General features: G+C 41.7%; 14 protein-coding genes across 22 annotated transcripts in view; 8 read left to right on the top strand and 6 right to left on the bottom strand.

The window, feature by feature from the left end:
• vmp1 (vacuole membrane protein 1) overlaps positions 1–36,681 on the bottom strand; it is a 59,363-nt gene extending 22,682 nt beyond the window's left edge. For both annotated transcript variants that reach the window (XM_022745906.1, XM_022745905.1), the window contains exons 1-9: positions 36,625–36,681; positions 34,768–34,864; positions 34,519–34,657; positions 30,438–30,528; positions 28,894–29,004; positions 15,626–15,859; positions 11,572–11,703; positions 1,375–1,455; positions 848–964 (exon numbers count right to left, since the gene is read on the bottom strand). In XM_022745906.1, coding sequence (XP_022601627.1) covers positions 848–964; positions 1,375–1,455; positions 11,572–11,703; positions 15,626–15,859; positions 28,894–29,004; positions 30,438–30,528; positions 34,519–34,657; positions 34,768–34,843 — 981 coding nt within the window. In that variant the 5' untranslated portion in view covers positions 34,844–34,864; positions 36,625–36,681. The remainder of the gene's footprint in view (positions 1–847; positions 965–1,374; positions 1,456–11,571; positions 11,704–15,625; positions 15,860–28,893; positions 29,005–30,437; positions 30,529–34,518; positions 34,658–34,767; positions 34,865–36,624) is intronic.
• Positions 36,682–43,303: 6,622 nt separating this feature from the next.
• ptrh2 (peptidyl-tRNA hydrolase 2) lies at positions 43,304–45,052 on the top strand. Of its 4 annotated transcripts, XR_002665123.1 has the most exons (3): positions 43,415–43,976; positions 44,073–44,658; positions 44,809–45,052. XR_002665123.1 is itself a non-coding variant. In XM_022745920.1 (2 exons), exons 1-2 carry the CDS (start codon positions 43,307–43,309, stop codon positions 44,594–44,596), a joined length of 582 nt encoding a protein of 193 aa, XP_022601641.1. In that variant the 5' UTR covers positions 43,304–43,306; the 3' UTR covers positions 44,597–45,052. The 4 variants fall into 4 exon arrangements, 3 of the variants coding, with proteins under 3 accessions (XP_022601641.1, XP_022601642.1, XP_022601640.1); XM_022745920.1 differs by lacking the exon at positions 43,415–43,976 and adding an exon at positions 43,304–43,364 and having other exon boundaries at positions 44,073–45,052; XM_022745921.1 differs by lacking the exon at positions 43,415–43,976 and adding an exon at positions 43,318–43,389 and having other exon boundaries at positions 44,073–45,052.
• Positions 45,053–46,118: 1,066 nt separating this feature from the next.
• cltc (clathrin heavy chain) lies at positions 46,119–78,794 on the bottom strand. Of its 2 annotated transcripts, XM_022745916.1 has the most exons (31): positions 78,508–78,794; positions 69,599–69,806; positions 69,156–69,158; positions 65,530–65,798; positions 65,179–65,340; positions 64,960–65,073; positions 64,367–64,540; positions 61,117–61,314; positions 60,777–60,977; positions 59,914–60,066; positions 59,685–59,807; positions 58,705–58,842; positions 58,443–58,607; positions 58,107–58,287; positions 57,346–57,509; positions 55,945–56,070; positions 55,713–55,855; positions 55,238–55,472; positions 55,001–55,123; positions 54,759–54,904; positions 54,480–54,663; positions 54,198–54,390; positions 53,551–53,708; positions 53,190–53,462; positions 52,771–53,088; positions 52,307–52,438; positions 52,084–52,194; positions 51,815–51,985; positions 51,484–51,705; positions 49,188–49,263; positions 46,119–47,444 (listed from the first exon to the last, which is right to left on the bottom strand). In XM_022745916.1, exons 1-31 carry the CDS (start codon positions 78,547–78,549, stop codon positions 47,311–47,313), a joined length of 5,040 nt encoding a protein of 1,679 aa, XP_022601637.1. In that variant the 5' UTR covers positions 78,550–78,794; the 3' UTR covers positions 46,119–47,310. The 2 variants fall into 2 exon arrangements, with proteins under 2 accessions (XP_022601637.1, XP_022601638.1); XM_022745917.1 differs by lacking the exon at positions 69,156–69,158.
• A 5,136-nt stretch (positions 78,795–83,930) lies between these two features.
• Positions 83,931–90,621, top strand: LOC111222315 (Na(+)/H(+) exchange regulatory cofactor NHE-RF4-like). Its single transcript, XM_022746007.1, has 11 exons — positions 83,931–83,969; positions 86,209–86,236; positions 87,004–87,068; positions 87,167–87,378; positions 87,478–87,682; positions 87,800–87,936; positions 88,102–88,306; positions 88,388–88,584; positions 89,423–89,632; positions 89,768–89,977; positions 90,091–90,621. Exons 1-11 carry the CDS (start codon positions 83,936–83,938, stop codon positions 90,124–90,126), a joined length of 1,539 nt encoding a protein of 512 aa, XP_022601728.1. The 5' UTR covers positions 83,931–83,935; the 3' UTR covers positions 90,127–90,621.
• Positions 90,622–91,490: 869 nt separating this feature from the next.
• LOC111222237 (ATP synthase subunit g, mitochondrial-like) lies at positions 91,491–93,439 on the top strand. Its single transcript, XM_022745885.1, has 3 exons — positions 91,491–91,627; positions 92,055–92,215; positions 93,239–93,439. Exons 1-3 carry the CDS (start codon positions 91,576–91,578, stop codon positions 93,335–93,337), a joined length of 312 nt encoding a protein of 103 aa, XP_022601606.1. The 5' UTR covers positions 91,491–91,575; the 3' UTR covers positions 93,338–93,439.
• Positions 93,440–94,529: 1,090 nt separating this feature from the next.
• On the bottom strand, positions 94,530–99,556 carry LOC111222235 (tripartite motif-containing protein 16-like). 2 transcript variants are annotated; one of them, XM_022745883.1, is made up of 7 exons: positions 98,813–99,556; positions 97,406–97,501; positions 97,018–97,251; positions 96,342–96,501; positions 96,188–96,244; positions 95,915–95,980; positions 94,530–95,811 (listed from the first exon to the last, which is right to left on the bottom strand). In XM_022745883.1, the coding sequence occupies exons 1-7, from the start codon at positions 99,401–99,403 to the stop codon at positions 95,291–95,293; spliced, it is 1,725 nt and encodes a 574-aa protein (XP_022601604.1). In that variant the 5' UTR covers positions 99,404–99,556; the 3' UTR covers positions 94,530–95,290. The 2 variants fall into 2 exon arrangements, with proteins under 2 accessions (XP_022601604.1, XP_022601605.1); XM_022745884.1 differs by having other exon boundaries at positions 95,915–95,944.
• A 4,202-nt stretch (positions 99,557–103,758) lies between these two features.
• Positions 103,759–108,531, top strand: LOC111222238 (tripartite motif-containing protein 16-like). 2 transcript variants are annotated; one of them, XM_022745887.1, is made up of 8 exons: positions 103,759–104,406; positions 104,854–104,949; positions 105,159–105,392; positions 105,759–105,918; positions 106,028–106,084; positions 106,678–106,746; positions 107,247–107,313; positions 107,636–107,708. In XM_022745887.1, the coding sequence occupies exons 1-7, from the start codon at positions 103,831–103,833 to the stop codon at positions 107,297–107,299; spliced, it is 1,245 nt and encodes a 414-aa protein (XP_022601608.1). In that variant the 5' UTR covers positions 103,759–103,830; the 3' UTR covers positions 107,300–107,313; positions 107,636–107,708. The 2 variants fall into 2 exon arrangements, with proteins under 2 accessions (XP_022601608.1, XP_022601607.1); XM_022745886.1 differs by lacking the exon at positions 107,247–107,313 and having other exon boundaries at positions 107,636–108,531.
• Positions 108,532–110,684: 2,153 nt separating this feature from the next.
• ruvbl2 (RuvB like AAA ATPase 2) lies at positions 110,685–115,699 on the top strand. Its single transcript, XM_022745928.1, has 14 exons — positions 110,685–110,761; positions 111,706–111,801; positions 111,991–112,046; positions 112,229–112,370; positions 112,554–112,683; positions 112,793–112,859; positions 112,990–113,096; positions 113,224–113,317; positions 113,540–113,758; positions 113,859–113,977; positions 114,261–114,380; positions 114,529–114,658; positions 114,818–114,932; positions 115,317–115,699. Exons 2-14 carry the CDS (start codon positions 111,747–111,749, stop codon positions 115,340–115,342), a joined length of 1,380 nt encoding a protein of 459 aa, XP_022601649.1. The 5' UTR covers positions 110,685–110,761; positions 111,706–111,746; the 3' UTR covers positions 115,343–115,699.
• Positions 115,700–129,803: 14,104 nt separating this feature from the next.
• LOC111222171 (protein spinster homolog 2) lies at positions 129,804–193,803 on the bottom strand. Of its 2 annotated transcripts, none has more exons than XM_022745766.1 (13): positions 193,366–193,803; positions 174,357–174,422; positions 158,760–158,896; positions 154,939–155,090; positions 152,182–152,248; positions 149,159–149,301; positions 147,983–148,135; positions 147,471–147,660; positions 145,205–145,270; positions 144,649–144,747; positions 141,064–141,227; positions 138,575–138,621; positions 129,804–133,324 (listed from the first exon to the last, which is right to left on the bottom strand). In XM_022745766.1, exons 1-12 carry the CDS (start codon positions 193,595–193,597, stop codon positions 138,579–138,581), a joined length of 1,512 nt encoding a protein of 503 aa, XP_022601487.1. In that variant the 5' UTR covers positions 193,598–193,803; the 3' UTR covers positions 129,804–133,324; positions 138,575–138,578. The 2 variants fall into 2 exon arrangements, with proteins under 2 accessions (XP_022601487.1, XP_022601486.1); XM_022745765.1 differs by having other exon boundaries at positions 138,585–138,621.
• Positions 193,804–202,542: 8,739 nt separating this feature from the next.
• LOC111222201 (protein spinster homolog 3-like) lies at positions 202,543–209,207 on the bottom strand. The gene is made up of 13 exons (XM_022745822.1): positions 209,095–209,207; positions 207,805–208,051; positions 207,632–207,697; positions 207,143–207,279; positions 206,538–206,689; positions 206,309–206,375; positions 206,078–206,220; positions 205,555–205,707; positions 205,270–205,459; positions 204,324–204,389; positions 204,133–204,231; positions 203,851–204,034; positions 202,543–203,230 (listed from the first exon to the last, which is right to left on the bottom strand). The coding sequence occupies exons 2-13, from the start codon at positions 208,028–208,030 to the stop codon at positions 203,163–203,165; spliced, it is 1,551 nt and encodes a 516-aa protein (XP_022601543.1). The 5' UTR covers positions 208,031–208,051; positions 209,095–209,207; the 3' UTR covers positions 202,543–203,162.
• Positions 209,208–211,698: 2,491 nt separating this feature from the next.
• Positions 211,699–218,633, top strand: ube2g1 (ubiquitin conjugating enzyme E2 G1). The gene is made up of 6 exons (XM_022746030.1): positions 211,699–211,914; positions 213,633–213,735; positions 213,889–213,986; positions 215,078–215,256; positions 215,503–215,622; positions 217,371–218,633. The coding sequence occupies exons 1-5, from the start codon at positions 211,869–211,871 to the stop codon at positions 215,587–215,589; spliced, it is 513 nt and encodes a 170-aa protein (XP_022601751.1). The 5' UTR covers positions 211,699–211,868; the 3' UTR covers positions 215,590–215,622; positions 217,371–218,633.
• Positions 218,634–220,357: 1,724 nt separating this feature from the next.
• On the top strand, positions 220,358–233,604 carry ankfy1 (ankyrin repeat and FYVE domain containing 1). Its single transcript, XM_022745727.1, has 25 exons — positions 220,358–220,367; positions 222,317–222,524; positions 222,832–222,950; positions 223,362–223,497; positions 223,592–223,715; positions 224,361–224,510; positions 224,625–224,790; positions 225,034–225,238; positions 225,343–225,411; positions 226,219–226,421; positions 226,513–226,610; positions 227,198–227,399; positions 227,564–227,662; positions 227,773–227,926; positions 228,408–228,576; positions 228,751–228,869; positions 229,107–229,263; positions 229,370–229,570; positions 229,685–229,861; positions 229,978–230,125; positions 230,543–230,633; positions 230,915–231,039; positions 231,354–231,500; positions 231,650–231,740; positions 231,865–233,604. Exons 1-25 carry the CDS (start codon positions 220,358–220,360, stop codon positions 231,995–231,997), a joined length of 3,501 nt encoding a protein of 1,166 aa, XP_022601448.1. The 3' UTR covers positions 231,998–233,604.
• Positions 233,605–233,690: 86 nt separating this feature from the next.
• Positions 233,691–235,862, bottom strand: LOC111222147 (neuferricin). The gene is made up of 4 exons (XM_022745728.1): positions 235,509–235,862; positions 235,145–235,285; positions 234,073–234,259; positions 233,691–233,910 (listed from the first exon to the last, which is right to left on the bottom strand). The coding sequence occupies exons 1-4, from the start codon at positions 235,771–235,773 to the stop codon at positions 233,736–233,738; spliced, it is 768 nt and encodes a 255-aa protein (XP_022601449.1). The 5' UTR covers positions 235,774–235,862; the 3' UTR covers positions 233,691–233,735.
• A 116-nt stretch (positions 235,863–235,978) lies between these two features.
• zzef1 (zinc finger ZZ-type and EF-hand domain containing 1) lies at positions 235,979–264,621 on the top strand. Its single transcript, XM_022745726.1, has 54 exons — positions 235,979–236,478; positions 237,285–237,429; positions 237,533–237,727; positions 237,816–237,999; positions 238,127–238,326; positions 239,085–239,295; positions 239,470–239,586; positions 240,164–240,342; positions 240,570–240,668; positions 240,765–240,856; positions 240,952–241,097; positions 241,419–241,524; positions 242,085–242,303; positions 243,337–243,428; positions 243,548–243,768; positions 243,929–244,062; positions 244,161–244,231; positions 244,324–244,438; positions 244,609–244,774; positions 245,003–245,124; positions 245,213–245,335; positions 246,104–246,273; positions 246,387–246,468; positions 246,561–246,762; positions 246,946–247,079; positions 247,187–247,427; positions 247,559–247,638; positions 247,740–247,830; positions 247,938–248,409; positions 248,500–248,664; positions 249,045–249,164; positions 249,303–249,464; positions 249,644–249,776; positions 250,499–250,637; positions 250,771–250,936; positions 251,037–251,299; positions 251,761–251,933; positions 253,465–253,651; positions 253,770–253,930; positions 254,686–254,966; positions 255,562–255,736; positions 255,824–255,956; positions 256,051–256,277; positions 256,446–256,754; positions 256,837–256,937; positions 257,173–257,307; positions 257,502–257,883; positions 258,008–258,151; positions 258,382–258,550; positions 258,676–258,774; positions 258,902–259,067; positions 260,093–260,243; positions 262,452–262,523; positions 264,476–264,621. Exons 1-54 carry the CDS (start codon positions 236,065–236,067, stop codon positions 264,554–264,556), a joined length of 9,117 nt encoding a protein of 3,038 aa, XP_022601447.1. The 5' UTR covers positions 235,979–236,064; the 3' UTR covers positions 264,557–264,621.
• Positions 264,622–284,829: the final 20,208 nt, after the last annotated feature.

The following is a 284,829-nucleotide window of genomic DNA, read 5'->3' as shown; positions in this document are numbered from 1 at the left end:
TATTCTTTCTCCCCTGCCTGCACCCCCCCCCCCCCCTTCCCTCCAAACCCCCCCCATCTCTCCTTCTCTCTTTCTCCATCACCTCCCACAGACAATGTTTATCTGCTTTAGCTCGCACTCGCTAGGTTCACTGCCACCCCCCTTCCTTTTTTCTAGTGTGCTTCAGGACAATGCATTTAGCGTATGATAAGGAATGAGGCTGAGTGGAAAAAATGCTTAGCTTTTAACCCTTCCTCTCTGTGTCACAATGAGCAAACGCCAACTTTTGCTTAGAAAACAGAAAGTTGAGCCCCTGACGGTAATCACAGACATACTGCAAATTCCTGGACGCAAATTGAGGATTTTCCAGGATTAGAAGAAACGTTTGTGATGCCAAGTCTCTTAACAGCAGTTTCTTATTCAGGGGTTAGGATGAATCTCTTACTTTCCCATAAGTTCTCAATCTGCTGCAGTCTGACCAGTCTACTGTACAATGTACTGGGGCTGCTGCAGCTGCAGTCACAAAATGGTTGACTCCCCCTACTATGCCTGCACAAAATGGCCTCCTTACTACCAGCTGAGTACAGTACAGAGATGCCGTGCATGAGTGTGATTCATTATTTAGCACACTTCTCCCTCTGAACAACATTAAAGATGAATGCAAATCTCAAACTTAGACACAAATAAATTTTGCTGTTTCTCTGCAGTATAAGGAAATAGAAACGATAAAGGACGAGTCCTACACATCCAGCGGTGTCAAACTCTTTAAAATATATAACTGTCAGCCGTATTTTTTATCAATATTTTAGGAAGAAAAAAAAGCCCTAGCATTATTTATATGGATTTATATTATTTAACTGCAGCTTACCTGAATGTGCATTTTGATAACTGCTTTCCCAATGAGTGTTGCACCAAAAAACGTCCAGAACGGGACCAGAAAGTGTCCACATGTTATTCCTGCCAGGTCAAACAGGGGATTTGGTATCTGTTGAAAACAACACTGATGATCAGACTTGATATTGTGTACATTCACATGAAGAAATACACAATAAATCACGCAGAGAAAGTGTAATTATAAATAAAACAATATAACACAATCGTGAAATCTATGTTGTATATTTTCCTCTGCATTTACCCACCATCTGTATTTCACATATCCACTTACTTACAGGAGGTCACTGAAAGTGCCATGAGAACTTCTGATACTTGTCTTATCTGATATTTACTTTTTGATTGTGTGCTGAATGATTCAAAGCTGACATTTCCTTTGAAATATGCATCAATGTCAATATTAGATGAATGTGGATGGGACAAAATAATTCAGACTGCTAAAACTCGTAGCAGGGGTGAAGAATATTTCATAGAAAAAAAAAGATTATGCATGATTTTACTCACAGAGGCACAGGCTAAAATCCCCAAGAAGCCGACTTTCTGGATGAGTTTCTGCACAGCTACTTTTGCTCTGGTGGCAAAGTCCTAAAAAAAAAAAAAGAAAAAAAAAAAGCAAAAGTAAGAATAATGTGAGATAAAATTTTCACCAGAGGCGTGATGCTGTTTAACTGATAATGATCGCATACTTAATACTGACTATACACGTAATGTAGACAAAGCTTCATTCACAGGACACATCTCCAACATGCTCTGCATATTTTTTCTACAAAACAGCAAATTGCTAAATAAAAATAATTTATTTTCATTATTGTTGATTGTAAAGTTTTCTACTGGATACATACCATAATATCTTTATTAATACTGGATTGTGTCTGACAGTTTAAAAGTGTTTCAAAGGAATATTAGTGATCTACATTTATTTTGATTAATTATTCACAATTAATTTCAAATAAACATAAGATTGATAGGTAAAATTGTTTGGATCCAAATAATTAATATGAGTACTGAAACATTTATTAAGGGAAAATTACAGCAGAGAGTTCTTTCAGGGTTTTACTAAGCATTTATGTGGAAGAGGGAAAATCACAGAGGTGTGTGAAATAAATGTGTGTAGCCAGCTGCCATGTTGTTTTTGAAGGGGGTTTTAATAAATGCTTTGAAGCCCATTCAAATGTCACATTAAAACAAGTCAAGAATTTAGGATAACATCTTGATTCAGGAAAACACTGAACAATCAAAGATCTGCTTTTAGGATTTCTCCATCACCTCTGACTGTTAATGTTTCAGCTTATTTACTGATTACTGTCTCTGTACTGACTTTAAATCTTTCCATTTTATTTCTAAAAACATAGTAGTGTTCAAGTGAAACGAAAAATGGGGGAATAACCTGTTTTTTTTTTTATCTGTGCTTGTTTCTAAATGATTTTAGAGGAGCAGCAGCTGCAAGATGCAGATTTTCTACCTCCTGTAAATCTGCCCTCAACAAAAAGTTGGAATCAGTTCCTGAACAAAACAGCAACTGACTAACCAAATAATGAGACCCTCAGAAACTAGATGTACAGCAGAGCAAACTGTTCACAACTTGAAAATACACATATTTTATTGGATTGCTCATAAGTGTGATTTTCCTTTAGTAAATCGCAGAATGTGTTTCTAAACCTTCCCAAGTTCAGGTGCTTAATTTTTAATGATAAAAATATATAAAATACAATATTTAAGCATCATCTTTACAATATTTACACTGTTTTAATTCAACTTTATCCACATCTTGCAAAATAAATGAGAAAAGTATGTGCGATGAGTGTGATTGGTGGGAGAAGTTGCCTGCTTGTTTAAATTTATCACAGGAACTCATCTAATAACAAGCAACTTCTTAGAGGGGAAAAAAGTATTTATTTAAATGTCTGAGTGCCAAATGTAGGTTTTGAGATAAATCAGGTCCTGAGGTAAATTCATGATCATCCTTCCAACATAATAATCTCCAAGTTCACAGCAGAAATGCCACAAATTCACCTGCCTAACATTCAACAAGAAATGCAAGTTTTACCTCTAAACGTGCTTCTTCATTCAATGACAATTATAAACTGGTTTTAGCATGTCTGTAGCTCACTTCTAGTGCCAGTTTAAGTTAAGTCCATTGTCATTGGGAATGTGAGAACAAGACAACAGACTTTGGTCATTCCAGTGACTCACATATTCTTACTTTTTCTGCTGGTGTTGCCCTATCCGTCTTGACAGCTCCACAAAAGCCTCTTTTCACAGCAATGACACACATTTTTCCCCAAATATACCTTTTCTGGGAAGAGGAGCTTTAATCTGTTTGGATTTTTACTTAAACTACTTCTGGGAAGACAGTGGGAATGCACAGGAAACCTTTGATCCAGGACCTTGCATATTTTCTGAGGACCCAACATTTAGGTAAATTATAAAATGACTGCTTGCTCTTTATGATAGATTTATTATTGTTAATTATTTTTTTCCAAAGAAATTGTGTGATTCAGGGCTCATATCATAACTCTTAAGATAATAGCAATAAAATATACTGAGGACACTGCATTCCCAAGATATTCAGTGCAAGTTTTTTTTTAATTTCTAGGCCTTAATATGTTAATAAATTGATCTTTTGGCAGCAGAAAATGTAGACTTTACAGCCAAAAACTACACAATGACATTCATTCTTTATTATTATTTCTACATTTGTCTGAGTTTTTCTTAAAGTTGATGCATTTTTATCATGAAAAACTATAAGTTTGTTATTTGTTTGTGAAGTTAATGAAATTATTGTGGTAACACTGCCTCTTTTTTTAAAATGCTCAGAAGTTCTCAAGATATTTATACTTGAATATATGATTAATATATAAATAATAAATCATTTTTAGTGATGTCATATATTATATTCTATTAAGTAACCCCTGTTTCTTTGATATCTTAATAAATATTTTGCAGAGTAAAGCCTTACATGTATATTTAATGTATTCTTACTCAGACTTGTTCAGAAATATGACATCGTAGTACTTTAATTCAAATGTGTGTCAGCTGCTGTATATATTGTGTGAAGGTATATATTACAGCTTGCATTTGCTATATGAAATTATATAGATGTTTCACATGAACATCATCCTTTTGTGCCTTTTAGATTTAACCCCAGACTTTGCGCCCAGAATATTTTTAATGCAAAAAAACTTCACATTTATTCATTAATAACTGCAACTGCAGTTCTCAATAAGTATATGAGGGCATTTGTTCCAAAGTGAGACAGCCTCTATTTAAAGACAATACACACTCTTTCTAACTGGTTGCTAATATGGACACAAAATTATGTTGATAAAGTTCCCCTCAAGACATTTATATAATTGTTTGTCCTTCTTGAATCACAGTGTTAATGTTTTAAACAGTTTCCTGGTGATTTTCATGTGGCAAAGTGTTTACATCTATTGCATTTTAGAATGAAGCCCTCAAATAATGAGTCAGTGGGCTGTTTAATTATTTATAATCTAAATATCCTTAATGAATGTTTGCTCTATGTGAAAGCATCTTTTTCACCTAAAACAATACAAAATCAACTGACAGAGAATCTAGAGAAAAAACAAATTAATTTCATAAGAAAAGATGAGAAAAATTTGTTTTCTTTTAAAAAAGTAAGGCCTCTGTTTCTGAAACATCATATTAATCTAAAAAAAAAAAAAGAGGTGCAGCAGGGGGCTGGCAATACATGATCATACCTAATATGGTCAACAAAACCAGTACAGTGCTGATGACATTCTTTACGGGGTGCAACCCAGCGGACAGGAAATTTGAGAGACATGGGAGGTCGCCTAATAAGGCGGTGGTGGGGGGAGCGAAGGGACACAGAATCTGATTGGTTCACTATTTGAATTTCTGCCTCCCCTGATGTCCAATCATGAAGGTTTATCCTTGGACAAGCCTGTAGTTTTAATTCTAGCCTGTCCCCATGTGTTCATACATGTGTGTGAGTGTGTTTGTGGGGGTGTATGTGTGTGTGTGTGTGTGTGTGAGAGTTGCTCAGCTGGTGGGAGACAGGGAGGGAAGGAATGTGTATGGCTGGTTTACAGCTGAACCACTGAGGACTGTGTCTGGACCAGGGACACCTGACAACCGCTGGTGTTGTAGCACAGACAGAACCCTGCAGAACCAATCAGTGCCATGGAGACGGCCTGTGAATCCCATTCATTTTCTGACATCATGACACATGCATTGTTTACATTAGGTGCTGTAGTTGAGCTTTTGGCTCATGCAGTGAGAGCGAGCATGAAAATATCACCGCAGTGTGAACAAAGGGTCCCTGAGGAGGTGAGGGGAGGGTGTAAAAGGGTGTGTGTATATGTGTGTGTGAACTTGTGACACTGTGATTTACTATAGTTGAACTATGTACTTGGACTCTCTCTCTCTCTCTCTCTCGTCTGCATTTCTGGACCGGGGAAGCGTCTATCTTGGATGGCTGGGGTTCAGACATCCAGACTCTGTTGTTGGCGGCTTATGGAAAATCACCATCTTTGCCAGGCAGCTTGCCAAGGGCTGCCTGCCGCCTCCCCAACCCCCACCCCTCCTCCACCCCCATCACCACTGGCCTGTAGGGCTGGGCTTAGCAGCAATTACATTTGGTAAGATCTTGTCAAGGGTGCAGTGTCATTAAAACCATGGGGGTTTTGGTTCCAGGTTTGGCTGTTCGGCACAGATGCCTTACTCAGCAGTCTGCACACCCACCCCACATGGAGCCGACATCTGATCTGTTATAGATCTGGACTTCCCCCTCCATACACATATATCACATGTGTTTAGACAATCTAATTATCTCATTTCTCATTTCAATAAGCAAATCAGACGTGCTCCTCAGAAACCACATTTTACTGGTTTTGGTTCTGGTACTGGTTCTTTTAATCTTTACAGCAAGTTCCCACCATGGTTTCATGAGCATGTGCTACTTTTGTCTCAAAATCAATTAACCCCTTGGAAAATATAAAATGACACATTAATCTGTGCACCATTATAAAGATAAGGGATGTAGCATGTCTTCTTGTCAGAGTAAATACACATATATTCAATATATAGCAGGTTGTTTGATGGATAATGAATTGAAAACAAGATTTAAGTCTTATTAGCTAAATGTCCAAAAAATGACTTCTGGTCTATAAGTGCAGGAGCATGCCCTGTAATGAAATTTGTGAGGATGGAGCAGAGTGAGCTCCACATTTAACATGATTGTCTGAATATCTGTGGTTACAGTTGCCAGGTGATGACACTTATTAGAAAAATCCACAGGGAAAAACCCCAGAGAAGACAGTTTTTTGAACTTGTTACAGCATCCCCAAAGCATTAGCAGTTTTTATATTTTCAGCAGCACCATTACTTTATGCGGATATACTAAATGTGAACAGGATCAGTTGCAAGTATTCGGTTTTTGAAACAACTATGTTTTTTTCTTATTTTTTCATCTAAAGTGCATTACTGTACGATGTGATTCTTGTTTCTCTTGGATTTGATGACATGTTGCTCGGAGGGTTTCTTTACAAAAAATTGACTTTTCATTGTGATAAAGTTGGCAAAGCAAACACTTTGTTTTCAGTGGGCTTTGGTAGGAACTGATGGGGCACAGAGTTCGAACATAGACAAAAAGTAGGCAGCGACAAGGCACCCTGCTCCATGTGGAAAAAAGTGTCAGACAAGGAAAAATCTATGCATAGCCTATACACAAGTCAACACCCACGCACATTTTTTCTCTCCCTCTCTCTGTTTTCTTTTTTTTTTCTCAATGAAAGTCTTTCACACAGAAGACACACATCTCCGGAGCGGCCGTGAGCCCCCCGACACGAAGACGGCTAAAGTTCATCTCATTAACTCCTGACAAGCCCGCGCCTGCGCCTGCTCTCTCTGGCACAAGAAGTGGAGTGATTAAGGAGTCCTGACGCAATCAAAGCTACAGTCCCCTTTCAAGAATAAAAAAAAAAAAAGAAAAAAGAAAAAAAAAAAAAAAAAGATACGCATTCAACCTATCTGGACACACACACTCACACACAAAAACACACACACATACACACAGACAAAAAAAAAAATGCACCCCTGAGTCCACGTTGACAAATTCTTTAACAAGCTGTGGTTAAAGGGAAGCTGGTTTTACTCTGACTCACCCCCCTCCTTTCAAACAGTTTACTGGAAATAAAGAGGGAGGAGGAGGGAGGGGGCACTTTCAGAGAAGTCACGTGACGGGGCCGGGCAAACCACAGCACAGAGAGCCTTTGAGTGCAGTAGGCCAGGGGGGAAGGCAGGCATACGCCCAGCGCAGATGGCCCTGATTTGAGTTACAGGAGATATGATCCTGGGAGTTGGCAATCAAGAATTCACAGCCTGTTAACCCTTTCCGTTACAAGCGGAAGTTACAAGCAGTCATGGACTTGATCCATGCAGGATGCTTCGAGACAGTCTGTGTCGATACTGAGGATTCCTCCCAGCACAGCGAGGGCTCTCGTACTGAGCTAAAGATTTAAGAGGGGAAAAAAAGCCGATGTTCATGACATCAGCGTCTGGAGCCGTTAGAAAAGGCATGACTTCATTATTCTTGAATAGCTCTGTTGAATGAATGAGAAAAAAAAAAAAACCCAGAGTGCTCTGCTGCAGTGCATCACGTGCACTTGTGGCAGGAAGTTGGCATGTGCAGGCTGGGAGAAATACCACTGGGTTTAAGTCAAACTGCTGGCACCTACAAACCTCTGTGACTTGAGCGGAGGGGTCGTAGTCAGCATCTTAATCCAGCTCTGGTGCTACAGGATGGAGAGAGCGTGTGTGTGTGTGGGATGTGGGATAGAGTCTGTGTGTTACTGTGTCGTGTGTTTGGTGGGCCCCAGGTTGTTGTGGGCGTGGAGCGGCGGTGTTTGGTTGGGGTGGGGGTGGGGGGTCACATCCTTGACGACAAAATTTAACCACTTCCTGTCTAAACACAATGATCCAACGATAGCTTTCTCCCATCCAATCCCAATGGAGCCTGTTTCCACTTTGGTCTACTACTATTGATTTTCAGCTTTCAATCAAAAACTCAAGACACAAATCCACAGCGGATGACTGCCTCCGTGTCCACCTTAAAAAGGTGTAAAAAGGGTAAAACGCGGAAGCGTGAAAATCAATCAGAGAGGTGTTGCGATATCTCCTTGGGTGAAAGATGGAACCCTGAGAACATCCAAAGTGATGGTAAAAGCTCTGGTGAGAGAAAAAATGTTTCCGTATGTGGCAGGTCCTCGCTGGTGCAAGCAACCTGCCTCCAGATGCTGTCCAATCACACGGGCACACATTACATATATACACATGGCTGCCAGATATCATCAGAAAGAGACAGAGAGAGACAGAGAGAGAGAGAGAGAGAGAGAGAGAGAGAGAGAGAAAGAGAGCAATGCGCAGTGGGAGACGAACACAGTGCGTGAGAAAGAATAAGAACATAGGAAGAGAAGGACAGAAAAAGAAACAATGTCAGAGAGAGAGCGAGACTGAGGCTGTGTACTGAGACAGCAGCACGCAGCGTCACTTCTAATCTGCCCTCGCTCGGATGCAGGACAAACAAGACGATGCTCCTCCTGCGTAACACTGTTAATTTGTTTGGGAAAAGACACGCAGGAGCTCTCCCGATGCTGAGATGATCGTTTAGACAAAACCTCCTCGTCCCCAGGCTGCCCGTTTGTCTTGCTCTTCAACTGTCTCTGCGCTTTTCTCACAGTTTCGGTGGGAAGCGCCACTTTATCAGTAAGTGATGTCAGAGCTCCACTCTCACACATGTGGTCTGAGCACCAAGGCTGCTGTTGGTGCCAACCTACCCAGCTGTCCACAGCATTACTAACAGTGGACCTTGCAGAAGGTGCCGCGTCCCTGCCCCTCGTTAAACAGCAGCACAGATTCTCCTCAACGCTTTTTTTTGGGACTTCCTTGAAACAGTTTCAGTATTAGTGTCTCAAAAGGTTACTTCAGTTTGTCAGTTAAACTTTGCTGATAATGAAATAAAGTGGTTGACGCAGTATTTCCCTTTAGAAGAGCAATGCTCAGTTTACACACAAAAAGCACACCTACAGGGCCGAATGGATCAATGATGCTTTAATGTGAAAAAATATTTCAATTGCCTGTTAAAAGATCATTTTATATACGTGGCGTTTCAGCCAGTTCAATTTAAAGAGATGCAGGAAAGGCAGAGACAGTGTGAAGGTGTGTGTGAGTGTGTGTTTGTGACAATGGACTACATATTCACCTACTGGTATTTGGAGACATGAACAGTTTTGTGAGTCGGTGACGCAGCCAAAGGCAAACCCCTAACCTGCTGTGACATCAGTAATTGAGCTGAGGCCAGAAATAGTGGTTCGAAGTTTTATCCCAAGAAACTGGTGCAATGAGGATTTTCTGCCACTAGAAATTAATGAATGAATTCATTTGTGATATGTTCTTTAACAAGATAATTAGACCCTGTCCACATGTAAATGGGTATTTCTCAAAACATAACTTTTTTTGTCCAAACTTTGTTTTAGGTCACTGAAAACAGACCATGTGAAAAACTCTGGCCACGACGAAGACTTTCAGAAACTCTGTTTTCAGTGTTGTTGTTATGTAGATTATTGTTCTTTGCAACCGGGACCTGTGATCCTTTTTTTTTTTTTTTTCAAGCATCTGATTGGCCAACATGGTTTTACGGTTATGGCTATATCACCACCTACTGATTTAGACAGTGAGTTTTTCATGTGGACAGAGATTTTGTTTTAGACCAGATGTGGAAAACCCCCATTTTAACAAACACCCGTGTACATGTGGACTTGGCCTGAGTCCAGGAGTTCCTACACAGGTTGATGTGGGAGAGAAGAGAGGGAAAATAAAACAAGTGACTGGTTAAGCATTGACTGTCTGAGATAATAGCGGTGAAAGTTAAACACATTACAGTCATTTTCATGCATTCCTGAACTGGGACAAATCAATTCTAGTGAGATACACACAGCTATTCCATATTCTAGACGACCTTGTGTATCCCAGCAGGAATCCCCACGGCGGACCACAGACCCCTGTTTGAGGACCACTGATTTAGTATGACAATAAATTTAAATTTTTTTGTATTTAAGTATCTCCAAAGTAAATAAACTGGCTTCAGTGTTTTGGACAAGTAACATCAATGACGTGGACGGAGTGTTTTCCTTGTTTCGAGATAAGAACCTGCTTCCAGAGAACAGTTTAACCAACACTGGAAACAAATGAAATCCTGCCTGCAAATATTTCCATTCATTCAAAATAAATGGCTTTCATTTGTAATAAGTAATTTTTTGAACATTGTTTGACATCCTCACAAAACAGGATGTTAAACCAGCATGGAAAAAAAAAAAAAAAAAAAAAGAAACAGATCATGACCTGACTGTGAAAAGTGAAAAGGAGTTGACTGGGTTGCTCCTAAAATCATCTACAATCACACTGCGATTTGAACATCCTCTTCCCTTTAAACTGAGCCTAAGTTATATATTTGTTGTAAACCTTACAGAAAGAAAATATTGTGGCAATTTAAAATAAACACAACAAATTCATCTTTCTGACATTTTCTGCCAATAAAGTTAGAGGAACAACACATCCACAGATATAGTCAGGTCTCATTTGTGAGACTTTATGAGACGTTTCTAATACATACACAAACATGGCCTAATATAGGAAGATTTTTTTTTATGCTATGACCACAGGCATTCTTTCTAAACATTTTTTCCTTTTGGAGTTACTGAATTATCAAAGTTAGCATGTCAGAACTGACCCACACATCTAAACTATGGTTGGACTGTTACTAATCCTTTATACATGCTGAGGAGTGAAATGCATACTGTAAACAAAAAGAAACATTCCTCTGAAACACTCAGTAATCCCTTGATTTCGGGAATACCCTCATAAAAAAAACCCAAAAAAAAAAAAACCCAGTAGATTTATTTGCTCAGTCGGGTACTGTCTGATATTGTCTGATATCGTTTATTTGTAAATACAACAGTGAGTGAGCCTGTTGTAAAAGTTCAAAACCATTTATGGATGCAGTTGTTTTACTGCACTTGACCTGTCTGACTGTTCGACCCACACGGAGAGAGAAAAGCATTCCTGAGGATGAGGACTGTGTCAGGACACTTTTGATGAAAAGCCTTCTAAAAAAACCACATGCATATTTCCACTGAATTCCCTTTCTCCATTCATAATCTCAACTGGGTGGAAAAATAAATATTTACAATGAGCTATGAGGTATTGTTGAAGTATTTGCTGGGATATTTCATATGAAAGGTTTTTTTTTTTCTTTTTTTTTTTTTACAGAGGATGTCAAAATGAAGGGCCGGAAATGGCGGGAACATTTTACTCTAGTGCATCATAGCTGTTCTCTTAGTCATAACGTTGTGAAAGCGCTTGATTCCTGTTGTACCGCTGACACACTGAGGTGGGGCTTGGTCAGCACACACAGACACACACAGACACACACAGACAGACACACAAAAAGAGGGGGATTGCAATTGCCAGTTGAGAACAAGGAACAAATATAAAAGGAGCTGAATGAAGTGAAGCAGGTAGAAGGAAAAGTTATAGCTCAACAAGATGAGTGTTGAGGGGGAGTGGGGGCAGAAAGAGGAGGAAATGAGAGGGGCTAGGTAACAGAAGATGATGAGGATGAAGGATGAGTAGATGAAGATGATGCAGGGAGCAGTGTGTCACCTGTGCAGACTGTGTCTGGTCCAGGATCTCCTCAAACTTCTGGTAATCCTCGTCATCAGGGTCAGCGCCGGAGAGCCGTGCAGCTCGGGCCATGAAGTAGGGAGGAAGCTCTCCTATGGCGGTGCCTGCACCCTGCTCACACAGAAACACAGACACAAACACACACACATACAGACAATGTTAGTTATTGCTGCTCAGCTGTTATTTATAATACTCCCCGATGTGATGTGCTTCTGTGTTTTGTTTTGGCAGCACAGGCTTCTGTCCCAAACGCTAATGAATCTGAATTCAACATAACTTTAAGACCGAGAGAGGTGTTAGCTCTTATGTACAGTGCAGGTTGTTTATTTGTATCAACTTTATTAAATTGTATTTAGATTCTGTGGCTGATTGTATTTTTTTTTTTAAATATGCATTGAGTAGGTTGGTGGTAAAAATTCTATATTTTATGCTAATTATTATAACAAGCATGTTACTGTGGTGACTGGGGGGTTAATGGAGCAAAATATCAATATCCACAATCCAAAGCAGCTTGCACTGCTTGATGTCTGGAATTGTGTGATCAGCGTGCTTAATGGGAATAAAACGGAAAGGATTTACGAGAACAAAAATCCCTCAGATTATTAAACGATCATGGACACATAAAACACAGGCCTGGGGAAGGTGAAAAACCAGATGCCACCTCTAAACAGCATATCAACACGCCGCACTGCTAACTGCTAACTGCTCTGTGCTAATCTACTTTTGGACATTTTGAATCCAGTGTTTCTGGAAAATTTCAGAAGTGCTAACAAGCCCTGGGGGGGGGGGGCTGGGGGGGGGATCAATATATCAAGATATCAATATCTAACAGCCAAAAGGAGCTTGTACCTCTAAAGCACTGGAGCCTGTGTGATTGAGGGGGGCTTAACAGGAAAAAAGCGGAAGTGATTTGAGGGAAATAAATCCTCAGCATTTGGTCGGTTCACCAAGTTCATTCTGCCAAAACATGAGGACGGAGAGGGAGTGTGGTGGGGAGGAGAGGGGTGAGGGCTACAGACTTAATTAACACAATGAAAACAGCCGCCAAGAAATTCAGTGTTTTTGGAGTTGCTCACAGCTCATTACTTTAATGTTTCCAGGCACAGGGGGAGAGCAGGGGTGTGAGGGGGGATGAGTGAAAGATGCTGAGGATATAGTTAGTGTAAGTTACAATTACAAATGGCATATGAATGATTTCAAGCCCCAACACATCCTGCAATGCACAGACGGCAATGAAAAACTTAAGCAGTGAAATTCAGTGGTCTAGGTGGAACATGCACAAAATCATAGCTTCAATCTCGCTCTCAGAAGAACATAACTGACTAATCACAGCCACATTACTTGCATGTAGCTGGATGGCTGGGCCAGAAGATGATTAGTGGGTAGTTAGCAACCATGGCAGCGACAACAAGCCCAAACAATCATTCTCAAGAGGCGGTGCTATCCCAAAACCTGGCAGACTGCATCTTTAATCTGAACACCCTCTTCTCTTGTTAACACTGCAGTCTTTGATGAAATCTGCCAGTTTTTTCTCATAATGGAGACGTGCCTTAATCTCCCTGGCAGCTGCTCCATTCAATAGCTCTGCCTCTGTTTGTGAGCCTGCATGTGCCTGTGTGTGTACGTGTGTATTTGTGTAGGGGGCAGTGAAATGCGTCCACCTGCGCAGTGGTGGTGTTTGAAGTGGAGCACTTCAGGGAGCGGCAGTAGTGGACAGAGAGGTTTCAAGAGGTAACAGAACAACACAAAGAGAGAGGAGGACAGAGAAAGGAGAGAGGAGGAGAGAGAGGAGGTAAAGAAGCAGTAGTGGTGCTGGTAGTAGTTGGGAGGGGGATGTCATGTCTCATCACCAGTGGGAGGCTGGCAGAGGGAGGGGGAACGCTGGCAGGGGTGCTTTGAAATCATGGGCGCAACAGGTGTCTCTAACTGTAGAGCTGACAAGCCTCAGCTCCAGTCATGCCAGGCTGAGGTTACAGGGGTGTAGTGGTGACTGGGTGGTGTTGAGTCCAAGGGGATTAGATGGCGCGCGCACACACACACACACACACACACACACACACACACACACCCACAAACACAGAGCCCTATATCACACCTCAGAGCATGGTGCTGCTGCTGGTGGGGCTGCAGCTTGGCTCAGGGGAAATTTGACTCCGGTAAATCAAGCATACACACTTTTCTCACACACACACACACACACACACACACACACACACACACACACACACACACACACACACACACACACACACACACACAAGACAGGGTGTGTCGTTATATCAATTTCATCATCATCACTATAAGGGGTGAAAGGTGAGGATCACAGTATCCTTTATTAAGGTATCATTTTTTTATGTTAATTAATTAATATTAATATTTAGTGAAGCACAGAAAATGTTTGATATTATGGTTCCAGGAAAGTGACTGAATGTCAATGAAAGGAACTAAGTAAGTGTTGTTTGTATAAAGGTATAATTATCCACATCATGTGTGTATGTGTGCATGTTTCCAAATTTTACATTTGTGTGTTTGCATGTGTGTACTGAATGTGTGTCTAGTCAATGTTTTACAAACAATAAGGAAGCCTGAAGGCTAATTACAGTCCAGTTGTGGAAAGCCTGCCCAGTTCCTGTAAAGTCCCTGGTAATGAAGAAGTAGCTGAGGATCTGTGTTTCCCCCTCGCCTCACCACCTTCCACATTACAGAGAACAGGGAAACAGATAACAAAGACTGATAAAAACTTATTTTGTGTGTCACGAGCCGAGTTCTCTTTTCTCACTGTTCAGCCTGTGGACATGAGAAGACACTGCACTTACAAATAAGTCCATAATGAGTGCGACTTCTAGATCACGTTGGCACATATCTGTTGCTGTGTTTTTACGTGTCCTGCATGTGTGTGTGTGTGTGTATGTGTGTGTGTGTGTGTGTGTGTGTGAGACAGTAGCACAAGCCAGTGTTAGTGGTTTCATGGTAACTCTGAGACATGTGTGAGTCACTGATAAACCATCAGAAACGCCAGTCTAAGTGTAACTAGACTCTTTGAAAGCTGTTCTTTGTCTAAGTTCAAGCTTTAAAATAGAAACTATGACTTTATAAAGTTTAACACTATTTTTATATATTTCTACTACAAAACAGCAAAAATATTTTCTGCTCTGGTTGTGAAAAAAGTCAAAAATATTTCATCTTTCTCTGGAACCACAAGGCTGGTTAGAAGTGTGAAACCACTGACAATGCATAGGGGAAATTCATGGTAAGTAGCCGGGGGTTTCCAAGCAGATGAGTTATCAATGAATACATTTTCACTCATAGTGTGAATGCAAATGTGCAGTACCTCCACCAGATCTTTAACTGGTGGAGGTATTGCAAAAAAAAAAGAAAAAGAAAAAAAAATGAGACAGTGATCGATAGCCACCTGTGACACTGATTATAAAATTAAGGTGCAGAAACCACACTGTCTTTCACATGGTCAGAGGTAGATCTTAAAGTTTTAAATAACACTTTGTATTAAAATGTTAACAGATGGAAAATACACAGGAATAGTCATGTTTTCACCTTTTTCACTGTTCTCTTACCACACCATAAATTGCATTTTAACTAAAAAAAACTCATAGTCTGATTTGTGCACCTAATTTGGAGTCCTTGGCGTGTACAGTTTGACCCTGCCCTTGGAAAACCAGGTCTCTAAAAGCCTTCAATTTTGGTAATAGTTTCTACCACCCTCTGTCTAATGGCACCTTTCAAAACCCACTGGATAAATTCAAAAATGCATGGTGGGAAATCTGAAAACAAGACTGTTTTTCTTAGCTCCTGAGAAACTGGCATTTGGGAGATATGAGGGTTTCACCTGACAGCAACAATATTTCAAAGCGCACACTTTGAATACTGGTCAAAGTTGTGGCCAATGTCCAAGGCCGTGGCAAACTGTGACCAGAAGTGAGCCATGAGAAATGTTTAGAAAAGCTTAACTCTGTGCGGATCCTGCAATCGCCTGCTCTTTAGCTGTTCCGGTCTACTGTGTGCAACAGGCACTCACCCACATACAAGCTTCCAGGCGCACTTTGGAGATGATGGTCCATAGGGAGATGCTTCGCTGGAGGGTTTCTGACCCCACCCCCGCAGCCTCCACGCCCACCTGCTCAGCATCCGAGCCTAGTTCTGCTGGTGCTTCAGGCTGAGGACAGACTATTTGGTCTGGGTAGGGTGGCTCGGGGAAATCCACCGAGCCACATTCATATGCCGCCAGGGTCACAGATGCTATGTGTGGTCCCTGAGAAATAGAGAGAGAAAGAGAGAAAGAGAGAGAGAGAGAAAGGCAGATGAGGCAGAAGAGAAAGGGAGAAAGGAGTGAAAAGTGGAGTGAGTCCACTTGTTGGAAGTAGTTTTGAGTCAGAGGAAGAACCCTTCTTTATTAGCATAGGGACAACAGTAGAGCAATGAGTCAAACACTGATGACAACATAAAGACAGTTTTAGGTGGGCCAGTATCTAGACAATGTCTTCAGTACTTCCTACAGCAGTTAAACTCTCCCTCTGTTCTTTCACTATAAATTTGCATAAAGACTGAATGTGCCTTCTGCTTTCCTTGCCTCATAAGTTAAATTAGTAAACGCAGAGAAACACACACCTGTGATTAAGCTGGAGAAAACGTACTGTTTCAAAACCTACAGGAAAATCCAAGTGTCATCAGATAGAGAGAGAAGGGGCCCCAGGTGGAAACGATCAGAGATGGAAACCAAAGCTGGGGCACCAAAACCAGTGGGTGTACACATATCCACCACATACACGCACACTCACCATCTGTACACTCGTACAAATGAACAAAAAAAAAGGGTAAGTTAAAAATATGTAGGTGTTAACACAGAGGTTCCCACCGCCCTCAAGTGACAAGCACATTAACACACAGGAATACACAATCAAGTGTAGCCGTTTTCCCACCGCCGCATGCATGTGTCCACGGCAGAGCCATGCAATAATAATGAAGAAAAGAGCAGCAGAAGAAGAAGCTGGGTCTAAATTCAGACTCTCTTCAGACAGAATTTATTAATGTTTGACTGTTCCTGCTGTAAGAATGAGACATTAGCATATTTGAGGACCCGGTTTCTTTGATAGGGCCTGGTCTGGTTTACATTTCTGGCTCTTGTTTATTTACTCATTTCAATTAAGCTTCCAGTGAGAAAACAGAGGAATCAAAGGAAGTAAGAGAGGTGCAGGTTGGATTTCTGCTGCCAACTTTCAGCTCTTGACTCTTGCAAACCCTGAAACAAAGTCATCCCGATATCCACAACGCCGCTGTGTAGAGAGGCGCCGAAGGCCACACACACTCACTCACTCACTCACAGAAATACCAAAATGAACATATCAAGTGGGGAAATCTCCATTTCAACACACTGCTGACATTTTGAAATATTGTGCCAGCATTCATCATTTGAAATCGTCTTTCTCTAATTGCACCTCTATTACTTTAAAATAAGCAATTTAAGTTTCCATTGCTCCCCAACAATAGGGTTTATCATTGAATGGCTTAAGTTCATTTAACACACCTGTTTTGAAGGGTAATTTCTGATGACACACCTGTTTTGAAGAGTAATTTAATTTCCTATTTAGGTCAAAAACAACGGCTGAAATGTGAGCCCTGCATCGCTGACCAGGGCAGGGTACAAAACGTACAAAAAACTCCTGTGAACACTTCTCGTTGTTGTCTGAGAGGAACAAGGAAACTATTTGTACAAATGGCCGTTGGACATTTTACTCTGGCTCATTATGACAGTGAAATTGATAACATCATTTGAGAGCACAGTGTTTGATTTAGTTTTATATTGAACAGGATCCAGTCAGAAAGAAAAGGTCACGTTATTTTGCATTTCCTGCTGAAGAATGCATGCTACGCAATGATCTAGATGACTCTGAAACGACAGATATGATTAAACAAGTCAAATAAAGGCAGGTCCCCGAGGTGGACAGATGTAAGCAGCTGTGTGCACGCTTGCCTATGTTTGTGTAGGAAGGGTGCTCCCAGTGACGCACAGGGGCAGTTTGGCATTACGCAATGTAACGCCAAAGCGATCTAGAAAACCTGGGGTGGGGCCAGAACTTCCGGAGCTATATGGGACAAGGCAGGACATGACAGGACGGGACGTGGGAGGGCAGGACAGTGGCGTGTGAGGCAACAGGAAGCAGCAATGCCTCTTCAGTGCACTCCCTTTAGATGACACAGATCTGTTTCTATGCACACACTACTAGAAAGAAGGCGCAGTAACATCTACATTAATAATTAAAGAAAAAAAACACCCACAGGACACACAAAGAAAACATCTGACGCTCACCCACTTGTTTTCTTACAAAGGCCAAAGACAAATAGGAAAATCTTTAGTGACCCAGAGTGAGAAGTCAAGAAACTCCCAGCACTGACCCAGTCAGACTGGATACTCCCCAGCCTCATGTCCTCCCCACTGACTCTCCAGTGAGATCACACTGCCCTGAAATCCGCACACACACACAAACACACACTTCATGCACACAGACAGACTCCTCAAGGAGAATGTTTATGTGGCCAAGAAAGACTATATTCCTCTTGCTCACACTTTCCAGCTCTATCTCAGGTAATGTGTGTTTACCAAACACACACAGACAGCGTGCCAATAGAGAGCGTTGCGTGACTCTGAGTACCTGCTCGCTCTCTCTCTCTCTCTCTGTCTCTCTCTCTCTCTCTCTCTCTCTCTGTCTCTCTAATGCTGTGTCACTGCTTCTCAACTTACACAAAAGCCCAGTCCTCTCATGTTGGCCAGGTGACTCACCATTCATCTGCAGCCCAGCCCACAACATCCAGGTAACTGCCCTCGGTCTCATTGTGTTACTGACTTTGTTACTGACCCACAGGCATAAACAGCCACACAAACACATCTCATCTCCTAGGAAGACACACAAGTAAATTAATAACAGAAAAAAAAAAAAAGACTAAACATTCAGTGGAGGAAGTAATATTTCTCTGAGGGAGCATTGTTCCATCGTATACACTGTTACACAGTACTATAAACAAAGTAGTGGTGAGGTTTATGTGTGTGCTGAAACTGTGTCTAGTTTGAGATCTGCCTAATGCTTAAATACATGTCAGCACTGACACAGAGTTACTCTCTCTGACCCCATGGGAGCTACAATGGAGGCAGCATTGTTGGCATTCCTGTGGCGACCTGCACAAACCAACGCTCGGCCTCCAGAACGAGTGGGATCCCCACAGACTCTGAGGGAGAAACACACAGTTTGGATCCGGTAATTAAGTGTGTCTGTATGTTTGTTTCCATGTGTGTTGACAATATATCATCACGGCAGAGCAGCGCACACATGCACAGTGAGAGCACACGGTCAAAACAGAGAACTGCTGTCAACCAAAGTAAGACATCCAGTGTGAGCTGTTGAAAGGAATGATCCACAAAGTTAAACTTAGTCAAAATGTCATCTAAAGCCAGGCAGATTTTAACATTACCTGTTCTGATCAGTGATTTTAATCCTGTCTGTGACAGATTTCTCAACCCCACCCCAGTAATAATCACAGCCACAGTTACCTATTGTTTTTCAGCGAACTTGCTGGTCCTCCTGTAATAAACCCCATCCGGAGTTACATTCTTTTAAAGTAGATCTTTGGCTTTTTTTTTTTTTTTTTAATGGGAGAGCTGTTTGCCATTTTCAGTCTTTAAAATCAGCTTAGTGTGAAATTTGTCTTTTGTGGAAATGGAGCAAGTCAAAAATGTTTTTGCTCATCTGAAGCATGTCAATACGGATACAGGAGAAAAACATTAAAACCATCAGGAGTGCAAGAGTTCATCAAATGTGCTGTTGTACTGTCAGTCACAGGTAAATGCCGGTATTCTCTTTTGATGAATGTCCATGTCTATGACGCATCCTGTAATTATGTGCTGTTTAAAATGCTGTCCAGAATGATGAGTTATATTATCAAGGACCACCTCTTAATGTTAATCGAGAACAATTTCCCCATTTTGTTGGTGTTGTGCACACACACACACACACACACGTAAGCACACGGGAAACACGATACACATTCCTACCGCTGGTTTCATGCTTTTGTGCCATTGTGCCATTCTTCTCTTCTAATTTTTGTTTGTTTACCAGAAAACTCCACAGGCACTAAACACACTCGAGTTAAGCTGCGGCAGTTCTTTATCATCCCTGCTTCAAAATATCAACGATGATGGGGTCAGATTTTGTAGCGCCTCAAGTAAGCAAGAACAAGTCCACAAAGACAGTTGTGGTGTTTAATTTGCTAATTCATAGTGATTGCGGTGGCCCATAAAAATTCTCAGAGTTTGACATGATGAGGGAGAACTCATTTTTGACGTGTAGTAAATTGTTCCTTCACCGCGATCCTGGACAAGTGACAGGGATCGGCTAAGAGCATGTCAGTTGCTGAAGCACATGAACGGAAAAGAGCTTCCTCTCAGTGTCACAGCAAGAACAAAGTGTGCGTCAGCGTGCCCACTGAAGGAGGATGTGAAAGCTGCAGGCCCAGAGCTGCTGCTGTGAGGAGCTACTGACACACACTGTCAGCCACCTTCTCTGGTCCACAGGATCCACCATCATTCCTATAATAGTCTTGAGACGTTTAACGCTTGAAATATAAACATTACTTTCTTTTGTGTACGAGCATTTGCATCACAGTGGCAGTGTTGTAATTGTTCAGCACACACACAAACACACACACACACGCACACATACACACCATAATGTAACAGTGTAGGTTTGATGACCCAAACAGGTTGTGCAAGGAGCGGCCTTTTTACATTTTTAATTATACAGTAACTGGTTCATTCAGTACGTAGAGTATGATGCAATGCAGTGAATGTGCCCATGATGAAATTTCATCACGTCACGGATCAAAAACCGGCCTGTTACCCTTAGGAAGGAGCAGCACATAACAGTCAGTTCAAATGATCAAAGTGATACAAATTGAAAGGGGAAATTATACAATCCCTGATTTATTTCTTTTTAATTGCAGATGCGCCCCATAATGGTCCAGGCCACCAGTAAAGGCGTGGACGCCTCTTGTTAGTTTATGGCAGTAAATATTGTTGCTTCCAAATCCCAAAAACCAGACATTAATGGGTGACCATAAACTGACCAGTTCTCAGTGACCACGACCACAGGACGGTCCAGTCATTAACAGGTCGCTGTGGTTGTCAAGGGCCATTTAAGCACATTAGACACGGTCCGGCTAGCATAACCTGTTAACCACTTCTTACAGTGGGAGACTGCTGGAGGCAAAACAGGACAAACATTAGAGGTTATTTCGTTATGAAGAAGCCCTGGTCAGGATCTCTGAGGGAGGCAAGAGAACGCTGGATTGAGGCCAGTGATGGAGCACAGACAGAGGGGCGGGGGTGTGTAGAAGTGGGTGGTAAGTATACACACACGCACGCACGCACGCACGCACGCACGCACACACACACACACACACACTGTGAGATGGTGGAGGTTAGAGGGTAGAGGGGCTGGTCCCAGTGATTTATCCATGTGGTTGCACCATACGACCATATGTTCAGGAGCCTCTCCCAGATTCGCAGACAGACACACTCACTCTGACCCCCCACTGAGTGATGGGTCATGCACTGGAAGGATAACACCTTCATTTCAATCCAAATGATTTGATGATTACTTTGATGTACAAATTCAGGAATTACAGCAGCAAATGAAATCACCTCACACTGTGTACACGCTAAAAGGGAAACTGAATGTAAATATGTTGAGTTCATTTTCAATGACTTTACTAAGGGTTACTAATATAGTAATAATAATAATAATAATAATAATAATAAATAAATTGCATGAAATATAACTCACATAATTTGTATAGCAATTAGCATTTTAATTCTGTGTATTAGATTCAAATAGGAAACCTTCATTTACTTTAATTTGCCTTTATTTTATATTTTGTTGTGTAGCACCACAATTAGAGCTGGAACAATTTGATTAATTGATTGATCGATTGACGGAAAATTAATTGTCAACTTCAAGTATTTCATAAGTAATAATAATAAGTAATAATAAATGATTAGTGTTTTTCCAGCTTTTCGATTGTGGGGATTTGCTGCTTATCTCTGACTTATGTGATAGTAAATTGAATATCTTTGGGTTTAAGACGGTCACCTGGACAAAATAAACTGACTGAAGACATCACCTTGAACTACAGGGCTTTGTGGTTCAGGGCATTTTTTCTGACATCTTATACATCAAGATAATTAACGGCAGATTAATGTAAAATTCAGCCCTAAAACAAACTTATAAACTAAAATCTAAAACATCACTTAAGATGATGATGAGAAAACATCAAAAATACACATGTATGTGTTTATGTTTGCTACAGTTTGTGTCTTTGTGTCTGTACATTTCACCTAAATTCTCAAAAAGTTAGAAAAGTACAGCGATTGCTGATGTCACCATGTCATCACAGGTGTCATTGTAAAGCTCTCTCTCGCCTGAACAATGTTATCAGACCCAAACAAAGTTATTTCGTTCGTATCAGATACTGTGTCAATAAAAACTGTTTTTTAATTTTAAAAAAATGTATGAATTTTTCAAAACATATCTTTAAAGGCCATTTTCTCAAAATGAGTTTTTTTCTCATACAGAAATCTCGTCTTCAGTTACACACACCAAACCTTCAAGTTTTATTCCTATTCATATTCGGAAGGCTTTTACAGAGGAGTTTGTTCATATATCATTCACAGATGATTTATATAACATTTTACTCTGAAAAAAAATATTTTTATGGGTGTTGATAGTATTTTCTTATTTATGGAGTAATAAAATAAGAGATAAACAAAATCCACTCCTCCTTTTACTTTAAGAATTTTGAACCTGGCTTTATCCAATGTTCAGTTTTCTGATCTAGAAATTTATGCAAATGAAAGAATATTCAATGTAACCCAATTGCATATTTAAACCTAAAATTTCAGAAACTTTTAAGACAAAATATAATTGTCTTAATGTATGTAATCTACTGGGGAAGTTTCGTGGTTTCATTCACCTGTGGTGTCTTGCCTTGAAAGCACTTAGTGAACTTTATGGAAGAATTTCATAACTAAACTACGCTTCAATAAACCTAAACACCTGCAGTCTGCCAGCAGCGCTCTGGTTTCGTCTGGTCAGGTTTGGCTTGTTCTGGCAGGGTTGTTGGGGCCGTTCCAGCCTGGCTACACACTCGCCTCACTTTGGTGCAGGATTTGCTTCCTGCGGGCTCTCAGTGTGTGTGTGTGTGTGTGTGTGTGTGTGTGTGTGTGTGTGTGAGAGAGAGTGAGAGAGAGAGTGTGTGTCTTTCTGAGCAAATGGTTATTGTAGTTGGTATTAACAGGACTCCTGGGGCCTCCAAGACACAGACAGACGCATGCCTTGGATGGCTGAGGTGTGACAGTTAAGATTGAGAAGCCATTAGAAACACCACACACACACATCACACCCACACACACACACACACACACACACACACACACACACACACACACACACACACACACACACACACACACACACACACACACACACAAAGCTCCCATTTACACAGCTCTCTGGTATTCATCTTTGAAGGAGTTTGGTGAAGATGAATAAGTCACAAGACGTTTGGGCAGATCCATGTCTCCAACCTTATGAGGAAGAAAATGAATTACTCAAAAATCATGAATGAAACCAATTGTGCTGCTTGCTATTTTTTTGCCAAAGGAAGCAAAAGCACTTTTGTTGTATTTCACATTTAAACCCAAAGTTTGACAACTCCCCTCATGATCAGCTACGGCTCCATAACTTACCAGTATAAAACTCTCAAACAACGTATAGTGTCTTTATGGTATGTAAGTAATACTGCCTGTTCAGCAGTGGCAGGATCAAATCCAAGCGATAAAGTTCTGACACACTATCTAGATGTAGTTAAAAATTAATGGCTTCAAATTGAATTTAAGAGGTGTTGAAGTTAAAGCGAGAGATCCATTACTGCCAGCCAGTGGTGAGTCAAGGGTAGCTTTTCAAAGAACGACTGAACTTGATCCTGATGTGTCACTCATGTTCCGGGTAACATGTATGCAAGGTATCATTTCTCCCTGGTGGACAGAGGGACGATTATTCTCTGCCGAGTCATGTTTGACACAGAGAGCATGCACCGTCAAAAAAAATTATGAATCAGTATCGAGGCGTCAGATTTAACACTTTCTGAGCTTTACTAGCTGAGTTAGGACACAAAAACAAAACACAAACAAAAACAAACAAAAAACCTCCACTTGGGATGAGTGGAAAATTTAGGTCAGGTCATACAGACCAGCAGGGGTGTGTGAGTCACTACTCAAACAAAGCAATCGAGTTTCTGTCTACGTGAATGTGACAGTGTCCAATTGTTTGCTCCAAGGAACGTCACTGTACAAGCCACACAATGGCCAGGTGAGAGTGGGGTAGGGGTACCACACACACACACACACACACACACACACACACACACACACACACACACACACACACACACACACACACACACACACACAAATACCCTGCCATGCTGTGACCGAATTTCCCTCACCCACATGTTCTTGTCAAACAGTGAATGTGTGGGCGGACTGAACTTAACTGTACAACAGCATCTGAGCGGCAAAACTTAAAGGACCTGAGCGGCAGTGTGTGTGAGTTGTGACAGTAACAACAGTGCAGGGACAGTGTGTAGAAGCTGCACTCTCAGACCTGCTCAGCCCTTACAGCGATAGTTGGTGCTAATTAAAGCTTTGCTCCTGGTAATTGCCAACAGCCAAAACTTAATTTTAGGGGGTTTGCTGGGGAAAATCTGTATATTCTACACAAACCTCTGCTGCAACATATAATTTAGCAATCCTAAAAGAAACTGAATATAGAAAACTACAGAATGTTCCTTTATTTAGATGAGCCACTGGTTTACTTTTTGAAAGACAAGGGACTGTAAATCATGAGTCATAAACACACTAGGATCCCATAGGATTGGTATTGTTTTCTCCCCAGTGGCTGCTGACATTTACACTCCCAGAAAGACACAACATGTACACCTCTCACTCATAAAACAGCTCAAAGCCAAGAGGGAGAGAAAAAAAAAAGACTACCCTAGTTGCTATTATGTAAACAGCAACGTGCGCGGCTTCAATTATAATGACTTTAATTCTTTGTTGCTGTTGATTTAACGTTGAGCACAACAATTTTCATGCTGCCCATAATGACTTAATGGCAACAGCCATTACTGAAAGTAATTTAATGGTGGATGACTCAGATGAGCTCTCCTCTAAAATATTTACAGCATTCCCAAGCTTTCAAGAGTCACACTCATTGCTAACCCTTCTCAGTTAAAAGAGGATTTATGGAGGGCAGCGACACTAGTTGTCACTAGAAAACAAATGCTTAAAAACTTAAGTGGGGATAAAAGCCGGTCCCGCTCATAATTGTGATCTTCGCGATCATTATGGCGGACACATGCGCAGGTGCAGTACTCTCAGCACGCTCACGTGTGCATGTGTGTACTGATCCTCGCCTCCACAGCCTCTGCTGAAATGAGATCTCTCCAGTGTTCCTGCGTGATTTTATTGTCTTCATGGTCTGTATTGTAGGCACCCACCCACTACCTCCTCCCTCAGAGCAGCTGGATAAAATACACTTGATGGTGAGCCAAGAAGTGTGCTTTTTTCCTCTCTATGCCTGAGTTGCAGGGTTTTATCTTTCTCCATTCATCAGTCCTGCCCATGTACAATGATCTCCCGCAGTCTCAGCAGGATGCAAACACAGAGAGGAGACACAGGGCAGCAATTGCCCATGTCAGGGAACAGGAGAGCTGCCACTTCTGCTCTGGTTTCATTGACTGGGATGCTACTGGCTCTGCACCCCCCTCTGCTGGTGGCTCTGCAGTACTCTCATAATACAATGTTTATTGCTTCCCACCAACAGGGGTGGGGATGTGTGCTGTTAATGTGTGGTGTGGTCATCTATTTCTACCAAAAGACCTATTGCCAGTGAGAGATTGTCATACCAATTCCATAGAGGTTAAACAGAAACCTTGAATCTCACAGTTCCCCGAGTCAACACTGTGCCGGCAGAAAAAACTGTGACCACACATTTACTGCAACTGGAAGAAATGAAACGATTAGCTTCAATCAAGGAGTTAAGTCCTTTGAAGCAGTTAGAAAAAGGACAGACACATGATGACAGCTGGGAAGGTAGGGGAAGTCACATGACATCACAGTCACATGTTATGTCATGTGAAAATAGCACTACTGAGGACCTTCATGGTTATTAGACTTGCAAGTATTCATGCCTTTCCTCAAAGAGATGGGAATTAGCGAAGAACTGCTGATGTAATGTATTTGATACAGTTGTGTGATTCACTGTGTGCTGCTCTTTAACAATATAACATCTTGCGGTGTCTGTTCAGTTTTGTCTGTCTTTTCTAACTGTAGAAAGATGCTGAAATATTTAGTAGAATGTCAAACAGTAGTTATGTAAAGCCATAAATCAGCCACTGAGGAACTTTCCAAAGCTTTCAGGTTCACTTATGTTTTCCAGAGCTTTATTTTCAGCAGCAGCGTTTATGTTAACAAAAATATTGATATTTGTTATCAATACAATGATCCAACACTGCATGTGAAATATTGCACTACTATTCTGCTCTGATTTTTCTGGTTCGTTGATAACTTAAGACCACTGGTACCCTCTGCTGACCGTTAATGGCCATGACCTGGTCAGTTATAACCATCTGACAAAAAATTTATGAATCCATTATTTCAATCAATTTCTTACAGGCTGGCTCATTTACTGAAAGCAAATCAAAGTAGATTTGATCATGATATACAACAACTGTATATATATATATATATATATATAGTCCTGCAAGTTCAACTAGTGTATTTGTTATTATCATTTATTATTTTTTGCCTTCACAAGTTCCGTTCAAGTTTCTGTAAAGTGAATTCTTGTATTAGCAAACAGGGAATTCTTGCCATTTTTGTTGAAAGAAAATCACTTAAAAGATTAAGATCTACTCAGCTCCTCACAATCAGGCAGTTTGCAGAAGTGAAAATGCATTAAGGTGTTTTACCAAACTGGAGACTGAATGAGAAGCTGTGCAATAAAAGTTCACTGTAGCGCTCCCCTGAGCCGCTGTATATCTCTAGTGGTGCACTTGTATACCACTTACAGAGTAATTGTGGTGGTGTTCTTTCCAAATGTTGACATGGGTGTAAAGGCCCACTTCAGTATTCATTTCTTATGGACAGGAAGAAAAACAGTGCCAGACAGGTCAAGCTGCAAGTGTTAGAGTTTTAAGTTTGTGGGGACATCTGAGCAAGTGTTCTGAACTTGTTTGACCCAGTTATAATCACTGACCCAGTCCTAGTTCCTAAAACCAGGACAACATGTCTGCTGGCACTCTCCAGAGTTCACTTACCACAGAAATTCTTTAACTTTTTTACTGTCAGAAAACAGAAATATCTTGTCAGGATGCAGAAATCTACAAAATCACTTAGGAATCTCAATGGCTTCTTTTAACAGCGCTTCTACAGAAAAGAAGATGTATAATTATAATTCTCTGAGGTCAGTTTTGTGCTTCTTACTTGTGGTTTAGACTCTCATTTGAAGAGAGGAAACAGATACTAGATCAGACAGAGCTCCTTATATAAACAAATATGGTTAGACTAATAATTTAGGCCAATATTGGGGCGCCCCGGTAGCCTAATGGTTAAGGCGTATACACATAACCACAGAGCCCACAGTTTGACTCCTGGCTGGAGATCCTGTGTTGCATGGCCCCTCTCTCTCCACATCTTTCCTGTCTACTTCTACACTGACTAATGAAAAACAAAAAACAACTAAGGCCAATATTACACTACACTTTTATCACCCAATTAAAGACATTTATCTTCAAAGTAATTAAAAATCCGCACTTTATTTAATCAGGGTGTCTGACCAGAGAATTCATTCCCCTGTGGACAAACTAGATTGCCATCAACAGGTTCAGCTTTGTCTGTCTGTACATACCTCTGCAATGTATAGATATTTGTAGAAGTGTTTCATGGTTTAAACGCATTTCCATCTAACAAGAAGTCCATTTGGTGGGAAACAGAATGCTTAAAAGTGTGATTATATTCAGGAGCGTACAAGATAAACAAAAAAAAAATAAAAAAAATTTTTTATCCGAACATATGCACAAAAACACCTTCTATCAGTAGATTGAATCTAAAAATATCTGCACCAGTATCGGCTTTTAAAAAACAATATCAGTCAAGCTCTATAAAAAATGCAGGACAGCAGCTCCAGCAAGGAGCACCAAGTTCTGTCATGAACCCAATGACACCACAACCTGCTGTAGCAGCCCCGCTCACTAGATGGCGACATCCTACTCTAAACCTTCCAGAAAAAGAGAGCTGGGCCACTGAGGGAGAGTAGAAAGAAACTCTCAAATTACATTTTGGAGCAACGAAGTTTGGCTTTTAAAAACAGCAGAATGGAGGACACACACTTCAAAGTTTCCAGTTCAGCTCCACTGGGCAAGGGCACACGAGTGCGACAGTGGACTCCCCTGATGACAGATGGACTCAGAGCAGACAAGCAGATGTTTTGAGACCCTGATCTGATCAGCAGTAGAGACCCAACACCTCCCCGCACTCATAACTGAGCAAACACACTGAGAGACGAGGAGACTTGAAAACAGACAGACACACAAACAGAGAGAAAGAGGAAGGGAGACTTAAAGGGGGGAGTAAAAGGGGGACTGAGAGCAAGGGAGAGACATATAAAGGAGAGCAAGCAAGGGGAGGGAGTGTAAGAGAAAGTGAGAGTGAGCGACACAGTGGGGAGCAGGAGAGCGGGGAGAAAGGAAAGAGAAAGAACTCAGAAAGGGGGAGGGAGAGTGTTTTTATCCTCATGTGCACCCAGTCAGAGGGGTCAGTGAGTGCGATTGTTCCTGGACTGCCTGTCAAAACAGTGTGGCTACCACAGCGTCTATTCATCTCCGCCCCGCTCTGAAATGCACGCACGCACAAACCCATAGGCTCCTAACACACTCACATATGCATGTGCAAATGCACGAGGAGCCTCCGAAAGCTTTTAATAATGCTCTTATTAAAGCCTTAGCAACAACCCAACAACAGCATCAACACAGCCCTTTTCAGACCTGCGTCACTGCACCACCATCTTCCACTGTGTTTGAGTTTCAGCTCTGTCATAAACATGCACAGGCAAGTGAATAACTGCAGTGTGAAAGTGGGGGGCAACTTGTTGTGGAGAGACACAGAAAACGTTGTCTTACCAGGTAAAGGAGGAAGGTGTGCAGGCCGGTGCCAAGACCCACCGAGGAGAGGATGCCCAGGCCGACCCAGTAGGCGCACCACAGAGTCTTCTTCTCCATGTAACACACATACTGCAGGGGCCAGAGAGAGGGACGGTCAACCACATGGCAGAGACACATGCACAGAGTGTGAGGAAAACAAGAAGTGTGTGTGGGGGAGGAGGGGGGGAGGGGGGCACAGAGAGAGGAGGGGAGGGACAGAGTGAGAGAAGGTGCGAGAGTGAAAGTGTGCAGTACAGAGGGCACTTTACAGGGTGGGAGAGGGCAAGTGAGTGGCGGATAAAGAGAGGGAAAGGAAGCGAGTGAGAGAGAGACCTTCAGAGACAGAGGTTGTTGTTGAGTTTAGAGGACAGAGCCGAAGGGTAGGAGTGTACAGCACACTGACAGAAGAACAGCACCATTATTCTTTTTGGTGGCAGCCAGCTCTTACACAACTAGTAAAGTAAGACAAGCCAAGATCTCTCTATCTTTCTCTCTCTATGTTCCTCTTCCTCCCGTCCGTCCACCGCTATCGCTCCATCTATCACTCCGTTTACACTTCCTCCCCTGAGCCAAGGCAGGTTGTTTTCAGGAGGAAGCATGGAGTGTCTAGATTACGGGAAGAAGGGAGGGGATTGACGAGTGGGGAGTGGAGGTGGGTGGGTGGGTGGACGGTGGGGGCTCTGACCGAAGACTCCATTTCCCAGGAAACCCGGCAAAACAAATACAGCACAAACTGCCTCTCTATTTGCTGGCAGAAAGCTGGGAAGTGCAGTGCCAGCCATGGGCGATTTGTTACGTGTAGTTACTGAGAACTGATTACACAACTGCTGAGTCTCTGCGTATAATGTAAAAAAAAGGTTTTATGGTTGTGGGTTTCAAAATACTACAGCTCATGACAGGAAAAAGTGAAGAAAAAAAGGGGAGGGAGGGGGGTGTTTCTAGTTAGATCTATCGCACAGTACACTCAGACTCACAGCTCTAGTAGTTTGCCCTACAGACATGAGAAATTAACTAGTAAAACTAAGCTTTGTGGGAAGGTTATAATTAAGCAGATGTGATGTAGGCACACTCACACAAGCACACACTTGCTAGATGATGTTCCTGCAGGTATCCTCTCAGGGGCACTCCTCTCCTGTGCTTTGCAATATAAATCTCAACCTCTGGGAAAATTGCACGATAATCAAACTTGTAACTGCTGTTACTGCACTTACGACAAGTGCTTGGTTGAGTGTCTTGCTTAAGGAAACTTTAACCCATGGACAGGAGGAACCTGATATTAAACATCACCGTGCAATGCACATTACATTCAGTGTTATGGTGGTAAAAAAAGATCAAAAATTTAGAAAATTATACCCTCCCTTAAAAGACCCAGACTTTCTAACTTACATCAACATGGATCCGTTCTACAGTGCTCACTGCCTTCTCACAATTCATGTCAATTTATGAGTTAAGGTGCTGAACCCGCCACTGCACCAAAGTATGGTTATAATATCCGATGAAAAATATTTACAGTATTAAGTCACCTTCTGGTGTGTTCCTTCAACCCGGTAGGCAATGGAGAGGAGGATAAGCAGGATCAGTAGGCCAAACACAGTCTGTCTTTGCTGCCAGAGCCTGGATGAAGAAGGAGAAGAAAAGAATGAAGGTGGAAATGATGGATGCAAGAGTGGGGAGAAAGTGAGTGAGTGAGGAGGAGCAAGTAATAGGGCAGATGAAAAAAGGTGAGAAATCATTGAAAGCATGATTGAGAAAGTATTAGTGAGAGGACAGGATGCAATTTTCATCTCAACTTTGGAGGATTGGACTTTTGCATTTCTATTTTAAGGGAGAGAGAGACATCTGCTGGAAACTAATCAAGCCACTACAGTACAAGTCTTCACCAACAGGAGCAGCATGTCAGTTGGATAACACACATGTGGTCTCTACACTGCATAAATATGTAAACGTTTGGTACTTAATGTGGTAACCCGATCTTAACAGTGTATTGAGAACAGGGCATGTTAGCTGTTTACACAGTTGGGTGATTAAAAAACACTTAATCACTGATGGTTGAGCGTGTGGTTTATGTGTATGCTGTTATTAAGAGATAATGGATTCAGATTCATGACAAATTAATGACATAAGAGCTAAAACCTTAACACTTTAAGACTTTTTACTTATCCTGATACCCTGAACTAAATTAGCTAGTACTTAACTTACCTCACACACGCAAGTTTTCCAATATTTTCCTACTGTCGTTGGTGGAAACTCACAACATTTATTCAAGTACTCTACTTAAGTATAATTTAGAGGTACTCATGCTCATTTCAGTTTTATGCCACTCTCACTCATCAGAAGCAAATATTGCACTTTTTACTCCACTAAATACATCTATTTGATATAGTTGCTACTTACTTTACAAATTAAAACTTAACGTGTAATACTTTGAGACTCATAAGGGGAGATTTTTCGGCATCACTGGTACTTACTGTGATATGGTCCCATATTTTACAATTTCCGGAGTTTTATTTAAAGTTTTGACATCCATAAGAAGATATTTGTGGTTTTGAATACAAAAAACCATCTCAGTGTAGTTTTTTAACTGCTCTCTCACACCTCTTTCAGGTCCTCTAGCAGTAAGGTATTTAGCCTAGTACTGTAGCTTGGTAAAACTCACAGGTGAATGCATGGAATGGATGAACAGACGGTCAAATTTGGACTAAAAATAAACTTTAGTGGTCTCTAATATTAGCCTACTTACCTTGGAAAGGCTGTGCAATGATATACTGACTATTGTTGTTGTTATCAATATATGGTGTGTCTGGGTGGGCTGTGCTGTGGGTGTGACTGTATAGTTGTGACATCACAAAGTTGCAGAAATCCTCACAGCTCATTTACAGGCACAGTTTTTGAATACAGGCTGTTGTTTGCATTTCAATGTGGACTGAGCATTTTTATATTTTCACATTATTTATATAGCACCTACACCTTTAGTATAATAGAAATACACTCTCTACTATATGGGATCTTTAACGTTTCATTTTGATGATAATATGTAACTTAGGTTTACTAAAAGAAATATATAATTTCACTTAAGAATTTCTATTTACTATTTGCTAAGCTAAATTTGGTTAGCTGACGTTAGCATTCAGAATCAGTTTGATGTTCAGCTAACCTTAGCCTTAGTATAAAGCGGCTAACGACACTGGCTCAATGTTTAATGCAGTAAACGTTATCTACCGGTGGTGACAGGATTCAGTCAGTCTGAACGGCCGACATATTTGTTTCTCCTTCATTAATTAACTTACCGGTGTGATGAGCAGATGAATTCCGCCTGTGTAAAATGAGCATGACGTAAGTTCACGGAAAGAACCGAGTAAATCACGAGCATTACATTCCAAAGCTCGGGAGTCGGCGGTGGTAATGGATGGTGGTTAGGGTAAGGCTGAGCTCTTGTTAAGCATCATGACACAAGACTAGTTTCAGGTTGAGGTAAGTAGAAATATCGACGGGGGAACAGACTTCACTCCGCCCAGAATCTACTCCTGCGCCTTGGGTAAGGCCAACCTCTCCACAACCCCAGGTGCGGGTACTTGGTTGAGTTAATTTAAAGGGACATTTCGTCCTGTCTCGCATAAAATTATGGCTGTGGTGAAGGGAATCAAAATCAAGTGCAGAGCCACAGCACTGAACTGCACGTTGCCCTGAGGACTTCCTGTACACATGCTATAAATTACAAACCACTCCTGTCAAGATTCAGGATAAACTTCTGTGTACACTTGTAGACTAAGCCATAATGTGTTTGCAGCATGTACAACAGCATGTGTTTTGAGTGTTGGTGAACAGCAGCCTCCCTCAGTCAGAACACTGCTCATGGTGCTTGCGGCTCACCACATCCTCTTGTAGTTTAGAAAATAAACACGTTGTCCTCACACACTTAACCACAAAGGCCTCCCTGGGAGTACATTCTGACCTTCTTTTGGGCTCCTGGTGTCAACAAAGAGTGTTAGGTGTGTAAAAGACATGTGCAGTGTGGGGGAATTTGTCATCAAAGCAAACTGACATAGTCTGGTCTGTTGCTGTTTCTTTGTTGATGAGGTAACATTGGTCAGTGACGTGGAAAGACCTTTTCAGCTCTATCAACAGTAAGGTGATAGAAACATCCTGTGATGAGTCTTCTTTTCAGTGTTCTAACTTTCATTAGGCCTCTGACTGAAGACTAAACAATGATGGAGAAGGCCCTCTGGGTTGATAGCACTGAGAAGGTCACCTACTGTGTGGTGTTATGTGTGTGTCTGTGTTTCTGTGAGGGACAGAGTGTGAATACTGTGGTGGCTATTTTTTTTCACAGCCATCATATCTTCTTGTTGCCTGACAAGCGACACCTATAAAAATAAAACTAACACCACAAAAGCACTGTTTATCTGATGTCTGCACTACAGCAGGGTCAGCACATGAATATACTAAAATCATTATCTAGGCCAGTGGTTCCCAACCTGTGGGCCGGGGTCCCATACACAAATGTATTATATGTGCATATGTTGAATTTATGTATATGACATATATGTGCATGTAAAATAAAAGCACATGTGTAAAAATTAGATATGAAACCTATTGGAAGTTAGAACATATAGAAGCTGTATATGTATGTTGTTTTAATAAGCTTAAATATATCATATATGTATATGTATATATATGTATATAACATATATGGTCGCAACATGTTATACCATATTAAAATTAATCGTAGACACTTTTTAATATGTGTACATATTTAAATTTTGCTATGGGTATTTCATATGTTATAAACATATTTTTATGTATCTAGAGGATGTATATATGTCATAATAATATAGGTGACAAATATGGCATCATCATCACTCTTGATATAGGGACATTAATGTCATATATTACATTTCTGTATCGGGTGCGCCGCCAAGGTATTGTGGGCGGACAAATCATTTGCAAAACAGCAAGGACAATTTTGAAAATTTTAAATGTTTTAAAATGAAATGATCTTTAAAAACATTTAACATTTTTTCTTCTTGTATTGAGGTATATCAGCCAATGATAGAAACTTTAATGTTGTTGCTGGCCGGACCGCCTTGTACACTTGTTTGCTATCTCAGTCTGATTGAGCACTGAAAGATCACATCCATGGCAACAACTACGAGATCAACATGGATAGCTGGTTAGCAACAGGAAGAATTCAAATGAAAGGGTCGAGCCAGATAGTGAATCGAAAAGTGATCTCTCCCCCTTCATAGAAAATAAAAACCTCCCCTGTTTTCAGTTCAGTCCTGACTGTTCCATCATTATCATAAAAATAAAAAGTGCTCTGAGAAAGTATTATTTGTCCACTGTATTGTTACTGGGTCGGATGTGGGCCGCCAACATTTTTGAGATTTTCAAGTGGGCCATGAGATGGAAAAGGTTGGGAACTGCTGATTAAGGCTATATGATGCTTTCTGGCTGCACATTAGTAGAGTAGCATGTCTAAACATACAGTACATTATGCCCCAAGTTTCTTTTTTTTTTAGAGCTTGAACTGAAACACCTCAAGTGCAGTTTTTAAGAAACAAGGCAGTGTTTTGGGGGGATGTTGCATCCCACCTCTGGCCTCACCTTGACATCCATTCTTTAAGAGTGATGAGCAGCTCCAGAGTGAAGTAGTGGAGTGTGAATAGCGGTTTCTTCCATAACACCAGGGTTTCACGCTCCTCCCTGTCCCTCTGCTTTCTCTCGTCCACAGGGAGCTCTGGGCCTAGCCACACAAATAAACATACAAGGAGTGGATGTTTCTAAAATAAAAGTCATACAAATACAATCTTTTCAAAGTTACTTTAATGCTGATGTATTAGTGTCTGTTTTTACCCGTCAGCTCTCCATTTCTCTGTTCCTTGACATGAAGACACCTCTGAGTTAGTTCCCCTTCCGCACCGCTCTCCATCTTGTTCACCAGGAAGGAGTCCTGCTGAGAGAAGAGACGGGTCTCTAGTATAGCATCATGTGGTCTTTTCAGTACACCGTTGGCTGAATCTGAAACTGATGTGAGCCCACAAGAAGTACAAACTCACACGCATCAACACACAGCACCCCCAAACACTCTCCACACTCCAACATGTCTGTATGCACTCCCACACACCTGCTGACCAGCCAGTGTTGTCCTGCTGCTGCGGCCTGCAGATTACTGGTAACCCAATCAGGCCTGTACATGACCTAATGAGTACTTTAATTAGCATCAATGTTGACAGTGAGAGCACATGCAAGTCTTGTGAATTTTTCTGTGTGTGCTCTTAATTATAAGTCCACCTCCCCTGGTGATCAGGAGACTTACACAGTGGATGGAAGAGTGATATGTATAAACAGTGGGTAAAGAGTATGAGACAATATTTAGCTTTTTGTCTCTTCATTGCATTTACTCAAAGGAGAATCACACACCTTCATACAGAAGCCTACAAGCATGTGCACAGAGTGTCTCACTACACTCACTTCAGGTCTCTTAGGAATCTGTCAGTGAGCAGTGAGATGGGGACTCTGACACGGAGGTATGCAGCTCACCATCTGGTGGAATTGTCAAAATCTCACGCACACACACACACACACACACACACACACACACACACACACACACACACACACACTCAGAGCTTAATCCCTCTATCCTGTGCCCTATGTCTGGGCCTCTGGCTCCTGTTTCCATGCATTCACACTGGCTGGACTGTCAGGTTACCGACACTGTACAGCACTGATATTACAGCTATCCATAATGTTTCTTTAAAACCTGTAGGAGTTCAATTGATACAGTCTGAGGTTGGTGAGAAGTACTGCAATGGCAGTGACATTTTTTAATATTTTTTTTATCTTGCTACTGTGCCAAAGGTATAAGATCATTATGTAGGTCCAGGATGTTTAGGTGTCCAGTGTTATCCTGAAGGACAAACACACACACAGTCTGAGCAGTACACAATGAGTACCTTGCGGTCTGATTCGTGCAATTGAAGGTTCACACAGAGAAAAAATAAAATCTTCTCAGACAATTAGACTGCAAGGCTTTGGAGAGCTGCTCCTGGGTCTCTCAGGGAACCATAAACAAAAGCTTTTCATCTCAGACCTTAAACCTTGAGCACACACTAGAGGCACTTTGTCATTTCCACATGCACAACAGTATTTAATACACCCTATCATTTCTCCTCTTGCACCGAGGAGAACAATGCACTGTCCCAAAAACGGGCTCAACAAAGTGCGTCAATGTGAAATATCCTGTCAGAAACATAAATTATAGAAACTGGTGCCAAACAGGACGCTTTGTGCGAAGCGTGCAGCTGCTGGTGTACAAGCATGTTGCCTTAACAACAACAATCAGTTTTATTATTAATTACATTTCAATGCATTATTCACAATAAATACCTGGGAAACAGTTTCATAACAACACTGCCGCTTGTGTGAGACACAGTAGCACAGCGCTGCTCCAGCACCCGATTGCGCAATCGCTTCTACCAAAACAACCGAGACCTGTTGAGTAACTCTTGTGCAAGGGACAATGAGAAACTCAACACGGAATACATACACTTTAGGATGAGAAATACAAGAAGCTGCAATCACTTTCCACCTTTCAAACTGAGATAAACACACTGCACTGACTGGAGGGAGAATTACAAGTGTAAAACAAAGCAGGGCTGTAATGTCACAGTATTGTAGCAACACATTATGCAGAGAGAGTAAACTCACCGTTCAGCTGATGTTTAATCCACAGTGAGCTCTGGGCTCAAATAAAGTCTGTGGTGGAGCCCCAGTAGCAATGTAGGGCAAAAGTACGTTACCCATGAACTGCATCATAACTTGAGTGCAGGGTGTGGTGATGGAGGGGGCCAGTGAGGGATAGAGTACTGATACAGGGCTGCCGGGGGAGGGGAGAGAGCAGGCTGACGGAGGAGAGACACAGAAAAAGACAGAAAGAGGGAGAGACTTCATCGTTTGCCTGATAGATCCTCCAGAGAGCCAGTCTAATTAAAGGTCTATAAATAAGTGGATCTCTTTCCTGGAGCGCACTTCTAACACTCCTCAGTCCTCAGTAGGTTTCACACAGAGAGTGAATGAATGGCATTTGAGCAAAGAGAGCTCAGCTAAAACCCAAATTAAAAAAAAAAAAAAAAAAAAAGCCTCAGGACATCACATTTTCAGGTCATAACTAGAGACAGAAGTCCTCAATGGTATTTTCATGTTTGAATTTCAGTGTCGCCTTGTTTATCAGAGTGAGAGAAGTATTTTGCATCACTTTGTGGTGATTGTTCTCCACCAGGTCACCCTGTTCCCACTGGTGGAAGCTGTTTCTAATTGGGAATGAACACAACTCAGAGTTTATGAGTTACTGTCTCTTGGGACAAGGACAAGATCTCCGGTGTCATTTACAGCATCACCATAGCGCTTAAATGACAGTGTATATATTCTACACTCAAGTGCTAAACACGGATGATATCTGCGTCAAGCACAGCCTGTGGTGGCTGCTCAGGAGTGTTAGTGCTGAAGTCAGATCAGTTACTTCCTACAAGGTCCTGACCTGTGATATTGCTGAGAAGTCACATTGCTGAGAGGTCATTTAGTTCAGGTTTTTAAAGAAAGTGATTGTCAAAGCAGAGACTGGTGCAGGCCACAGAAACGCGCATGAAAGCAGGAAAGAGAGACAAATTCAGACACTACGACGTGGCAGTGGAGTGTCACAATACTTGAATACATGACAGGGTGAAACAATTTATCATTGTCAAAGTGAAGTTTTTCCTGAATAAATGTATGAACACCCTGGTGAAAACATCCAGTACACTCAGAAAAAGAACAATAGCCTCTTTGTAACACTCTATCATTATAGTTCACTTTCCTGAAAGAAAACAGGTAACATCAAATTAAAACACCCCCTCTGCTATAATACTGGCTTGAGAAATGATGAGATTATGATTAGATCTCATATCCATGTTTTCTAATGTCTTAATCACAGCTCATCGTGTCTTTGGAGCAGAATCTTCCTGAAGAATGAACTTGTACGTAAAGTGAATAACTTTCAAGTTACAACCTTGAAAAGGGTTAGCTAAAAATATAGGCAAATCTCTATATACCAACTGATTCCAGGGCAATGCAATCCCAGAATGCACTGCCAGAAAGACAAGGAATATACATAAGTTCCCAGCTGGTCCATTTCACTTCACGTGCATGTGAACAAGACAAACGTCTCTTCTCAGTCAGCTGACGTTACGCAGTCGTCTCAGTTTACAGCATGATGTGAGCCCATGTTCAGCACATTAACTATGGGCTGGATCTTGGCAGCTGATATTCGTTCCATGTCCTATTTGACAATGTTTATTGCTAAATTACATAGAGCCCAACCTGCCTGACTGTAAGAGGAGTTGTTTGTGCTGTAGGAAAAAAAAAGCATTTGCCACATGTTCATTATAAAATTCAGTTGATTTTGTCGGCAGGTAAAATCAAAGTTACAGACTAATTGTGAAAATGACCCACTATACTTACTTATACTTTACCGTGGTGTACAAACAATACATCTGTTCATGGACATAAATCAGGCTGCAAATGCGCCACTGTCCATTAAACTTCACAGAGACGAAGCAAAAAGGTTCTTCCAAAGCTTTAATACTTATTTTGTGTTTTTTAAAAGATCTTTCTGTAGCTGCACCATTAGCAATAGATATTATTTTGTAAATAAATAACGTAAGTGCATTGCATTATGGGGTAATAAAGTACATCAAGAGCACAATAAAAGAACATCCTTTTTTTAACCATGCACTCTGTGTGTTTTGTGTATAGTTAATGCAGTTTCCCAGTATGAACACAGTACACACTCAAAACCTGTGTCTCTTATTATGATTATAATTGTTGTAGTATTAGTATGAGAATTTATATTATTAGTATCATTGTTATTGTTATATTTTGAATATCATAATGTATGTATTATTATGACATTGCATTAATATAACATGACAGATTCAGATAGCTGGAACTAAGACCATGTTGTTGTTTGTATTTGAATGAATGTGTATAGGGTTGTGCAGGTGTTCCAGATGATTGTGATGTCACAGCATGTGGAATCATGTCTCATTATGAAGACAGTCAGTGGGTTCTTCTCAAGTAGGAAACTGGAGACACATTGCTTTTGGTAAACCAGATATCAGCTATGGATCACGTTGACTTAAATGTGGCTTCAGGGGAAGCAGGTGACGAGATGCTGGGACCACAATTCATAGATGTGGAAGAAATTATTGATGTAAATGAGGAACTACAAGAGAGTGAAGAGGAGGAGCGAGATATCAAGTGTGTATCTCAGCGCAAAATATGGATTATTTTCTCCTCAGTCTTGTTTTAAAATATATTTGATAAAGACGCCTGTCAGTATAAAACTTTATGTTCTGGTGTGTGTCTGTAGTGAACGAGAGGAGCTCAGGAGGAGACTCTGTCTGGTTAAAACCAGATACCGACAGGAGAGGGAGCTCCATGACCACATGTTCAAGCATGGACTGGCACTTGAGGAGCTCATGAATGAGACGGCAGCTGAGAATAAATACCTCACCAGCAAAATGAAAGAGTATGAAACCTAAATGATTTGACTTTACTTTTTTTACCCCTCTGACTCTATAATTCACCATCTACACAGGCTAAATCTTTAATTGGGATATTATAGCTTATATATCCTTGATGCTTGTTTATTCAGGTTCCAACAGCAGATGGCAAACATAAGAAAAATGTGGGAGGAGGAGGATGAAGAAGCTCTGCGCCAGGAGCTTCTGTCTGAGGAGGAAAACACTGTTAAGAGCCAACTGATTTACATGAGGAAGAAGGTGAGTGACATTCTTCTTCTTCTTCTTCTTCTTCTTCATTACTCTGTAATTTATTATACAAGAAAATGAGATGTGAGGGTATGAAACATAATATATTGACAATGTCAATACATTTAAATTAAATACATCCTTGTAAATGAATGTCTGAGCCAATATACCTTTTGTAAGAGAAGTCTAATTTAAAGTTCAGGACTGGTGGGGACCGTATAAAGTGTGACACCAGATTTCCTTATAAAGTTCCTACCAGCCTCCATCTAAACCTGTTTATTTCTTGTCCTGGTTTCATTGCTTGTCTTTGCTTTGTGCAGGAGAAGGAGAATCAGAAGCTGAGAGAGAGAAATGAGGAGCTGACTGCTGAGGTGTGACCTCTGACTCTGCCATATGCTTATTATTACCTCCTCTCTCCTCCTGTGTGTGTCTTTCTCACAATTTTACAGACAAACTTTGCTCTTTAAAAATAATTAAGACACATTTAATGGCTGGATACCTGCCAAAGTAGCAAATAGAATCCTAGAGGAAAACAAAACACAGCTACAACTAAAAAGAAAAGCATTTAGCTGGTGTTTATTTCCCAGAATCCTCCTCTGGATCCCACTCTCATTCTGAGTTGCTTCTTTCAGCTGCACAGAGTCTCTGTGGGAGACATGCATCGGGAAGAAATTCAAACTCTAAGAGCAGCTGAACAGAAATACAAGGTAAAATCCTGTCCTTCACTTATCATTACATATGTAATGATATATTCCTCTACACTGCTTACCTGCCCAAATAGCAGTGTGTAGTAAAGATGCTGAAATAGTGACAGTATGAGCAACTTTATAAAATATTCAACATTATTGATTGTAAAGTTTCTGTAAGCTCCACTTTGAACATCACAGTTGTTGTTGATTTGATGAAAATGTTCAATCTGAGTATCTTTGTGTCTTTGCAGAAATTTGTGATCTTGATTAAAAAAAATAATGAGGAGTACACAGAGTATTTCAACACAATTCAGGTATGTACCAAATACAGAATAATATGTGTATGTATGTGTGTGTGTGTATGTGTGTGTGTGTGTGTGTGTGTCTGTGTGCTCACATCATCATTGTATCTTTCTGACTTTTCATCTTGCCTCTGCAGGACCTCAGGCAGGAACAGAGAGAACTTCAAGATGCGCTGAGCAGCAGACACGAGGAGCATACACTGTAATTTCTGCATTATATTTTTTAATAGTTAATCTGGTAGAACAGTTTCAGCATTTTAAAAGAACCCAGTCTGAATGTAATGCATTTCGGTGGTTGATGTCACTGTAGGATCTTAGACTAGCTAAGTACAACGAGCAGATGTTTGTGTGGAAATGTCTGTTTTCTCACATCTGTCTGTTATTTGGTTTCATAGAGCTGCACTGAATCTCCAAAATGAGTCAGAGACACTAAGTGAACAGAGACAACCACAGGTCTCTTTAGCAGAGGTAAATATAATATCAATTATTTAACATATTCACGCACATTATCATACAAAAAACAAACAAACAACAGCATCATTCTACCAGCAACCACTTCAGCTACTTCCACACTTCAGGAAATACACTTATTAGCTTTCATGCTGAGAGTTGGATGAGATCGATGCCACTTTCATGTCTGTTTCATAAATATGTAGCTGGAACCAGCAGCTGCTTAGATTAGCTGAGCACAAACACTGGAAACAGGAGGGTTTCCAGTAATCATGTTTTGTCTGAAGATGTCAAAATCCACCTCTAGAGATTTTCATCAAACTCACAGCAAGAAAATAAAAGAACAAATTTCTCAAAATGTCAGACTGTTCCTTTACGTTCTGTCTGTCATAGAAGAGGTACTTCTACTGATAAGATATGTGCTGAAGCTTTCTGTTATTGTCGTAGGATAAAGATGACGTAAAGCACAAAGATGAGAGGCCACTGAAGACTGAAAGGTATTGTCTGTTACACAGCACACACACAAAGAGTTCTTGTTCCTTTACCTATATATGTGATGTATTATGTTTGTGTGTGTGTGTGTGTGTGTGTGTGTGTGTGTGTGTGTGTGTGTGTGTGTGTTTAGCTGGTGGTGCCGTTGTGCCAAGGCCCTGCGGAAAGGAGTCAAGGTAGCAGGAATCATCACCCCTTGTGTCTTACTGTCTGTGGGTCTCATGGTCTACACGACGCCTGACTGCCTCAGTCCAGATCCTGACTGCAGCCTGTGGAACATCGCTTTTGACCTGCTGCTGTCCTACAGCGAGCTCTGTCACACACACACTCCTGTTTATTAAAATCTAGTTACACTTCTGTGATGTTGCACTGAGTTCTACTCTACATGAAGGCAAATGAACTTGCTTGAGGTTTTGGATGCTTTGTGTCTCATCATCTGAAAGGCTTCTTCAGTTCTAACTGACTGGTGGAGAATCCCAGGGGCCAGATGCACAAAACACCACACGTCTGAATTAAAGTTTCCTTAAAATAAAAAGAGTTGCTGTAATTTACTTAATTTTTTTCCTCAACAAAGGAAAACGTTTCAGAGATTCTATGCAACATCCTCACGTATGACCTTAACGACTCTAATGGTGAACGAGAGCCCAAAGAGAAATTGTGACAATATCCCTGTGGAACCACTGATTTTTGCATAAAACCCTTTAAACCCTAGGTTCTTCTTTCTAAGCATGTCTATGTGACACCAGATGGGACTCTGCTGAGAGGTGGAGCCCTAATTGCAGCACTCACCTTCTTGAAGTTAAGCAATGAAACAATAAATCAAGCATTAATTAATGATGCGATGTGAAGCAGATATACCAGAGATGGTATGATAATGAGGATTGTCTCCCTTTTCTGTCTGTGGACAGATGTTGTCACCATGATTGTGTCACAACCATGAAAAATACAGTCATGAAACTTTGGGTGTGTAGTTGAGATTAAAATGAAGGCCGAATATGAAGATAGGTGTGGTCTGACCAATTAGTACTGAGTTCTCATGTAATAATGTAGGTCTAACTACTGAGTACTGTATGCAGTAATAACTACTACTGTAACTAGTACTGCTGTTGTCAGTTCTTGGCGAAACAAAATAAATAAATAAATCTTAGTTTTTCCACAACTTTATTGATAATTTTGCTGACAATGTGACATTCCATATATCTGACATACAGAACATGTGTTTAAGCTTACATTTAAATTGTTTTTTTGTTGTTGTTTTTTAAAATTATCTTTATTAATCATTACATTAGACATACAAAATAAGGCACGAAAGTAGCCTAACATAACAGTTACAAAGACAAACAGATATACTGTGTCAGGGATTATATACAAAGTTTGACACAATCAAATGCAAACAACAAAACAAAACAACAAAATCGGTCCGGTTAAAAATAAACCCCAAAAAACCCAATATATATATAAAAAATTATATTCATATTTTAAATTTGGAGCCCAAATTGAAGGTTTTCAGTTTTCCTATTACATGAGGTAGATAATGTTCTAATATAGGACTCTGCTTCCTCCTTAAAGGTACAAAAGGAAAAGTTTAAAAAGTTATTTTTGTTTTTATTTTATTTTTAAGTCGCCGTTGTGACGTCATCACCAAGAGCCCATGACTAAATCAGCCGGGAGCGTCATTCATGCCGCCAGCGCGTCGAGTAGCCCCGCAGGTATGAGAAACCAGAGCAACAGCAAGTAAATTAAATCCTCTGAACCATGTTGACACAGCGTGGCTATGAAATTTATGAATGTTTGTTGGTAAAGTGATATCTACTCTACTGAAGAGAGAGTAAACCATCCTGCTTGTAGCAAGGGAGCTAACGTTAGCCAGGCTAGTTTCACATTTGAAGTTAGTTAGCTTGTTAGCCAACGAAGTTGCTGTCAGTGAGTCTTAAATCACTTGTGTGTAGACAAACTATCCAAGTGGTTAATACAGGCACGAAAATGAGCTCAAAACCTTTAAAAGAAAATAACCGTATGTGGCTTATGAGCTTGATGTTCCTTTCTTTGTCTGTCAGAGTCTGTGAAGTCAGTTCTGCAAACATAATGTTGGGTCAAATAACTTTAAAGAGCTGACAACAAAGTGGCTTTTGTGAAGGTCCTGCGAATGAATTCAATCTCAGTTTTTAAGCCAAAATGGAGGAAAAGTCCATTAAATACAGAAAAATGGAAATTTGAACATTTACGTTTCAATGACAACTGGAGGAGACAATGTGATATGATGGAAAGCTCCAGAACAGTTACTGAATGGACCATGTTTTGTCAGTTGCTATATATTGAAGGTAGGATTCAAGAATGAATTTTAAAGATGAAGATGCTGCTGTCTCAAACATCCTCATATATGTGACTTCACTTATCCTGTACTGTGGTTTTTGCAGGTTTAAACATGGATTTGCTGTATGGTCCATTGAGCTTGGGTGTAGTAGCAGGAGTGGGCTGTGGGCTGTTCCTCGGTTGGCACCTTCGGGGACGCTTCCGTCCAGCATCCAAAAGCATCATGGCGGCGATGGGGAACGGCACCAGTGAGGCAAGTGTGATGGGAGAAGGAGGCGAATTCAAGATGATTCTGGTGGTCCGTAATGACCTGAAGATGGGCAAAGGAAAGGTTGCTGCCCAATGCGCCCATGCTGCTGTATCAGCTTACAAGCAGGTCCAGCGCAGGAACCCAGAGCTTCTCAAACAGTGGGAGTACTGCGGCCAGCCCAAGGTGGTGGTGAAGGTCCCCGATGAGAACACCCTGATCGATCTGTTGGGTCACGCCAAAGAAGTAGGGCTTCCTGTCAGCCTGATCCAGGATGCAGGAAGGACTCAAATTGCACCTGGGTCTCGCACTGTGCTGGGTATTGGTCCAGGCCCAGCGGATCTGATTGATAGTGTTAGTGGAGAGTTGAAGCTCTACTAGGGTTCCAGCTTGCACCTGTTGGACTTGCATACAATTTCTTTGTTGTTAAAACCATTTGCAAAGTAAACTAACTTGAGCTACCATGAGTTTATATTTTTATATAAGAACAACCGACTCAATTACATGTCATCTACTTGAATTTATTGTGCAGTTCTGGGGGTTTTATAGCAGTAATAACAGTTTAATGTGTATTTCCTCTTCTTTTCTGAAAGCTATGACCTGGCATAAACACAGTCATGCTGCTGTCCTCCACGCCAACCAGTCTGAGACACGATGCTCACAGGAAACGGATGATAAACATGAATTGTGTCAAATATAAACAGCAAAGCAGTAATTGAATATTATTGTTGTTGGTCTCAGAATCACAGCACTGCAAAATGATACCGAGCTATGATCCCAAAATATGTTCTCTCCATGATAAAAATCACAATCTACAAAATAAATTCTGAAAGTTCATGAGTCTTTCTTTATATTAAGTATTTAGTACTTGAGAACACTTAGATGTAACATGACTCTGTATTGCAGCAGTAGAGCTGCTTGGATGTAATATCAATATTGCAATATGACTGGATGTCATTTGCGTTTTGTTGTGAAACTGACATTTTCTTATTTTTCCTTGTCTCAAATTCTGCATTATTTACAACTTTGTGTAGTAGTTTGTACATTTAACACAAGTGAAAATAGGAAAGAATTCCTCCACCTGAGTTATGTCCACATTGTTTTATTGTTTTCACTTTTCTCCTCTAAAAGAAACATTAATCACTATCTTCCAGCTGTTTTGAGATGTGATACAACAATATAGGGGGTAACTAAACTCACCAGACCAGATGTTTTTCTAGTCTGCTTTACTTGTAGCACCCTCTCATTTGTACCATCAGAGGGTGCTCGTGCTACATCCTTGTATTAAGTAAGTCTTGTATAACTCTTGAGCTGATACTGAACTGAATGTATTGTGACACAGGGTAGGCAAAGCAACAGGAACATGTTACAACAGAATACAATCCAACACCAGAGTACAGCTTCAAAAACTGGAGGGACTTTAAAGGTTAGAGTAGAATCAGTAGCATGTTCAAAAAGTGAGGTCTTTAAAACCTCTGGGTGTGAAACTGCTGAAGTGGTTTTAAGCTATGGTGAGGTCATAACTAGCACCGGTCTCAGATTGCACACCATCTCCCATTCACTTTCACTAAAAGCTATACAAAATCAATAACACATTTCCTGGGATGATCTGTTTCCCAGGTTCAACCTTTGCCCTGCAAATTTGCAGTTACACACAGGTACACTATGTTTGGAAATGGAGAAGTCATAATTCTGAGTGTATCATCGCATTGTTCTGTACAATGTTACATTTGACCACAAACAACCTCTTTCATACACTTTACAGCCTATGATTGCTCTGCTCACTATTTACCATTCATTTCAGAACCATGACCTCACTTCCCTTTTCTGGGAGTTGGTCGTGCACTGTGCAGTAAACTCATTGGACGGAAAGCTACAAAATAGTTCATGTAAGACACAATCAGACTGTTCTTGACAAACAAGAAGCCTTTATTGTTAAGTGGAAAACACAACCGCTGTTTCATTCATTATGATCCTGATTATGCACAATCAAGTTTCTTAAGTGCACAATTTAAATCTAAGGTAATTTAGATAAGAATATAAGTTCAAAGGAGTTAATGATTGATTTCTTGTATACACGCAAGCCTTTGATAAAAACCTCAAATTACCACAAGTCTGTGACACTGTTTCTGAACTGGATGAAAGGGTGAACTGAAAAGGTTAAAGGCAACTCTCCACAGGATGTGAGGAGAATCAAGTGTGAGAAATCTCTCCTGCACACTTAATAACAGTAACCTAAAATAATATCCAGCAGAAACAAACCGCAGCATAAAGAGGGGGGCCTGTTTGTCAAACACAAACAGGTCTGCAGTCCCTCCTGAGGTGGAATGGTCCCATGTTAGAGCAGTAATTAAAGCACATGGCAATGTCATCTGACTGCAGATTTGTTTGGAGAGTCCTGCATAGGCTTTGCTGGAAAGAATCAAACTTTCCTGACAATCGTATGTAAAATACTCTCTTGGGTTTTCTTCAAGAATTAGCCCTGAAGCGCGTGTGTGGGACTGGACAGGTACAACGTAGTGTTTCAGGATTGTGGTCATGGAAGCGGCAGTCTCATGTTCAAATATAGAAGAACATAGTAGCAGTTTTTGTGTCTGAATATACAATAATTAAATGCATTTTACAGTCGGACAGAAGAAGCGGCTCACACACATCAAAAGGAAGAGGTTCTACATTAATTTTTTCTCACTACAGAGTGCAAATCAGATGCTTCACAACAGACCTTTTTTATACTGAGAAGAGGACTAGCTCTTCCCACAAGCCCCCCATTGTACATAAACCATTTCCCATTCAAATAAAATAGACAAAAGAAAATTAATCTAGTCAACACGGAATGTGAGAAAATTAATCTTTGTGATTCAATCTTTTCTTTGACAACAGAAATAAAACTGAGTCCTTCATGACAGTTTAAAAAGGGGAAAAAACTGTAAAAAAAAAAAAAAAAAAAAAAAAAAAAAAAAAAAAAAAAAAGGTTTGCCGGCATTATCCCGAGCTCCCTGTAGAGGGCAGAGAGACAGAAGTGGTCTGGTGAAGGATTGTGGGAGATGGATGGATGGTCGCTCCAGCCTACATGTGGAGAGAAGGGGGTGGGGTCTTTACATGCCGTAGCCAAAGCCTGGCTGAGCTGCTGGCTGACCATATCCTGCAGGTGCCTGGTAGCCGTAGCCGTAAGGCTGCTGAGGAGCCACAGGTACACTGGGGCCTGCTGTCAGCATCAGCTGGGGTGTGCCTGCAAGACAGAGAGAGGGGGAGGGTTTCAGTATTCAATATTTTATTCATTCATTCATTTTCTACCGCTTATCCTCTAGTAGGGTCGCGGGGGGGGTTGGAGCCTATCCCAGCATCCTTTCCGGCGAGATCAATATTTTATGACAATTATAATTATATAATTCATATATATATATATACATATATATACTTTCATAATACTTTATAATTTCTTTTCAACTTCTGTTATGTGTCATGCCATCTACATGTGTCAATTAGTATCTTTACATACACACTAGTCTGTTGTTGTTGTCTGATGTTTATCCTGGTTTTAACCATACTATATGATGTTGAACTTCACCTGATTCTTCTTATCTCTGTATGACTCTTAACATAATCAGGTTATTGTTCCTCTGTATCTTTAAAGATCTAAATTACAAAGAGTCTGTTATTTCACTTCGGGCTGTTGTGACCATGTTTTATAGTACAATATTTATTTTAATTCTATTTTTTCCTTAACTATACAACTTTCAGTGCAAACCAAGAGAGAGGATGTCAGTGTGACTCTTTGGTAGCAAGAAGATTTAGACAGACACTCCTGAACCTCTGCATTAACAAAATACCACACGGACAGCAGCAGCACTGTAGAGGTGTGTTCACCTGCTACATGTCACTGAAACAGATACAAAACAAGTACTTCAATGCTGCTCGTCTACTGGATAACTGAAACTGAAACTAGACGCTATTTTCATGTATGTTGAGGCTCAGTGGGTCACTCACTCTCATTACATGACTCGAGCCGAAGACATAGCTGCACACATGCAGTATTATCCATATCCCAATTATGACATATGATTTTACGTCATGTTTGCACGGAACATAAGAAATGTGGTTACTCATGTGATATTCTTACATAGTGGTGAGTGAATGAAATGCAGGGTTGGAAAAGCGGGAAACGATAGGTTATGCATGGGTCAACAGAGTGTCCTTGAAATGGACAGGGCTCATTTGAACATATTACTATTTCTGTATGAAGCAACATTTCAATCAGAATCTGATGACAGAATGTGTGTTGTTTGGTCACTGTTAATTGAACCTAATCAACCAAACTGCCCTGATAAAGCACATTCTCTGGGTTTTAGAGTATTTAACTCTTAAGAGATAAAACCTGAAAGTTTTTTTTTAACTCTGATTGTTCATTTAATCATGAATATTTATAGAGAAGTTATAGAGAAATACTTAAACTGTTTATAGTTGATTTTTTTTTTTTTTTTTTTACAAACAAATGACTGTAAAACAATGTGACAGTGTGAAACTGATTACAGCGGCTTACAGTGAGTTTCTGCTGACTGTTTTTGCGGTCCAGCCCTCAACCTTTTGGGTCACTGCAGCAAATTTTCTGTGAAAAAGCTCAAACCTCACTGTACACTGCCTGGTCAGCACTGTTGATGACTGGCTGGTGAACATAGTGGTGCATTAAGCAGCTACAACAGCCAGATCTTTCCCTCAGGAAAAAAAGAGACCAAAAACAAAGCTGAAAGCTAAAAGAAAAGCTAAAGATAAAGGCTAAAAAACTCTGTTATTGCAGGTTTAATATTTGAAGTTTTCAGCAGTTCAATCAAAAGTTCTGTAAAGCTCAATGACAGCATGGAACCCTGGATAATTAAGGGACCTAGAGGTGTCATGTGTGGAAGAAGGCTGCTGCCTGTTGTGCTTGATCACAGTGAAATGCACATTAATGTCATTAATCTTAGAGGACTGTTACCGTAGACAATAGGTTGCGTCTCTGTTGCCTGCTCCTCCTCTTTCCTTAGGGACTCTGAGGTTTCTAGTTTATCTACCTGCAAGGCAAAGACATAAGAGCAGTTAGAATGAATCCAGACCACTTAATAAGTAAACAACAAACTATACAAGTTAAAAAAATTAGAAACAGTTAAACATACAATATATGTGTTTACTATTCTGTGATGGGTTTTCTGACAAGTAGAAGACTCATGTGGGACGCAGGACAAAACAAAACCCAACTGACAGGAACAGAAGACGGTTTCAGGTAAACCAGAACTATTTGCTTAAGCCTTTCACACTTTATCTGCAGCTGCAGATTCCTACATTTTGTACTGAATAGCAGTAATAATGCATTAATGAGTATTGTCCTCAACTCCTTTCTTGTGCCTATAATGCAAAGCATAGAAGTCCAACTAGTAATGCTAAGTGGTAGGAAACTGAAGAAGAAATGAGAAAAAAAGAAACTTAAACTAATCTTTTTCATTCATTATGTTAGAACTGCCTGGGTGGTCTGCCTGACAGTAACAACAGAAATATCAAATTCTTCAATAACACAGAAAAAGAACTTCTTCAGGCAGCAATTCAGATGCAACAATATGCAAAATGTGCTGAGGGGAAAGCAGCAGCACCTGGATGCAAATTATTTCTAGAGTTAAATGTAAGAGATGATCAGCAGTGCACGTATTATATGAATTCATCAATCAGTTCTCCATGCCCCTTTTTTCTTTTTTTAATCTGAGTTCTCTGCACACAATTCCAACAAGCTGATACTTCACTGTCCCATGCTCTAAGTGTTACACTGGCTGCAGCACTGAGATGCAGTTTGGGAGGAGGAGCAGGAGGAGGAGGAGGAGGAGCAGGAGGAGCAGGAGCAGGAGGAGGAGGATGGGAGGAGGGGGAGGAGGAGGAGGAGGAGGAGGAGGAGGGTAGAGGGTGAGTCTCAGGCCAGGTGCTCCCTACAGGAAGCCAGGCACAAAGAACAGCCTGCTGCTATATATCAGCAATACACGTTGAACACATGCTTGTGCCAGTAACCAGCTAATACAATAAAACACATCAACCTTTAAAAAAAACAAAAAAACAAACACATTCAGCTTCATATTGTGCAGTGTCATTAACTGAGAGGAAATGCACTTTTAAGTGAAGTAAGAGAATTTCTTGTACTTGTTGAAGCTTGACAACTAAATGGTTGAAATTTTAATTCATTCAGAATGTAAAACAACTGTGATTAAAGCTATTGCGTTAAGTGCATTTTCTCCAACAAACCCACTGAGTAGAATGTATTGTATTGTACAATGTATTTTATGGACCTGTGGTTTAACATCTGTTGCAGTCTGCTTCAGGTTCTAGTTCTTTAAAACAGGGGATAGGGGCGAAGGGTGGTTACTTAACAAGTGGCACAACACACACCTTATATTCACATTGTCGACACACAAAGTGAGTTAGCTAGGTTACAATCATTTCTCATCTACTGCAAGTATCATCTTATTCCTCACTTGTTCCTCATCACTGTCCCATCCTGAAGCCAATTTCATCTGCACATGTTTCTTGACTAAAGTTATAATAAAAATAATATATTCAGGGGTTCCTTAAGAGATACTGTGGTTGGTCATCAAGGTCATCATGACAAGTATTATATTTACTTCAGTTCATTAGAAATAATATTAATGCTGTTAACGCAGCAGACTGCTACAGTTTTTTTTAATAGAGACTGCAGATCTACCACGTTGCCCTACAATTAAATTGTGTCAGCCTGAGAGATGCCTCAGTGACTTGTGTCGAGGTGAGAGTGTAATGCGTGGTAGAGCTAAAACCATGCACACTCAAGGCCGCAGTCTTCCAAGGTAAATAGTCTGAGATCAAAAATAGAGCTTTCAACTTTCACCTGTTCCTTAACCGCATCAACCTGGAAGAGAAGAGGTGCAGCATAGAAGAAGAAAATTAAAAATATTTCCCCATAAAAGAAAAAAGGTGAAGGAGGAAAACTCAACAAGATGGTTAACAGGAGGGCATCGGACAGGATTCTGAGTATGTCTGATACTGACTTGATTCAAAGGAAAACCACTGTATATTTCAAAAACTGTGACCCTTGTATTGATCCTCTCTGACAGGATGACAGCAGTGGTACAAAGCTATATATATATATATATATATATATATATATATATATATACATATATATACATATATATATATATATGGCCTGCATTTATATCAAAACCGATTCATTCCTGAGATCACTGAACTCCAGCCTGAAAAGAACACAGATGACCCACCTTGCTGAGGTACTCCCTCATGACCTGAATGAAGTATGGCATAGAAAAGTCCATGATGTTGTGCCTCCAGGCTGTCTCCAGCACCACGTCAGGCCGCAGCAGGTCATAGCAGGTGAACAGGCAGGCGGCGAAACACTCCCTCTTGTTCTCCTGTAAGAACCAGGACAGCAGCTCCTCCGCCAGCTCTGTGTCCTTGGACTCTGACGCATACTGCATGGCATCCTGCAAGGGAGACGGAGCATGGACGGGTCAGGAATAGTCTCAGTCAATTTAAGCAGTTCATCTGAAATATTCACCAGAAAACTACTGGCTAATGAACCATTACTGGCACCTTATAGAGCTTATCCTTCTTGCAGAGCTCCACACTCTGTTTCCAGCGGTTGTTGCCCTTGAAGAGGTAGGCAGCGATTCTCCTGAACTCAATCAGCTCGTGCTTCTCCAAGCGCTGGGCCAGCGAGATGTTGTCGAAGTTGTCGTAGGCGTCTATTGATGTCCTCAGTGCCTAACATGAGTGACATGAATATCAAATAAAAATAATAATGACATTTCTGAGATATAAAAGGTTTAATAAAATACTGTGGCGCTGTCAAAGGATCTCACCTGATAGTCCTCCTCTGTGATGAAGAGGTTGTTAAGTGCTTCATTGACTGATTTGTTGTTGTGGTTCTGTACTGACCGCAGGTAGGGTTTGACCAGAGGCAGCTGTTTAACCTGTGAACACACATGTACAATAATCATCATCATCATCATCATCACAATCCTGACAAACTGAGGACATTTCCATAATACTCCTTCTTTATCATTACAAGAGATTAAAATGTACCTTGCTGAAGAAGTTGACAGCGCGGGAGTGGTCCAGTCTGGGGGAAAGCACTATGAGCAAATCATTCAGTAACAAGGGCTTAAACTCCAGATAGAACTGGGTGGCTTTGTAGTACAGCTCCACGTTGGCCACCTTCACAGGGAGAAGAGGAAACAAAGTCTTACAAACAATCATTTAACAAAGATAAACATTGGATTGGGAAAATATAATGTAATATGAGACATGCTGATTATAATTTTTTTATATTGTAGTATTTTATAATGATCATAAAGTCACACTTAAACCAGAGAAACTAGACTGTAGTAACATACATCATATGTTTTACTACTACAACATGAGTGTAACTCCAACTGAAAAGATTGATACAGGCAGTCACACTCATATAGCTTGTAAAAAAATAATTAAAATATAATAACAACATGTTATTAAAAATATAATGGTTTCGACCTCATATGAAACTGTACCTTGGTGATGATGTCTTTGAACTGTCCTTCTTTCCAGGCGTCTGTTGGGTGGTTCATCATGGTGATGATGGCGTTGTCAAACTCCTCGTACTTGTCGTACAGGAAGACCAGCTCGGCCCACAGGTGAGCCTGCTCTGCTGCTCTCAGGACCTTTGGGATGTTAACTCTGGACCAGAAGAGCTCCAGATGCTCCCTCATCTTCTGGGGCTTGAACTTGGAGTAAAGGATGGCCAGCTCTGTGAACATCCCCATGTGAGCGCGCTCCAGGCCCAGGGCGGCCTCCAGCATGGTGATCAGCTCCTCAAAGTAACCACGGTCCTGTGATACAAGAGGGGTGGGGGGGGTATGTTTATGTGTGTTCATGTATGTGGGCTAAGTTGTTGAAGTTGCACACAAAAATGCCTTTAATTCCTTCTTACTTGGTAGTAGTTGATCAGCTCCTCCAGCTCATCAGCGTGCACCACAATGTGGAGACCACACATCTGGGCCAGTCTGAACTCCTTTCCATCCACGCAGGCGAAGCACACCTCTTTCCAGGTGCGGGTGCTGTTGGCTTTACGGGCGCCGTCCACAGCAGCCTGGTACTCCCCGAGGTGCACCAGAGTTGAAGCCAGACGACCAAAGTTGGAGACATTGTTGTATAGCAGCTTAGCTGCCTCATACATTTTCTCATCATAACAGCGGTCACCGACCTGCAGAACAGATTCAGTTATGAGATACTGTTTTGTTTTGTTGACCTGACAGCTGATTGACAGAGGACTGTATGAGAGTGAGGCTAACCTGCTGGATGTGAGCATTGTTGGGTCCATTAATGAACTCTTCTAGTTCTGCCAGGCGATTGGTTTTGGCCAAAGCAAAGATGAGCTCTGTTTCTACGTAGGATTCACGAGCCTTCTTACGAGCCATCTGAAGAAATTTGACCAAATCCTCCCAGTTACCTGAAACACATGGACATGGACATTAATATTATGCTGTTGGTGTTTTCACATGAATCCATTTCTCTTTTGGTACATCTGCAATTCTGCCTCAACTATATTTTATGATGATAGTGTATACTTTTAATAAAAAAAACTGCTGCACTAGCTGCAACTGTCAGCAAATACTCCTGGATGAAAAAACTCAAACGACAAACTCCACAACAAAGCCGATGTGCTCCGTATTGATTGATTTCAACTAAATTGGCAAAAAAACTGACTGCTTTGCTTTCTCTAAAACTCTGCCTTCTGTTCGTAGTGTTTGATCAGTCCACAGTAAGTCAGGTTGTATTCTTTCCCACCATGCTCTGCAAAGTTTTGGAAATCCATCTAAAGAATTTTGGAGCTGGCAATTAAGAAACAGAATGATGTGAAAAATCCTTAATGTCAACCAACTTTGCTGCTCTTTTTCTCTGCCATCTTTTCTTGCTTGAGCTCAACAAATCTCCTTACCGCTCTTATCAGCAGCCTGTACAACCTCCATGTATGCAGAGGGGTCATCAGCTTTGATGTAGGAATCAATGGCCTCCTTAACCAGGCCCTTCTGTAGCTGAGCCTTAGCCAGCTGGCTCCACACAGCTGGCTCATTGCAGCGCTCTGCAAACTCATAGGCCCGGTCCAGGTTGCCAATATGCTCGATCAGCACCTAGGGAGACAGAAAGAAAAAACATGGAGGATCAACACTTCTTCGGTCAATAAGGTATTAGCATAGCTGTTTAAGAGCTAATGACAGACCTGCACAGCAGAGGTGTTGACGTCAAACTTCTTGAAGATGGCAAAGGCCTCCTCGAATAGCTCATTGCTGATGGCGATGTTAGCGATATCAGGAGCGTCATAGTTGTCTAGCCTGCTGATGTACTCCATCACACGTGTACGGTCAGCTTTGATCGCTGTCAGGATCAACAGATTCTGCAGATTTCTGTGGGAAAGCGAAGACACAGGACACTGAGCACACTTCAATTTTGCAATATGGTTTTGAAAACTATTTTATTTTAATATGTTACTGCTAAAGACCTGTGTTCACTGAAGACAGAGTTGTCCAATACAATCTTCTCCAGCAGCTCGATGAGCTCGTTGGGCAAATCTGCGGTCATGAAGGCCTTGACTGTGACCGATACCTCCTCTGGATCCTGGGTTTCTGACAGTGCTGTCTGTACCACCTGAGAGCAGATACAAGGGGACAGAGGATTAGAAAAGCACCAGGCACCAGGACTGTATGAGATGGAACATTGGAACATGCCTCGTGTATACTTTACCTGGTCAATCAGTGGTCGCCTGTAGGGGTTGCTCTCCAGCAGCACGCTCGCCCACAGCTCAGGGTCTTTGCGACGGACCAGGTAGCGAGACAGGCTCTTGAAGAGAGAGTTCTCATTGCAGACCTGATGTGAAAAAGAGAAAAATTACAATAGGAAAGGCAGTTAAATGATGAACAGCAAGAAAGGAAGGTGGACTAATACTAAGATACAAGTACAAGTACAAAACTTCATCCTCACATTGATCAGCTCCTGGTCACACTGTCCTCTCTCGTAGGCCACACAGGCCAGGTGAGGGTCTCTCTTCTCGCAGTACTTTCCCACCACGCGGCTGTCATAGTACGGGTTCTCCCGCAGGAAGCGTTCAGGGTTATTGTTGCTGTCGATGTAGATCTTGGCCAGGGCATTATGTGTGGCGGGCTCCTCGCAGCCCTCATGGATGCGAGACTCCAGCCAAGGAAGCAGCAGCTTCAGTCTGAAAAACAAAGAGATTCACTCTGACTGCCAACATCACCTCTCAGATCAGGATGAAGCACAGGTCAAACATACAGGTTTTTTTTTTGGGATCAGTTTTAGGTTTGATACCTTGAATTCAGATTACTGTAGCTTTTTTAAAATTTTTTATTAACAATTTTATTTTAAAAGCATTGTCATCTCTTGATACTCCTTACAAACATGTATTGATCTGAAACATTTAGATGGAATAGTGCAGCACCTGTTCCTCTTTTCCACCTCAGCGACCAGTTCATCAGTGGAGAACTGTCCCCTGACAACCAAGATCAGGCTCTTGATGACATCCTCTGAGCAGTCCACGTCTAAGAGACCGCCGACAACAACAGGCAGACGGCTAGGATTCACCTGAAACACAAACAATCCGTCTCATTAGCTTATGTCTGTAATGTAAGGATACACCATGACAGTAATTTGAATGTGTGAATTTGCCTTACCTTCTGAACATAGATCTCAATGTACTTCTGCAGGTTGTTGCGGTACAGGTAGAGGACCAGGTCATGGACAAAGTCAAATCGGTCACAGACGATGATGAGTGGCAGCTGGTCGGTGAGTTTGGCTTCCTGTTAGTCACACAGAGTGGAGGGAGAGCGACTACAGTCAGCAAGATCTTTTAACCAACATCAACACCTCAACTCAAACCACAAAACGTCAACCAAACCTGATGCACCAGGGGTGATCCTTTTACCACGGCACGTAGAACTAATCTATTTTGGTAATAAAAAACTCAATACTAATTTTTTTTAGTAATTTCCCAGCTACATTAACCTTCAAAAAATGACATGATACAATATCAAGGGAGGAAACAAAATAAAAGGTTTGCCACTACAACAAATGGACGTCTAGAGGATGGTTGGATGCTGAATTAGTGAGCTTCACATTAGAGTCACAGAACAACACCTCTACATATCCTAAAGTAGCTTTCTCACTCCTTAACAGGCAGAGAGCTGCAAGTTGTCAGGACACCATGAGGCAGCACTGACCATTAGTCCTCTCTACCACAATGCACTGCTGTGCTTCTGCCATCCACACTGATACAGGATTAACAAACTGGGATTGTGAACCTTTTCAATATTACTGAACAACATGCTGCACGGATCGGAGACCCTGTATTACGGGACTACACACTAAACACACACACACACTTTGAATGTCTTAATTGTTCTCAATTATGGAGATATGGAGCCTGGACTTGTCCACCATTAACTGCAGTCGTACAGAAAACATCCAATGAATGACTAAGACTATGTAAAGAGCTCTGGTACACCCCAGTGGGTGTATGGATTGTGGTGTATGAGCAAACAATAAACACCTCCATACAAATCCCAGTTTCAATCCTGTGCCTAGTTCAGGGTCAAGGATGAAAAAAAAAAAAGACAACAGGAGATGTCCTGTACTGTGAGGAGGGACAGATTTACCTGATTAATGTCCTGCCATTCCAAAGACAATGGGGAAAAGCACAAAAGATAATTGACTGCTGTCAGGAAGGTTGGTTGAACACGTGTATTTATATGCCTGTACACAAATTGCTGGGGATCCGCTGGTGATTGTATTAATTTTCTAATCCATTTCTAGGGAAGGGTCAAAATGTGAATGTTTCTTGTATTGCAATAGCATGTAGCATGTTAGCATGTTTTGCCTTAACATGGAATCAAATTCAGAAAAATGGTCATAGTTGTAACATGTAACAGCAAATAAAGCAGAAGTGTTGATCAGGAACAGAAAGATACAGACTGAAACAGAGAGGGAATAATAAATGAAACAAAGGCCCAGATACAGGAGGAAAAGAGCTGTTAAATGTCAGTGTTTGATCACTGCAGCTGTCCCTGCGGCTTTACCTTGAGGAAGTTCTTGACGCGCTCAGGGTCGTAGCAGTTGCTCTCTCTACAGATCCTCTCCACCTCTTTGATCTGGCCCGTCTTGCAGGCGGCCTGGATGTATTTGAAGTGAACCTCAGGGTCCTGACTGAAGTTCACAATAGAACCCAAGAAGTAGAACAGACCTGAGAGACAAAGACAGTCAGTTGTATAAAGCCCCAAACGACGTACATGTCTGCAGCTCCAGCAATCTAATGGCAGCATTATGGATCAGTAATGCATCCGGGGAAAAAAAAAAAAATCTAAAATCGACATTAAAACGTAGCTCCTTGACTGCAGTTTCTTCTTCTTAATTAACCTTTATGCTCCATTATTTCAGTAATAGTAGAGGAGCTGCACTAATTTACCTCCAGGACATTCTGTACAATCTATTGATCGTCCTGCCTCTGCTCTGACCTACTTGTCTAACAGATAGTTAGGGGACATCTATCTAAGTATGTGGGTGGATGGCTGCATAACTGAAACTGAGAGACAAGTCAAATGATAATCTAATGTCTACTCTGAATACAGGAATACTTAGGCGAATTGTCCCATTTCACAAAACATTAACTTTTATGGACTGTATTAGCTACTTTTTCAATACTTTGCCTCTCTGACTGACCAAGAATGCCATCAGTGTCTATGTACTTAAAAAAAAACATTTATATTGTCTGGATTATAGATTACATGAAATATTTAAATATCAAAAGAGCAGTCTGCCTTTATGAAGTTTGAGCTCTCACCTTCAAAGCTCTTGAAGGACTCAAAGAGCTCAGTGAGAGCCTGTGTGGTGAGCTGCTCATGGTACTTGGAAGCCACCTGGACACAGATCTGCAGGTTCTGGCGGATGTTGGCTGACAACATGGCCCTGAGGCACTCCAGAGAGTCTTCCACTGACAGGGAGCCAAAGAAGTTCACCAGCCACTGAAAGAGCGGGAGGAAATTTAAGTTGAAGTCATTGGTTGTTTCTACAGTGGAGTTAATCAAAAATTCTTCAAAAAGCAATAAGAAATTGACAAGAAAGAAAAATAGACTCTAGTTTTAATGTAATTTCCCCTCAGTCGGGAACTGAAACCTACCTCTGGGTTGAGCAGGTGTGTATGAACAACAGCGCGCTTGATGTCGTACAGGTCTGTGTAGTGCTCCAGTGCTCTTTGCAGGAGTCCAGCCTTCTCACACAGCTGGGCGATGTGGGCGCGATCGTAATTGGTGAACATCTGGTTGCCCAGGATAGCATCGGCAACCTGCACCCATGACACAAAGAAATTAAAAAGTTAGAAAAATGGTTCCCAGCTTTATTAATTGAATTCCTTTTAGTAAAGTATGAGCGCATGTGTTCACCTGTGGAGCATGCATGAGGTTCATCTCCAGCAGGCGAGTCTGCAGTGGTCCTTCTGAGGGTCTGTTGTTCTTCAAAGCGTCCAAGAGGAATGAGGTGCACTGCTGGATCAGGTTGTACTCCATGAATACATCCACGATCTGGACAGACAGAGACACAGAAACACATTGTCACACCACTCTCGAGAAGGGGAGACCATGTTTATGTAACTGCTACAACGCTGGCAAGAATATTACTTGTCAAAACCTTTCTTTGTACTAAATAAAGTACTACTGCACTACAGCTATTACTAAACAACACAAACATAAATGCAACACTCGTGCCACAGTCTCCTAGAGTTCTGCATCACTGACAGGATTGAGAGGCAAGAAGACCACACACTTCTCTAAAACTTTAAGACCAGTTACGATTTAAAGTGGAAGTTGGCTGAATACAACACATTTCCTCTTCCAACGATCGAAGACGGCCTCTGATGCAATATGTTTTATTCTTAAAATTCCTGTTACCTGCCAGTACAGCACTTTAGGCAATAAGGAAAGCTGTGTCAGCAGTTGACATTTGCAGTGCAGAGAGTCTGCAGTGGCAGGAAGCAAAGCAAGAGCTGCATTTCCTTTATACTACAGGATAGCTGAGCTTCACAGTTGTTGGTGTGTCATGTGACTCAGTCAAATACTTTGTCCAATTTCAAGGAAAGTTTAGAGTTGACTTGTTAACTGCAGACTTGGATTGTGCAAGGTCGCAAAGTTTATTTTTATTCAGGAAATTATCATCAGGTCTTACTCAAACATCAAACACTACAACCCAACACACCCTGTGTTGCAGGGCAATCATTTTTGAAGCCTACTACACTAATCTGCCAGTTTCAATAAGAGTAAGGTATAAATGTCAAGAACCTCTATCTGTTTATAATTTGAAAGTACTTCATAAAAACATCAATGGATTCTTGATGGATCACTGGAAATCCCTCCCTCCTTCCTCTGACCTGTGTGATGTCAGCAAGTGGCTCTTCATCCTGGACCAGCATCTGGGCAAACTGCAGGCCTTGTTCTGGGTTGATTCGCATCACATTCCTCAGCAGAAAGATCCAGTCTGGAGTGTAGCCCACCTGGGGAAAAAAAAAACAAAAAACCATTGACATCATCATTAACGTAAGTGACAGGATTTAGCAAAATTAAAAGAGCTTGATTACAGTCTCAGCCAGACAGACATACCTTCTTGGCGTACAGGACAATCTTGGGGAACTGACCAGTCTCTGCAAAGCACTGAATGACCTTGTTGGGGACGTTGGCCCTGAGGTAAACACTGAGAGCCAAGGTGGGATCCACTGCCTTCACCAAGTCACCAAGTTCCTCTGAACACTCCAACTGAAAAGAGGGACAAGTAACATCAGCATCGGAACCAATGCAGAACTATTTTAAAATGAAACCCTTTAATTTGTGAAAAATCTGGCTGTTTAGATTAGAGCCGATTTTATTGGCCGATATTGGCCTATCACAGATATATCGGTATTGGCACATATATTCTCCGATATGGGCTGATATGCTTATTTTTATTAAGAAGCAATAATACAGTGAAAATGCTTATATTTATAGAGGCAGCATTTTATGTATATCTGATCCTTTCTTTTCATTCAAGTTGGATATACACACATACATATATATATATATATATATATATATATTACAAGTTATTTTTAATGTATGTAAGAAAAGTAAATGAAACATGAACAAATACACAATGAAAATACAAGGGGAGAGAATGCCAAAATAAAGAGAATGTATAGCAAATATGGTAAACGTATGTACTACAAAAACATAACATATATCATAATATACAAAAAATATTACATGTTAAATATAAAATCAGTGAAAAATCAAAGATATGACATCACAGCCCCAATCCACTATGCAGCTTTGCGCCACCCAAGTGTACGGTTTCTAAGGGAAAGTTCACAAACTCCTTACATAACGATGATCTCACATGATCCAAGATAATAGGAAGTCATGTAAACAAACGGGCAGCTCAGGAAGAACCTCTTCCTGTGAGTGGAGGCTGAGATAGAGATCTGCAATACCTTGTCTTCCTTCAGCCACTTCTCCAGAAGCTGCTTTCGTCCCTGTTGGAGGACGGGCCTGCAAAGCTCCAGGGACTCAAACTTGTTGAGTTGGCCCTGGTCCAACAGAATACCAAAGTACTGCAGCAAGGGGGAGGTCTGGCCAGGCTGAGTCGGAACGCTCTGAAAGCGACGGATGGTGTCTGGGGTACGTAGGATACCCTGAGAGGGGAAAGGTCAACTGAAGGTGAGAACAGATCTAAACGACTGATAAAATACAAAAGCTAGAAGAGCATGTGGATCTTATATCACATTTTTATTCAGACTATGTGTTAGACCTGTTGATTAACCCCATGAGTACCTTTGGTGCATTGGCAGCCACTTTTGCGGCCTCTGAGTAGTTGCCAGCAGCAAACAGGTTGTTGAACTTGCGTGCGAAGAGCTCTTCAGCACCAGCGAGGTTGTTGCGGACAGCCAAGCGGAGAGCGAGATCTGGATTCTGCAGTACGTTGGTGATATAGGGGATGATGTTTTCCTCTTCCACGCACACGGACAGCACCTGTGTTACAGGGAAATACAGAGACCAATTCAGTACAGAGCACTAGAGACCTGATAAGGTTAACACAGGATAATCATGCTGCCAGATTTTGCATAAATCTGATGAAAAATGCCGCATTTACTTGTACTGTATTTGCTTGTAGTCAGTTCAGTTTTATCTACTACGACTTCTGGTTTTAAGTCTGTCTATTAGGTCGAGTTACAACAACATATTGCTTCCAAGTCAATCTGTCAGACTCCAGAAAGGAATATCATATCACCATACCAGCCGTGTTATTTTTGTAAACCATCTGCCCTCATGTTCTTCTATCATATACACTAGTCTAATGCTATGCCCCTCTATCCCCTCCCCCACAACCTTTAGCAAGGCCAACCAGAGAGGCCACTCTGGACTGGAAATAATGAATGATCTATTTTATCTTAATTCATCTTAGATACATCTAGACCATGCTGACATTAATCAACACATTCCTTATTCACATCCTGAGCCAGAAATTAGAGTGAGCAAGCTCAGCTGAATTTAACTGCAGGCAACGGCATTAAACTCCATTAAACTCTGTCTGGCCTTGGGTTGTGGCTGCTGAATGCAAATGTATTATTAGCGGGTCAGTGTAACGCATGGCTTTTGTGAGCGATCTGGCGAGAGAGAGAGAGAGAGAGAGAGAAGAGAATGAGCTGAATGAAAGAGCAGGATGGAGGAGAGGGGAGGGGTCGAAGGAGAAAGACTGGCAGTGTTGGCCCCTCTACAAACAAGCCCAGCAGGTCAGTACCCCAGCTTTTAACAAGGGTGAATAGACCTCATTCTTCCTGCCACTAAAGCAGGGTCACTTACTTACTATGATGTGGGTGGACTAATTGGAGGTAGTTGTAATAGAAAATGGACAGAAAAGAAGGAGTAAAAATAGGTCCCTATGGAGATTCTGTGTTCTACTTAGTACGTAGGTGTGGTGGATACAGGGAGGAGGATGCAGTGTAAAAAAGAGATGAAAAGCCTGATATTAAATTCAGGGATGATTATTAACAGAAATATGTGAATGAAAACAAGCAAGGACTTGATACTGACACAAGCCTTGCCTAACATTTTCTTCCTAATTGCTGATTTAGAAAATCCCCTAATCATTCAGGTCAATATTTTAATGACAAAATACAGAGCTGTAAATACATTTAGTGAAACCTTTCAATTTCTTACAGTATTTAAAATTTAAATATGGCATTTAATTAAATATATTGATTGGAACCTGATGGAAAAAACAGTTAAACCTGACAGCACAGCTGTTCTTAACAAGAGAGCACCGAGCGTCAAATAACACATGAGCTGCAGTATCAAGTCACACACACACACACACACACACACACACACACACACACACACACACACACACACACACACACACACACACACAAAATTGCAGGGCAGACATCACAGGTCTCTGTCATGCCGATTACGTGGAAGATAAGGTGGAGATTTGACTGGACGGGAGCACCAGCATTAAGAGGATTGAGGGCACCAGGCTGTACCTCCCACTTCACATCATGTGCTAATGGTGGTGGGCCCTTTTTCTTCTCTGGCTCTGTTGCTTTCTCTCACTCCTTTGTTCCTCTTTGGTTTAAGTGCAGCAGTTCATCTGCAGCAATCATCATTACGTGTCAATGTGAGGCCAGGTCTAACACGTACACACTGCCCAGTCTGAGTCATAGTATCAGAGATCCTGATGCACAAGACTCAAACACACAAAAAGGTACTGCTTAGTCCACAGCTCCCAATGAAAAAAGACTTCATAACAACTACAGGGATCAATTCAGGAGAAATGGAATAGATACAAATAGATACCAGACACTAACTTGTCAGAAGAAATCTAATAGTGTTTAGGGTAAAAATAACATTTTCATGTCAGTCCGACTTCAACATCTTAACACTTTACCGCAGAGTAGGGCTGTGACTGCATTGATTTTTCCTCACTACAGTGACAGGACAGCACACCCCTGTGGTTAACCACCATTTAGTTCTGTAAACACATTTGTAACCAACTCCACTTGATGCCCATGCAATTGAGTGAGAGTTATTTATTCATTTTCTGAAAGTTCATTCTCAAATTGTTTGCCTTTCATTAACTTTGACCTGAGTAACATAATAACACATATCTTGACAACTTGGTGCTACATAGTCAACGCCTTCTGATGTGTTCTTTACTGCTCTGCCTGTCCGATCAAACCAGGAACAAAAATATGAGAAAACATTAGATAAAATCCACTTCTGACTTTCCAGTCATCTGGTTAGCTTTTCTTTATGTGAGCCCCATGCTTTGCTTGGTGACCAGCAATGGATTAAAAGAATTATGGTAAAAGTATCGTGGTGACGTATTTCTTGTTATCACATTACCAATATTGTTGGTAACTGACCCATTCAACTGTAGGTACTGAGAAGCCTAGACAGTGGCCTATTATCTCCCAGACCACTGCCTCTGTGTATGTGTTTGTGTGCATGTGACGTGTGTACACACAAATACACATATGCAATTCACTGCCACGGCACAGAGCGAGATCCGTCATCGCTTCAGATCAGCTTTCCTCTCTTCACTTAATAATTCATGTGGTGTGTGGCCAGGCTGGAACATTATTCATCAGCTGGCTGGATCCAGTTCTCCTCTCTGGTTCAGCTTTACAAAAGCAGTAAGACACAACCCTCTCCCCTCTCTGTGTGAAACGCTACACTTTGGATTATTTATAATGCCTCCTGGCAAAGTCTGGGCTTGCCTAATGATGACAGACAAACATGGAGACGCTGTTATTACCCCATGCAACTGCTGATGTTTGATGTTGCGCTTGTTTACATTCAATAACATGTGTCAGATTTGCTAGACATGTGATTGATGATGACATAAGGGGTAATCAATTAAGAAGTGGTTCTGCTGTGACTGTGTGATAGAGGTAAGGATGTATATTTGGTTTCATTAGTAAAATTATACTTTGACATTAAGAAGACTGAGCAGCCACGATACAGATCAATGTCATTTCCCTGAGCACACACAGTGAGCACTGGTTGACATTTTTACCTGTCCCTTCCTGTTGACTCCAATGATGCCAGAGGTGGCCTCATGTGGAGCGGTGACAAAGATGGTCTCTCCGCTGATGCGGTTCATGTAGATGCAGGTGCCTGTCTCCAGATCATACAAGTGGATGTAGCCGTATTTAGTAATAAGGAAAACCACATCTTGCTTGGAGCTTATCTGCCAAGGATGAAAAAAAATACATATTGTGCCTGTTAATCTAATTATATTAAAAACATAAAAAAATAGGTTTCTTTTAAAACTGTAAATAAGGCTTTTTTTCTCAGATCACTTTGAAACAGCCTGAAAGCGTCTTCAACAACACAATGAGACAAATGTAAAACAGAAGATGAATAACAGACAGGTAATTAGTTTTATCCTTAGGAGCTACAGGTCAAAGTCGATGAACACAATGCTTTCCCTAAAGCCATTGATTCAGTGTGAAGCCAGGGAATACATTTTCTTTCCCAAGTAAAGATGCTGTGCAAATGCCACAGTTAATGTGTATCATTTACATGTTTCTATGAATGGCAGTTTATGATCTATCAGGCTACAGATTTAGCTTTGTCTGAGACAGGTGTTTAATTACGTAAACATACCTGCATGGCCACAGGGAAGTCATTCTGGGCTTCTGGAGGGAAGAACACATCCACTGCTTTCTTTGGAAATGGCTGGTTGCCAGTTGGTGGGGTCCCGACTTCGATGATGTGCAACTGTGCCAAGAGAGAAAACTTAAGTTAAAAAGTGACTCAGGGAGGTTTGCCTATGGTAATGCTAATTACACCCGTTTCCCCTATCATATCATTAACATCCGTTACCTTTCCTCCAGCTTGGCCTCTAACAGCGAAGCAGAACAAAGTAGACTCCTCTGTATTTCCCTCCATCTTGAACTGGGCAAAGCTGGCAGCGTGGCCTTCGATGGGCTGAGACACTTTTCTGTCGACAGAGTAGAGCTGCATGGCTCCCACCACCCGATTTTGCTGAAAAAGGCAAAGTACACAAAAAATTTAAAAAAGCAAACTGGTTAACCAATGCTATTGGTAAAACTTCTTTTCTTTGGTTACTTATGAATGCAAACTGTTACCTACTGCTTATGCTGGTGATGACATGTTTCAGATGTTACAATTCTAAACCACTGAGCTCAATGTTTGGTAGGAGCAGCAAATTACCTGGGCTGAGATACCGATGAGCAGGAGCCATTTCTGCTTGGCGTCAGTGCGGTAGTTGATGATCTGGCAGCCTGCCAGGCTGGAGTGCCGGTCAAAGACTTTCACAGGCTGTGAGTCACCCTCCATGCTCCAGTGGTAGACAGCATTGTCAGTCACAAGTGCAACTGTGTTAAGGGAGATCCACTTCCAGAAGGTAACATCGTCCGTCATGGTGTGTGCCTTCATCTTGCTCTTCATTTCAATGTTGAAGATCTGAAGGGTTTTGGCGGCTAGAGCGGGGGGAGAAATGGGACAGGAGCCGGGCCCCAGGTGTATGTTATAGTTTCTGACGGGATGTCTTCAAACACACACACACAGATTTATAGGAAAAACGAGAACACCAAATTTTAATAGACAAGGGAAATTCAAATTTGAAATATTGGTAGTCATGGCACAGAGGTCATCAGGCAACGACACCATGACTGATAGATAGGGGATGCCATACATGCTGTAGTCGGAAATTGTGTCGTATGAAGTGTAGTGAGACAGGCATAGAAAAATACAAGTGGATCAAATTTTGACCTCTGGGAGGCTTCACAAAGTGTCACTGTATAAATTATGTATACTTCAAGCAAGTCAATTTTTCTATTCTAAAAGCTACATTATGAATTTGCAGGCCAATAAGAACACATAATTGAAGAGCTGCCTAATGCCAGCCGAATATTGAATCATAAGTAAATGGAGTGGAAAGTTATTTTCAACGTGTATTAACTTAATGAACAATCCAGTGACCAAAACTGAGAGACAGAGGGTTACAGGTGCGCCTTGTGGTCTGTGAGAGTGAGAATGACTGAATACATGCATACCTTTTCTTCAGCACAAGTCATTATGAAGTAAAAATCAAAATATATACATTTAACTAAACTGATCACAGCTCCTTAAAGATGTTAAATAAATGTACTCAGTATGTGTCATGTATCGTCATATCCGACTACGTGGCCCACCCCATCAAATGAACAGCCTTCATAGAGAGAAACAAAGCAGACAGAAGGTAGAAGCAAGAAACAAACAACTCACAAAAAAGGCCAACACATCTGCATCTGAGCCAAATAGTCAAACACTTGAACATAGACGTAGACGCACAATTAAAGGGGAGGGGCACTTTTAGACAAGAGTCACAGAAAATGTTTCCAATAATGATTATGGTTGATTATCTACAATTGAAGTTAAATATGTTTTGTGACGTCTGGATAACAGACCAGAGGCTAAATGTTCAAAAAAGGTTCACTCACCTGCATTTCTTTTGTTTTATTAGTTAGGGTTAATTTAGTGAGCTCAAGCTTTATTATGAAGCAGTGTGACTTCCTTGTTTGTTCATTATTGAATACTCATCAACAAAGTGAGAAAAAGCAAAGACCAATGCGTTAGCACAACCGTCAAGATCATTTTGCCATCACTGAGCCATGGAATCAGAGAACAATAAGCGGTGTGGCGAATGGACCACTTGCAGCAGCAGCCAAAATTTAAAAGAGCAAGCAAAGGGATTTTTAATTGAACAATGATCAGTTGTTGGAGGTGTGTGTGTGCGCATTGTGTCCATCCTTCAGACGTGGTTACATGAAAAGGTCAAGGCTTGATACTGTGTCACATGACAAGGTCGGCTGAGAATCATCATTATGGTAGACTGAGCATGGAAGACGGTGGCAGTGGAAAGAGGGAGGAAGGGTCTACACTGACTTTACGTTGCATAAAGAGTGAGGAACATACAGGTACTACAACTTGAGCCAATATGAATATGAAGCTCTCCACAGCTATACCTGTTGAGCTGAGCTACCTGTTCCTCCTTCCATAGCTGTAAACTCCAACATAATCACACAGCTCATGTTTGCTGTGATTGATGAGGAAATGTCCATTGCTGAAGTGCCACTGTTTTTATTGGGACTTTAAACTGTGGTGATCTCTGTCTTCTTTTTTGCAGCATGAAGTCAATAACTTTTGGACCAAAAAAAAAAAAAAAAAGTCTGTGTATTTTTCATTATTAACCAGTACAAACTGAAAGCGACGAACCTCACGTGTTTCCTGTGTAACATTTACCCTGGCAGCGTAGTGTGCAGTAATGCAGCTATTGTAATGCTCACTCCTGCTCAGGTCTGGATGTCACATGTTTGTCAGCAATGAGCTAGAACTCTATAAAAGTTCAGCACACAGTTTATAACTGCACATTGTACCACATCCTCAGTAGAGAGGACAGTCAGCAAAGAAAGGTTGTTAAAGGTTGACTACTTTTAATAAATATGTTTAACATGAGGAAAGGTAGTTTCACACAAACACAAACTGTCACAATTTATTTTACCATTAACACCCCGGCAACAACACAACAAAAATTACATTCTACCTGTTACTACCTTCTAATTCCTCACTGCAAAACATCAAAACTAGCTGCTGTTTTCAAGACTGGTTAGTGGTTTCCACAGTCAATAAAGTCAAATTAGCTGGGATAAACCATGTGGTCACATCAATGCCCTAAGGCTCATTTTAAGCAATCAAAGCCATATAGTCCCTTTAAAAGAAAACCTGAAGAACGAGGGGGGGGCTTAGACATCATAACAGTCAAACTGTGACCAGAGGGAGATCGATTAGTCAAAAATCCGACACAACTTGTTTGACTCATAAAATGTTATTCTAATAGTTGGATAGGGGCAGGGCCAAGAGCTGAAGACAGACAGATGGATACACAACAATGTTGGGCTCTTGGATCTGCTGAAAAGCAAGTGCTCCCTAACTCTTAATGGCGATCAAATCGAAACCTATTTTTCAAACTTTCACAACCTGACATTCAAGCTTTATGGGTAACTCAAAGTCTGTTCTCGACCCCGCTCACTCCTCGTCTGGGACTACTTGTGATAGAGGGATAACATCAGGAACATGTAAAATCAAATCAATGCTGCTATCAGATGCTATCAGACTTCCCACACACCTTACAAGTCAGCCTATTAATTATCTAGAAGTAGGAGCAAAAGCTAATGTTCAGTCTTTAGCACAGAGAACCGTAAGAAATTAAGTTTGTAATTTTAATTGATAAACATGAAAGACAGCTGGGAAACAACAACAGGTTCGGGTAATTACAACTCCACACAGATGAAAGAAGACATGGATTTCAAAATGGAAATTGAGAAGACATGTGAATTAAAATGAAATTATTTTCACCCATAGTATTACCACATGTAAAATGGGTTCTAAATCACTTGTACATATAATAAAAATGATGGATGCCAGCAAGCTATAAGGCTATGAAAGCTAAATCCTGTTTACGAAGAGATATTTTCAATGGCCTAGATGTGGAAAATGTTCCAAAGAATTATCCAGATATTGGTTAAAAATATGAAAAGATTTAAGACTAGGCCAATAACTTACAGGCTTTAAGAGTACTGTACCAAAACCTGAGTTTAAATAGTCCAGTAGCACAAAATGGTAGATGCAGTCATGTTATCTTTAATCAATGTAGTCTGTATGCTTACTTCATATTCTTTTTTCTAGATATTCTTTTACTGAATGGGATCATTTCGGAGGTGTACAATTTGTCAAATAAATACTGTCTTGAAAACAGGATTTTACTTCCACAGTTAAGTAGTTAAATTTCAACTCACCGTCTGCAAACAGATAAGAAAGCAGTAAAGTAAAAAAAAAGAACATAGAAAAGACAAAAACAAAAACAACAAAAAAGTCAAAGCAATCATGGATGCTGAACAAAAAGAATAAAAATATGCTATTTTGAATATTTACAGGACAAATGTTTGGAAAAAACATACACATTGGCCAATAAAAACTACTTCATAGTGGAAAAACTAAAATAGCTGGATGTGTATGGACATAAACAGATGAAAATATTTTGAAATACTCTTAATTGTTAAATGGATAATGTTGCTTTATTAAACAAACATGTCAGAACTGAATGCTGCAGGCCCCTTATAGGGGTTTAGTTAAAATATAACACTGAAGTAATATAATGTAGTCCTCTCTCTTTTTCTCAGGTAACACCTACACTGAATTAGAGAAATGTGGCTTCTGTAATGCCAATACTCTGCCATACCTTTAAGTGCAATGACCTTGCTGGCGGGATTCATTATGGCGCTGTCAGCAGAGATGGGCCTGCGGATAGGTGTATTGGGGTCGGCCATGTCAATGATCACCACCTGAGTCTGCTCGCCCACCTTCTCCCGGACACAGATGAACTTGTCCGACTCCATGGTGAGGGTGCTGAAGCCAATGTTGGCCGGATTGATCCCTAAGTTTTGGAGCTTTGGGAAAAGGAAAAAACATGTTAGGTTGAACAGAAATGGCCTACAAAGAATTGCAGTTAAATAAGACATGATCAGCAAAGATAATCTATGACAACATTGAGATCTGATCTTATTCTTCTTGCCGCAACCCCCTTCGGACTGTCATTTGGGAAGAAGGTAGTTTATTCCAGTGTTAACCAATAGTAGCTAGAGAAACTATGTGGCAAAATAAAGGGGGAAATATAAACTTACATGTCAGACAACAGTAAGTGACTTTCAAGTCTGAGGCTGGAGAGCTACGTACTTTGTTAACATTGTGCATAGCGATGATGATTTTGATAGTTGAATTAATTAAAATGTCTGATGCTGACCAAACAACAATAGTTTCCAGTAAGAAGGCTTTGACTCTCTGCTCAGCTGCTTTGCACTACCACAGCCAGCCAATGAGGTCACCACGCCTGACACTGAGCAGCTCTTTGGACACATGGAGCTCATCACAACAGTTAGAGAAATGGGCTGGGTGGAGAGCTCATCCAACGCCAAAGTCTCAAAGCACTGGCCAAAGAGGAATCTACAACCATATTACACAACACTTTAGTCACACTGCAGTCTGACTATCAGCAACTAATGTGGTCTGACTTCTTGCAAATTAACGCATTTGGTCCAGATGTAGTTAGTCAAGACTACGTGAAGCACCCTGCATGAGGATAATTTTGCTGTGACATCTGTCCTGACAATCATTTTTGCTTAATGCTGTGTGATCTTAAGCTAAATGAGATGAAACACTAATTTCAATCCTAAATCGAACACAATCAACCAGAGAATGGATAAAAGGTCAGCAGTGTTACCTCTGTTTCTCAGACTCGCTGGTGTTGCAGCCCAACACAGCACAACAATGTGATACAGGACATAAAGAGGTTTAATCCATGTGAAAAGCCTGAGACTGCAGGTGAACTGCTTTGCAGCACATAACACCAGCTAGCTGTGCAGCCCAGCTTACTGCCAAGGCTGGAAACAGGGCATCCTGCCTGCCTCACACAAACTCTGACACAGAACTCCTACTGAAGGCAGCCACACTGGATGTCTATGCCAGAGCAGCTCTGGGCAGGAGTGTCAAGACTGTTACAAGAACAAACCATGGATCATGGTTACAATTTGAATATCAAACTACAGCAAAACAATATCACTGGACATGGTACATGACAAAATACAATTACTACAGAAACCACTCCTGTGTCTTCCTGCTAATCGACTGAAAATGGCTTTGCTGTTGTGAAGTAAGCCTGAAGGAAATGAAACTACCAGAAACATTTCCCATAGGCCACGTATTGATGTTGCAATTTCCTCTACTTTTGCAATCTATCAGTAATACAGCACAGATGTACAGATGTTGTATAATTACCTACAGCTATTTGGATCATCACCTTGAGACAACTGATGTGCAGCTAAATCTTTTGTGGTCACATTATTTGTCTTTGATTTGACATAATTTCACAAAAATATTTATTTCTACACAGTGAGACATCAAACATTTCATTATTTAAAAAAAATCACTGACAAACAGAAGGAAATGTTAAACTTACATTCTAATGATCTGTGTTCTAACAGCTACTAATAATGACAGTTTAATTTAACCAGCCATAAATTTTTGCAGATTATTTATTTGTGCCCCCCCCCCCGCATTTTAAAATTTTCTAATGTCCAGAGTAGTTTTGTGAACACAAATTGGATCTCTGCCAGGGAGTCTCCTCAGCCGCGGCCACAACCGAGACATGTTTGGTGGTGAGTGTTCATTTTGAGGCTCGCTAATGATAAACGCTGGCTCCACTGTCTGCAATTTGCCACAGTTGAGTCCTAATCAGCAAACACAAACCACAGTTCCAGGAACTGCTCAACGAAATGGGAACACCTTTTCTCAATGGTAGGACACACCCTCCCCACAGCGCTGCACCACCCACATTCTTTCACTAGCGAGTAACCTGGTCCCCTCTCAATGACATTGCAATAAATTACCTTAAAGAAAAAGTAGTTACTACCGGCTACAAGGAAAGAACTGAAAACTGATCTGAAACACTGACATTTTTACTGCAACAAAGGGTGACATCATACAGTAACATAGCTGCAGCTTCCATGCCTCTTATCGTTGCCATTGTCCAGTACGGAAGCCTTGTTTACTGAGGCAACATTTATTCAAGCACTAGACAAAGAGAAAGGGCCCGCAGAGATTTACTGTAGACCCTCAAAACATCTGCTTTCAGTAATAACTTGTAACAGTTCGCTTCATCAGAGCACTATAAAAGCTCCCATCTTTCTTCAAATGGACATATTGGATTCAAACCAAGGGCACTCTTCTTTTGTAACATTATCACAAGACCCCATGTGGTGCTTCTGCGCTCTAACATCGTGTGAATTAACTGTCTGACTTTCTTTAAATCAACTCTCTAATCTCTGGAAACCAGACTGGGGCATGTCTACAAATTAAGCAGGCAAGGAGGACTATCCCTCTGTTATTACACAATAGTTTTCTAGACAGATTTACGTGTCTAGAAAACTCTTCTCTACCATCTGTCATCTATTCTGGGATCAGCAGGAAGTCATTTCATTCACAATGAAAGGCATTCGTAACACAGGAAAGAGCAGCACAGCCTAATCACAGTGAATATGTTACCTCTGTCTCTTGAAATAAAGTACAACAAACACAGACAGATGTTGCACTGCTGGAAGACGGACCACACCACGGTCTGGTCTGTCAGACTGGTTTTCTATGGAAACCTCGTGGTTAAACACTGCTGTGGGCTAATGCTGCTGTGACATCAATGAGTAGGAATTTGGGTGAAAGCAGGTCAAACCAGTGGAGCTACAACCAATGTGGAAAACCATTTAGTCGTTTAGTCTGGCCTGCCCCGGCCTGGGGTTGCTGTGCCTAGTAGTTAGCACAAGCTAGGTGGGCAGATGCTAGCCCAAAGCCATTCAATTCATCAACAGCTAATTAACAAAAGGGTTTTGAGGGGAGAGCACAGGAGAGACAGGACAAATTTGAGGGAAGAGTGAGAGCATCACATATACTTTCGACAATCAACAAACTAACTGCGTTCAGAAGTAAAGAAAGGAACTACTGATGAAAATATGAGACCCAAAGTTCTCTTATATTTTTAAAGGATAAAGAAAACATGTGGTTACTGATAAAAAGGAAAAAAAGCACAGTCAAGAGGATGAACAGAATCAATTTACAAGAGAGCCTGGGGGCTAATGTTTCCAACACACAGCTAGTGAGAGCAATGGCAACAACAAAATGCCAGAAAGAGACACAGTAACTCACAATTACACTACGCATTAGTCCCTTGACAAATCATTAACTCCAACTCTCTGCTTCACTTCATTCTAATCTCTTTCAGACCTGCATCTTCAATGACATGACATTATAGTAGGGCATGTCCCAAAATAGTGTCTCTGCAAGGCAATATTTTAACACCAGAGACAGTGAGCAAAACTGTCATGTTCTGTTAGCCTCACCAAAACCTCCTAGGTTTATGCTAATCAATAAAGAGGAGAGATCGCTAGGTGTCCTGTAATTTTATCAAGACAGTGTGAGGAAATGAGTCTATCTATTGCTACCTTGTTGGACTTTTTATTGACAATTTACTGCAGTTATACCAATTAGTCAGGTTAATATGATTATCCAATACCGGTCGCAAAAACTTCTGATAAGGAATGTCCTGACTGGTCCTTTATTTTAAATCAAAGTCTGTATCAAGAAATACAAATATTCCAAGAAAGATATAGAGTAATCAGTTGTAGTTACACAGTACAAATGGTGAATATGCCAGTAGAAACCATACACATTACATTCTTCAAATATGAACTACATGTAATAAAATATGTAACAATCATTTATTTGAACATCTTTGTATTTTTCTTCAGCATGTGGACCCTTGAAAGCTCCCCTGCTACTGGTGTAATATATCAGGCATCTACTGATACGGGACTGAAAATCAATAACATTATTTTTATGCAACTCTTGCTCAATACAAATAACTGATATATCATGTAGCCCTAGTGAGGACTGTGCTGATCCAGCTCAGGAAATACTGTGCTCTCTAGTAAGGAAACTATGTCAAACAAGTTGATTTCCATTAAAAGCCATAAATTAATGCTGATGGTTTCTACTGAATCTTGCAGAGGTAATGAATTAGCCAGCAGATTTGAACTACTCTTAATGACCCAAAGGGAATCCCATCTGTTGACTTAACCTGTATGCTCTTCTTTCAAAGGAAAGCAGCATCTTGCTCAGCAAAAAAAAAGCTGTATGTGTGTCCAACACATGTAAAGTTCAAGGCAGGGCAGGGAAGGATGTGCTATGTAATGTGCTGAGGCTTGCAGCACTTCATTGCAGTGCTCCACAACAGGAAACCAGGGACCCATTGTCTACTAGGACTGAAACAACAGGCTTGCCCAGTGCTGCCTCCTCCACTACCATGTGACACTGGCAGGGGACATGTGACCAGCCCACGGGTGAGGAGCAAGAGGGCTGCCTTTACTGATAAAGTGACGGGGGAAAAGAAGGAAGGACTGCATGGATTTCTGAAGCCCATCCGTCTCCACTCCAGGCCAGTTCTGCTGAGGTGGTTTTGGGACTGCAGTTTCCTTTTTCTCCCATATGCATGCTTTATCTTCCATTTAGACAGCGCTGCAGAATGTCAAGTGTTCAGGAAATCTGTGTCCTCACCAGCCTGTCACGAGATCTCAGCTGGTCAGTTACTAGCACAGTTCAAAGTGTAACATGCGCACCTTGTAAGGTGATATTTAAAGAGCATGGCACAATAAACTAATGCTCTTCCCACCAGTCAAACAGTAGAGACATAAGTGTATGAGCTACAAACAGATAAGATTTACTATCAAACATCACTGAAAATAAATCTGAATGAATGTGCCAGCCTAAGTTCCATATTTCAAGTGTATTCAGGAAACTCAATCCTTTCTTAGACCACAAACATCTAATTTAAACCAACCAGCAACATTTATATGAATGAACATGATTACCATCAACACACATTTTTTCTTTCCCGTATATTTGCATTCTGGATAAATTTGCAAATTTTGTGACACATTTGAAAACCCCTGCCTCCAAAATGTAAACTAGATATTACACATTTAACAAAAATGTTCTTAGGGGTGTTTTGCAATTGCTTTAGTTGGGAGAGTTAACTGGTGATGTTTTGTAAACACAAAAGGATTACTGTGTACACTTACAAAACATCCATGTATGCACGGAAAGTAAAATAACAGTGTTATAACATGTAATCATAAAATCATATGTTAAATACCATGTTAAATTAACACAATATTTGATAAGCTAAAGCTTTAGGTTTTCCCTCCACAAATCATCAACAGTGCCTATTTGGCAGTGGAAAGGAAACCTGGCTTCAAACCCTCTTATGAAACACATGTGCAAGGGAAGCATTTGTCAAGAATGAGCACAGTGTTGTTATTATATCAATAGAATCAATTTTTAAAGATTACAGACAGTCAACCCCTGAGAATATGTGAATGTCATTCATTCATTTAATAAATAGGTTTAGATATTTTCAGTTTGCCTGCTATTAAACTATGTGTACAGCTATCCCAAGATAAATACCGTAATCAACAAAATCCTAATGATACCTATTCCTACTCCCAGTATACAAACATGACAAACTGTGTGTGTACTATTTTGTGTGAGAAAATATGTGAGGTGCTAAGATACATCACACAGCAATTAAAATTCTCTAACTGGAGTTTACACTACACTATATAAATGGATGATATATAAAAATGCAAGCTATGCAAGTTGACCGGATGACAGAGGACACACAACTGCAGAGCTTGAGGGAAAGGAAGGGAGAGAGAGATAGAGAGAGCGAGAGAGATAGAGAGAGAGGACCAAGGTAAATGCTGGTTCTGTAAATTGTCTCTCTACAGTAGCTGCAGAAAAAAAAAAATCACAGTCCTGCAGAAAATGCCAACATCTTTAACCTTTAGTTACAAAAAACAAAAAATAAAATAAATAGACTAGAGAGAAGTCACACTAAATAATCTGAATGCCCACTCTAAATGTCCCAAGATAACACAGAGGCCTACAAAAATCTAAATTGTTAAATGACAAAGCTGTTATGCATTTATCACATTAGGCTATTTGAGTAAAGTTTTAAGACTTTAAGTTCTATGATTAAGTTTAAAAATATAGTAGTTAGGAGGATGAAGTGATGGCAACGTGAAAATTTGGCTGGTTGAAAATATAAAGCTGTAGATGCTTTGCTGAGCCTGCATACTGTTATAACTATGTGGGAAATCTTGAATGCACTATAGCAGAAACCAGGAGCTCATATCAGTTTGAATCACTCCAGGATCATGTGACTCTAGTGTACCAATAAACTGGCTTCCTTTTTGCTCCCTGGGTGCTCTTGTGCTCAGACTCCTCTGGACAAACCAATTAGAAATATGTCAACACAAAAAAGGAAACACACTTGGCATCACTGAGGTAAATGTGACAATTTGTATATTTTAGGTCATGTTGTCCATCGTCCATTCTGCATGATCAAGTGATATATGCTGTGAAACATGCATGAAACAGCATATGCAGGTCATGCATTAGTGATAGTTGCTGGAGATCCCTTGGGAGTTGATTAGTCACACAAAATGACCTTGTGACGTGCCAATGACACAAATCAGGGAAAGCACACTTCAGTCGTAGCTTGGCTGTTCATATCACTGAGAACTAGAGTGCAGTACGTAATTTGAAAAATATGCAACAAGCTATTGTATTATTATGCAAATGTGTGCATAAAAGTAAAACATATCAACAACTACGAATGACAAGAAGCTACTTGAAGTTCCATGTGAAATATTCTGGTTCCTTGAATTAAATCTTAACAGTTAAATTCAAAAACTACCAGTATAATTTCATTGTAAAGATGTTGTGTCAGGGCACGATTGGGCAGACCTTTCCCTCTACTGAAGATAAAATATTAGTTCAATTGTAATGTTCAGTAAGCACTGTAATTCACCACTCCTGTATAGCGCTTTTTTTCACTCCTACTTCTGCAATCAAGAGGACTAATAATTTCATTGTACCTGTATGCACAAAAGATCTTTGCATAGCTTTGTGAAGTTCAGTGTCTATACAATGTCTGGTGATAGGCCTACATATTAAATCATCAACTTCTTTAACATAAACTAAGATGTTGTATCTTAGTTGAAAAAGAGTCAGCTTTGTACTGGAGGACAAAATCCACTTGATTTAAACAAAAACAGCACCATACTTGCTAATCTAACACCGTCTGTAAATAGGATAATAGTTTCTTTAAGACCAGGAGGCCTAGATTCAAACGTTCACCCTGCTGAGCTTTCACTGAGTTCAATGGTACTGACCTTGACCTCTGACCTCTTTTCAGTAATCAGTGTGTACAAAGTGCTCAAAAAACACAGAGCCTCTTAGAAATGAAAGAAAGAGGAGAAAAAAAACGATGAGAACAACTCAGCTCCCAAGTAAGTTGTCTACATTTTAGGCCCATAGGTATCTGTCTCATTAGACTGTGAGGTATTTTGAGTTTAGGTCAGGCTAGAAAACAAATACAAAGACTGAATAAACAAATGATTTTCTTCAAGCTAAAGGGTAGGCAGATCACATTTCTAATTTGAAGCTTGAATGAAACACCAAATTGATGATTTATTCATTACACCTTGAAAGTCAGCACTCCAGACTGAATACATAAGCATGTTCCACTTCCTAAACCAGATCAGCATGTAGTTTATTGGGGTTACAGTAAAGGTGTGGCCATTTAAAACCCAGAAGCAAGCACAATCCTGATAGTGCACAGGGCTGCACAATCACGGAAAACACCTGTTTGCCTGGTAGTACAAAAATATGTGATACCACTTTCATTACTGCCATATCAAAGAAAGAGACAACAGAAAGAGAATTAAACAGAAGTCATTCTCAGTGAATGTTCTGGCCTCCGCCAACTTTGGCTAAAAGTCATTCAACATGGGTAGTCGGACAGCTATCTGACAAGCCAACACACCACATGACCATTTCTACAACCTACCAACGTGACAGCCTTCAGAGGTCGGCAAAATCACTTTCAAAGTAATCGGGCGATGCATATTTTAAGGCTTGTCTACGTCATACAAATAACTAGAAAAGTTCAAATATTTCAACTTTTTATTTACCCATCACGCCACTGTATAATGGGAAGTGCTGGATAGAATTAGATTCAATCATGTCAGAACAGTTATAAGTTAATGACTAAATATAACATTTATGGTTATTCTAAGCATTGACAATAACCATTTGTAGTAAAGCAGTATCTACTCCGAGAAAACGAACACTTCACTTCACAGTGATTTTAGGGTCGATAAACCTACCTATTAACAATAGGTTAGGTTAACACAGCATTCCTGATTACAACTTGATAACACTATAAATACCTTCTGGTTTTGTATTGTAGACTTTCGTCATTTACATCATGAACGGGGGTGGCTAGTCAAAGTGTTAGCAAAAAGGCTAGATGCTAACTAAGATAAACGTCATCCACCCTGCCAAGCTAGTTAGCATAGCTCGCGAAAGCTAAGTTAGCTTGTTAGACTTTGAAAAGTCTCTGGAGCCACTTAGAATCTCGTATTAGTTGCGACTGAAAGACAAACTTTACATAACAATTTAACCATTCATTCATCCAAATACCTGCAGGTGCTCCTGAAAGCGAATAGGCAGGATCTGAGCCATGGCGGTTCCTCTCTCACTCTCCTCCGGTTTCTTCTAATGCTAACAAACTACGGTTTCCTCTCTCAGATCCTAGCCGGACAGCCAGGGAGCCTCTAGTCTAAAGTCCAAATGAATTAATTATAAGCCTTGTTTTAAACCTGCTGTCGGCGTGATGGTACTTTTTATTCGTCCCTTAAATGTTTACTTGCGGGCTTCCCCTAGCTAACCACTGGCTGCCACTACACCGACTCCCTGGACCTGCAATGGCGGTGGAGGTTGGTCAGCAGAGAAAACATCCCGGAAATGGAAGTGCACTCAATAAGGCGGATGGATACGGAGTCAATTTAAAAAAAAAGTACATTATGCTGTGTATAATTACTGCTGCTTTAGTATATTTACAATGTTTAATATTCTCTTTGAAATACCAAGCAGCAACACCAGACGTCAACATTAAAGTACATGAGAACAAATGTAAAAGTGGAACTACTTCTTTCTATTCGCCCTTTGATTTTTGCCACATCATTCGTATTTGTATATTAACGTCATTCCTACGCGTTGTACACTTGTTCCTTTAAGCCAATCAGAAAGCTCGGACCAAAAGTCGGAAATTCAACTTTATTTTTGAACTCAACAAGCATCTGTTCAACATTTATTGTATGTACATTCGAGTTCACTGTTGCCTTTTTCTTATTACATGATCATATATATCCTCGATTTATTTGCCTTTTACCACACGTTTCACTTATGCGGTCAAAATGTAAGAGACATACCTTTTCAATGTGGATACATTTGTGTATGCAGCATGTGTGTGTGTTAGCGTCCTGCTACGCATTTATATCAGCATTTATTGTTTCTCATGACACAAGTAGATGAATTGACAGGTTCTTCATACTGACATAGTTGTCCTGCACCAACTATTACGCTACAGCATTCAAAGTTTGCAAGCACCACTAAATATAATGATGATATTTCTATGATATTCTGGCACTGTTTTTTTTTTCAAATGTATTAATAAGCATCAGTTAATATTCTCAAGACAATCTGAGAAATTAAAATTACATGGGACAAATTGATCTTCATCAGAGTCTTTTTGCAGGATGTGTGTGTTATGGTCAGCATCATGCAATATCTGTTGGGTGGAGTGTGCACCCCAGTGATCGTTTCCCTTTTTTACATCCACAATTTCTGTTGGCAGAGGATGTAAACTTATTGCTCAACATAAAACTGAATGCTAGGAACGCGATCTCTCGAATGAACTGACCTTTTAGCAGAGATCTCATTCTGCTAAGCCAGCAATTATGGCTTCTGAAGAAAAGTGCGGTCAGAAGAAAAGTAGTACACGGCATATATCGATCACACATCATATTGCCTGACGAATGCAGTGAGATCGTCAAATTTCTCATTGGAGAACACAATAGTATAGAGATACTGTAGAAAATAAACCCCAATTTAATAAAGACTGATGGTCATCTGAGACGATTATTGTTGTTCATTTCTATAATAGATGGGGAGATATGAGAGAGTACAACTTCAAACCAGAATACTACAAGTTTTCATTGTTTTAATATCTAATCAATAATAACTAAAATGAAGACAGTATTGCAAAAAAACAAAAACAAATGGATGCCATGCCAACCAAATGAAAGGCTCAGATCATTTACAGTAACATTTACATTTACATATAGATACATTAGATCTTGTACAGTAACATAAGAAAGAAAGAAAGAAAGAAAGAAAGAAAGAAAGAAAGAAAGAAAGAAAGAAAGAAAAAGAAATATTTCATAATAACATGTTAAGGGGAAGTGCTGGGGGTAGGGTGTATAATTTACTCAAATGGTCGAAAAATGAGTTATGCATCATAAACATGCTTTGACCAAGTTTTATTAATGTTAAATAATTGTAGAATGTTAAATATTTAATTCAAAAGATATTTTTACACAAGTGGTTAAGAGTAACCAATGATGAATCCACAACTAAATCAGTAGTTTTGCACTCCAGAGCATCATGAATTTGAATGAATTTTGAATTTGAATGAATTTCTGTTTGGGATGACAGAAGATAGGATTTAGAGTTTTATTTCCCTGCTGGGACCCAGTTTAATAAAATAACAAAACTATTTGTTGTGTGGACATGACCAAACCAACTGTGCAATTTGTTTACTCTTCTATATTTTCAGAGGCAGAGGGTGTAGTGGTCCTGAATGGACTATTCACGCTGCTGTTGCCATGGATTCACAGGCCGAGGAAACACAAGACACAGACACTCACAGAGAAGCCATGTGTGTCATGATAAAAGAGTGGCCTTCGGCCTCTCTGCAAGGATGCCACACAGGCCCGCTGAAGCTGAATTTAGCTTCAGGCTTCATGCAAAACGGAGGACAGCGGTGGTAGCTCTGCAGCCTTTGCCCTTGTCTTTCCTTATCGACCCTCCAACATGATGTCCCTATCTCTCTTTACTGTAGGTCATCCCCTGCAGCTCAGTGAAGAGTCAAGTGAGGCCAACAGAAGAGCAGCCGTGCTTGGACTAGAGATATGTGTAGCAAATGGGATGAAGCTTACAAAAAGGTAACTGTCTACTTTACAGATTTTTGACCGCGAGTACACTCTAGTGCTTTGGCAAGGATTTAGGCACAGATGGGAGCTCTGTGTCTTCCTGTGGCTGGGAGGATCCCATCAGGGATGACTGAGAGGGGCTGACTCTTGGATCCGGAACCAGGATTGAAAAGTCCAATAGAGGCCCCATTGCCTCTTCTGCTCTCTCCCTCTCTCCTCTTTCCCTCTCTATCACTCCCTCTGCTCCACTTTAAGAAAGCAGAAGTTAGGAGAGTGTCATCACACAAACTTACTGGATACACATACCCTTTCCGTTAGTTCTCTGTCATTTAGCAGATTCAAGTTCATTCAGCTCACTCATTCACTGTCACATGAGCGTGAGGACAGTAAAACTCTATTATGTATGTGTGCAAAGTTAAACTGTTACTGACGTTAAATGAGATGCATGATGTAAAGTCATGCTGTAACAAATCATCCTGAGTCACCATATTTTCATTTCATTTTCAAAGATACTCTTCAGCGGCATGCAGCATACTGTAGCCTAACCTTTGAACACCAGCTGAGGTGAAGTTACTAATTGACTGTGTGTGGGCCTTTGCTCCCTTAAAGCAGGAGGAAGATTAGTTAGTCACTGGTCACACATACCAGTCTAAGGACTCAAATAACTTCAACCCAACAAAGTCAAACAATCTTAAATCTAAGATGCGGATGGTGAATTGCTCCAATTTTGGGCTATTGGTGTTGGTACTTTTTTGGTTAAATGTATGAATCTGCTACCTTGATCCCAGGATTCAAAAGATTAGGGAGGTCAAACCTGTTTCAAACCTCTTCAAACCTGTAAATAAATACATCGAGAGCTTGTCATAAATACTAGAATATGATCAAATTGTAACGGTTTTAATCGGAATGAATGTTATTTCAATAAAAATGGTAAAACTGTTTTCAGTGCAGTGCAGACATTATTCATATGGATTTTGTTGCCATCTAGTGGACAGAGGCTTCGACACTGCTGACTCCCCCTCGATACAGTTGAAATGTGTTGCATCTGTTCTCATGTTCAAATGAGTGTCACAATTATAGTTTAAAAGAAAGGTTCATAGGTTTTTTTTGTTGTTTGTCCTAATGCAATGATCATAAACTCATGTGAAAGAGTTATTGTAATCCTTCCTCCTCTCCCATAATGGACGGGCAGTGCTCCCTTCCTAATTCAATTCCAACGCAAAAGATGAGGAAATCACTGCCCATGTGCGGAAATTAAGAATGCAATCCCTTTTCCCTCTTCACTGCCAGTATGCACATAGGGAAAGTTTCAATGACAAAAAGCTTGTGTGCATGTGAGTATTGTTTGAAGACAGACTTAAAAGTGGGAACCTATACTTACTTAACTAACATTTATAGCAGTTGTCAGTACTTTACTGGATGATTTACGCACAAAAAGCATCTTCAACTCCCGAAGGACAATAAAAAAATCAAGGCTTCGATATAGAGAATGTAAGTGAAGTTTATTCACACTCCCCATAGTGCCATAGTTTTGATTGGAGACTATCCTGAACATGTTGCAGTGCCACATGCTCAGCCTCTAATATAACCTTATTGTAGAAGGTGTAATCTGTCTACCAGCAAACTTCTCTAGTTCCATGTCTATGTGACCAAATCTATGTGCACAGTACTTCCCTTAACCAAAGCACTTCTGTCGCCTAAACATACACACACATGAACACACAGTCACACATTGTTCTGGTTGGATAACTGGGGTGGGTGGAAACCAATCAAATAAACCGTAAAGGGTGCTTTTATTAGTAATAAAAACATAAAACATAAAATCTTCTTGTTTAAACAGACATACATTTATTCTTGCCTCATTCTTGCCGCCTAAGTTCATAGGGGGATAATATAAATCATATTTGGTAAGAAATTATTAATAAATAACAACTCAAATCTGGAACATATTTGCGTGTTAAGAAAAGGTGTTCACCAGGAATGCCATTGTGTCATAGTGCATAATGAATACACATAATGTCCTGTTCATGGGTTATTAGTCTGTCTTCTTTGAGGTCTGAGCAGACAGAAAAGTACATTGGAGTTGAACATCTTGACTCTTGACTTTCTGAAATCTGGAGCTCATTTGAACACTGAAGATGCTGGAAGTCATCACTTTTAAAGAGGAATCACAATCAACAACATGAATCCAATTAATAACCTGCCATCCCCAGTGTGTTGCCTAAGTGCCTATGACAAATCATCCTGCTTAAGCGTAAATTTTGATTCATTCCCGCTGTCCTCTGCTCATCATGTGCACCAGCAACTTTCCATCTGCTGCCACAGCAGCTGAACTGTAAATCACTGCTCTGGAGTTTTCTGTTGGAACGAAGGTCTGTTTGTGCAACTTGTCACCCAGCTTTGGCCTTGACACTAACAATCACTTTTGGATTTGATTCTCATGGGAACAGGCACAGATACTGTCTCTATTTTTAACTGTGTTCTGCTGTTGTTTGTTTTCTCCTTAATAGTTTTCGTCTGCATCTATTCAGTTTTAAGTGCACTATCAATACCATTGAAAATGAAGCCATGTCCTGATACACACACATGTACAGATAGCCATAACTTTTCAGAATAACAAGGTGAACATCATTTATTGTGACAGAACAGTAGGGAAGGAGATTTTGTTATGTCTTTTTCAGATGGTTCGATGCAGCGCAGACGTTACACAGAGATATGTGTGCTCAAAATTTCACACACAGATTAAACATTAATCTTGGTGTCCCCCTCATGGGGAGGAGTCTGTCTGTGGTCAGAACAAATACTTGGACGTAGAGGACTCCCACTATTACAGCCCTCTGTGTGGTGCCGACCTGATGGGAAAGAGGCACAACATGAGATCAAGTACAGGTACTAGATTCACACCTTCTGCGCTTATTTCATCTTTGTTTTTTAGAATATTTTATATGAGCTGTGTCATTAATTTTGTCCTTTTGGTTAGTATATTTGATTATATTCTTATATTTGTTTTTAAATATTTGGAACTTTCTATGTATGTCTTATGCCTGTGCCATGTTTGTGTTCTATTGTGCTCCGTACATCTATACATCTGATGAAATAGAGATCTTAAAGTGAATTCTATACATTCTCTTGTTGAACAATCGTTTGGATAGCGCTACCAAATGTTAATTAAAAAGTGACATCTTTAAATGGTGATCATCAGCAGACCGGGTTGAGCGTCAGCTGTTTGTCTTTGTGTGTATCTGGAGGACCACTACGTCCTAGGACATTAAAGGAAAGGTTTATGGTGGGGAAAAACAAACAGTGATCCATTAGTGATCCACCGAAGTGCCTGTGGTATAAGCTATCCAGGAGAGGAGGCTGCTCGGCCACGTAAATGTGATGTGAGCCAAGGGTTTCATGTGGGAGTAGAGAGTTAGTGAGTGTGTCGTTGATCACTCACAGATTCTGTGTATTACATTATCGTAACAGTTTGTTTGGATTCGTACTGTGTCAGAGAAGCAAGGACTCTCTTATCACTGACATGATGAACCACCCAGATCAACAATGTTACATATAAGAGAACAGAGACGGTTTAGTGTGTAGGATGAAAATTCAACCTTTATTTCTACAAGTTAGGTGAGCTGAGAACACGTGGTCTTTTGTGACAAAAGCCATGGTAACAATTTTGCAGAGTAAAACAAACAAAATAGCAAGGATAGGCAGAGTAAAAAAATATAACAAGGTGACATTTAAGATTAGTTCCATGTGTCCTGCATTTTGCAGTATTGCAGTATCAACCAGTTCCAGGAGTGAGTTAAGTGTGGGCCAAAGTGCCAGAGCAGCAAAGATGAGATATATGAAGACTTACCAACAAGGCTTTATAGATAAATAAGTACTATATGGCTCTCAGACAGGGCTCGCCAGCAAAGTTTATCTTATAGGAGAAGCAGAGTGGTAAAAGAAGTCGGGGGCCTCAACACAGTATCTGACATTCCCATAGTTCAGAGCTGAGAGGAAAACTGCTCTAACAATCCCTTTCCTACAGCTCAGAGATAAGCTGCTTGTGTTTCTGTACAAAAAGCCAAGTTTATCAACAAGGTTTTCCTTCAAGATATTTAAATGTCATTTTCTCCCTGAGCCAGACGCCAAGATATTTGTATTCTGTGACCCTCTCTGTGTTAGACCCACTCAGCCAGGACGTATGTATATTATTGTAAATCTATATTTTTTCATCTGGAGAAATCTAGTTTATTTTCATGAAGTACTAATCCAAGATAAGAGCATCTTGCAGTGCAGCGAAGGAGGGCTCTCAGAATTTCTCTCAGAATCAGCAATGCAGTATAAAACTGTATCATCTGTGTAAATATGAATTTTACACTCAATGAATTGAAATTATTGAATTGCTCGGTTAATGAGTCAATAATTTATGTAAGAGGGATGGTTTTTTTTAAAGCCATGCTTAAACAGCAAAAAGACATTGCTCACGATGGCCCAGATGTGCCACATTGGAAAAAGCAATGTCTACCAGAATGTTTTGTATTAGGAAACTTACGTGTATTTTTTGTGACAAGTTATCTATCAGTCAGCATGTTCTGATAAATACTCCCACTCAGTCTTGCTGCTCAAAGCAGACTTATTACAGATGTTGATTTACGTAAAAACGATGCTTGCCTGACTAACAGTTGGAGTGCCAGGTCCTGACAAATTTAGATTCTTTCTCCCAGATGTTTGTAACTTTGAGGACTTTAATGTTCTTTAAATTCCCTCCCCTTTTAGAGAGGCCAAAGACTAAAGATAATCACACAAAGTCAAACCCTGTTTTATGGTGCCTCTGATGTTAGTCATAGTCAGCACATACTGTATGTCCAGGGCTCACACAACAATCTTACTGTGTGTCACAGTTTAGTGGACAGAACCACGCAGATGTTCACAGAGCTGTAAGTTCAAATTAATATAGCATACTGTGATTTGGTAGTCAATGACAATGTACAGTTTGCATTGCTATTCTACAAAATTTTACTTGCCATCTGTGCCATCAGTTATTATGGAAACTGCATCACATATTACGATCAGTATGGTAAATATGTGTGGAAATGTGTGGGTACGGATCTAAAGCCACTCACTTCATATGATTTTTATTTTCAAGGTTTGGTGGAAATCATTGGGTTGACAGAGTAAGTATGCTTTTCCTCTAATTGTTTGCACCAATGTTCATACATTTTGAAATACCCTCATAACGTAAAGTTAATGTTAATGTTACAATGATCAGGCACCGAATAGAACAGAGTTGGATCTTTAGCCTGAAAACCAAATTACAGTGTTCGAGTCTGCCCAAACAAATATCGTATAAATGCTGAGTACACAGAGCTTGACAGAAATTTGGAAAGTTATATCTGACTTGGCATTTTGACTTTTGGAGTACAGTAATCTTTAAGACTTTGGGCCAGAGATAAGACCTGCTATACACAGATAAATGCTTCTGTTACTGATATGATAATGGAGAAGTTGTGCAATTAATATGCAGTAAGTTTTGTAATGTGTTCGTAATTGATGCAATTGAATGATTAATTAAATCAAAATTTAGAAAAATAAGTATGGCTTTTAATTGGATCAACCTACAGAGTATTTGTAACATTTAAACAGGTTATTAGATGAGATTCAACCATTCAGCTGTTGCCCTCACCCTCACCCTCACCCTCACCATTAAATGGTTTACTAATTGTTGATCGACTGTTTGCCTACACATTGCTGAACATTAGTTGAACATTAGATTGTTCAACAAAGACTATAGTGAAATGTAAACTCTCTGTATCTATCCAAATAAAGTGTTAGGGTCATAAACATAAAGAAAGTGGACTTTTCTTCACCTTCCAAGTTACAGAAAGTGATGATAGTCATCAGTAACTGAAAGGTTAGATGTCTTCCACCTCTCATTTTGCAGGAAATTCACATTTAATCCTAAAGAGGGAATAGACAACCCAGTGATGGTCATCACAGACGACGCAGGTATCCTGCATGCATAATTTTCCAACTATACCCTGTGTATCCAAACATGAGGAAAGTTGTCTATGTGTGATAGCGCTTTTCTGTCTCCTCCTGCTCAGACTCCATGCCGACACCCAGCCCACGTCTGTGTGTTCTTAAACGAGAGGAAGGGGAGTCCTATGGCTTTCATTTGCGAGTGGAGAGGGGGCGTCAGGGTCACATAATCAGAAAGGTGGTGTCAGGGGGAGTGGCTGGGTGCAGTGGCCTTCAAGATGGAGACAGGCTTCTGGAAGTCAACAACTGCTATGTGGACGATGTTCCTCACCCTGAGGTAAGAGGAGCTTCTGACATTATTACAAGGACAGAAATCTCTCTGAAGGACTCATGAGATTCTTACTGGTTCTACGGTGTTTCCCATTTCATGAATAAGGTGGCCAGGAAGATAAAGCTGAGTGGACACCAGTTATATTTATTAGTGTTGGATGGGGAGGAGTATGAGCAGGCTGTGTTGCGAGGCCAAGAGCTCCAAGACCTGGTCAGAGCACACAAGGGCGAGGACTGTAAACCACCCAGACTCTGCCACATCACCAGAGATCCTGTCTCCGGTCTGGGCATTAACTTCTCGCCTGTGGAAGGTAACGCTGCTTCTTGTAATCACAGCAAGTCCAAAGATCAAGATTGGATGTCTAACATGCTTTCAGCTGAAGTCTGTGCAGTGTTATTCACTTGCTCCTCCTGTTTGTGCTCTGTAGGAGAGAAAGGTCGCTTCTCCGTGAACCTGGTGACAGGAGGGGCAGCTGAAAAGGCAGGGGTGTGTAAGGGAGATCGCCTGGTGTGGATAAACGGAGCAACAGTGTCCGACCTCACACACTCAGCACTCAGCAGGATGGTACACAGTCAACCTGTTCTTACAATTATTTTGTAAAGTCACACTGCTGAATTTCTCCAAAAATGGCTATTATTAAAAAAAAAAAAGAAGCACACACACAGACGACACAGAGATGAGATTTATATCCAGCCTTGTCTAATAATAATAAATAATGTTTTGCTGTAGATGAAAAAATGTGGCAATCACATCACCATCCTGGTGATTGACAGTGAGAGTGAGAAGAACTACATGCGACAGAGGATGCCTATCCTACCCACCATGGCTGTTCCACACAACCTGCCTCATAGGGCCAGAAAACTCCACCTGGTCTCTGGGCCTGAGGGCTACGGCTTCTTCCTTCGGCTGGAGAAGACGCCAGCAGGACGCACATGTAAGAGACAAAAAGAGTGCAAATCTTAAAACACAAGCATTCTAAGCATTAAATACATTTCTGTGTATTTTTGAACAACAGCTCATGTTCTGCGTGAGATGGACAGAGACGGTCCAGCAGAAAGGGCAGGTATGCAGGACGGGGAGCTGCTGCTGGAGATCAATGGAGAGTCAGTGGAGACAGTGACGCACGAGGAGATTGTGGACAGAGTGAGACAGAATAAACAACAGGTTACCTTCACCACCATCACTTCCCAGGGGCTCGAGTTTTACACCCAGGTGGGCATCACCAAAACTGTTTTATATGTTTTACAGGGGTGAGAACAGAACTGGAAAATTGTACTCAAGTAAAAGTATTTTAGAAATATTTACTCAAATAGAAGCAAAATTACTTGTGGAAAAATGTACTTAGATAAAAGTGAAGTGAAGTCAGTTAAAATGTCCTCTGAGTAAACAATGTGAAAAAATATTTTATTATGATAATAATGTTATATGAACTTTATTGAAATTGAAATTTATTGTTGTATTTAAAGTTAGGGCAATTTTTATATTTTGTTAATATTACATTACATTAGTCGTTCAGAAGTGGCCCATTGAACTGTTTGTATCCTGCTCTGCTCTGAGAGCACCGACCTCCATTATTGGACGGCTCAAACGCAAGGGACTCCTTTTACCTGATTACATTACATTACACATTTTATTGTCTTCTAACTGTGTGGCATTTTATTATTTTATCTTTACTATTTTGTCTTCATTTTTATTAGATTGTTAATATCCTGCCTTTTATATCTTGTTTTACTCACTTTAATACTCTATCATTATCTTTCCAGTCTTCAATGTTTCCTCAGTGCAAATTTGCGAGATTGGTAGCGTTTCCTCAGTTCCTGTTATTATTGTCTTATTTTTTATTGTTTTTATTTATTACTCGATCATTTATTGTTCTGTGTGTAAATGTGTGTGTGTGATGATGGTTCTTAACCCTGAGATTTCAGACCCCCTGGGCACATTCAAGTCAGCAGTGTGGCAACATTTCTAAATTTCTAAATATGAATCCATATCTAAACATAATTTTCATTCAGTTCAGTAAGTATTTATTTTCTTCATTTCGTTTCTGTAGTTGGGTCTATCACCTCTTCTCTTCTGTGAGGATGCTGCAGCTGAGAAAGAAGAGGAGAGCAGTGCACCTGCCTCTGAGGCAGAGAAGTCAGTACAAAAGGAAATGGATGGCTCGTGCAAGTCTAGACTCTGTTCTCTCCGAAAAGGCCCTTTGGGGTTTGGCTTTAATCTGGGTTGTGTCCCAGAGAATCCTGGGACTTTCATCAGCCAGGTGGGTGATGACATATTTTATTGCCCTTAGTCAACATTACCTTGTTACTGAGGCACAAAGAACAAGAAGAGAACAGCTCAGGATATTATGTTTTCTTGTCAAATGTTGTGGTAGATTTAATTTTCTCTCTTGCAGGTGGCTTTTGGTGGCTCTGGGCAGAGTGCAGGACTACTTGTGGGTGATGTGGTGATGGAGGTCAATGGAGAAAATGTGGAGGACAAATATCTGGAAGATGTGATTATGCTTGTGAAGGAAGGAGGATCTTTTCTTTCACTATCAGTGATGGATAAGACTAGCTATAACAAGATGAAGCAGACTGACACACCAACCAGAAATGTCACTGAGGTAAAAAAAAAAGAAAAAAGATTACACAGTGTATACTACACAATCTTTTTTTACATATTCATCACTTCAACAATGACCTCTACCTTCACCATATTATCTCATTTGTATCTCAGCAGAAGGAAGACAACAATGAGATATCATGGTTGTGAGCAACAAAGACACATCATTCTGAAGACATTCTCCCATCCCATATGTCTACTGAGGAGATTTCAAACTGGGCTGAACAAGAAAAAACAAATATTATTAACTTATTGGCAAAGAGTTTGTTAATCTAATCAGGGTTTCACAAAGGAGAAAAAAGATAAATGAAACTGTAAATGTGTATTTGCATATGATATGTATATGTATTTTTGGTTTGGTATTATACTGCACAGCTAGAGATGTTGAACATTTTGTCTGCCACATATGAGCTCAATCAGATAAAGCAGAAGATAGATTAAATGCTCCAGATCTTAAAGCACCATGATAAACTAAATTTCCTATTGTACTGAGATGAAAAGAAACCAGTGGGTGTGTGTTTGAGCAGAAAAAACATTTGGAAAACTACTATTACTACGATTCTTTAGAAAATGAACAGCAGTTATATAAAGTATTGATGATAAATGGGGAAAAACACTGGTATGGCCAATTAATACTATGTAAAATAAAATTGTAAGTGTATGTGTTTTATGTATTATTTATATGTAATTTAAATGAAATAAAATGTTTGATGAATGTTCTTGACTGCAATTTGTAATCTTACCTATATGTCTCTGAATATTCACCCTTTGTTTGCTATGTTGAAATCGCAAAAAATGATACAGCCTAATATATAACAGAAGACATAAAAGGGCTGTGCGAAAAGATATAATGCAAGTATCTAAACAAAAATGAAAGTGTTGATGTGCAAAATGTCAGTGTTTTAGCAGACTTTATGTAGCTATTGATGAACATTTTCATGGAACTGAACAGATCTACTCTAATAGAGCATGACATTACTTGGTGGCAGTGAGATCTGAGAGCTGAGATGTGACCGATCACGCCCTGATGTGACATGTACCTTCTTCAACCTAAGTACAGTCTTATGATTGTTACTGTTATCCGTTTACCAGTTATGAGTCCTGGAAAGTTTAAACCTGAATATATATTCTTATAAAATGCCTATCACTCATAAACTCACTTACATAAACTTTTATCCATATTACTCTAATTAATGTTCCTATCAATTATCTGTAGCCTTGACGTAAAATACCCAACAAACAACACTCTCATGGTCTGGTTCACTGCACCCTCTGGTGACCGTCTCGCAAAAATGTAGCTTGTACATTAACATCCAATTAGCTATCAACTGTTGGATTCTGTAATTGAACCGCAAGGCACTGTAGGGAGAGTGGGAATAAAATTATATTGAAATTCTGGAAAAGTCAGGATGCTATGACCCGCTTTTACATGAAATATTGTATTGTAAACCATAACTGTACATAGAGGTCTTACCTCTCAGGGTGTTTCTGTACAGGCACTTGTGTGGTCAGCTGTACTCTGGGGTCCTTCCACTGGAGGTGACATTCAGTCGGCTAGCAGGAACAGGGGAAGCGGTTAGCATCGACAAACATTTCAACATGGCACAGGCAGTGCAAAAACTGGTCGCTAAAGTACCCACGCTGGTCGGCGGTAAGTCCGTTTGTTGTATAATTCTAATATTATATAATGTGTTTAAAAATAGAGAACTGAGTCGTAGTTAGTGTAATTTGTATTGACAAGACGTAGCTAGGCCGTCGCTGTCAGTCAGTTACACCGCGACCCAGCCATCAACAGAATGAAGTGGACGTAACGTTAGCTAATGTTGTCTGGAGTGAAAAACACTTAACTAATTGACATTTCATGTTTTCATGCTTATCTTACTAAATTGTTGTGTGGCTAGCTAGCACTAGTGACTTGTATTGTTTACACTCATTGCCCATTAGCCATTTGGCTAAGTAGCTAATGCTACCGGGTAGCATAGAGGGAGCTCTGCTGCAGCTCAAAGCTAACTTTTGGAGCAGTAGTGCAAAGTAACACCAGAGGCGTGCAGTAATTGCTATATTTTATCTTCTTCTAGCCGCTGTCACCTACTCCAAACCTCGGCTAGCAACCTTCTGGCACTATGCCCGTGTTGAACTTGTCCCCCCAACCCCTGCCGAGATCCCCAAGGCCATCGAGGGAGCCACAAACCTAATCAAGGGTGTACAGACAGGACGTCTCGGTCAAACCACAGTGAAGGTGTGTTGTTGTTAATGTGTTATTGCCTGTCAGACAGACTATATATATATATATATATATATATATATATATGCACAATTCACACCCTCAAATGATATCAACTCGCTGTCAGTCTCCATTGACTGGTTTAAAATATTTCACGTATTTTTTATCAAATCGTAATGATATGGCTCATTATTAGAAATTTCAATACATAAAAGTGGATACTTTCTGATGTCATATTAGTAACTAGTATGCAGTTTGTTGAGCAACAGTTTTCTTTAATTGTAAATTGTGAATGTCATAAAGGTTCAGAAAAAAATCACTTAAAAAGCAAACCATATTACTCGCATATCCTAAATACAGTCTAGCTGTGCAAATATTTTTAGTTTTAATTGTCAACGTTTTGTGAGATTCGTTGCTGCCACCACACTGCAATGCCAGTTAAAAGAGTATTTGCAGTGCTTGCAACACTGAAAAATAACATTGTATTATTGAATTGTGTTTGGTAAAATACAATTGTCCTCCAGAAAGAATGTCCTGCTCACACAGAGACCTCCCTGAGAACAGTTTTCTTTCTTTAAACTTTGATTAAAAATTGTTGTGGAAGCCAAAATCTTAGCAATACAGCTAAGATAAAATACAGCAGTAATCAGAAATGCATATTGATCATTATCACTGATGAAGGAAGTTTGATAATTTATTATTTTATTTGATGTCTCTGCAACAGCTCGCAATAACCCATTATTAACATTTTGATGTCAATCTAGATGTGAAATGTCCTAAAATTCAATTTGCCCATGACACAAAAGATTTCTGGCAAAGAAATCGATGAATCATTGCATGTTCAAAAAGGCATTGAAGAAATTCATCAGTATTATTCTCTTTTCATTGATATAGTTAATATTACACAAAATAGAAACATGATTAAATAATCCACAAGGATCACAGTGACAGTAACATTATCACCAGTGGCAAATACCACATTTTACTTGTTACCTTTATCCAGAGGGAAATCAAAGTCAAGTTTTTGTTTCTTCACAGGATGCTGTCAGGAATGGACTGGTGGCCACTGAAGTGTTGATGTGGTTTTACATTGGAGAGTGCATTGGCAAGGGAGGCATCGTTGGCTATAATGTCTGAATTTTGGACTGTCATGGTTTTTTTTTTCTCTTGAGCGTTGTATGCTCAACTTCCTGCAAGAATCCTGGGAACCAATAAATAGATGTCTATTGTTAAAGTGACTACAGTGTTGTTTTCTGACTCCTTGCTTTCTCTGTATAATGGATTGTTTTTTGGTTGTATTTTACAGATTTTCATTTTCATATAGCATGTAAGCACTTGTACTTGACACATGGCAGTATACAGCTAAAGGAAATAAGAATAATAAAGGTATGAAGTACTTTCTCCTCCCAAGAGCTATAATAATAAGTGTTTTTAGTTCATACTTTTGATGTGTCACTTAAGAAAAAGCTCAGGTGTAAATGATGAAATGAATATGGATTCTGTTTAGCTGCTTCAGTTTCAGAAGCTTGGTATTGTGACAAGTTAAAATCTCTGCTGTGGAAATGTCCTGTAGGTTAATGGTGAGATCGTTATTAGACAAACTCAGTATGTCACAACGATTACTTTATGGATCGGTGTGCACATCAAAAATTTAATCACATCCTGTAGAAAATGAGTCTGAAAATGTGTGTTGTCACTCTTCATTTGACTCATGCTCGATAATGTCCTAAATTTTTTTGGATTGAATTTTTTCTTAACCATGTTTTTGCAGTAAAGAAAAAAGAAACTGATTGTTTACTGACATATGCACATTTGAAGATGCAGTCAGAACACAACAGTGTTACCAGCCATAGTCAGTGGTAATTACTTTTTTATTTCTTTTCAGTTCCCCTAATCAACCAACAGAGGGAGCCATGAGTATTGTCAGTGTTCAAATGGTGATGGTGCTCCTATTTATTTAAGAGCAGGTGTCTTGCTGATTCACAGTTACATGTGATTATAAATGGGATGGTTCACATACCAATTAAATAATTTAAGATAAATTTGAAAATGTATATCTTTATATGGATCGTTCATAAGGATTGAAACTTTCTAGACCTTTAAGACACAAACAAGTAGTGCCATTTCCTTATTTATATGTATATAAAACAAAACCTATCATTTCTAATCAGTTAAATTATTTAATTTGCCAATATAGTGTATATATAACACCCTTTGCCCAGTCCTAATATTCTTATGGAAAAACAGATAAATAATCTCGAAAACACAACAATGTCTTCATTTATTTAGCTCTTTATTTCGAACTATCAATGAATAATTTTGTTACAAAACAAGTCTTTTCTGGAAACAGTTATACTCTGTTTGGCCTTTATATAAGTAAACATACACAAAATTAAATAAGGGTTAGTTCAAGTGAAAAAAAACTATAAGGACTTTCAGCAACTGATATGACAACAGATAATATCACAACATGAAATGACTAAAATATTCTGAATGTAATGCACCAACATGAGCGTCATTGTAATACTTAAAATTCATTATGCAATAATATTGGCCTACAGTGAAATGACCTATCATCAGAAAACATACCTCAGGGTACAGTCATTATGAATTAAAATATGTCATACACTTAATGAAATAATAATTGTGGGTAAATCTAAAAATGTAATGGTATTATATTTCCTGTGGGAATATATAATGTTTACAGATTTAGCTCATGTATACTGACATGTTAGAAAATTGTCCAGCAGTTACTATCAGAAGCCTGAAGGGATAACACTTTCTTGATATTGTGATTATGCAGTAATTACGTATTTCAATAAGATCTTAGAAAACTATCATGAAAATGTGATTTGACAGCAGAATGCAAAACATAGTATGTGATATGTGGGGTTAAAAAAGTATATACACATTTGGAAGTAACTTTTTTCTAAAAAAAAAAAAAAGAAAAAGCAATAAAACTTAATTTATGTGGTTTGGTACAGTGTGAAAATTTAGCAAAAATATATATTCCAAAAGCATTGCTGTATAGTATAAGAAACAAATGCAAAATATTCTCAGATCTTCAAATGAGAGCTGAAACATCGATGATCACTTGATATTGCAGATCTTGACTGAGGTTCCAACTCCAAAGCCCGGATAGAGGGGCTCAACAAACGTGGCCTCAAACCTGTGCAGGAGGGTCATGGTGTTGCTTATGCTATAAAACGCCAGCACACCTGCAGTGTGGTCCAGGTACACGCCTATCCTGGGGGAGTGGGGGCCATTGACGGATTTGTCCACACGGTTGTGCCAGGCAGAGTAACCTGTGTCAGAACAGAGGAGACTCCAGGATTTGTCGTTGTAGCCCAGCAGACACAGCGAGCCTTTGCCTTTTCGGCTGATGCTTCTGTAGGCCACTCCGATGGAGAACTCCCCGCTCCACTCGATCTCCCAGTAGAAGCGGCCTCCAGAGAGGGACTCCCGGCAGAGCACCTGGGCAAAGCTGTCAAATCGCTCTTGGTTGTCTCCATAGGGCTGCAGGTCCCTGGTGCGGATGACTTTTCTGCTGTTTTCAGAGATGAACAGCTCTTTGTAGGCTGTAATGGGGTCTAATTTCAGCTGGCAGAAGTCTATGGGAAGAAGAATCAACACATTTTATAGTATTTATTAGGTGAATGAATTGTGTTAGGCTTGAAATTGTTCCATTTCTTGTAAATACACAAGATAACTTACATTTCACAAAATCTGCTCTGCTCTTTGGCTCTGGAGGAGGAGAGTTGTTCACTATCATTTCTTTAACTGCAGATGAAGAAACGCTGCGTTAAATCAGTGCAAACTGCATACACCCACACACACGCCTTTAATTCTTTTGTTTGTGTGTTTTTGCAGGGTTTGTAACAATGCAAATGCTTTTATGGTTTGACACTTCAGGAAACTGCACTGTCAACATGAGTGATAATTAACCTCCTACAGTCTTATATTACTATATGACGTGATGGCGCTCACCTCTGCTCCTTCTGTCCAACGTTCGACTTGCTGTAGTGTAGACTGGTACCTCATTCACTGCAAGACATAACACACTCATAATTAGTAAATTGAGGATTTTGGTGTTTTAAGCCCAGTATGTACGAGTGTTGTGTTTCTGCTGCTGAGGTCTGACCTGACTTGGAGATCTTAAGCAGCTCCTCTCTGCCAAACTCTTCAAGGCGTTCCTTGATCTCAGCCACAGCTTTCCTCACATTCCCGAAGGAAAAGTCAGGGTTGACTGTCACTTTGGGTAAGAAGCCATCGTCAGTGGGAGTGCAGAGGTAATTGAAGTTCTGATGGGAAAAGAAAAGCAAGTGTTGTGAGGAGCATGAATGTACATCAACATGAACTATCACAACATGTTTTAAAGCAGGGGGAAGTCTGTTGATCAAGTGTCAGACATTGGATTGTCACCAACTATTTTTACATTGAAATGGACATGGAACATGGAAATTTGAGCATTTTGAAAACACTTCAGATCTATATTCTTATAATATATCAAAGTGCTGTCTCTGAAGAAAGGACTTTGGTCTTTACAGTGTCATCATGTACATGGGCAACCCGTTAAGTAACAAGATGTCTCATGAAAAGCCACACCCACATGTACTAATTACTTCAGTGTGTGATAATGACTGACGTTCGGCCTAATTAAGATTAAAAATGCAAAGTTGCGTTAAAGAATTCACAGAGTTATGGTGTCAGTGTGCTGCCGTATATGTATGGTGAGACCACCAGTTAACCGTAGCACCATAAAATGACAACTCCAGATGTATTTCTTCTTAAACAGTCGCTCTAAAACCGCGTGTTACCTGCAGAAAGTGGATGTGGTCCTCAGTGCTGTAAAGCTGCTTAAGCCCCGACTCCTTTTTCTTCAGTTCATCGATCTCTTGTTCCAGTCGCTCGATCAAAGCCTCGGCCTGGTTGAAAGCAGCCTTCTCGTTGATTCCAATCAGCTTGGTCACCTCTGACCTCATCCTCTCAATGGAGCGGATCATGTCCTCGAACATCTTCTGGCTGTCCACCATGGCTCTCTGGGCTGAATTCTGGACAGAACACACACAGAGGAGTCAGTATTTTACAGAAGCAGCTGCCACTATGGTTTGATCCATGATGCGCGACAGTCATGGTAGACATCTTTTAGAGATTCCTTTCTTTTCTGTCATAATCAGAGACTGCTTCTCGGTAGAAAGACCTTACCTTCAGTGAATCCACTGCAGTCTTCAGTTCCTCCAGCTCCTTCACCCTCTCCTGGCATTTTTGTTTAATCTCAGCTTGGGAGACTCCCAATAGTTTCTGCAGAAAACAGACAGTATTACACCACTATCTATTTCCCCTGTTTTCTTACAAGAACTCCCACACTGATAGTTGAACTTGCTTCTTTCTAATTTATTATGCAGTGTTACAATTTCTGATCGTAAAGTTGCATTAAATCAGCTGAATGAGATGCTGATTTAATGTACGAGGTATAAAGCCTCATATCTGTTGGCTTGGTGCAAACATTCTTTCTCATCAAGGGATATCTGGAGAGGCCCTTCGGCATGTCTAATAAACCCTACTCAAAGAATCTTCTTAATACGACCAGCTTTTATCTCAGAGGGAGAGGGGAGGAAAAATCTGTAATGGAATTCAGGCCATGTCAGGAATGTGAGTCTACCGCTGCCTGACTTTTAAAGAGATGTTTCAAGGTGCACACAGCACTGACATGCAGAATAGAGGGCTTCTAATTCAGCTTTTACTCAAGCCCACCAGCCCATTCTTCAAGATAAGCTTGAGGAATGTGGGGAATCTAGGGTGGGGGGGGAGTTGAACATGAGAGGGGGGGAGGGGAGTGAGTGGGATATGGAGTGAGATGTGTGAGAATAAGGTTGTAAATCTTTGGGTGAGAGAAACCAGGCTCCTCGTGTTGTAAAGAAAACAGTAGGAAGAATTATTACTTCATCATTATAAAAATCCTGGAGTCCATATTCCTGGGTGTCATAAAAACACTCCTTCCAAATTACTCATGTACAACAACTGTAATTACACTCAACAGATTTACTCTACATTGTTTTCCAGGCTGCCTGGCTGGTGCGTCATTTGAATGTCCATTACCATGCTTTGCAACACAGTGACTGGTTGCTCATGAGGTGTGGAAGGCCATGACTGTCTGGCATTCCAGTATCATTACAGACCCACTCCCACAGGTGGGAACCAGTGCAGCAGGAGGAAGCCTACAGTTTCTGTGTATCTATCCCACAGCTGGAACACTACATTCTCTGAAAAGCGGCTTTCAGAGGCGATAACTATAAGACACTCCCCCCAGCCTCGGCACAGCTAATCAGAGAGCTGGATTTGTTTTGGCGGTGAATGCCTGCCAGGCTAGCTGATAGCACTGGCGAAATGGGTCAAAGTCCAACCACCAGTTGTAGCACACGGAAAGGAGCTGGGCAAAACACCCTGTTTGCTTAAAGTCAAGTTACTCTAACTCCAACATGAAGTCAGACTCTCATTCTCTGAGCAGCTGAATGAAAGTGATTTTTCTAACAGGTGAAAAATGCTGTTCTGTGCTGTTGAGTATCTAAACTATTAAAAGGAATCACTAACAGAGATATGAGGATTTCTTACCTGTTTCTCACCCCTCTCTGCCTCAGCAGAGACAATGTCATGGCCCCTGTGTTCACTGACTGTGCAGATAGCACAGATACACATCTGGTCTGTTCGACAGAAAAGCTCCAGGGACTTCTGGTGCTGCGGGCAGATTTTCCTGTCCAGGTTTCCCAGCTCATCCACCAGCTTGTGCCGTTTGAATGTGGCTGATTCATAGTGAGGCTTCAGGTGCTTCTCGCAGTAGGACGCCAGACAGTTCAGGCAGGACTTCACAGCCTTAAATTTCTTCCCAGTGCAGAAGTCACAGGGGACGTCACTTGGTCCAGCGTAGGCATTCCCCTGAGACATGTTGAGGTTGAGGTTCAGACCGCTCTTCTTGATCTTCTCAGCCACCATGCTCAGAGTGGCATTGGGCCGCAGCACAGGCCTCTGGGTGAATGTGATCTTACACTGGGGGCAAATGTAAATCCCTGTGTAGTCAGCCTCGTTCCAGTAGCCGCTGATGCAGTCCATACAGTAACTGTGGCCACAGGGTATAGCCACAGGATCCCTCAGAAGGTTCAGACACAGGGAGCAGCTGAAGTAATCTGGAGAAGTGTGATCAGCCATTGTGATGGGCTCAAAACACAGTCAGACCTGTGGAAACAGACAGAGAGAATGGAGAGCCAGAAGCAGATAGAGATTTTGTCGACTGTGCCCGGGAGCCCGCCCTCAAGAGTTTGGAACAGCCTGCCAGAGACAGGACCTACTTGTATTTCTGAATTCCAGAGGTTATTGATTGAAAGCAGACAAGGCCCTCCCCCTGTGCTGTGAGTATATCGAGCCCTGCCCAGTTTAGATAAGCAGGTTGAGCAAGGAAGGAGAGGGAGAAAGGGAGAGAGAGAGAGAGAGAGAGAGAGAGAGAGAGAAAGGGCGGGCAGACAGGAGAGGAGAGAGAGAGGGAGAGAGAGAGAGAGAGAAAACAGACTGAAAGAAAGAGAATGAATGAAATGTGAAAAGCAGAAGGAGTGAAAACTAATGTGCAAGAACACACTTCCATTTTCCCTGCAGTTTCCTTTATTCTTGAATTTCTCATGTGGCTCATCTGTGGATGTATTGCGCACACACTTCTCGGCAGCTGTATTTCCACCTATTGTTGTCAGACAGAATTGCCATTGTCTCAAACCGGTTATAGTCCGACAAACATCAATGCGACCTAAGGTACTGTAGGAATTTAAGGGACCACCCAATAAACAAACAGAGACACTTTGAGCTCGAGCAGAGTTTCTGAGTAATTTTCTAACATCCCTGCTCACTCCTTTTATCACCAACAGCCTGTTTTAAGGTTTAACTTGCTGTAGGTGGTTTGTCCAAGAGCAGGTCGAGTTCAGAGTTGTGGTGTTTACACTACCACCAGTCAAACCAGTCCAGCAACATATACAAGTCAATTTGTAACTGTAGATATGCATCTGTTTGTGCAGCAGAAAGAAAACGTCATGCTTCAGACACAAAACGGAAACACACATGCACACGTACGCGTGCACGAACACACAACATTCCTGTCCGTTCCAGGTGTGTTGTTGCAGAGTGGGTGTTTCACATATTTGTGTCACGAGTTATGATTCTTTTTTTTTTTCAATTCTTTTCATTTTTCATCACCTATTGTAGTGTTATTTAAAACCAGCTAAAGGGGAAAAACTTCTGGAGATCCTGAGTGTGTCTGCAACATGAAGTGTCTGCTGACATCATAGCCTCTCATTAGCATTTCAATTGGGCCTCGTCTCCTGGTTTCCACCAAAACTACTGCCCCGTTTACAGTCTGTTGCTCAGGATTACTTTGAAAATCCCAACTGTAAAGGAACTTTTGTTTTGCTTTCTCGTGTACTTTGCATTTGCTGCCTTTATCCAGAATCATGTAGGACAAAGATAATTGTTCATTTAAGGTTGTAAAAACTACACCTCCACCTTCAATTCATATCTCGTCCTACCTCATACTCCGTGGTTCTACTTCATAGTTTCACCTCTCCATATTTGGTCTGGTTTCTGATAAGCCAGTTTTTCCTTCCTTCCTCCAGAGTAAAGGGAGCACTCTGTGCTTACAGATTAACTGCCCGTCAGTGGCAAAGATCAAGGGACAAAACTTTGAATCTGGTTTTATATGAGATTCAAACACATGATGGAAAAACGAAGACTATACAGTGCACATTTATTTAAAAATGTCGATTGGGAAAGTCAATATGAGGCATGATAATGTTTAGGATACAAGACACTTTAATGAGATATAATAACACACATCTGCTGAAGAGTAGCATGTCTGTTTCAAGTCCCAGCGTTTTTGATGAAGCAGACAGAAACTCCACAGTCATCTGTAGCTGAGCCCAAGTTCAAGGTGAAAGGTCAACCTTCATTAAGGTGCAGCGAGCGAGCTTTCTGCAGAGTGAGCGCAGGAGAACAAAAATGCCTATTTCATCAAAGGACATAAGGAGCCACTTCTCTGAGAGTGAGTAATATAAACAGGAAGACACAATATTCAAATGGGTTATGGGAAAACAGTGGACACATTTGTTGATGCTGGTAGACACACACAGGTTTAGAGTGCTGCAACACAGATCAGATGAATGAAAGACTGCACATCACTTGTAAGCATTACTGTTGCCACAACAACCTGAGTCAGTACATGAACAAAAAACAGAAAATATTGAGTGTTAGTGAAAATAAAAATCTGGACTAATTCTAAAATAGCGGTCCAATATTTTGATGTTGCTGTGATAACAAAATGCAGATTTTAATATAAAATACGAAATAGCATGATTATAATGTGTGTGTATAGTTTGTTGAAAATATTTGTTTTATCTAAAAGCTGGACTATGGGTCTGGCACATCGTACACACTACGCAAACAAATTACACGGATGAACGGACACTTAAGAATAGCTTTAAAAATCAAAGAATGATTGGGGGGGGGCTCACATGTAGTGACAATGCTTGAAAAATATTCATTTAATTGTGTTTGCTCTCATATATTTTCAGTAGGTGCAGAAGTCAAGGAGATACACTGTGTGTAGATCTACACGTCCTTCTTCACCATAAAAATTCTATATTTCTCTTTTATGGACGCAAAGTCCAACCCATGGCTGAAACTGAGTCAGAGGGCCAATTAGTTTAGTAGAACAAAGTATAAAAAAAACTCTTGCAAGACAATAATAAAAACCTCTTGAATCATTTTTGAGTCCGTTTACAGGCCGGTTGAAACGTCATTTTGGATTCGATTTTCAATTACATGAGCATACAAGTCACTGAAACTCTGTGAAGTGACTCAACTCAACCATTTTCACTATAACTGATATTTTTTTGTTGCATTTGTCAATGTCAATAAAGGTGCTAAGGTCAGACTCATTGAATTCACATGCAAATAGATGCAATGCATATTCAAATGTCAAATGAGATAAAAAAAAAAGTCCTTATGTAAGTCATTCTTGCAGATTTGTAATATTAATGTTAATTTTGAAATGTAATACTGAGACCAAGGTCATTCAAGGTTTTTTGAAGGTGATATTAATAATTTGAAATAAGAAAAAACATAATAATTTGGCTCTTTCAGGAAAATAAATGAAGAAGAAATATAATGAAGAAGAATAGTGAAGAAAATTTAAATGTATGTTTTTGTTAACACTGAAAGTTTTCATCGTATCATCCTCACTGCATCAAGTCTCAGTTAACGTCGTATAACCCCCGTCAGTGGAAATCTTTGTCAAATAAGATGCTACATTTAGTCCTGCATGTCAGCTGTGCTTACTGTTGTTGACGGACTACAGACCCTATAATGCCTGGCACTCTGCTCGGGCCCTGCTGGCTCTAACACAATGGAATCTTTTAAGCAGGCTTTCTCAGCCCTCCTGTTATCTGGGCTATCAAGTGTAGTTGCATTCCTATCTCCGTTTCAGCAGCCCTGAAACTCCATCTTGGCTGGGAGGTGTGTTCACCGTAAGATGAAATACACAGAGGAAGTTTTTTTTTTTTTTTTTTTTTTTTTTTTAGGGCCAAGAGGAAACATTGTTATGATTGCTGGAGTTTGGTGGAGTAGATATTCTTATTAGGGGCAGTGTAACAGTTCAGCTTCTACACTGTAAACAGCAGGTGTCCTGTCAGACCTAAGAAGAAATCAGTGGTAATGAAATGCAAAGTAAAAGGAGTTGATAATTAACTGGATACAGGTAAGGTGAAGGTCAAACTCTCACTGGCTCAAGAATCCCAAGCCAACTGAATCTAGGCAAAGCCAACAAAGCAGGTAATTTGGCATCTCTGCACTTCACCCACTGACTGTACATCGCAGTGAGACGAGGGGTCCAACATTCATGAGACGTCACAGCTGATCAGCAGAGATGGAGTCGCATTATTATTAGTCACAGTGCAGAAAATAATCTCCTCAGAGTAAGGTCAGTTTGTACTGTGACTTGAGTGGGTATCATCACACATCCAAAGGGAACAGTCTGTCACCAGGCGCTCTGTAGCACTCAGCAATTAGACTGCACTCAACAGTATAGTGTGACTCACCTGTGGTTTCTTCATATTGCATTGTTTGACAGAAACCTTATGGTTTTTGAATGTGTGGGGTTTTTTTTTTATTTTGCTGGCAAGATGCAAATATTACAAACATTATTTGAAATATCACGTTTCACACTCTGCACCTCTTTCCTGCAGAAAAATGTGTAAAATCTTAAAGGGCTATCTAAATTGTCTTTTTGTGTGTATATGAAATAATAAAAAAACTTTGAGGAAGTACACTTTTGCTCTGAAGGCCCAACCTTGTATCTTATAATCACACATTTTATTCATTCTCCTCACATTCAGTAACAGATGGAGGTATTCACTGTGTCCTTTCTTTGCCCCACCCTTGTTTTACTGGTTTCGGCTTAACCAGTTTAGCCTCTCTGTTTACTCTATATAACTTCCACCTGTAGTACCTGTGCGATCACTCTGCCACTGTGCTGACACAAGTCACCGACTGTCTACGTAGAATCTTGTCTGTATTAGAGGGAACAGCTCCAAACTGTCCTCATGTCATCCGACCAGGATAACTGCCACCTGTGTAAGGAATACCTCAGGGACCCTGTGTCTATCCCGTGTGGCCACGGCTTCTGCTCCATTTGCCTGAAAACATACTGGGACCATGCTGACCACACGGGTACGTACCTCTGCCCGCAGTGCAGGGTCACCTACAACAAGAGGCCCACACCAAGACGCATGGGAGGCTCCCGGCAATCCACCATCCAACGCAACTCCGAATCTTTCCCACCTCCACCCCCGTCCCCTGACTACAACTATGCAGGACCCCAGGATGTAGGCTGTGACATCTGCATTGGCAAGAAGCACAAAGCTGTCAAGACCTGCCTGATGTGTTTGGCTTCCTACTGCGAGAGGCACCTCAAGCCTCACTACGAGTCAGCCACTTTTAAAAGGCACAAGCTGGTGGATGAAATCGGCCACCTGGACAGGCAGATCTGCCCCCAGCATCAGAAGGGTCTGGAGCTGTTCTGTCGCACCGACCAGATGTGCATCTGTGTGCTGTGTACGGTGAAAGAGCACAAAGGTCACGACATGGTGTCTGCTGAGCAGGAGAGGGCTGAGGAGCAGGTCGGTAACATTTTCCTTAAAGTGACAAAACTGGTTTTTCACACTTCATTAGCTTAGCAACAGGAGAACTAAGAATGCTAAAATTTGCTTTGCTCAACTTGACTAGTATGGTTTAATGGACACGAACATTTCTGTGTGAAATCATTCACACGTGTGAAAATCATGGTCCATTGCACAAGCAACACAGAGGCAGGTAATGCAGAAAGAGCAACTCACAATAGATGAAACAAGCCTGGAAATTAAAGCCTCATTTGTGAGACTCACTCAAATGAAAATAAGGCTGCTGTCTGCATATGCAAAAAAAAAAAGTGTGATTCTTACTTGGGTTAAACTGTACACTGTTGTTATCAGATCTAACATTTATGTTTAAAACAGTCTTGAATAGATGAATTTGTGTAAATGTTTTGGTGTCATCAACATCAACAATGCCTGCTGTTCTCACCATAGCAACGGTTGGGCGCCACCCAGGCTGAGATCCAGGAGAAGATTCATGACCGACTCAAGCAGATGGAGGAACTAAAACAAGCAGTGGATTCACTCAAGGTTTGTGCAACCGCCATCCATCACGCAGATAAGACCAGACTAACCACTACAGAATAAATGGAAAGTTAAATCAACTACCAACACAGACAACATTCCTTCATGTGGGTGGGTGGTGGGGTGGTGGGGTGATGACAGCTTCCCACAGTGTGTTAGTGAAATCAGTGCGACTCACAGTTGATTTATTGCATACCTCCATGTTTCCTGCGCAGAACTCGGCGCAGAGGGCGCTGCAGGAATGTGAGAAGATGTTCGCCGACATGATGCGCTCCATTGAGAGGATGCAGCAAGAGATGACTAAGCTGATCTCCTCCAACAAGAGAGCGGCACTCAACAACGCGGAGGGCCACATGGAGCGTCTGAGTCATGAGATCGCTGACCTGAAGAGGAGGGACAACGAGATCACCCAGCTGTCCCGCACCGAGGACCACATCCACTTCATCCAGGTAACTCACAACTGCGAAACAGAAACATTAAGAAAAATGTTCAGTTAGACATATGACCACACTCACACTACGATAAAGTGCCATCATCCATTTTCTTAACCGCTTACTCTGTTCAGGGGGCTAGAGCCTACCCATCATGCACTGGTGTGTCACCCTAAACAGGTCACCAGTCTATTGACTTACTTTGTATAACATCTAGTCCCATTCTGTATCTCCCGCCTTTCCTTTGTTCACTGCACCTTTCAACTGTAAATGTCCACCAGTTAACTACTAACTGATAACGTGATGTCTGGTGTGAACTGAAAGCAACCGTGGACGGATTTTAAACATACATTACTTAAATGTTTTTCTGTATTCCCTCATTAGAGCTACCACATGCTGATAGCCCAGACGGAGGCCGAGGAGCTGCCTACAGTGAGCGTCAACCCCTACTTCACCTTCGGCCCAGTGACTAAGGCCGTGTCTGAGATGAAGCAGCACTTGAATGAATTCAGCAACGACGAGCTGGTTAAGGTAGCAAAGACAGGTGAGTGTGGAGCTTGTTGTTCTAAATAACAGAAAAATACAGAAATGGTGTTATGAACATATTACCACTGTTACCATGTTAACTCATTCATTATTTCTTTATTTCACAGTTAACAAAATGACTTTCTGTCAACTGGATGAATCCAAAAAGAGACGGTCGATAAAAAGTGAGTCAACCATTCAAGAAAAATATCTTTCTTATTCCTGATTTCATGTGGACAACAAATTAATGTGATAATAATATTAGTACAAAGAACTAATCGTGTTCAACTAAATCCACTAAGCCAGCATAGTTACAGTATTTAGAAATTAAAAGGACCCTAATTCAAATTTTAGCCTAATTTGACCAGGGGAAAGTCAAATAGATTTACAGTTTCCTTTGTACGCAATAGGCTTTGTACATTCCTGTTTGATGTTTGGTCATGGCTGGAGAATGATATTCACTGGAGGGTAGCCTGAGGTCACCCAGCTGCCACATGGGTAAATGTTTACTTTGACCGAGTTTATATTAACACACTTCTCAGATACAGAAATCAAGTTACGTGGTCTTTGCCGGTTCAGATAAGCATCACACATAGTGTAACAATCACAGTATCTGAATTAATATAATAAGAATATCAACACTGCCCACATTATACGAGCCTTCATTATCAGTCTTGACGAAATCAAAGGGATAACGTGTATTGTATTGTAAGTTTCTGTATTCACTGATTCTCTATAATATCACTTAACTGATATAAATACATGTTTCCCTCCACAGGTGATGAAGCTGCCATGTACAAGTCTGTCCCAATGCAGGAGCCTCAGTACAGGGAGGACTTCCTGAAATGTGAGTCTCGGCTTCTCTCGTGCTGCTTTCTGCAGTGACACAGTTCACTGCTCTCCCTGCTCATTTCAATGCATGAGGCAAATTAGATGCTGATGAGGTTCTCTGTCAGATCCTGTGGCTGACCACAACATCCGATTTATGTAGCTACTGTACGTCCTACAGTGTTGACAGAGAGAGATTGACTCATTATAAATATATTACCAAGCACTTACACAGCATGAAAAAGCTGATGTTTACTAACCAGTCAGATAAGAAAGAAGAAAAAACACCTAAAATAAAACATTTCAATAGGATATTTTTTCAAATATAATAAGTAATATAATAATCTAATCTTGGAGGCTAAGAATATAAAGTTGGGGGGAATGGCCTTGTCTTTAAGGACACTGAAGAAGGTGCTGACAGGTCCTGGGTCTCGCTTTACAGTTAAAGATGCTCTTTGTTAGATGGACTTCTGTTGGGGATCAAACTCACACACAGTGTCGATACCTCTGGCGTTCCAGATTATAGGCCGGGCAGATCTAGCCGAGGCCGCCGGGTGTCCCACCAGCTGTGACCTGCAGACAGCAGGCAGGTGACATCTAAACCCTGGGTTCATTCTGATTTCTGTGTGTCCAGCCAGAGGCTCTCACTCTTTCCCTTCAAATCTTGTTACTGCAGAAGTTAGTTAAAAATCTAACAGAAGGAGAAATCCTAACTACATTCTACTAACCTCTACAACCTTGCAGCTGGTGGTGACAGGTGAGGGGTCCATATGTGATGAGCTGGGAGTGAGAATGTGTTTCAAACAGTGACTTTTGCCGATCTTCCTCATTTACATTCAACCCAAGCAGTTTCAGTGAAACCCTTCCTCTCGTGAAGTAAATGTTCACAACCTTCTGTCCCCTCCTAGATGCTTGTCAGCTGACTCTGGACCCGAACACAGCCTACAGACAGCTCTACTTGTCTCGAGGGAACAGGAAAGCTTCCCTCAGGAGAGACCCCCAGTCCTACGGTGACCACCCCGCCCGGTTTGACTCCCTGCCCCAGGTCCTGTGTAAGGAGCCCCTCTCTGGAGGCGCCTACTACTGGGAGGTTGACTGGAGCGGGGAGGGGGCGGCCATCGGCATCACCTACAAAGGCATCAAGAGAACCGGCTACGGAGACAGCTGCCGCATCGGCTACAACCGCAAGTCTTGGAGCCTCTTCTGCTCTGATTCCAGCTACTCGGCTCGCCACAACAAGGACCAGATAGATATCAACCTGCCCTATTCCTCCCGTATAGGGGTGTTCCTCGACCACGCCGGGGGCACCCTGTCTTTCTACACTGTAGGGGACACCATGTCTCTCATCCACCGCTTCAAGGCCTCTTTCAGTGAAGCTGTCTATCCAGGCTTCTGGGTTTGGTATGAGTCGGCCATCACCGTCATCCAGCTGTGATTAAATAACACACTTCTGATAATCAATGTACAAAAGTGATTCAGTTTAGGTATTTGTACAGAACAATACTAGTACTCTGTGATGGCATGTTTTAATTCTTTTACAAGCTTGGATATGTTCTTTATTTTTTAGACTATACAATATGTGTTATATATGAGTATCAGGGGACCTGTTATTGATGACTGTGAATATTCTGCAAATCAACATGTGGAGAATGTGAGCTCAGGTGTATAAAGTGAATCAGCATTTAAATTATTTAAAGTAATGAAGGCTGTACTTGATTGAAATATGTCATGTGATCATTTATAGAAGCTATGATACACATTTTTTTCAATAAACATACAATTTTTATCAAATAAATATTTTATAGCGAGGATAAACTGTGGTATGTTGTATTTTTACTCCATCCCTCTCTTCTCAAAAACTTCCTTCCTTACTTACTCCCCAGTGTCATCACCCCTCAGCCTGCATGAATACAGTAGAAGTTTTTTTCACTCAGTTAGGCATCTTTTAAAAAGGAGAAAACTTAGGTTCAAGTCAGGTTTAAAAATTTTTAAAAAGCCAGTCATTATGTCAGGAAAACTAATGATAGTTTTTCAGCAACTTCTCTATTCCAGTTACCTGGTCTGTAAGATCAAAAAACACAGATATATATCACTAGCATCATCATTCAAAATAGATTAAATAACAAAAATAATAATATTGCTTTGTGTGTGAACAGCAGTGTTGGTTTAGTGGAAGACTGAGAGGTTTGAGAGGAGTTGTACAGAAATAGGTGAGGTGTGACCGAGAGCTCCTGAGTTCACGCATGGTGAAACTCATTTAGAAACTCTCCTAGTGGCAGTTTTATTTGTTTGTGGTATACTGAACTAAGGTATGGTCCAGTCTGACAGTAAAGATCTTTATCATCTAGTTATTCATTAAAATTCTGGATTCGGTCAGACAGTATACATGACGCAACACATGAGTTTTTTTTCTTTACAAATGTAGCTGTAAAACTGGCTGAGTTCCACTTGATCATTGTAGCAGAAAATCCTATATGTAGTTCAAGCTGGGGGCCATTTCCTCTTTGCTGGGAGGCATTTCAGAGGCTGGGCTATTGACAAAACGTGTTTTATTTAAACACAGGCCAATGATTACACATCAGGAAACATCACAACTGGTGACAACGCAAACAAAAGTGTTTGTGAATAGTTTGAAAGTTGTTGCAGTATCGTCCTCCTGGGATTGTGGAGTGAAGCTTGTTTATATTGTGGATTCCTAAAACTGGAGCCTTTAGGGAAAACTTTGAAGATATTGTAGAGAGGATATGAAAAACTCCCCCCAGTTCTTTTGCCATTTTTCATTTTCTGTCTGATTTTAGTTGCTGCTTTACACAGATACATAAACATTTATTTGCCATAATAGAATCTATACATTGCCATTATGTATTATTTGACTTTTACACATTAAAAAACTGGTGACAAGAAGCAAATAAAAAGTTAGAGGATTTTGCCCACAATATACTTTTCTGGTGTACAAGAGGAAATTAGCTGTAACTTTGGCATGTAGTATGCTCTGCCTTGTTATACATGAACCTGGAAAATCACTCGTGAGCCTTGCTACCTCTAGTGGAGAAATATATGCAGTGCTTACCAAGGCTGTCATCGGCCACTATTCATGCCACTCCTGGGAAAGCTTCTGTGTGAGGAGATGGTTCACTGCTGGAGATACAAAATAATCTTAGCCTAAAAAGTGCAAGAAGTTTGGTACAAAAAATTTTCATTGGGTAGACATTACTGGACCAGCTGTATGTATTAGGCCTCGCTGAGATAGACTACACTTTTATTAAGAGGATTAGTTACTTAAAACAACATAACACAGGCTACCTCCCTGAATAAATTCACCTACATATCTCTGTGCTTTGTACATATTTGTTTTGTAAATCCTACATTGTTGAAAATCGTTGTATAGCCTACAAACCTGCTATTTACGTCACCAAGAGTTAAGGGAAAAGAATTATGTAGTCAAAGACCATTTAGATAGATAGATAGATAGATAGATGGATAGATGGATAGATAGATAGATACTTTATTTATCCCCTAGGGGAAATTCATATATCCATTAGCTCATTGTTGATAATAATAATAATAATAATAATAATAATAATAATAATAACAACAACAACAACAACAATAAAAACAGTTAATAATGAATAAACAATAATCATTTAATAATAATTAGTACTCAGATACAAGTCGTTTCAATTAGAGAACAGGAGACTTCGAATGAAGTGAAATATCTTTCTACACCAAATGGAGACATAACTAAGCGGTCTAACCTTATTCTACACTACCACAATATAATCAACGGTCTTGAGTCTACAGAAAGGTAACAAACGGATGGTAAATAATAATTCAGAATTCATGATTGTGTCATAATTTACATGCCTTTAAAATTATAGTCACTCTCCTCATTCCCACCATGTCTACAGAGGGCAGTCAGCCTCAAAGCTTGCACATAGAAAACGGAGAACTTGTTTCTCTTCGGACACATTTGCCCTGCGCACCTTCAGAAAGAAGCGCCGCATTCTCACATTTTCACGAGTGTGGCTGTACAGGTGAGTGTGTGTTTCATACGATAAATATAATAAATATTGTACATCTTGGCCACTTACGTCTTTTCATCGCTCGAGGCGTAGTTAAAGTTAAATCGTTCATATCAGCTACAGGATTACGTCTTTTTCCGAAAGTAACAATAGTTACAGAAGACAAACCTATGAATGGAGCTAGCTAGTTTGCTAACATAACATTAGCATAGCGCTAGCATTATATTTCTTTGAACTAGCCTTGTGGAGACGAACGGTTGTGGCTTCCGCATGTCATTTGACTCAAATTGAGATTGCCAACATCTGAGCGGTTTGTTGTTTATGTGAAAGTGAGTATTACAATTAGTATTACAAATAAAAAGCCACAGTAACTTGGCTAACATAGCCGTCGGGCCACTTTTGTGTTGAGGCATACGTTGGGACTGTCACTATGACAACCGACTGGACAGGAGAGACTCTTCTAGCATTAGTTCAATTTATTTAGCTTCCCCAGCTTGGTTAACTAACTTAATATTAGCTGTTGGATTAGTGGTGCAACCTGACGCTGTTTTAAATAGGAACGCAAGCATCAACAGAGGTACGAGTACACATGAAAATAGCCCTGATCCAGGGGTACCCCTACAATGTAATTCTCCAGCAGTTGGCTCATTATGAACTAAAATGAGATAATATAGTTAAGAAAAATGTATGCGTTTAAACATGTTTGTGTTACACAAGCCAGAGACCCTCATGAACCCCTACACTGATAATGTTGTTGGCGTGGATTAGCCACCTCTTGTAAGTGTGGTTTCAGAACACATTTGACTGTCTGTGTAAAAGACATATGCATGGTACCAGTATGTCAGGAGTGGTTTTGCTACCTTAGGAATTTTTCATTTAATGGTCTAACAAAGGTCATGGGGAGTAGAAAATATGTGAGGAGTATTCGTTCATCTCTGTGTTATTTCCATATTTAGGAGTTAGGACACTTGTGTTTTTTGCGTCTTCCTCAGTAGAGATGGCGGCTCCGAAGGTTCCAGAGGTTCGTGACATTATGCGGATCGAAAGAATTGGTAAGAATCACTTTACACTGGGACCTTGTCTGTCGAAATGTTAATGGCTGCAAATTAATGATTGCTTTATGTGTTTTAAAGTAGGTCAGCCTTATTTCATGTAGATGCAAATGGTACCTTATCTTATCTACCTTCTCTCAGCTCTTCCAAATGGGTTTTATATGATTGTGTTTTTTTTCTCTTGTTAAGGTGCACATTCTCACATCCGTGGCCTTGGTTTGGATGATGCTTTGGAGCCAAGACAGGTAGAATTAAGTCTTAGCTCATAGTGTGTATTATATGAAGTAATTGTGAGACTAACTCAAACTAAGCAGAAAATATTGTGAATTCAAAGAGTATATTGGATTATAACACAGAATGATGTGCAGATGTGCATGAATATGTTTTGATTTTGGCCTCAAGGATACCTGTTTCTATTCACCCACAGGTCTCTCAGGGGATGGTTGGCCAGCTGGCCTCCCGTCGGGCAGCAGGAGTCATTCTGGAGATGATCAAAGATGGCCACATCGCGGGCAGGGCTGTACTGATTGCCGGCCAACCTGGCACAGGAAAGACTGCCATTGCCATGGGTAAGTTCTCTCCAGAACACAGTGTCATTTCATCATCCTCTGGTAGATGTGATATTACTGCCTTGCGTTGATGTGTAGTTGGCTTAAGTTATATTTTTTTTAAAGAAAGAGTTTAAAAAAAGTTGCTGCTCCTAGACTGAGTGGCTGAGCATAGGTTCATTTTAAACTTTCTTCTTTATGCAGGCATCGCCCAGTCTCTTGGCTCTGATACACCCTTCACAGCACTGGCTGGTAGTGAGATCTTCTCTCTGGAGATGAGCAAAACTGAGGCACTCAGCCAAGCTTTTAGGAAAGCTATCGGAGTGAGGATCAAGTGAGTGCACTTACACACTAATTCTAACTGTAATTCTTATTGTTTGAAATGAATTTCTCTTCATTGTGTTTGTGTTTTTTTTTTTTTTTTTTTTTTTTTTTTTTTACAGAGAAGAAACGGAGATTATTGAAGGAGAAGTGGTGGAAATCCAGATTGATAGACCAGCCACTGGAACGGTAGGCTGCTTACGCTGTTGTCGGCGGTTGGCTGATTTGGAAAATATTTGAATGAATAAATATGTAATCAGTATTCAAAAATGTCCCTCCTGGTTTATCAATTTACTGGAAATACTTTGCATTCTGTCAGGGTGCTAAGGTGGGCAAGCTGACTCTGAAGACTACTGAGATGGAGACGATATATGACTTGGGCAACAAGATGATTGACAGTCTCAGTAAAGAGAAAGTACAAGCAGGGTGGGTTAATCTTCTGTTCATGGATCCGTAAATGATCTGTTATCTTTATGTATTCTACAGTTTCATAACATCAGGCCTGATGGACAGCCATATGTGATTTAAACGGGATTTCTCTGTTCTCTTTCAGAGATGTTATTACCATTGACAAAGCCACTGGAAAGATCAGCAAGCTGGGCCGCTCCTTCACCAGAGCCAGAGACTATGATGCCATGGGAGCTCAGGTATACTGGCGCATCACTAAAATCCAGATGCTGTTACTCACACTGACTAACAACAGTAGATTTTTGCTCTAATAAGGCCACTTGACTGTTTTTTAAAATAGTTTACAATTGAATTATGTTGAAAAAATGACCAATTCTATGTGCAATGGAGTATTGTTGATTTTCAGTTTTTGTAATTTAATGAAATAAACTGAAATTTATTTTGTTCTATTGTCTTGATAGACACAGTTTGTACAGTGTCCAGAGGGAGAGCTGCAGAAGAGGAAAGAGGTGGTCCACACAGTGTCCCTCCATGAGATAGACGTCATCAACAGCCGTACACAAGGCTTCCTGGCTCTCTTCTCCGGAGACACTGGAGAGATCAAGTCTGAAGTCCGCGAGCAGATTAATGCTAAAGTGTGTGAATGGAGGGAAGAGGGCAAGGCAGAGATCATTCCAGGGGTAGGTTCATTGGGTGTGTGTGTGTGCGTGTTTGTATTTGTATTTGTATTTGCCTTTTCTGTGATTCTACTCGACTGATTTTCCATGTCTGTGGCTGCAGGTGTTATTTATTGACGAGGTCCATATGCTGGACATGGAGTGCTTTTCCTTCCTGAACCGGGCCCTGGAGAGTGACCTGTCCCCAGTTCTCATCATGGCCACCAACAGAGGCATCACGCGGTACTGTTTACATATCATACCACCTTTACCTCCCATCTCATCATTCGAGTTATCGCATTTATGGATACACCAATATATATATTTTTTTATTTTATTTTGGGCAATTTACATTTCATATAACCTGTATATCTGGCTTCTGTAAAAAATAATAAAATAAATTTCATGTAACTCAAATTAAATGTCCATGTAGGTCATAAAATTTTAGAAAACAATTTTTAAAAAATTGGTTTTGAGGTGTCACTTGTTGAATACACACTGAATATCCTCCTTTTTTTTCTCTCAGTATCCGCGGCACAAACTATCAGAGCCCTCATGGCATCCCCATTGACCTGCTGGATCGCCTGCTCATCATCGCCACCTCCCCTTACTCGGAAAAAGAGACGAGGCAGATCCTCAAGATCCGGTGAGAATCTGCACTGATCATCCAATAATCGAAGATCAATAATCGTCCACACAGGGTCCTTCCATAAGGCCGACGTCTTCAATTGCTATATACAAGGCCTATACATGTCACCAGTGTGTAATGTAAATATGCATGGTTTTTATTTCAGGTGCGAGGAGGAGGATGTGGAGCTGAGCGAGGAGGCTCACACCGTCCTGACTCGCATCGGCATGGAGACGTCACTGCGCTACGCCATTCAGCTGATCAGCACTGCAGGACTGGTGTGTCGCAAACGCAAGGTTAGCTCAGTCTGAATGAGCAGATTTTATTGCAACAGTTGCAATGCATGTAAAAAAAAACTAATTGTCATCAAAATCTGTGGGATGTATTTTTAATCATGACTGATTATTGCCATTAGCCAGTGTGTTGGGCTCATCTGTGTGTGTTTGCTTCTTCAGGGGACAGAAGTTCAGGTGGAGGACATTAAAAGAGTCTATTCTCTGTTCCTGGATGAGGCCAGATCCTCTCAATACATGAAGGAGTATCAGGATTCCTTCCTCTTTAATGAAACACGTGAGTTTGCTCTCCATCCCCTCGGTCTAGCACAAGTTATATCAAAGTCCAACAATGCATCAAAATGCTGAAACAGACTCTTACCCAGGGTCACCTGCTGTAATTTACGTTCTCACATGCTCACTAAAACTGTTCCTCATCATACTGATTGGTTTGTAGTTTCACAGCAAAGTAGAGAAGAGAAACGGTACAAAGAAAAATACCAAACAAAAACTAACTGATATTAGCCCATCAGCAGGGTCAGCCCTCCCTTATTTAAAATAAAAGAATAAAATACCTTTTTATAAAGTACAGAATGGTACAGTTAAAATAATCTGAATGTAAAATATAGGCCTTGTATATAATCTGGTGAATAAGCAGGATTCATTTGTTTTTGCCTTTCAGAAACTGCTTCCATGGACACCTCATAATGAAGACGACTGCTTTATTTTCTTACTCTGTGAAGTTTTTATGTTGTCGATTGTCCTCTGCAGTCAATTCAGAACAGGTTTTTACTTAAATTTGAATTCAGCAGTGAATTACATTGAAGATGGAAGACTGAAGATAGAATCAAATGTATGATATTCCTCACGTTTCTTCTCTGTTCAACTTAAATATTTGAATTCAAATATATTTACTGAAATTTGGCTTAATTCTGAATTTAGCACAATTCTGTTCATCACCGAGGCCTTGTGGCAGGAATATCCATTCCTTCAGTGTTTTGTTTTTTTTTGACTTTACAATGGTTTATTTGTATGAAAATTATTAAACAGGCTTTTATAAGCGCACTCTTGTTCTCTTCTCTGTCACTCCGTCTTGAACGTTCAAAACAAACTGATTTTATTGGTTAGAAATTATCCTACCACAAGTTTAGTGTCAGATTGTTTGATATGAATGAACCCTAACTCACCAGGCCAAACTAGTTCTAACAGTTTCCAGACTTTTGTTAGTTCTCACCCACACACACAAACCCTGAAATCCAACACCTCTCTTGAAGTCCTCACAATAATAATGTAAGAAGCTTGAGATAAAAGCAAAATGATTATTTTTATGTTGGCATCAAGTCCCTGGGTTAATGTTTTTTCTTTGAAATTATTTATTTAGAGGATAGTTGAGAACATTTCACCAGCTTCAAAGCAGCCTTGCAGTTACAGAATATTAGACGTCTACAGCAAATGAGCAGCATGACTGAAAACCCTTAACCCTTCCCTTCCCAGTATCCTTTTTTCCTTTTTTTATATACACAATATGCACCCAATAGAAATTTCTGCAACTATTTTACACTCTGAAAAGGGGATATATAGTAACAAAAGTGCATCAACATGTTGGGAGACAATCCAGTAAGTTATTTAAATTTTAGGACGGAGACAATCATGCACATATACATGAGGAAACTAGGCAACATTTTCCTTCTACAGCATACTTAGTGAATCTGTTCATTTGTTGGCAGAGTGAAAAAGTCATTTTAATTTCCGTCATGTATATTTCTTTAACTATATCGTCAAGTCCCTGGTTCCATTGTTCCTGCTAAGTAGTCCGTAATTTAAAAATTTATTTGGCATATGACACCAAACAGAAAAATGTCTCCTAACAAGGAAAAAATACTTAAATACATGCCATGACCAAGATTTAAGAATAAAGACTTACAGTTTTTTACAGTTGGTTATACTCTTCATACACACAACATGCAGCTCAGCACAGCTGTTAATCTCACATCCAAAATGAACGAATGCAACAAACTCTTTACCGTGTGGATCGTTACCTTACCGTATCTAACAGTATATGGTAAAAATTAAATAAAAAATGCTGCAATATGCTTTATGTTTCTAAACTAAACTAATTCCTGTGGTGCAGTACAAAACAAGAGCATATATTCACTGTACATGCATGTGCAGGATATCTACAGATCTAAATATACAACAGTGTTAATCATCCACATCACACCTTATGTGCTCCCCTGAAATACACCTGGGAGACAATCTTTATGCAGCCAGATCCATCCCTTACAATCTCAGGCACCCAGCATTCATCATCCAGGAGGGACATGTGATGTTGAGTGTTCATTAACTCTCTCTCCCTCTCTCTCTCTCTCTCTCCATGAGGAAAAGAATTCCTCGTTTGGGTTGTTTTTGTTCTTTTAAGACGTAGATGTAGCAGAAAGCAGTAAATCACAGTCAAATTTACAGTAACTTTGTGTTATGTTTGCTTATAAACGTAAAATACAACCGATTTTAAAATCATATGTTAACATCTGGAGAGTAAGAGAAAGAGTTCATGAAATTTGAAAGATGTGATCACTGAATACGTTTTGTGTGAAGTTTACCCCACACTGACGGCCGTTGTGCTGCCTGTGTGGAGAGTTTATGGAAAAGTGAACTGAGTACAGAGAAATGTGTTTAACCAGTTGTAAAAGAAAACTAAAGCAGGTCATTCTATATATGATGATGAACAGGACAGGAGTATGTAATACTTTTAATATTGCTACCACAAGGTGGAGCCCAAACATCTCTGTTGTAGACATCATTTCTGCAAACAATACAATATGCAAACCGAGCAGAGATAAATGTGAGCGCCATGATTTTCAATAAGCAAGTCAACAGCATTGCTCACAATCTATAAATACCTCGTTACTGCATCACTTAATTTATTGAAGCCGTCTTCCTGTGTGATGGGTGTGAGCCTGTACAGAAAATGACTGCAGCTATTCCACACCTCAACGTCACACCCTGTCTGATACACTGCAGGTGCTACCACACACACACACACACACACACACACACACATACACACATACACACACTATGGGACAGATTTCCTCACAGCTCCATTCCTATGTACTTAGATAATCAGATGCTTCGTACTGCAGATGATCCCATCCTTTTTTCTTTTTTTTTTGTGGTGTCATTCCGTCACGGGTTTATATCATCATCATGGTTTTATAATGACACTATATTTGTCCAATTTATACAACAAATTATAATTTTCACATTGTAAAAGTGGTCACATCTCAGTTAGATATCCATAAGGAAAATATGCTACATCTAATTCTAAGAACAGCATTAAATAATAATTAACAGTAAAGCAAAGATACAAATATACCTGCAAAGATGAAATATATGTCTATAAAAATCAGAGAACTTTATTGGAGAAATTCTATTAAACCACAGCCGTACTCTCAGACATGAATATTACCCAACCATCCACCAGCAAGACGCCACATTTCTTTCTAAACTAATTACACTAGATCAATCAATTCTACCTGCACAGAGTAGGAGAGCAGTGCAGACTCTACGTGGAAATGAATATTTAATGTTTAGTGCTGCTGGGAGAGAGTACTGCGTGGATTACCCTGCTGCCTACATCCCATAAATCCCCCTCAGTCCCACGAGGCTTCTGTTGCCTGCTGCCTACTCCTGCATCAGATGGATTCACTGGTCGGACTGAAGCGGGGATCAACTTCATGAGGGTTTGTGTTGTTTGTATGCAAAACAGTGTGTGTGTGTGTGTGTGTGTGTGTGTGTGTGTGTGTGTGTGTGAGATACTTCTCTCGTGGGATGAAGCCAGCAGTTTTTTCCGACTCACTCTCGCACACGCTTCACTCGATGTTGTGTTAAAATGTGGAAAACCTTAATCAGAGTTTAGAGAGGCAGAGAACTGAGGAGAATTACACCAGTCTCACTGTGTTTAAAATGAATTTGAATAAACTTGACCTGAAGACATTTCTTTTTCTTCAGTGTCAATGTGACTCCAAAGCAGTGTTTGCAGATAACATTCAACTCAGCCCCTGTGGGTGTGAGTTCTCTTGGATTGGTTCCCACTCTTTGTCTACACACCACTGTCCACAGGCTACAAACGCTGCACAGCATGCTAACATATTGTGGCATTTTGCCTGCTGCACAAATTTGGGTGCCCTTTCTCCCCACCACAGTCAGGCCAGGGTAGCATCCTGCAAACCAAGCCCACTGCCCCTCCCTGTCTTTATAGACACATCTGTTATCACCAGCCAATGTAATTCTATAGGTGAGGCAGAAATGAGTGAAGGCCCTTTCAAACACAGCCGGTCTGATGACTTCCACCTGGGTCACAGTGACAGGCAGGAAAGCTTTCCGCACTATTGACTGTGTCAGAGTTCACTGGACATTCTTATAGTCTAATGAGACTCTCAGTATGAACGTCATTAGCTAAATGTGTCCATATCAGAATCACTTCCATAAGTCAGGAAATGAATCGACTGGTCGATCAATTGAATTGATCTGAGCTGAAGGAAGGATTAGAAAATAGATTCACCTGTCAAGCTGGATTTTTACCAAATGAGAACCCTGCTGAAATCACGACCATCGCGACACGAGAATCAAAGATGCTGATGACATCCACAGGATTGAAGTGTTTCTGCCACAAATCAGCAGGAGACTGAAGCTAAAACAATTTGCCACTGAAATAGAAATGTACATGGTGAATTAATTAGCCTATTACGCAATCCCATATATGTGTAATTGTCTGATGTTTGAAGTTAATTGTGTATGATCTCAAATAAGCCTCATTCAGGTTTTTTATAATCACTTTGAATGTGACTGGGAATTATTACAGTAGAACTTGTGCTGATTCACAGTCTGTACCTCTTTTTATGCTTCAGCGCCGGCGACAGTCAGAGCCGGGGCCATAGTGTTTTCAGGTTGTTGGTCTGTTCCTGTCCCATTTTCGTGGACACGATATCTCAGTAACACCGTGACGGAACTTCTTCAAATTTGGCACAAACATTCACTAGGACTCAAGGATGAACTGATTAGATTTTGGTGGTCAAAGGTCAAAGGTCAAAAGTCAAAGGTCAAGGTCACAGTGACTTCGCAAAACATGATTTTGGCCTTGTGAATGAGATATCTCAAACTCCTCAAGGGAATCCCCTCAAATTTGGTAAATTTGGTGGTCAAAGGTCAAAGCTCAAGGTCACAGTGACCTCACACTTTTTAGCCATTACTCAAGACTTCACACAGCGATTATGACAAAATTTCACACAAATGGTTAATATTTGATAAGGCTCTGGATAAACAGGGAGTGAGTCTTGGTTTCACCTCTCAGATCAGTGTTGATCAGTGCATAAATACTGTAAATGTGAACATACAACTTACTGTGAAAAATGATCATCAGAAGAATTACATATAGCCTATTCATTGGTTTCCGCTGCTTTAGGATACAGTATCTTTTATACTACCCTATACTGTTTATTATTGTATCTCTCTTGCCACATTTCCTTTTTAATGTCATGTTCCTTAAATAGGATTTTAGGATTTATTCGGAACGTGAGGCTCATGAATGGACAGAATTCGAGTCCATTTCCTGAGGTTTCCAAGAAAAAATAAATCCTTCATCCTCTCTGTCTTACTGCCATATGTTGAAAAGGAGAACATGTGATTCCTGTGGTGAGTTCAGAGAATGAGCTCATTTGAAGTGCATCGTATGTGCTTCCACATATGGTAGTGAATGTGTATATTACTTGATGTCAGAGAACAGGATTCAGTGAGAGAATCTTGCTGCACCAGAGTTGATGCAAAGTAAACTAAGGTATAATTTGACAGGAGGAAGAGGAAATTAGCACTTAAGCCACCAAAGCCATTTCACCTGTTATCCCTGCTTCATCCAAGGAGTTTTTAGTCTTAATTATCAATTTTGCAGCACAAGTGAAAATGCAGATTTATTTTTCGGGTGGACTAGGGGTTGGAGGGATGAGAGTTAACATGCAGTGAGTTTCACCATCATTGTATGCATCAGTATGTAGTGCCTGGTAGATCACCTGCCATCATGAATAATCTATCAAGCCCATTTATCACTCGTTTCAGTGCCCTCCTTCAATGACATTCATTCATTTGTGGTTAAGAGCTCTCTGCTCTTGAAACAGAGAAGCAGGGGAGACCAGGGTTGGTTGTCGCACAGCTCTTTTCTGGTCTTTTGAAGGTCAGAGAAAAAAAAACGTAACATCAAAATACATGAAATGCATATTTTCTTGACCTGCGCTCTTCTGCTATGTTAACACATCTGAAAGTCACTAACTTTTTTGATGATGAGTGATGCTGGGTAACATAATTTCATCACACCATTGGATCAAATGTGGCACATGTGTCAACCAACCCCACCCCCAACATCATTTAGTAAAAAGGCAGACTGTGTTTATTAGAGGGACCCAGACAGAGGAACTGAAAGTGGAAGAGCACGACAGTGCCGATCCAGCATTTATTTTCATGCTTGATGCTTGTTGAAACAGAGGCTCTCATTCTTGAAGTGTTAGGTGTTGCTAAAAGACAACATATTTGTTTTCTGATGACAATTCAGTGAAGTATTCATCAACAAAACTGAGATGATTTAATCTTTATTCATACTCTCAGTGTGTAGTTTATGAACCTCATGTATGGAAATGACGTTCCGTTTTATAACTTCAAAATCGCACCATGAAACTGCTCCACATGAAGCAGTAAATCTGGTCTGCAGCTGCAGTAGCAGCTCTGTGAGACTTCATGACATAATGCTAATGCCATGATGCTAACATGTTCACAATGACAATGTTCACATGTTGATGTTGTGCAGGTAAAACACTTATCATGTTCACCATCTTAGTTTGGTGTGTTAGCATGCTAACATTTGCTAATTAGCAAAAGTACAACAGAGGTTGATGGCGATGTCATTAGCTTTGCAGGCAACATGAATGTCTGCACCAGACTTCCTGATGATCTATGTAGTAGATGGTGGCCAGTGAAGCCTCTGATCTGCTGGCGGCACTACAGGAAGACTTACATTTACATTTAAATACATTTACTCATTTGGCAGATGCTTTTATCGAAAGCGACTTACAAGTGAAGGACATCAGTAAGCTTCAGTGCAGTGGGATACTTACTGTAAATATTAAGTACTACATCTATTTAGTAAGTGTAAGGAGATTATATTAAAGAAGTGCACCAAAAATGCAGAGTAAGTGCTACTTAGACATGTTAGGGTTTTAGGAAAGGAGGTGCTCTCTTACAGGATCACCCAAGATATCTAAGATTATCTGTATTAAAATTCGTGAAAACCATTCGAGTCTTTTAACTAAAAACCCAAATTGTCAACCTCATGGTTGTGCTGAAAAAAAAAGTCAGAGGAAAACCACAGTCACTTAGCGTCATCTTCAGAGGAACACGAATGCATGAATTTCACAAGAACCCATCCAATAGTTGTTCAGATATTTTAGGGACACATGGGTCTGAGGGTCCAAGAGGTTTTGCTGTAATGATTCACTGGTTTGACAAATGGGACGTTGCGTATTTGTAGATATACAGATCGACTACTGCAAAGTATTAGAGCATAACTGATTCAACCCAGTTAGAGAGCACTTAATTACCCAGGGAGGTTTAATATTAAATGAAATGTAATGTATTCCTGGACTGAAGCACTTTTAATTATGCGGCACAAAATAAGGAAATATCCTGGATTCATTTCTTTTTAATCTATCCATGTTTAATGATGAATAACATTGAAATTAACACACTTGACCTCTTGTACTCTTGTAGCAGAGTGGTTGGCTGTGTGCATCTTAAACTCTGTGTGTCCCTCTGGGTGTGTGCTCTTTAATCTATTATTGTGCATCACTGTATTTGTGGTTTCCAAGAAGTACATGCCTGTATATAACCTGAAAGAGACGACTGTTTGCTATGCATGTACATCCTGTATGTAAACCATGTAACCTGCTCTTCTGCTTCCATTCACACAGAGTTGCGGCCATTCACTACCTCAGTGCATGTTCTGCTCAGTGCACACAAGTCATTCAGAAATGCCCTGCCTCCGCTTCACGTGTGGGACACATCAATGCAGATGTTACCGTGTACACATGAACACATGCATAAATAGCCTTCAGAAGTTTTTCTGTATCAGTTTATGCTGCAGTGGAAACAGTATTTCTAAATATGGAACCATGTGAGCTAAAAACAGCAACTAAAGCCAACCAACATCATTCACTGTTTGCCAAGTCAAGCATAAGCTCATGTTTAATTCAGAAAACTCGGGTATTCATAACTCACACTTGCTGCACCCATGACACTGAACCCACTGCGGCACACAACAAGCACAGTTGCGGTAACACTATTCCACTGTCAATTTACATTACATCCTTGTTAGTAAGCATGCAAATCAAATTAATCCCTCATTGCATTGGGGACCTCACAGGCACAGTTTGAAATGCTTCAAGGCCTGATGGGAGACGAGGAGTGATCATTATAACTGGCTGCAGGGTAATGACGTCTTCTGCTACTGTGGCTCCAGTGACAGCAGGCCTGACCATTACTTGCCATTTACATCTTCTTGAATCATTTGCGTTGGTTCCTTCATTGACATTGCTCAGCCCACCATGAAGCACATCTCTTATTCATTCCACATGGGCAGACAGCAAAGAGGAAGAGGACATCTCATGCTTCCTCTGGAACATGTGTCGGCTTCTTTAATGACACAGTAACGCATGCAGAGCCATGCATTAATGCAGACTCTGACAGCTTATGGTTAGCTGGCTCCTCAGGCCTGAACATCCATTGACACATGAAAGCAGTGATGCTCAACACTGGGAAAGGAAGAAGAGGAGGAGAATGTCTCAGCTATGAGATGTTGACAGTGGAAACAAACCTTGACCTCTGCTGTACAATATGGATGTCTATCATTATTGTCTGCTCTCTCCAAAAGCAGCTGCTGTTGCATTTACATGGTTTTTGCTGTGTTTCTACATAAGAAAAATAACAAGAAAGCTAAATATATTTTCAAAATAATCAAATTCAATCACAAACACCACATCATGTCAAATACTATTTAATCTGCAAAAAAGAACATCTTTTGTTCGTTGATTATTTCATTATGTCTTCTACAAAGATAATATGTGGTGTACCTCAAGGTTCGATTCTTGGACCACCAACATGTATGTTAAGTTCAGTGGTGGAAATATTATTAAATATACTTTAACTGTAATGGTGCATTTTTATTGTTGACATATGTGTAAGAAGCATTTTAAGAGGTGAAAGGTGGAACTAATTTTAATAGTTTTGTATGTTGTTGGGTGTATAAATCTATAACAATGTTTTTTTTTATGTGAAATCATAATTTGTAAAGTGATTAGTAACTCCGGCGTTCAACAGTGTAGTCGACTAAGTTGCATTCCTCCACTCGCTCAATTCAATGTGCGACATAAAAAGGTAAGATGACACACATGAAACAATGGCAAAAATAAAAGAGTTTGGAGTCAAAAATTGTCCATTGTCTGCTGCATATTTTTTGTCACAAATAAGATATATAATTTCATCCCTGACGAGTTTGATAACTTTCTGACAAGCAAACTCAATCTCCTTTTCTTCAACTGTAATTTTGGATAGGAATGCAAACACCACATAAATGTATTTATTGCTCCCTCTGTCCTTCACATTTTCTCATGTCTCCTATATATTTTGTTTTACTTTTTGTGATGCCAAGGTCACCCAGTGGTTCGCTTCATTGTGTCTTGTAATGACAGTGGTTGAAAACACGAGCACATCCCCGCCTCAAGTAAACCTCTAATGGAGCAAAGAGCTATTTTTGCCTTTTCCCCTCAATTGCACCACAAGCCCGCAGAGTCATTTGTTGTTCTTCGTTCTCTGTTGTTCCTTTTAATCCCCAGTGTTCAATCTTGTTAGTCGAAAGAAATTTTTGTCTTCACACAGTAAAGTTTGCACTTAAATCTTTGCTCTTTCATTTGCATTTTATTTCTGTGGAATACAAAATGACATGCTGTGAACTGTACAAACTAAAATCAAATGAATTCCACCCTAAAATGATGTTAAACCTCTTGGCAGAATAGATCAGCCAGTGGAAAATAGATCCTGGATCTCATATTCACATACAGATGACACTATTTCACATCAAATGAGTCTTGGAACATCACAAATGTCTCACGGAGACTGCAAACGGAGACTTCCACCACACTTTCTTTAGTGAAAGTAACTGTGTTTCTTCATTGTGAAGCAGGTTGGAAAAGTCGGTTGGGTGCTAACAGAGAGAGGTGAGAGATTCACAGTGGAGGTGTGATACTGCAAACCGCAGAATCCTCTGTTTCATGTGTTCTCCTACAGACAGCCTATTCTGGCTCTGTGCTATCTCTTCCCTTTCCTAATCCGACCTCTATTTGTGCTGTGCTGGTAACTCTGCAGGAATCATCAGGTCCATCTAATTACATGAACGTCTCTGTCTGCAACTAAACCTTTTGTGAGGAACTCTGAAAATGCCCACATTCCTACAGAGGCAATTCTTCTTCTGTCTGAAATCCCCCATTCCCACTGAGGAGGGTGACAAGCATTCAGGAAGAAACATATACACTAAATAAATTACACTTGTTGTTGAATGTACTGAAGTGTGAGTCATGTTTCTTGACAGACTGTTATTTTAAAACTTCACCATGAAGAGAAATTAAATATGACTGAGGTTGTCACCACAACATAAACCTATTGTGTTCCGACTGTATAATAAGATGCTGCCAAGATGAGCCAGTTTCAGTTTTGGTTTATGATAGAATCCATCTTAGGTCTTTAATTTAAGCCTTTACATGTTTTCAACGTTTTGACACTCATCGGCCCTCAGGGATGCCCTGCATCAAACAAAACACTTCATCACTTGGAATGAAGTAAAGCGTAAAGATTTTAAGGATTTTTTACACTGTAGGACTGAATGCTTTGAAGGCAGCATTGGGGTTATTCAGTGTTGGATTGCTCCTTATGAAAATGAGGGAAAAGAGTCTAATATATTGATACATGCTGTAAATTACATGTTCTTGTACATGTAACTGCTCATAGCTCTGGCAGTCCATGAAAAGTTGATGTTGGCATTCTGGGAAATGCCTCATATTGTAGTCTGAAAATCACAGTGTGAATATTCTGAATATAGGAGGTACCAATGAAATATTTAGTGTTGTAAAAGCAAGCAGTACAGGGAATAAGGGGATTGTAAATTTATGTTTGGGAAGGATCTTGAAATAAATCACACCAAAGTACTTTTTAATCACTGGCACTCAAGAATAATTACAGGGTACTTACAGGGGACCTCCAGCCTATATGTCCTGTCACATTTACCAAACTACAAATGCAACACTCACTTTGTGAAACACGTACTTTATTATAAACTTTAATATAACATATGATTCCTCGACTTTCGTTGCACACACACCTTAAGTGGCCACAGTATTCTGTAAACTGTTTGTTGACCAATAAACCACCATAAAGTTTGTTTCTGAGTGTAAGTTTCTGAGTTTGTCAATAATAATACCATAACTAATGTTATTACAATATCCACACAGGTCCTGTTACTCTCACCTTCCCTCAGCTGATGTCTTCTTCCTCTACATTTGAATATTTGTCTGGAGAGTAAAAGTTTATAACTTTTACAGTCTTGAAATATGTGCAAGAAATATGTAAATTAACCACATTATCATCCCTCTTATCAGTGATGACATGAATCACACTTAAGTATAATGTTTCAATGAGCTCATTGAAAATTTCAGATGTCCACTTGACAAAAATCATAACAACATTCAAAAGAATAATGTTATTTCATGTTATTTAATTATGTTGTCTGAAAGCATCACAAAATCAAACACAATTTTTCTGCTTGAAGTGAAAGCTGACTGTATGCTCCGTGAACCAGAGGGTAAATTTCACAACAACACGGCACTGTGATTCAAAATGCATGGTAACATTTAAAATATGGATGGCTTAAACAATGCTGCTTTTAAACCTCGAAACAAGCTGACATTTTGAAGCCTCACATCCCACCGGCGGCTATTTTTCAACCTAAGTTTACCCTGCGTGCTGCACAGAGTCTGTCCTCTGTGAATTTAAGTGGCAAAGTGCAAATGGAAATTCCAGTGCTCGCTAGAATGGCTCCCCTTTTCCTGTCAACGCCCCACTGTTTCCTGCCTGCTGCATGACTAGGTGTGTTGACTTTTAGATCGGAGCGTCTGACTTTGGGGTTCGCACTGGTCTGACTGTGGGAAAGGGTGTTGGTTTCTCTGGGTCATCCACCGACCAAACGCTAATTCTCCACTTTGAGCCTCCTCTGGCTCCTTTATAATCTTCTCCTCTTCAAACTGAGCACATGTCGGATAGAGGGATCCGTTTTCAAATGTTGCTCTGCCTAATTAAAGGCCTCACAGCCAACATCTCAAGCCTTCTTTTGTCCAAATGCAGTGTATACTTACTCCCTGTGTGTGTGCTGCCCTGTCATAGACATGTCCATTAGTGCTATTAGCTGCTGTGTTAGGTAACTCTGCCCTTTTTCATCAACGTCAGCACACAGAGGGCCTTCAGCTGAAAACCTCCTCACTTCCTGTGAAGGTAAATATATATATATATATTTTTTTTCACTGCATCCACAGCACGAATGTCGTGTCTGTGATGTGTCAGTGCGTCTGTAAACCACTCCGGAGACTGTGAGATTACTTTACAAACGGAGCCTCACAGAGGCCTGCCTGACTGCACCAGAACAATACAGTGGTTCATTCACAGACTGCGGCCTTCTCTCACTGTGATAAAAATCAAGTCTTTGTGAGCCTCTGCAAAGATGAGGAGAGGAAGAAAACAAGCTATCCACATCTGGTCAACAAGTGTTGTTTATTTTATTATAATAAGGTTGTTTTTCACATTAAAGTAAAACCTTTGACTTGACTCGTCCTCGTGCAACTTCACTGCGATGGAACTGAACAAACTCAGTTCACAACAATAAATGACTTGGTGACACTTTACAATGAGCTGCACAACATACTGGCTAATTACTAAGAAGTAAGTAAGGAACAAATCATTTCTCTGAATCATTCATTTACATTTATGGTAATTGTAGTAATTTGTGAGCAGAGATGGTATTTAGCACACACAGAACACAGTAAACATTTTCACAAGCAAACAAGACAAAGGTTATAATTTTCTACTGTAACCACAGAGTTTTCCTTCCACATTCAGTTCAGTTTTTCTCTACTAAAATCAAATCCCTAAAACTGTCCGACTGCCCAGACACCAGCAACACAGTGAGGTGAAGTGCAACATTACCTCAGAAATGAGAATACCCCTCGCCAAAATGCTGCGGCTTTACTTGATGCTATCCAAAAGAACAAACCGTAGAAGTCAAAATTATGGGGTTTTTTTTAATCACAATTTGTCCAATTTGTGTGATTATCCCACAGGATTATTTCCAGTGTAAAGATTTTGATGGAGGCTTTACTGTGAATCAAGCTTTCCTGCTGAAGCTCATAACTTTACAAAAGTTACAAACTACTGCTGGTTAATAAAAGATCAGGCCTGGAAATATAGGCTAATGATTAATTCATTTATTTCTGTGAATCAACATGCTAGTTCACACTGAATCAGTGGCACAAAATTCATGCTATTTACTAATTACTTAAATGTTACTATTTTTGTGCCCCCCTGATTTTTTGTGCGTCTGTGGCTCAGGGGGTCGAGCAGGTCGTCCATTAATCGCAGGGTTGGTGGCTCAATCCCAGTCTGCATGTCCAACTGCCTTCGGTCAAGATGCTGAAGCCCAAATTACCAATGATGGTGCTCTATCGGTGTGTGAGTGTATGTGTGATAGTGTTGCACTGTGTTTATGGAAGTGCTGTATGTGAATGGGTGAATATGGCCTGTAGTGTAAAGCACTTTGAGAGGTTGTTAAAACTAGAAAAGCACTGTATAAATGCAGTGCACTTATCATTTTAAAGTGAAGTGACACATCATAATGAGTAGTGACAAAATAATCTTCCCTTTTTGTGTAAAATAAAGTTTCATCATACAAAACTAACAAGTGTTTCCTCATTAAATTAACATTTTTATCAGGACGTAAACTTTCATATTCACGTCCATGTCTCAAAACCAGTTACACTACATGTTAATACCCTGTATGTTTCTTTTTAATGATTGTGATTGTGATTGAAATTCATGTGAGCTGGAGAAAAAGACGACAACGGGGCGTTCAGATGTCTCAGGCAGAAGTATTTATTGTAAGCTTGGTGCTGATGAGAAAACGATGAGCAGTTCACAGTCAGCATGTGAATCTGTGCCACTCCAAGTTCCGGGTCATATAATCCCAGGTGTCACATGGTTGCAACATTTTACCGCATCTTACTCCATCTAAGGTTAAACTTTATCCTAAACATTCATGTGTGAAGATGCTATTGGACACCAAAATCTGCATTGCTACGTGTTCTTACCGAATTAATACTGTATGTGTCTTGTCCTTTCCTGTGCTTAGCTCATCCTCAACAACTAGATTCGAGTAATATTTTGCAAGTCTATGCTTTCCTTGTGCCCCCTTATCTATAAGACAGCGGGTACCCTAGCTACAGATGATAGCAGTGGCTAGAGGGGGCAGTCTGTCCACCAGCTGATTTCACCAACTTCATTTCTACACAAGCTCCTCAACACTGGACATTAACTAACAGTTTGGAAAATCTTGCACCTGAAATTGGAGGTGGGAAAATAAAAGGAGGGAAGTGATGTCAGTTTTATAAGGCATCAGCATCACTAGTGCTGCAGAATATGACGTATGGCTGTGAATGTTAAAGAATAATAGTCTCTGGTTTAACAGATACGCACAGTATTTGGTGCATAATGACATACAGTAGAGATAAATCTAAGGTTCATCTCAGTTACATAACACTGAAGACACTTCTGTAGAGTGAAAACTACATTCACCAGTGAACAGACTTTTCTTTGCTCTGAAGAGAAGAAAGCTCCGTGTTAAAGTCTCCTAAAATAGATGTATGGGAAAATAATTAAGTAAGAGATCATTTTTAATGGAGGCACCGCTGGATGTTGATTGGTTTGGATGTGATGAACGTTGGACAGAACGAAGAGAAACAGAGACAACACTTTGGTATGAAGTGATTAAATAGGTTTATTTGATTTACAGACATGTACATTTTCTATCAACCCCCAGAGGGAGCATCACAGTTCAGTTCTACAATAATATCCTTTGATTTTTCTCTGACACCGCTCTCGTATTAACTTGCTCTAAAAATAAAAATAACCTCTGTTTTCTGCTCAACATCAGAAATAGGTTTCTTTATACACAATTCTTGTATGACAAGAAGTAGCATATTCTCAAAACATCACTTCAGTGATTATTAACATAAAATCACTCGATACAATGGACTTATACTCCTAAGGGATTGGTGCTAAATCAACTAAAATTTGGCAAAGTGAAACGCAATTCGTGACCCATCTGACCAGAGCCAACATTCCTCCTGATGATAAATGACAATATGTCAGCACTTACTGTGAACATGAAGTGACAGGCCTCTGTGGTAGAGGCGGTGAAGTTAATGCTAGGCTATGGTTCAAATAAATCCCTGAACATTAAGTGTGCAAAATGGTTTGATCAGTTATTCTTAAAAAAAACAAACAAAAAAAAAACACACACACACACACATACACAAGAGCTACAAAAAACGAATGCAAAAAAAAAGTACTGCACTCTAACAATGACAGGCATATGCTGTCTTAAACCACCACATTGCAGTTCTGTGTGTGAGAAATATGAGAGATGTCCAATTCATGATCACAGTAAACAAGATGAATCCTAGCGATGTAGAAAGGTATTGTGTTGCTTAGTTGTGATACAAATGGATGAATAAACAGACATTTCTAAACCCAAAGACATACAACAAAGTGTAGTATACTCAAACCTTAAACTTCCCTTTATAGATTATTCTTCATTATGGTAACAAACAAATAAATACATTGCATCCAAGCCATCATTTACAATATATTAAAGTTGCTGCGTGATATAGATATATATATCTCTATTGTAGTTATTAGAAAAACTCATTTGGTAACATTAAAAAACGAAACAAAAACAAAAAGAAAACCGATAAAAGGAAGATAAGAAGCTTAGTTCATTAAGAAGATGTAGGTGTGTAAACACGTCAGGTTGGACAGAATCACATTCAGAGAGCTCCACGCAGGAGAGAAGCTAAAGCTAATGATCCGGCAACAAGGACACAGCCCACACAGCACCCCCACACACAGCCAGTGAGTCACGCTCGCACATCAGCGCTACAACAACCACCTCAATGTCTCCCTTTATTCCTCCGCGAAGGTCAATCCGTCCTTCTCCTCCTTCTTCTGCGTTCTTCTTGGGGGTCTGCAAAGTGCTTTGTTTCTTCCCTTTACTCACAAGTTTTACAAACTGTGACTGCTTTAGTGGCTTCAAGGTTTCAGTAGAAGTGTATCCACCAGGTCATGTACTACAAAAAGGATCCTTCAAGGTATTTTCTAAATGAGGCGTTTCGCCGAAAAACTTTGTACATACTAGAAAGAAGCTGCAGTCTTCCTCTCAGATCTTTGTGAGAGATTGAATTTCTTTTGCATAATTACACTTAAAATACTGTAATTAATGCGTAGAGTGATAAAATCAAATCCAGATTTTCTGTCTATTGTGAACTTCTATTTTCTATGTAAATCTCTGTGTCAATACCTGGTGCAGGTATTGAGGGGGACTCTGTTTTTCAGCTCCTGCAGTGACATCTGAGGACACGCTGGTCCTCTTTCAAAGGGGGGATGCTTATCCATTATCAGCGATAAGAGGCCGCCATCAGTCTAACCCGAGGCAGAAGGATTTCCCGTTCCTGTCTGGGAGTTTGATTTCCCTCACTAATAAACCGATGAGTGTGACTCCAGCTCTTTACAAAGGTTCTTTCTGCTAATCGTGGAAAGGGATATCTACAATAGCAAAGGGGGAAAGGTCTCTATTCACAATGCCTGTTATTGTAACCAGCATGGACTGGACTGGAATCCATCATTAAAAGTGACTCCGTCTCTGTGTGGGTGTTGTGTCCAGAAATTCAAAACCAACCATCAGAGAGCTCCAAAGGGAAACCCAGCTCACTGATAAGGCAGTGTGGATAAAAAAAAAATGGTTGGTTTGCATGAAAAAGAAATAGTATTGCTTCTCATTTACACAAAAACACAAGTATTACTCCTTAAAAACCGAAGGAGTAGCAATTTTGGGAATAGCATGTACAATATAAATGATAAAATATAAAAATCCAGTGTCTGCTTTAAACAGCCCGGATTGTTTCGTCATCCTTCTGAAACAATCACAGACTGTAAACTCCAGTTACAAATCCAACATCACACACAAAGAAAAAAAAAAAAAAAAAAAAAAAAAAAAAAAAAAAGATCACAAGGGACCTTGTGAAAAATAATGTGCAGAAATCTCTCATCTGTCATGTTCTCTGGCACCGTCTACACGGATTTAAGTGCTAAAAGCTAAAAATAAAAACACATATGGAGGGAGGGGGTGAAAAGAAACAGCTGTTGATGGGAAAGCTCCAATTTTTAAGGCTGATTCACTGACCTTTAGACGGCAACACTTTTTGGCTCTTGGTTGACGGCTATGTTTACATGCACAGCGGGATTTCGATCGATTATGAGAATACTGCATTCATCATCATGTAAACACTGTATCTGCGTTTTGAAGTCCACGTTGTTAACACTGTGATGAAGATGTGCAGAATAACCCCGAGTCGTATTAGTCACATTACTGGATGCATGTTTGAGCAGATAAACAACACTTTGAGAAACATACTATCCCTGCAGCACGTTTTGACAAGTTGCATCATTTGCTCCACATAACTTGAATTTTACAGCTACTGTCTGTTTTCGAGTTGAAAGCCCGGGCAGAATAAATTGTGGAAAAATTTGCATGGGAGCTGCGCAGACACCAGTGGAGCGTTGTGACTGCAGATGATCCGAATAAACAGCTCAATCAAACTAATTTCAAAGCCAAAAGCTGAATTATAGTGTGCATGTAAATATAGACAAGGATGAAGTCATGAGGGTTGTTTGTGGTCAGTGCAAAGTCTGAAGGAATGTAATGATGCTATATGGCACTTGGTGCAGATTGACAGCCAACATAACAGACAGACAGACATACAGAGACAGACCGTTGGACAGACAGGCAGACAGACAGGGCAGGTTCATGATCAGCATTCAGTAGTATGGCATCAGGAGTCAGAGGGGATCATGGGGGATTTTGCGCCACCTCCACCTCCTCCCTGGAAGGTTCAGTGGATCCTCACAGACAGAGGTGAGGAAGGACACCAGCTGTCGGCCCGGTGGCTGTGCACGTTCTCACCAGCCTGTGATTTAGAGGCGGTTCAAGAGGGGGCAAGACGCTCCCTCGGTCCAGTTCTGAGCAGCCTCCATGAGCGTGTATAGAAAAGGGAGAACAGCAGGAGCCAGGAGGATGAGGATGATGATGGCGGCGGCGGCGGCGGTGATAATAGGAAAGATGACATGGGTGTGGTTTTAAAGAGGTGGATCAGCTGCCCTCTGTATTTGTCATCCTTGTCGAGTTTGGTTGCTCCTTCAGATGGCTCCTCAATTGGTTGTCACCTGAGAGAGAGAGGGGGGGGGGGGGGGGGGGGGGCAGAGCAGTTAGAGTCTGGCCTCACTACAGGACATTCTCATGTAATTAACGTTGAGGTCGAAAGCTCCTGGGCCATCTGTTAGGACCTCCCTGATAACGCCTGCTCACCAGGACCAGCCTGTGACCTACATATTTTCCTGTAAACAGCATACCAACACATAACAGTGTGTTTAATGCTGACCCCCCCCAATCTGTACAACAGCAAGCTATAAGCCACAGCAGCGACACACAGCCAGTGTATCTCCAGATGCAGAGACTGGGGTTTAACATTTGATATTGATGTTACCGTGCGGACGATGAGGAAGATGGTTTGCTGATGTAAAATAACAGAGCGCATAAATTAATGTTCAACGTACAACATGACTGTCAGTGACATATTATTATATGTTATATTATTAGATCAGTGCTGGTGCATTTTAATGTAGTTAGTCAAACTTGAATCGTAGTTTAATCCAAATATACTGATCATATTTATACGTTATTGATGTAAAATATGAATTTTCAAAGTTAAGACTAACTACTGGTGTCATCATGTAAATGTAGTTGACATAAAACGACAACATCTCGCTCTGAAATGAAGTGGAGTAAAAGAAGAAGGTAACTTTGTGCGCCTCATTGCTTTGCGTGCTCTCTATCACAAAGAAGGGAGATGGTCTAAATTTTCACCACTGTTCACTCACAGTATAATTTCAGATTGTTTTTTCAATGCCAAGAATCTGAACATGGGCTGAACACTATGTCAGATTATTAATTCAGACTTCTCAAAATCTCGTCCGCTCATAAACAAATAAACAAAGCTCATGTGTGGGGAAAAATTGGCACCGGAGGGAAAACTATACTGCAGTTGGAGATTAGACCATCAAGCGTTCATGGTGCCACGCTTGTGATCTCTTCAGATTGGATGAGAGAGATGGCGCGGCCTCCCGCTGTTTGTTGTGGTCTGTCATCACGGTGCCCTGGATGCTCCGCTACACAAGCCGCTACTGCTGCTACAATAGGATTAGTGCAGGGAGCTCGGTGGAAGCAATGCATTGAGCTCGTGTCTGACACACACCCATGGACCCACAGGCATCTACAGACATGGGCATATATACACATGCAGACACACTGATTTGCTCCAGTAAAACTGCTTCATACAAACAAGGGTAATTAGCTTAAACAGGAGGATTAGTGGCTTTTAGAAAACAATGTGTTTTGGTACAACACATGCAGATCCAATCCTCTCTGGGATGAACCGTTTTTCCTTAATTAACACTTAACACAAAAACGGAATTGTTTGATTGCTCAATAGTTTGAGCCAAACTTATACTTAAAATTGCTCAGATGACAGCGTGATTTAAAGATAATTAGAGTTGTGAACGCTTTGATATCTGCAAAAGATTGGCCTGCCTCCTCACAGCTTCACTATCACTGTGCTGGAGATCGTTGGCTTCTGCAGCAGAGGGGAGGTCTGATTGGTCTGGCAAGTGAACAAACTCTAATCAAACCGACTTGTAGTGGTTGTTGGCTGCGAGGACGCAAATCATGACTGATCACGGCCAGGCTGACATTACTGTAGATCTGAGTGGCAGATGGAGAAAGCAGTGAATGGTCCCGTAAATGAGACCAGAGATGTGTTAAAGAGAGCGCTGCTTCGCTTTCTAACAAGAAGAGCTGAAAGTCAAGGGGCTTTTGAAATGTACACGTCACATCAGAGCCTGGCTGTACATTGTGTGTGTGTGTGTGTGTGTGTGTGGTCTGTGGTTGCTGCCCTACCCAGTGCCATGAACCCATTGAGCACTGTTGACTGAGGACCCAGAGCTTTTTGTTGAATGATAAGCGCGTGAAGAAGGAAAGTATGCGCCTGCAGCTGTATAAACATTTCTACAGTTAAGGTTTGGACTGCAGTGACTAAATCAGAGTTTTGCCACATGACATAAATTTCCTCCCCGAGTACTACGGGATTGTGGTTACTGAATAAATGAGTGTGAAGCTCTGCTGTCAGATCTCACGCTGATCTTCTGACAGCCCCCCCAGCTCGGGGATGTCCTCGACTTATCGTGCTGTGTGGTGTGAATCTGGTCAGCAGAGAGGCTGCTTTTCTCCTGCAGAAGAAGTTAATTGGATCTCGGTGTATCTGATCTCCGTCTGGGATTGCATCACCGGAGATTAATAGCTTGTGATGTATAACAGCTTAGGCGATTACTGCTTCTCTTCATCCTCATTTATTCAGGGGTCGTGTGTCTTTTCTCTCCTCCTCTAAATTCATCTCCTTCACTTCTTACTCCTTGTCAGAAGAAAATTGAAATATTAAACTTAAACAACAACATCATTCAACTCCCTTTGATTCTCTCTTAATTGTTTGTTGCATGTTGTACCTCTGGGCGCAGCAGTCAGAGTGAATGTAAAAGGTTTGTCTTAAGAGAGTGGCTGAACTGTGAACTGTATTGATCTGTGAGTCAGACCCAAGGGAGGAAATATTGCTTGTGGCTGATGGGATTATCTTTCAAAACAAATTTGCTGAAAATCACTCACCAATGAGCTCCTCTGTGGTTTCACATTGGAACAGAAATGATCAGTTCATAGGCATATTCAACTCTGACCTCATGAAGCTGTAATCATCTATAATTAGCCCCTTTTGACAGCAGCTTTAGCCGCTCTGTGTGACAGAGAACTGGTGAAACCCCTAAGGCTGAGAGCACAAACTGCCACTGAAACCTGATCTGTGTGGCAGCCATGTGGGAGCCTTTCATGTCACCTGTCATTAGCTGTGAACGCTAATGTCACCCCGCCAATGGTAATAGCACTGCAGTGTTTACAGTAAGAGACCACAGCAGCGGTTTTGCATATTGTAGCCAATTAAATACAAATGACGTGGCCTTGATGCTGCAGTACACTGTTTTCCAAAGCATCCGCCATTGCCTCCCAATCATCCTCTTCACATCTTGTGTGGTGCAAGTGTTTGGAGCTCTCGTTGTTAGCGTAGTCAAGGACACTGCAGATTTCAGATTTTTTAAGCTGCAGATCAATACATCTAATAATAATTCCACACACACACACACAACAGAATTCATATCACCTCTTTCACATGTGTTTGCTTATTATTTGTCTTTTGAGACAGAATTCCCAGCAAGATTTCTCCTGAATATTCTCCATATTGCATTATTACTGATAAATTAGCTAATAATCTTTCTTTTTATTTCTATGTTTTTTTTCCTAAAATGTGTTGTATGGAGGAAAACTGCATTTCATTGTGCAATTCCATATTATAATACAATATAGCACTGCACTATGAGACTATAAAGCCCGACTTTGAACCTTGAAGGCAATGCTTTCCATCAGCGGCTGATCAAATATCAGATGTCAGAGTTCCCTTGTATACACACAGAAGAACACTTTTATAATGGTCAGAACTGATGCATGATGAACAGACAGACTACCAGGAAGCTCTTGCAGTAAAATAACGTATGGGCGAGACACAGCTCTCACTCCAGTTATATAATGACCGGATGGCTCGTAGCGACAGTTCTAGTACTGCCACCTTCTGCTTCCCCTTTTTAAGGATGGGAACTGCCACCCTCGTCCACCCTGACCTCCAGACAACATTGAAAAGGTGTGTCAGCCAAGACATCCCAATAATGTCCAGAGCCTTCAGCGTGTCAGGGCGAATCTCATCCACACCTGGTGCCTTCTGGCTGAGGAGCTCAGAGACCTCTGCCAGAGACATGAGTGAGGCTTCCATCAAGTCTGTCATTAGAAGGACCTCAGACTGCCGTCGTGACAGGCAACGTCAACCTTCCGACTACAGCTCGAGGCCACTGCCTCTACAGTGGAGTATCTGAACATGGTCTGCTCAGAGACCATGACACCAGACAACTCCTTAAGGAAGCATGAGAAATTCTCCTGGAGGTGGGAGTTAAAGACTTTGTGGACTGAGGCTTCAGCCAGGTGATCACAGCTCACCCTCGCTACATGTTTGGGTTTAAAAGGTCTGGCAGTTTCCGCCACCATCTGATCCAGTGCATTAGCAGTGATCAGCTGACAGCTCTGCTTCTCTCATCACATGAGTGTCCAAGACATACGGCCACAGATGTGATACGACCAATCGTCGATCTGTGACCTAAGGTGTTCTGCTGTACCTGGTGTTTGTTATGGCCAATCCATGACTAGCAGAGAGGATCGATAACAAAGCACCAAAAATCCCCCGACAGACCTACACAGTCTCTAGGTGTTATCCTTTTTCAGGATCCACGCAGAGACTCAAAGAAGGCCGGATACTTTGAAGTGCTCTTCGGTGCACAGGAACAGAAAACAGTCAGGGCCTTCCTCTCGGCGCCACGCAGTCGCGAGTGTCCCCCTCACCCACCCGGCGTCTGTCACACTGGGCAGTTCTGGAAAAGGATTGTCCTTTGCCCGTTGCCTTGATTACACAACACTCGACCCCGACCGCTACAAGTGGCAGGCCCACAGTGTGGCCTGTCACATGTCCAGTTTTTTTCTGTGTGTGACTGGGCCCCATAGGGCAAGGCCAGTGCACCAGTACATATATCATGTTGACAAATGTCAACATACTGTATGTACACAAATAAACCCAGATAAAGTTAGAAGCATATGATTAGAACGGGGTAGAACCTTGACCTTTTGGCTAAACATGATAACCTTTACAAGTAGGTCGCAACAGTTTCCTAGTCCTTCTAATCAGTCAGTCAGAGTTTAATCGTATTATTCTTTACAGTAGCTCCCCATTGTCTACTGTGCACAGTTGTCTGGTGTGCTGCCAGTTATTGTCTTTTCTCCCTCAGTTAATAATTACGTTAGACAAGGGGTTTTGCACCATGTGTGTGGGTCTGATAAAGACAGGAAGGAGGGAAGGCAGCTCAGGTCTTGATAAGATGCCAGATAATTGGTCAAATAATCACCACTCCAAGAATGCCTAAACATTCCCAGACTACAATGGGATGGGAAATGGATAATGGATCAATCATTTGTTTATCATCATGTTCATCACCTGAAGTGTTTACACTGTTACAAAGCTCTGGATCGCCTCTAGTCAAAGTGTTTTTTAAGTCCAGAAAATCTTGTTTTTCAGTTGTCTGAGTCTCCTAATGGAAGGAGCTCTTCATGGTAACGAGGAGGGAGACGTTCTCTTTGCTGTCAACTGTCTGAACTGCTCCTAGAACTGCTGATGTGCAAAGCATTAAAGTGTCAAAGCTTCTTTATGAGAAAAGGCAATTTACCTGGTCATACCTTGACTGAAGAGGGTGGTCGTGTCAGCTGGCTCAACCTGAGGAGAGAAGAAGAGTTTTAGAAATTAAGGACGCACAAAAACTGTTAGGAAGTTCTTTTTTTTTTCTTTTTTAACCAGCATTTTCCTAATTTTACTCATCACTGCTTTCTATCTGTGTCTTAACTTCATCCCTATCTGCTTCTGTGATATTCCAGGCTGCAGCGCTCAGCCCGCCCTGACCCACACTGGATCTGTACTGTCAAGGTACACAGGCAGTGGCAGATGAGACAGTTCAGCTCTCACACATCACAAAGTGTAAATGTGGACTGGGTGAACGCGTGGGGAGGCAACACGCACTGAACCCCAGCTATTAATGGCAACCCTGCAGCCAAAAAAAGCTAACAACCTAGAAATAATAAAGCACTCTTTAAGGCTGAAAATAGACAAGCGCGCTCCAGTGAGTAACTCGTTCAGCTCCGCGCCTTTTATAAATAGAGCTGAGTATCTGAGGACACACTGAAAGGAGGAAAAAAAAAGAAAAAAGCTGCAAAACGCTCTGTAGAGTCAGGGAGAATTTATAAATTGGGGGCTTTATAGCGTGAATGGAGTCTATATATATATATATATCACAGTCATGGAACAACCCTACAAAGTTGTGGATGTTGTCATCTTTCTTGGTCCCCGGGGTGCTGTTTGCAGCTCGTTACATAAGCGCTGCTGCTGTATAAGTTCATTTGAATGTTTAGTACAGATTTGTGCCGTTCTGCAGAAGCTTTAGGACTATGTGAGGTATGCAACAGTATGTTTGCTGTGTACATATACCTGGATGTAATCCAAGAAGCTGGTGAATGATTAACTCATTTATAGGTGAGGCACACAGGCAAAGGTGGTCGTGAACTAGTCAAGTTTCTAATATCACACATCACAACCAATATGTGAAGGAAGTTTGGTATCACACTCTCTTTATTACTATTTGTTGGCTTATCATGAAGTGATTATTATAATGAATATGAATGACTGTCTCTTGATTAGAAACTCAGCATCTATGGAGCATTATTACATGACATATTAATGACTGATAGAGCTGTGAGTTACAGTTTGTATCGCCTTTCTATAAGTTGACTCATCAGAACGTAGATGCTGCGTCAACGTTGAAAAGTAGTTGAATAATCTCTAAAACTCCCGAGCCGACCTCTACACATCTCTGTTAATCATATCTGTGAAAAAGGACACACAGGAATGGCCGCGCAGTGACTTTAAGTATGTCTGTTTCATATCTGAACTTTTTTTTTGACTCCATCTGCTGCTCCATTAGCTTCGCCCTAGAGCATGTGGTGTGAAAGTCAAGGGGTTGTGGTTAGATATAGTTTGAGTGAACATGTGCCATCTGCCCACACTGTGCAATAATGAGGTCAAATAGCTTGAACCACATATTGGACCACAAACTATTATCTATTGCTGGCACGGCGACAAGAGCATGACTTTTCTTTTAGTCATTGTTTTGCATTTCTTCCTCCCCCCCCCCTAGAATAGACTCAACAGAAGCCACTGACTGGTGGCAGCCATGGATGTGTGCCTTTGCAAAGAGTCCTTTAAATCTTCATGTTAACATTACACTGAGGAAATATTAACACCTTGGTTGTTAGCTCGACCCTTGGATTATAAAATGCATAAAATCCTAAAGTTTGGGGTTCAACGTAAGTTCCACAAATGTTGCCTGATGGAAGTTCTTTCTCCTAAATCTCCCTAATCTCTCTTTATGTGGGGGTTTTGGCGTGGGAACGACAACCAACTCCACAGGGTGAAGAAAAAGTGACTGCAGACAGACGTCAGACATCAGACTGCCATCCTGCCTAAAAATGTCCCTCATCTTCAACAGGAAGGAAGTCATTTCTGAGAGCGCTGGCACCAGGGGAGCAAGTCAGCGTGATAAAAAAGTAGGAAAAAATAGTCTGAAAGAAACAAGAAGTCATGTCTCACATTCTGAAAGAGGATGAGTTTGTTTTAGCCTTTTAAGGCCATGACCAGCGGCCAGGCCCTCTGTGTTCACGTCTTGGTGTTTGAAAGAGGAAAATATGAAGGCACAAATAAGAGGGGCGGTAGCTGGTAAAAGTCTAAGTAAGCACACTTTAACAAATTGATGGCTAGAACAGCTTGTGTCAGCTCTGGAGCACTTTTAGCTGACTGGGACTTTCTACTGGCTCGAGGGCCTCTCTGAGTCTTGCAGGGTTGGCACCATTGTTGGCATCGTTGGGCAGCTTGTCTTTGACACGCGTCACACCCCAGCATCAGGCTAAAAGAGCAGCGAGCGAAGTCTCTGACCTCTTTGGTCTATATGGCACTGCATGGCAACATTACAGCTGCTTCTTGTGGTGGTGTGTTTGGACTCAGAGAGTTAGTGGAGGACAACTCAAGCACGTATTAAATATTTAAAGAATGGATGACTAAAAAATAAATGAAATAATGACGAGTTATTGAAACAATGTCTGAGTCACTTACTGTTTCTCTGCCTTCTCTCTGTCATCCAGGAAAAACAGCGCAGTGGCCAGGAAAAACATGCCCCCCAGGACGATGATAAAGGGACAGAGCATGAGGGCATAGCCCAAACTGAGGAACCGCCACAGTGCTGAGGTTGTGTAGCTCTGCTGAAGGGCGTCGGAGATCTGCACCCAGGCACGCAAGCACAAATACACAATGACAAACACACACACACACACACACACACACACACACACACACACACACACACACACACACACAGTCACAGACACAGGAGAAAAAGTTTTATTAGCACTAATCATCCAGCAAAAGTTCTTAAGATATCCTGTCATGCTCTGACACACAACAAGATGCTACGGTGGTTACACACTCACAACAAGCACTTTATCAGAGTGAGTCCTGCATGTTTCATCATAGCAACAGATAAGAGCGAGGCACGGCGTGATGTAAGATGCTCTGTTTTTGTTTTAAAGTGTGGCAGGATTTCATAGCTAATAGCTCATATTGCTGTTGAAGGCTTAAGTAACACTGTCTCTCATGCGTGGCGCTGAGGAAAACAACAGCTGGAGAACAGTGGGTGTGATGTGATCATTTCTGCCTCCCTGTACCACTCAAAAGGCAGCTCTCAAACACGCATAGATCACCACACTGATGGAGAGGAGGCTGCTTTTAGCAGATTGTGTGGAGGTATGAACAGCAGGAGCAAAGAGGGGGGTACTGGGGCTGCTTCACGTCTGTGAGTGAGTGAGAGTCTGAGGGCCATAGGTCACCCTGGCTGAAGCACATTGATTATATGTTAGCATCAGCAGAATGGGATTCTTTACGGGGAGAGGTGGAGAACTGCTGACAGGAGGATGTCGGAGGGAGTGTTCATATGTGCATGTGTAAGGTGCGTAAATATCGTGAGGAGTGCGTGATAAAATCTAGTGTATGTCCAGCAGCTATGTGTGTGTGTGTGTTTGTGTGTATGTGTGTGTGTGTGTGTGTGTGTGTGTGTGTGGCCAGTGCAGAGTGTATTTCATCAGGTACAGTAAATTGCCTGCAACTTGCACAGTACAGCTTAGCTAAAAATACACAGCAAACTGCTGCAAGTCTAATTATCGAGCAGGAAGGCATTTCTTGAGAGATTGCTGAGAGATTGTTCCTGGCGTTCCCCCCGCCACCCACTCCGCCTGTGGCCATGTCCTACCCATGCAGTATAGGAGGAGTCCATTACGTGTCTGTTGGGGGGATTTCTCGTGCGACAGCGGCCGCAGTCTACGTGCTGATAGAGCAGGATGTTGACTCACGCTCAGGAGAATTTCAAATGTACTGAAGCACTTTTTGGTTAACAATAGGGACTGGCCATTGTGTGGCACGTGGGCACCGATATCTGCAGGCACTTCCCGCTAACAAAGCAACTACGGTGTACTGGTAGCACCACATTGGTTTGTAGAGTTGAGTACATCATCTGCAGGTCTGTTTGGTGCACAACCCAACTGTGAACCAAAACGACTGACTCACTCGCTTTCTCCTGTGGTTGCTAAGCAATGACCACCGGTCTGTTTTTCTTGAGATTCTCCACTTTGCTCATTCACAGGATTTGTGCCAGTCTGCATGTGTGACTCTGTATCAGCCCGCGCTCACAGTGTGCGTCACAACGAGTCCGTCACACTCGTGTGCTAAACCTCAGGTTCAGGAACTGAGGCAGTTTGTGGAGGAGTGAGAAAGCCCCCGGACATGTAGTATGTAACTCAGAGGAGAGTCGTGACCCTGGAGGCCGGATGGAGTGGGACCGGGGTGACTGGCTCACTGTGGGGCCATGTCTGGGTAATGCTGGCTGGCAGTGTCTGTGTGTGTTTGTCTGGAGGCAGCATTATTCTGACATTTGGAGCTCGGGCTTTGGAATATTGTTGCAGTATCACCAGAACAACGGTCTTGTACAGTAGCCTGCCTTTTCCACAAATGCTGTAAGGTTGAAATTGGTGCTGCAGCTGATCATTATTGTATCTATCAACTAATCTGTTGGTCATTTGATCAGTTTATTTGGTTATTTGCTTTATTAAATATCAGAAAATAGTGAAAAAATGGCCATGAAAAGACATGTGTGCCCAAGGCAACTCTTCAAATGTTTTTTTTTTTTGTCCAACTTACATCCAGAAACCACAGATATTAAATTTACAATGATTTCAAGCAGAGTTAAGCAGCAAATCCTCACGTCTGAGGAAGTCCATCCAGTAAATGTGTGGCATATTTGCTCAGTGAATAAATAACTAAAACTTCAGTTTTCAGAATTGCTGATTCCTTTTTTGTAGCTTGATTAATTGTTTAATCACTAATTGAAACATTTAAATCAGCAGAATTAAAGTGATTCAGACAGTTTTTCAAAGCTGTGTATCTCTAAATGTGTCAATAGGAAGTTTAACATACAGATGACACTGGGTTTTATTTGATCTGCAGAAACACTACAGCACCAGCCTTTGAGCCTGATTCCAAGAATTTGGATTTTTGATTTTTTTCCTGTGCCAGTTTTTGTTGTTCAGTCTTTTGAAGAACATGTCAGCACTTGGAGATAACATACAGCTCCCTTTATCTGGCTTTGACAACAGTTTAACATTTCCATTTAGAGGAAAAAAAAACAACAAAAAACAAAAACGGGACACTTTCAATACAGCTCGACAGACAGCTGCGTCTGTTGCCAGCCTGTCAGGCCCCGACAGAGGATCTCGAGGATCAGTTTGATTCACTAATCAAACACTTTTACTGCCTTTGTCAACGTGACCTAGACTGTGAGCCAGAGGCATGACAGTAAAACACAATGTACACACATTACACTGAGGCAGTCTCAGCAATCAACTGGCACCAAAACTGCATCATAAAAACTGATATAAAAATATAAAACATGAGGATAGTATGTGTGTGTGTGTGTGTGTGTGTGTGTGTGTGTGTGTGTTGCCTAGGCAAAAACCTTTCCCTTCTTCCTGTATGCTCAGTTATGGCGTAAAGTGTTTACCTCCATCGAGTTACTATTTAACTTCAGAAATGTTCATTCTCTAGTTGGAACAAGAAGAATGCAGCTGAGGTGAATCCTGTTTCACACTCCATTGAATAGCAAGCGGCACTTGTTTTCTGGCCTTCCTGGATGCTATTCTCTGGGTGTATGCGTGCAGTTTGGAGGGTTGGAGGGTGGAGGTGGGCGGGGGCTGACTGTGACCTTGAGAGGCCTAGTGTCCCAGTAAGCCCCTCATCTCCTAACCAATCAAATACAGTAACTGCGGCCCCTCCTGGGTACCATGAGATTTACTAGAAAACGCCACTGACAGCCTGAAGAGCGGTGGTGAAATCACAACTCTGTTCACCAGGCCTCCTGAGACGTGTGCTAAAAGCTCCTCTTGTACCTCACTTTGCACTGGCCCACTTAAAGCAAGAGCTGAACTGGTGTCTGAATGCATCGTGAGTGTGTGTGTGTGTGTGAATGTGGTGCTCACAGATATGCTGAAGCGGTAAGTTGTAGCTGCGATTTATAACCTGAGTTAAATCTTTAATAAATATATTCCCCTTCCCGCCCTGATCAACCAAACATAGCTGCTTCTGGGAGACTCTTACCAGGCCTATCAGGTACGGACTTCCTGCGTCACCCAGCAGATGTGAGGTGAAGCTCTGAAAGGCGACCGCTGTTGCTCTCCGAGTGGGAATAACGACAAACTGCAGAAAGAGACAGAAGGTGAAACATACATGACATTGTGTAGAAGACACAGAGGTAGAAGGAGTCAGTCAGCCTTGTTAACACAACTCCTGCAGTCGTCAGTTATGTACACAGAGCCCGCCTCTTTGGATCAGGAAGACCTGTCTGTCACAGTAAACAAAAAAATGATCTGTCTCATGGCTCTCTCAACATCCTGTTTTCACTTTTAAACACCAAAAAACACACACGAGAGGGGGGGGGGGGCTCCTCTCCATTTGTTTTCCTGAGTGGTATATGAATCAGTCTCAGACAGTCATCATCAGTTCCACCCAATCTGCAGCCTTCACAGTCCACAGTGTCCACTCACACATTTCACAACTCCAAACCATGTCTAATTGGATCACTGCCCTGTGGTAATTTGTTTCTAGCAGGACTTCCCAGTGACCAAGTGAACAAGTACAGGTTCTCAGTACTTACCATTAAAATATCTGCTGTTATTGCCCAGTTCAGGAAAAGCAGCGTCTCTCCTATAAAGATGCAAACCTAAATAAAGAAGAAGAAATTGCACATTTTAGTGTTGCTGATTAAGATCATCCAATTTCTGCAGCACAAAAGACTGGTAACCCCGGACCAGAAGCCAAAAGAGGAGGTTGCAGATATTGCTCCCATGTGTGGGAATCCATGCTGAATAAAAGTGCTTTGGCTGCGGTGGTTTAAAAACATGTTATTATGCTGTGGCCCAATTATATGTGGATGTGCAGGCCTTCATTTTGGTCCCACTGAGCCGAGTATGTAGCCTTAGAGCTGGAAAACAGCATGGGATGATAAGGATTGTTTATTCTTTTTAAGGCTGTATCTTCAGTGTGGAAACATTATAACACTTCCTACATTTAGAGCCAGCTGCAGGATCTGAGTTTATGTCCTACTTGCGACTGGGTGGAGCAGAAAATGCAAACTTAAAATAACATAGTGGAGTTGACATACTTTATGTACATGCAGGCTACTGTATGTACACAGGCTGGAAGCAGCTGCTGTCGCTATTTGGCTACTTTCTCAAGAACAGACCCAGAGGGTTTTGGTTGCAGAGGAATCCTGTGTATCTGTATTGACTGGGTTCGTCTGGCACAGTTTAACACGGCTGGTTGATGTGTGTCTCCTGCTTGGGAATAACCCTTCTGCCAGTGTGCCAGACCTACAGTGCAGCGCAGAGGGGCTACAGAAGGAGCCTGACGGCAGAGATGTAGACCGGTCTGTTCTGAGAGCTGCGAACCAGACACCGTGACCGACATGTTGGCTCTTAGAAGACAGAAGCCCCAGCCTCTCCCTCAGATTAGTCTCGTGTTGACGAGACAACAGCTGCGAGGGGTCAATCGTCCTCAACAGAGCAGCACCGACCGTTACAACCACGTCACACCTTATAATATAACACATCTGTCAGCTCTTTGCCGTGAAACCTGAGTTGATCACTTACAACTGCTGCTGTACAGTAAGATGATTTAATATTGTACAGTAGAGTAGTCTGAGAAGAGGTGAAGTTACGTGTGAAGTTAGGGGTTGTCACGGTTAAAAGACTATCATTTTCACATGTTTTCACATAACAATTTTATTCTTGGACGCTAATCTGAGAGAAAATCCTGGGTAAGATCTAGAACATTTGACAGCGTCAATCATCTGCATTTTTACTCTTTGCAACCTGTACAAAGAAAGAAGCCAGGTGTCACTTGACTCTGTCAGCAAATGGTAAAGCCCGTTTCTATAAAATTGAGTTGTAATTAATATGGATTCTTCCACACCTGAGGTCTATAGTAATTGGCTGAGTGAACACTTGATAAACATGAGACTTTGACTTCATGGAAGCTTATATATAAAATTAATTTGTTTAATCAAAATATTTATTTATATCTGTAATTATTTGTCACTTACTTTGTGTAGCAGCTGCTGAATGACTCTAGTATATCATTACATCATAAACACATCTCACATACACTGTAAAAGAAATCCTGCACTGATCCAGCAGTGAAAAGTCACAGGCCAAACTTGCCAATGTGAACCAAGGTCACATATTTAGGATATGGAAGTCTGTTTGTTATGTTCCCTGACACGCATAGGAAATATTTTCCATCTTTCCCAGCTTTCCATCATCGGGCCGAGTTGTTGAGAGTCAGTTCCCATTCCTTTGTCTCTGATAAGAGTGAGAAGTTTGGGCTTGGTGAGTCCAGCCGCTCAGACTGCATTGTTTTCAGGGCAGTGATTGTAAAGTCGCGCCCTTTCCTGCTTCACAAGCCAATCAGACTCACACAAGCTCTCGGTGCATTTGCCTCTGAGACTCTGATCTTCTGGCCAAAACCTCAGCTACCTGCAGCAGCTCCCGAAGCCATCTCAATCTAACCTGCAATTCAACTATTCATTAAGAGTGACACCCACTCACTGCCTCTGGGCCTGAAAGGAGCTGGCATCCTGATTCAAACATTAACGCCACCCTGGTGAGCTTTCAAAAAGCTTTCTCTTGTTAGATCAGTTACCAGACTTTCCCTTTTAATTCTCAGTCCCTCAGGCTAATCCATAATTTACATACTAATATCACTCTTTGTCAGGGAGACATTTCTCACTGAAGACCTGTTGACTCTTGAAAATAAAGTCAAAATTGGACTTAATCACAACTCCCTCCATGGTTTGAAAAAGAGGCAGCTTCCTCCTGCAGACGCAACACGTACACACAACAGTTACAGGAAATGGGCCTTACATAAGCTCCTACGATGCTCTTCTTAGCCACCACAAAGATGAGGCAGATGAAGATGGCCGAGCCCAGCATGCTGACAGCACATACGAGCGGGTCAGCTCGCTCAGTCTTCTGGCGACAGAGGCGTGTGGTGGCCGCCCCGATGACCACGCCCAACAGCCCGGTCACACAGGTGATCGCCCCGAAGATTATACTGGAAAGGAGGAGAGAGGGGAGATGAAATAAGTTATTTCATTATATATCATGTAACTTTTTATGATATACAACCACATGGATGAATTTTGGCAGCATAGCATTGCTAACTATAAATGGTGCAACACTGAAATACCTCCAAAATAAATAAAGCCATACAAAATGGCATAGAGCCACCAAAACCCAGTCCATCCAGCTCTTTACATGTGGTACACCAAGTATGCTGGTATCTTTCTCTTTTACAGGTTTCAGATTGCACAAGTCAAATAGAGGCAGCGGTGACTTCAAAGCCGGTGCTTCATGTTTAGTCATTAGCCTCTCACCTGTCTGTGCTACTGCAGATCTCTTTTACACAGGGCTCTGCCGTCTTCTGCACCACCTGGGCTCGGACCAGGTACAGAGGGATCCACATACCAAACGCACCCGTGGCAAAAGAAACAGCCGCCGACGCCAGGGAGGAGAACACGTAGCTCCGGCTAGCCGTGAAGAAACACACGCACACACACAAAAATGAAAAAGGTGATTATATTGGCTTACAGAAGACAAAAAATAAACATGCCACTGTTATCTGTAACACAATCTCAAACATGTCACCTGCCCGTGGTTTCTCTTTGTAAAACAAATAAAGGACTTGGGAGATTATCATTATCTCAAATCTGACAAATCTGATGCCAAATAGGTAAACTGAAATGATACACAGCTAAGGCTGATCGTGTGATTTGCGAGTGAGAACGTAGTTCCTTGCAGGAAGCCGGTGGTGGTGATTTTCGCTTGACAAGACCTTTGAAGATCATTATGTTTACAAGACCAGCGGTTATAATGCGTCCTCTGAGCAGCGCTACGTCTTTAGGACAGACTGGAGGCTACAGTGAGTCGCTATTGGAAAGTGAGGCGCTGCTAGCTGGTTAGCATGCTAACTTCCGTCGAAGAAAAGATGTGATAAGGACGAGAATTAAAATTGGTGATGGTTTCCACTAGAGACAGCTGTTGGTGAGTAAAGGAATAAAGTTTGATGCTGGAGTTGGAACATTTCTTCTAGACTGGTAAGTAAACAGCTGCTAATGCTTAAAAATAGCTCCTTTAACGCTTTTCATGCTTCCATAGGTGGTGAATGTAGGAGACTGTATTGCGTAAAGTCACACTGTGACAGGAATGAATATGTGGCTGCTCACCTAAAATAGCATCAATAAATCTGCACGGCTACATATAGAGTTAATAACATTTTTAAGGAAACGTAGCCCACTGGTGCTATAGTAACACAGGCCTGCAGTGTCAGGGATGCAAAGCTGCCTTCACAGTTCAGCAGCGCTGCAGAAGGTGGTGAGTGAAAGATACTTATTCATTCTGCCCTCTGTTGACATTTCCATGCCTCTAATAGTTACTATAGGCTAACCATGAGTGAATACATGAAGTGTGTATGTTTGTCCACTATACTGATCACAGATCAGGTAAGATGACAGGTAAGATGTGTATCCCCTGAAGCTGAGCGCAGGTCTTACTTCTTGGCGAGAGCCTTCATGTCACAGAACCAGGAGGTGCGGGTCTTGATGCGTCCTCCCATCTGGTCAGCGCTGCCTCTCTTGGGCTCGGGCACGAAGACCAGGATCAGAGTTCCTGCAGTGATCCCTAATACCGGGGACACCTAGTGGGACAGGAAAGATGTACGAGGCTTCAGATGGTGCTGACACATTATACCGACTGGATATTCATATTGGGTCAGACTTGGGAGTGGTTTGGAGGGGGGCCCATGTGAAATGCCGGACAAAGAGCGGTGTGTTTACAATCTGAATGGACGGCCACTGTGTTTGCGGATATGTCTGACATCCTATACAAGCCCTCTGGAGCTTAGAACATTCCCCCTGCTTACTCTGCTGGCACCGTGTGTGTGTGTGTGTGTGTTTATATGTGTGGGCCTGTCTAGGTGTATAAGCATACAAGACTCAAAAAGAGTTTTCTGTCCTTGTGAGCTCCGCACCAAGGTGAAAACCTTAAGTGCCCATCTGCTAATATGTTTAGTATCAGCTTTTCTTTATGGGTTGGGAGGTAGCATGTTTGTGCATGTGTGCGTCTGTGTGGGGGCAGAACGAGACAAAAGGCAGGATGGGATGTGTGGGAGAGGGTTTGTTTGAGTTATACAAATTGCTCACAGAAAAAAAAAAAACAAACAATTTCAACTGTCTGGGGAAATTCATCATATTATATTATTTTGTAGCTTATAAAAACCCATCCATATGCATAAGCACTGTGGTGCTGTAAAAGCTGGTTGTGTGTAGGTGTGTGTATGTTTATGTGTGTTTTTCATTTAGGGAGTAATAATGAGTCTGACGTGGCTCATAACGCGGCCGATAACGCGGCCGATAACGCGGCTCAACACAGCGATTATGGTCTCAGAGGTGCGAGGAACACTGATGGTTTCCTTCCCTACGCCGCGTCTTCCCTCCACTCATCTCCTGCTTGTGTCGAGCAACTTAATTGGATCGACATCTACATCAGACACTTATAATGTGCTTTCAGAGGGAGGCAGAAGGCAGAGCTCGTCGCACTGAAGAGGAAAATACATATTAGCTTGAAGTCCCTTCGTAATTATTCAACGTGACACTGGTAGTCTGTGACTTTTGACCTTGACTCCCAAAAGGGCCATTAGATACTTCCTGTATGGATGGTTGGCAATCAAACAAATTAGCTGCTGCCCTCTCTTGCTCCTCACTTCTGTGCATCTCCTTCTTATCGTCCACATGTTCAGGAAGGTCTCTGGAACACGTAGGGCAAAAACAAGCGGAAGCGCCGCAGTGTTTTTTCCTTAAAGCAGGATACTGCTGCACAGAACTTGTTTCATGTCTTGGTATGTGTTTTCCTCCGCATGCCACACTGGTGATTAATTGGCTTCGAGATTGTTTTATTGGAATGTCATTGTGGCTGCTTTGGAACAAACTGCCCCGCTCTTTGTTTTTTTTTTTGTTTTTTTTAATGTTCCACCAAGGCAAGAAGAAATGTACTTCCTGTTTCCTATAAGCCGACGAACTGTCATTTTCAGGAATCTCCTCCATCACCACACGCTGAGAGAATGTTTAATGTCTTCCTTTTAAATGTCAGTTGGTTCATAAGAAGAGTCAGGTCATAATAATACGTTGTAAGGTTTTTAAAAGCTGACCCTGAAGTCAGCGGTTCGTGGGGAGTCCTGTTAGAGCTTTCATTGGTCCTCTCCATTATTAGTGGTATGTCTTGTAGAGCTTTTCACCTCTAAAATGTTTTGTCTCAAGTACTCAGTAGAGCCCCAATAAAAAAGTGCTATGACAACAGTGATTTATGCTCCTGATTTAACACCTTTGTCTGCTTGTAAGTACACAGTCAGTGTGCTACTGCAAAAAACAGGTTTTTCTCTGGAAGCAATACCTCATGAAGGTGGGACATCTCAGTACATTTCTACAGATTCATTTCTCTTGAGAGCTGAGATTAGCCTTTAATTAGAAGAGAGCCAGCCTAATGGTCTTGGTCTTCACCTTTGGGGCATTCTGCAAGCCAGTAAATAGTAACAAATGAGTCCTTGTGCCAGATGAAACTAAAACCCCGCTCTCCTCCACGACAAAACTTAGAGCCTTCTGTAACACACCTTGTTATTTCTTAAAAATCATTGGTTTAAAATTTGACCCAGTGTGGGGGTCAATATTACATTACTGGGTTAACTTGACCTATTACCAATGGGTTGTTTTGACCCAGGGTTGGTGTTATTTAACGGTCATCGTTTCCCCTTCCATTGTCCTCCTTTGTTACCATAGCGAGCTGCTGGTTATTGCTCTGTGGTTGCTCCTGTACTTTTTTTTATGTAACATAAGGACACATTTGCTCGACCAATCACAATCCACAGCACCTGTAAAAGTACCTGGAACATGCATTTAGTACGGCATCCTGAGCAAGGCCAAAACCCCTTGTAACTTCTCCCCAGTGCGTGTGGAGAAAAATGAAAATAAAAGCAGGAAGCATGACGGACTGACAAAGGCTAAACATTACACCATGTCTCATTAAGTTCCAATGGTGAAAAAGTCACTAACCACAGGTTAAAGAAGAACTGACACCTTGTTATTTCACTGAGGCATTGATCCCTCTTCATGACCTCCATGTGTAAAATGTAATGAAAGATAAATGCAGATCTGAACTACCACAACATTTTAGTTTGATATGAAGATGAAGATAATGAGGGAATCTAATGTTTAAAAGTTTTAGAAACATTTTCGGAAAGGTTTGCGCAGAGCGCTGCTGGAGGCTGAGCTGATGCTGCTGTGGATGTCTGTGTGAGTTGTTCACCCTTCAGCTCTCTCTCCTCTGTCACCTCCCTGCAATGTCAGGGCCTGAACCGCCTGTTCAGCCATGCATGTCCCCCGGTGCTTCTTCCACAACTCACCCCAGTGACCCCAGATCCGCGACAGGCTCCCCTGCAGGCAGTGCTCTTCATCTGTCTTTGTGTGCATGTTTGGGGTGTGCGGTGCTAGTGGATGATGATGATGATGATGATGATGATGCTTACCCGCAGTGCCCAGTGCCAGTCTCCTGCAGCCTCCTTCGCACTGGAGCCCAGGATGTAACCCAACCCACTGCAGAGAAACACAAAACATCATATATATTAGTCTGAACCAGTTTATATATGCTGTATATGAGTCAGTGTCCCGATTAAGCCGTTGTTCGTTTCCATCACTTAAGCTTACGCCTACATCGCACACATCCTGTTTGCAGTCTGATTAAAGCTGCGTTGAGTGTTTGGGTACTTGACATGGAGAGCTTGTGACAGTGTCACTGATCAAAGCACCGGTAGCAGCTCGGCTAGGTGGTCTATTTGTGGACGTGTGATTTGTGCATGTATAGTCACAAAATGCAGGTGCAAAGTTACAGCCCGTGAGCCGACAGAGCGCAGCACCAACATGGCTGTTTGGCCGAAGGCTGCGTGTTGTCACAGTGTAATTCGATTTCACAGCGTTTAAGCTGCGTTAAAGGGTGTGTTTTGTGTCACAAAAGGAAATGGCAGTAAAATGCTTTGAGGGAAATGTTGCTAGATCATATCAGATCAGATAAAAGAGCCCCCTATGTTGTGATAAGCCTCTGCTGCTCGATCGCATCAGCGTTTACAGGACAAAAGGATTTAAATGGTAAACTGAAGGTATGAGCGGCAGAGGTGCATCAACTAACAGTCAAGTATGTGCACATTATCTTCAAAAGAGTAATGCATTAGTAAATAAAGAACTGGTTATTCATTGATATCTGTCAGTGATTGTCATGGCCTCCAGTAAAGCCAGTTCTGGAGAATGGCCCTATTTTCTAGGCTAACACACAGAGGTCGCTGAATGTTCGATGAGTTATTTGGAAGCCAGTGACCAGATCTCAGCACTACTGAACCTCATGGAAGATTTATTTATCTATTTTTTGTGAGCACGATGACTTAGATAAAATGAATTGTCAGACTTCAAATAGACGTTTGAATGAATCACAAAGGTGTCCGGCCCACTTCCATTGGACTAAATAAGAGCAAAATTAAGACTGTTCCTACCACTAGACACCAGTCTGAAATATCTAAAAAAAAGTTCATCCCTCCAATAGATTGTGCTGGTCCGGACTGAAGCACTGAAGCTGCTTTGGGGGACAACACCTTATTAGCACGTTTTATGTTGATTTTGCCGTTAATTTGTCACATTGCAGCTTCTTCCAGCAGCTTGTTCAGCCTCTTCACTGTAATTAGCCAGTGAAAGTCAATCAGACTTGCTGATTTTCTTCGAGCTCTTTGAACCTGTTTGTCTGCCTGTGCTGAGCCTCTGGCCACGAGATGCAGGATCTGCTCTCCATTAGAAAAGCAGACTGGAGCAGCAGATTGACGATCAATGTAACTGATGGGACTTTAGAGTGACTTCTTATCAGCACTGACCGCTAAAGGGCCAAAAACGTGTTTCACTGGTTTTACACTCATGAATCTACACACTCAGAGCGATGAGGGAAACAGTCTAGGCTTCCATGATTAGTTCTCCAAAAATAACACTGCAGTATAAACAGGCTCAGACAGCATATGATATTTCCAGTGAGTGACTAACAGCTAATCTTATCAGCGTCCACCCAGAGAGTGTTTGGAAAGTTCAACACCAACAATAAAACTTGAGCATGAAAAATATGCTCACATCAAACACCGGCGTCACACAGCGCCATCCGTGGAGCCAAGTTTAAAAACTGAGGAGGGAAAAAAAAAAAAAAAAAAAAAAAAAAAACGAGAAGCAGGGGAATCCATTTCCCGTGAATCTGGTCTAATTCCTGAGGTCATTTCCTGGAAATGGTCATAACAACCTCAGTAAAGACAAACAAGTGGGAGGCTGGGTAGGATGTTTGACTGCACTTTACTGAGCCCCACTCTTTCACCTTCTATTGTCTGTGTTGCTGGGCAGTTTATTGTGACCCAAACATTTTGGTTGCTCATAACACAACCACGCAGAGGGCAGTTTGCCTTTCCTTTGTTCATCCGTGTCCAAATAAACACATCTGATGAGTACACTGCATAACTTACATAACCATCCATCACTGTATTCTACTCTGCAACAACACATTTGAGTGGCATGTGATAATTATATAAATCGAATGTAATGATGATGTTTATAACGCTGGAGAGACTGCAGCACATTTCCCCTTCCTTGGCGTCTCCTCATGTGTGAGTCTGTGTGCAGGAGCTGGAAAGCAGCGCAGCACACGGCTGCTCAGGCACATTCTGTTAAGCACTGTATATAACAATAAACCTCAAGTGGCTCCTGCGCCGCATCAACCGGCACATTCATCTTTTATTACTTGGTTTTGTTTGTTTTCTCCCTGTGGCCCTTTTTCTGATTGAATGAACTGAAAAGGCCGGAGATTTAAGCTTAATAATACCTCCTGCTCCCACATCCCCGCGCCACATCTCCGAAAAGCCTCCCACCCTCCTTTAAGCTTCACACAGCCAATTGTGAGTTCTGCTTTTCTTTTTGCAGAGGGGACTGAGCTCTTTGTGTGACTGCTGCTGGAAAAAAAAAAACGGCAGATAGGAGTGAGCCTGACCTTCGCTATGTGAGGGTAATTTTAATGATCTGTGCTAGTGCTTCTGATTCCTTTGGATTTAATATTTGACGAACAGGCTGGATTGGATGAAAAGATTAACAGATTTAATGTCACAAAGCCATATTTTCATATACATCTGCACAAACATCTCACAGAACACATCATATTATTTTATTGTTGCGCAAAGTCTATTTCAAGAATAGAGGATCTGTCTGGCTCTTACCTTCCCAGGGGGATGGCCAGGTAGAAGACAGACAGCATCATGGTGCGGCTGTTATTAGTGAACAGGTCTCCTATGATGGTGGGAGAGATGGAGGAGTAGCTGGACTCACCGATGCCCACCAGTCCCCTGGAGAGCACAAACAGCCAGTAGTACTGCAGAGAGGGAGAAAGACAGAGACAGAGGCAAAGAAACAGGAGTTTTATTATCAAACTCCGCAGGGAAACTTTCTGTGAGAGCAGAATGTAAATCCAAACTCCACTTTTCCTGTCTTTTTCATTATGAATAATTTCCATTGGGTAAAAAAACAGCTCAACGCTACTTTTATCCCTCACAATACTTAGTAGTAGCAGGTCTACGAATGTCACACTTCCTCTGATGCATCTGTCTACCAGATAATCAGAGCTGGACACATGGGACATACAACACTGTGAGTATGTGGTTCTTCATTAATGAGAAGAGACGACATTCACAAGTTTACTCCCATGATTTTGCTGCAGTACGTGAACGTACAAGCTGTCACACTGATCCTGAACAGCAGGTAAATGTCTTTACACACGAGAACAAAGTTGGTGAAGGTTATCTTGATCAACCAAGAATAATTTCAGCTCATGGAAGTGTGAAATAGCATCACGTCAGCATAGAAGAGCTTAATGCGTTCAATCTTGTTTAGTCATATTAAATTACCATGGCGAATTATCTTCTATTGCATGCTGATAAATAAAAAAAGACGAATACTTAAAAGGCTTATGCAGGAGGATGCACACTGGCAGGGGCACCTGTGTAGGCAGCTGGATTGTTAACTGTTTCCATGGCAACCACAACTCACTGCATGCAGGCTACTATGTCTGCTTTTTTAAAGCTGCAAAGAAATGTGGTTCCCCTGCACACTGGAATGATGCACTAAATCGTGGACAATCCCATTAGTAAAATTGGTTGCATGTAGAACTGATTTGTCAGCAGGATTATGCAAAACACACTGAACCAATTTGCACCGAACTTGATGGAGGGATGGGGCACGGGACAGGGAAGAACCCATTAGATTTTGGGGCAGATCCAGATAATTTATTGTGAATTAAATTTATGTGTATGTTATTTGACATTGGAGTGCCCTTCTAGTTAATGTTGTGTCCTTTTTAGCTTTACCACCTTAAACATGTACGAGCTCACTGTGGGCTCTAATAATGAGAGTCTGTGTGTGTGTGTGTGTGTGTGTGTGTGTGTGTGTGTGTGTGTGTGAGTGTGATAAGGTTACAGTCTGTAAAGGGGTTGTCAGCGGTGAAAAGAGATTAATGATGGTGCTGTAGGTAGAGGCAGAGCTAAGACGGTGACCCCAGAGCTGACCTGAGCTCTCAGCCGTCACTCCGGGCCTCATGCTGGTGGATGGGACGACATGTCATGAGGTCATACACACAGCCATCAAACACACACACACACACACACACACACACACACACACACACACACACACAGACATATTATTTTCAGTGTGTGTTTACTGCTGCCTGTGTTTTTTAGCCTCTGGTTTCACATATGTCAACTACTGTGTTTACGATGGATCCCAGCGGATCTTTCACTGCTTTATATCTTTGTGTTTGTCACATTGTTTTGAGGGATTCACAGACAGTCTATTTTCTTCTTTTAATGGCCTGCTGTTTAGTGGGATCATGATGCTAGCTCTTGTGTGTGGTCACCAGACCATCATTGCCACTTGGGACAGAAATGCAAGTAAGAGTGAAAACAACAACCACAACAAACAAAAAAAAGCTCCAAAGAGTAATGGCGTGAAAATGAGGTTTAGAAACTGCAAAAGCAGGTCGAAGACTATAAAGAGATAAAAGAGATTAAGGAGGTTTAGGGAAAATCTACTTCAACTTCAAACAGCGGCTCTGTCAGGCTGCGCAGGCACAGCAGTGCTTTTGAAATAAATGCTGCTATCAGCATGCTAACATGCTTACAGTGACAATGCTAGCATGCTGATGTGTGTTCTTTTTGTGCATTTTACAGCACATAGACACAGAGTCTCCCTTAATGCAAAGAAAACTCTAGAGGGTTTGACACTAATGTGGCACTCTGCACTTTGAATAATGCCATTTTGACTAAAAGGATATAATTTACTTTTCCTCTTTGTTATATGGACCCATTTACCAAAACTGAATTCTGTCAGAGAGGAGAAAGAACTTTTTTTTCTCAGGTCACCAAAGAGGCAATAGACAAGTCTCATACTATCTTGAGTCTAATAGGTCACACCAGGACCTCTAACAACTTCACATTTGGAAGAGAAGAGCTGCACCTGCACCTTGTACCTGTAACGTTACGACAGGGATCATCAGTCATTGTGGCAGCAGTGGTCGCTATCCTTGTTCCACCTTCTTTATTTTCATGAGATAAGAAATAAAATGACTCATGCTCTTCATTGGATAAAATTATCTTAGAGATAACATGAAAGATAAAGGATAATTCGATGCATGTTATCAAAGGGGCGTTTCTGCTCCAAGACATTCAGCTGTTTGACTCACAGTGAGGAGCAGTGAGCTGCAGGCAGCCACTAATGCGTTTTAAAATTTCAATTGACCTGCAAGTTATCATTTAATGACGATAATCTGTTGTGGTCATGCAGAAAAAAAACGCAGTTTAACTTTAAGACAGTGGCAAATTTCTCTTATGTAAGATCCGAATTCTGTATCTGCTGCAAGTCTTTCCAAAACGCCCCAGAGTGTTAAATGCATAATGATAGGACTCGGTTGTAAGTGGCCATTAACATTTCATTACATGTCATGCCTTTCATCTCTCATGTGCCGTAGTGCTATTACATAAGAGCCATCTTATCTTGTCTCAGTTGATTGGCATACCCAGGAAGATGTCTGAAGGATGGAGTTAGAGGAATGTGGGGGCTGAGGACCACTGTCCATCCCCTCATCAGCAGTGAGCAGCCTTTGGGTCATTTGGCAGACAGGAAGAGGCCCTTCATTTCATCTTAGCCATAAGCATGTGAATGTATTTCCTGCTCACGAGTCTATAGGGCATTTAAGTCAAAGGACGCCTTCCTGAGTCCATCAGCATCTCTGAGCTGTCATTCCCTTGCACGGCTCTGGGCTGAAGCTTCAGCGGCGAACAGGCTTACTCAGTGCAGCGCTGCTCAGCAGACATGCCATGTGCTGCATAAATTTAACTAACGTGGCTTTTAATGCCGCATATCCCTGCCAGTCAAGCTACTTGCATTTGTCAGTTCCTTAGATTTTTATTGCGACTGTCCATCAAGGCTGTACGACCGCCAAGGTCCGTCTATACGCACACACACACACACACACACACATTCAGTATACACACACATGTGCAGAGCCTTTCACAGTAATGTGATGGCTACTCTCAGCGAGATACCCCTCCCCCACCCACATCGTCACCCTGAAGATAATGTTATTGTTCAATGCCGCCCAGCGCACAGAGGCTTTCAGAGATATAAAATCTAAATCCACTTGTCTGGGGGCAGAGAAACGACAGTCTTATCTTCTAAAGCATTGTAACTGAGACAACTCTGAGGCATGGGCCTTCATTAGTTGATAGTGGCCAGTGAGAGAGAGAGAGAAAGAGAGAGAGAGTGAGGTATAAAGAATGTCTACACAGGCTAAGCGGGTGTCTGACTTAACAAGCGTGTCATTTCATTTCACTAGCCTTAACATTAAGCATATCCACATCATAACAGAATAATTAGCTCGCCAGTGAAGGCCGTATCACATGCGCAGCGGCCTGATAAAATAACACTGAAGCGCTTGCACTGCAGTTGTTCCTGTGTTTCTATCTAGACTGTATATGCGATGTCGTACCTCTTTGCTGATGAAGGAGCTCGACAGAGTAACAATGGACCAGAAGAAAATGCCACAGCTCAGGATGACCTTTCTATTGAAGCGGTCGCCCAGGTAACCGAAGATGGGAGCTGCTACCATGAAGCTGCAGATGAAGACTGCGGAGGGAAAAGAAAAGGGAGAAAATGTTACTTTAATTAAAATGACTGTTACTGACGCAGATATATATTTATCATTTGTCATATTTACAGTCTCATGTGTTACTTCAATGCACTTTGCTGTAAAAAAAAAAAAAAAACCTTGAATCTTGACTAAACTAAGCCGAGTATTTCAACTCCCCGGTCGGCTTATTAAGTCAAGACCTGTCCAGATCAACTGTGTGATACCAGTCAGCCAGAGACTCAGTGAAGGACTGCCAGAGGACACCTCTATTCAACTCCAGCCAATTAGTGTCCCATCATACTTCACCTGCTTGCTACAAGGAACCTGGCAGAGGGACATTACATACCGACAGTACAGCACTGAGGAAGGTGATGTTTCTTTTACAGGATTCAATTTGTGGAGAGAGCGGGTGAGTAGCTGTAGAAGTGTACTGCCCTACAGTGGGGTTCAGTAAATGTGACACCCATTACCTGCTTGTTGTGCAACATGACAGTGGACTTCATCTTTCAATCACAATTCATATATAAAAATGTAAATTCTATAAATACCAAAATAAATACCAAAGCTAACGTTGAAATGACTGTTAAGTGAACCTGTGCTGTCGGTTATTTGAATGCTGGAGCACATTAAACGTCTATAATACGACTCATGTAGACTGCTGGGAGAACGAGCTGAGCTTAGAGCAGATGACCGTATAAAAAAGAATCCATGACGAGATGTCAAGACGTAGAAAAAAAACGATGGAAACCTGGTGTTCAGAGCAGACTGACACCTGAGCTTTTGTCTCATGGGGATTACTTTTACATACATTCACGTCATTATTTGATATTTTGCCCACGTTTAATATGGACGTCCGACATTGCAACATAATATATGACAGAAAATAAGGAATAGGTCCCTTTAAAAGAGACAGAGACAGGATTCTATGTTGTTAGATTGCTGAGATGAAACTACTCAAAACAGTGGTGGAGTAAACACATCAGGGCTTAATGCAGTACTGCTGGAATTAAACTGACAATTAAACCGATGCAAGACAATTAATAGCAATACATCACAGCACTGATTCTTTCCCTCTCTATTCTAGGGAGAGCACCGTGTCAGCTGTGTGGCAATGAATAATTCCTCCATCTTAATTTCTTACAGCTGAACTTATGTTCCAGTGAAAGGAGCACAAGTGCTGTAAAATGTGTTCCCCTAATTGTCCCACTGCTGACCGGACAGCAGCAGAACTGTTCTCAGAGCTTTTAGTCAATATTAATGAGGAAGACCAACCCAAACAGACATGAATTTTTAATGCTCTCAAACTGAGTTTCGTGTCTTTGCAGAGGAGAAAGGGCAGAGATGTGACTCGTGACAGCGAGCTAGGGAGGCAGGCTGGAGTGTTTTGACACATCATCAGCATAAACATACAGAGGAGGAAGGGAGGAGAGGAGATGAGAGAGAGGAGAGGAGGGGTGTGTTATATAAGACAGAGGCATCAGAGTCCCACAGCTGCTGAGGCCAGCCAACAGGATAAGGGACAGTAATCAGATTATAGCATAAGTGTAGTTTTGAACATGTGATATTATGACATGACAAAAGAAAAGTCCTTTCATAACCCTATTTTAGGGAAGTGTTACCTAGTGTAAAAATTTTATATAACTTATACTGCAGGTATTTAAATAGAATGACATAGAATATAACACAGATACACAGAGACAGAACATTTTATATGAGATGGAAACCAAAACCCACTGAATAATTGTAATCATAATAAGATAAAAATAAAGTTAAATGATAGAACACATAGAATGCATAAGATCTTAAAAGAAGTACAGCGATGCGAAACTAAGTGCAAAAAAATAATTTCAAGCCTGTATCATATCAGGAAAGTCAGAGCTTAAAGGCTGAAGTGAAGAAATATGTTTTTAGTTTTTGTTTAATAAAACAACCAACAACCAGCTTCTCAAGACGATTGATTTTCATGTCATAGCTATTCGTATCAAATTCTGCACTCAGTGTCTAACGAGAACCGAGGCCTCATTTTCATCAGTAGCAACATGTACATAAAAAGTGAAACTCACCTCCCTGTGAAATTATTTCTTATCACAATAATATGTTAATTTATACAAAATCAAAACTGAAGTTTAAAATAAAAACTCAACTTAATTTCTGTTTAACTACTTTTTTTTTTATAGGCAGATATCTTCTGCTGTGAACTCACTGTGTTATTTTGAGGGGGAAAAAAATCCCATTTCACAGAGTGATGTTAAAATGTAATTTACAGTCTAATTTAAATCTAATTTCCATTTTTATAAATGAATGAATCAGTTACGGTTTGGGTTTTTTGACGGTGCCGGAATTACTTCAGCGGTTTGTTACAGATAATGAGTCTCTCCCACCTCGTCCCCATGCTCTCCCTCTCTACCTCTGAGTCTCACTACTCCTCCTCTTATTGCCTGCACCCCCCCCCCCCCCCCTCCTCTTTGTGTCCCTGTCTGCGGCCTCCATCACAAGCATTTATGTGGCTAAGTGCTGTACGTTTATTGTGTAATGCTAAATGACTCTGATGACTGTTCTGTGCAGGTCCAGCTCTCTAAAGAGCTTTGGCAAGTCACCCTGCAGCCACAGCACTGCTGGAGAGAACCCATGTACACACACACACACACACACACACACACACACACACACACACAGAGAGAGAGAGTGAGCGAGTGAGCAGGGTGTTTTGCAGGGCATACTGGTGATAAGATAAAGAAGAGGTCTACAATCACTCACCAGCAGCTGGTCCACCTGGGTTTTAAAAGCCAGGGGCCACGGATCATCTCTCTCACTCTTTAGCAGTTTGTCAAAAAATACAGTAGACATCCTCACATCATTAGCTGGCATTAACTGGCTTATTCTAAGTCATTAGCAGGACCACACAACACCATCTCCCTGTGTGTCTAAGCTATTTTGTGATTTGTTGATAAGCTGCAACGTTTTCTTACGACTCATTCACATTTATTTAGTGATAACCTTGCTTCTCTCTGAGGAGGGAAAGCCTGGTGTGTATATTTAAGCTTACATGCTTGGTGTGAGTTTAACTCCAGTTCAAGCGAAGAAGAAGAGACTGTACAAGGGAGAAGGAGATAAGAGTCCTCGGTACAAACCAAATGTCTGTGTCACTATTTTTAGGGTTAATCTAGTGAAAACACACACACAGTGTATTTGGAACCAACAGAGTGACCCAACAGAACAAGTGTGCGGTAAGATAGATAAACATTTTCTTAAGAAGCTTTGAATTCTAACGAAGTAATATACATGGAAGTTACTGTCACATGTCAGTTGAAGAGATGTATTTCCTTTCTTGATGGAAAGCATAGGGGAACATTGTCAAGGTGTCAAGGCCACAGAATCAGGGTGTGTTAGTTTCAATACGGCTGCATTTTCTCTCTTCACATTTTCTCTAATCAGTCGGCACGAACAGCCCTGCCAGGCTCCAGAGATTTGGCTTTAGAGAGGTCGTCTAGCTATATTTGACCTGATTTATGGATGTTTGAAATGTGCATATCCTCAATAATCTAGAAATAATGCTGATAAAGAAATGTCACTGCAAATAAAACCGTAAAATATAAAATATAGACTGACAGAGGAGAGACCTGATTCTTTTCATTATATAAAATCCAACAGGAATCTTTCATGGAGCCGTTTTGTTGTAATTAATCCAATGTTACACTAAATCTGTTACAAGACTGTGCACATGGAGCCTGGCATTGGATAATCTGCATCATATAAAAAACATGCTGTCACTGAGACTGGATGCTCACTGATATCACACGTGAAATTTACGGAGGCTCATCTGCTCCCAGGAAATACCCTGTCACTACAAACACTGACTATAAAACAGCCCCACTGTTCTCCTGTCAGTCCTGACTGAGGGCTGCAGATCTACAAGGGCCCAAATAAAGACATCTGTCATACTTGGAAACAAAGCTTTTCCTCCTTCTAGTATCACTCAGTTTGAGAGATCCGAGATGTTTTCCTTTAAAAATAAACCGAACCTCATCCATGAGACTACATCGTGTTCTGGTAAGTGTTCAGTTTGTCTAGTGCAGAACACTGAATCTTGTGTGAGCAGCGAACTTAGTGAGAATGGACGTATTGACAAGAAAATAAATGTGTTCGGTCTATTTCAAGACATTGTAGGAAGGACAAACAAACCACGGCTCAGAATAAGTCTTCACAGATGCTAGGTCACACCCAAAACTCTCAGTGCCGGCAGTGAGAACTGCAAGTCTTCATAGGAAAAGCCTCAATTATTCTCATTGTGCAGACGACGTGCCTAATTGCACTCTGCAAGACTTTAAATGTCGAACAGGTAGCTGGACAGGTGCGATTTACAGTAAACACCTCCTGAGTATGAAATTTGCATAAAATGCAGCCTGTCCTCACAAGTCACATTCCTGCCTTGACCACTATTGTCTCTTTGTTTACTCTTGTTTATGTAGTGGAACACCACAAGGCCACATGTTTGTGTGAGCTCCACGGTGGCATCAGAGATAAGCCCTGGCAAATCACCAAAGATGGTTATCTTTAATAAATAAAGCGCATACGTAGCAAACAGCAGCAGGAAAGCTCCAGCAGCGAGGGGCTGGTGTCTGGAGTGCACTCCTCTGTGGATGTTTACACTGCGGGCAGAAGGGGAGGAAAAGTTTTCATAACCTCATTTATAAGACAATGGTCAGCTTTGACTACTTCTCCGGACCACGACCAACTTTTAGAACAAGCCAGTTCACCAAAGCTGCGTTTTCAGTAGCGTGTAGAAGCAAAATTTACCTTCATTATTGACACTTCTGTTTCCATCTTGACAAACGAATTGACACACGTGGAGCAGAAAAAACAAATGAGTCAGTTCTCAGTGTTGTGCAAATTAGGCAAAACCTAAGCAGAAAGACAGGCTGTATCTCCTGAGGGAACGGCTTCTTTCTGCTAATTACAGTATTTACTTTTGGTGTGTATCATTATGATGACCGTGAATGACAATGGCGGTATTGCGTAGCCGTCTACTTCTGAGGGAAGTGACTCAACCGTAGACTGAAAAAAACACTTTAACAAGCCCAACAGTATCAGCTCTGCCTGGCATCCTACCTTTATCATTCAGCTTATGTAACATATTGACAAACACTGATTCCTCTCTCTTAAAATTATTGTTTATCTCCTCTTAGGCTGTGAGTAATTGTCAATTCTACACCAGCGGCCTTAAGTGAAGAAAACTGTTGCAGTTAATTAATAGCAAGGACACCGGTGGTTAAATTATTGTGTATTCTGAAAGCCGTGCGGTGAATATCGAGGCGCTTCGTTGTAACCTCACCGAGTCGTTTGAACCATTAAGGTCACTTATTAACGTTAGCTCATCTGACTGCAGGGACGCCTTTGAGGCCGGTCTACGAGAAGTGGTTTTGTATTTTGAACCCTCTACAGAGGAGATGAATTAATCATTATTCCCTCTTATCTATTTCATTCTCTCTCTCAGGCTTAAAGCAAAAAAAAAAAAAAGTCCCTTGAACTTTGTGTACTTCTGACAGAATACATAACAGCAGTCCTGCGACTGAACTCAAATTTCTCTCACAAAGAATACAATGGATCCTAATATCGGTCTTATATGTGCCTCAGGTAGGAGTGTCAAACCTGCTCTGATGTTGTCCTCTTTAAATACCAAATGAGACGCTGTGCATGTTTCTCACAGTCTCTCAGAGAGCAAATTACATCAATTACCACAGTCTTAGGACATTCCACAAGAAGACAATGGCTGTGTGAGAAGAAGTCAAAAGCAGACACAGTAGCAGGTATAATGGGGACACTGGAGTCAGGTATTCGAGCTGCATTACTGTGTTGTTAGTGTGGCAGTAATACGCAGGTGAATCACGCTGCTGATTACTTCTTTCTCATGTGGATGAGGACCTGCATGGGCCACAGTATGAGACAGCAGAACCTGTCATCAATTAGCTAATGGCCCAGTGGTTGTGTAACACGCACAGTGTTCTCCAGGCTGAAATACATGTACTAATAGCTTACGGATATTTAAAACTATCTTATTGTAAAGTTCTTGACTTTTAACTAACAAAGGTTTTTCAATTAACAATAAGCTATTAATTCTACAGTCATAAACGTCTGGTAAAGGTCAGTGAGCCCTGATGTGATCATTTATCTTCATTTATTATCATCGCCATCATCATTTTTTTATCTTTCACCATTAGTGGAACCTTATGAATCAGTTAACACCTCATGAAGTACGTCTGATGGTGAACTGGTACCAAAGCCTTTTAATTTAGAATTATCCTCTAAAAAATGGTTGGTTGGTTAAATTGGTCTAATTATGCCTCTTCTTAGTAGATAGTCTGATATGGGGAAATTCAACATGTGTTTCTCACCACATATTCTCTGTATAAGAAATATTACAGTAAAAATAACATGAGTATCAGTGCAGATGCCGGTGCAGCGGAGCCTCTCGGAAAATGCGGTTGGGTAGGAACAAATGAATGTAACTCAACTCAAAAACAGAATACAATCGAGCGAAGCTGCATCCCCATGGACAGACCCCTCCTTAACACACCCACACACACTCACACACACAGACACACACACACACACACACACACTTTTTTTCTCCTTCACATGCTACACAGATGGAGCATAGAAACACCGGAAATCCAGTCCTGGCTTTGATTGGCCAGCGGAACAATACCCCTCGGGATGACTCACCCCCTGTGATTCAATGCCACTGTGAATAGAGCATCAGGGGGAGATGCAGACACACGTATGTTGAGTGTGTGTGTGTGTGTGTGTGATTGATATTCACGGAGTCTGTATGGATACATTTCCCTATGAAACACTAGTTTCCCCTGAAGAGAGCACCTGTGAGGCTCAGCATCCGGCTGTGGGATAGCAAATGCTCAGCAGCCCATTTGAACCATTTTTTTTTAAACAAACAACACTGAAACACTTTTATGGTTATATATGGGATAATTCACGTTTCTCTTGATGGTGAATAGACAGTGATTTAGTTTGAAAAAGTGGAATTGAAGGTGCTGAGAGGCACAAAAATAGAGCATGACTTAATCTCCACCCAAAGCAGATGTGCACAAGAAACTATTCGGCTGCTTTCAAGTGCTCCCTATGAGCTCCTACCTCTGAGATCAGAGTTTTGAAGTGAATGTGGTTTGTCACGGATTCAAGTGAATGCTCCTGGCTGGAAATCATCACAAAAAGCAATCAGCTTTTTATTCAATATAAAAATCGAGAGGCACAGAGCTGCCTTGTGCGCTACAGAGGGGGAAATGTGAAATTGAAGGAAAACTCTTTGGGTTATTGGTAATGAAAATGTCCAACTGCACCTGTCACATATATGAGATGCAAACCATACAGTATCATAGTGTAATAAAGCACATCGTTATTGTTCTCTCTAACCACTAAAAGTCAGATCTCATCATGTCATATCTATGGAAATTCCTCCTTTTTATTTTCTTTTTAGGTTCATGATGTGGGTATTTCCCACCGTTGCTGAAGGCACCGTCATCCTTGCAGCTGTGAAACCTGACAGTCTGACCAGGGGACATCAGCTCGAGGAATTCCACTGTCCGTCAGCTGCGAGAGACAGAATTAGAGGAATAGGAGAAGCACGTCCTCCGTGCAGGTCTGTACATGTCTGCAGGCTGGGCGTTGTCATTCAGAGCCATTTACAGCACCGCCGAGTGTCACTTTGACCTGTTCACTGTGGACAAGGTGTCTAGGTGTTAATGCTCATCGCACCGTAAACACACTGCACCCACTACACTTCCATAAATACAACATCCATCCCCAGGGTCTGTTGATTCTCCTCCACCTTTGTGCCTCTGCCCTTATCTTCCGCCTGCAACCGGAGGTGTTTGTATGAAGAGCACACTATGGATGAGTAATGTCTGTTAGTCAGTAAGAGAACGCTTCGTAACTCTTGTATTTTCTCAGTCTCAAGGTCTCAAGTCTCCTGTGATCTCTTTTATCATACAGGCTTTATTTCACTGCGTATAAATTGGCTGCTTTTGATAATATTACCCATCAAACCCTCCAAATAGCTTTGGAAATCGCAAACAATTCACTGCGTTATTGGTCAGGACCATTCAGGTCTGACACTATGTGAGATTTTGCGGCTGCGACTTTTCAGTGACATCTCTGTGTGTCACCACGGTGTTGTGGTGACATGACCTGAACCATGATACACCTGTCATTTAAATATCATCTTATCATTACCATTACGCTTAGGAGGGCACCGGCATTGTTGCGGGAATACAACAGGTAACCCAACCCTAACCCTGCATACCACTGTCACGGATTTCATCACACACTGAATATGTCAGGCACTCTGACCATATGTAACCCTTCCCAGAAAAAGGAACTCCGTACAGTGTGTTACATAAAACACTAAGGTTATGGACACATGCTTTAAAGACACCAAAATTAATTAATCTGACCATGATATCAGACGGCCACTGCTGTGTGTTTGGTGTGAGCTGCTGGCTGACACGCCTTTCTGCAGATTCAGTTTTTTTTTTTTATCTCTTTCTTCACAGGACGAATCTTTCACAATAGAAGAATTTCAGGTACTTGTGGTATCGGCGTCCGATGTCTCCACAGAAACCACCGGTTGAAGCCGATCTTTTACATTTATGCACACGCAGGAATGCACCTGAAACTTTCCACCGAGACACGTGGAGCAGCGCTTCACGAGAAATAACAAGTAGAGAAATCCTGATTGTTTCCAGGAAGAGACATTGGAACAGTTACACAGCAGTGTGAACACTTAGAGGAATCTTTTATTAGTTGTGCCAGTACATAGAGTTTTAAAATCTTTATGTTGCAACTCTCCGCATGATTATTGATTGTTCGATTATTAAATCTGACAGTTAATCAGCATAATGCATAGTAATACAGAGGCTGTAATGGTATGGTAAGTTAACTTCTGAACTGTGGTTGTGGAGACTTAGCAGCATGTATTTGTTTAACAGAATGCAGCCTGGAGGTTTGCACTGTCCCCTGTGTATTAAATTTAACACAACACTAAATTCTAATGCTGTTTACTGGAGTTCTGGGCCTCATAAAGAGTCAGTGCGTGTCCATATGGAGCAGAGTAACTCGCACCAGGCTCTGTCTGCTCGCAGATGAAATACGAACAAGAGAAAAATCAATATTCATTACTACAAAGGCTGGATAAGATGTTACATATTTTATTATCTTGATCTTACTACTGCTGACTGAAGATTGTCTGAAAAACAGAAGAAACACTATAACACAGAGTGGAAGAAAGACACTCTTCCTTTCAGTCATCGCTAACCACTCAATGGGGTTCAGTGTGTTAGTGTTTTCTATTATGTGTCCAGCGCCGGTGGGCGTGGCCGCTTTGTTTCTTACTCTAATGATTAATGGGACTGCCTGTGGAGGGTGCGACACATAACTTTTGTTTGAGTTGGACACTAAAGCCGACCAGTGTGTCTTACTGAAACCGAGACATTCTCATACATACATCACATTTCTGCCTCCTGGATTCCCCTTCATGTGGCGCCCCAAACATTTCTGCATTCCTCACATTTCTGATCACCACTAATTCTCGAAGAAACCCATCCGCTCAGACTTCACCAGGGTTGGATTACCAGCGCGTTGGCTGCTGTTTGATAAATGCCACATGCAGCCCTGGGAAATACCCCGGCAGCGCTCTCCGTCTTGTCTGTTTCTGTCAAACTCAGCGGCTAATTCCTGCAGAAGCTGCCACCAAGTGCTACCTAATGCCAACTTAAACCTCTTTTATTTTACTCAATCTTTCAGCTTCTCTCAGAGCTGATAGCCTGTCATTGCTGCTGCTGCTGCTGCAGATCTCTCTCTCTCTCTCTCTCTCTCTCAGATACCTGCTCAATGTGAGAGCTGCAGCTGGGGAGAATTACACGCTGCTACAAATACCAGCCTGGCTGAAAGGAGTGCCTGGGAACATCATCTTTTTAACATTACCAGCACATACCATAAGCAAACACATATGGTAGGAATAAAGAGAGGTGCTTGCCTTTTTTGAACAGTAGTGAGATGTGCATTCATTCGTGTGCACATGCAATCCAGACTGCAGCATTAGTAAAAACATGCAGTTATGGTGACATGGCACTGAGCTGAGCTCCAGCAGCAGAGCGTGAGGAGATTTTTCTTTTCTGCCATTTCCCCGCAGCAACTACACGAGCAGCCGACTTAATGACAAGCTCCGGCCGAAATGACAGAGGACCCTACTTGTCTGTGTTTGTGTTCTTGTATGCGTCCCTTTTTATTGGGATTAATGGGGTATGAAAACCAGGGCTGACACACACACACACAAAGTACATGCACATTTCTCATTACTCACACACTTACATAGACTAAATGAGCAAGCAGCAGCCCATATCTCGGTGAGGTACGTGTGAACAGAACACGTGTTTGACTAGGAGGGGTGCGGAGTGTGTGTGTGTGTGTGTGTATGTTCCTTATTGATCTGTTGATGTCACTCGGACCAGAAAGAGTTGAGCAGCCTCCCGTGGCGTCAAGCCATCGATCAATGTTCAGCCTCTGTTTCGGGGAAGCAGGAAGAAATATTGTTGTCATAAACGCTTGGTCACTCCCACGGTGACTAAAAGGGCCTATTTTTAAATCACAACACCCCACCACTCCTTCCTTTGTGCACTTTCTGTGGTACTTAAAATTAAGGAGTGACCAGAGATCTCACTGGGCATTTACATGAAAAAGGGCTTGACAGCATGCTTGCTTAATTGGCCATGAAATCCTGATTGGATCGGCAGTCAGTCAGCTATTGGTTTGTCGACAGGAAGTGAGAGAGAAGGAAGCAAAGAGTAGGGCGCCAATCATCGGCCAACAGCTGCCCTCCTCCGAGACATGGCCTATAAAAAACAGCCTGAGATGGAGACACACACGCACGCACGCACACGCTGTGATGTTGATGCATCATCAGGTCATCGTTCTATTCTGGTCACAGCAGGAAGAGGGGCTGCTGAACACCATCGCAATGCAATTATTTGGCCTGAGGAATCAATAGCGGAGAAGATTAAACCTTTGCTGCCACGCATGACCAGAGGGAGGAAGTCACAGGTGGCCCGTTCTTCTCCCTCCATTTCCCTTCATGCCCCTGACTCCACTAACTCCTATAAGGTGCCAGTGGGAGTGACAACAAGGCTACAACAGCTGCTGCTGATAGAGAGAGAGAGAGAGAGAGAGAGAGAGAGACACGTGGGGGGGACGGGACGTACCAAGGGACACCAATGACGGCTAGAGACAAAATAGGAGCAGCTGTGAGTGGCCAAAACAGCTGATCAAGTACTGATAACTCAACTACAGAGTGTGTAAAGGGAAATCAGAGAGGCCTCCATTCAACAGTAGGAATTTTTGATTTACACTGACCATAAAGCGATACACTTAGCTACACTCAGATCCAGTAAATATCAGGTTCCAGACGGCCACAGCTCACAGTGCAGCACGGGATAAAGCCTCAGTGGTAAAAAAACCTGACTTCTGCTAATACATTGCTGACTTGTTGCGGTTGCGGCTTAAAGCTTTCTTGTGTGCAGAATAAGTCTGATGTGTTAGCGGAGCTCAAGCCGTAACACACAGCACCTGTGGCCTCATTCTTCACAGCTCACATACTGGCCGAATGGCAGACTGACACCATGTTAAGACTGGTGCAATTGGTGTGTGTGTGTGTGTGTGTGTGTGTGTGTGTGTGTGTGCATGTGCCGGTGTCGTGTTTCAGGCAAGGTGGGCAGCCACACACAGAACAGGGCACAGACAGTCTGCGAGCTGTTTTGAGCGCCGGCTCCTTATTAAGCTGCCGCCCCTCTGTACATCCAGCCTGGCTGACCCCAATAACTCTGCTTCCATGCTAAACCAGGAGGAGGATAATTACTACGCCAGCTTCCAGTATTGGAGATAATTCAACTCATTAGGATTTTTTTTTTTTGATTAGCCTCAAAGCACTGGAACATAATAACCTCAGCATGTTAACAGGAGGAGAAAGCTTTCTCTCAGATTTCTCTGTCTAGTTAACAAAAGGACTCAAAACTCCCCTCAACCCGAAGGTAATACCATCCAGGTGAACCCCCTCTCCTCTTCCTCTCCTCCATTAACCTTTCCTGCCCCCCAGTACCCTCGGGACTCGTCCTTGTTCACAGCTGTGTGTGAGTGTCACTCACTTCAGATAGCCGCTGCCTACAGGCCCTTTTCAGCGGGAGAGCTGAGCTCAGGCCGTCCTGGTGCTCTGACAGGTCTGCTGAGCACAGGTGAGACCATCTCCACTTGCTGATGGACGGAGCCGGACAGCTCCGGGCTTAGCATGCCTTTAGCCTAACCTGACTGACAGCTATGAACATCTCATCCTCTTACACAGACAGCTGAGACCTCAGCTCCCCGGGCAGTAATGACACACGCGCGCACACACACACACACACACACACACACACACACACACACACACACACACACACATGCACAACAGAAACAAGCACATACCTCATGTCAATTTGTGTTGTGTAAGATGCTTTTTAAAAGAGTCGGTGTTGCCAAATAACAGAAATAACTGGTGCTGCCGAGGCTGAGCTCACCACAGGGTATTTTCCGTGTGTTGTCCTTTAACACGTAAACACCAGTTTACACCACAGCATGGCAAAAAACATCAATCACACCAAGACATTCAGTCTCATGAGTGTCTGTCAAGACTGATGTTTCTTATCTTTCTGCTACGGAGGGACATTTTTCTACTTTTTCTTCAAGCAATTAATAAATCAACCCAGGGAAAATACAAGACTTAATAAAAATGCACTTGATTTTCATTTGGAAACAAAAAGACTTAATGCCACTTATAAAAAATTAGACAAAAACTACACAAAAGATAGACAGTTTTTGTAGTGCAACAATCAAAATGCAAACACTGCAGCAGGTCCTAAGGGCTCCCTGTGCTCAGTCAGGCTAGTATTTCCTAAAAGAAAACAACTTGTCAGTAACATGTAGATATGGGAAATTTTTCATTCCTGGAGTTCTGATCAAGAGCCAAAGAAAAGGGTTGAAACTTTTCTCCTCTTCTCAAACGGAGCCAGATCAGAGTTCAGAAAAAGGGAACGACTCAGTCTTGTGTTTGTTCTAAGACTTGGATCCTGCAGTGTGTGGTCAGTGTTTTTTAAAAGTGTGAGGGTGACCTGGCAGCAGAGAGAGAGAGAGAGAGAGAGAGAGAGAGAGAGAGAGAGAGAGAGAGAGAGAGAGAAAGCCTCAGCACACACAACGCCCACTGCTTATAAAACACCTACGTGGGCAGTTTGCATTCCCAGGTGCACAAAAGCTGCCAGGCCAGAAGGAGCGAGGCAGGAGAGAAGGCAGAGCCGGCCTGGTCTGCAGGTGCTCACAGAGGCAGGGATTGTTCCCTCTGGAGACGGAAGCGGGGGGTAGGGGTGTATACTGTAAACATATACACACACACACACACACACACACACACACTGTCACTCTCCCTCCCAGCACCCTGATTACATCAACCTCCTAACCTCTTCTTCACATCTAGGCTCCCTGTCTGCGCCCACCCGCTCTCACACCTCCAGGCTCGGACTCCCAGCATTCCTCAGCCCGGTGTGAGAAAGAGGTCGCCTGGGGATCAGGGGCCAAGCGGAGTCTGAACCAAGACAAGCCAAGACAGGCCAGGCAAACCAAACACACAAAGCACCCTGCTTTTAGCCGGGCCCGGCTGGGTGCCTCTCAGAGAGAGACCTGCAAACGCAGACGGTGCAGAGGGCAAATCAGCTACACATGCCGCTCCACTAATATACTGTGTGTGTGCCAGTGTGGCTGTGTGCATAACCTAAATAATGAGCCAGTACAAACAGCATTAAGAGTCAAACACCCTTCACAGTTTCCTGTTTCTTGTTTAGATTTCATACTAACCAGACATCACCTGGAAATGTGAGTGTGCTTTATACAAATACAGACACCGTGCTAATAATGCCGTTTACTCACCCTCACTCACATTAACAAAACATGAGCAGTTTGTACCGGCAGCACATGAACGTGCTTAATGTGAAATTTGGAGTCTGATTATTTACATTTTTTGGACTACTGCTGTCAGTAAAACAACAAAACAAAAAAGAGTCACTGATATGAAACGTAGAGTGTTCATACCAGTGAAACGAGGTGGAAATGAGATTTGGAAGTGGTGAAGTAGCTTATTCACAGGAAAGCCAACAGAAATTACAACACTGATTTATTTTTCCTGTTAGATATTTTTGTCCTCAACACACCATTCAGCTCACCCGGAGTCGGTCTGAGAACATCAAGTGACGGAGGAAACACTGGGCTGTATTCTTTCACCCGCAAACTCAAACCTGCCCGCCTGCCCCTCAATGGTGCTTTGTGTGCAGGTTGCTAGGTGTTTGAATGAGTGTGAGGGCTCATGGAGACAAGACTGGGTCCTGTCCTCCAAAGAGAGGGCTTTGCATGGTATCTCCCTAAAAGGTGAATTCATTGGGTTTCCCGGGTAGAGCAGGAAACCCCGCCCGGCGTCCTCAGACGCTCCGGGTACATGCATCCAGGCTCTGAGCAGGACAGCCTGCCTGGCTCCTGACTTTGTTTTGCTTTCAATTAACCTGCCCTGCCGCCACCACCACCACCGCTTCTACTGCTGCTGCTGCTGCTGCTGCTGCTGCTGCTGCTGGCTGTGGGAATATGCTGCTACCAAAAAACCCTCGTTTAGGTCAGTCTGTGATACTTTGGGTGTTAAGTAAATGTAACCAGCTTCGATTTGCATATATAGAGCGAATTATACAAACTGAGCTCATATCAAAAAGCTGGTGAAACGTTCAGATCCTCTTCCAATCAATGCAGCATGTCACAGGGAGACAATAAATAAATTCTTGCAAACATTGAATTGCTGATTTAGCATTACATCCCTACAACTCTGTCCCGATGGACAGATATAAAAAAGGAATCCAAATTGATGCAGCAGAAGAAGAGAGCTGTCATCTCTCTATCGCCACACCCTCCGATTTTTTTCTTGTTCTTAATTGCAGTTTTCAGACTCAACTGATGCTGACTGAAGCGACATCACTTCGGGAAATTAGAGACAGGGAAGTAGAGCCCATTTTTTTGGTTTTCCCATGAGAAAACTTGAAGTGTTTTTATTTAAATCCTACATTAAAGCACCTTAATACATATAAAGGGGAAATATTAGAGGTATAAATAAACAATTAGTGGGTTGCTTATGTAAATTAACTCCATAATGTGCAGCATTTCTATCTGTAAGTTGTGATCAATATCTCTACCAAACAAACCTTACATTTCAGTGTCATAACACCATCATATCCGAGCTACACGATCATTACCCTCACGACAAGGGGAATGTGTTTAGCTGTTGAGCTCACATTTTTTTCAAATGTGTAATTATGGGATTAAAGGACTTACCTGTTTGCAACAAGCCGATTCCACTGTCCGTTACGTTGTAATGCCGCTGGATGTCGAGCACGACACCTGTAAATGGAAGGAGAGGGAAAACATGAATGTGGTTTCAATATCTAATAATAACTATAATCACAGGTATCGAAACAGTCATCTCTCTTTGACTTATGCTGCATTTAATTGTGGCTTTATGGTGTTCTGTTGTGGCTTGTGATTATTGTTGGATATGATGTATAGACAGTACTCACTTAACGTCCCTGAGGAGCAATATAACAGCCCTGATAAGTGCTCTCTTGGCTGCCATACAGCGCTAAACTTTAGTAAATGGCTGCAAAGATATCACTGCAGGGTGTTACACTTTATAAGAACAATTTCTAGTGCTAAATTACACCTTCTGCTAAACACACACACAAAAAAACTAATCTCATAACACACATGCACACGTTCTCCAGCATTAGCCTCCCGTTGGCTCATGTGAACAGCTCTGGGGAGCAGCTCCAGCACAGTTGATTTGGGCTTTTCCAGATGACACTGCAAACGGCCATGTGAAGTGGCTCTCAGCAGTCACACAGACACACAGCAAAGAAACCACAAGGTCTCTGAAGCCGTCTTACTGTGCCCCCCCCCCCCCCCCCCCCCCGAGAGGAAATTCACATACTGTGCATGCCTATGATGCTTTAATGAAGTGCAGGGCACCTGGTGCTTGGCCAGAGGTAGGACAAGGAACATACAGGAAAAGCTGAATATCTTCTCATCACAACATTATGACGTGTGTGTTCAATGTTGCCAGCATGTAAAGCATGCACAAGACATCTCATAAACTTTTTAACACGTCATAAACATCAGAAGATCAAGAAGATAAAGAAGATCAGAGGGTGATAAATTGGGGTCAAAGAAAACCCCTTTATGGCTACGTACAGTTTAAAGCATCAGTAAACAAGAAGCAACAAGTCTCATCAAATGAATTCTGCTCCTCTGGAGACCACCAGCTTGGAAAATCTCAAAGTCTTATTTTCTAACTCAAAAGAAACACAATAATACATCTCTATCCTAGAGATCCTTGCAGTCCAGATGCAATGTGGTGAGCTTGGTGCTGTCTGACCCTCTGTGAAACTGGCAGGCTGGTCCTTGGGAATTGCAACACAGCTCATGAAAATGGAACAGCAGCATGACTAACATTTTAAAAAGCTGGCTGCCTCTGATCCGTCTGCCCCTCTCCTCCTGAGCCCAGCACACCAAGCACAGCCTGACCTCTAGACTAGTGCATCTCTGTAACTTGCAGAGATAACTCATGCATAATGTCCTTGTCATCTCAGGGTTGTGGCCTTGGAGGATGATGAGGTAGATCACAGCCAATCAGGTAAATAACAGCGTCTTAACATAATAGACGTCGTTGATACTGCCATCCCTGGCATTGACATCGCCTGTCTATTTGTCAACAGGCAGGTTCAGGTTGTGTGGCAGGGAGGAGAGACATAGGTCAGATTCTTGTCATCTGAGTCAAACCACCTGCTCACATTCTCACAGCACAGGCAGCATTCTTGTTGCTATACGCTCACAGCTCCTTTTCCTTCTTTCGCTTTCACAACAACTCGACTTCTAGTTGTCACCCGTTTTCATTGAAACCAACAGTTCAGTCGCCTCGGATTCCCCCGTGTGCCACATCGCCTCTGTCTGCTTTAACATGTGGTAACTGCATGTCTTTATTAGCAGTTCCATCAGAGCATTCGGTGGAGACTTAAGCAGAAACCGTCTAAACACAGGTGCGACTCAGCTGATGTTTCTGTCCGATGAATCGTGAAATCACGATGTGACGTTATACGTCACACAGTCCTTTACACGCCTTTAATTCTTTGTCCAGAGGGAGCTGATCTGCCAACCACACTGTGACATCAGGTACATGGCCTCAGCAGACAGGTTGGCTGTGACAGTGACTATAACCCCCCCTCCCCAACCCACACCCACACCCCCCAAAACCACCACCCCACCCTTCGGTCGGCCTGTCAGACAGCGACAACACTGTTTAACAGTGTGCTGTACAACTGCAGCTGTACTCTAATTGGCCTGGAAGACATACACACACACACACACACACACACACACACACACACACACACAGACATATACGCAGCCTGCTGGGAGGGGGATTCCTATGCCAGATGGTGGAGCGTCCCTCCTGGACAGAGTCTGCGTTTGTCTGAGCCACACCCGTCTACACTTACCACACAATTAGCAGACGATTAATAATGGTGGAGTTGGTAAAATGTTGTTTACTGTAAGATTTGGAAAAGATGGGGCGCTGGGGCTGTTGGATAAACTGGAGCTGCGGTCCTGTTGTGCCAAGTTCAACAAGATCATATCAATCATCAAAATATTGTAGGAGAAGTTAATATAATAATAATAATATACATTACACACTACTTAATTCCAGCAGCCACCTGTGAATGTGCATCAGTTTAAGTAAGTGGTGGAAGTCAGATCAAGGCAACAGTGTTTATTGTAGAGGTTGAAGTGCAATGAGATGTGTAATGAATAGTGTTAATCTGTGAGGGATTACAGCAGCTCCCTGTTTGTGTAGCAGTGTATCACAACTATCATCTCTTCTTTCAATGAGGCCTTTTAATGCCTGGAAATTCCTTTTGACCTTTTGACTTCTCTCCCCCATCATTCTCCCCTCTTCCTCCCTCCTCCATTCCCATCTCTTCTTTTCTAACTCCTTTTTCTTTCTTAGTCAAACTCATAACTCATATTTTTGGATTTATGGACCCAGAAGTCCATTAAATGTACACAGAGAGATTCAGTGATGTATCTAACAACGAGGCAGCACAGGCCCCACCCAGGCTGGCAGTGCCCAGCTTAGTTGCCATGGCAATGCTGTATGGGCCCTCAAAGAGATAAAGGTCAAGAGACCACAAAGGAACTCAGCTTTCCAACTCTCCAAACTGCCCCTCTCTCACCCTCATTGCAACTGGATCCTGTGTTCCTGCTTCAACATGAACATCAACATTTCTGCAACAGGCTTTTCTCACATTGCTCTTTCTGCTGAGGCGATCCTGAATTACACAGGTGATTGTACGATGCCAGAAATACCTTGTGTGACGCCATGGCAACAGTGAAAAGAGTGATATTTTACATTATAGCTACATCTTAGGTCACCACTGCCACTGTGACAACGTGGCGCATACAGTATATGCCCCTGCAGATCCATTTAATTGGACGTTAATGAGTTTCTCAAGTCTCAGGCCTCCAGGGGTTCGTGTGTATCTGAGCGTGGTGCCAAGTGAGAGGCATCGCAGGAATGTGGATCTTCCTGACTGCACACACAACAATAACACCAGGTACTTCCATGTTCATTTAAGGTAACAGCACTCACACAGCAATGTACACTGACAGCTTCCCTGTAGGCCACTCCCTCCCTGATGTACTGTACACTCCCTTGGCTTAAGCTTTATACAGAAACAAAACAAAAACATGAGTAAGCTCAAAGAAATGGTTAAATAATCATTCCAGGGTTTCTTAATGTTTTCTCATGTATCTAATATTCTGACTTTGAATGCAGAGCCGCCGCCCTTTAGGACATTTATTAGGATTTATCTTGTGACGTGTGATAGCACTGTCCGGTGCTCACGACGAGTGTATTGTGATGCTGAGCTGTAAGTGCTACGTATGCGGCTGCAGTTGCTCACTGCAGCCAAAACACAGAGCTGACACAGAGTCGGGGGCCGGTGTGGAGCTGACACTTATTCCACCCTCTCATAAAGTCCGCCTTTATGACCACTTTTTTTTCAGTGTTGCTCGAGAAGAGAAATGACTCAAATTGGTGAACGTTAACAAACCACAAATGCTACATTTAGAGCGATGAATGGTGAATGATCATTCTCCGATATGAATAGCAGTTTCTTTCAGTCTTTGCTGTTTCCATTATGAGGCCACCAGTAGACTGTTCATTTACTGTCTGAACCAGGATATGAGGCTCCAGAATTTTTCTTTCTTTTTTTTTTTTTTTTTACGCATAGCATCATATATTGAAAACAAAGAAACAATAATACATCAAAACTAAAAATAACACCACACAGGTTATTTGTTTCAGCTACTGGAGGTGAGGTGCAAGTGTTCATTTGCCTTTCAACAACATGATATTGTGATTCATTTAAATGAGGATACAGCATGATGTTTTTGCAAGTCCAGCTTCCATGCAGTGACGCATGCTGCTGGCATTACTCCTCTGGGACCACCGTACACACACACACACACCCACACACGCACACACACAGACCACCACACCCCATACAACAGAAACAGAAATGCACACACAGAGCTCCATCAGCTTGGAGAGGACAGATTTCATATCAAATCCCCAACAGAGACTCGTGGATCTCCGGCCCCTCTGGTTCTATTTCTGCTCAGAGAAACTAGGCTAAGAGGAAGGAGAGAATAACAGTCCAGTATAACAGCAATGGGTGTTGGTGAGAGACACAGAAAGAGACAGAGGAGTCCTGAGCTGCAAAGAAAGAGGTGGTGGCAACATCAGGTCACAGGGCTCGATTGGATTTGTAAAGCATATGTTTCCATTGTTTATATATATAGGATATGTGTGAGCGTGTGTGTGTGTGTGTGTGTGTGTGTGTGTGTGTTCCCCTTTCCCCTGGTTTCACTGTGTGTGTGTCAGAGTGAGAGGGAGCCAATGGATGGAAGTCATTCATTCTGGCCAGAGTGTGGCAGGCAGCGGTGAGCCACTCTGCTGATGTGGCCAGATCCTTCCACTCCACTCCTGTGAAGGGGGTGATTCCTTTTCATATGTCACCCCATCAGTATAAATAGTCCGGGAAAGGAAGAGGAGAAGGGGGGGGGGGAGTGAGGAGAAAGTGTGTCTTTTCTTGTTGTTCTTGTAACCAGTTTCTGTATTCGAGTGTGTGATAAACAGTAAGAATCAGTGCAGGGAGAGAGCAGCAGCGAACAGAGGCGGCAGGCTGGGCTGCAGAGCAGCTCAGACTGCAGCAAGGAGAAAGGTGACCACAAATATGCCCGACTGTGGCCGGCGGGCTCCTGACCGACTGCTCTCCTCCCTTGCAATGTGGCCGCAGTGGGCGGGGGACAGCTTTTTCCATTCCACTTCCTTTCCCTGCCACACAGAGAGGAAACGTGCTGCAGATGTCTGAGAAACAGTGTGTAGAGCCGCCTGCACGGGGAGGGCTGCAGAGCCCCTGCAAGAGGTGGATTCCCCCAATAAAATCAGCAAGAGGTGAGGAGTGTGACTGTGTGCTAGAAAGTTCAACGCCTGCTTCTTTATTGGTAGCAAGTTAGAGTCACAACCTCACCCAAAACCACTCGTGCTGTTCACTGTGTGAGAATACAGTAAGACTCTACCAATGAGCTGAGGGGCGTCTGTGTAGGAGCGAGAGAAAAACCTTCTCCATCTGAGAGTGAGTCTTGTTGATTAAAGACACCCGATGGAGTTTCTTCGCACTTTATTTTTTACAAGCGGGTCCTTGTTTTGTTTGTGTCAGACATGTTCACGAGGACGCACACTGTACATGCATGTGAGCACATGAGCAGCGTCATTTACATTCTGCTGTGGGTTTCTACAGCCATGAATGTAAACAATCAGCTTTGCAGATGTTTAATGTGGAAAGAAATTTACTCAACATTTGTTTACAAGAAAATTCAGCAGGACACAATGAAACGCAGCTACTGTCACCACAGAGGGAGAGAATGAAAGATAAAACCCACCTAAACCTGGACCTGCATGATCCGACTGCCATACTGAGCATGTTACACCGATATAGCTTTTTATTCTCACTCATTTGTTTATTATTATTGATTCTTCAGTCGGATCTTTTATTAGCCTTTTTGAAGAGGGTCTGCTAATGCTAAAAGAGTTTTTGGTTTATCCTGTAGAGCCGTGTTCAGACCGACAGTAATGCTGCTTCAAAAAAAACTTCATTCTTCATTCATTTCATTGAGACCACGGTGTTGACACAGCTTGGGTTCTGATTCAAAGCATTCTGGCAAAAACAAAGAAAAGAAAAGAAAAGAAATAATATACTGAAATATATTGAATACAGGTGCACATTCATGGTAGGTTACTTTGTGACATGAATAGTGTCGCTGTGACAACCACCAGAGTTTTAAAACCTTTGCTCATAGTATTATAACCCACGGTGCAATGTTTCAGTGTCTGATAAGTTTTCTACTGATGGATGTGTCACTCAAACAGTTTTTACTTTCTCTCGCTATCACTACAACTCACATGTGTGCACGTTAAGGAAGTAGATCCAAACAAACAGTATAAGTTACTGTGATAACGGCACGTTGTGGTTTCAGTTCATGTTTCTTTTTTTTTAATTTTGCTGACTATAATGTTTCAGTTTCATGAATTTTATCAAAACTGACTGTGAAACTCAGCTATTCAAGGAAAAAGGATTCAAACTTTTCTATGTGCTATTAAAAAAAATGTAAATTCGGACAACAAAAAGCGTAAATAAAACTTCCTCTTCTTTCATTTTGCCACTCCAGCCCTGTCGCACACCAAGATGAATGACTTCAGATCAGAGCTCTGGCCTGTGTGAAGATGAATATGCTGTTGTGATACAACCACTTTGACATTTGAGGCAGCTTTCACTCTAATCTTCTAAATTTGTGACTGGGGATGAATCAAATGAAAAGGCCTGTAGGTTTGCCAGCCTTACCACTTTGATTAAAAGGGTTTTTTTTTCACTTAATTTTCTTTCACTAATCAAAAGCTTGAATTCAGCTGAGGGGCCGCGGTGCATTAGTCCCAGCCAGTACGTGCTAAATATTTGATGGCAGCTGAGAGGATGCACAGTGAAGCATCAGGGGAGCAGACTAAACCTATAGCTCATCAATAATACATCCAGGTGGTAGCCCACTTGTTCGTATGAGATAATGCATTAGATGTATTGGACAGAGACGCAGTGAGGCGAAGCAAAGGTATTTGAGATGAGATGAGACTGTTACTGCCCGGGGATCTCCGTGAGCTGCACTCGTTCACGCCAGCGTCTCTGAGGAATACTGAACAGCAGCTGAACTCAACCTTGAATGTGGACCTGGAGGAGTGCTATTTATGTGGAATTTTGAAAAGGATCCACATTAACCAGAGAAAATCAGAGCCGAGGAGGGAGCCTCAAACAGTGTATTTAGAGAAGTGATACGGACATTGTCCCGTTCACAAACCCCAAAAAAATTCCCCTGAGGTTTACATTCAGTTTGGCTGACCATTAAACCCTAAAAAAGAACCAGATCCAGAATGGTCTTATGCCTCTCATACAATACATACTGACACGTATGCATCCTGAAATTTCTACTTGAAAGCAGCAATTAGAAACAGGATGAAATAATGAGCTCTCAAGTGTTCAGACAGTTGGCATCTTAACCAGAGGGTCAAACACCAGCAATGTAACACTCTGCACATAGTAAAACACAGAGCTTCGAGCTAATTGCTAACGTCCGCTTGGTAACATGCTCAATTTGGCGATGCTGATATTTAGCAGACAACGTTAATCATCTTAGTTTAGCGTGTTAGCATGCTAACATTTGCTAATTAGCATCACAGTACAATTTCAGGACATGAGTCGGACATGAACGTCTGCAAAACTTCATCGCCTCGCCTCTTGCTGTTAGCGTGACTAAAAACACACATACAGCACAAACACCCTTACACCCACAATGCCGTGTTCCTTATGAAAATATTTGGTTATGTGAACGCAGGGGTAAAAGTTCTCTTACATTACCGTGTGTGTGTGTGTGTGTGTGTGTGTGTGTGTGTGTGTGTGTGTGTGTGTGTGTGTGTGTGTGTGTGTGTGTGTGTGTGTGTGTGGATGTGTGCGTGCAGGAATATGTGTGATTATGTGTGTGCACAAACACACAGTAATCCCAGTGCTTTTTACATAACAGTGTGGAGGATTAAAGTCATTATGTAGTGATTTTTAATGAGATTTCATTTCTGCTCACTCTCTTCCTCTTCTGGTGTCTCTGTGCTTTTATGAGGTTGAGAGGAATCCACCACAGGGGGTACTGAAACAACTTACTTCATAATTATCATAAACTGTACCTATAGTCAACTTAATGACACACATTTACACAAAGCATTTTTAATTACTGACACATAAAGGAGAATTCTCTAAAATGTTGCTGATACATTTATTTAAATACTTATAAACCATATAAGTCTCTGTGCTCTCTGCCTGACACCTGGCTCATCTATTTCATCTGACTTCCCATTGATTCAGCCACAGTGTGAGTTGTGATGCATAACGATAAGAAGTCCACAGGCTGTCAAACTGACTGTCTACACCTCAGTGCTTTCTTGCATAAAGAGAGGGGGAGAAATGACCCCAAGCCAATGTAAAAAGAAGATTTTTATTTTCAGCTCAATTTAGCAACAAACAACTACAGCACAGCTATCCTCTCTGCATAATCACAGCGCTTAGGCTCCACAAACCGAAGAGCTAGTCGGATTCCAGCTCTCTCATATGGCTAAAATCTATGACACTTTTATTTTGCTTTATCAATACACAAATCTGGGTGAGAACAGGTTTTAAGAATACTGAATTTAGATAAAAGTTGGTTAAAATTGATTTGCCATTTTGACTTTTTAATGAAAATTAGTCAAAACAAAAAAAATGGTCACTCCTGCAGATGCTCTACTTCAGCTAATGGGATATATCTGTCACTTCTATCCAGTATAACTGGCTATATACTGTGTGTCTGCTGCACTGTCTATACCCTAACATCTACTTTAATGCTATAATGACTCCCTGAAGTTTATAAATGTATAAATATGAATTTCAAACATGTTTTTTTTTTATCTTCTGACTTCCTCTTCCTCTTAAATTCTCATAAGAGCTGCAGCCAGTCAGACATATAAAACATTTTTATTCAGATGCTGTCAAGGTGACCTCTCTACAGCTGCACACATATCGCCCATGATGTACAGAAGCAACCACACTAATGCCACTCTCACACTGTGTCTTCTTTTAAGGTGGAAGCCTCTAATTTCAAACACAATTTCTTCCCAGTTATGGGGTTTAAAGCTGTGGGGTTCATCTTTCATTGTCTCATGAATTAGATATGCATCTCATTACTTCCACTGCTATTTCATCAAACACTCTGAGAAACCCAAATTTTGTCTTTTTGCACAAACTTATAAAGAATGACCTCAGGTGCCATTTTAAATCTTCTGTTGGTCTCGAAGGGAAATTTTACATTAAAACTTTGTGACCACATTTCTAAAACTCTATGACTTTTCAGTCCAACAAGTCCTCCAACCTAAACATCCATATAGGGTCATTTGTCATTACCCATAGACCCATTGGAGCATACCAGTGGCAGGCGTCGCCATGGTAACAATAATGAATATGCTGTTAAACCTATAGAACGCTGGCGGTTTGGTTAGGTTTAGGAAATGATCATGATTTGTGTTTAAACAAGTACTTCCTTATGGTTAGATGACCGTCGTCGCCACGGTTACAATAACAAACACGCAGGAAGGTTCACAGATAAAAGAAATAAAGAAATAAATTGATTGGTTTCACATGACCTGTCCCTCCATCCCCGCTTCCTCCTGATGTGGACTTTGTCGCACTTCAGACAACGTCATCCAACTTTCTCCTTTGCTCCCGTCTTTGCGCCGCCAAACAATAAAAAATAACTCTGGAGGACAGTCTCTGTCAGTCAGTGAGGTGTGACTGTGAGGTGAGTTTGAGCTCTTGTTGACATGGGAAACACACAGAGGCGTCTTTTTTGTTCCTCTGTAAAATTCCTCCACATACCAAGCCTGTTTCATTAAAGAACAGCCCACGTACCTGCAGCATACAACACAACCTCGGGGCTTCCACAGTTATCAGTCAGTCATTGAACTATACTGAGAAATATGCACGAGCTTTGCTTTGTTGTGCTGCCCAGATACAACATCAACAACCTCAATGGCAACACGGACGACTGCAGTCCTGTCCCAAACATCACTGAGCAAAAGTACCATAGCATTTTATGCCACAACTACCACCTTCACTTCAGCCAAATTGTATAATGCTACATGGTCAGTGTTATAAATACATGAGATTAAAATGTGATCTTTTTGAAGTGGTGTGGTGACAGGCTGCCTGCAGAGTTCTGCATTTAAACATGGACCATCCAGTAAACATTATGGTGCAGAGGAATCAAAAGAATGCTGTAATAATCCACCCACACGTTCCAGTATACAACAAACACCTAAACTGCACCTGCCATTCTCTCAGAAGCAAATTTTCCCACGGTGCAGAAACAAAAAAGACTATTGCAAAAGTTTACTTGCCTGATAATCGAGCTGTGCAGTGAAAAAAAATGTCAGAATCTCAACAAGTGGCTGAACTGATTGGATAATAAAAAGATAATGTGATGCTGCCAGACTGTAGCCCAACATGAAGTTTAATAGCTGCATATGCACATAATGTATGTGTGCATATGTGTTGTCCCTGCGACAGCACTGACGTCTTGGAAAGACAAAATCAATGACACAGTCTCATAGGAATTCAACCCTAAGTGTGAACCTTTTACAGCAGAAAATCCCACTAGGGCTGTCAGTGTTTGTGTGTGTGTGTGTGTGTGTGTGTGTGTGTGTGTGTGTGTGTGTGGTGTTGTGGTGGTGTTCAGAGCTCTCGTTGCCAAGTGAAGATCCAAGTGTTTGACAGAGGGCAGCGCCCTCATTCACCCCCAGCTCTTCCCACAAACACAGTAATGCATACGCCAAACACTGTAATGAAAATCCAGCTGCAACCTCATCGAGCTCTGACAACACGACGGATCTCCACGAGTGAAATCAAAAATGTGAGCGAACACACAAACACACACAAGACCTTATCCAGGTCCGGATTGGTGGATATAAAAGATTACATAATCCCTCTGCCAGGCTCCACTATTTGCTCTATCAGATGTAAATGGGGAAAAAGATTACATTTCCCTCAAAAAGGAATGCTTTTCAAATATAGGGCTGCTGTAAATAAGCACTCTAAATATTATTTCAGCAGCTGTGGGCACTTCCAGGGGCTGAGAGCTAATATTACTTGTGAGCTGCAGGCCTGCTTTCACAACCGCTGGGTGTAACTTGTGTTGCGAGCAGGTCAATATTAGATTCCAATCCTCTCAAGAACAACTTGTTAATGTGTCAGAGAAAAATCCAATTTCATTGCTTCCCTGGACATTACAGTTTCATCACTAGTAACAAATTCCAGGCTACTGTTGTGTTGATCAATATTCAGAGTCTGTGTGTTTCACAAGGATACGAAATAGATTGCATTTTCTTCTATTTCCATTTCTTCATCGAATGTGTCAGTGGTCTGAGCCAAAGCACCTGGCTCAGGGGAGCATTTGAATATGACCTTCACAACACAGAAATCTGACTTGTTTGTGTTCCTTTGTGTTTTTCTCTCTCTGTTTAAAAAAAAAAAAAAAAAAAGATTTCTCTTGGTGTGTGTGTTGAAATGGACGTGAATGTCACAGAGTGTTTGGGGTGGCTGGAGGAAAGGGAAATTTACAGTGCAGTCTGAGCAGTGAAAAGGTCAGTCGTCTGACTAAAAGAAAAAAAAAAATGGTTTATGTATTTTTTGATTGTTCTACTCTGAAAATGTCTAGTATTTTTTTCTCAGTGTAGGCTCTTTATTTCAGCAACACTGCTGCTCCAACATTTCCCTGTTAAAATTTGCTGTAATAATCAAAACAGAATGCTGGGAGTGAAGAAATTCTTTCCTATCACATATTTTCAAGCAGGGATGAACTGTTATTTGACGGCGTGTCAAACACAGCGAAGTGCTCAACACATCTTTTATCTGTCCTCCTTCCTTCCTGTAATTTTGTCGACTGCCTGAACAGACAAATTTGGGCTCTTTCTTCAGGTAAACACTCCAATCTTGTCAGATAATGAGACAGGAAGGGAGTGGCACAATTTTAACAATTAGGATGTGAGTTTGGAAAGGGGTGGATAGAGATTGGGAGTTTGGACTGAACTAACTATATTTATCTCGGGGCTGTAATCCTAAAGCAAACTCTTTACACCACAGAAAACACCACTGTCACATCCTTACAGCCATAAATACTCCTCTGATGACAAAGGGGAGGTCAGCGATTATCAGTCTCCTCCACGTCAAAGATCAACAGGCAGCTTGAGCAGGCACTGTTGTCATTGTATGTTGAAACGCCTGATATTAGATCTTGTTAAAAACTTGGCGTGAGGTTTTCTTCTAAATGGACATGTGGCATTTTGTAAACAGGAGCCAGACTGGAGTCGGTGAACAAGCTGTGGGCTGCATTGCCACATTTTTCAGCTCATATTTGTTTACATTTTGGCAAATTGGCACCATTAAAAATATGCCGAATTAGCTATTAGCAGTTCCTGTCTGCGACGCACCCATGGATGTACAGAGGACCATCTCAAAATGTGAAGTTCTGGAGTTATAAGGGGCATTTTTAATGATTTCTAAGCCAATTTATGGATGTTGATTCATAATGGACATCAGATACAATGACGTCCTCCTAAAGTGTAAATCACGCTGAATCTAAAAATATACATATTATCACGTGTGTTCAGATCTGACTGAGTAATTGGGCTTTTAAAGTAGCTCAGTTGCCTCCATGAGCTGCTGCAGCTGTAACTGCTCACTGTGCTGGTGAGTGGGGCCAAATCCATGCGCCAAACTAAATAACTAACTTCCCATTGTTTTGAGAACAGCGGGGTGTACCTGTCCCTTTCACCTCACACTGTATCTTTGCCTCACGTCTCTCCCTCCGCCCCTCCCACCCGCCTCCCCTTCCACTCACTATTTGAGAACCTCTGGTTTATAGACTGAGTAAAAATATCCTCTCCAGAATGCAACACATGTAATGGCTTCATGGCTGTGATGAGTGATATAGGATGCAAGGTTGGGGTAATGCCAAAATAACAGCTGTGGGAGGGGGGGAAGAGTCAGAGAGTCACCCCAGAGTGACCAGCAGCAGGGTCATGAAATGGTGCGTTCATAGCTGGAGGGTCACAGGGTGAGAGCTGCTGCGAGGGAAGTGCGTCTACTCTGTGGTAAAATCTGGAGTAGCCACATGAAAGGGGCTGCACTGGCAGAGGAAGAAGCTCCGTCTAATTCCATCGGTTACTATTACAGACATCGGCTAAATCAGAGCCTAAAGAACACACAGACTGTTTTCTCACAGCAGTGGGAATGGCACGCTAGGATACAGACATAAAGAGATTAGTGGGATATCTGTGGGAAACCAGTCTGGAAAAGTCCACTTGGAAGGATGTCACGTAATTGTTAAAGGACTTCGCTTTTTTTAACATCTGGTGAAGAGTGTCAATATTTTGCTGTCAACGGTGTTTTTGGAAAATGCTGAAATACAGTAACATGAAAAACCGTGCTGAAGTGACGATGCTGTCTTTCAAAGAGACGAGAGAGAGATTCTTCTCGCACAGTACAATTTGTCTAATTCAAACCAGCTTGACATGAGATGAAAAAAGCACGGCAAGAAAGAGGCAGCAACCCTATAAAGTAAATTACTAGAGGCCCCTCCATCTTTTTAATGCCTCTGCTGTTGTTTGGAGACCTTTAATGTGAACGCTATAAAACAAGAGAGGGTGAAACAACCAACGGCTAAACCCCAAAGCAACTCGAGCGCTGGCCCACACAGCCTCTCATACGGTTTAGTAGTGAGAAGACACTTCCTGTATGTCGAACCCTGACATGTTCCGTCACTTCATGTTACTGAGGAGATCTGCTGTGACGAGCTTCTACCAGCAGCTAGAAAAATGTCACAGAGACACTCTACACTTGAACTGTCACGCCGCGATACCCTCATCCACTTTCGTAATTGTGATTCATTTCTAAATCTCCCCCCCGACAGACACCGACACTATCTTCACTTCTCTGTGGAACTGAAAGTGGTGCACATTCTTCCCAGTCAGAAGCAGCTCTTTGGGATGTGACGTTTCATGGAGACGCCTGTAAAGGACAGAAAATGAGTAAAGGATTTACCTGGTCGTTGCTTAAAGTGGAAAATGCTAATGCAGAAGAATGCCTCAGGTCTATGTGGACACTGATAATGAGTATCCACGAAAGAACTGGACAAAGCTAACAGGAATTAATCTGCATAGCCTGTCGGACTGGACGGATTGCTGCATCTTTATGACTGGGTAACAAAGAGCTTGCCTTAAGAGGATTATTACCACACTGTCATCTGTGTCTATAAGCAAGATGCCAAAAGTTCACATGCAAGGGTCTCGCACTTGTCCAATGGGATGTGACCCTGTTTTGGGGCATTCCTGGAATGACAGCTTGACTGAGACAACTCATCCTGAAGAGGCTTTAATCTGCAGCTCCCCGGCATCTCTGCTCAGCACAGATTAGGCTGCAGTCAGCACCCCACAAGTTGTGCCTCTGCTGGCTGAGGGGGTGACTCTGGGGGCACACAGGGGGGTGGCTGGAGCTAACGCAGATCAGGGTTTACTTACTTACTAAGCAAATAACTTTAAGTGCTGAGTGTCTGCCTCACATATCCTCATATTCTCTGAAAAACACTTAATCCCCTCTATATGATAAGCTGTCGAGGAGCTTGGACTGTCTGCTGTGGGACTACAGTGGCACCAACACCGGGATTTAAGGTTTCAAAGCCACCTCAAATTAAATTAAATGCAGTGGCCCTCTAAATCTCAGAGCTCTTATGAACTCTGAAAAGCAAATGGAATATAAGTGGCTGTGGGTTAAACGGCTGCTTCCAAAGGCCAGACGCAAGTGACCCAGCCAGAGCATCGTAACTCATCCAGCTGCACCGTCCTCCACTCCAATCTTGTATGGTCGGGTCTCCATCTCATTTCCCCGCACGCTGCTATTCTGAAAAGCAGTGAGCAGTAAGTGAGTGAGTGATCGACCTGATGGGGACACTCCTCCAATGTCTCAGACGCTCCCTGTTTCTGCCTTGCAAAAACAAGCACAGGCTTCTGAGGCAGAGCTCTACATCAGGCCTGAACAGCTGAAGCCTCGAGTCCAATTCACTGCTGACTGCTGTTACTCACACTCTCCTTCTCATCAGCATTCATGAAACTTAATCTTAGTGGTCTCCTCTGTGCCTGTTCACACTTGGATTTGGCTCATAAGTGTGTCTGACAAAAGCCAGACCGCTGTCTGCCAATTCCACAACATAGAAAATATGGAAACTGCAGAAAATTTGAACTGAACTCCCTGTAACACTTTGATGATCCCAGAACACACCGCATGACATCAGTGAAACAGAAAATGCGTTTTTAAAAGGGGTGGAAAGTGGAGTTCAGGGGATGGAAAAGTTAAAAAGTTCACATACATCACAGTCAGTTTCATTCCCGGACTGAAGACTAACTCAGTGTCATTACATTTGCTTCACTTTTCTGCTTTGTGATTCGAATGAACCAATATTGTGTTTAATTGTCAGTCTGTCTATGGAGCCATACTGAGATCTGAAACATGCCTTTCTATGCGCAGCAGCTTATTTCTCATATAATTATTTTGTTTTGAAGCTGTCGCTCCTCACAAAGTGGAGGGATTAAATATTCAAGTCTTGTATAAAACATATTGGCAGTAAATCTATCGAACCCAGAACAAAAGAACCTCACCATAAAAAAAAAAAGAAATTGTGATCTCTCTCTTCTTTTGTGGTTCTTACCATCATCTTGGATAAGTAAAGTGTTGGAACCATAAAGTGCAAGTTTGTATGTGCTGTTGTTTTGTTTATGTGTGTGTGTGTGTCTGTGTGTGTGTGTGTGTCTGTGTGTGTGTGGCTTCACCTCTGCCACGAGGGATTAACAGAAAGATCCAAGTCTCTTTCACACAGCTGATGTGCATTGCTGGGTGCAATTTTCCCATCATTGTTGTGGAGCAGAATAGCCCCGGTGTCAGGAATGGTCACCCTCTGTCTCTGTGACAATGCTTTAGTGATCCGCACACACTACAGTAATGGCTGTTGGTACAAAGAGCTTTTGACGTCGGGGCAGCATCGCTCAGGCTTGGCGCCGCCTGCATTCTGCATCCACTTCCCTCTGCCTGCCTGCCACTGCAGCAGCCAGCCCCTCCCCTCACAACTCCCCTCTCTCATTCAGCCCCTCTTGAAATGGTGGGGAGAGTCTTTTCTAATATGTGCGTGTGCATGTGTGTGTGTGTCTGTGTGTGTGTGTGAGTGTGTGCTTTGTGTGGGTGTGCACTCATGCCTGCTTAATTGACATTAAGATCTATGAGTTTGGGTACCTGCTACTGAAAGGGTTTGAATGAGAAGCAGAGCGCAGAGTGGATGGAAGCGAGAAGAGACAGAGAGCTAAGAGGAGATGGGTATGTAAGGAGGAGGGAGGTGGTGATGGAAAGTAAACAAACTGATACTTCATTTCAGTTAGAAAAATCTAATAAGCTCAGAAACTGCATCAGGAAACAACGATGTTTAAGCCAAATGTCCAGTTTTTACAATAACTGGCATCCCCGACAGCTCAATAATGACTTTATATTGATATATCACACAGCTCCGGGGCAGAATACACACACTACACACTGTGTGCGACCAACACAGATGCTGCTGCTGCTTCCAGCATCTAATTACTGCTGCAACGTAGCTCACACAGCAGGAGAAGAGAGAGAGAGAGAGAGATGGAAGGAGATGGAGGCAGGAGGGAGAATGGCAGATCAGCTCGTACTGTGTGTATTAGTTACGTTGGATGTGCATGGTTGCCCTTCCTCCTCATTCTGTGTGACTGTCTGACGCACATGCTGCCCCATGCATAATGCAAAGGAGTCCAGTAGCGTTCAGGTGGCAAGGACCTACCCTCTGCACCACATGCACTGAGCGCAGCCTCTCTCCACGAGGGTTAGCCCAGGCTGCTGCACCAACAACCCCCCCCCCACCCACCCACCCTCCCCCCCATCCTGCCCCAACCCCACCATCCTGCACTTTCTTCCGTCTCCCTGCTTCCACTTTCTCCTCATCTCACATCAGTCACTCTTCCTCTCCTGTCACAGCACAGCAGGCACGCGGACATCCAGCAAAGTTAACGGCTTTGCAGAGGATTTTCTCCCTTGCTGTTCATGAGGTATTGTAAAGAGCCGAGGCGGATTACTGAGGCGGGATCATGATGGAGAGGACAGGGGAGAATAGAGTTATTTTCCGAGCCCCCTTAATGAGGGGTTTCCTCTGATCAAAGCGTGAGGAGGTGTACGCAGACAGGAGTACAAATCGCTGCTTTAGAAGGAGACTGACTCAGCCATGATTGAGGATGAGGATGTGGCTTTTATCTGCTGTGACCGAGTGGTGCTTGATGATGCTGAGATTAGATATGCCACTGTACATCAACGCATTCTTGGTGTGGCTGTAGGTCGAGCAGCTAAATCCCTCCCCACTGTAATGTTCATTCACGGCTTCCTTCCTGCGTGGCTCGACTCCTGAAAGTTGACAGTCTGGACCTGAAGCCTTCAGGATGATGAGCCACAGGCATGTGGCCACTTCCGTCTACACATTGTTCTGTTTGCATTAGCCACTCCTGTCTGCTAGGGGCCACGCAAGGAAATTACACTATTGTTTTTTTTACTGATTTATCAGTTTTAGAAATATTAATGTCAGATAATTATGTAACAAATAACGGGTGAGATTTTTCAAGTGCGCTTCTGTTGAGTGACTGTATCATGTAAGTCAAGTCAGTGAGTGCACCAACAGAAACTTACACTTTAACCAGGAAAGCATGTCTTTGTACAGAGGAGTCTCTCGCCCTGAACACACTTCCCTTCATTCTCCATGCTGCAGCAATATTTTAACCCTTTCAGTGCCACAGTCCAGTGCCCATTAATCAGCCTAAAATCCACTCACTAAATATTGGTAAAGCTAAGATGAGAATAAAAATGTCTATCTGGTCTAATTCAACTCATCTTTTAATCTTTTATTTGCACACAGTTATCAATTGAAACAAGGGGTTATATGCAATTTTCCTTTACAAAGAATCCATAATAATCAACTAATCAAATACAAATCTACCAGAGGACCTTCCTGATGCCCACAGGAACATGCTGAACTAGTTGAATAACAATTTTAATCTATTAATCACTTTATAAGACATAAATATTATTTGCTTTATCTCCTGACTTCTCTATAATCATTCACCTGAGCCACAATCACTTCAAACCAAACGCTCCTTCCACATTTTAAAACACTCCACTACTACATCTGCACACTGTGTCCAGTTTCAACAGAATATGTTCCGGGTCTGAGGAAAATGCGGACACCAGAGGAGGATGAACACCACATGGCCTGATCGCAGCATCACACAGCGAGCTGCAGCACAGAGCGGATAGATGTTGGACTCAGTCGCTCCCAGAAACAGCAAGGAGCTAATGAGTGATTCCTCACACTGATACGCTCCCTCTATCTCTGTCGCTCATTCTGCAGCAGCCGAAACTGCTCTGACAGATGAGTTCACAGCGACATCACACACACACGCACACACACACACACACACACACGCACGCGCGCACACACACAAACGCCGTGTGTGAAAGCATGCAGTCAGGTTCGGTGATGGAGAGCTGATCGCTCTAATTGTTCAATCAGCAATTATCTACCAGCCCCGCGTAAAACCACTCATGTCAAGAATTTTGTTGAGTGATAGTGAGGACTTGCGGGTTATCAGTTTGATTGAATCACAGCGCGCGCGCGCACACACACACACACACACTACACACTACACACTACAGAGTCTACACACTACAGAGACTACAACGATGAAAACATCTAACAGCCTTGTGCTTTAGCAGATTGTCCACTGCGCTTGGGCAAACCCATTGTTCCGCCCGTCTCACTGAGGTGAGCTGCTCCACAGGAGCGAAGCAGCTCACGGGCAATTAGTGCATCTAAAATCACTCCAGCAGAGAAATAAAGCTGCGCTATTCTCTCTACCGGGGCCGCTCAGATAAATAAAGATTAATAAAACAATATTCTGACATAGCTCTAAGAGAAAGAGAGAGATCAGGTCTCTTACCGGCTACAGTGTATCTATCCATGTAATTCAGGACGTTCCCAAAACTGAGGATCCCGGCGGCAGCAGCCGGTGAGCGGCATCTGAGCAGCGCGGCTCGGAATTTCTGCCCGGGTTTGCACGGGTGGAGATCCGGGTTGGATTTCAGTCCGGGACTCATGCTGCCCGACAGCGTGCGCACCTCATCCGAACTGCTGCAGCCTTCAATCTCGCATCCATCGCTCTCCACACACATTTTCTGGCACGAAAGATCCAGCGCAGAAAAAAAAAAAAAAAAAAAAAAAAAAAAAAAAACCAGAGCTAGAGAGAGAAGGAAGAGGAGAACAGTTGGACAAGGAGCAGACTCTGCGGTGCTCTGTGATTTCAGTTGAAATTAGTCGCAGTGAAACTGTTGTCTCAAGTGTTGAAGCGCAGGAGCCGCTCTTCTCGGGAACATATTTCTCTAACAGTGTGAGGTGACGGACGAGCTGAGCGCTCCTTAGCTTTTTTTTTTTTTTTTTTTTTTTTTTTTTGGCTGTGAAACTCCTCCCCTGAAGCCGGCAGCGAATGATGGAGCTGCACCTGATACTGTGCAGCAGAATTGCAATCGGAGAGCTGTTGGAAAAACCTCTGTTATTTCTAAGGAGCTGACTGTGGTGGGAAATGGGTGGGTGGGTGTGACTTTATTCTTTTGTGCATTTATTTATTTTTATCTTATTCATGCTCATCTATCAAAATTATAAGGGAGCGATGACTGCTGAAGGAGAAAATATTACTATTATTACTACTCAATAAGCATAGGCTGATAGAAGTAGGTCACTAAAGTGTGTTGCACAGACACATTTAGAGATGAGAGGAAGCTACTGAATCGCCTCTGATGTGCTCTTATTTTTAGTAAAGGCTCCTAAATACATTTATTTGTATATATTTTTTCCTCCCTATGAATCTGAAATGTCAAGCTTTATTGATTTAGTATAATATCCACAGACTCTGTCATACTGACTGCCTTAGCTTCCCTAATCAAAGACTGCATGCTTCATTTAAGATTAAGTGTAACTTACAAAGATGTTGCATCATGAGAAACAACACTGTGGGATCTTATGTGAAGCAGAATGAAATTAAAAGTCAAAGGTGTCTTTGTGCAGAGACGTGGGCTGCACATGGCTCAATGAATAACATGACTAATTGATAACTAATTACTGAACAAAAAGATCATATTGCTTTTGAGTTAATTCAGGTGTGAGGGACCATCTGTCAAAGTGTGTGGGAATTAGATGTCAAATAAAGTTTCAGTTCAACTAAGCAACGCTGGTTTCCCACCACAAACAGCTGATCTCTGACAGAAGTGCATTTGAATTGATAAATTGCACAATAAACTGACAGAACCTTTTAAGGTCACTTAAAATAACTTGCATAACTTATTACTGCAAATTACAATGTGTCAAATCATTTTTTTAAATTACTAAATATGGATAAAGGTCCACACTTATTTAACTCTGTTTTTCAAGCAAGCAGACAGAAGAAATGAGAGTTTCAGTGGAGTCATTTTTGTGTGTCCTAAACTCCCACTGAGCTTGTCATGTGGGGGCAGTAGTCATCAAATATCATCAAATATTATCAGACATCATCAGAATCATTCATTATGAATTCCTGTAATGAAAACCAAAATAATCTGTGACATAATTTTAAAAAAAATACTGTGAGACAAGAGAGGGATCCATGTATTTTTTATCTGTTTATAATTAAATACAGTATTATCATCCTATACTGTATAACTGCATGTTGATATTTTATTTTATTATTTTCTGTGGTAAAAAATTAAGGAAATACCCACATTCGAGTGATTTAACAAGATAATAACGGAGAGGTATGATATCCAACCTCCTGTGGTTTACAGCATCCGTGGAGATGTGCTCAGCAGTCAGCCAATAGCTGCTGTGGAATTCCTGCTATGACTCTGCTGAGTCCTCAGCAAAGTCTGACTTCACATTGACAAAAAAAAAAAAAATAGAGAAATCTACCTAAAACTTCACTGTAACTACATCTCAGGGCCGAGCTTCTTGTCATTTTCAATCTCCTGCTCGTCTTCTGGGTTTCCTGCACTGCACACATCTGGGAGATGTTTTCACAGAAGACAACAGCAGTAGTTATTTTTCACACACCAGAATAGTAGAACCATGAAACCACTGACTGTTCACTCTGACCCAGTTTTGAGTTTTGCACCAAATGATTCCTGCTGTAAAAAGGAAAAAAAAAAAAAAAAATTAGACAGAGTAAACTTGTTGTGTGTGAGCAACCGTGATGAACATTTATAAGTCACATTTACTTGTAAACTGTTTTCTGGAAAAGATCTTCATCCCAACGAGTTTACCAGGACGCTGCGGTCGAGGGAGAATAAGGCTGGATGGATCCTACTGTTGGACGTGTTTGTCTGTGGTTTTCCCGGCGGTTACAGAATAAACTCAGGGAAAAAAAAAAAAATCATCCGGTTCGGTTAAGAAAAGATGAACACAAAACAACTGGCAGAGTTCTGACAGTTTCAGCAGCCACCACTGCCCCCAACTTCATCACAGTCTACACAGCAGGAAGACATGCGAAGCTTTAAACGACTGCAGGGACTTTGCTCTTTGCTGATCTCATACAAAATTTGAATATGACTCCCTTTATTAATGCTGCAGTTTATATTCAACTAATTACAACCAAGGCTTAAATATATCTGAGGAAGGTGAGTCCTGAAACGTTGCACGTCACGTTGTTTGATTATTTGAAAAATGAATAGGCCTAAGCATTCTCACCTCAATAATTATTTTCGGTGCTATCACATTTTATGAAATGAGCCTGAGAAACAAGTGACGGTGGCGAGCTGTGAGATGACGGAGAGTCCAGAGAATGGTTTCTGGTGCCATCTGTGTTCTGTCAGACAGGATCTGAAATATCTCCAGCTAATTGTTGCAGACTAGTCCGTCGTGCACATGATCGACTGTATGTCACAGAAAGTGGAGCTTAAAGGGGATTTTTTATTAGTCTGGACCAAGGCATAGTGATGGGATTTGAACAGAAAGGTGAGAGGACGAGCTGACATGTCGATTTAATGTGAGAGCAGAGTTCAGTGTACGTGTGAAAGGTGGGCGTGCAGAGGAGGCCGTCCTGACAAGTTTAGCTTGATTTTGCTGAGAGCCAGAGGGGACACCGGCCAATGGCCTCTTTTCCCCTGATGAACCGTGCAGCCTACTAATGACTGTGCGACACACATCCTGCTGGAAGTTTTATTCTACCTCACTGAAACACAAGCACACAGGGATGAGATTTAGAGATTTAAACCAGCGAGGGGCTAAACAAAGTCTGGGGGGAGGTAGCTATGTAGAAGATGAGGGAGGCTGAATCCTGGCTTGGCCTCTGCTGTGCAGGGCATCAGAGCTGAGGTCTGAATGCATTCACATGCACTTAGTTGACCTGTATTGTTTTATTTAGATTGGAATGAGAAAGCTCTGCTAGTAAAACCTAAAGCCCGTCCACGCATTTGTTTCGCAGAACTACTTTCAAAGCAATTATCCACTTACTTCCCAATAACTTTGATGTTTGAAAATCCCCTCTGCTCGAATCTGGAAAGTATGATGCAAACAGCGCAGCCTGGCAGGCTCCGCAGAAAATGATCAAGTGATACTGACAAGAATTGCTTTTGTAACGCTGCAGACTGACATCCAGGATAAGAGGATGCAGGAAAAGAGACGAGAGCCAAACCAGCCAGTGGTCTGATGTGGAGGGGCTGAGGCGGGAGCCCCAGTAAACAGTTGTTCCTGTCTCCCTCTCTGGAGCCCCCTCCTCCCCACCCCTCCCCTCCCCTTTCTTTGGGATGTGTTTGATATGCGGCTCATGTCTGTGGGATCCTGTGTGTTTTTCCATCGTGCAGAGTGGCTCGGAGGACCTGGACCTATCTCTCGCATTATTCTACTATACGGCCTGGGGCCACTGAGTCACTGCCCCAGCTTTCCTTCCTGTCTCAGCTCAGGGCAAAGCCTCCAGTGCAGGATGGGAGATAACCTGCTAATCGCTAGGCCCAGTGCCCACAGGACGATAAAGCTGACGCTCTCTGCGTTCTACCATGAGTCTGCCAGTAAAGTTTAAATGTCCCACTGACACGTGTGTCTATCAGCTGTAGCTCTGGTACAAATGTCTCCACCTCTTTTGGCCCAAGAACCCGCAGCGTGTTCAGCATGTTTCTCATGGTTTTGCTGTAATAAACAAAATTGATCAAGTAAACTATTTCAGGTCAGTAATAGAGTCAGAATATTATCTCAGCTCTTGTTTAACTTGTCCAGGCAGTTACATGAGTGTAAAACTGGTTCTGTTTGTGGTTATCTTGGTAATCCTTCCCACAGTTCTGCTCTTCAACTCTTTCCTCCAAAAGCTGCACACAGAGTGTCAGAGTCATCTTCACTGTGTGTAATTGATAGTGAGGGTGATTTCATCTGATTGTGGCTTTTTAATTTATGTAAATAACTATTTTATATTCTCTATCTTTTACATTTTTCTTGTGTCAACCATGGCTCTGGTATTTAAGTGAAATAAATTAACAAAACATTAAGCAATTAAAGTCAATCAAAGAAACTTTCAAACACAGGAATCACACAACAGTTTGTGGTTCTCCTATTGTTCCTCCGATCAGCCAAGTTTACATCCAGTTAAATAGACACGTTTCCTTTTCCTGCACCACGGACCAAGTGTCCCAGTTTCCCTGAGAACGCTATGTGCTGTACAGTACATGTACTGTACACGTTAAAGAGCCTCTCCATGTTTGGTTCAGGTACGAAAAGAAACAACCAGCTGTACATTTGTGTTGTCCCGCCATTCTCTCCTTTGTGTTTCGGTACATGAGGATTAAAGTCACATTTATATGGTTTTATTCCCTTAAAAATACACATGTCACATTTTTTGGTTACATCCATCAGGTAGACACTGAAACTGGACTGAACAAATCTAAAGAGCAAATCCATCACTTGTTTTCCTTTGAGTCCTGTTTCCTCCTGATAAAAACTAAAACGTGTGTAATTCTAATTCTGATGTTTCTCTTCAAATACTATGGAGTCATTTGTAGTTCATCGTTATATCACTCTGTATACTCACTTCTCTGGCCTCCGTTTCAGCTCAACAAATTCAATTGGAGTATATTCTTGGAGGAGAAATGTTCTAGCTCATTTCTGTGTGATGCATGTCATCAATTCATACAACTGGTAGAACTGGCTGACTCAGTGATCAGGCAATGAGGCATCTAACTGGACTCGTTTCACACAGGCCAGTAAGTAGAAGAGAGTCCATTCATGTAGTATTCAAGTATTAACACAGCCTCCCTTTCAATACCATAATGTCAAATTGCCTAAATATTTGCATGTGCCCAACAAGAGACCTTGTTAAGACTAAGCTGTTATCATCAACACATGTTTGAGACGGTGGGAGCACGCTGCCTTCACTGACATCAGGTGGCTCTGGACCACCCGACATCCGCTCTCTTCACATACATTTGTTTTTGGAGACGGAGCCGTCTCGGCTCGGGTCGATCTCGAGGTGTGGGCTCTGCCATTCTGACCTTTCTTCGTCCACTTTGACCTCCTGACCTCTGTGCCTGACAGTAGCTTGGTTGGAGCTACCTCACTCCCACCCACCCACCTCCTGCTGTGCACATTTCCAAACTCAAGCAACAGACTGCCTGGTGGAGGAGCAGCTGAGGATTTGAATAGATCTGGGCTGATGTCTCCACTCCATGGAAGTCTTATCTGGGGGGCTATACTGTACAGAGAAGCAGCAGGAGGCAGAGAGAGAGCAGCAACTAAATATAGTGTTCAGGGACAGAGACGGCGTCTCTTATCTGCTCATTTAATTATTTATTCGACAGCTCCATCCAAGCTGGACTACTCGGTCCTGGGTCATCAGTCTCAGTTGATCTGTCTGGGAGGTAAAACCAGCTCTGACTCCACTGTCTGCCTCAATATCATCATGTCGGCCTTTTTTTTTTGTTTGAATAATTCCCCTCCAACTGCATTCTTCATGCAGCTGAAAAACTTGCATCAAGCGTTGCCTAATTGATGAAATTTGAGCTACTATGTGGCTGAGACTAACTTGCAGATCTGCCTGGTGCTGTGGCTCATATTTATAGGCTGCATGGCTCTTTGTAATTACCCCATTGCCATGGCTGTGTCTGTGAATCAGCTCTCTCCAGCCCAGTGGCCAGCAAGCCTCCGAAACAGGAATGCTAAATACATAGGACCAGAATGTGCATATGCCATTATAGGCCAAACCTCAGATTTGGCTGCATTTCCGTTGTAGTCCACATTTGTGCTCCCTGCTCCAGTCACTGGCATGACAGTCAGAAAAAGCTTGATTGGTTTGCTTTACAGCCTAATATAAAGTTAATCATACACAAACAGGAAGAATCCTTCACTTTGTTGAAGTATTACCTAAAAATATCAAACACATTTTTCATAGCAAGATGGAAATAACACATTTTTTTCCACTGTGTTATTTTTCTCCCAGTAACATTTGATCCTTTGACTGCAACTGGCTTAGTTGCATTTACAATCACTAAACCACTGTGTTAATTAACGCCAGCAATTAAAAAAAAATCTTGCATCTGTGCATGCCTGTGTGAAATTTCACCCCCCTACAGTCCAACACATTTCATTTGTGCATCATCAAATACACACAGAGCTATGCATTTTGTAGAAGTAACTCTAATACCCCGTAGTAGCATATACATAATAATCCTTTGATTTCTTCTGTGACACTTTCAGCAGCTCTTAATTTTGCCCTGCCACTTTACAGTAAAACAGAGACATGTATTTGCCCTTATTAGCTGAGGTGTAAAGACAGGAAGGCCCCATATGATGTAATTGTCCAAATAAGGGGCCGTCCAGAGGGCGAAGGAGGCTCTTCCTCTACATGATGTCATGTCACCGCAGCAGTTTACTGGCGATAAGGAGAGAGTGCAACATCACACCCACAAATGTGCTCTGACTCTTATCGTTTTTCTGCAGCTAATCTATAACACCACAAACCTGTCTCTTCTCTTGCAGTAAATATGTGTGATGCACATGAGCCATTTTGTGGTTATTATTGATATCAGGACAGCGTTCTGATTATGGCCTGCTCCCATGTTGCGTGTTATTTCACTACGTCCCAAAAACATGTCTGTTTTCACGACTAAAAATGTTCGCCATCCCTGAGTAAACACTGACTGTATCCGCTCTCCGCCTGGCTCCCTCATTGATCGGCCTGGACAATTTATTAGCCATTGTGACAGTTTCCTGTGCAGCCAGGGTCGACAGGGGAAACGGAGAGGTATGCAGATAAAGTGCTCAGAAACATGGTGCACAATACCTATTGTGTTTTAATTGCAGGTTGAACTGTTACCTCTAAAATGTTTTCCACATACCTTTGAGTGTGCGTGTGTGCTTGCTTGTTATTCCACATACATGTCCTGCTGCCCAGTCTATTCCCTCAGCATACTGAGTATTCACATCATTTCTGGAAAATTACAACTTAAGGCTGAGATGTTCAAAAACAAAAGGAAGTACCAGTGAATTCCACGATAAAGCAATGAAACCCTTAACAATGGCTCAGCGTCCTTGACCTGCAGCTTTCATCTATCTGTCAATGTCAAGTTCAGTCAACAGCTTCAGCTTTTATGGGAAATATTTGGACAAAAAAATGAATGTCATGAATCAGCAAATGAATTCTGCTACAAGATTCCACTTCAGTCTCCTGCAGCAGCTATTGAGACTAATCAATGATATGATGACAGTGCAGCCCAATTACTGCATGACCTTGTACCTGAGAGTGACAAGAGCAATGACCTCTGACCTCCCTGTGCGGTTTACTCCAGCACAAAACAACGGCAACACGCAATGACATGCAGCTGTTAGGATTTGCCAGGGGATGTTAGACACTTCTGCAACAGCTGTCTGAACGGTTTAGACATGGATTGACAGGCCGCTGTCATACTGGGCTACGTGAATATGTCCCGTTTGCCTGGTCTGTGATCGTCTCTGACAAGAGCAGCCGAGCTTAAGATGACGAGGGTCACCACCTATCGTGTTCCATGAACTCGGCAGGGGTCACAGACTCACTCTCACAGTTTAGGGTTCAGTGAATATCCAAAGTAAACACTCCAATGGAGAGCAAAATGTCAAAGGCAGACATTCGCATGGTTGTTGAACACGCCAACACAACACACAGACAGCTGTGAGAGGCAGCCGTGTCAGTTTTACGAGGGGACCCTCTAATGTCTGGGAGAAATGGTTAATGAGTTATTTTTGGGGTCATGCGTGTGCAGAAGTGAAAAACTGCTAACTTCAGTGTGTGCTGTGCTCGTGTTACGGCCCCGTCACCCGATCCTCCCGATAGCCTTTCTTACAGTGAGGCAGCTGCGCCATCTTGTGGACACACTCAAAAAAATAAATAAATGAATAAATAAACATGGAGAAAATAGAAAGACTAGACTTTTTTGTTCAATATAAAAAAACTCTTTTTGAGCACAAAATACAGTCAGAGCTTTGCCTCATGTTCGGGGTGGCACCGCTGAGATGGGGAGCGAACACAGAATTATGATGGATTTTCCAGCCGCTGTCATAGTAAATACTGTAGAGTAGAGAATGGAAGTCGTGTATCCGTAGCTCCATGATGTGCATATGCTGTGGCCCAGCCGGGGGCCCCTCTGCTCCTCATTAAGGAGGCAGCAGCTGCATGGATGCCGGCCATGGACAATCATAGATGGAGAAGTTAATCTGATTATCCTCAATGTGGATACTTGGGGCAAATTCAGCATAATCTGCCCGGGGTTTATGAACTTGACTGAGCTGGAGAATCTGCAGCGCAAACTGGCCTCATGTGCACTGACGGGTGTCAGCAAAATTCACAAAGCATCATTATGAAAAGAAAAACAGGTGGATGATGGTCGCACAGGATTGAACTCCATTGGCCATTTTGAAATTCTGGTGTCAGCAAAGCAGTTCCCTTGAGGCGGGGCTGTTCGTTAGGCTGATGCAGAAACCTGAGGGTTTCTTCAGCTGTATTTTTCAGACTGTAATGGGCAAATGCACCTGTATAATCCCATTACCCTTGTGATGATTTTTGATGAGTCAGCTCATTTCCTGTTTCTTTTTTTGTAGAGTTTCTGGTGTTGATGTATCCAACAAAGACAGCTGGGTGTACAGTTATTACAGTTTGTCAAGCAAAACAAAAGCCTCAAATTTATTGATAAGTTAAAAACAACATTTCCATTCAGAAAATATAAGAATTTACTTTTCAAGTATACTGCGCAGTGCCCCTGAATGGGAGGTAATATTGTAATGATAATGTAACCTGCTTCCACTGTGAAATTACACTGAGGTGTTACAATAAAAAAAACAACTTATGACTTTTTTATTAGGCCTATTGTTAAATGTCAGTGTCTCCACTTTTTTCTTTATTTCCCCTGAGTTTTCACAGGTGAGTTTTTGCTCTCCAGGGTTTTATCTGCTGCACAGATTGTACAGCGCTTAAGCAAAGTTGTGATTTTGTGATCTATAAATAAAACTGACTCGACTTCAATTGCATAAAATACAATTATAAGCCTGAGTGAACAGACACACACTTTTAAAAAGGCATTTCCTGGTCCGACAGTGTGAATTAACAAGTTTTCTCTGCATCTGTCATCAGTGTGCGGCTGTAAAGTGACGGAAAAGGACCCGTTTGGATCAGCTGCGGCATCCTTTTCTCCACACCAGTGGTTTTTAACTTAACTTCAGATATTTACAGATAAATTAATTCATGGCAGCTTTTCTCCAGTTTTACTTATTACTGTTGCTCAGTTCCATGGAGGGTTCAGGTGCAGGATTCGGCTGAGGTGGGGGACCCTCTGTTAACACACACACACACACACATACGCACACGCACACACACACACACACACACACATGAAGAAACACACAAAAACAAAACATGTTTTAAATTAAAGTAGGAAACACTCATTAGAATGACATGAAAACTATGTGACTTGATAAACACACACACACACACATACATTGGTCCAGGATCAGAGAAGTGTATGTGGGACCATGTTAAGAAGAAACCAGCTCTTATCTGCAGAGGTGATGCCCACTGAGACGCTGTGTTGGTGCAGCGGCCTCATACATTTAACAGTCCAACAGAATGGAGAGAATGAGGTCAGAAAGACAATGTCGTCTTTATTAGCTTTTGCCCATCTCTATCTCTGAGCTGCCAGTGTGTCATTTGGGCATGTGTGCAGATAAGGGGAATTTCTTCTTAACTGCATTAGAAGTGTGCTGTCCTGCTGAACGGAGGACTGTTCTTCAGCAACACATTGGAGAGGACTTCACCATGTGCTTGTGTGTCTTTCACACAGAAATCCTCGATGGAAATATAAAATTAAACATTCTCAGAGTGTGTATTGATTTGACCATGTGGCCAGTTTTGGGGTTTTGTTGTTCAGATGAGAATAAAAGGACTGTAACTGACCATTTCCAGTTCCTGCAATCAATTCCTGAGCTGCCTTCCTGTCTTCAGTAATGTAGAGGGAAGTCATGAGGAAAAACAGTCCGCCCACGATTCCCACAGACGGGCAGACCAGGAGGCTGTACTTCAGACTGCGGAAGCTCCACGCATGGGTTCCAGGTTTAACTTTGCGTATAGCATCGGAGATCTACTTGTGGAAACAGCATTTGTGCTCAATGATACAAAGATGATGAATCAGTAAAGTTAAAAGGAAGTTAAATGTGGGAAAGTAGAACTATCTCTCACCGTTCCTATTAAGTAAGGACTCCCAGCATCACCCAGGAGATGACAGACCGTAATCTGGAGGGCCTCAGCTGTGGCCCTTCTGGTTGGTATGACAACATACTGGTAAAAAAAAGTAACAGAACAACCCGTCAGCTTCAGGTTTCAGCAGATCGTTTTATCGTTTTATTCCCAAACAAACCATTCGAACTCACCAGCAGTATATCAGCGAGAACAGCCCAGTTCAGTGACAGCAATAATTCACCTAAGAAAATGAATACCTGAAACGAGACAGTTGGGACACCCAGTGAGCAAGTGACAAATGCATCAATGAAATGGTTTTTGTTCTACACTTTTTGATTATTAAACACTATTTATGAGCTTGTTACAACATGTCGTTGGAGCTGTATTGCCTGTACTGAGTGACACATCCACAGCAGATGCCATGGCTGTCACATTTTTTGTAAAGTATTTTAGAGTTCAAGTGCATCTCGGTTAGAATTTATAATCAAGTTCAGGGGATTTGAGGAAAATCCATCTGAAAAACTTTGAGGTGACTGTTTAGTCCTTGTGCTCGTGTAGACACCACTCATTACTGGACCTACAGCTCTGCTGGGAAAAATACAGAGCGTCTACAGCTGTGTGGTTTCTTCACCACAGTTAGGGGAAGTTCTGACTTTGATTTTTTTTCTACTCCCATAATGTAAAGTAGAAACTGTGACACACTCAGATAATCCTTAGTTTAAAACAAGACTAACTGGAATACATTCTATAAGCATTTAATGTAGATTAACTCATTTGATGGCAGGTTTGTTACATCTGTCATTTAGGTGGAGCCACATTAGGATCTCATACTCTAAAACCCCTGAGTAACGCAAGACTAAGTGTGAGGTTGTATATCAGCACTTGGAGTGCTTTGAGGTGAGCACTAGATGGAAAGTTAAGGGATCACTGAAGCAGTTCACTAAAAACCAAAAATGTGAAACTCATGGTGGCACTCAAGATAAAGCCAACAGGATTATCAACATCAGCAACATGTGAGTACGAAATTTCATGATGATCCGCCCAGTAGCTGTTGACATATTTCAGTCTGGACTGAAGCAGCTGAGCTATACTTTCATTTCACCAGAGGAAACCAACAGACGGAAGCTTGTCTCTTACGTAAGTGGCTGGAATGCTTTCTGATGCCACGAATATGGTGATAAAGAGGCACGGGGCCGATCCCAGCATGCCTACAGCACAGATGAGCGGGTCCGCATTTGACACCTTGTTCCTTAACCATCTTGATAAACCAGTGCCGAGACTCGCTCCCAGAATGCCCGTCACCACTGTCACAGCACCGAAGATATAACTGCACAGGGAGCAGAAGCAGACAGCGTTGTTAAAACTCTGTGGCGATTTTGAGGGAAATGAAGTAAATGATAGAGGTCAAAGGTCATGCTGCACCTGTCTGTAGGATCACAAGGCTCCTTGGTGCACGGTGGTCGGATCCCCTGAGTGACCTGAGCTCTGGACAGAAACGTAGGCATCCAGAAAGCCAGGGCTCCGGTGAGGAAGGCCATGGCCGTAACTCCGAATGAGGACCACACATAACTTTTACTAGAGTCAGAGTGACACAACAAGATGTGTAAATATCAATCAAAAATCATGGCTCAGTAGAGTTTAGGGACTAATGTGCTAAAGTACTGCAGTATTAGTTAGAATAGATATATTGGTATACAGCATATTTAACAAAATTTTGCACTAAAGAAACTTGATATTTTTTAAAAACCGTGAAGCTATTACATAGTATGTCCACCAGAGAGCGAGAACAAGTTTATTTTTCCTGCTCTACGTCCCGCTCAGTACACAGCCTGCTCACAAGCCTTCAATAACCAAATTTCATAATCAGAAATGTTTGTTTTTATGTGTTTATGTGAAAAATGAATAAGAGCTGATATGCTGGTGTGTGTTCTGTTCCATGTCCTACTTTTTCAGAAGATACTTGACGTCCTCCTTGTACGAGGTCTGCTCTGCCACTCCCTGTCCATGGGTTTCTGCAGCACCTCTGGCTGGGTTAGGACATAAGAAAACCAACAAGAAAAGTCCCACAAGACCCAAAATGGGAGTGATCTGATAACACAGAGACATGTTAAGATACCTATCACTCTATTTCTGTCAATGAACACTGACGTTGCTGATAATGAAAAAACGTTCTCACCCTGAGAGCCCAGCGCCAGTCCCCTGTGAGGTTCGCACACCCGGCCCCCACGATGTATCCAAGACCACTGAAAAGACACACAACGGAGAAACCATCTGACTGATCACAATGACATCAACAAGCTTAACAATACAATCTTTTTACGTGTTGATTTTACTTTGAACTGTTTAAAAGATCATCAATCATACACACACAATCATCGTGGATCTAGATTGAGTTTGTTTCTAACCTTCCAACTGGGATAAAGATGTAGAAGACGCAGATCATGATGCTCCGTTGACCACCGGTAAAGAGGTCACCGATGATGGTGGGAGCAATGGTGGAATAGCTGGCCTCTCCTATCCCGACCAGGGCTCGCAACAGCACCAGAAGCCAGAAGTACTGAAGAGATCAAGAGAGCGGCGGGGGGGAAGCATTTCACCATAGTTCAGTCACATAAACCACAAGGATCTTCTCACAGTTTGACATCCACCATTCTTACAGCCAATAACAGCACAATTAATACAATACTAATTTCATTCCAAGAGAAATTTCTGAATATTGACTTTCATGTTGAGGTCCATGTTGTACACTAAACACATCTACAACAATGTTTGACATTTATTTAGATGTTGTTTAAGCATCTATTGACATTAGCTTTGCATGTTTGTAGCCCCCGAGGGTAACTGACCATCTCATACTCATTGCACTGAAATTCAGTTCATTCATTTCTATTTCACGAATGACTTTGTATAATAGAGGAAGAAAAACTAATAAGAGCAAAAACATCCTGTGACCTCGTTGCTTCTTATTTGTTGTAAAGTTTATATGTGAACTCATCTGTTTCTCACTTACCGACTCAGTCACAAGAGAGCTGCCGGCTGCAGTCACTAGCCACACACTCAAACCACCAATCATGATGTATTTCCGGTTGTAGCGGTCCCCAAGGTAACCAAAGAGAGGGGCCAAAAGCAAGAAACTGCAGATGAAAACTGTAAGTGCATGAACAAAAGTTAATTCCTTCTTCATGATGTGATAAGCTGACTCATTCAATGAAGGAAACCCCCCGCTCGTGAAACTTTTCAAAATAAAATTCCTGTAAGAATATTGTCAATAACATCATAGGTATCAAAGCAAAGATCTCTAAGTTAGAACCACAATGTGCAACACAAGTCTTGCAATAAGCAACAGTGCTCTGCAATTCACTTGCAGCACCAGTTGCCTTATTCAATCTTAAGTAATGCAGGGTGAAATAGGAACCTTGAAAATATGTGTTTCAAACATTAATCTGTCAAAGGCGTGATGATGTGTGAGTGTGTCCGTCAAGGAGATGCATCATTATACCTGTTTGCAGAAGTCCAGCCGTACTGTCTCTTATATCAAAGAATCTCTGAATGTTGGAGAGGACACCTAAATGACAACAAAAACAATGTATGTGTAAGCCCCAACAAATTAGCGGCAGTGCAGTGTTTTTTGACAGCTAGTGTTGTCATGTGTACACAAGAAGATCTCCTAACCTGCTATTGTGTACCGTTCCATGTAGTTGAGCAAGTTGACATAGCAGAGCACAGCTACGGCTAAATGGGCACGTCTAGGTGATATGGCTGGTTTTTCCACAGCCATCGGTGTAAGGGATGCAAGGCTGTTTGCAAAGGAGCCATAATGCAGCCCAGAGCTGGAGCCCAGGCTCCACCGAGGCGTCGGCCCGTCCTGGGGGGACGTCACTGCTTCCTCTGCGTTCATAGTGAGCAGCTCTTTCTTCACCTGGAAATGAAGAATGTATGACCCAGTTTAGAGAAATCATTTACCCTCCGCATTCTCACCAAAGACAATAATGTTGTACTGTGTGCACAGTAGTTTGGAAACAAGTCTTATTAGAAAACTCAATAAAGCTCAGTGACAGGACTGAGTTATATTGTATACTGAGAGGGGGAAATACATGTTCTGGATACAAAGTACAGCCCCTCTTGCATTCAACTTTAAATTAAAGTCTAATCACATCATAGTAGATAAGTGACTCTCTCTCTCCTGTTGTGCATTTTTCAACCGAATGCCATGCGGTGAGAAGTGCAGTTCATTTCTTAAGTGTTGCTTTTGAAGTCGCGCGCGCCACAACTAATCTAGTTTGGCGGAAAACAGTTAATGTTTGGAAACACTTTAGAAATAGTCTTTATGACACAAAAGGCAGTTACATAACGGTGTAAGAACAAATTGTTGCAACTATGTCAAAATGGTAAAACAAAAACAGAAAAAAGGAGAAGGAAGATTTTCTGAAGATTTTTACAGTTATTTCATGTTTCTTACAAAATTAGTTTTAACCGCGCAGTGGACAGTCGCTGGGTGATAATGCAAGAGGGTTCAGAGCCCTTTATAGATTTAAGGAAATGAGGCAAGTCTGTGGGTGTACGATGTACATTCCTAAAAAATACTGAGCTAAAAAACACTGTATAAAAAAAGCCTATTTCGTCAGATCATAGAGTAACAAGATAAGAAATCTAAAAGACATAATATTGTAAAATCATTTGTTTTCTTTTGTGCAGACTGACAGGAACAGCGTACTTACAGAAAAGTCACCATGCTTTCTGCTCTGACAACAATGAGATTGTTGTGCGTAAAATCTTTTCTCTAAACAACAAAGTACAACACAGCTGCACTATTAAAGCTTTGGCTGCAAGAACCTAAGACCTTGCTCTTTTTATCCCACACACTGACACTTATACAGTTGTTGCAGTCATATCAAGGTGTAACCCTTCAGCTACTAAAACTGCCTATACACAAATTCAAATTTAGATCAAAAATCACCTCACCTAGTTGTTGATGATGTCTTGTTTATATAGTCTTCTCAGTTAAGTCCATATTTGCATGTTTTAGAGGACGGTGTGGTTCTCAGTGTGTGTCTGACGACTGAAGAAGGGGCCTGAGCTCTAACATGCCACTAGAGATATTAAGTTAGTGAAGGGACCAGCCCACTCTGGGTTGGTCATATGCTTTCACACAGATCTCCACTGTGACGCAATGCTGTAAACAAGCCAAATATCATTTTCAGTTTTTCTCTTGTCTTCATTTTGTTTTTGTTTTTTCATTCTTTATGTTAGATAACATTACATGCTACAGGTCTGATTCTTAAATAACTTTTAACAGCTTTATGCACAAATCTCACACAGCATAAGAATGAAAACCGGTGCTGCTCATCACCCAAAATAACCTGTGACCTCTACTTTTAAAATGTTTGTCTTCAAATTCTAAGAAATATGTGGCCTAGAATGCATTTGAATTACGGGTGAGGGGTGAGAAAGCTTAAGTGAGGCAGCCCCTTAGAAACCCGAAAAAAAACAAAACTATTATTGTTTCCTCTAATATCTGTGGTCTGAAGCTTGTTGCACAGCGCTGGTTATTGATGTTCTGTTTGATGTTACATCTTATAAAAATGTAAGCGTATGAAAAAGCTCAACAGCCTTTATCCCATGGCAGTCAAGTGAAATTCGGACGGTAAAAAGCTGGATCACCTTCTCATCCATGGAAAATATTTGTCTTCAACTTGCTCAGAAGAGACCATGAAGTGATGTTAATCTGCAACATGAAAGATTTTCACCTACATATTTTTGTGCACACAAACAACCACAATGATCATTCCTTACAGTTCATTTATATATTTTTTTTACTTTTATCCTCATAAACTGACAGAATACCAGAAAAACGTTCATCTTACACTCTGCTTTGGAGACTCACTCACAAAGGGATCACAGAGGTCTCTTGGGGGCCTAACGTAAAATCACCAAGCTTATTGCCATAAAACTTAAATTCTTGTTTCAGTGATATGGTAAACATCCCTAGTTAACTGGTGCAGTCATATTGACTTCAGCATAGTTGCAGGGTCAGCTGTTTCAGCCAGTTCAGAGGCTTTCTGGCCTCAGTAGATCAAACATGACAGACTCTGTGACAAACAGCAGAGACATACATGTACAGGCTCATCAGCCACCAACACGCCTACATGTGTGATCACTTCTCGACAGTAAATGTTCACTCCCATCAACTTCCTCCTTCACTTGTGACACAAGTGAGAGCACGGTGTCAGATGGGATGATTATTTCTCACATTTATGAAGAAGTGACCAAAGTGTTAGTGTTAAATAGAGCCGTCAACATCATACTGTAAGAGATGAAGAGGAAAAATGTGTGAGGCTTTTTAAAAAAAAATTATTTGTTTGTTCTTTTGTTCATTTATCTATTTTGCCTTTCCAACAGTTTATGCTTTCATTGGTACTGTGGTGATTTTTTCCCCATTATTTGTATTATCATTGCCAGTTGTAGATGTACTACTGGTAACAGTAAGTAATAAGTAAATTTTGTAACAGGAAAGTAAATCGTGTTATGATTCTGTTAGGGGCTCTTAGGATCCTGTCAGTTGCTTCCATCTAGTGTCTGCTGCAGAAAGTTTTCATTAAGGGCTTCAGTCTTAACGTATGGCTATAGCCTTTCAGAGTGCGTTTTGCCCCGTTAGTTTAGTGAATTCATGTAGAAATTATTGCGCAGCAGCAAATACTACTATACAAGTATGACAAGATTTTCAGGGTTGCGGTGTAAATGACAGTCAAGACATCAATGGGACAAGCTTCTTCAGAAATATTATTTTCATGTTCTACAGAAAAAGGATATAGATCCAATTTTTCCTTCTCATAGATCCAATGTGTAGCTGAGCCCTCTGTGAACAGAGGGTACAAGTGGCTAATCTGGCAAGACACCTGGACTTCACTAATTTCTTATTTAACACATACAGGGACTTACCATACTTTGTCACAAGAAATACCATGAAATTATTTGAACTTCGTACTTGAAATCACTGGATCGCAACAACCCATTGATACTGGATAAAGTTAACCCAGTGACTTTTAGTATGTATTTTGAAATACATCAATTGAGTAAATTCTTTAAAGATTACACAATCTATTCCTATTTGAGAAAAGTAGCTTCCTGGTAATCACCATAGAGTGGTCACCCCTGGTACAACATATCATCCAGTCTTTGCTTAATCTTGCAGATAGTCAGATGCAACATTCCTATGTTTAATATTTGACATTAGCATATGTAGGCTATGTTGGGCTTTAGATATATGGGGGGTCTGTTCACAAACTAAAGAGGTTGTGGACAAGGTAGAAGTTTATTTTTTATTTTACTTTATTTTCTTCATTTATTTATTTTGTAAAGGGGATATGATTGTTGCAGTAAATCTAGAGAAGATTGCAGTCGAGGGTATATCCAGAAGATGGCAGTAAGTCATCAATATGGATGTCTGCTGCTGTAAAAGCTGAACGAAGAAGAAACAGTAGCAGTACTGAGTGATGTCGAAAGATGGCAGTAAGACAACTACTTGGATGCCAGCTGCCGTTAAACACCATCGAAGAAGAAGAAGAATCAGCACAGCAGCAGCAGCAGCAGCAGCAGCAGTACCAGGAGAAGAAGAAGAATGAAGATAATGCTAAACGGAAAATAGAGGGGACGGAGTACTGTTTGGTGAACGTGAAATTAACGCATTTACCTCGAAATATTGCCATTGAATATAGCTGCATTACATTCGCTAAACTATGACAGAGCCTCAATCAGCGCTGTTACTCAGGAGACAGCTTGCAGGTAAATAAACCTTGGTGTGAAATGATGCTGGCTGTCGTGCTAACGATGAACCCTGCCGTTAGCTGTGATTCAAATGATGGTGCTGGCGCAAACTGTTTTCTTGAACCTTCCACACTAACGTTAAGGTCCCATGAAAAATAAACTGCATGGAGGTTATAGCAGTGGATATCGACAAACACATTACTCTCTTGACAAATAAACGCATTCACTGTGCTGGGAGACCAACTCACTTAGACGTTTGTTTCGACTTTGTACACTTGATTTTAGTTGAAAGCCGCTGTCAGAAGTCCCAACGACTTTCGGGTTAGCTAAAAGCAGTTAGCCTAACGTTAGCCTCTAGCTGTCTCGATTGACTCGATGTGTTTACATGTATCTTAAACGACATGACAAGTGGTCTTTTGTATTTTTTTATATATGGGGTTTACCAGTTATGCGAATAGCATGATGGCAGTCACTGTTTTATGCATAAATCCAATAAACGTTTCACTAGTTGGCCAGTTTTGTCTTGCTAACCATGTTGAATTGTCAACATATTTAGCAAACTCGCTACATCTGTATGCTAACGTTAGCTGCTGTCACTGTTGTTAGCATCAACACGCCAAGCTAACAAGCTAACGTTAATCTCGCATTACCTCTATTCGCTATTTTAACAGAGTCAGCTGCGAATTAAATTTTGCTGCCCTAATATAACCCACTTTCTGAAAACAGCTGAGTCGGACAGACATCGTATAAGGTTTTGGGCTGGTAGCCGTAACGTTACATCTCAGATTTTGGTTAAGATTGCAAAATCCATATGCAAACTGTCAGGGACATAATGTGCTTCTTTATTGTTTTCCTGTTTTTGCCTCCATAGTGATGAGTAATTATCTTGCACCTTAATATTTTTCAGTGACATTCGATTGAAATGAGGTACCTTAACCTAATGCCAGAAATTTTAAAGTACCGTTAGTATTTCATTGCCTTCTTATACATACTTGGACCTATTGTAGAGCTTGAAAAATTAAATTAGGAGTTGCCAAATGTTGTCAATTATGTACGTTCGTTGTTGTACACATGCAATGATTAAAAACCATAAAGTAATTGCCTAAAAGTGTACACCTTCACTTGTGACATAAAGGCAACTAAACATAAAGGCAACTAAATGGCTGTAAATGTGCAGAAAGGCAGAATAATACATAACTTGAAAGCAGTCAGAGAACAGAAAGAGTACCTCTGCCAAGGCTGCACAATAAACAAATAGAAAAATTTAGATGTTTATAATTTTCTTAAATCAGATCTGCATCAGATTGCACAGTGATAAGACAGTTATTCAGATTTTGATATTTTCATTTATTACTGTACAGAATTTTTAACTCATAACACTGAGTTATGGCTATGTAAATTGTTGCTGAAGTGCTAACTGTTGTTGGTCACTTCCATATTTTGCAAGATTGTTTGGAGTTGATATGTGCATACTGAATGTCACAAAATTAGTAACTTGAATAAATGAACCCCAGGGATCCTCCAAATATTTTACATATCAAAGCTAATGAACATTGAATGAAATATGTAGGAAGTGTGCTGACAAACTTTTATCTTCAGTGTTTTGCCAAAAAGGCCTATGTGGTCTCCTCAGCAGTCTCCAGAAAATCACATCATCAGCACATGTAATATATTATAGGCACTATGATATGAGCCTATGGCAATTTAACTTCTTTGGCATTTGTTTTTATATCTAGAGCTGAACAAAAACCCAGTGGAGGGATTTTCAGCAGGTCTGATCGAGGATAATGATCTCTACAGATGGGAAGTCCTTATCATTGGGCCTCCAGACACACTGTAGTAAGTCTATCACTCTTATGTTTAGGATATAGTATGAAACATTTGGTATTATTTTGTGCTCTAAACAAATCTTATTACCTCTATTGCGTTGGATGTTTTGAAACATATTTACCTATTATATTGATTTTTCTCTTTGATCTTTTTTGTTCACAGTGAAGGTGGTGTGTTTAAAGCTCATCTGACATTTCCCAAAGATTACCCTCTCAGGCCACCTAAAATGAAATTTATCACAGATATTTGGCACCCTAATGGTAGGTTCATGTGTACCGCACCGTCAGTGATATTTAACTTTGTCTGTAGTAAGCCCTGTTTGAGAAAGTGGAGGTTCCATCTCTTTCAAGGAGATCATAGTGTTCAGTTTTCGAAATGTTGTGGATTGTACATGTATTAATACCAAGGACTATTAACATGCAATTCATTCATTACATTCATTCCATACCCATTCATTGCATTAGGTCATTATCTTCAGCTGCCTTTTTTAAATTAAAGAAACATTCAGTTGAATGCTTGTCCACAGCAAGGTCAGCAAGAGTCTACCAGAGTGAACTTCGGACGGACAAATTGTTGAATAAGGGTTTCATTTTTTAACTGCTGAGAAATGCAGTTGAAGTAACAAAAATAAACTGAAATACACCACTGTCACTTTGGAGAAAACTGAGTAGCTTTAGGCTGGATGTAAATTATATTTTAGTCACTATTCCTCGTAATATCTTAATAATGTGTTACAAATCATGTTATAGTATTTTACCTCACAAATGCATTTTACCATTTTTGCAAAAATGTTTTTTAGTGCAGTATAAACACTGCTATGAAATGGCATTGCACTCTTTTAGTGTTTGTACTCGTTGGGTTTTGATTTACTATTTTCTTGGAAACTAGTATTAACATGAGTGATTATTTGCATGTTTTTAGCTTTATAAAGTTATTAAATTCAAATTAAGTTCTGTAGGTATGGATTGACACACTGTTTGTGGTAGGACTTGAATACTACTCTTCATGCACTGTCCCCACTTTATTTAACAGAACTTAAGTAGTTTGCAAGGAAGAATGGGGAAGAATTGGACTATGCAGATGTGCAAATTTGACACAGACCCATCCACATACTTTAGGCACAGGACTGTAACTGCTCCCAAAGATGCACCTGCTAAACATTGGCTCAGTGTGGAGACAGATAGTTCTCATAGGCACTATCCATAAACAATATCATTAATTAGTTCTGTAGTTAATTGGTTACATTTCATATGTAAATCAACATTCAAAACAAACATTAACACCCATTACATCACAGGAACAGCAATAGCATTTTCTGCTCATAATTTGTGTACTACATGTTTTTTTCCAGTTGACAAGAATGGAGATGTATGTATTTCTATTTTGCACGAGCCTGGGGAGGACAAGTATGGCTATGAGAAACCAGAGGAGCGCTGGCTGCCTATCCACACAGTGGAAACCATCATGATTAGTGTTATCTCTATGCTGGCAGACCCAAATGGTGACTCACCAGCCAATGTGGATGCTGCAGTAAGTTTACATGTTAAAAAAGAAGTTGATTAGAAATGTTTTTTGCCTGTAAAATCCAAGAATTTGCATGATTATGTTTTTGGTGGCATTAAATAGTAAATGTATGATTAAAAATACATTATTTGTGAATGAATAAATTATTGATTATATTACAATTATAATTTTGAAAAGGAGATGTGCAATACATTAGAAAGATATAAAACTTAAGAAATTGAATTGACTTTACCTTTTTTTTTCTCTCTGCAGAAAGAGTGGAGGGAGGACAGACACGGAGCATTTAAAAGGAAAGTTGCCCGTTGTGTACGAAAAAGCCAAGAGACTGCGTTTGAGTGATATTTAGCAAGAATCTAGCTTCATGTTTTCAGGGTAAGTATTCTTCGACCCTTAAGTTTATGAATCACAACTAACTTAAGCTGTTAAGAAATGGCTGCCTAGTTCAACAGGTATTCAAGTAAAAATGTGTTGTTGTTTAAGTGTAAACTACACTCCATCTTCATGAAGGTTCTAATGTTCGGTTTTTTGTTGTTTTAGATTTTCTGGTCATTTTGGTGGCTGCAGTCTTTGGTGCTGTTCAATTTTTCTGCATTATACTAAAAGGTGTTTTGGTTAACCTACCCTCTAATATAAATCGTGTGGACAAAATAATAGAAACACACTCTAAAGGAGTTTAAACAAAAACTGACATTACAACCCTCATGAAGGTAGAATTCTGTTGTATTAGACTGAATTACGGTGCGCTCAGACATATGGTTACAATAAGTAGTCCTCTGCTCCGACCAGACAGTTGTTTTTTGAGTTATCAATGGCTGCTAGACACACCAACACTGTTGGCAATTTGTTCCCAAATGTCTCTCTTCTTTTTTATGTTCCAGTAACTTTAAGACGTCATAGAGAATTCGGGAAGCCAGCGGCCACAATGATCAGCTTTACTCCCTTTTGTTTAAATTTCCTTTCCATAGTTGTGTGGAGCTGTTAACATTTCTGTCATTCTGTTGGAATCAAGGTGATTGCGAATGGTTCTCACCTGGCTGCTGCTGGTCACTGCGTCAGTTAGGGTTCTGTCGATGGACGATGACATCGGTGATCGAGGATCATTAGAACTATTGCCGATTGCTCGTGCCTTTGCAAACGTCAAGATGATATTTGACTTGTTTTCTCATGAATGTAGTGACTTATTGTTTCTACTTTTAAATTAATACTAAATATAATTTGCCTGCCACATTTTCACATATATAATAACCGTGTATAACTGACGCTTGCAACAGGCACACACAGTCCGATCAGCTGATTGTAATGACCCTGCTCGTTGTGTGAAGGAGCTGCTATGATTTAGGAGTGGAGGAGATAGACAGACCGAACATGTCATTTAGTTCAGTTTCTGATCCCGCTGTTTTTTTATGGCGGTAAATAGAACTTCTGGAGTCAATGAGGGAGAGAGGCAGCGAAACGGGACACACTCGCTTTTTTTGGTCACTCCTCTTTCTCTCTCGCTCATAAGGTAACGTAACGCGCCCTTTCAGCCTCCCTACTTCCATAAACTAGTATTACAACAACCATTAAGTTCAAATAAAACCTGACTCTGTTTTAGAGTTTTTACATAATCAGCTTCACAGTTATAAAAGGCAGGCAGGTGTTGTAATCGGTTTCATCCTTTGTACTGTAGATTTGTGTGTGGGAATGGTGATCAATTTTAACACCAGGACGCCTGCATAACATACTAATCTTTGATGTTTCTGATTTGTCAGTTTATGTCCTTTGTTTCTTCTGTTGAATCGATTAAGTTTGGTGGCATTCACTTAATTTCGGTGAGGAAATTAATTTAGTCACAGTGTAACTGGCCTCTCAAATAAAAGGGGTTGTATGAATCATCTTACACTTTGTCATCTCTGGTGCAACTCAACAAGTGTCAGATTGACTAGTTTAAAAGTAACAAAGAATATAGACTTAACATCTTAGGTTTGAATTGTACACATCCAGACGGTATAACATGCTGCAGATCTTTTGCTGCCCGTTTTATAACTCATTATTTGTGCCTGTTAATGTTATGACTTGTGTTATTGGTCTTGCTAATTCCTAACAAATTTTTCTGTTGTTTGTTGTGTGCTTTCCCACAGGTCTCCAATTGAAAATCAACATGGCACTGTTTCCTGCACTCTTCCACCCGCCAGGCTTGTCCTTTATTTTGGCAGGAACAGACTGGCTACTGTAGGCTGCAATAGAACATAACAGTGACTACCAAGGCTGACAGAAAACCGCCAAGCAAGTGCCAACTCAAAAAAAAAAAAAACAAACAAACCCAGAAGATGATAAAACATTTTTCAAGTCTATGAACTGCTTCAACATTCAGGAAGATATTGTAAAGACATGTATATAGCACAGACTTAACCGGATAATATATAAGCACCCTTTCCATCCATCAAGACACTTAGACCAAATGGATAGCGCTGGTACAGATAGATTTATTTTTTCTCCACCTTCCCTCTCTCAACTCCAGCATGTATTAGTTCTCTTCAGATTGTTTTATCAGGATGTCTTAAATAGAGAGAATTGTGATGCTGTTGGAGGAATGTCACCTAAGAAGAGCTTGATTGATTCAAGTGAGACACGAATGATGTGACTGATGAAGGGTTTTTCCATATTAGAATACAAAGCTGTTCTCATGGGTTCTTTAACACTCTCAGAACTCAACATCGTACCTGAATGATTTTGTTTTTCTTCAACTGTTGTAAGTCTTACCATCCTGCTCAGTTGACACGAGAAAAGCAACATACCCCTTAATTTTTGTGCATGCTAAATTTTGTTTATCTTTTTTCAAAAGTGCCTCCTAATAAAATGCTTGGCCACTTCACCCTGCATTGAACAAGTGTTTTAAAACATTGAGAAAAGATGGAGAAATTGTGTACCACCTATGTATGAATTTACTTAATAGCCAGTACACAGGGAATCTGTATCATTAGATAATTGGTAACAATTTGGTGTAGCAATAACTCCCATAGTATGAAGTGTACACGTTAATTTTTGATATCCTGATACAGTTTGAGGTCCTATTCTCCAGTATTCTGTTATTTTAGCAGCCTCTCTTTTCCTTGTCTGTGTTGTCCTCGGTAGGAATTGTTATGCATGCTTTATCCTCCTTTTTATTTGGTTTGTTTTTGCTGAATGTTTCTGGGATTATGTTTGAGTGTTTGTGAATACAGTATGTGTGCCCATTTTGTTTTGTCACGCTCTGCCCTGATCCACATTTTCATGATTATTCTGCTCACTGAACTATTGCAGTTTTGCCTAATGTACAAAGACAAAATACTGATGTATATTTTTCATGTTATGAAACCTGTTACCTGTAGTGAGTTCTTCTAAAATATGACTTTTTTTCAATATTTACTTGTGTATTTAATTCAGGCGGTGTTTTGGACACAACATGAATTACATGCCAATGACAACAGCACCCTTTTATGAACACAAACAACACGTTGTAAAATGGACTTCTCACCTGGCTTATTTTCCAGTATTTCAAACAAAATGTTCACTGAATATTACATATATTTAGACAGTCTATAATCTAGTATTTTCTGAGTTTAAACTTTAATGCCATCATGTTTGCTCAGAAAGATTACTCTCCAGATTATATATTATGATATAATGTTCTTTGCATGACTAGTTTAGAATGGATTTAGGGGGTTGTGCCAAGAATATGTAGCTTCCTTTTCTCTCTCATCTTTTATGAACTCTCTCAGTCAACAATTGCTTTCTCATTAACAGATTTTTTACTTCCTTCAGGGTTGGAGTCACTAAATGAATCCAATGTCACTAATGACAGCCACACAGCTAAAAATAATGCTTTCTCCTTTGCACTCTTGCCTCTCCACAAGCATGGCACTGTCAACCAGGAGAGTTTTAGATTTTTTTAATTGTCACACAGACCGAATCTCATGTTGTTTTCCTGTTTTATTTCATTCACTATCTCCTAAAGTAAGTGCTCCAAAATAAAACAAATGCAAAATGAACTTTGTGAGGTGAGCAGGACTATCTGAACATGACAAATAATAGGAGCTGTAATTCGACAGCACAGTACTTTGATAAAATAGATGTATCTGCAGAAATTTGGGAGACAATGCTCTTGCCAAGTGAAAACATTAGTTTTCACAATCTAGTTAGCAAAATCTAGAACTTGAAATGGCGGTGAATCATACATATCTTCCTTATCCTCAAAATGCGCAACTTTTTAAAATAACTCGGGCGAGAATATTCACTTGATCAACTGTTATCTTAGTTGCTGTCCAGTTTTTGTTTTTTGCTGTACATGTATAGTACTCCTACTATTTGATTTATTATCAATGCACAGGCATATATCACAGGGCCATAAGTGGCCCCCATTAAAACAGACTGATCATACCCAGCTCAGCGGCTTAATTTTAATATGAACTCTTGCATACTCCAAGAGGTCTTATGGGGAGTGTCAGGTAAGTAAGAGTGCCTCTTGTAGAAATTAGTCAATCTTTGCATTTACTGGTATTGTTGCAGTATAGATATGGGGACTTGAGCTGAAATCACAGTGTGGTTTGGTGTCTGTGGAGTCCCCTTCTACTGTATGACTATGCCTGGTACATTAGTATGACTTTTCATCGCTGAGTTCGGATTTAACGAGGAGCCCTTGAAGGCAACATAGATTTTAAAGCCATTTACCTGTTTGTACACACCTACCTACGGCCTGGGGTCTTTCAACTGTTGACAGTGAAGGCAATCCTCCATATTTTCACAGTCACAATGAAATCATATGAGACTATGCGTTGTCCCCCGGGATTTCTGTTTTTTGCAGGTGGCAAAGAAAATCCCTCAAGTTAGCACCTTTTACCCTTTAGTATAGAAAATTATCAACTTAAGTGCTGCTGTGGTGAATTAAACCACGTGCATACATTTAGAAAACGAGACCTAATGATACAGTTATTCAATGCAAGAAGCATTGTAATAGTTCTGGACCGGTCATGTGACAAACAATCTATGAACGAGTGTTTGAACGCAGCACCAGCGCCACTGCCTACTATCTACCTCTTCGTCATATCGCGATAGAGACCATCAGGCCACGGAGCGAACGCTGAGCAACATGGCGGAAGGTATGAGATTGATTTTTTTTTTGACTATTTGGTGCACTCCCTTTCATAGTCGTATGCTTGTTGAACTGTCGTGCTGAATCAACGGGTGTCTTGGCAATTTGATGAACCGTACATTGTCTGTGGTTGAAAATGCGAAGCACTGCGACACCCCTCTTGTCACACTCATCTTGTCAGTGAGCAAGCTCTACCGTTAGCTGTCGTTGATGTTGCTAGCTGAATTTTAGAGCTAAGAGTTAGCCGAACCGGGCAAGAGATGATATTGGTGGGTTGGACTGCGGGGAACAGTTTTTGTTTAGGAAGATTGCTGGTTTGCTACATAAGAAAAAACAGCCTTATGTTAACTTACGGAATTCGTTGATAATGTTGATATTAGTGCCTAGCTAAATGTCAGCGTCATAGATCATCAAACTGTCTACACACTATCTAGATATAATCCCATAACAGTTAACGCCTCGTTAACTGTTGCTGTTTTGTTTACGAAGATAAACTTGTGTTACAGCTGGATTTTAAGGCAGTGCTGTCAAAAGGAGGGTTAATATGGGACAGGAGGCTCCACAGGACAGAGTAGGTGTCACTCCCTGTCAGGTATCATCTGCACCACCTGGCAGAAGTGCCATGGCTAAGGGCACCACCTATATTTGGCTTAGACATAAGGGGACGTCTGCTGTTGTGTTCCTCATTAACGGAAATCTTCTTAACAACTTGGATCCAGAGAACACTCCAAGCCCATGGCGTTACTGTGTGTGTAACCGCTCCATTTCCACTGAACACAAAGCATATTTGTTTGGGCATGTTAAATGATTGTCTGAGCCTTCACTTAAATGAAAAAGAGAGGGCCCTTTTTTTCGCTCTAAAACTACTCTTGCAATGCCTGTATTCTGTTGCCAGTGGCACAGTTTGAGAGAATTTCCATTGTGTGTTTTGTATTTACAGACAGAGTGCATTGGTGTATGGCTTTACAAAGCCTGGAAGAGACTAGATAATGTTAACAAAATGGAGTACATTTCATATAAGTTTTGTTGAGGGTGTATTGTTCTTAAATGTCAAGGGTTTGCCATACATATGGTTGTCATAGGAGGATTTTCCCAAAGCTTGAGATAAATATTTAATTTGCAGATGCATTAGTGATGCTTTTTTAATCCTGCAAAACCAATGATGATTTTAATATATTAATATAAATTCTCTGGCTGATCCGTTGGTCCTAAGCTGCTGCTCCAGCATACCACCCTTCCTGTGTTGAGCTGATCAGGTGGTTTTCAGGGACACCCCTTTTCTGTTCCTCATGACCAGTAGCCTTGCCAGTAACGGTTTACGAGGAAGGACAAAGTAACGTGCCGTCTCAGCATTCTTGCTTCACTAAAACTTTACTGGTTTAAAGGAAGGAAATGGGCCTCAGTTAAACTCTGTGGACTCTTGGCTGAGACATGAATCAGAACTGTAACACAAAGATCTGTAGAAAGTGCGTTTCAGTCAGAGGAACAGGAAAAAGTTTTTCCAAACAAAACGACTCTCCTTAGATTCACCATAATCAGTTTTTTAAGATTCAGGGATTTGGTTTTTGCACAAAGAATGCTAAAAATCTTCTGCTTCAGTGCAACTTTGGTCACATGAGAAAGTGCTTTTAACAAGAAATAAGCCACTGTCTGAAGTCTCCTTTCTCAAACCATTAGTAGTTTAGGTGCAAATCAAGCTCACAAACTTTATGGTATGCTTCTTCCTGTCATATGATCATTGCCCTAAAAGTCATCTTCAAGCAGCAGTAATGTTTTTGTAAGAACACATGTTGGAAAATAAATTGAAAATTGAATGTACTTTGGACCACCGTTTTCAGTTCAAGGCAACGTGCAGCCCAGTTTTAACCTGTGTTCAGAAATCAGTCTTTGTTGCCTACTTTTTTTTTTTTTTGTGTTTTGTCCTCTGTCTGTCTCCTCTACCTTGATGTGGGACAGAGGAGGTGGCCAAGCTGCAGAAGCACCTGGCCCTGCTCAGGCAGGAGTATGTGAAGATGCAGCAGAAGCTGGCTGACACAGAGAGGCGCTGTGCTGTGCTTGCTGCTCAGGCCTCTGGCCAGGGCTCCTCCAGCCCCGCAGCTGCAGACACCTTCATCAGCCGTCTGCTGGACATCGTGGCCGACCTCTACCAGCAGGAACAGTACAGGTGAGGATCATGGTTGGTATGGAAGGGTATGGGCTTTGTTTTATCCAGCAGTCCTGCCAATGTTATACAGTTGTGTGTCTCCTCTGGTGTGTGTTGTGCGATGCAACCTGCCTATGCTCCTACATTGTTGCAGTTGATGGGCTTGTCACATAACATGATGAAAGCCTGTGTTGAGGGTCATGTTTTGAGTGCTGTAACTGTAACATATTGATATGTGAATATATTGACCAATCTTTGTTACTTTGTTTGTTAGTCTCAGGATTATTGAAGATGTGGTTTCTCATAGATGAATGTGCTGGTTTTGCAGTGATCTGAAAGTGAAAGTCGCAGGGGAGAAGCTCAGTGCCCATAAGTTTGTGTTGGCTGCTCGCAGTGATGTCTGGAGTCTGGCCAACCTGGCCTCCACCTCTGAACTGGACCTATCTGGTGAGCAACCCTGGTGTTACAGAGCGTAAATTATAATGAAAATTCACTCATTATTTACTCACCCGTCACTGAGTCAACATGCCTGGGTTAATAGATGATGACTGAATATTTATTTTGGAGTGGATTCAGCAGATTGTCAAAGTCCAGTATCTGACACAGTTTGGCTCTGGGTAGGTTTTGGCCTTCATGGCAATTTTCCAGTAAGCAAATGAGTAAAGTTTAAATTCACATGCATATGAGAAAATGACTGTGAGAAACATGAATGAATGGAGATTCATCCCAGTGCATCCAAGTGATGTGTTGAGTCCAGTGTTTGCAGAGACTGATAATTTATTATCACTCAGAATCATAGTAGGTTTGTAATTGATCACTCTGTGAATCCCTGTTTTTTATCACATAATTCATTCCCAGATTGCAAGCCTGAGGTTGCCATGGCGATGTTGCGATGGGCGTACACCGATGAGTTGGAACTCACTGAGGATGATGCCTTCCTTATTGACTTGATGAAGCTGGCTAATCGATTCCAGCTTCAGCTGCTCAGAGAGAGGTCAGCACAAGCAGAATTACTGTTGCAGAGCATTTTATAGAGCAACATATGTGGCTTAATGGCCTGAAGTATATCTGTTTCTCCTCTGGGACAGGTGTGAAAAAGGCGTGATGTCCTCGGTGAATGTCAGGAACTGCATTCGCTTCTATCAGACAGCTGAGGAACTAAATGCCACCACCCTGATGAACTACTGTGGGGAGATCATAGCCAGTCACTGGGTGAGTCCCTTTTTGTGTTTGTGCATGGCTAACTGGGCAACTTTAGGGGTGTGTGTGTGTGTGTGTGTGTGTGTGTGTGTGTGTGTGTGTTTACTTATGCATGTAGACTAAATGAACTATTTACTTTTTTTTTTTTCAGTGATGCCTTACCAAACCATTTTAGCTTGCTATTTTGATGAATTATTTGAGTTTTCATCAGTGCTGAGGCATCAAAATAAGTATGCAACTTCTGAATCCACCAACCACTTTTAACCAGACCTTGTGTTTCTCTGTGGGTTCATCTCCTTACGTTTACTCCTTTTTGTTGGATCAGAGATATGTTGTCACACCAGTGTATATTACATCACTGTTTACGATACGATAAATCCAGAGGCAGTTGTCAAAGTTATGTTTATGACTTTAGTGTAGAAAATGGCTGTTAGCTGTCACCAGCTTCTGACACATCCAGTCTTCTTTTTTCTTTTTTTAATGGCTTTTTTATTTTTATTCTTGAAAGCAAGAAATTCTCTGTCGTAACAGTCTTCTAACTTTACATTAGAGGCTTCTATCTTTAGACAATTGATGACACCTGTTGATGTTTTCTGTCATCAGTTCTGATATTTGACACTGATGCTTTGTTGTGTTTCATTGACTGTCATTTATTAGGATGATCTGAGGAAAGAAGATTTCAGCACCATGAGCGCCCAACTTCTGTACAAGATGATCAAATCTAAAACGGAGTATCCTCTCCACAAAGCCATCAAAGTTGAGCGAGAAGATGTGGTCTTTCTCTATCTCATCGAGATGGACTCGCAGGTCAGTTCACCAGATACCCTTTTATTAACTGTTTGTTACATTGTAACCAGCAGGGTAGATGAAATGTTTCTGAACTGGTTTTATGTTTTGGATTTTGTTATCTCTTGTTTTCAGCTACCCGGCAAGCTAAATGAGCTGGACAACAACGGTGACCTGGCACTGGACCTGGCACTCTCTCGTAAATTGGAAAGTATTGCCACCACTCTGGTTAACAACAAAGCAGATGTGGATATGGTGGACCAGAGTGGCTGGAGCCTCCTGCATAAGGCCATCCAAAGAGGTGTGGAGCCACTCTTTAAAACACTTTGTTACCAATGTTTGTTTCTTGTGGAAGTTAAACTTTCAGCTCTGCTGTCAAAGAGTTAAGATACCTACTTGATCAAATTATTCAATAAACAATTCGCTCTTACCTGTTTCATTTTTCTGTACAAGTCCGAGTTGCTGCTCTGTGAGTGTTAGTGTTAATACATGAAAGCAGAATTTCTTTTTTTATGACTGCTAGTCTTTCTTTCCCTCGTTCCAGGTGATGAATTTGCCTCCATCTTCCTGATTCGCCACTCAGCTCAGGTGAATGCATCCACAGTGGGGGCTGTGGAAACCCCACTTCACCTGGTCTGTTCTTTCAGCCCCAAGAAGCACTCTGTAGAAGTGATGAGCGGCATGGCACGAATAGCAGAGGCTCTGCTCAGGACCGGAGCCAACCCCAACATGCAGAACAGCAAGGGCAGGTGGGTCACAGGCCTCTTGTTTATGAACTGTGTTGTATTTCAACGGTGACCAGCTATCTTGCAAAGTGTGATGGTGCTTCAGCTTTTTGTCTTGTCGTTTTTAGAACTCCGCTGCATGAAGCTGTGGCATCAGGGAATGAGCCCGTGTTCAGCCAGCTGCTACAGTGCAAACAGTGAGTTACGTCCTGCCTTCATATGGAATTAGAGCGTTTGTGGAACATCACACACATTGTGCTTGGTGTCCAAATAATTGAACTCTAATTGACAAAAATGGATAATGTACGATTCCTTCACAGGTCCTTTTGAAAATGTTTCAGGTTGTCTGTACGTCCGTCTGTCCCGTTCTTTTGAAGGCAATATCTCAGTAAAGCCTTGAAAGAATTTCTTCAAATTTGATATATTCGTTCACTTGGAGTCAAGGACGAACTGATTAGAATTTGGTGGTCAAAGGTCAAAGGTCATTGTGACCTCATAAAACACGTTTTTAGTCATAATTCGAAAATTCATACACTAATTATGACAAAATTTAACACAAATGTGTAATAGGATAAAATGATGAAGTGGTGAAATTTTATATTAAAATGAGGTGAACTTCACTGTGACGTCACATTGGTCTGCAAAAACACTTTTCTGGCAATTATTTAACACTAAGTCAGGAACAGAAGGGGAGGTTGTGACCATATTTCCTGCAACTTCACTAGTTGGCGGATACAAACAACTGCAAGGTGGTGATTGTAGTTCTAAGCTGACAAGTAAGAGTAGACAACAAATGTAGCCTACTTTTATGAGCTAAGTCATTTTCTAACAACAGCAGCTTACATCACAGCTAGTGAATTTAGACATTTTTAATTTCAGAATTTCTCATGAAGACAATCCTGTTTAAGGGCACCAATATTCATAATACATACATGTCACCCTGGTCATGTCGCCTCCAAAGATAATCCTGTGTGTAACCTGGTGTAATCTGTCCATCTTGTTAGGCTTGACCTGGAACTCAAGGACCATGAGGGCAGCACACCTCTGTGGCTGGCCCTGCAGTATATCACCGTGTCTTCAGACCCCTCAGTAAACCCATTTGAGGATGATGCACCAGTAGTGAATGGCACCTCATTTGATGAGAATAGCTTTGCAGCACAACTTATCCAGAGAGGAAGCAACCCGGATGCTCCTGACACTACCACAGGTGCTTTTCAGTAACCTCACTACAGTCATTTCTGTCTAAATGACTAAATGACTTTAACACGCTTCATCTCCCTTCAATCTGTCCTTTGTAGAAAACTGCCTCATGCAGAGAGCAGCTCGGGCAGGCAACGAGGCAGCTGCTCTTTTCCTAGCTACTCATGGAGCAAAGGTCAACCATGTCAACAAATGGGTGCGTATGAACCTTAAGTCACATAACTGCCAAACAGTTGCTTAGTTTCAGACCTGTAATGTGCAGGTACTATGTCCTTTTAACAGTTTAAAATTCTGACCTTTATCACAGTGTCCTCAGGTCAGTCAGTGTCATTTTTTTTCAAAGGTCACAATAAATTCAGTCAAGTACATCAGCCTCTCTGAGTTTTAGCAAATTTGGGCCAGTGGCATCAACTCAGATGTATTTTACAGATGGCTGGAGAAAATGACAAATGACAAGCTTTATTCTCTTCCCCTCATTTTATTCACTGGTAAAAAGAGAGTAAAATTCAAAATTTAAATTGTACTCCTCATGTCACTGAGTGTAAACGTTTTTTTTTTTTTATATTATTATTATAGTGATCTCTTTCTTCATATAATGTCTCACAGTTGTGGGACTAGTGCATCTGTAACATGCAGTGGATTGCAATCAAAGATCATGAATCTGAAAATTAAAATCTGAATTTTTATGTCTGCAGAAATTAAATGTACTTAAGAGATAAAACCAAAATCATAAGATGATGATGAAATTATTTTGTATTGCTAATGAAAACCTTATTCTTTCAGGGTGAGAGCCCACTTCATACAGCATGTCGCTGTGGCTTGGCAAGCCTGACAGCAGAGCTGCTCCAGCAGGGGGCCAACCCCAACCTGCAGACCCAGAAGGCTCTGCCTGACGACACCCTTGGTGTGGCTATGCAGACCCCCCTCCACATGGCCATTGCTCACAACCACCCAGATGTGGTCTCTGTCATCCTCGAGCAAAAAGGTCGGTGTATGTTTTGGGAGTCGGATACATTTGAATGCCTGGAACTGAACTGTAAAACTGGCAGATGTATTAAGCTATTTCTGATTTACATCACTACACGGTATCAGTAATGTACTCAGACGTCCCACAATGCATCTACTTAATTCTTCCTCGATCTATTGCAGCCAATGCACTTCATGCCACCAACAACTTCCAGATCATTCCAGACTTCAGTCTCAAAGACTCCATGGATCAGACTGTGCTGGGCTTGGCACTCTGGACAGGTAAACAGCACTGCACCTAGTAATATAGTTGATTGTGCATTATGAAAATGATGTTTTTGCATGATGATCTGTGTATGTGATGTATAACATGTATAATTTGGCCCTGTCAGGTATGCACATTATAGCAGCTCAGCTGCTGGGCTCAGGGGCTTCTATCAATGACACTATGTCCAATGGACAAACCCTGCTTCATATGGCCATCCAGAGACAGGACAGCAAGAGCGCCCTCTTCCTTCTTGAGCATCAGGCAGACATCAATGTTAGGTAATGCATGGGTTATTGGACAGTTTTTTTTTTTTTATGCCTTCATTAGTCAGCTGACAGTAGAGAGATGACAGAAAATAAAGGGTTAGAAAGATGGGGAATGAAATATCCCTGGCCTGATGTGGTCGTTTGTGATCAGTGCATTTACCCCCTCCAGGGTGCCCCTGTCCTCTGGTATTCTTCTGTTATTTGAACCAGATTCAGTGACACTTGATCAGTAATGTGCAGGAGTAACAAAGCACAACCTAAGATTGGACCTAAAACAGTAGTTTTGGAGGAAATATTTTATTTGAACTTATGTGTCATGAAAGGACCCCTTAATTCAACCATTATTAGAGACAAATTAATTCCAGGCATTCTTTAAGCCACCTGCCAGTGTCCAGTTAAAAGGTTTCAGCTTCAGGACTTTTTAAATTGTTCTCATTAGAGTCTATGATTCTTCTGTATCTTATGTCTATATCTTTTTTTTCTCCACTATAAGGACCCAAGAGGGACAAACAGCACTACAGTTGGCCATCAGTAACCAGCTGCCACTGGTGGTAGATGCCATTTGTACAAGAGGAGCCGATATGTCTGTGGTGAATGACAAAGGGGACCCTCCACTGTGGCTGGCTCTCGAGAATGGCCTGGAGGATATTGCATCCACACTGGTGAGACAAATTCATACACAACCAATTTAGAGATGATAGTACCCTTTTAGTTCTTCATTGGTATTGGCATGGCACGGAAGTCGTTGTTATACAACATGTGTTTTATAGATTTCTATCAGGGAAACGATCATATTTTCTTGTATTTTGATTTTGTCTCCTTTTTGTCCCACCTAGGTTCGCCATGGCTGTGATGCCACCTGTTGGAGCACAGGGCCCTCTGGCTGCCAGCAGACCCTCCTGCACAGAGCTGTTGATGAGAATAATGAGGTCTCTGCTTGCTTCCTCATCCGCAGGTCTGCCAGTTCTCCTTACCATATGGGTTTGGGAAATGTGGATGCACATATTTGCTTAATCTTTGGATATAGGAAAATCAATATACTAATATTTTTACAAAAGTCATGTCAATGAAAACGATTGTGCAAGTAAAAATATAATCAGACTAAAACGAGCAACCTGACTGTTTTATAAGCTTTTACTGAGATCGATGTATCTAGGTGTCTTAACTTACTGTCTGTGTTATGTGTGTGTAGTGGATGTGACGTGAACAGCCCCAGACAGCCAGGCCCTAATGGGGAAGGAGACGAAGAAGCCCGAGATGGACAAACGCCCCTCCACTTGGCAAGCAGCTGGGGATTGGAGGAGGTGGTGCAGTGCCTTCTAGAGTTTGGAGCTAATGTTAATGCACAGGTCAGTCCTGTCACATCAGAGGGTCCATTTTTCTCCGATAGTACTAAGTGAGTTGTAAACATGTTCTATTTCTCACTGTATAATCCTGTGTCTGTCACTTCATCAGGATGCAGAGGGCAGAGCTCCCATCCATGCTGCGATTAGCAGCCAGCACAACGTCATTATACAGCTCCTCATTTCCCATCCAGACATTCGTCTCAACATCCGCGACCGTCAAGGAATGACCCCCTTCGCCTGTGCCATGACGCACAAGAACAATAAGGCGGCAGAGGCTATCCTCAAGAGGGAGCCAGGTGCTGCTGAACAGGTAGCACTGGCGTAAATGCACCGGTTAATCTTAAGGACTGCTTTTGCATCAACAAAAATTGTGTACAGTCACAGTATTAATCACTCCTGACCTCAAACTTCTGTTTCTGTCCAGGTGGACAACAAAGGGCGTAATTTTCTCCATGTGGCTGTGCAAAATTCAGATATTGAAAGTGTCCTGTTCCTCATCAGTGTCCAAGCTAATGTCAACTCCAGGGTTCAAGATGCAGCCAAACTCACCCCTCTCCACCTGGCTGTCCAGGCTGGATCTGAGATCATTGTCCGCAACCTGGTACATTTTTCTTGTTCCTCTTGTTTTTACTATTCATACTAATGTAAGTGTTAATGAAAGAGTGGTGCAGGTGATACTGTTATTTTATTTATTTTTTTGCTTTTTTCTGCTACCAGCTGCTTGCCGGAGCCAAAGTAAATGAGCTGACAAAACACAGGCAGACAGCACTACACTTGGCTGCCCAACAGGACCTGGCCACTATTTGTTCTGTGTTGCTGGAGAATGGAGTAGACTTTGCTGCTGAGGATGAGAATGGCAACAATGGTATCTGATACCATTTTATCTTTATTATGCATTTGTGATCTGGGATGCTGCTGTTAAACAAATGGCACTGGAATAACAGATAACAGATAACTGTCACGGGACCAGTAGTACTGTTGTGTTAAAGTGACTATTCAATACTCGTTTCTGTGGATATTTTAGTTCACACTATATGTGTTCAACTATATTGGTATCTACATTAATAATGTTATTTCACTAAAAAGTGATAAAGATAATGGACTATTTTAGTCAGTTTTTTTTTTTAAGTCAGATGGTGTAGGTTTTGACTTATCTGTAGATATCGCTTTGTTCAAACGAGCTACTCTACTTACTCTAGTAAGTGTTGTGTAGTTGTAGCCACCATCATCCTTGTGAATAACATAATCATTATTTCCTCTATTCTTCCTGCTGTCTCCACAGCTCTGCATCTGGCTGTGATGCAAGGCCGCCTTAACAATGTCAGAGCCCTTCTCACAGAGTCCAACATTGATGCTGAGGCCTTTAATCTCAGGTACTTTCAGTTTTTTCCTAGTCAGACATTACCTTATGATCACATTAATTAAACATTAATGATTCATTTGGGAAATTAGCTCAGTGAAGCAGTAACACTGTAACAAGATGAACTGCAGAAAATGGGATAGAGAGAAAAAAAAACTGGTGCATAATTAATGTAGACAGTGGAAGCTTTTTAAGCATGCCTGAAACGATTAAAACATCTGAACGTTAGAACGTAACTTTCTGTAGACTATAGAGTCAACTTGCGTGTCTCCTTTTCGTCATCTGTCTGCTTAGGGGTCAGTCGCCAATGCACGTACTAGGCCATTATGGGAAAGAGAATGCTGCCGCCATTTTTGAGTTGTTTCTGGAGTGTATGCCTGAATACCCTCTGGACAAACCAGATAATGAAGGGAACACAGGTACTGTAGCTCGCTTAATCATTTTCTGTCGTTAACTACGGTGGCGCTGAGAGCTCAACACACTGCAACTTAAGAAAACATGCAATTACGCAAAACACAAGCAAATTCCCACATTTGTGTATTTGGTTGTGTTGTGAGTATTTGCAGCGCATGTGTTGTCAAATTGAAATTTTGTTTATTTGCATGTGTTTTCTGAAGTTGCAGTGCTTTGAGCTCTCGGGGCCACCGTAGTTAACGGTATACACATACAATATAGCATAATATCAGTAGCACCCTCGAGATAAAATGACTGTAATGCCTGTATTTTATTGCAGTTCTGCTCCTGGCCTACATGAAAGGAAATGCAAACCTGTGCCGTGCCATTGTTAGGGCTGGAGCTCGACTCGGCATCAATAATAATCAGGGCATCAACATTTTCAACTACCAAGTCGCAACCAAACAGTTGCTCTTCCGCCTTCTAGGTAAGTTTTTACGCTTCACTCGCTGTGTGTCAGCGGTTCACTATACCTGTACGTTAAACTGACAGCCCCACATTGAGTGATATGCTCTAATACTGGTTATTTGACCTCCATGGCGATAACTCAGCTGGTCTTTTTACCCTTTTGTTTAGATATGCTGTCCAAAGAGCCCCCTTGGTGTGATGGGTCCAACTGCTATGAATGTGTTGCCAAGTTTGGTGTTACGACAAGGAAACATCACTGGTTAGTACTAAGGCTTTTTTATATGTGTATATTACATAATATTTTTCTGATTTTCACTCATGTTTTCACTTTGTGTCACACTGTATGATTAATCCTGTGTCTCCTCTTTGACTGTTAACTCCAGCCGCCACTGTGGGCGCCTGTTGTGCCACAAGTGCTCTATAAAGGAGATACCCATCATCAAGTTCGACTTGAACAAGCCTGTGAGGGTGTGTGACATCTGCTTTGATGTACTAACTCTGGGTGGGGTATCGTAATGCGTTGGCCTGGATATCCTCCATCCTCTGACACTGGCCATGCCAGGCCCAATTTGGCACAGTAATTCAGGCACACCAGGAGAAGGGACATCAGTAGCAGGACATACTAACAAGAGATTTCCCGGACAGTTATGGACCCCATCGCCTTTATACTATTCCAGTCTATGAAAAACTATTAATGTTCTAGAGGGACGTTTCAAATAGAAAGTGAAACATTGTCTTTTTGTTTCTGTTTTGATCAAAGTATCTTAATGTGGATATAAGCAGCTCTCCAGCTTGGTGACGGCTGGACTGAGTTTGTTAATCAGTTTCCCAAGTTAATTAATGTATGCTTGTCCTGATGAACTCTTATAATCACAAGCAGGTAACTGCAGAACACAGACATGTCAGTTGATAAACATACAAGTGATCAAAACTCTCTTCCTCTTCTCTGTTGGGATATTTCACTGTCAGCAGCCTTCGTGCTACGTGACCTGCCCAAAGACAAAGATTCACTACTACAAAATGAATATGTACATTCATACAAGAGCTGAGGCTGCTTTCAACCAAGAGGAGTAAAAATATAAAATGCCCCCAGATTACTAGATCTGCAAAGACTGAACTATCAGCATGTTCTCTGTAATCTTGCATTATTCACTCTTCTGTCACCCCAATTCTGTATTGACTGGATGAAGTGGGACAGGCAAAGAGGATTTAAAGGGAAAGGAACTAAGTTTGTTTTTTAAACGAGCATCATTTCCAAATGAGGTCTAATCTACTTAGTTATATTCAGAATTATAACATTGACATTGTATTACTTTACCATTAGAGATGATAGATGGCACAAATGGACAAAATGAAATTCATGAAATAAGATTGTGTTTATCTCCACAGTTGGAACATAGTGTGTTATATGAAGCCCTCGGCCAAATTAAAATGGAAATGCAAAATTTTTAACATGACAAGTTGGGAAAATGTGACCTGAGAAAGCCCATTTTATTATGGAAGGAATATAAATGTGTTACCCAAAACAAAACAAAATTCTCTCTGCAATCCTCCTCATCAGTTACAGAAATGCCTATTATGCCTATGCATGTCAATTAATTTGTAGCCTTTACTTGTCATGGTCATAATCAAAAATCATATCTGAAAATCAGTCACCAAATTTTACATTCCATTTTTGACCTGCCAGGAGGTCCGCGTATGAAGTTGTGATCATAGTCCCCATGATGTTGCCTCGTGTCAAGTCGTTGTCTTGACCCATCACATTTAACGCTTCTTGATTTCTAAGCCTAACAGGTGCACTTTATCAAGATCACATGATATTTCCGATCATTGGGGAGAATGTGTTGGGCGGCCAGGTAGTGGGGCCTCTTTAAGTATTGTTAAATTGTACAGATAAATGTGTGATATTTTTGACCACTACAACTGTTTTGTACTTTAATGCAGTTTGTGCTTGTCATTGTGACAAACCTAAATCTTGCCTCTGTTAATCTTTTATGCACATTGTTTAATCTTTTATGCACATTGTATTGTATCTGTATGCTCAGATATCTAGCCTGTCTCTTCCTGGTGTATCCTTTTAGAGAAAGGGAGGACAACTTTACATAAAGGTCATCAAAAATGAATGTGCTGAGATTTCTTCATTCCAACTCTTTATTGCGAATAAGTTAATTGCTGTGATTTACTAGTAGAAATAGTGTTTTCCTGAGTTTTATGCTGGTAAACAGCAGGCCATGAATAGGTCCATTGGTCCAGACTAGTACTCTCCAACATGGCATGAATCAGCATGTGGAGGGCAGGCTTCATATTTCTGCAGGTTGGGGTCTTCCTCTGCTGCAGACGGGTCTTCAACACAGACACAACGAACACCACTGGTTCCTGCAGAGAAGAGCTTCCGCGGGACGCCTGTCCAGTCTCTTACCACTCCACCACTGAAGGGGAAAAAATTAGTCAGTCCTCTAAATCCTGATGTATACCAATAATGCCTGATGGTGCAAGACAAGCTCTATTACAGGTATGCAGTACATCACAACATTGTTATCATATGCCCTGTAGGCTTGTACGTATTTGATTAGGCCGGAACTATTCCATACCTCTTAGTGGAGCACCAGACTCTTCCTCCCCTGGCAGCGCTCCACTCTGAGTTGCAGGCTGGGAAGCGAACCATCTCGGCCTCAGACTGGACCTTGATTCGCTGGCCCTCTGATAGTGATGCTTCCACCTGCAACAAGGCCTCTGTGGGCTGTCCAGTCTCGCTATAGAACCGGCCTATTACCAAACCTGAAATTCAAGATTTTTTTTTTTTTTTTTTTACTGAAGATGATGGATGTCCATTGATAATGAGAATTTATGTGAAACAAGTCAGCAGTTCTTTTTTAAAACATTACACATCCATCAAGGGCTGAGTCAAGACTGCACAGGCAGCAGTTCCACAGATCTAAGATGTTTAGGTTTCCATTTGAAAACCCAACTTGTAACAGATATGGAGAAAAAGAGCAGAGCAAAAATGTATGTATACCTGTCAATCTTTGAAAAACTTTGAAGGTCTTTTACCAACTCTAAAAGTTGAAAGTATCCTCTAAAATGGGATTAAAAAACATTTTGCCTGCTACACAACTGCCTCATTTTTTCGACGCCAAAGTAGCGTAGCTGGAAATAATCTCCCAGCTTGATGTCCAATATAAACAGTATGATCAGTTATACCTTTAAATGTTAGTTTTTTTCCAATATTTTATATTTTCATACAATTAATTAATTGTATTAGGAAATACAGTTGCAACTCCAAATAGGCTTATTTAGGATTAAGGAGGGGTAGTAATGTGTTAAAAATACTGTCAACACCAACGCAGTTATGTATCAAGGTGATAAAACAATATTAATAACGTTTTTTTAAACTGTTACAGAGGGCTGGAGTCTTCAGGGCCCAAACAGAACACTAGTGTTAGGGGCCATAATGTACTACTGTTGAGTAAAATGGTCCAGATATATAGTAGTGGTTGTGTAAAACTTTATAAAATATGCCAACTGTGTAAAAAATATTTAATAATGCTGAACTGAACCAGATCTTACAAGATGCTTGAAAAGGTAACTGCTGACTTTGTTTTTGCAAGAAATGTGTGCACCAAAAATTACATTTAAAATAGCTGGTGGACAAACGTCACATACCTACAGTCTGATAGTCCCTCTGATAGAAGGCCAGCCAATCATATAGGGCCACCACCTGCAGGGGGGAGAGACTGGACACATCATCTGTCAGGCCATTTTCTGTGAAGTCTCCAGTGATGAAGGCCAGTGAGGCATCTCTGCCTGAAAATAAAGACACACACATTATATAGTACAGTACAGCACGAAGCATACTAATGTACAAGTAAGTTGCTCCTATTACAGTGGAAATCTTGTTTCTGATTTAGGGTTTGAGGGTTTGGGATGAAATTCTATGTAAGACAATGTTTAACAGGTGCCCTACAATTAAGCATTAAAATATATAGCTGGTTTATTACTGACAGTTGTAGGAGAAGAGGGGAATCACCTGCCATAAAGTGATAGGCACCACCTGGTCCATAGTGCCTCTGTCCCTTGTGTACATCAAAAACCTGTCCCATGATGGCCAGGTAAAGGCCCTTGCTGCCTTCCTCCCCGTCGTACAGTGATAATTCATGCCTGCTCAGGAGCCGCACAGGGGGCCCCTGGGTTGATTCATTTCCAAATTTTACGTACCAGTCGCGAGGAATGAACAACACTGCCAACGACACAGATAAAAGCGCCACCAAAACATAGCTGAGCATGCTGTTCATTCAAGCCTGTAGGTATTTCGTCCATTGACATCATTTCACACCTTTGTCACTGAGATATATTTACACCGCAGGCGCTTCCGTGAACGGAAACGCCACCGCGCATGTGCAAACTAGAAACGCACAGGACGTTTCAGGCAAGTTGACGTACAGTACGTCAATGCGGTAGTAGTGAACGGCAGACTTCTAGCTGTAGGTGAACATAGGAGAGGTCTGACCGGCACAACCGTCTCAAAACTGACACCCAGTGGGCCGCAGAGATTTTTGGGGGAGCTCTAGGTCGGTGAAACAAACATGGGGAACGCGGAGAGCGGCTGCGGTGGAGGCAGCGGCGACGAGGAAGATATAGAAACGGAGAGCCCCGGCTTCGCGGAAGACAGTCCGGCCTCTGCGGCCACTGGCGGCGGTGTCGGAGGCGGTGGTGGCTCCGGTTCTGGAAGAAGCGGAAGGGGATCGAATAACCTGCCCGTGCCCACGGGTGGACCACCTAGCCCCGGGGTCCTCTTAGAGCAAGTGAAACTGAGAGAAGCGGCGGCCCGGATTAGCGACTCAGGGGTCGCCATTCAGGAGTCTGTCCTGGCCGGGAATGAGGGTGTCCTGGTGCGGTGGCTAGAGGACCGGTTAAACCGAGGGGAAGAGTCTGTCAATGTGGAACAATTTTGTGAGATGTTAGAGAGCAGAGATGCCCCGAGAGATGAATGTGAAGAGGTATAAAGACTAGCAAAGCGTGCCTCTCAGAAGTCACGTGAAATGTCATGATTTGAAATGTGTGTCTCAGGTATCAGGGTAGAGCTGCTGATAGCTGTTGACATGCCCATTTATGATGAGTGATTAGTAAACATGATTGGCTGGTGAGGCCATGGGGGGGGGGGGGGGGGGGGGGGGGGGGGGGGGGGCGGGGGGTGGGGTGTGGGGGGGGGGGGTGGGGGGGGGGGGGGGGGGGGGGGGGGGTGGGGGGGGGTGGGGGGGGGGGGGGGGGGCAGACAGACATGTTATCTCTAATAAACCTAGTTTTTGTGTAATTCTAGAGGGTGGTGCAATGAAACCAGTGAAATGAGCTGTCATTATATCATCATTGTCCCTGGGCATTTTCAGCTTTGGCCTCTTTGAGCGTAACACGCTGCTTTGTGTGCCTGTTGGCTGACATTTGTTGTCTAACCAAATGAATGGGTTAAATAATGAATGTGTACTTTAGTCTGCCTTTGGCTTTGTGTAGCTTGACATGGAATGCCACTGCTGTGCTTTAAAATCCACACACTACACTGCTTCCTTCAAAAGTGAGCGTTCATATTTGTAGAGCTACTACCTGTATTGTTAAAAGATGATTTTTTTTAAACAGGCATACAATATATATACAACTTAATAATAAGCAATAGGGTTAGAGCATAGTGTTGGCCCCATTTGTTTAGAGTTATATCCTTATAGGTTTTAGAGATGATGTGCAGCAATGTAAGTGATCGTGTCAGTATATGAAGTGTCACGATGTACACTGTCTTTGTCGTCTGCTGTCTCAGGCTTTTGGACAATTCGATGCAGAGGGGGATGGGGTGGTGGATGTAGAGAGCATGCTGATTGCTCTGAAGAACTCCAATGGAGCTAATCTACAGGGAGAGCTGAGTCATGTGATAAGACAGCTACAGGCGTGCTCCCTAACCCCAGGTATGAGATGTGATTTGTTTACATGGGTGAACAAGGCCAATCTTATTTGGATAGATATTGTTAACCCTGAAAACCAACATCGCTTCTTGTAATGTCTCTACAGGTTTTGTTGACATATTCTCCAAGACAAAAGACCGGTTAGGAGCACATGCCTCCAAGATCCTGAAATTCTTACACAGGAATCGTATCCCGAGCAGTGCCATCCCTTTCCCTATCTTAGAGGGCTACAATAGCATCTGCACCATGAGGTCCAGTGTGGTCCAGGACTTCTTGGAATTCCTATTGCAGAAGGAGAAAGGTGAACTAGTGGCTAGTGCGGAAGAAGCTGTCTGCCTTTGCTGCGCAACTTTGAGACAGTTGTCCTAATCTGTATTAGTTTCTTTCAGATTTAGATATCCAGTACAGAGCAGAGCTGGACCGTGACCCGGAGGTGGACAAGGTCAAGGTGGTCACACAGTGCTACAGCACAATAGAAGCTTCATCCAATGTTTCTGACATTTACAAGATGACAAATGGAGAAACCACGTCTTTCTGGCAGTCAGACGGCAGCGCACGCTCACACTGGATCAGGTAATATGTTACTCCAAGACTTCACAGCTGATTGTCACGTGTGTTTGATCCTTGATTGATGGAAGTTTTCACCCATGTGTGTACCATCAGTTTTAAGGTGGAAACCCGTCTCTTTTCTGTTTCCCAGATTGAAAATGAAACCAGATGTAGTTTTGAGACGGCTGGCCATTGCTGTGGCTTCTAATGACCACAGCTACATGCCTCAGCTGGTCTCAGTTGCTGTGGGGAAAAACCGGCGTTCCCTGCAGGAGATCAGAGATATCCGCATCCCCAGTAATGTCACAGGATACGTAGCTCTTTTGGAGAATGCCAACATCACACACCCCTGTGAGTCACCACCTGTCAATCATGTCCTCCTAGTTGTGTTCACTAATCTTGGGCTTTTGTGTCCCTTCACTGATGCTTGTACACTAGCTCCCCACCAGTGAAGGCAGAGCGCTGGGTTCATAGATAGATGAGTGGTTAAATGCCTCACTTTTTAATCCTCATACAAGCTGCCATGAGCCGGGGACTGAAGGGATCTAATCCAGGGATTGGTGGCTTTTTTTTTTCTCCAGTTTTAACTCAGGCCTCAGGTTTTAAAGGAGCATCTGTATAGCCAATGAACACATGTCCACCTTATTAGAGGTTGTCTAGCCACATAGAAGCTAGACTAAAACTGGCTTTGCTTGGTTTTTTCAAAGAGACATGAATGAATGAGGATAACATCAAGTGAGAATCAGAGGCAGCTGTGAGCATGAACAGTCAGACAAATATTAGAGAAGTTTCAATGATGGTGACAAATTCAGCAATGTATTTTGAAAGCAGGCCTGTGGCTTGCAGCTCTAACTACAGGCTGAATCAGGCGCAGCTTTGTGTTTTGTTCATGGCAATGCTTTGTCCTGCAAATGATTTGCTAGATTACTGTGAGCAAACTGGAGTTCTTTATTAGTAGAAGTGGGTTAAGGTTAGGGTTTTATTTCTGACTCCCTTCGTCAACATCTATTTTATACCCTTCTCAAGAGGATGAAATAACTTACGGTGGCGCCTTTGAATGATATATTCCATCAGTCTGCTAACCGCATTATCTCCTCACCAAACCCCAGACATCCAAATCAACATTAAGCGGTGCCTGAGTGACGGATGTGACACACGGATTCATGGCTTGAAGACTCTTGGCTATCAGATTACCAAGAGTAAAGAGGTGTCTGTTTCGGATGCTTCAGCCATCTGGTACCTGTCTCTCCTCACCTCCTTGGTCACTGCCTCCATGGAGACTAACCCTGCACTGGCTCAGACTGTCCTTCACAGCACACAGTAAGACAAACTACTCATCCTTTTGCATGTTTGCAAGAGTGCAACAATCTTTGTAAGTGATTAATATAATGTTTCAGTTCTTATTGTATGAGTCAAGTGTAGTGATATGTCCAGTCAGTGTTTTTTATTTTTTTTGTGTGTGTGTGTGTGTGTGTGTGTGTGTTCTCCTCCTAGAAAAGCCTTACGGCACATGCCGCCGTTGTCCCTCACGCCGTCATCCACAGAGTTCCCCAAGTTCTTCTCCCTGAACATCCTGGAGGAGGTGGATGGATTTCTGCTCAGGATAGCAGAGTAATGACCTGCATACTCACCCATCACTGCCACACTGGGCTCATAATGCTGACATCATCGCAATGGAATCAGACTCAAATCAAAGTATTGATCGTGTGGGGCGATGACACATTCTTAGCGTTCCATTTAATGTACTATAAATCCTTCTGTCGGTGTTCAGGGTCTTTGTCAACAACAGCAGCAGCAACACGACAGAAATGATCTTACCAGTCAGTTTTCAAATTCAAGTTTTCAATCAACACAACAAACATTTTTCTTATGAGAGCTTAAGCTTTAGGTCGTTAAATTTCAAACATCCAAATTGTTGCTGTGGATATAGTTTGTTTAAACATTATTTGGACCAAATGTAGCCATCATTTTGCAGATATACTGTATTTAATATTGCCCCCAGAGTCAGCTGGTGGTGTCAGACCTTTGAGTTAGACACAGGAGTCGGTTATGGATTTATTTGATGGATATTGATGGAAATAAATATATGAATATATACTTAGCTGGCCAAAATACTTCAAAATTATTATTTAATATGTCCTAATGCCGCCCCAAGATAACTTATGTTTGTTTCTTTTCTCCTACGTAGCTGCTGTGTGAGTCCTGATGCAGAACTGACGCTCCTGGCCTTCGCTCTGGCCAGAGGCAGCGTCGCCAAAGTGCTCCAGGCCCTGTCCTGCATCAGCGATCATTTAGAGACAGCATACAAGGCCTCCTCCCTCATCGTGTCCATGGCCTCCGTTAGGCTGCGACTACTCTATCGCAATGGTAACGTGACCAACCCTCCGTTACTCACATGAGGACATTTGAAACCATAGACCCAGGAGAAAGTGCTGATGCATTAGTAAACTGCTAATTCTGTTACAAAGCCGCACTTCAGTGTGGTAATTGTAGCCATGCAGTATAAGACTGAAATTAGAACCAGTATGGAGAATGATCAAGTGATTAACAACGTTGTCACAGAAAATAAACTGTTATAATGATTGATGTTGCAGGGAAGCCCCTCCAGCTGCACCTACAGGCCTGTGATGTAAAGAGTAAAGAGGAGAAGTCAGGACCAGAGAACATGCTCACAGAATCTTCCACTGGAGACGGTACAGCTGAGATCAATCACAATTCATCTTTAGTTTAAGTACAGTATGAACATGCCCCCCCCCCCTAAGTACGACTGAATGTCTGTCCCTCCTCAGGTTTTCTCACAGAGAGTGGCAGGAAGAAAGCCAGTGTGATCCTGTCGACAGAGGACCAGAGCAACTTCCAGGTCACTCAGATGAAAATCAAAGTGAGGCTCCCTGTGATTTCGTAGAGTCTGTGATAACTTTGACAGTCACAGAGAATTACTGTACACAACCTTTGCTCTCTGATCTGTTTGATAAGGTACGAAAAGGAGCCATTGGAGCGAAATGCGGCTTGGTGTTTGCTTACAAAGAAGAAGACCCCTTTGATGCAGAGAAACATTTCAAGAGGTTCAAGAAGTATGACACATGGGACTACAAGGACTACAAAGAGTTTGTACAAGACAAGTAAGGATCCATCAGTAACTGTTTTATTCCTTATATTTTAGTTTATTGTGCTTTTGTGTTTATCATCCAAATATCTTTTGTAAATTTACATGTTGACAAACCTTTAATAAGAGAAGACAACTATGGTTAGCAAAGGAGTACTGAAGAGTTCATGTGGCTAAATATGTTTTGCTGTAGCTCTTCAGTGAACCCTCCAGTATAATAAGATTGCAGTAGACAGTAGTTTCCCTGTGTTTTGGATGATACCCATCAGCAGTGTGGGGGTCTGCCTTAGTGGTTTATGTGAATGGCTGACACACCACTCTGTCACCTGACCTGCAGTGTGAGGATTCCAGCGCAGTCTGAGGACGAGCCGATTGGCTGGTTTGAGCTGGAGGAGGACTGGAACGACGTGGAGATCAAGCTGCAGCAGTGTCGAGTTGCAAAGGTACATGCTGCATCCAGTGAAAACTAAGATACGATTTTACTTAGTCCTCTTTAATCATTTGAACCTCATTATTTAACATTTGTGTTTTGTATCCGACCCCTCAAGCAGTTGTGCATTAAAAGAGAAGATTGATAAGATGATATTTAATCATTTTCTTTAAGTTAACGAAACCCATGAAAAAAACAAAAGCACCAATGAACTGATTGTACCAGCAGATATTATCTGTGTATCCAAAACATGACACAGTAAATCTTATCAGTGAGCCACACAGCTGCACAGCGTGGCATGTTACATCATTACAATAAACATGAGCACTGCAGTTTGTCTTGAGTCAGTCCCACAACACAGGGCATGCCATCGTAAATACTCACAAGAGCATTAAATGCGTATTGATTCACAGCTCATAATACTACTACTACTATTTATACTATTTCCTACTGTTTGAGTAATGTTTGCTTAGGAAATGATTTAATTCCTTTAGGAAATGAAAGCATACATTTGGGAACAGTTCTTAAGGAATCCTTCTCCAGTAGAAACCTCCTGTTTCCTTGTCTTCGCAGTTCCTGATGGTGAAATTCCTCTGCGCCAGGCAGGACTCTGCTGAGCGCCTTGGTGTGCAGTCCATCACCTTCAGTGGCTACCTGTGCCCCGGGGCAGAGAGGCTGGGAGACCTGGATGACCTGAGTCCAGAGGGAGAGAGGGTCGACCGCGATGCTGTCACTGGCCTTTGTCTTCTTAACAAGACTCTATTCTTCATTCAGCAGCTTACACGAGACATGGTAACTACCGATCACTGCTTGAAGGTAGAACGGGATGTACAACATTCAAATATCAGTAATATTAGTAGTAAAGTAGATTTGTATGATTACCAGTAAATGCCACAATTCTGCAGCTGTGGTTACACTACATGATATACTCTGTGCCGCCATGTTATATTTGTGGGAAATTTGCTGAACTGCTTCACGGCACCACACAGCACAAGACCAGAGGACCAGTGGGAAATATCTTCCAGCATTATTTCCTTCTCCCTCTTTACACACACTCACATCAAACAACAGCAGCAAGTAAAATGGAGATCTATGAGAATCGTCACCTAACTTACCAACGGCCTGAGATGGTATCTTGTCTATCGTCTTGTGTCGTACCAAAGTAGTACATTTGATTAATACATTTCAGAACTAACTCACCTGCAGCTGTACGTGTTTGTCTTGCTTTCACTATATTCATCAGTTTATTAGTGATGAGTCATGATCTGCTCACTTATCTAGATTTTACTCATTTCCTGTTATTCACTGTTGAAGTGAGATATGTGCGTGTATATATACCTTCATGCTATGTTTTGTAAGTGAAGTGATGTTTTTTGTATATATGTCCTCATCTTTCCTTAATTGTATGTATCCTATATCTGGAGAGGCTGCCCCCTGCTGACCCCAAGAATGTATTAGAAAGGGATGGACCAAGTGAACACTGATTTAGACCGGTTGACTCTGATTGCTGAATGTTTACACCCGTTGATGGAAGGCTGAACGCGTCAAAGTGAATGTTTTTAATGATGTTCTACCTCATAGAACTTGCCAGCTCACTAAAGGCATTTTAAACCTTTTTCTAAAGACGAGTGCCTTGGTTTTTCTAGACCTGTTCATTCCCACCCACCGTCTTTGTTTGCACTAACACATGTTTCAAGAAGCTCTCCAGTCCCATGATTTTTTTTTTTTTTTATCTCCTTTGCAGTATTGCTGAACGTCTGTGCTGCTGAATGTTTCCTGTCTTATTGTTGAACACTGTCACACAGTTGTCTTTCTGTTTCTGTAGGACGCCTCTCACTTCAAGCAGAAGTACCTCCTGGACTTCGGTGGTCTCAGCCTCAGCCTCTTCTGGAACTTCTACAGTAAACTCAGGGAGATGTGAGTGATAATACTGTGTGTGCACACGCGCATCGCAGCAGTAATTACTATTTGGAGTGATCAGGCCCAGAACACATATTAAGGGCTCATCTGTAATCAAGCGTATGTCTTTGTCTCAGTGAGGGAGAGGAGGTGCTGAAGAGCAGAGTTCTGCTGCTCCAGTTGATGCAGAACTGTTTCCCCATGCTGCCCAACCCACTGGAGTCCCAGGGCCCAGAGGAGAGCAGAGGGCCAGACGAGGGAGCCACAGCGGCGGCGTGTGCGTCCACGTCCAGCGGCGGAGAGCCTCTGAATGACTCTGTTAGGGCTGTGTGGGAACTCTACACTCACCTCTGCCACAGTAAGAACCTGTCAGCTTTCAGTCAACTGGGGAGTAGTTAAAAGTATTTGGTTAAAAGGTTAAATGTCTCTCTGGAGACTCAGTGGACAGTAGCAGCTTGTCACGATTGATTTCTTGGAAATCTATGTGATGATAATCTTTCTTTGTGTTTGTGTTTTAGTTGTGGACGGTCCAGAGGGGGAAACATTAGTGGAAAAAGCTTTGCACAAGGAAGCAGTGAAGGCCATTCTTAACGGAGCTGCTGTTTTCTTCCCTGATAAACACGTCAGACGGGACAAACTCTTCCACATGATGGTGAGTTTCTAAAAACAACAATAAGGATAATAATTACTACAATGTAATAATAAAATGATGATGATGATGATGATGATATAATAATATCCTTTTTACAGAAAAATATCACAGAAGAGGATCAGCCAGAGTCAGTAAAGGTGACATTTGAATCACTTTGTAATTACTTCAGGTAAGCATACTGTAGATGAATACACACACCATCATATTCACACCCACACCTGGATCACAGTGGATCAGTAACAGCTGTGTTCCTCTACGCAGTGACCAGGATCCAAGTGGCCTTCTCCTGCTCCCACCTAAAGGAGCTCCCTCAGACTTTGACATCAGCCCCATACTGTCAGTCATGGAGACGCTTCTGCTGGTGGCAACGCGAGAGGTGAGACCTCTGTCACACACACACACACACACAATGTCTCAACTGTTCCATCATGTTGGTTACCATCTACCACCAGCCCTCTCTGCGTCTTCATGTCTCAACGTGAAATCCCACGTTTCTATCTGCTTTTCTAATGTTGCTCCTTGTTCGACGTGTCTCCCATCTCTCAGTGTGAAGTCATGATGGTGAATGAGAGTAGTGGAGCCAGCAGGACGGTGTTGCTGTCCTTGTTCTGGGCACTGCAGGGTAGTCTGGTCTCCTGGTGCTACCTGCAGCTCAAAGGAGGAGCTTCCACAGCTGTTGCTATGGAGCTGGCAAGAGACATCCTACTAAAATGTGAGATACAGTGACAGTGTTGCATTGCTGATGTTCTTACAGCTCCCTATTTTTCAGGGTTAGATTCTGTGTTTACATTTGGACAGTATGTAAACAGCAAGAGCACACAGCCTGATGACGATCAGTCAAGTGTGATCCATCAGATTTGAGTTGAATTTTCTGGATAACATTCATCGTACAATGGAGAAGAACTAATGCAGAATGGTTTATTTCTTGCTCTCTCAATAGATGTGGATCAGTTCTTGGGAAGCATCAAGACCATCCTTGGTTCCCTGCTGGAGAGATACACAAGTGCTGAAATCACTGACAAACTAGGCAGCTCCATCATAGCCACAGTCTTCAGACAACTGGTAATACACTCACAGCTCCTGGTTTGGCACTATTTTAGAGTTGACTGTGCTGAATGAATGTGAATAACATGTGTTCTGGTCCTGGCAGATGATTTTCCTCCTGGAGCTGTGCTCCTTGGACATCCCTCACAGTGTGCTGCTGAGGAGCTTCTCCTCTCTGGTCGAGCTACTCAAGAGCCTATCCAGTGACACTGGAGACATCTTCTCCAAGGTCAGTCTGCTCTGACCTTAGACCTGAATGCACCTGACTTTATACCACCTTCCCATCCCACTGTTTGAGTATGAGTGGAAAGGTCAAGTTGCAGACCAGTATTCAGGGCTTGGAGGGTTGTGAAGTACAGCAGCGCTACTGTAACCAGCTGTGGTAGAAGTACTCAGATCCTTTTACTAAGTAAAATACTGCAATATACAAGTACTCCATTACAAATAAAAGTCCTGCATTAAACGTAGAACTTAGGTAAATGGTGTTATTACTAGCAAGCTGTACTTAAAATATCAAAAGTAGCAGAAATGACCTAACAATGATAATTAGAGCCACAGAGTTACATGTAGAGTGCGGTCCAACAGTCTGAGAACACTTTTCCATTCACTTGAATAGTAAAATGGTCTCAGACTTTAGGACTCCTCTGTATATAGGATATTGGAGATTCTAGGTATTATTATTACTAATGTATTAATGTTTAACTAGCATTGTACTGTTTTTTTTCGGTAGAAGTTGTTACCTAATTTGAAATATTTCACTTAGGGCTGAGTAGGTTAATCTATTCGCATCGTGTTTTATAAACGCATCATTTGTTTTGAATGTAAAATCTTTATCAACAAAGTAACATGTAACTGTAGCTGTCAAATGGTGTGGAAAGTAGCATAACACGGAAACACAGTAAAGTACATTAACTTTAAGTGAAGTACTTGAGAAAATAAACTTAGTTGCTTTCTACCACTAATAACAAATATTGACGACACACCACGTCACTGTTAGGTGGATCAGGAGAGCTGGCACCAGCCCCAGCAGCCAGTGGTGCTGAGGACCTGGAACATGGAGTCCCCTCACAACTACGAGAACAGCCGCCACGAGACCAGCATCTTTGCCTGTCCTGGTGCTACCTCCTTTGAGGTGGAGTTTGACGAACGCTGTGAGACAGAGAAGAGGTGACCAATGTAAAATATTCAAATGTATTTATTTATTTTTTTATCCCCAGTGAGGATTTTACTTACCTATCCTATACTGTACCCTACCCTACCCTATACTCTTTTATTCACAGATACGACTACCTAGAATTCACAGATTCGAGAGGTGGCAAGGTCCGCTATGATATGAAAGTTGGAACAGAGAAGTGGCCAAAGGTAGGACAATGAAAACCACTGAATTATCTCATGAAACACTCATGTTGCTTGATTCCTTTACACCTACCTGTTGTTTCTCTTTGCTCCTTCAGAAAGTGACATTTGACGCTGGCCCTCAGCTCCAGTTCCTCTTCCATTCGGATAGCAGTAATAACGAGTGGGGTTACAAGTTCACTGTGACGGCCCTGGGTCTGCCAGATATCACCATTTCTTGGATGTCGGACTTGCAGCTGCTGGTGGCTCGTCTGATGGGTCGTCTTGCATCTAGAACTCTGGCACTGAAATCCCCTCATGGTAAAACTGTTTTCCTGCAACAAGGCTCACAGGAGCGGATCCTGCGAAATCAGGAAATTGTTAAACATTTTTTAGCATTTATTAATTTCAGATCACTTCAGAATTATATTTTACTCAAGCACTTTTTAGACCCTCAATGACAGATTGAAGAGCTGAGATTTGTGGGGTTGCTGTCTGTTTCAGAGACACGCACAGTAAAGGAGCTTTCATCTGGGAAAATGTCCCATATTCAGTCATCTCCTTTATGGAAACCCATCCTGCGACACGGGCTGTGTGAAACAAGGGAGACAAATCAGACTAAAACACCCACAGACCAGGTATGAGCAAGTCTGCATAATCCAGTTACCTTTCCAATAATGACATTATTGCATTGCATAAATGCATAGATGTTGCTCCACTGCCATGCTGTTTCTCTGTGTGGTAGGCGAATACATGGTCTCTGGATGAGTTAATGAGCTTCCTGGAGGACTTTGCCCGTTGGAACCCCTCACAGGAGCTGACGGACAGTAGAACAGAGCTGATGAGGAAACTCATGCAGTCCTGCAGAAAGCAGACAATGAGGAACGAGATAGCCGCCGGGTCAAAGGCAGACCAAGCTGTGAATGCTATCTGGGCAGCCATGGTGTACCACACACCAGCCCTCAGCCATGCCCTGAAGACCTACGGTAATGCTTGGCTATAATCAGTGGTCACAGAGCAAAAGCTGTTCTTAACATGGTAATTGCGCATGTTCGATGAACTCGGTTGACTCACTCGGTTGATTTTTCTCCCTTCTGTCTTGTCTTCAAATGAGTAGTTAATCAGGACTGCAAATCCTGTCTCAGTGAAGAGTTTGTGCAGGTGTACTCGCTGGCAGACAGCATCAGAACGTGGATGGTGAGTGACAGGACTCGGATTTCTGCGGATTATCTGCTGCTGAATTCAAACATGGTCATGTTACAGGACTATTACGCTGATGACGTTTTTCTTCCTGTCAGCTGGAGATGAAGCAGAGATACCTTGTTGGCAAAATGAATGTTCCAGACGAGAAAGAAGGCGTTCCTGATGAGGTTACTATGGAGACATTAGGTGAGGACTCCAGGAAATGTAAAGCCAAATCCCACCTTTTTATCACCGTCTCTGTTATATCCTGATTATTATTTTTTGCTGACTTCTGTTATGTTGTGTCTCTCTAGCTGAGATGTGTATCGAGAAGAGCCTCTTGCTGTTCAGATTTGCCCCTTGTGGAGTAACATCCCAGGACAATGACTCTCTCAAAGCTGCAGAGGGCAGCAGTGCTCTACTCCTCCGTTCAAGTTCCATCTCAGAAGGGGACTTCCAGGCCAGCCCCTCTCCGGGACCTCAGGCTGCAGGGGCTGAGGAGGCAGGACGGAGCAAGTCCCCCGGTGCTCAAGCCCAAAACTCATCTTCTTGTGGTCCCAGCAGGCGAGGCCACAGAGGCTCCACAGAGAGCCTCTCATCCCAGCCAGGGGAGCCCGCCTCACCCTCTGCCTTCCCCCGTAAACCCCCATTCAGTCGAGCACGCCTGCGCCTTCTGTCCTGTCGATCTATAGAAGAGCCACGCATGACCCCCTCTGTCAAGGATCGCTACCCGATACTCAAACACATCCTAAACTTTATAAGGGACCAGGCTCTAACAACAGCAAGGTTACTGACCTCCGGTCTTCTATTTTACATTTTTCGTTTTGTGTAATTTGTACCATACAGAGTTAAGTAATCAGACTCTTCTTCCTTTAGCATTCTGCAGAGCCTGTCCCTAAACAAAGCCCAGGCTCTGAGCGTGTGCAAGGTCCTGGAGATGGTTCAGCAGTGTTTGCATTCCCTGGGAAAGCCACACCTCTTCCAAGCCCCCTGCATCCTGTTCCTACAAGAGCTGCTGGCATGCCAGAAAGACTTCACCAGGTACATCTGTATAAAATCTTTTCAGCTCAAGTGCAACTACAGCCACTTTTACATAGTGTGTGGTAATACTTCAGTCAAGCAGAGCTGAGTAAATATTTCTGATTTTGAACAATGTTGTCCCAAAGTGTAGAATTCTGAAATACCAGTATAAACTGGTCTATGAGATGCTAAAAAAGAGTGGGATCATAGTGATACTAGATTGACCTTCAATATTGAAGACAATATTAGAGCTGCCAAATGTATGTCTCTTTGGAGATTGTTAGTATTCACCAATCAGTTTGATAGTGAACAGCAGGTACATGTTGACAAAGAAATTACTTTTGTGCAGACAAACAGCTGTGCAGTCATATTTCACTCAAGATTTTCTTTGTCTTTTTCAGTTATTTCTCTCAGTTGTCGGACAGCGGGCAGAAGCTTGGAGGGGAGGTGAGGCGTTCCTACCATCACTTGGTGCTCATGCTTGTGGAGGCAGTGCACGGCTTCAGCAGCCTCACCGAGAAGTAAGCTCTTATCCTTGCGACCCAGCACGTTCACTCTTAACTAGATGCACAGAAATTAAAAAGCCCTTGCAGCAGTGATCAGTATAATTCCAAGTGTGTGTGCAGTGGTGTAACCCGACCCTCATCACTGCTCTCCAGAGCCCTGCTACCGGCCCTGTCGTGCGTGCAGACCTGCTTGTTGCACCTTCTAGACATGAGCTGGGAGGTACACGACCTCCCTCTCTTCCTGAATATCAAGCTTCCTGACCTGCTGCTCAGCATGTCCCAGGAGAACATCAGTGTTCATGACATCGCCATCAGGTAATATCAGAGCCACCAGAAGATAAGGCACAGCACAGTGGAAATGATTTTTTTTTTTTCCTATTGATAATATGTCTATTATACAGGTTTTTACATTGTTTACGAGATGCTAAATATTTTCCCAGTCACTTAGATTGCAGAGATGATTGATTCAGTCTGTGGTTTGAATTCATCTTCAGTCAATGGACAGAGGAAGATGAAATCGCAGACTACAAGAAGAACCAGGAGTGGATGGATGAGTGTATGGACGGGATGTTTGAGAAGTGGTATGACAAAATCGAGGAGGAGGACTCCATGGAGGACAGGAGAAAGGTGCCGTATATCACAGTGCATAAAAGATATAAAAGTGCATTAGCAAACAAGGACATTTGTTTTTTTGTCAGAGCTGTGCAGGGAAACAAATGGCTCTCACTGTTTAACCTGACTGGTCCCAAGTGCTTCTCTGCTCTCTGTTTTCTTCCCTGTGCATCTCAGTAATAGAGCAGATGTAGTCCTGCAGGTAATGCATTTAAAGACAACCTGCAACTTAACATGCCATTTAAAAACAGGTGTTGTAATATCTACGGATACGTCTTAACATGTGTCATCAAGGTCATAACAAGGCTAACGAGTATACAGCCATGGTAGTGGCTCTGTGAGGCTGTACCTTAGGCACGGCGATTCTTTGAGGTACCATGCTAGTATTAACAGGCTCATGATGACAACGCTAATATGCTGATGTTTAGCTGGTATAATGCTCACCATCTTACAAGTGTTTAAATGTATCGTCTGTCTGTTTAACAAGACAAACCCACACACGTACACACAGTAATGGTTAAGACTGAGGGAGATACTGTAATATCTATTTCCTGTCATTATACGACCCAATTCAAAATCCAAAAACCCTCTGACTTTAATTCTGTTTGTGTGATGGAAGTTCAGCAAGCTGTAGGTAAGAAAATATTGAGCTAGGATCTGTGTAAAGGTTTTCTCAGCATAGGGAGGACAGGTTGATCATAATGCTGTGTAAAAAATTGACCTGGTCCTATCCACAGATGCACATGTTCATTGCACGCTACTGTGACCTGCTCAATGTTGTCATCTCCTGCGACGGCTGCGAGAGGATGGCACCTTGGCACCGCTACCGATGTCTGCAGTGCATGGACATGGACCTTTGCAAGACGTGCTTCCTCAGTGAGTCACACACGCCACTTCGCTACTCATACAGTCACACAGGAGTATCTGTTAGGGTTTAGACAAACACAGTAACTGCAGTCATCATAAGTTTGATAAAAAGCTAACTGTGGATGTGTGTGTTTTTAACTAGGTGGAGCCAAGCCTGAAGGCCATGAGGACGACCATGAGATGGTGAACATGGAGTACGCCTGCGACCACTGCCAAGGGCTCATTGTCGGCAGCAGGATCAACTGCAACGTGTGTGAAGACTTCGACCTGTGCTTTGGTTGCTACAATGCTAAGAAATATCCCGACAGGTGAAGTTTAATCTCATGCTGTTGAAACACAGTTATTTTTTTGCAGGGATTTGCCTCACAGTTGTAAACTCAATTATTTATTTTAAATTCCCATCTCCAGCCATCTGCCCACCCATCGGATCACGGTGTACCCCATGGTGACCATACGAATCAGCGACCGTCACCGCTTGATCCAGCCCTACATCCACAACTACTCCTGGCTGCTGTTTGCCGCCTTGGCGCTGTACACATCAGAACTGAGCAGTGAGAAGCAGATGGAGGGAGAGTCGCTGGACAGCAACACCCTGAGCCAGGCCTTAGGCCTGCAGACTCGCTGCTCCCAACTCATCACCGATTGCTTGCTCAAGGGGCAGACTGGAAAAGGTAAATCCAAACCAGAATTTTGTTTTAAAATTCAACATTTTGGGAAACATGCTTATTTGCTTTCTTGCCAAGAGCTTGATGAGAAGAATCCACCCTCATGTCTCTATGCTAAAGTATGAAGCTAGACGAAGCAGGCTGTCGGTTTAACAAAATTAAAATGGCTTTAAACAAAGTGTAAAAAATAAAGCAATAATATGGGTGGACTGTCCTAGCTGGGAGCAGTGACTTCTACCAGTCACCTGGAAACCTTACACCAGTGACTAGAGTGGTTTTGATCTTCTTTCTTGTATCCATCCATTTTCACATAGTTTCACAACAGTTCAGTTTTTTTCAAACTGGAGTTGTTGAATCTGGGTGTCTCATTGTTAATCCATTTGTCACATTCAGATTCTTCAAACCTGTATTTTTCTTTATGTTTTTATCCTTTTGTGGCAAACCCTTCTATGCCATTCAACATGTAGGTCTGCGTTCCTCAGCTTTGCTCGCTCTGCTGTCCTCCAATGAGTCGGCTTCTGATAGTGAGCTGTGTCCAGTCTCTCCAGAGTCTTCTCAGGAGCTCAGTACAGCCACTGACACCTCCTCTCTCCCCGGCAGCACCGCAGCGATCTGCTCCCCATCATCTCCCAGGGACAAGGTGAGGAACAGGAGTCATGTTAAGTCATGGAGACTGTTTGATCTTTGTATGGGGCGTGGATAACAACAAACAACAACAAATAGAGCAGATGTTTGTACCATACACATCTATAAATGAGTTCAGTGAAAGAGAGGTGTGTAAGTGTGGATCAGAAGGTCAGAATATTACATTCACAGAAAAATATGTGTTTTATCTGATGTACAAACCCACTTAGAGACATAGCCATGTACTTACAGTTGTATGCATTTCTTGCGTCCCTGGGCAAATGTCACACTTTGTTGATTCTTGAAGAAGGAGAAGAAGAAGTAAATAAGACCCCTGCAGCAAACAGACATTCAAATGCATTCAAATGTTAACGCACTGTAACTATTTATTTCATGAAGTTAGAAAAATAAACGTTCATCAATAATTCATCACCAGCATGTTCAAAAAGTATGGACACCCTACTTAGTCAGTACTTAGTAAACCCACCCTTTGGGGAATCTCACAGCTTGCAGATGGTGTTTGTAGCAGCTAAGACTCATTCTGGTCTTTATTTAGGAACTTTCAGCCACTCGTCCTGCAGATCACTTCAGGTTCTGAGATTCAGGTTCTGTCTTTCACACACAGCATGTTAAAGATCTACCCGCAGAGTTTCAGTGATGTTGAACTCAGCGGGACTGTGAGGGTTCTTCCTATAGATTCAGTGGTTCATGGTGGATTAAGAGGTCTGCTTTGGATTATTGTCTTGTTGCAGAAGCCGGTCTCTGTTCACTTTTAGTTTCTTGACTGACTGCAGGACATTTTCTCATATTTTGTGGAATCCATTCTTCACTTTATCTGTGCAAAGTGCTTTGTTGTGATGAGGTCGCAGGTTTGGTTTCCTTCTCGTGACTCTTCCATGTAGACCCTGTGCTGTTTGTGCAGTCATGTGGAGGTTTTGTTTTGCCTTTCTGCCCTGCAGACACGCAGTTTTATCTTACTGTTTTCTCGGTCTTCCAGATCTTGTCTTGACTTGCACAGTTCCCCTTAACTGCTGTCTCTTAACAAAATTTCTGACAGTGGAAATTTCAGTGGAAGTGTTTTGTTATCATTTTATTGCCTCTCCTGCTGTAAGCATCAGTTAGCTTAATGTTTAGATCCTCAGTGCGTTGCTTACAGGAGCCCAAGGTTACCATAACGTTTGAAGAGTCCCTAATGACATTTCTTGACCTGCTTTACAAGTCCTAATGAGTCAATTAAAGAGTGTATTACAAGTGGAAGAGTGCCCAAACCTTTTCAGAGGCCAAAATTACAGGGGGGTTTTCAGTTTCTGACTTCATGAAAAAAGGACCAACACATTTTAATGTGTGTTTGCTGCAGGGTTTGTATTTACTTCTTTTCACTTCAGAAAACAACAAAATATGTCATTTGCCCAGGGGAGCCCAAACTTGATCAACTTTATACAACTGTATTAAGTCTATAATGTAGGAAAGACAGTCGATAGTATTTTAACGGGAGTTAACACTATTGGACTGCCACTACTGAATTGTCATTATCTTCTCACTTACAGAGAAAACCATCAGGTAAGGAGAAGAAGGCAAAGGAGGTGGGGTCTCCTCCTCCAGAGGTGTTGTCCCCTCCGAGTATTGGAGAAGGAGAGAAAAAGAAGCTGGTCACTCAAGACACCCTGGATTCTCCAAGTCTCAGCCAGACACCGTCTGTGTCCAGTGAGGACCCCCTCTCTCCTGTGGTTCGACGTAAGTACTGAGATAACTAATCCGATTACCAGAAGGATTCTGTCCTCCAGTGGTTACTGTCCCTTAGCTGACTGGGTTAACCTTATATTTTTTAATCCCTCATTATTTTTTATCTCAGCTTCAGAATCTGGACCAGGGACAGTCAACTCCCCGTCGGACGTTGTTAAGGAGACAGATGAGAGGTTGCCTCAGGTCCCCCTGCAGGAGCATGTGTTTTCAGAGTGCTCCAGAGAGAGGATCCTGGGACTATTAGCAGCCATGATGCCGCCAGCAAAACCAGTATGTCAAACCAGTTTTTATGGTTGAGACTCTACGTTTCTTAGGAAATATGCTTATTTGCTTTTATGCTGAGAGAGAAGGTAAACATGGCTGACATTCGTACGTTGAATATGGAGCTAGCTAGCAGCCAGTTAGCTTAGCATCAAGACTGTAAACAGAGGAAAACAGAAAAAGACAGGTTCTGTCAACAGGTAACAAAATCTGCCTACCAGCACCTCTATTTGTTAATCTGTACAAAAATCAAAGTCCTAAAACAAAAGTTTGATTGTTAGTTTTATGAGGGGGTTATTTGCCATATTGTTTCTTGGCTGGACACACTGGCTTTCCTATGGTCTTATCTTGGGGTGGCCAAGGGTCAACCAGCAGAGACTCCAGGAAGTCAGTGCTCCTGTCCAAGAAATAATCCTGCACTTAACCCTCCATAAAACCTATCCGGCTGCTGGCTGTAGCTTCATATTTAATGAACAAAATATGAGAGTGGCATTGATCTTCTCATATAACTCCCAGCAAGAAACCGTATTTCCCCAAAGTGTCACACTATTCCTTTAAGGTCTGACTTTAGGGAATTATTATAAATATGGATTAAATAAATACACCAAAATCTACTATCACTTAAAGTTAAAACACTGGATTATTTTGTACCCAACATACACCTTTGTTCATGAAATGTTCAATATTGACAAAATTGTACCAATATAGACTTTTTAAAAATGTATCTGCAAATATCATTTACACCGTGGTGTTTGTCTCCTCAGGGCTGCACTCTGTCTCTGCCCAGTCTGAGCTCCATCCTGCCCCAGCTTTTCAGGGCAGTCATTTCCAACGCTGGCTCTCTCAACGAGACCTACCACCTCACCCTGGGACTACTGGGTCAGCTGCTTCTCCAAATCCCTCCGATGGAGGCCGACGCTGCCGTCACAGAAGCCCTGGCTGATAAATATGAGCTGCTGACACAAGGAGAGGCAGCCACTTCCGACACAGAGGGTTGGAGGACCACTCAGCTGCTTTTCAGCCTAGGAGCCGTCTGTTTGGACAGGTAAAACAAAGGAAACCTGATGATATCAGGGATTTTTTTAAATTTTTTTATAGATTTATTTTCTTGAAGGCACGGCTGCAGTTATTAATACTGTGAGGGCAGGTCTTCACTTGTTTGCAGCTACATGGTTTTTAGCCAGATCTGAGCAGCTGTCTGAGATATTTTCCTACTTGACTGAAAAAATGAAAATAGAATTACTTACATGTTCAAACCTGTTTTTAATTTATGAATTGGGTCCACATAGTTTGCTTTATCATTGGCAACATTGTGGAAACAACTATGTAGTTTTTACTTTGTACAATCACACAAATAAAAGTTAACAATTTGATCTTAGGCTGCATGTGCTCCGTCTTAAATAATATGTATATATTTGTATAATTAAAATGTTAAACTTTCCTCTGGTGAGCCAGTGTTTGTTTCATTTCCATCATTACATATTATCTTCATTAACACCATATTGTAAGAATTAATATATTTACAGATGTAGAACTGGCACCAATCTCTCTTTACCACACATCATAGATCTTATTTGCCAGGAAGGTGTTTTTCCGAGATGTTTGTGCAGATGTGAGAAGTCTCTTCCTTTCTTGTGCAGTCGTATCGGTCTGGATTGGGCGTGCACGGTTGCAGATATTTTACACAGTCTGAATGCTTGTCCTGAGTGGAGCACAGTCATCGCTGCCTTCACTGACCACTGCATTCAGCAGCTGCCACAAACTCTCAAACGCACCAACCTCTTCACCCTGCTGGTGCTGGTGGGCTTCCCTGAGGTAGGTAGAATACATACTGCCGCACAGAGTTGTCCACTGTTTCCTGTCTGTTTTAACCCAGTTGTGACTCCTGTGTGTGTCTGTCAGGTGCTGTGCGTGGGCACCCAGACGGTGTTTATCGACAACGCCAATGAGCAGCACAACATGATCTTGCTCAAACACTTCACAGAAAAGAACCATGCTGCAGTGGTGGACGTGAAGACACGCAAGAGGAAAACAGGTGAGTGCAGTAGTAGCTCTACCAACCACATTGCTAGTGTTGAGAAATAAAACTTGGCGCATTAACCGTGTGTGTGCTTTTCCTTCTCTCACAGTGAAGGACTACCAACTCATACAGTCTCAGGATTCGACTACCACCAGCCTCCCAGGGCAGTCAGAGAGCCAGGGATCCTCAAGGACGCTGCTCAGCCGCTACCTGAGCAATTTCACCTCTATCATCAGCCACCTGCTGCAGACCACCCAGGACAATGGCTCTCCTGATGCTGTGGAGGCGTCCTGGGTCCTGTCCTTGGCCCTTAAAGGCCTCTACAACACACTCAAGGTACCTGCCCCAGCCTGCAATAGTGCAGCGGTAATGTATTTCATCCCCACTCCAAAATCGGACACGTTGGCGTTGATATCTGGAACTGACATGTGAATCAACTGGTGTGGACGATATAAAATGATTGCAGAAGTAGTTTTTCTCATCCCGCGTTGTCTTCTTATCTAGAAGCACGGGGTGGAACAAGCTCAGGAAGCCATCCAGCAGTCAGGACTGACCCAGCTGCTGGTGAGGAAGTGCAGCAAGGGGACGGGCTTCAGCAAGCTGTGGCTGCTGCGAGATCTAGAGATCCTCTCCATCATGCTCTACTCCTCTAAGAGGGAGATCCACTCCATGGCCCAGGACCCCGAGCGAGACCAAAGAGAGCAGGACAAGGAGCACGACTCGGACCACTCCAGCTGCTGCGCTGACGACACTGACGTCAACAGGCCCGACCCCTTAGAGGGACTCGATGAGGAAACAAAGATTTGCTTCCAGGTGATGAGGGATGCCAGTCATAATATATTCAGGTAAATATAATAAGATAGTGTAATAATCGAAAAGTCTTTTTCCACCACAGATCACCCACGATGCCTTAAACGCCCCCCTGCCCATCCTACGGGCTATGTATGAGCTGCAGATGAAGAGAACAGACTCTTTCTTCCTGGAGGTGCAGAAGAGGTCAGCATCAACTTCCCTATAGAGAAATTCTTTCTAAAATTTAGAGAACTTCTTTTTAATACACTGTATCTTCCGTAGAGGTACCTGGGGCAGGTACCTTGAGTGTGTGTATATAAAATCATATTATACATATATATACTGTATATATAGTATATATATATAATATGATTTTAATTTAAGGTTTTATTTTGCAATCAAAACCTGCCTCCATTTTATGCCTTTGTGTAACTTTCAGATTTGATGGAGAGGAGATAAAAACTGATGAGACAATCCGTACGCTGGCTCAGAAGTGGCAGCCCATCAGGCGGCCTCGCTCTGAGGAGAGGAACACCAAGGCTGTGGACACTGATATGATTGTGGTGTCCTGTGTGGTGAGTTTTTTTTTTTAAAGACATTATGAATAACTGACAAAATTACACAGAGATTTTCAGTCATTGCTTTACTCATTGTTTAGTAAAGGCCGTTGGGAACATTACTAATATTACTAGCTGATAAGAAGAGATATGACTCAGTGAGAGAAAGTTTGTAGGTGTTGTTTTTCATACGTCACTTTTCTTATGTCCACATCATTGCCCTCTTCCCACAGTCTAAACCCAGTCACTGTGAGAAGGCCACAGAGGAGATCAACGTCGTGGCCCAGAAGCTCATCACCAATTCAGAGAGCGACTTACAGCTCAGCTACGCCAAACAGAGGCGCACCAAAAGCTCAGCTCTTTTGCACAAGGAACTGGATGTGCGCAGCAATCGGGCAGTTCGCCAGTATCTGGTGAAGGTCAACCAGGCCATCGCGACACTGTACGCCCGCCACGTGCTGGCCTCGCTGCTGGCTGACTGGCCTGCAGAGGCTGCGTTGAGCGAGGAGGCGCTGGAACTGAACGGTGCCTCACACATGGCCTACATCCTGGACATGTTAATGCAGCTGGAGGAGCGGCCGCTCTGGGAGAAGGTAGGCAAAAGAGAGGAGCGTCTGATCCCATTGGTAAATGAAAGTTTGCATGCAGAGGTGCACATATAACATATTAGAGGTGTTTTGTGGATTAATGTGATCGGGAAATTCTGTTAATGATCAGATTCTCCAGAGGGTGCTGAAGGGTTGCAGCCAGAGTATGCTGTGTAGTCTGTCTCTCACTGCCTGCCAGTTCATGGAAGAGCCAGGTATGGCCGTGCAGGTCAGAGAGTCCAAACACCCATATGACAACAACACCAACTTTGAGGTGGGTAAATTACATTTTTATCATCAGCAGCCATAACTGAAGTTTTCATGAATTTTAATGGCCTCTCATTTATAATACTCTCTTCTCACAGTCAGCCATAGAGCTGGCTGCAGAATGTCTGTTGCTCAGACTAATAAGATTAAGCTGAACTATTCTGTTTCTGTTCTCTGAGCTCCTGTGTCCTTTCTTCAGTTAGTTTTAAAACCGTATTGCGTCTTTTCTGTTTGCAGGACAAGGTGCACATCCCGGGCGCTATCTACCTTTCAGTGAAATTTGACGCCCGCTGCTACACAGAGGAAGGCTGTGATGAGCTCATGATGTCCAGCAGCAGTGATTTCCTCCAGGATGTCCACAATTTCAGTGGCTCTCCTCAGAAATGGTCTGATTTTGAAATCCCTGGTGAGGAAATTTTCAAAAAATAATCTATTTCCTTTCCGCTCTACGCGCGTCCATGTGTGTGTGCATTTGAGATAGTTTAACTATTATGTTGAAACCAATGTGCCTGCTGTGTGGGTTTCTCTCAGGTGATACCCTGTACTACAGATTTATGTCGGACATGAGCAACACGGAGTGGGGCTACAAGTTCACCGTCACAGGAGGCCACAGAGGACGATTCCAGACAGGTACTTCATTAGAACAGATACACACTTTTACATCTGTGCAAAGCTGCTTCAGTGACTCTGCTGATTAACCTCGAAATGAATCCTCAGGTGCGTCAGGTTGTCATCCTGCACTTTTGCTTGTCTCTAGGGTTCGAGATACTGAAGCAAATGTTAGCTGATGACCAAGTGCTCAGTCACCTGCCGCTGGCTGACATATGGGAATGGCAGGTGGGCGTGGCCTGTCGCCAGACTGGGAACCAGCGACTCAAAGCCATTCACTTGTTGCTCCGCCTCCTGCAGTGTCAATCCCAGACGTAAGCCCAGCCTCACTTGTACACTTCTAGTTCTGTCCTTCTAATTCTTTCTGATGCTTCTTGTACTTTTTCTGTCATCGGTGAGATTCTTTTGAAACTGTTGCCTTAAATTGTCAAATTAAAATACACAAACGTTCTTACTTACCCGACCTAAATAATGCTAATTTGGCTAAGAGGACCCAGCACACTTATTGACCTCAGCAGTGTGTTTTCCCTAGACGTCCAGTATTGCACCTCCACACAGGGTTTGCATGAAAGCCCTCATAAATCCCTCATGTAGTTCCATGGTCGTGGTAGTCACCACGGAAATGAGGTGAAGGGTGTGTCTAAGAATTTGCATGCGTGCACAATGACTCGTCCAACTGTCTGATCACAATAACGTGACACCACTTATGAGAAGGTTGCGCTCACACAGACAGCAAACGCATCATCAACATCATTTTGAGTTTTACTTATTGTAACTTCACTGTTTGAGCTGTGCAGAGTTGAACACTCGGAGACTGTCTTCACATTCATCTGTTGACGTTTTCCTGGGCTCAGCTTAAGTTTGAGTTTGAGATGTGAACATAAGAGCAGGATTGTTGGTTTGGAAGCCATTCATGCAGCTTACGTTGGTGTGATGAGGACTCAGAATGGACTTTACAGTGACATACAAGTGTCCAGTAGTTAAACTTCTGAAACAGTATTATAGTATTTTATGTCTTAAAACGTGTCTGGATGGGATCTTTAACTGTCCACCAGGAAGTATTTCTGAATAGAAAAGTGCAGAGAGCATCTTGGATCACTGTAAATGTGTGTAAATACTGTAAATGTGTTTATTATACTTCACAATATGGATAGATAGCATAGCGATTAGTTCCATTAGCCACTCTTAATGGTTGATCGGATGTTGCAGGATTAATGTATGGCAAATGAAGGTTTCATTTTTCACTTTGCTTTTCTCAGAATCAGAAACTCTTTATTATCCTGTTCTGCCCGTGTTCATGTGTTTGTCCCGTCTAACTATTGATTTGTTTGCACTGCAGAGCCTGTGAGCTGACGCTGCTGCGACCTCTGTGGCAGCTCTTTATGTCCATGGAAAACAGCCTGAGCCAGGACCCCACCGGTGTCACCGTGCTGCTGCCTCTTCACAGAGCCCTCACCGAACTCTTCTTCATCGCAGAGGCCCGTGCCATTGTGAGTGATGCACACACACACACACACACACATATATATATATACATGCACATATTCAGGCCAGGATACTGTGCAGGTATTGCTGTTAAAGCTTGAGGTTTGGTTGCACTTTAAGTATTTGTTTTGTTGTGTCGGTTGTTTTTCTTGTGATGACAGCATTGTTGACTTTGAAGGTGAAATATCAAATGGATTCAATAAGACTGAATATGTAATACCTGTCCATGTTCATACCTTTTGGTTGGATAACAGACTTGAATGAAATGATGAGAGTAAAAAAATTACACAACAGTTTATTCTTTACCTCTATCTTTCCCCCTTCTCTCTGTCTATATCTGTCTCTCTGTGAGATGAGCATGTTTTTCTTCAACCCACCTGTTCTGTGCTGGGCTCAAGGCCAACGCCCGGCCCTGCCATCTGCCAGACAGCACAGTGCCACACTGGCTCCCTGCAGACTGCATGGGAGAGGAAGAGATGCTATCCATTTTGCGATGTGTATGGGCTCTCTCTCTCTCTCTCTCTCTCCCTCTCTCTCCCTCTCTCTCCCTCTGTCCCTCTCTCTCTCAGTTGTCTTGAATTATTAATTAAGAGAAGTCTCAAGGATTATGAGCACGTCGTCAGCCAGGAGTTTCCCATCTGTGGATGCAATTGAATCAGACAGTCTCAGAAAAGCTCTATCTTTCCTGTTCTCTTCAGGTCTGGCCGGGAGGCCTGAGGCAGCTCGTCTGACAATAAAATTACATCAGCTGGCTTGTCATTCACGATGGATTCTGTGCTCCCATCTGCACCCACTGAACGTTGTTGCATGACAGGGAGAATCAGATGCTCAGGTGGTGCAGCTCATGTCAACAAACACCAGGGGGCAGTAGGAGTACTCAGCAGCCTGTGCTGCAGTGGTTAATAGCCCCCAGCTCCTCAGTTTGAAATAGTCTGAGATGAAGGTCTTAGCAGAGCTAAATGAGAGATACGTGGATGATTTTATTTTTGTAGTGTTTTGTACGAGGAACACACAGAGGCTAATTCAGAGACGATAAGGTAACTCATTCACTTCCACCATTTAAGTTGTGCCAGCATTCTCCAGATAGAACAATGAAATAAGTAAGATTGGTTTGAAAAAACCTCACACCTGCTACCTCTTGTGGCAGCTGTCACAGTGAGTGGTGGTTGGTGTTGCCCAAGGTTCAGGATGTGGTTTAAAGTATTGCAAGAAATTTTAAAAAGTGGCCATCAGCTGAACCCAAGTAAAAGCCGGTGAATGTGGGTTTCACAGGCGGCACCTCAGCTGGGCGCCATCTAGACATCGATTATAATAAAACTGGACATAGTGTCTATGTAGTGTTCCACTCCCCCCCCCCCCGAGACAGTAAGCATTTATAATGTGAACTAATGTTGGTGGCCCTCATGTCATGTTGATATATGAACTGCGTTGATGACATCCTGTATAGTCGAGTTCAACAGCTCCATGTTGACACTACTGTAAAATCGTGAGAGGCTTATGAGTGCTGGACACATTGTGGATCCTTCTGTGGTCGTATTACGTCTGAGCCTGGAACCGGCTTATTTTAAAGGTTAAGCAGCCGGTGCTGTTCACATCGCAGCCTCGGTTCTTGTTCTTCTTTTGCACATGGAGATCACAGCCACGTCCACTGAGATTCAGTGAACTCTCTACTCCAGGAAGTGAAAGTTATATTTAGGAATCAACGGTATGTCATGCACTACTGACTGTACAAATCGTACTAGGATGTTCCCCAGCATAAACATTTGGGGTGCTGCGAGATGGATGGCGGACCGGGGCTCTGGACTGTGTCTCCAGCTCTGTAAAAGCTCCATTTGGCCGGTCTCAGTCCATTTAGCCTCTATGTAGTCTTATCTGTGTTCCCCAAGTCCTTGAGCTTATGTAACCCAAGGTACATCTCTCCCATAGGGCTTCAGTGGAAGTGCTCTTCAGTTTGTTTATAATTTTCAATAACCTTTCCAACATTCCACTGTTCAATTTGATGCTGAGATGGAGATGAAGAGTGGTGAGGGAACCAGGCCTCATTTATAACCGAATTCATCCCTTATGTAACCTCGTGGGCTAGTCTGTCTCTGGAATTTCCTTCTATTCATGACAGTTATCTGGCCTGTGAGGTTATCTATGTTTCTTTGCAAGCTGCACACCGGACTGTTGCAGGACAAGCGTTCATTACCAACCTTTGATGTGTTTCCCAGGCACAGGGTATCCTCCAGGAGTATCTATTAGCCATGACCACTGACGAGCAGCTCCTCAATCACACTGCAATGGTAAGGCTTTTCCTCCTTTTTTCTTTTTATGTCTTCACATAATAACCATTGATGCCTTTCTGAAGTCAAACTCCTCCCTCTAGCCGGGCTCTCTCAGGTCATCTTTGATGTGTTCAGATGTTAATTACTGCCTGACATGTGTGATAGTTCAAAGAAGTTGTGCGCTCACCCAGAAACGCTGTGATATTACGCAACTCTCTTTTCTTAACCACGCAGTCCCGTTGATTGAATAGTCTTCAGTGGCTGTGAGTCACCTCGCGGCTGGAGTCTCTTTTGCAAGTGAATCACCAAGCCGTTGACACCCAGCAGATCCCTCGACACTCCCCCCCACCCCTCCTGTTTTGAATATGTGTGTGGGCCGCACTCAGGACTAATGTATTTGGTAATTACAGTCCATTAGCATTTGTGGCAGTGCGAGCCACAGCTCTGTACTGTGGACCCCGTCATACAGCAGAGGAGCCTGAAGGCAGTTAAGAGGAGGAGAGGATGGGGGGGGGTGAAAACAACGTTGTGGGTGGTTCTGTTGAGCAGTTACCTAACACCTGTCAGGTTGAAAACAAAACCATAGGTGACTTAGCAGTAGTCATAACTATTATGGTAACAGTGATGCGCAGTCCAAGAGTGAATTTACTGAGGTTCAGAGGACGAGAAGAAAATGTTCCAAAGTCGTCAAAAGCAAAACAGTTTCCCTTATTGGAGACTTCTATCAAGTTGTTGTGAAGGCTTTGTCTCCTCTAGTGGTCTGTTATTTTCTTTGATGAGTTTATTATAGTGTAACACAAGGTGCACCATGCTGAGAGGATCATGTTCACTCCACTACTCCCTGGCTTTTCTTTTTCCTGTTGTTCCCTCAATTGAACCTGGATAACAGTGTGAGACAACCCCGTGTTTACATGTGTGCTGCTCGCTAAACCGTCCGAGCACGTTAACATCTGAATCAGGGAGTGCTGCTGCGTGTCAGGGCTTTACGTGGCGATGTATTGGAGTGAGGAAATCACTGGGTGAAGTTTATTTTTTTTTTACGGAGTCTGAATTTTAAATTGGTGTAAAATTGAGACCGGGAGGCAGCAGCTGTTGTCACTGAGTTAACAGGTCGATCATGTTGTGTTCACTTTTTCAGTAAAAGCTGCACTCATCTATACTTTTATATTAACAATGGATCAATTGACTGTTATGTGAAAGGGGACACTTTCAATTATCACCTGACTCTGCAGTTAGCCTTTTTCAGCTCATTGTTTATGTTCTGCAACGTTACTGTTTCGGTTCAGTTCAGCTCTCAACAGCCTCCTTCCTGGTTTTCTTCAAACTAGTTCTGATAAAGCCACTGAGCAAAGCCTGGCCACAGAATGACGGGCTAGCTGTTTGCTTTTAGCTGACATAAAAAAAGAGTGACAATTGGTCTAAACTTCTCCGTAAATTATTATCACTCTGTGAATTACGTAGGTAACCGACATGTTGTCTCGGTGCGGCAGCTGAATTTAATTCATTAAATGGTGAATTGAATCGTTCATATATTCAGTCAGTATTTGTTGTGGTAATTCTTGTCTGAAGATGATGTGAATGAAAAGATCAGAGAACCAACTCCACAGTGAACTGAATAAAAACTGAATATTCATCATATCATGTTCTTTACCAAACTACTGGACGGAGGGAAACGAGGACTAAATGACCGATATCGCCGACAGCTAATGGTGAACATTTGCCAGTGAAGAAATAAAATGCACTGAAGGGCAGTACAGTCTGTTGAGCTGCTGGTTATGAAACAAGGTGAAGTAAAACCAAACAGAAGGTGTTGCACCATTCAGTCAGCACCGCTCAACACGGCACAGATGAAAAAAAGTTTCTGACGTCTCACTCATCTTCACACCGCTCGGGTTCCTCTCCCCGGCACCTATTCTTCTCTACTGCATTCACATACTGATGCACTTTTTTTTTTTATTATTATTATGCAGGCTCTGAAGAACATCGCTGCCATCAGCCTGGCTATCAATTACCCCAATAAATCTACCAAGCTACTCAACATGTCCCCCTGAGAGATCTGCAGAGAGGAAGGAGGGCGGCAACCTGAGGGGGGGGGGCACATCCTGACTCAGCTAGTTCACTTTGAACGAGGAACAGAGGGGTGAGGGGGAAAAACCTCTCTGATCACCCAGTGCTTAACTTCTACCAGGACCCGACCCCCCCCCCACCCCCCCACCCCCCCACCCCTCCACACTGGTAACTCACTGACGTACTGTGGACATGAGCTGTGAGGAGGGTGGGGTGGGGTGGGGGGTGGGGGGGGCTCAAAGAGCACTTTCCACACTTATTCACAATCCTTTTTGCCTTAGGTGAGTCCAGTATATCAGCATGTGCATTCACTGGAACAGGAACAGTTTTGGGGTCTATGTTTTGTATTTTAAGTTTTTACTTGAAGATGCCGTGCTAAAGGACATGAAGCGTGCCAAATTCGTGACCTTCAAGGGGAAGTATGTTCCTTTTTTTTTTTTTTTTTTTTTTTTCCCCTCCTTTTTTTTCTTTTTGTCCCCTCCTGAACAGCAGCCACTCTGGGTTACGTAGTTGATCATGGTGAAAACGGGTCACCTTGGCGACTTGCATGTCTCGGTGGACATGTAGAGCATCCTAAAAATACTGTCCAGGACAGTGGAGTCTCATTAGTCACCACAGGGAGAAAGTACTGACCTACTAGCTCATTCCACTCCTCCCTTCCTCCCCTGCCTCTGTTCTTTTATCTATACTTCCTTTCATCCTACTCACCTTCTCTTATTCTACCTTTTCTTTTTCTGACAACAGAAGTAGATGATGGTATTTTTTTTTTTTTTTTTGAAAAAGTAAGATCAGTACATCATCTTAGATAACCTAAACATATCTGATCTGAAGCGCCACTTCCAAACTGATGACAGCTGAACCGGATAAAGATGATACTCAAACAGTCTTTACATAGGATGACAATTAACATTACAGCTGAGGGAAAACTGTGATAACATACTATTGCAATGCATTCCTCCATGTTATTCTATCATTATGTTGAAGTATTATCCATCACTAGTGAATGAAAGACCATTATGATGTCAAACAATGATCATGGAAATGAATAACATCAAAAAAAAGGTCACTGGGAAATCCTGAATCTAAATCTGTTAAAGGCCTTTACAGTTTTATCCACAGGTTTATTTACCGCTATTATTTTTTTTTATCTAACGTATAATTAAGTTTCAACAGTTTATGAGGGACCCAATTTTTCAAAGCAGCGAAAACAAAGCTGAGTCATGAATCATAGTCCGTCACACTCTCATGTCCCCCTTCCTTGTGTATCGTAATGAATGCAAGAACAACACAAATACCTATAACAGAAAAAAAACACACTGTGGATTTCCACTGACACAGAATCACTTATTAGACTTAATTGACTGTCGTTGTTAAGAATTGAAGCCGATACACTGATAAACATAAAGGTGACTGTAAAATAGACACTTGTTCACTAGTGACACATCTCATATTCGGTTAGCTGAGAAGGTTGGATTCTTAAATACTGAATTACCTCATCTTTTGTAACGACACAGATAATTGGTGCGAAGCTTCCTTCGATGTTGAACGTGACTTTCAGTCACGTCACATTAACGCCACATTTTATAAAGGTGAACTCCACCTGTAGCTACACCCACATCAGTCACATGTACTTTCATGTCAATGAAGGCGTCACGTTTTGTACGTTGATAAATGATCAGTTTCAAAGAGAGTGAGTAGATGCTGGTTTTTTGTTTTCCAATCATTAATGTATTCATTTCAGATGAAGAGATTCTTTTAGCTGTAGGAGGTCATGGTGGTTTTATACCAAAGAAACCAATCATTGTGAGGCATGAAACATCTCTGTAAGAGCTCCTTGTCTGTGTATCACATATCAAACAGCTACCCTGTGAGAAGCTGGAACAGAGGAAACCTTTAGACATTGTTCTATTTTTTAATTTATTTATATTAGTTTTTTTTTTACTTTTATTTTTGAACTGGTCCCTATGAGGACCGTAGGATAGCTCGGTGGTTTTGTTTACACAAACATCAGCTGCAGTGAGGAGACAGGAAGAGAAACATGGCCTCCACTTGGCTTCTACGACGCCTCGCCTATCTACGACGTGCCTATGGTTAAAAATGAAGCAATCATAATTTAACTCATGTAAGTGGAATAGTTATTAATTATATTTTAAAAGAGAAATATATTGTTTAATTTGAAGGTTTTTGTAACTTTTTACTTTTAATGTTGGTTTCTTTTCGCGAGGATGCTTGATATTTGAGGCTGACTAATTTGAATGTACATATCTGTGAATATTAATTGCACAAGAGAAAGACTTTGATATCTACCCCTTACAAATACAAACTTTAATGGGCACTAACAGATGGACACTTTGATTCTGATTTTGTATGCATGGCACATTGAAGGGTAAAAAAAAAAAAGTCCTGCTTGGGTTGAAATGTGATTCGTTTCTAATAAAAATAGAAATTCCTTAAATATAACTTCTTCTCTTGTTTTTTTGTGTAGGTTCAGCAGAGAATTTCGGTATTGATCACTTAGTTGGTATTGACTGGAGCCCACACACTCGCTCCCAGTAGATACTGTGTTCAGTGATCCAATCGCGTCAATAGTTCTGTTAAATGCGGCTTCCAGCCTTGTACCTCTAAGAAAACAAGTACATCTCATGCACTTTATTACAGGCATCCTTGCAGCCAAATTGCTCCTCTCTGCCATCTGAAATTCAGTGCATTCCTCTGCCTTTGTCCAAACAGCACACTGGTGTCCCTTCTGTTTATACAGTCTCTTCTTGCACAGTGGGTTTTTACCTCAAAGGCCCCTCAGCCCCTGTTCTGCCTCCCTGCCTCCTCTGTCTCCCCCCTGCCTGTAATCTGGAGACTCAGGGACAACACTGATGATGGGAGTGATGGTCGCTGGGGCGATAATGACATCAAATGGAGGAAATATTCAATAAAGCTCCAGATGATTCAGTGCCCCTCTGCGCCACCAAAGCCCCCACGCCAGAGTGAGTCAGCTCTGCTGCCCCCCCCACCCCCCCCTATCTTCCTCCTCCTGCTTCTCTTCCCTCCGCTCTGTCGCCTGCGTCTTCTGATTGTCCGCCCAGGATCCCAGTGCTGTCATTTAGCCAAGGTGAAAAGAACCAGCCGAGAAGGTAGACAGAAAAGAAATGTCTTACAATAACTGTAATACAGTCACGATATGGGGAAGCCTTGGAAAAGGGATCTGTAATCTGTTGGTGTTAGATTGTGAAAATCATCTTTTTATTACCTTAAAGTCATACAACTCTCTTTAATGCGCAGGCCTGTTCTAGCCAGGGAGTAATTCAGAGAAATGAAAGAATCCTCCTCATGTGATCAGCATGAATCTCGTGTTAAAATTTCTTCAAGTTGCCAATATTACATACTACTGAGTCCCAAAGTGTCCACAATTAACTCAACTGTAAGTAATCAAAAAATAAGTAACATTGTGTCATACGAATAAATGTATTAAAATATAAAACATAACTTATTATTACAAAGTGATATTTCCATCATTCTAATTTCATAATAACAGTTTTATGTTTATCTCCTGTGTTTTTGTTTTTTTTATTCATTTGTTTCAAAACTGTTTCCATGTCATCGTGGCTGGAGGCATTTTGTTTTCAGGTCGCCTGTCTGTCCGTCTTGTTCTCGGGAACACAATATGCCCCACAATGCCTTGAGGTGATTTCTTCAAATTTAGTTTAAACGTTCACTTGGACTCGAGGATCAACTGATTAGATTTTGGTCAAGGACACAATTTCACACAAATGTCTGTAAGGATAAAATAGTGAAGTGATGATATGTTTTAAAGGTCAAGGGTCAACTTCACTATGTCATCATAATGTTCAGCATTTTCCGGCTATTATTCATCCCTGTAACTCCCCAGATGGTGTGATTCATCATATTTCCTGCAACTTGACTGGTTAGTGGAGGGAAACAACTGTGATGCAGTAATTCTAGTTCCCAAGACACTTTTATTTCATAAGGTCACATTTTATTTCATAAGGTCACATTTCATGAATGTGGACCTGTTACCGGCCTCTCACCTTTCAGTCAGTCACACACTTCATGCCTCTTTCACTAGCAAGCTCAACTGCTTCAAGAATTAGCCACTTAGCTCCTGTTAGCTAGAGCAACAACAATGCTAAAGTCATTCTGAATCAGCTTCACTCCGGGCTGCTACTTGTAAATGAGCACGGTACATGGGGGCAGTGAAGTAAAATAAAAAAGTCTATAATAATTTCACAAATTGTTAATTTGTATATTTTATAGAATTGATTCATATGATTAATTATGTCATTATCCATAATCATTGCTAATTTCATATTTAACACTTTGGGGTTCCATAGACTTTAGGATGATAGAATATTTCAGTTATGGTCAAACAGGATTAGATATGTTTAGAAAACACACAGATAATAAAGGCATAAAGTCACCTGAAGAACTTGCCTGATTTGCCTAATTTCATTGAGAGGACATTTGTACTGGAACTCAGCTGCTTTACTCATGTGGAGTGAAAATGCTTCAAAGAAACAGATGCGGTATTCTACCACAAATAAAAATGCCATATATAATTTATTTGCATCTTTTAAGTGCTGGAGGGAATTTTGGGAGAAGTCTGTGCAAACTTCACCTTCTTTTTTTGTCATGTAAAGTGGTAAAATCATATTGGATTGGTGTGAAAAGGAAAACAGAATGCATAATGAAAATCCCTACGGGTCCAGGTTATATTTTATTCATCTCGTTAGGTGTGATACCTCCAGAAATAATGGATGAAAAGAACAAATATGTAATTAAGTATAGACAAATGGAAAGAACTGAACTACTGGAGCAGATTAAAATTGCTTATAAAATCCAAGGCCATACTGACTGTTTGAAAAGATAGCCTCACTTCACTGTAGTGAAATAAACTCAGATTCATTTTACAGCTTGTTTCGTGTGACCATATGCACAAAGCACGACAGCAGCTTTATTCCTCAGAACTCATTTGCTTTTCATGATCATCTCCTTCAGCTGTTTACACTTATGAATCACAAACCACCACTAATGTTTTCCAAAATGTTGCCTTCAGCGGTGACACAGCACCCTCCTACATCCCTACATTTATATGCTGCCCCCCTTTGTCTCACATCATTTTCCCGTTGCATCATTCAGATAAATTAGGCGACTACAGTATGACTCCCGTCATCAAGGTCGGCCGAGAGACATGTTGCTTTGAATCATCTGTATCTTTTCCCTCTCCTGCTGTGGATCGTCCCTCTCCTCTTATCGTGCCCAGGGATCTCATCGTGTGTGGTCAGTTTTATTGGTTGTGTGTGTGTGTGTGTGTGTGTGTGTGTGTGTGTGTGTGTGTGTGTGTGTGTGTGTGTGTCTGCGTCTGCCTTTTACTCTGTTATCTCATTTGAGTGGTGGTCACTGGTCGTGTTCTAGCTTTGTGCCACGTGCCCTCTCTGGTCATTTCTTCTTCTTCTTCGTTGGTGGTGTGTGTGTGTGTGTGTGTGTGTGTGTGTGTGTGTGTGTGTGTGTGTGTGTGTCTGCGTCTGCCTTTTACTCTGTTATCTCATTTGAGTGGTGGTCACTGGTCGTGTTCTAGCTTTGTGCCACGTGCCCTCTCTGGTCATTTCTTCTTCTTCTTCGTCAACCCCCTGCTGATGAAAACTGCTGCCACGCTGGAGGAAACTCCACCTCCACCTTGTCATAATGAGACCTACTTCCTCTCACCCTCCTGGGACAGGAGGCCAGTGTGGGTCACCTCTCATGAGGCTCGGGGATAATTGGGTAGTTTAAACAATCCAGTGAGAATAAGAGGCACCAAAAGACTACACCCATATTTAGCAGCTCCGCACATGCTATTGTCTGATTGCACTGGGAGGGAGAAACTTGCTGTTTTTGATCTCATTTCTTGCCTGTCTCCTATCTGGGTTAGAGGTGGGCTGTTATTGGAACAGCCACCTGTGGCACCAGGAGAAGGTGGACTATAATGGATAGCTGAGGCTTCCGACATGACAGCCCCGGTGCCAAGCCTGTTAACTAATCTGGATCATTAGGAGGAGGGCTGTGTATGACTAAAAGGAGATGGTGGCTCTAATGTGATGGGGATGAGAGGAGATGGACTGCCCTGCTGCGACTGGAGTCTGTGTTAAATAGAAGCCCGTATGTTTACTCCTGACCCAGGCAAGCCACTGGTCACTAACAGCCAAATCAGCTTGAGGACAGGCTGACCGACTGACTCTGGGTCAGAGAGAGACATTTGAGATGGTTGCCTACGCTACCAAACTCCAAACATGACTCTTTATGATATATTTTTAAAAAAATCTTCTCTTAGATATAAGAGCACCAAAACAGACTTCAGTTGCTTCATATTTACCCGTTCAGTCTTGTAAGTCAGCTGAGTTCAGGCAGAAACACTAATATCATCGAATTGACCATTTATAGCAAATGGGTATAAATCGGGTAAAACATATTAATCTTCATCCATGAACATTAAATCTTAGTTCAAGCAACAAAACTATAAGCATACTGTATATAAGGGGGAGGTTGTGGTGATGGAGCAGCAAACAGCATTGGCATGAGCATATCAGTCTCTGGTTATAATAGCTACATTAATATGATTTGCTGTTACAAGTCAGCTGATAGCCAGTGGGTGCATAAGCCAGTGATTGTGAAGCATGAATGAAACAGCAGGGTGTCATCAAGAGGTGGGAATTATGAATCTCACTTAGCTGATTCGATAATAGTGTTTATTTGATCTCAAAGATTCATTGTCAAGTTATTTTTCGGGCAGTTTTTGCCTTTATTTGGATAGGGACGGGGAGAGAGTAACAGGAAAGTGGGGGAGAGAGAGAGGGGATGACATGCAGCAAAGGGCCATGGGTCGGTCTTGAACCTGGTAAGGTGGTATGTGTGCTCTACCAGGCGAGCCACCGGGGCGCCCAGGTAGAGTTTTTTTAAGCTAAGCGATCACACAACAGTTTAAATGCACTGAGTTATTAGGTCGTTATTGTTTGTGTGGGTTTCATGGTCTTTAACCAGGAAGTATGCATGTCTCAAGGCTGAGCTAACAATAATGCTCTCAGTCACCACTGAGAGGAACTCCACTGCTAAAAGCTATTGATTTGTTCAGTGAGTTCAGTTTGAGGATCCAGTGTTGAAGATTTGTTTGCACGTGTACTGAGAACCTCGAGAACTAAAGCTAAAGCTTTGTTCATGTCCATATGCTCTCCAAAGTCAGATGTATAGCAACAAATAGCGCACAGAATACCAACCTGACTGTGAGCAGAGGAACCGAGGAACAGTATCCTCACTAAGTCGACATGTGTGTGGACCAGGAGTCGTCTGGATACGTCCTGTCTTTTGGCAAAGGATATCAGGTAAACATGACGAGGCCTTTCATAAGTTACGCAAGTGTCCTCGAATCCTCTTGGCATTTTGTCCCTGGAGGAGGAATTTGATTGCTTCTGCAGAGCAGCTGGTCTGAGTGAAAAGTTCAAACATGTACACACACACACACACACACACACACACACACACACACACACACACACACACACACACACACACACACACACACACACACACACACACACACACACAAGCTGTGATTTCATTTCTTAAAATGTGGGCTGCTGCAGCTTCTTTGTTATCTGTTTATGTCCAAACAACCTTGTATTCATCCTGTCTCTAAAAAACAATTTAACTTAAAACCCTGTCTGATGAAAATCAAGTTTTTAACCTTGTTAACATACATATGACGTTTTTATATCATACAAGACATATCATAAGTGAAATAATTAGTCATCACCATGACTGAGTGTTTCCACCTTGAACTACAGTGAACCAATGAAAGTCTCATAAAAACAGATTCAGACATCCAGGGTTTCATACGTCACAAACCTAAGGAACCAACCCGGTCAACTTGTGAGGACAGGGGGCGGGGCTAAATAAACCTGAAACCTTGTCAGTACGGAGAACGAGAGTTAACATTAGCACAACTGCTAACACTGTGTCAGCCACTGCCAGTTACAAGATAACAAACATCATAAACAAATAAAATTAGCTAACTACGCTAACCGTTCTGATACGTCTGCTAGTCTCTGATTGACTCCTCATCTGAGTCTGGGTCGAACTGAGGCTCAAACTGGTTTAGTCTCTAACGGAGACAGGATAAAGGCTTGTGTTAAAGTTTGACATTTTAGAAGAAATATTTATTTGCTTTCTTGCTGAGCGTTAGCTTAGCTTGGCATAAAGACTGGAAACAGGGGGAGATAGCTAGCCTGACTGTTCAAAGTTTTTCTAAAAATATCCACCTACCAGCATCTTTAAAGCAAATTATTTTAACACTTTATTCTTCAGATGTTTAATCTGTACAAAAAACAAAGTGTAAAAACAACATATTCTGCACCTGAGCTTCTATTAATACACCGCTGCCAAGAAAAAGTCCAGCACATTATCAATGATAAAACCAAAAGTTGCCAGTTTTACTTTGGTTTTTGTACATTTTAAACAAACAAGACATAAAGTGTTCATTAGTGAGCTTTAGAGGTGCCAGTGGGCAGGCTACATTCCTTCAGACAGAGCGAGGCTAGTGTTTCCCCTGCTTCCAGTCTTTATGCTAAACTAAGCTAGCCGTGTCCTTGCTCAAGCTTTATAGTTAATGCAACACAGAGATTTCGCTCATCTAACTCTCTGCACGATAGTGAGTTAATGTATTCCTCAAAATGTCAAACTACTCCTTTATGCTTGTGACAGATCAAGACTGTCCTCCTATATAACGCAACACAGGTCATTTGTTGTGCAAGCAGTTAATTACAACCCCTAGCTATGTTTTATTGTCAGGCGTGTTTACTACTGTAACCATGGTGACAAAGGTCCTCTAACCTTAATGAAGTGCTTATTTTAACACAATCTTTTCCAAGTAGTTTTTGTGCCTATACCTAATCCATTAAGCTTAAGTGTGTTTATTATTGTTACCATGACAACGGTGCTCGGAAACACCTGCCGCTGGTTCAGTCCTATCTGACAGTAAGAAAAGAAATGGCTGATATGGTCGTTTGGGTTTGAGGGCTTGTTGGAAAGGTCAGTGTATTGTTTTGTTTTTTTTTTCAGTATCTTCAGCACAGCCAAATGTTATTTAACCAGCTTCAAACTCCTACAGTGTGTTGATTCTTTCTCCAGCTACAGCATAAACACAGCTCCAGAAGAAATCAGTGACTCTTGAACCTCAAGTGGGCCGTCACTGGCTTCACCCTTTTGTTTTCCAAATAAACGCCAATCAGAGCCGAGTTTGTATATGACGCTTCCTCCTTTCTGGTGGAAAACATCTCCTGGCTTGTAACAGGCGTAGCAGGGATCAAGTGAGAAATCCTCGGGGATGCAGTGCCATCAGCTGTGTGGAGTCTCGCCGCTTCTCTCTTCACTGCTCATCTGTGACACAGGAGCCCTTGCTTGTTATGATGCCATTTCTTGTAGGAGGCTGTCATGTGCTGAGAGATGGCTGAAAACTGGCAGAGAATCATAAACCCTCCATTAGTCCCCGTTGTGTGTCTCCACACTGCAGAAGCGGCCGCCCACATCAGGTGAACCCACCAACCTGTACGCCTGAAGGACAGCAGTGTTTCTGCCTTGTCTCTCTCTTCTCTACTCCTTTGTTTTGTTTTGTCATGCCGCCCTCTCCTTTTTATCCTTCGTCTGTATTCTGTCGTTCTCACCAGCTCTTCTCTAACGAACAAGTCCAACACGAAGTTTTAAACAGTAGGTCATGAAAACATTCAACTCATTGATCCTGTAGCTTTAAATACATAGGGAAATAGGGAAATATGATACATTTTACTCCACTACATTTATCTGGCAACTAGTTACAAGTTGCTTTGCATATTTTGCTAATTATTTTTCATACAAAATCCAGATGATACATTGTCCTGTGAAAGAAATGACTGTCAGGCCATTTTAGAGTAGAACTGAGTCACATTCATTTTCTTAATAAAGGTGAAACGTTTTAGGATCATTTGAAACATTTCAGTGCAAATCAACTTGTTTCAAGAATTCTCTAAATCCAGCTTTTAAGACACAGATGCTCATTTGTACAACATTTGAATATATAACAGGCTTAAATATTTTCTCTGAACTGCTAATTAAGGGTTTTATGTTAATTATGGACAGAAATTGATGAAGTTATATAATAACTTCTGCCTCGACCAGCTACATAGCAAAAATGCATTTAACCCTATGATACATATGACACCATATGAAAAGGATCATTTGGCACTAATAGTACTTTAACTTCGGATACTTTCAGTACATTTTGCTGATAATAATTGTGTACTTTTACTTACTTAAGTAGGATTTCGAATGTATGACTTGTAATGGAGCATTTTTACAATGTAGTATTTCTTCATTCTTCTTTAAGTAAGGGATTTGCATATTTCCATCACGACTGCAAATACAACAACTTTACAGTGTATGCACACAGAAGCTGCTCACATGCACACTGTGTACTTTCATGAATCCAAAACAGACGCTTTTGGGTAAATGTTCTGTTACAGATCTGCTTCCTGCAGGAAGAAAACCTGTTCAGCTGAGCCCAGGGGATTGACAGGGTACCACTTATCACACAATCCCACAGACTGGGGTTTATTAAGGTGATAGATAAGATAGAGAGACGGGGAGAGGAAGGAGCAGTGGGTAAAAAGGAACAGAGAGGACATTATGCAGCAGAGAATCCCAGCCACTGTTCTGCAGGGTTGTAGCTGTTACACCATTGGGATTTAAACCCACACATATTCACACATACATAAAATACTGCAAAATTTTAACACTTTCAGCAGCCTAATTCCTCTGTTCAGGGACATAGAATCTGGAATCAACAGCAATCAAATGTATGACCCAAGCCACGTGACAACAAGACCCTTTGTTTTACTGCAGTGTAATTATAGTGCAAAGCTTTAATCTAATTAAATGAATGCACATCATCAGTGACCTTGCTTTGGTCTCTTAAGTGTGTGTTATATATATATATATATATATATATATATACAGTATATATGCACAAGTCGGAGCCCATGTCCTGATGAGAAGTGTGTCACACACCGCCTGCATCGACTTATTTTAGCTCAGGCGCCCTTGGTTTAAAGGGAAAGGTCAGACACGTGTGCAGGTACACACACACATACGGTTATCTACAATCTTTACACATATCCAGTTCATACCTATATCTGCCTTGCATGAAATATGAACCCATGAAACCTGGCAAAATGTAGCAGCGTGCTGCAACTCGTGCCTCACTTGTTCCACATCCACTTGCCCCGGATTCAGGTCACACTTTGATGCACAGCAATGTGCTGCAGTGGTCTACTTGTAACTCTATCATTAACTCGTAGCCCTGCTGCACAATGTGATGTTCTTAAGTGTTCACTGTACTAGAACTCATCCAGGGCGAATGTCAACGGTCCAGTGGAGTCGTGGCCACGAAAGATGATATTTTAATTCTCTCATTTTTATAGAGCGCACCTGGCTCGGTATCCTTTCTCACCAAATGACCTTGACAGACAAAGACACCTCAGCATAAATGAGCAGGAGCTGGTTAATAGTTAATGGCCATCTCTATTATTACTTGAACTTGGGGCAGCAGAGCCTGTGTCGATGGGTTTGTGTGCTAGGTTGTGTGCATCCAAAAAAAGATCTGTTTTTTTGCGAGGAAGGAAAACCTTTTTGTTTACAGATGACCAAGGGAAAAGGTCTTAAATAATTGTTACTGTAATGGCTGAAAATTATCGGAAATTTCAGTGTCAGCAGGAATGACTCTGGAAAACAGATCATTAAAAAAGTGAAAGGAAAAATAACCCTGGATGATCGTGTCTTTGGGATTTCCCTTTCCAAATTGTCACCTTTTGCTGCAGAGAGAGCAGTGAAGGCACAGAGAGAGGGAGAGAGAGAGAGAGAGATAGAGAGAGAGATAGGGAGAGAGAGAGTAATGGAGTAATTGTACTTGCACTGTAGAGAGCAGCTTTCTGGCTATCTGTCAGAGGCAGCTGGTTTGTCACTGCATTTAAGAGTCGGGTGTCTCAGCCACCTGTGTGAGAGCCTGCACATAAACCAAAAAAATTTTCCATTACACACTCTGTAATGGAGTCCAGGAATAAGAAGTGCAGATAGGGAACTTCCTTTCAACACATCTTTATGGTGAACTTCCTTTTTAAAACCTCTGAACATCTTTCAAGTTGTCCATTCCCACTGGACGAACTGTATCACCATCACATCAAATGGGCTTCAGCCTGTTTTTCAGCGAGCGCTAATGTGGAGAATTTATGCCTGATTGCAAAGGTGGCCTTGCGCCAAGAAGGCTGCTTCTAAGACAATTTTACATCAATGGCTTTGCTTCATCTGAGGACTAATCATATAATGAAAGCACTGCACTTGTTCATTACCATCTAAATTAGAGTCTGATAACTCTAAAGCTAAATTAGAGCTTAATATATCTCTATACTTTTCTGTACAACACTCTTCTAATCTCATCCTCATGCCGGTTGCAGATAAGAGAATAGCAGAGGAGGGTTTTTATGAGTTTGCATAATAGGAATAAAATTAAATACATGGATCAGAATTTGGCTAAAAGACCAAATCCAAACACTGTCACCCACTGGTGTCATTAATCTCATCAGAGAAGAAAATTGCCCTTTAGATTCACTGTATCAGTTATAGTGCTGCTTAGATTCACTTCATAACTGATCTGTTTTTATTCTAAATGATAATTCAAAGTGATTACCTTCTTAGGTAGCTGCCATAATACACACACTAACAGTGTGTGTGACACACAGAAACCAGCCTCAGTCTCATTATCTCAGCCTCGTTTGCATCCAGTGTCCATCCCTGCTTGCCATCGTTTGTTAAGCAAATATTGTACATGCCTCAGGTTGATCAGTTTTCACCTGATGTCCCCAGGGCCAACAGGTATATTCTTGTTTCCTATCAGTGGCCTAAATGGGAAACAATTTTAATTTCAAAGGTGTTCTCCAGCAATATAGTATAGTACTTCCATAAAGTAGTAATATATTTGCAAGAATAGTTCAAATTGATGCAGCGGGGGCAGAGAAGTCTTAACATACTTGACCATTACTAGAGAACAAAAAGGTTCCCAACATGCATCAAACTCCAAAAACACAGGATTGTACAAATTGCTTAATGCAGCTCTTTCAATGAGACCCTCCCCCCTGCCTGGTATGAACCTGTAGGTCTTGCTCCATACAGAGTACACTGAGTTTTTTTCTCATGTACTTAGGAGTGCAGCTCGGTAATCAAAACTCCAGAGGATGTGATGATGCAGTATGCTCAGTTTGCAATTGGAACAACAGCGTTCTTACTCATGCCACCTGCTCAGGTGACCTCTAGTGATTACACTTCAATACAACTCCTGTAACAAGAAGATAAAACTAAATGAGCTTTTTTTCCTGCATTTTCAGCCTCAAAACAGTCCAATAAAAACATGACCTTTAACCTCAGCTTCAGACAAACCTATTGTATCAGACAGCGACAAATATTAAATTTCAACACTGAGACCAAAGGAAATTAACTCCTCTGTTCAAAATGGTAAAGAGACATTAAAGCCACTGGCAATGAACTGAAGGGTTTGCTGAGATAAGACTGTTCTCCTCACCATGACATCGGATGTTGACTGGCCTGTCCAGCTGCCAGCTGCCAAGATGACTGGAACTCACATCCCGAAAATGTTGGAACGAAGCTTGAAATAAGCATTATTGTGTTAAGTAGGTCACACATTCTAAATCAACATGTTACTCAAACTTAATCAAACAGGTTTGGGATGGAAATTATTGCAAATTCTGGCTCAAATTCTCCACTATTGTCACTGCTTGATGTGCAGTGCATGCTGCACATTGTCTGCACCAGTGTATCCTGGATAAAACAGGTAGAGCAAGAACACCTGTGGTCATTTGACTAGATGCAGATTTTGAACAGTACTTGGGGTGTGACTGATGATGTTTCACAGGTACACAACTGCAGATAAGAAATTAGATTGAGAAAGACATCATATCTTTCAAACTTCTCACTCCCAGTTTGTAACGCAGGCTTTTTGCTAGATAACCCAGATGACATCATACCAGGGCGGGATTTTCTCACACATATTATGCAGACTGAGCAATAGAGTGCCCCTCTAGAAAATGGTCTTCCTCATCTGCCAGATGGTTTGGCCCGATTCCAGTGCAGGTTTTCCTGTTTTACCAAAACCAACAGTGGGTTGTCTCACCACGTTGAAGAACTTTAAAAAGTTTGATTTGCTCTGGAAACAGGTGGGATCACGTCCCTGCTGCGGCAGATTTTTGTAGCGTAGGTTGTGTTAGACAACACGAGGATCTCTGCCATCTGACCGTTCTCACTCTTACGTGAGTTTAGGTGTACTCGCCGCCCCGTCCTGTGTCGTGCTGCACTGCCGCACTTTACTGTACTGAGCAGGGCTCTGCATCTAGGCCATGTAGGCACGCTGCTTTCTGCCGCATGTGTCTGAAACCGAGCTCAGTGCCGGGAAGAGAGCAGTATATTCAGGGCAGTGTTTTATTTAAAGACTGTAACGTGGGCAGCAGCAATTCTCAGGGGCTTGGATGCTTCACAGCACAGCTCTCATAGAGGTGATCAGACCTCCTACTAACTTTTAACACCTCAGCCCTTTTCTCCCCCAACTTCGCATCTGGTACAATCTGGAGTTGGACAGCAGCTTCCTTCAGAGCGCGTGATGGTTATTCTGATGCATTATGGAGACGAGCGAGAGAAAGAGAGGATGACTGGGTGGACATCTGTTTTGCATAAGTCCATTTGTTACATGTGTTTGTGTGTGCAAGGTCAATGACTTTGTATGTTTCATTAGTACTATAAACACGTGGGTGGGTGAACAGTGACTGTTTGCTGTTGTGCCTGTGAGAGCATGACAAGTACATTAATCATGCATGTGAAGCTTTTTTCTGTAACTGTGACACTTTATGGAAAAAAACACTTTGATCAGTCACCTACCTCTTTGTTTCAGTGGGTGACAGAGTCCCAGCTACTGTAAGAGCAACAATAACAGCAGCTATTACATTATCAGCATTAGCGTAGTGGCTGTAACATCACAAAAGACACACAGCGATGGAGGCTCACCAGGGAAGCTAATTATGTAATAGCAAGTGGTTGCATCTTTAGAAGTAGTGCGCGTGTAGCCAAGTAGGTTCATTACAGGTCACACATCTTCTCAAAAATGAGGAAGAAGCTGATAGAAGTAAATAAATAAATAGGTGTTCAGGGTCCTTAAAGTGGCCATGTGTAGTTCATCATACTGTGACAAGAAAAAGTATGTGAACTCTGTATGGAATGACCTGGTTTTCTGCATTATTTGGTCATAAAATACCACAAAATGTAGACAAACACAATGTGCTTCCGTGTCTTTATTGAGCTCAACCATTAAACATTCACTCTTGGATTTAATAACTGGTCGAACCTCCTTCGGCAGCAATAACAAGCTCCTCTGGTAGCTGCAGATCAGACCTGAACATTAGTGCCGAGAGGTTCAAGTGTTATTTTCCTGTAGTATTTGCCAGGTGTGGACTTCTAAATGTATCAAGCAGTTCGAGTAGTGAGTGCTGTGCAGGCCACAAGACTGCAAGGCGCACACACATGATATACTTATATATATCTCCATATGATATGGAGATAAACCAATACATCAATCTATCCCGAAAATATGAATCTGCAGGCCACATAAAGCTGACAACTTCTGATATCAATAAGTGTTCCTGCTTAACTTACTGTGATAATTGTGTTAACAATATAAATGTGTGTATTTTACAGTAAACAAACAAAAGTTGCGTCATTTAACCAAACTTCAACATTCACTCAGGTCGGCATGTACAGGAAAGCCTGGAGGGCAGCAGGTGGGGACGAGAGCTGCTTTCAACTGCAGCCGAGACGATTTGAACTGAACAGACAGGTTTGTAGTAGTGAATGGTCTGAGCTATGAGCACATTCAGCTACGGTGAGCCCCGAAGGGAAAAAGCTTGATTCAGTCACTCACCCACCTCACTGCCTAAAGCAAGGTGAACTTTGCCCCACAGTGCTCAGGTGAGTTTGAAACTCTATTTGAGGCTGTGTACGGCTGACAGTTGGGTCGGTAACATGTGAGAGTTGAGTAGGAGGGAGAAGGTGAGAGTTTGTGTCGTGTCAGACCTCGGAGTGCCTGTTTCCTGGAGGTAGAACATACCGCTGTAAACTTGATTCATGTTGAACTCGCAAAAAGTATCAGTAAGGAATAGTTTGTTTTTGAGCAGCACTACTGCACAACGTTCAGGAGGATTCCTCAGCGCAGTCGTCTTCTTAAGATGTCTGGTTTGAACGCTGGGATGATGTTTTCAACCAGTTCCCTTTTCATGCTGTGTGTTCCTCTGAACAATCCAGCCTGACTTCCATCAGGGCGCACAAACATTTTCCCAGTAGCATTGTGGAGTGTCGAGGTGCTCTTTGGGCAAACTTCAGGCGTGTGATGTGATGTTTTATGGAGAGCAGCAGCTTCCTCTGTGGTGTCCCGCCATGGACACCAGGCTCCATGCAACCATGCATCTCTGTATGGTAGACTCATTAACAGAGATGTTTAACCAGCTCCAAGGATTCCTTAAAGCTTTTAGCTTTTTACTCTGGGGTTCATCTTTACCTCACTGAGCTGAGCATCTGCATTGTGCCTTTGGAGTCATCTTAGCTGGACGCCCACTTCTAGAGAGAGGAGCCACAGAACTATATCACCTACATTTATCGACAGTTTGTCTGACCCGATGATGCTTCTTGTGAACAGCAAGCTCAAAATGTTTTTAGTTTTTTATAAGTCAAAGTGTCTCTAACCCACACCTCCAGTCTTGTTTCACTGGACTCCAGGTTTGATAACTCCTGATGATGCCATTAGCCGAGGGGTTCACGCACTTCTTCCAGGCTGTACTGTGAATGTTTGAATGACGTATTGAGTTTGGAACAAAACAATGATTTGTGTGTTATTAGTTAAAACAGTACGAATGTGAAAGACACAGAAAACAAACAGCTGCTTTGCTTGTGCACCAGGTTTGTAAAGGTGTTAGAAGACCTTGCAGAGCCTCACACAGCATCACACATACACTTAGCCGGTGACCATACAGGTGTAAATGTGGAAGAGGTTTAAAGTGTGTTTAAATGTGTGAGAATGGGAACCAGAGTATAAGCACAAAATTGCTTTTTAGATTGATCCTGAGGGTTTACCTCTGAGAGGATTATAGGGAAACTATTCAGAAAACCTTTGATCTGATTACACAACATATTTAATGTCTTCTTGTTATGGTGTTATATTATATAAGTTGTCAGCCTGGCTCATGCCTAGCTGACAACGCCAACGTAAACCAAGCACCAACAGAGTCAAAGAACTAACTTAACTGAACTGTATATGTGAGGTGGAGAGTAAACTTACTCATATTTCAGGGCTTTTGAGAGCAAGGAGGAGGATGAACCTGTCTGAGACACCAGATGACTGTCAGGTCCACTGATGAGTAATTTCTCCCCTAATCAGACACACCGCTGCACCTGAGCTACTTTCCCATCTGGAATAAACCGGCTGCTGTTCTGCTTGTTAACGCCGTCATCAGCGACGTGCCGGCCTCACACTGCCAAGATATTCTCTTTTTTGTCTGAGATGATTTGACCAGCTAGCTGAAGAACACTGTCCAACATATTTCATCTGGGTGATTAGAGAAGGATTCTCCTGTGCTATGTAACACCTGATTTAATTTCATGCCAAAAAATACAGTACTTGGATTTGAGGAGCTGGTGTTTGCAAAAGCTGCTGTATGTGTCCCAAAAGCTGAAGGTGGCTGCACACACAGCGTTTGATTTGCTTTCCATATGTTCTGTGTGACGTGTATTGTCAACATCAGTGCACTGCCTGAAAAAACAAATATACAGTCAGCAAGTTTTAAATATATTTGTTTTTGGGCTCAAGTTGTGCTCCTGTCATTCTGCACCTGTTGATGATAAACAGTGTAATAATGATCCCATGACAATAACCGATAATTCATCCTTTCTCGTACAAAAGCTCCTGCGGTAAGTATAAAGGTTTGAGTGTGTTGTCAGTGCATCAACACAAACAAACACAACAACAATAGAGGAAAATATGTGCTTCTCATTTTAATTGCCAGTTTGTGCTGCAGATCATGGTTTTAGTCTCAATACAGTTTCTTTCTTTCCAGGAAGTCTCAGGTGTCATTTCCACTCACATTTTCTGATCTGAACTCCCTGCCTGGTCCCTGTGTTTTGCACAGTTTCCCCTTCCACTGCAGTGAAAACTGTAATTTTACTTTAATCTTACTGGACACATTAAAAGAAACTCCAGTAACTCCAAATCACTGACTGAAGGGAGGCAGCAGCATGTTAAGAAAACCAGATCTGATCCCCTCCACTGTTTTGCTTATTGTTCCTTCGTGTCAGTGTCACCGTGCAGACTGATGTATGTACAGAGTCTGATACCAGGAGACTGTTTTCACATTCATCTGTTAAAGGAGGAAAGTTTCTCTGTGCTCAACGTAAAGGCCGTGCACGTACGAGCGACGACATGACGACTAGTCATGGGGCGTGTAAGTGTGATGAACCTCCGGTGCACGTTCAGCCTTTTCAGTGAAGTAGGACACATCTTGTGTGCGGTAGTTAAACTTTTGCATGTGTTTGCATATTCATAGATTCTGGATATTTCAATGAAGGAAATGGAGTAGATGGAATTTTACGCATTATTTTAACAAGATAATTAAACGTTTTAGTGAACAAAAAGCCAGCAAGTGAGGCAGCAGCAGAGGATTTTCTTAAAGCCTGTCTGGAGCGGCTCTTACAGTAGAGTGTAGTATGAAACCAAAGGGTTGCAAACAGTTTACAGTCCTGAAGATCAGCACAGACAGGTGTACTGTGTGACAGGTGAAGAAGTACCTCACCACGTCCTATGTCTTTCACCGCTGCTCACGCGGGGGGGGGGGGGGGGGGGGGGGGGGGCAGGACGTGTTTACTGAGACTTTCTGAAGATCTGCTGCCCAACCCGTTTAGTCAACATCATCCTCCAACTTTATGACGAGATGATGAGGAGTGACCTTTGGTGGCCAGAAGCGTTTATCTCGTACAACAAACAATGGAGACCTTCACTAGTCAAACTTAAGCTTCAGTAAGTGGAACTGGTGGAGGACGTATTCAGATGCTAAGTCACAATATAAAAACACTGCATTCAAAATGTTACTGAAGTTAAAGTGGAAGCATCGTCTCAAAATCTACTTAAAGTATCAAAAGTAAAAATACTCATTATGCAGCACAATGTTCCTGTCAGTGCTGAAGTCTCATATACAGTAATATATTACATACACACACATTTCTGATACATGAATGTGTAAGCAGGATTTTAATGTTGTGGTTTGGTAACTACTTTATATATACTCTTGGCAACCATTACCAACTAGGCATAGTGGGCAACTGCCCAAATAAAACTAAAATAATGTTAAAGTGGCTCCTGTTTGATTACTAAATACTGAGGGCCCCCTGAGGAGGGGCTCTGTTTCAAAATCTAGTTTTCTGATTAATATCTCAGTTGATATGATGCTCATATGCTGCATGTTCTTAAATCATGTATGTAATGAAGTGAAGTTAAAAAAAAGAAAAGAAAAGTGAATCATTTCTCTCTAAAAAGCTTCAACTTGCATAAAAAGGAAATGTTTAAGAAAAGTAAGTTCCTTTAATCCCACCACTGATAAGGAGGAGCTTAACCAGACAAGAGGAGCTTATAAGGACACAAAAGCAAAAACAAGACGAACTACAAGCAGTCCAGCTCATGGTGTGCATGCCTCTCTAGTAATAAAACTTGTAACTCCCAGTTTGGAATGTGCAGCCAACAAAAATGTTAGGTCAAATAAGTGCTGGATGTAATTTCATTTAATGGAAACCCACTGTGTTAATAAATGTGTTTGCGTTTGACAGAGAATGAGATAGACAGATGGACATGAGGTGAACTGTAAAACCAAAAAAAAAAAAAAAGTGGAGAGGAGTGTGTCTGTGTTTCCGTGCCACCCCCCTTCCTCCTCCTCCACCTCCTCCTCCTCCTCCTCCTCCTCTTCCTCCCCCGTGCTTGTGCCTCTCCCCTCTCTCTTTCTCCTTGTTTGGCGCCACAATCATGTCGCCGTGGCGACGGTGGTTGCGCGGGGGGCGGTACCCCAGGGCCTTGCAGTGCTGGCCGAGGTTTCCC

The sequence above is a fragment of the Seriola dumerili genome, unplaced genomic scaffold (genome assembly GCF_002260705.1).
Source record: "Seriola dumerili isolate Sdu_G_001 unplaced genomic scaffold, Sdu_1.0 BDQW01000091.1, whole genome shotgun sequence".
In the NCBI taxonomy this organism is placed as follows: domain Eukaryota; kingdom Metazoa; phylum Chordata; class Actinopteri; order Carangiformes; family Carangidae; genus Seriola; species Seriola dumerili.
Note: the sequence above shows the minus strand (reverse complement) of the source record. Positions and strands in the feature narration are given on the sequence as shown.

What these genes read in the sequence shown, in the direction of transcription:
- ptrh2 (XM_022745919.1), top strand. Translation starts at nt 43,802, where the DNA reads ATGAATTCAATCTCAGTTTTTAAGCCAAAATGGAGGAAAAGTCCATTA. An exon ending in TCAGTTGCTATATATTGAAG is followed by an intron (nt 43,977 to 44,072) that starts GTAGGATTCAAG and finishes TGGTTTTTGCAG; the next exon opens with GTTTAAACATGGATTTGCTG.
- cltc (XM_022745916.1), bottom strand. Translation starts at nt 78,549, where the DNA reads ATGGCTCAGATCCTGCCTATTCGCTTTCAGGAGCACCTGCAG. An exon ending in ACTTCCCTGTGGCCATGCAG is followed by an intron (nt 64,541 to 64,959) that starts GTATGTTTACGT and finishes CATCCTTGGCAG; the next exon opens with ATAAGCTCCAAGCAAGATGT. An exon ending in GTCCTTCAAGAGCTTTGAAG is followed by an intron (nt 57,510 to 58,106) that starts GTGAGAGCTCAA and finishes TTTGTCTCTCAG; the next exon opens with GTCTGTTCTACTTCTTGGGT.
- LOC111222315 (XM_022746007.1), top strand. Translation starts at nt 83,936, where the DNA reads ATGGGAAAGAGGCACAACATGAGATCAAGTACAG. An exon ending in GAAATCATTGGGTTGACAGA is followed by an intron (nt 86,237 to 87,003) that starts GTAAGTATGCTT and finishes CTCATTTTGCAG; the next exon opens with GAAATTCACATTTAATCCTA. An exon ending in GACGCCAGCAGGACGCACAT is followed by an intron (nt 88,307 to 88,387) that starts GTAAGAGACAAA and finishes TTTGAACAACAG; the next exon opens with CTCATGTTCTGCGTGAGATG.
- LOC111222237 (XM_022745885.1), top strand. Translation starts at nt 91,576, where the DNA reads ATGGCACAGGCAGTGCAAAAACTGGTCGCTAAAGTACCCACGCTGGTC. An exon ending in AGTACCCACGCTGGTCGGCG is followed by an intron (nt 91,628 to 92,054) that starts GTAAGTCCGTTT and finishes ATCTTCTTCTAG; the next exon opens with CCGCTGTCACCTACTCCAAA. An exon ending in TCGGTCAAACCACAGTGAAG is followed by an intron (nt 92,216 to 93,238) that starts GTGTGTTGTTGT and finishes GTTTCTTCACAG; the next exon opens with GATGCTGTCAGGAATGGACT.
- LOC111222235 (XM_022745883.1), bottom strand. Translation starts at nt 99,403, where the DNA reads ATGGCTGATCACACTTCTCCAGATTACTTCAGCTGCTCCCTGTGTCTG. An exon ending in CAGAGAGGGGTGAGAAACAG is followed by an intron (nt 97,502 to 98,812) that starts GTAAGAAATCCT and finishes TGTTTTCTGCAG; the next exon opens with AAACTATTGGGAGTCTCCCA. An exon ending in ACCACATCCACTTTCTGCAG is followed by an intron (nt 96,502 to 97,017) that starts GTAACACGCGGT and finishes TTTTCCCATCAG; the next exon opens with AACTTCAATTACCTCTGCAC.
- LOC111222238 (XM_022745886.1), top strand. Translation starts at nt 103,831, where the DNA reads ATGTCATCCGACCAGGATAACTGCCACCTGTGTAAGGAATACCTCAGG. An exon ending in AGGAGAGGGCTGAGGAGCAG is followed by an intron (nt 104,407 to 104,853) that starts GTCGGTAACATT and finishes TTCTCACCATAG; the next exon opens with CAACGGTTGGGCGCCACCCA. An exon ending in AAGCAGTGGATTCACTCAAG is followed by an intron (nt 104,950 to 105,158) that starts GTTTGTGCAACC and finishes TTTCCTGCGCAG; the next exon opens with AACTCGGCGCAGAGGGCGCT.
- ruvbl2 (XM_022745928.1), top strand. Translation starts at nt 111,747, where the DNA reads ATGGCGGCTCCGAAGGTTCCAGAGGTTCGTGACATTATGCGGATCGAA. An exon ending in GCTATCGGAGTGAGGATCAA is followed by an intron (nt 112,684 to 112,792) that starts GTGAGTGCACTT and finishes TTTTTTTTACAG; the next exon opens with AGAAGAAACGGAGATTATTG. An exon ending in CTTCCTCTTTAATGAAACAC is followed by an intron (nt 114,933 to 115,316) that starts GTGAGTTTGCTC and finishes TTTGCCTTTCAG; the next exon opens with AAACTGCTTCCATGGACACC.
- LOC111222171 (XM_022745765.1), bottom strand. Translation starts at nt 193,597, where the DNA reads ATGTGTGTGGAGAGCGATGGATGCGAGATTGAAGGCTGCAGCAGTTCG. An exon ending in ACTGGCACTGGGCACTGCGG is followed by an intron (nt 149,302 to 152,181) that starts GTAAGCATCATC and finishes CTGTCCCACTAG; the next exon opens with GTGTCCCCGGTATTAGGGAT. An exon ending in AGAGCATCGTAGGAGCTTAT is followed by an intron (nt 145,271 to 147,470) that starts GTAAGGCCCATT and finishes TTCTTTATTTAG; the next exon opens with GTTTGCATCTTTATAGGAGA.
- LOC111222201 (XM_022745822.1), bottom strand. Translation starts at nt 208,030, where the DNA reads ATGAACGCAGAGGAAGCAGTGACGTCCCCCCAGGACGGGCCGACGCCT. An exon ending in ACTGGCGCTGGGCTCTCAGG is followed by an intron (nt 206,221 to 206,308) that starts GTGAGAACGTTT and finishes CTGTGTTATCAG; the next exon opens with ATCACTCCCATTTTGGGTCT. An exon ending in GATTGCAGGAACTGGAAATG is followed by an intron (nt 203,231 to 203,850) that starts GTCAGTTACAGT and finishes GTGTGTTAACAG; the next exon opens with AGGGTCCCCCACCTCAGCCG.
- ube2g1 (XM_022746030.1), top strand. Translation starts at nt 211,869, where the DNA reads ATGACAGAGCCTCAATCAGCGCTGTTACTCAGGAGACAGCTTGCAG. An exon ending in ACTCAGGAGACAGCTTGCAG is followed by an intron (nt 211,915 to 213,632) that starts GTAAATAAACCT and finishes TTTTATATCTAG; the next exon opens with AGCTGAACAAAAACCCAGTG. An exon ending in CAGCCAATGTGGATGCTGCA is followed by an intron (nt 215,257 to 215,502) that starts GTAAGTTTACAT and finishes TTCTCTCTGCAG; the next exon opens with AAAGAGTGGAGGGAGGACAG.
- ankfy1 (XM_022745727.1), top strand. An exon ending in TGCTCCTGACACTACCACAG is followed by an intron (nt 226,422 to 226,512) that starts GTGCTTTTCAGT and finishes TGTCCTTTGTAG; the next exon opens with AAAACTGCCTCATGCAGAGA. An exon ending in GAGCTAATGTTAATGCACAG is followed by an intron (nt 229,264 to 229,369) that starts GTCAGTCCTGTC and finishes TCACTTCATCAG; the next exon opens with GATGCAGAGGGCAGAGCTCC.
- LOC111222147 (XM_022745728.1), bottom strand. Translation starts at nt 235,773, where the DNA reads ATGAACAGCATGCTCAGCTATGTTTTGGTGGCGCTTTTATCTGTGTCG. An exon ending in TGCCTATCACTTTATGGCAG is followed by an intron (nt 235,286 to 235,508) that starts GTGATTCCCCTC and finishes CTTTATTTTCAG; the next exon opens with GCAGAGATGCCTCACTGGCC. An exon ending in GAGGGACTATCAGACTGTAG is followed by an intron (nt 234,260 to 235,144) that starts GTATGTGACGTT and finishes CTTGAATTTCAG; the next exon opens with GTTTGGTAATAGGCCGGTTC.
- zzef1 (XM_022745726.1), top strand. Translation starts at nt 236,065, where the DNA reads ATGGGGAACGCGGAGAGCGGCTGCGGTGGAGGCAGCGGCGACGAGGAA. An exon ending in CGAGAGATGAATGTGAAGAG is followed by an intron (nt 236,479 to 237,284) that starts GTATAAAGACTA and finishes CTGCTGTCTCAG; the next exon opens with GCTTTTGGACAATTCGATGC. An exon ending in CCTATTGCAGAAGGAGAAAG is followed by an intron (nt 237,728 to 237,815) that starts GTGAACTAGTGG and finishes AGTTTCTTTCAG; the next exon opens with ATTTAGATATCCAGTACAGA.